Source organism: Pyrus communis, chromosome 7, assembly GCF_041283825.1.
Source record: "Pyrus communis isolate YQ-2024b chromosome 7, ASM4128382v1, whole genome shotgun sequence".
NCBI classification, from domain to species: domain Eukaryota; kingdom Viridiplantae; phylum Streptophyta; class Magnoliopsida; order Rosales; family Rosaceae; genus Pyrus; species Pyrus communis.
In genome coordinates, this window is record NC_142571.1 from 7,004,765 (window position 1) to 7,293,122 (window position 288,358).

The following is a 288,358-nucleotide window of genomic DNA, read 5'->3' on the forward strand; positions in this document are numbered from 1 at the left end:
ACGGTTTCTAACCCATTCTTTCAAGTGATATCTAGTTCCATGGTAAGGTGCTAAAAACCCCGGTCCATTAGTATAGCCAGCGTCCACAAGATAATACTTATCTACAATAAAAAATTTAGAGAACAAGTTCATATATATTTCAAAGTTTTTCTTTCTAATAGAGAGCTAATTGGTATCATACATTACCATTTGGAACATGAAACCGATTACTCCTATGTAAGGCATCACGCAAAACACAAGCATCAGATGCAGAGCCTTGCCATCCAGGTAACACATAAAAAAATCTTGAATTTGGACCACAAATTCCTAACATATTAGTGGATATATCACCCTTTGTATCTTGATATCTTGGTCTTTCCTCATCCGTTATTGTTACTGGTATGAGAGTTCCATCAAGTGCTCTAAGACAATTCTAAATAAAAATGTCATACAAATGGAAAAAAAAAAAAAAAAGAAAGAGATAAGTCTAAAAAGCTAATGAAGATATCAAACGAAGACATATTTTTTTGGTATAGTTGTTGATTGATTACCTCAAACCACCGCCACTTGTCTCTTTCAGAGTTGCCAATAACACATGGCTGATATTTCACATATTCTTGACTTATTTTCATCATTGCATGCAACACATTGTGAAATTGCTGACTAATTGTTTCCTTGGAACGATAATAATGAAAACCGATGACTCTAAACTTCAAGTTGTGGGCAAGTATATTAAAAAAAATTGCAACAGATTCTTCAATGGACACATTTCTCGTGCGAAGTAATCCACCAATCCCTTGTAAAATTTCACATAATTGCTTAAATACACTCTTGCTAACTCGTAATTGTTCAATGCATGTTGAATCCTTTCCATCGAAGAATCGACCAAGGAAAGATTGCCTTTCTTGATCCCAATCATTTGAAGGTTCTTTGAGAAGAACACTCGTACTATGCCAATGCATGACCATGACAACAACATATATAATTGTACTGACAATAATTTTCCTTTTTTACCTATTTTCCTCTTCATTTATAGCACGATGTCGCTTTAACCTCGTTAGCATGTCTACAATATGAGTATTTTCCATACCTATTTGAATGTATGAACAAAGATATATTGTGATATGCAACAAATATTTATGGGATAATAGTATTTTCCATTGAAGTGAAGTAAACAGTTCAGGGGAAGAACCACCCCACCTCCCCCAAAAAAAAAAAAAACCACCACCATCACCAAACATAAAACTATCAACAAAATTCACAATTCTATAATGAGTATACCCTTTTTTGATTTCCTGTTACATGCATTTTCACACAGAAAATGCATTACTATTGATCCCCAAGCATAAACATTCCAAAGGCCAGCATAATGCTTCTCTATTCAAACATATTCATATATCTAATGTCTATATCTATACTTGTCTTTTTTCATTTTTGTTTTCTCCCACTGCGTTTTAGTGCAAGAGCTACCTCAGAATACAAGATATCTAACTATATGCATAAGGAATCATTAAGTAGATCCAGGATCGAGATTGAACATTATCGAAATATTCCTCACTCTTCAAATTATGCAGATTGAATTCAGGATTCTCACTGTTGTTGGAATTGTGAAATTACACCTCTTTAGGAGGAAATTAAACTCGGAAATCTTCGTCCCCAATTTCCACCTTTTTTCCCGTAGAAATTGGTGTTTCTCACGCTGCAAGGTTCCCAAGCAAGGGAAAACTGCTTTCCCATCCTAAATTCCCTAGTTTAAGTGAAATTCTGTTTTATTTTACCGTATCCAAATGGGGTGTAAAGGAATTTGAAATGAGGGTAGTTGAAAAGGATCTTTTGTCTAGTTGAGCCGTAGGTACCAAGTCTTAGGCGAGCCCAGAGTGCACAGTTTCTTTTAGGGTAATTCCGGATTGGCGACGAAGGGTTTTGGCAAGACGACTAACAAAACGGGAAATTGGGATGATTTAGTTCGTACAATTAGTCACTCGAGACCAAGTGGTATAAGTACGAAATGGGATGTACAAGGTCTGGTTGTTTATTTATACGGATTAACGGGTATAGACGAAGATTCTGCATTGCAATCTACATTGTTGTTAATAATGAATGCATACCTTTTTTTTTTTTTTTGACAGAAATACGATAATTCATTGCAAGTAAATTCAAAATACAAACAAATTGAGAATAGTGTGCATGCAAGGCCTTGATAAAACCTTGCCGGGAATTTCACTTCGGTCGAAGGAAAAAGAGTGTCTTGCACAACATAAATGACCTATCCTCAAATGTCAATACATAAACAAATTCCGAACTATCTTCAAACAAAATATGCAACTTACACTACTACAATATATGCTATCACCGGCGGAGGAAAAACCGACGAGAAATCAAATTTCTGTCGAAAATTTGGCACAAATTCGACATTAAACAATGTAATGTCGCATTTCAATAGCGACACTATTGCTAGCGTAGCGAAAGGGCTTCAGTGTCGCTTTTTGAGCTTCATCCGACACTACACAGCGTCGGTTTAAAGCGACACTAACCTTAACGTCGGTTTAAAGCGACGCATACTTACACGTGCATCAGCTATTTAATTATAAAGTATGCAATCTACTGTCGCTTTTAATCGACATTATATTAAAATTAAATAAATAAAATATTCCTTAAACCGACGTTAGATAACAATTAAATAAATAAAATATAAAATCTAGTAACGGTCTTAACCGACACTATATTTGTTAATAATAATAAAAATAGATGGACAACTGCATGCAATTTTAATTAATTCCAACTAAAATAAATTATATAATCAAAATTATAAATTTTAAGATCTAAATAAACATTAATGAAAATAAATAACAAAAACAATAGTGCCAAACTGTACATCTAACATTTCACATAAAATCCAACAAGTCGTCCGTCGTAACAAACATTAAATCCGACATTACAAACATAACATAAAAAAACAAAAAGATAGAACAATTATAGTGTCGTATTTAACCGACAAGAAAAAGAACCAATTAAACTACCCAACCGAATCTGCGCCTGAACGTCGTCCAGATCCTTCTGCTTGAGATCCTTCTGCTTGAGATCCTCCTTCTTGAGATCCTCCTTCTTGAGATCCTCCTCCTTGAGATCCTCCATCTGATCCAAAAATCCTCGACAAGTCCACATCAAATCCGACACCTGCAAGCATTCCAGAAAACCCCTCAGCTGGAACTTCAGGAAAAGATCCACTAGGAGCAGCCATCTCAGGTCGATATACTGGCACTTGATAAGGTGGCTGCTGCATGTATGGCATGGGCGGCTGCTGCATGTATGGCATGGGCTGCTGCTGCATGTATGGCATGGGCTGCGCAGGCATCGGATACACAGGATATGGAGGTTGCTGATTATGGCCAACATACGGATATGCAGGGGGAGGCTGACTTTGGCCCGACTGTTGAGGAGGTTGACTCTGGCCTGATTGTTGGGTTCCCGGGCTATACGGTGGTTGTGGCTGAAATCTTTGAAAAAACCATGCAAACAACTGATTTTGCTTGTTCTCTAGGTCCGAAATCCGTTTATTATTATTTTCGTCCCTCATTTTCAACTCATTATTTTGAGTAATCAGCAACGCCATTGAACTCTTAGATGATCTCCTGGAGGAAATTGATGTAGAAGATGAAGAAGATGCATAAGACACCATAACAGGAATCACACCATGACCGTATCCTCTGACTCTATTCTGCCTCTCAGGACCCATAGTATCAACATAAACTTGGGTCCTAAGATCTTCACTATCTTCCTGGCCCGACTCAATCAATGTTTGCAGATTGCTCTCCATTGTTGACTTGCATTACAATTTTTAAAAACAAAAATTCAATCGTAAAACAGAAAAATAAGCTATAGATAATAAATACTAATAAAATCAAATACTAACACGAAAAAATCTATTACCCCTGTACGCTCCGATGTTTCATCAATCCATGTTTTATCTTTTCGTGTATGACATTCACGAAAAAAGGTTACAGGATCTGCTTCTTTCCCATGCGTCTTCCGCTTTATCAAAAATAAAATTTCATACAAACAACTTAAGCAAACCTCATACTAAAAATAAATATAATTATTTAAAATTAATCATTTCTTCAAAATGTACAATCCATACATATTCTTCCCGCACTCTTGCAAAGGATTTTGTACCAGTGGTATGGTTCATTGATTTCAATCCCCGATTAATTTTATTTTTTTCAGCAACCTCCTGAAAAAAAAACGAAAGAAAAAAAAAAGATTATATTAGGCAACTTTAAAGTTATAACGAAATAAATCGTGTAAGGTTTACCTTTGTTTTGTCTCTATTCCAATATGCCAACAAATCTTCCCACTGGGCAGGAATCACATCAGGAGGAGGCTCACTGCGCACCTCCTCTGCTCTTTTTGTATAATACTTTTTTTTTAACTTATTTCTAAACTCTTTATGCGCATGCTCCGCAATCTTAAGCGTCATATGACGGATCAAAGGCATTTTTACTATATCTGCATCTTCAAAAAAAATATTTCCCTACATACATAAAAACAAGAAACAAAAAAAATCACGCTAGTCAATTATTATTACAATCATTGACTTATTCTTCTATTTTCAACTAAAAATAAAAACACCTATACCTTTATTCTATTCCAGAAAGCTTCCTTATCTTCTTCCGTAACCTTACGCCAATCTTTCTCCAACGGCAGATTTCTATAGTCCCTAACCTCCGCTGCTACATGTTTTGAAAAAACACTAGCATTATCACTAATGCATTTTCCGGACGAATCAAACGAACAAAGCTGTTTCGTCCATTTAGGAATTGAGGGTCCACGCCTCCGTTGAGATGTACCTTGTTAATACAAACACACAATTAAAAACCAGGAAACAAATGTATATTTTCAGTTTAGCAATAATAATAGTTCAAACACAAACAAAAAAAAATAAAAATAAAAACTGAGATTAATAACAATTCAAAAAAGAACCAGCATCACCCTCGTCCTCTTCCAAGTGACGTTCTTCAGAACGTTGATCTTCACGAGAACTATCCATAGCAAAATTTAATGGAAAGAGAAGGAATATGGCTGAAATGGGGGAAAGAGACGAGAGACAGAAGTGGGGGATAGAGACGAGAGACAGAAGTGGGGGATAGCTAGAGACGAGATAGGAAATAAAGAAGATTTAAATATGGATAATTGCATAGCGTCGAAATATGTACACTTTGCGTCGGTTAAAACCGACACAAGGTCTGACTCAACCTAACAGCCTGCCTTTTGACAGAAAGCCTACACACGTAACTGACATAGTTTAGGCTTTCGCCTACACACGTAACCTGACATAAATTAGGCAGAAAGCCTGACAACTTTTCAGACCATTGCGTTGGTTAAAACCGACGTTATGTGGCATAGTGTCGAAATAAGGACCCATTGCGTTGGTTAAAACCGACGTTAGTTTGCAGAGCGTCGAAATAAGGACCCATTGTGTCGCTTAAAACCGACACTATGTCATTATTATAGCTTTTGACTGAAAGCCTGACGGTACCGTCTGACTCAACCATCATTATAGCCTGACATACTATGTCAGTAACGTCGAAATTAGGCCACATTGCGTCGGTTCAAACCGACGTTAGACTGACAGATTTTTATAACATCGAAATAAGAACAAGTTTGTGTCGAAACAAGATAAAATTTGCGTCGAAATAAGAACAAATTTTTGTAGTGTCTCTGACAGAAAATCCATTGTAGCAGATAGTCTCGAAAGTGTATAATTTTGCATCGGTTAAAGCCAATATAAGCATAATTTGACATGATAATGACTGACAAAGTGTTCCAACCCATTCCCCCGTGCAAAAAAACCGGGAAAATTCCCGCCCAACATAAAAAAAAAGTTTTAACTTACAAAAAAAAGAGAACAAGGATAAAAATAGAAACAAAAAAAAATAAAAAACTTTAATCCAAAATTAAAAAGTAATCAGTTATGTTATCTCATATAATATTTTAATAAATAAATTTATTAAGTTGAATCAATTTTTTTTGCACTGTAATTGTTATTTTAATTTGTTTTTATTTTGATAATTTTTTGTTGTTATTTACTAGCTAGAATGGATTAGATGAACATAATTTGAGTTGTTTTGAGAAAATGGAATGAATAATATTTATAAGCATTTATGTTAAATTAACAATATTAAATATAACATAAACTTATTATATTTAGTAATATAAGTATATATTATGGATTAGATGAGCATTTCTCAAAAGTTTAACTTTGATAACATTTGGTTGTTATTTACTATAATGGATTAGATGACTTTGATAACATTTAATTTGTTGTTATTTTGATAACTTTGATAACATTTGGTTGTTATTTACAATAATGGATTAGATGAGCATTTCTCAAAAGTTTAACTTTGATAACATTTGGTTGTTATTTACTATAATGGATTAGATGACTTTGATAACATTTAATTTGTTGTTATTTTGATAACTTTGATAACATTTGGTTGTTATTTACTATAATGGATTAGATGAGCATTTCTCAAAAGTTGAAACATTGTCAATGTAACTCAAAGCTTGCATTTTATTCTTTTTACAAAATCATCAATTTTCATTGATCATCATCCATTGTATTCATATAGGTTCAAGGAGTGTAGCTGTAAAAAATCATCAAAATCGGGCTTACAATAACCGTTAAATCGTCATTTTTAGTTGATAACCGTCGAAATTTTTTGTCCCGTTACTTCATCCCAGAATGTTTGTTTTTTGCGATTTTTTTCGTATACGATCTCGAATTATATACAAACATGTTTGACGGTTGGATCGTTGAAATTAGTTTCGTAGAATGCGTATCCCATCAAAACGATAGATTCACTAAGACTTAAGAGTTTATTCATATTTTCATTAAGTATAACGTAAGATTTTGTGGTATCCACTAGTATAAATATTTTAATTTGAAGATCGAATTCATTCATTGTATTCATATAGGTTCAAGGAGTGTAGCTGTAAAAAATCATCAAAATCGGACTTAAAATAACCGTTAAATCGTCATTTTTCATTGATAACCGTCGAAATTTTTTGTCTCGTTACTTCATCCCAGAATGTTTGTTTTTTGCGATTTTTTTCGTATACGATCTTGAATTATATACAAACATGTTTGACGGTTGGATCGTTGAAATTAGTTTCGTAGAATGCGTATCCGATCAAAACGATAGATTCACTAAGACTTAAGAGTTTATTCATATTTTCATTAAATATAACGTAAGATTTTGTGGTATCCACTAGTATAAATATTTTAATTTGAAGATCGAATTCATTCATTGTATTCATATAGGTTCAAGGAGTGTAGCTGTAAAAAAATCATCAAAATCGGGCTTACAATAACCGTTAAATCGTCATTTTTAGTTGATAACCGTCGAAATTTTTTGTCCCGTTACTTCATCCCAGAATGTTTGTTTTTTGTGATTTTTTTCGTATACGATCTCGAATTATATACAAACATGTTTGACGGTTGGATCGTTGAAATTAGTTTCGTAGAATGCGTATCCCATCAAAACGATAGATTCACTAAGACTTAAGAGTTTATTCATATTTTCATTAAGTATAACGTAAGATTTTGTGGTATCCACTAGTATAAATATTTTAATTTGAAGATCGAATTCATTCATTGTATTCATATAGGTTCAAGGAGTGTAGCTGTAAAAAATCATCAAAATCGGGCTTACAATAACCGTTAAATCGTCATTTTTAGTTGATAACCGTCGAAATTTTTTGTCCCGTTACTTCATCCCAGAATGTTTGTTTTTTGCGATTTTTTTCATATACGATCTTGAATTATATACAAACATGTTTGACGGTTGGATCGTTGAAATTAGTTTCGTAGAATGCGTATCCCATCAAAACGATAGATTCACTAAGACTTAAGAGTTTATTCATATTTTCATTAAGTATAACGTAAGATTTTGTGGTATCCACTGGTATAAATATTTTAATTTGAAGATCGAATTCATTCATTGTATTCATATAGGTTCAAGGAGTGTAGCTGTAAAAAAATCATCAAAATCGGACTTAAAATAACCGTTAAATCGTCATTTTTCATTGATAACCGTCGAAATTTTTTGTCTCGTTACTTCATCCCAGAATGTTTGTTTTTTGCGATTTTTTTCGTATACGATCTCGAATTATATACAAACATGTTTGACGGTTGGATCGTTGAAATTAGTTTCGTAGAATTCATATAATAATTATATATATAATTATTATAGTTTTTAGGGGTGTAAAACTGTTAAATTAATATATAATTATTATAGTTTTTAAATTAATATATATAATTATTTACTCTAAATTATAGTTATTATAGTTTTTAAATTAATACTCTAAATTATTTACTGATTTTTCTTTCATTTATACCTAATACAAGGTCAGAAAAAATTGGAATGTGTATGGTGACATAAAGGGTAATTAATTCGATTATATGTCAAGGGACCATATATGGAATAGAAAGGAATCATATTAAGGGATGGAACTGGTTTCAATAATGTGTTTATCAAGGGACGGAACTGGCTACACAATTATGTCCATGCATAAAAAATAGTATGTGGGATTATGCATGAGACAAATCAAGTCTTTAGGGGTGTTAAATTAATATATAATTATTATAGTTTTTAAGTTAATATATATAATTATTATAGTTTTTAAAACTGTTAAATTATATATAATTATTACATATGATTCACAACATTGCGTCGAAATATGATAATAATGCGTCGCATAAAACCGACGTAAGGTTAACATTGCGTCGGAATAGGCTAAGGTTGCGTCGGATTATGCTAAGGTTGCGTCGGTTAAAACCGACGCTAAGTCTGACACACATGACATATCCCGTCGGTTAAAAGCGACAAGAAACAAGAAAAAAAAAAAAAAAAAACAGAAATATAATTTTATGATACGATATCATAGCATACAAAATCAAACAAAGTCTAATTAATACAAAAAATAATTAATATATTTATTCCTTGTCATCATCTGTTAACTCATCGTCGGTATTGGCATGATTAACGAACCCGGTAGGCAACGCTAATGATTCAAGAAAGGGAGTCTCTTCCACGCCAACCCTTGAATGGAAATTTTCATTATCAAGAATTCGATCATCCAAGTTCGGCATGGCATAATCATCAATAGCATCACTATCCTTTAACACGTCAAATAAATCTCTTGGCTGAGTTCAAACAACTACGTGCCAATCTTTTTCAATCGTGTCCTCCACGTAAAATGTCTGTAATGCTTGTGATGCTAGTATGAAAGGATCCTCTTTAAATCCCAATTGATTGAAATTCACCATAGTAAATCCATATTGATCAGTCTTCATTCCTTGTGGACTTTCACTATTAACCCATTCGCACTTAAATAACATCACAGCTCGACCCCTATCTCCTGCTTCAGTAGGACCACAATATTTGACCTTGAACATATCTACAACTCTGCCATAACAATTCACTTGCCCAATTGCTCCAGGAACATTTGCAGGTACAAAGACACCACAATTTTGATTCTTATGCTTATCATCCACAGATTTTATACGAAATCTAAATCCATGAACAATGTGACTTTTGTATCTACTCACAACCCTACTAGGATAATTAGCTAGCCAATGCAAGTCTTGAGATATCAATGTGTCATTAGCATCATATCTTGAATTCATCTGTAATAAGTATGAAAATAAAAATCGACAGAATAACTATAAACATGTTATAATTAAAATGCAAAACAATAAATAAATAATATGATTGTTATATCAACTCACATATTGCTTGAACCATTCTGGAAATTCTTTCTTGCTTAGCTCCTTAATTTGTCGCATAGTTAACCTTTCTCGACGATGTTTAGTTTTCAAGAATTCTTCATGTTGCCTACACAATTATGTCCAATTTAGATAATTATTTTTTCAAAGTTAAGAAAACCAATAAAACATTAAGACGTATGATTAAACGTTCTTACCTTCTAAATGGGCTAACCTCATCACAATTATTTAGAATGTATCTATGGCACTGATCAAGAACATTTAGATCGAGCTCCACATTTTCTCCTGAACCCATATAACATCCTTTCGAGTCAAAAATTGATAACCCACCAGATACTCCACGTCCAATACCATCTTCATTTACGGGTACGACGAGACTCAACGTCTCTAAGATACATGGAACAAAATGACAAGCACTCATCCACCAAATATGCTTCAGCAATAGAACCTTCAGGACGACCCTTATTACGAACATAGCGCTTCAGTGTTTGCAAATACCTACAATTATAAAACGAAATACAAATTATTATAATTATTAATTAAAGTTATGACTACAATTGTAAAAAAATTATAAAAATTTATTCATTACCGTTCAATTGGATACATCCATCTATATTGAACAGGCCTTGCAAGAGCTGCTTCATCTGCCAAGTGAACTGGGAGGTGCACCATTATATCAAAAAATGCAGGAGGGAATATTTTCTCAAGTTGACATAATGTCAAGGCAATTCTTGAATTCAGTTGCTTAAATCCTTCCTCAGACTCCTTCTTACTACATAACTGTCTGAAAATTGCACTCAACTCTAATAAAACCATAGTAACAGCTTTAGGCAAAACCGGGCATATTGCAAGCGGGAGTAACTGCTGCATTAAAACATGGCAATCATGACTTTTCAACCCATGTATTTTTCGTTCATTCACGTGCACACATCGCGACAGATTTGATGAATATCCATCTGGGACCCGAATAGTAGACAATACTTTACAAAACGCAGTTTTTTCTTCTCTTTTCAATGTGAACAATGCTGGAGGTCGAAATGTTCTATTTCCTTCTCTACGTGGGTGTTGACTATGTCTTATGTTCAAGAATTCAAGATCTGCACGCGCCGCCAATCCATCTTTAGACTTTTCTATATCTAGCAATGTTCCCACCACACTGTCACATATATTCTTCTCGATATGCATAACATCAAGATTGTGTCTAATCAACAGATGCCTCCAATAAGGTAGTTCATAAAAAATCGATTTCTTCTTCCACTGACTGTTACTACTTGTACTGCTCGAAGCTCTTCTTCTGCGTTGCCCAACTGAAGCATCCTTGTTTGGTTTTCCAAAAGTAAATCTCAATGTAGAAAGTTCTTCGAGACATTGTAAACCAGTCCACTGCCTTGGTGTACTACGATGCTCTCGACGACCATTAAAATTGATGGTTTGCCTTCGAAACCTATGATTATCTTCAAGAAAACGTCGATGCCCCATATAACAAATCTTGCGACTCGCTGGCAAGTAAATAGATTCTTTATCATGCATGCAATGTGGACAAGCTTTATAGCCATGTGTACTCCATCCTGACAACATTCCATAAGCCGGAAAATTACTTATAGTCCATAACACGGCAGCCTTCATCGTAAAACTTTGGTTGGAATACGCATCATAAGTGGGAATGCCCACCTCCCACAACTCATTCAGCTCGTCAATCAATGGACGCATGTATACATCAATCTCTTTACCAGGACTGCGCGGTCCTGGTATTAACAAAGACAATAACAAATTTGGTTGCTTCATGCACATCCAAGGTGGCAAATTATAAACAGAAAGCACCACAGGCCATGTGCTATGATCATTCCTCATTTTCCCAAAAGGATTAAATCCATCACTGGCTAACCCTAATCGGACATTTCGAATTTCTGACGCAAAATCCGGATATAAATTATCCAAATGCTTCCATGCGGGAGAATCTGAAGGATGTCTCATAAACTCATCCTTTGGACATTCAGTTGCATGCCATCTCATATGTTCAGCCATATGCTTCGACATAAAAAATAGTTGCAATCGTGGTTTTAAAGGAAAATACCACATAACCTTAGCTGCGACCTTTTTCCTCGAGCTATCCTCTGCATTGGTAATTTTATACCTTGATTTACCACAAACTGAGCACATGGTCAAATCTGAAGTATCTTTCCAATAGATCATGCAATCATTGGGACATGCATCAATTTTCACATACGACAGCCCCAAGTCATTTATAAGTTTTTTTGCCTTATAACAGGATTCAGGCAAACAATCCCCTTCAGGTAACATTCTTTTAATTAACTCCAGTAAAGTGGTGAAGATCTCATCAGGCATTCCCGCTAAACACTTGATCTGATACAATCTTACAACTGCTTCCAATTTCTTAAACTCCTTACAACCTGGCCACAAATCTTGATCTGCCTCTTCAAGCAACTTAAAAAAAGTCTCCACCTCTTCTGGACGCCCTTCCCCAATAGGGGGTTCAGTAGATGGCCCAACACCTTCTTCTGTTAATGGTTGGACAAATACATCATTAAGAAAATCATGCATGCCAATCACCTCATCTCCTGTTTCTTCTTCTCCAATTCCCACATTTTGCTCTCCAATGTTTTGCTCGCCATGATGTCGCCAACAAGCGTTTTTATAATCTTTATCCATATCATACAATATGAGATGTTCAACAATGGTGTTCCTAACAAAAGTATATCGATTACAACATCTTTTGCAAGGACATCTAAACTTATCAGGACCAACACCATTTGCAACTGCTTGATCCAAAAACAAATTAATTCCAGTTGTATACGCTTCAAAATTGCGGGGTATTGTCAACCAACTCTTGTCCATATTTTACCACTTTACGAAGGTAAAATATTACATTGACACTAAGATGCCTACAATCTTTCAATCCCTATCATGTAGGCATAACTATCAAAATTTTCAATTTCTATCTTTCACCCCTCGAACTCTATCACGATTGCAATCTTTTAATTTTCAACACCTATTATAGTAAAAACAAATTAAAATAACAACGAAAAGTTATCAAAATTATGCTCATCTAATCCATTCTAATAAATAACAACCAAAAGTTATCAAACTTATCAAAATAACAACAAATTCAAATAACAATTAGAGTGCAAAAAAAAATTAATTAATATATTCTTATATTCCTAAATATTATAAGTTTAGGTTATATTCTTATATGAAAGGTTATATTCTTATATGAAAGGATATTCTTATATTATAAGTTTAGGTTATATTCTTATGAAGGGTTATATTCTTATATTCTTATATTTCTAAATATTATAAGTTTAGGTTATATTCTTATGAAGGGTTATATTCTTATATTCTTATATTCCTAAATATTATAAGTATAGGTTATATTCTTATTAGAGTGCAAAAAAAAAAAAAAAAAAAAATTAACATAATATATTCTTATATTACTCAATATTATAAGTTTATGCTATATTTAATATTGTTAATTTAACATAAATGCTTATAAATATTATTCATTCCATTTTCTCATAACAATTCAAATTATGTTCATCTAATCCATTCTAGTAAATAACAACAAAAAATTATCAAAATAACAACAAATTAAAATAACAATTAGAGTGCAAAAAAAAAAAAAAAAATTAACATAATATATTCTTATATTACTCAATATTATAAGTTTATGTTATATTTAATATTGTTAATTTAACATAAATGCTTATAAATATTATTCATTCCATTTTCTCATAACAATTCAAATTATGTTCATCTAATCCATTCTAGTAAATAACAACAAAAAATTATCAAAATAACAACAAATTAAAATAACAATTAGAGTGACAAAATTAATTAATTCGACTAAATTTTTATTAATTTAACAAAAATAGTAGAATTTTATCTAAGTGCTTAAATTATAATTTTTAAATAAATAAACTTGTGTATTATACAATTTAAAAATTAAAGAAGTTAGTGATACATACCTGATTTGTTGAAGAATTTCGACGTCAACAATTCTTTTTGTACTCAACCAACTCAAATAAATTTCCTACAAAAATAAATTGTAACTAAAAATTAAACATAAGAGGAGAAAATAAAAATATTATAAGCAAGAAAAACTTACTGTTGTGAAGAGGAACAAATGAAGTTTGAAAACCAAAGGAGAAAGCTGAAAGAGAGAGAACACGGGAGACTTTGTAAAAATTGGAAGAACGAATAAGAGTGCAAGAGAAGAAAAAGAAAACACAGGGGAGAGATATAAAGACCATCAATGTGTCGCTTACAAACGACACTGGTTTTCAAAATATATGTCGCTCAAAACCGACGCAGGATTTAAAATATTAAAAACAATAATTAGTGTCGCCTAGAAGTGACACCCATAGTTTATGTCGCTTAAAAGCAACACTGTTTTATTTAAAGCGACGCCAATACTTAAAAATATTAAAATATATGTCAGTTATAAGCGACACTAAATTTTTACGTCGGTTTAAAAGCGACAGAGAAATTTTATGGCGCTTATAAGCGACAGTAAATACGACATCATCTTCAGTGAGTGTCGCAAATCTCTTTTTCGCCACTATATAATATTAAACCGACGCAACAACTGACACTATTAGGTCCTTTTGTAGTAGTGTTAGGGGGTTACACCATGACACTTAATTTAATATTGTCAATTTACTATGATAAGGTTATGTCCTTATTGAGCTGTTGAAACTCATCCCTCTATTGTTATGCAGGTTTTTGAACTAAACAATTCAAAGGGTAAGCAGGATGGGATTGAGTCAGATGTGAGGCTAGAATTTGTATTTATCTATTTATATTAGCATTGTAAATAATTCTTGAGTTGTTTTTAATAAGAGGAACAATTTTTCCAACCCATTTCAGTTTCCTTTTATTTCTTTTTTTTTTTATTTTTTATTCAAGCACCCAGCGCGAGAGGTTTTTTTATTTTTTATTTTTTTTTGCCGACCTCGAGTCTAGGACGTAACAATTATTCACACACGGTTAGAGACGGGCGACATGACATGTTTGCCCACACAGGAAAATAGAAATAGAGTGCATCACAAGACCTTGCGTTTCTCAGAGAAATAGTATTCTCTTCATGCTGGTTTTATTTGGTCTTTGATTCAAAATCAATTAAGAAAATGATCTTTGATTTTCGTAATTGGTTGATTTTCAAAAAATCATTTCATTCCATATATTTTCTATAATCGGTGTTAGAATTTTGCAAAATTTGAGAAGAAGTTGATCGATAACTGCGTTATTATCGTGCCATTTCCACTTGAAGGCTAAAGAAAGTTCGAGTAAAAAAGTGCGGAGATAAATTGCCTACTAGTTGATGAGTTTTATAAGTCTGTGTGTCCTCTCTTAGGGGCGTTTGTTTGCCCTCACTAAGTGGGATTGGACTGGACTGGACTAAAACTTAAAACAATACCGTGTTTGTTACACAGCAGGACAACCTTTAGTGGGACTAGCCGGGATTCGCCTCGACAAAGGACTTCGCTAGACGGTCTTAGCGAGTCCCATCAAAAGGCATCGGATTGCTAAGACCTTCGCTGCTTCACTCCATCTGCTTCTCTTCGTCCGCTTTTCTCCCTTGCTCTACTTCATCTAATTTATCTGCTTCTCTCTCCCTTGCCCATCTATTGGTTCTCTCTTTCCCAAATCTAAAACCCAGCCCATCCATTGCCTAAATCTCAACACCAAAATTTGAAAAAAAAAAAAATTCAAAACAAAAACAACAACAATCCCCATACAAAATTCTTCCTTATTCCCAATAATTCCCAAAAAATTCCCAAAAAAAAAAAAAAAACATTTTCCCAGAAAATTCATGAGAAATGGATAGGGAAAGGGAGAGAGTAGCTTTAGGGATGATTTTGCAGGAAAAATCACTTTGAAGGATATTGTTTTGCAGGAAAAAATGAGTGCTGGGGGACGACACTAACAAGGAAGAAAAGAATGAACTCCCAAAGAGAAAGTCCAGATAGAGAAGAGCATCCTAGGCAAAAACACAAAGAAAAAGCTTGAATAAAAAATAAAATATTATTGAGTTAATAACAAAATATTATTAAATGTGTATTTAATGATATAAAGTTATAGTTGTTAACTATTCTTTTTTTTAGTCCGGCACTCTACCAAACGCTTCACTAAATCAGTCCAGTTTAGTCTAGTCTAAGTCAATCCAGCTTAGTCCCTAAAGCTAGTCCAGTCCGAGTTAATCCGGTGCAACAAACGCACCCTTAGTGTTTACCCTGACTTGGGAGCCTAGGGATTTTCCTAAGTCCGCTATGTACATTTTCGGTGTTTATTTAAATGCATATATGTAAGATACCTTCATGTGATGTGGATGTGAAAATTAATTTGCTAATCCAAATTGGCATTAGATTTATAAATTGGAACCTATTCACCTCCCTTAAACTAGTACCATCCATCATTGAAACATAACATATGAGCTCTTCATCACCACCTTTTCCATTCGCACCATGGTGGATTTTGTGGATTTCTCAACCACTAATCACTTTCTCGCAAAGGACTTTTATGACAATAATACACCGCCATGGTGGAGTCTCAAGCCAATGAAACAATTATAACTGTATAAGTTTTTCTATGTAATATTATGTCATTAGCACAAAATGCGATAGCGAGGATACACCCATACCTTAGAACTTGTTTCAAAAAGAGATCTCTTGGTAGGGATGGCAACGGTTCGGTTTGGGGATGAAAGTGCTATATCCAACCCCATAACCATGAAAATTAACCATATCCATAACCGCAAATTAACCATCGGGTATTATCCATAACCATACCCATCGGTCAACGGTTATATCCATCTTTGTCAATACAAAAAATATATTCGTTTAATTGACACATGATAATTTATTAAATATTAATTTCATCATTAAATATTTGATGTATAAAATAATTTAATGAATGGATCTTGTGGAGCATAAAAATTAAAGTTAAACATTGATAATGTTGGTTGATCTTTTGATAACTCTCATAAGTACCATTGAATTCTCATAGATTTTGATTTATATCAAAACTTATGAACATTCCCACAAAATGCAACTTACATAATGCAATTTTTGTATTTACACTCAAAGTAAGGGATTTGGCAAATAATGAATATACATATGTGTGTGTGTATATATTTTAATATTTTAATATTATGAATAATTATATTATATATTATTCGGTTCGGATTCGGGGACTAATACGGATTCGGGCCCTTATAACCATATCCAAAATCATAACCGAATAATATTCACATTTTTTTCCCATACCCAAAATATACCCAAATATTTATACCCAAATCCAATCTATTCAGACGATTATCTACAATTATCGAATTAAACAATTAGAATTGTCATCCCTATCTCTTGGGGTGTCTTCTTCAAACTCATGTCTTGAAACTCATTTCAAGACAGATACGGACCCAAACGAAGAGACAAATAAAACCATCACAAACCCACCACTTAAACCCCAAAACCAAAACCACAAAGAGTTCGCACTCCCTCGCTATTTCGACAGCCAACAATGGCGAAACTGAGGACGGCAATGGACTCAGCCTTCTGGGACTTGAACGTTTCTTCGCCTCAGACCCTTGAGGACTCCGCCAAGGCCGTTCCCGGCGACCCATTTCCTCTCGACGGTGCTCGAGCCAGCCGAGCCCTCAGGATTCAGCAACTCTGTCTTCTGGGAAATGGGTTCCCTTTGGGTGTTATACCTTCCGACTCCCCCACTACTAACAGGGACTTGGGTTCTTTCTCTCTCCAGTCCCTCTTGCTCAGACCAGCTACCTCTAACTGGTGCACTGCTACAACTTCTTTGCTTAGCTATTGCCTATTGGATTTTCTCAAATTTATGTTATACTTTCGTTTAATTGATATTCTTTTTCGTTTTATGTGTTTCTGTGGATCAGTTTGTGGTTTGTATGGTTACTGAGAAAATGATGAGTAATGGGTGTGATTCGTTTGTTGTTTGTTTTGTTGCTGGAGGAGAGAGGAGCAATTGGAATTGTTGTTATAGGGAATTGGTTAAAGGAAAAAGGTTAGCAAAGATAATTTGTCTCCTGTTTGCTGAGAAATGAACATATTTTTGTTTCTCCAAATTCGTATTTTCTGTAAACAATTTTTATGTTACTAATTGCCAAATTCGTATATTGCATAAACTTTGGGTTATTGGTGAATTACTTGATGTGAGAAAGAGAGCTTGAGTGGAAAGCTTGACAGCCAAACAAAGCTTGTTTGCCTAGTTCTAGTGGTACAGCACATAAAGCATGAATTTTTTGTTGCCTTGTTATTTTAAAATTTTGCAAGGGGGTTCTTATGTTTTTTGAGAGCATCAAAGCTTTATCATGTTTATCAGAGCACTGATTGGGATTATCCAATTTTTTTTATGGGATTTCTTAGGTGAAAAGGTTTGTTGTGATGTTTTGAAATTTGGAATGTACTGCGTAAATGCATTGAATTTTTGTAATTACCGATCCAAATGTGTTGAGTTTAATGTCCTAATTCCTTGAGCATGTTTTCTGTTAAAGGAGTGATTTAAGAGTTACTATGCTTAGACCAAAGTCATCTCACATTAACCAAATCCGGTTAGCACTCTTAGTTGTCAGACATACTAATTCCCTTGTTACATGATCTGCGTGAAAATAGGTGGCTTGGATTAATTGGGCAGTTCTGCCGGAAGAATCTTTTATCTTCTGTTAAAGCTGAATTTACTAATGGTGAGATGGAGGTCCCTACATTCAAAGATGTGGCAATGCATGTCTTGGACAAGTCACTTTATTCGTTTGGATTATGTACACAGCTTCTTTTGTCTCCGTCATCATCCATAAAGTTGAGCACAGAAGGGCATGGTGAAAGGACACCGCAACAAATTGGTGCTCTTTCACAAAGCATGCATTTGCTTTCCTCGTTTTGACCTTTAATCAAATTGTTTAAACAGTCAGAATTCCTGTTATCTTTTGTTTGCCGGGTTCATGAAGCTAGTTTGAATGATTTATGGGTATTGGAGTTGTTAGGTTTAAGTTCTTCCTGGGGTTTGTTCATGCCAGGTTGTACTATCATCCTACTGCGATTTTTTATCTTTCATATGACAAATTTCTCATATAGGAATTAAAGTTAAACATATGTAATTCTAGGGATGTATCTATATGAGCTATTAATCACTTGAACATATACCAGATTCAGTCAGCATGTATAATCTTAAAGTATTATTCCTAATTTCTTAAAGATAGTGGTGAATGATTTTTCATTTTGTGGGGATTAGAAGGGGGATAAGACATGATGGAAAATAATCCTTTCTGATCCTTACCATTTTGGCTGATTGGAATGGAAAATAATCCATCTCCTACCTTCAAGTAACCCACAATTTTTTTCATTTCTTTCGTCAACATACCTTGAATATAGTTAGTTGTCCATTTCAATCCAATCTTAGAAACCAAATGAGTGTTATGCACTGCACTGAGCATAGATAAAAGTGAAAAGTTTCATGTCTGTAAATTAAGAACCATGTACTGAAAAAATTAATTTATGTACCTTTAACATTGCACATGTGCACTGCATAAGCTGTTTTAGTGAAAAAGTTCATGCCTGTACCTTTATTCCTTCATTTATCTTCCTGTTTAAATTATGAGCCATGTATGAAATTTTACTAACCTTTAAGATGTTTGCCGCTTCCTTATATTACACTTGAGGCTGCATGGCCTGAACTATTCGTTGACCATAAAGGAAAATACTGGGATGTGCCTGAGTCAATTTCCTTAGATATGTCTTCACTTGTTTCCGAATCTGGATTGTGGTACCGCATTGGTGTACATAAGAATAGTGGTCATCCCCAGGCTGTTAATTCCATAGATGGTGAGGCACCTACTTATCTAATGCCTGGATTCTGTGCAGCCTTTTCTTATGAAAAAAGCCAAGATCTTTGGAGGCAAAATGAGACACGAAAAGACATCATGATACAGAAAGAAAAGGGTTGGTTTTGGCAGCCATCTTCTGATGTGCGTCTTAAAGAACCTCATTCTTCAGTATCTGGAATTTTTGGTAATTTTACACGTTACTCATTTTTTTTGTGATAACTTGTATAATCTCATTACATTTTTGTTGGAAGTTTCATACCAATACTCAGGTGCAATATTTTAAAACTTTTAGCTTATACATTTGCCTGTTTTTATACATGTATACGTGTTTTGGTACCTCTTAGGTTCACTTATATTGTATGTGTAGTTTTCTACTTTAGTATTAAACCCAGTACATGTAATGAGTTTGTCACCTCCTTTCATCTGTTCCGTGGTTGTAGATGTGCCTGCAATAAAAGAAACATCATAAATAATAATAAAAAAAATATAATTCTAGAGACAAAAGTTCTTGTTGAAAAGTAAATTGCTTACTAATTACTTGTTAGTAAATAGTTTACTTAGTAGTTTTTCTATTTGTCATTTTGTGAAACTGTTTTCTGTTGAGATAGCTTGAGCTCATATGCCAAGTGTAGGTCTTAGATCAGTTTTCATTCTATTGGCTCACATGCCTTGTAATTGCCATGTGTCATAATCACAATGGCTTATGTATTGAATGGTGATGATGACTGATGTAAGGAATGAAAGAATATATGAAAGTGGAGCACCATTCTAAATGAAAGAATGATGCTGTTATGAAATATTCTCTCTGCTTCTCTCTAGTTTTTTCTTCTCTCTTCATTCTTCTTGCTCCCTTCGAAATCCAAATGATCAGATTAATGGAAGCTTACTCTAATCTTAACATGGTATCTTGAGCCTAGTTTCTATCTGGAAATGGGGCGTCGAATCTGTGAAGGCTGTGCTCGAAAATCCAACGTGAAATTTCCAACTCAGTTCATTGATTTAGGTCTCAAATGGATGGGTCAAGTGGTGGTGATCTTCGGGCTCCAATATTCAATGGTGGCAACTATGAATTTTGGAAGATTTGAATGAGAACTATTTTCAAATCGCATGGAATCTGGGATTTGGTTGAAAAGGGTTTTGAAATTCCAGAATCGAAGGGGAAGAAGGTCGAAGAGGAAGGCTCATCAGATTCAGAGAAAGCTTCGCTGAGTGATAAGCTAATAAAGGATGCTAAGGCGTTGGGTATCATTCAAGGTGCAGTTTCGGAGGATATTTTTCCCAGAATCTCGAATGAGGAGACCTCAAAGGGCACTTGGGATATTTTACACCAGGAATTTCATGGTGATAAACAAGTGAGATCCATCAAACTACAAGGTCTACGCCATGATTTCGAGTACACGAGGATGAAGGATCATGAAACCTTGTCTGTGTATCTCACTCGTCTTCTCAAGCTGGTGAATCAAATGAAAGGGTATAGGGAAGATTTAGCCAGAGAGCGTTTGGTTCAGAAATTGCTTATAAGCTTGACCAAAGAATTTGATCCAGTTTGCTATGTGATCAATCAAACTAAGCATATTGAAACTATTGAGGTGCAAGAGGTTATTGCTTCTTTGAGAGGATTTGCATAGCGCCTTGATAGGCGTGCTGAGAGTACCATTGAGAGAGCTTTCAGTAGTATGAGTGTGAATCCAAAGGGAACTCAGTCAAATCCTTCTTTAGGTAACTCTAAACCAAAGAAGAACTGGAAATCGAAGGGAAAGAAATGGGACCCTAAACCTCAAAACTTTGTCAATCAAGGTGGAAAATATGATCAAGGGGGAAAACCTGATCAGGCTAAGGGAAAATGCTAACATTGTGATAAGCTACACTATGGTGAGTGTTGGTTTAAAGGACAGCCAAAGTGTCATGGTTGCAATCGATTTGGTCATTTCATCAAGGACTGTGATCAACCAAACAAGGCTGGAACGCTTGTAAACTTTGCAAATTAGTAACAGAACCTGCAACCATGTTTTATGCCTGTCATTCTGCTATTATTGGGAGAAATATGAACATATGGTATGTTGACAGTGCATGTAGTAATCATATAACCTCTCATGAATCTTTGCTTGTTGATGTTGATAAAAATGTGAAGTGTAGAGTTAAAATGGGCACTGGAGATTTAGTGCAGTCAATAGGCAAAGGTATCTTGGTTATAGAAATGAAAGGTGTGACTAGATATATTAAAGAGGTTATGATTGTACCTGGATTGGATGAGAATTTATTGAGTGTAGGGCAGATGGTAGAATATGGATATTGGCTTGTGTTTGGTGATTACATGGTTGATACATATGGAGAAAGATAGATGGAAGATTTGATTGCAAGTGTTCAAATGAAAGGAAATAGATGTTTTCCCTTAAGTCTAGAATATGTTAATCCTCTTATGGCTAATAGAGCAACTGTTGAAGAGTCATCTTGGTTGTGGCAAAGAAGATATGGACATCTAAACTACATCAGTTTGATGCTCCTGCAAGAGAAGGAAATGGTGCAGGGTTTACCTAAATTACAAGTCACTGAGCATGTTTGCCCTGGATGTGCTACATGGAAGGGTCATAGAGAACCATTCGATAAGGAAAAGGCTAGGAGAGCATCACAACCTCTAGAGCTGATTCATTCTGATATCTGTGGTCCAATGCAGATCACTACTCTTGGAGGGAACAGATTCTTCCTTACCTTTATTGATGATCACACTAGAATGTGTTGGGTGTTCTTTCTGCAGCACAAGTCACAAGTCTTTAACATCTTCAAACGGTTCAAATGCATGGTTGAGTTATAGAGTGGTTATCAAATTAAGAAACTCAGGAGTGATGGGGGTGGATAATACACATCCCTAGAGTTCTCTAAGTTTTGTGAAGATATGGGGTTAGAAAGGCAATTAACTGTTGCCTACTCCACAACAAAACGGTGTTGCAGAGAGAACCGTACTGTGGTTGAAATGGCTAGGACAATGATGTTTGAAAAGAAGATTCCCTCGAAGTTTTGGGCTGAAGCTGTGAACACGGCTATGTATTTGCAAAATTGGTGTCTAACAAGTGCTTTGAACAGCATAACTCCATTTGAGGCATTTAGTGGGAGGAAACCAGGTGTCAAACATTTGAAGATATTTGGTTCTCTGTGTTACATTCACATTCCTTCACAGAAAAGGCACAAATTGGAAGAAACTAGTGAGAAGGGAGTATTTGTTGGATATGGTAACTGTGAAAAAGAATATAGGGTTTTCAACTTGAGAACTCAAAAAGTTGAATTATCAAGGAGTGTGATATTTGATGAGAAAGCAATGTGGGAATGGGAATCTAATGAGGTAGTGCAAGTCTCTAATCCTTGGAATGATGAAGGAAGCTCAAGGATATCTGAACTTGACTCAGAGTCAAATGACTCACCTCAGTCTATGCAATCTCCTCTGAGATCACAAACTAGAGACCTGCAAGCATCTCAGGAATCTAGTTCACTTGGTTCTCCAGTTTCAATCTCATAGACCTATGATCATACTCCACAAAAATGGAAGATTTTGAGTGATGTTTATGCTCAAGGTAAGATGAGCATTATTGAACCTAAAGATTTCAGTGAGGCAGTCAAAGATGAAGCTTGGAAAAAGGCTATGACAGAAGAGATGTTGATGATTGAAAAGAATTCCTCCTGGGAAGACAGACCAAGTAGCAAACCTGTTGTGGGAGTGAAGTGGGTATATAAAACAAAGCTTAACCTTGATGGCTCCATTCAAAAGCACAAGGCAAGGCTTGTAGCCAAGGGTTACACACAGAAACCAGGTATTGATTTCAATGAAACCTTTGCTCTAGTGGCAAGGTTAGATACTTTTAAGACACTCATTACTCTAGCTGCACAGAAAGGTTGGAAATTGTGGCAATTGGATGTTAAATCTGCCTTTCTGAATGGTGTTCTCGAGGAGGTATATGTGGATCAACCTGCTGGTTTTGTGATTAAAGGGGCTGAAGACAAGGTGTATAGGTTGAAAAAAGCCCTCTATGGTCTAAAACAGGCACCCTTGTATGGTGAAATTGACACATATTTGATTCATTGTGGGTTTCACAGAAGTTCAAGTGAAGCAACTCTTTATATGAGAACCAAAGAAGGTGTTGGGGCTCTAATCATGCCAATCTATGTAGATGACATAGTATATACAGGGAGCAATGATGAAATGATGCAAGAATTCAAGACTGAAATGATGAGCAAGTATGAGATGTCAGATTTGGGTTTACTTTATCATTTTCTTGGAATGGGAGTAACTCAAACTGAAGGGAGTATATTTATACATCAGAAAAAATATGCTTTGACACACTTGGATAAATTTGGCTCAAAGACTGCAAGCCAGTGAGCACACTCCATTGGTTGCAACTGACAAATTGAGAAGTGATGATGATAGTGAACCTGCAGATGAGAGTTTATACAGGAAAATTGTTGGGAGTCTGCTGTATTTGACAGCAACTAGACCAGATATTATGTTCTCTGCTAGTTTACTTGCACGATTCATGCGTAAACCTTCCAAGAAGCACTATGGAGTTGCTAAAGGGGTTCTAAGGTATATCCAGGGGACAATTGACTTTGGGATTGAATATGTGGTTGGAAAGTCTGCTCTATTGATTAGCTACTATGATGGTGACTGGAGTGGATCTGAGGAGGACATGAAAAGCACCTCAGGGTATGCTTTTTCATTTGGAAGTGGGGCATTTTCATAAGCCTCGGTTAAACAGCACAGTGTGGCACTTTCAACTGCAGAAGTTGAGTATGTCAGCACGGCTGAAGCAACTACACAGGCCATTTGGCTTAGGTTTGTACTCGAGGACTTTGGAGAGGAGCAAGCCATTGCAACTCCCTCATTCTGTGATAACACCTCTGCTATAGCTATGTCTAAGAACCCTGTGTTTCATCAGACAACCAAACACATTGGCAGAAAGTTTCACTTCATTAGAGATGCAATTCAAGAATGAGTAATTGATTTGATTTACTACAATAGTGAAGAACAAATTGTAGACATCTTTACAAAGGCTCTTCCCAAAGACAGATTCAACTACCTGAGAAGCCCACTTGGTGTGAAATCAGTTAGCAATTTAGAAGGGAGTGTTGAAAAGTAAATTGCTTACTAATTACTTGTTAGTAAATGGTGTACTTAGTAGTTTTTCTATTTGTCATTTTGTGAAACTGTTTTCTGTTGAGATAGTTTGAGCTCATTAGCCAAGTGTAGGTCTTAGATCAGTTTTCATTCTAATGTCTCACATGCCTTGTAATTGCCATGTGTCATAATCACAATGGCTTATGTATTGAATGGTGATGATGACTGATGTGAGGAATAAAGAATATATGAAAGTGGAGCACCATTCTAAACGAAAGAATGATGCTATTATGAAATATTCTCTCTGCTTCTCTCTCTAATGTTTTCTTCTCTCTTCATTCTTCTTGCTCCCTTCGAAATCCAAATGATCAGATTAATGGAAGCTTACTCAAATCTTAATAGTTCTAACAGAACAATTCAATATTTTTGTTTTGTGTTTATGAGTCCAGGTCCGTTGCCGGCAGTATGCAATCTCTTAAGGTTTTTACTTTTACCATTTCCTGATGTTTGCACCAGAGAAGACCAGATACGGACTTCTATAATTGTCAAAATTAATGAGTAGTCAACCTAGTCATTGTTAGCGATATAATTCTTTTTTATTTGCAAAATGAAATTGTAATGCCATTTCTCACTTTTTCTTCTGGTCAATGGTGGCATTACATTTTTGGGGGAAGCTGCACTGCCTGGTTTCAGGATGGGTACAACCTAGTGGCAGTTGATATTAAGGGAGACAAGGAAAATTCTAGGAGCAATAAGAAGAGAAGTCCATTAAGTGCTGATTTTTTCGGCTCTCTGCTATACTTTCCAGCACGGGAAATTTAGAGAGCTCTACGGTGATCTAATCAGGATTGATTGTCGTCGGGATATTTGTTCAACTATAGATTTGGCTAAAAGGGTTATTAATGGTTTGAAGAGTTCGTCTGCTAATAGTGCAAAAGATCCGATGTCCTCCCCTAGGATCAATCTAATCTTTCAACAGCAGGTATTTCCATTTATACCTTAACTTTTTAAATGTTGTGCACCTTAAGTTGGAAGAGAATTTTTAAATGCAGTTATGCACAATATGTTACAAATTCACAATATGTTACAAAACTTGCATAGTCATTTGCTAATTGGTACTTGTGGAAGCGTGTATGCCCTGTCTTATTTCAATAATCTACAGTCATTTTTCTGCTGATGTATCTGTACAGTCATTTTACTGCTCATGTGTCTTAATGTACAACTTTTAGATCAGCGTAGAACTTTAAAATAAGAGGATGAAAAGCTGAGCTCCTATAGATGAAAATCCAATTGTTATTGACACATTACCTTTCCTTGTAGATTTATGGGCCAATTGTCTTTAGAGCGGATTCTAGGGTTGCACTTGAGTATTTGCGCGGGAAACATGCCCCACATATTGAGGATTTCATATACAACTTGGGCTACTCCTTGAGACTTATACGATCAGGGAATGTCGTTGCTTGGTATTCCCCAAAAAGAAAAGAAGGGATGACTGAGTTGCGCTTATTTGAGTTTTAACTCCCGATTTTCATTTACATGTTGGAAATGTATGTTTTGACGTGTATCGCATTTAGGTAATTTAGCTAGACAGTAGAAAGCGAGAAGGCTTCCGGTTCAGAATGTAGTTACAAAGATTTGAGTAATACTGTTTTTATTGATCGAAGGGAACAGATTGCCATCTGCGAGCAAATAGTAATTCTGCGTTTATTGATCAAGCAAAATACGAAGGAAAAGTTAGTTTTACATAAGAAACATTACTAACTTGACATGCCAATGCTGCTCAATATGCTTCTTTCTGATCCGGCACGATTGTGTCGTGTCACTATTGTCCAGCCTCTCTCTAGGCAACTCTGCAGAGCAAGCAACGCCGATTTCTAAAATCGAAACAATGATTTCTTCAAATTATATGCCAATGCTTGTGATATCCTCGTTAATGTGATGACTAGCATTCATCTGATCACCCTCAACATTTTCTTGATTAAGAAAGGGATCGACAATATCTACCAGATGCCTTAACAAAGTTATGCAGGTTTGAAGATCCTTGAAACATGTTATCGGTTGGTCTTTTTGCTGTAAACTTTTCCAATAAGAGAATGTCGTAGCTGTACACATCGCCTCTTGTCCAAACTTCATGTCCCATAACATATTGTGCTTTAATCCATAATTAAATGGATCACAAACGCTAGCTAGTTAAGTTTTCAAACAATTAACATACAAAGCTAAAGTTGGGGATGTCTTCAACTTTCAAAAGAGACCTTTTGAGATTAAATTGTAGTTGATTTGGTTGGTCAAAAGTTTGATTTTCTCTGCCGTCCGAACGGTTTGGTAGAAAAATCTAGAATTTTGACACAATCATCTTGAAAAACTCACGAACATCCTCTAATTGGACCCACTCCAAAATTCGTCCATTTGTTCACTTTATGCTCAAGAGGGAGTTGCATGTCCTACATTGAAAATACATAACAAAATATCAAAATTCTACCAAAATAAGCTATAAAATATAACTACGAATAGAATAAAATATATGATATAATATTGACTCATCAACTACAATGAAACATTTGCACCAGTTTAGAACTTTGATAGCTTTGGCTGCACAAAAGGGATGGAGTTTGTTCCAGCTAGATGTGAAGTTTGATTTCTTAAATGAAAGAAAAGGTGTTCCGCCGTTACCTTAACAATCCTACGTAGTTCTTCCAATTACTTACGAATTACCCATGCATATTTCAAAGGTCAAGTTTTCCTAATATATGTCGTACTTGGAACCTCCAACATAGAACGTATATCTAATATGCAACCCGTCCAGACGTTCGGATCAATTATGAACATGAAAGACTCATTAAGCTTTAGGCTAAACAGCCAAAATGGTCCCTAAGATTTGCATAACTCCTCACTTTGGTCCCTGAGATTTCAAATCAATAGAAGTGGTCCCTGAGATTGTCCACCATCCATCATTTTGGTTCTTCCATTAAAAACTTCGTTAAGTGTCCCAGAGCTCTTGGCCGAAAATTTGGGCAATTTCAAAGCTTCGTAACTCAATCGTTGCTTAACCAAATTCGACCCATAATATATCAAAATGAAGATAGGAAAGTGTAGAATAAGATTATACTTATTTGGAAGCCCAATGATTGCCGTAGATGGCCGGAAAATAGCCTTAAAGTTGCCTGGTCCGAGGGAAAACTAGAAAACTCGCTGGAAACTGGGTAAACTTTAAACGTTCATAACTTCTTCAATACTCAACGAAATCAAGTCATTCAAAAATGAAAATCATACTTATCAATGAGACAAAGAGAATGGTACCTTTTTTGACAGCTAATGGTTTTTCCGGAAAACAGCTCGAAAGTGGGTAACTTAAGACCAAGACAGCCACTTTTGAGCCATTTTCCAGCCAAACCAAGGTGATTTAGTTGTTGAAAAAGGTACCATTCTCTTCATCTCGTCAAGAAGTATGATTTTTGTTTTTGAATCACTTGATTTTGTTGAGTATTGAAGAAATTATGAATGCTTAAAGTTTACTTAGTTTCCGGTGAGTTTTCCAGTTTTCCCTCAGACCAGTCAACTTTGAGGCTATTTTTCGGCCATATCCAGCAACCATTAGGCTTCCAAATGGTATAATATTATTCTACACTTTCCTATCTTCATTTTGATATATTATGGGTTGAATTTGGTTAAGAAATGGTTGAGTTACGAACCTTTGAAAATTACCCAAACTTCCGGCCAAGAGCTCCGAGACACTTAACGGAGTTCTGAATAGAAGGACCAAAATGATGGATGGTGGAAAATCTCAGGGACCACTTCTATTGATTTGAAATCTCAGGGACCAAAGTGTTGTGTTATACAAATCTTAGGGACCATTTTGGCTATTTAGCCTAAGCTTTATAAAAACACTTCAAAAAACCATGTAACACTTAAGACGTCGTATTCATCCTACGTGAAATTACAATTATTAACGACAAGAAGCATTCCTTAATTTCAGGGTGACATTCCAACAGAAATTGCATCCAATTACTTATTTAAACATCCTAATGGCCGCGAATCTTTAAGACACAAAGATAGTTTAAACACAGTGATTAATAATTCAAAACACGCATGCATAATATCATAAACAATTAAATAAAGACTACATATTCATGCTAAGACTCAAGACATCGCCCTAGCAAAAGAAATTAGTTACGAACAATCATAAAACAAAATATTATTAAGAATACGGGTAGAAAACACCTTGTAGGTAAAAAGTCTAAAATTCTCCAAAATAATGCATTTGTAACCCTAATGGCTAAAAAGCCTTATTTATAAGAAAAACCAATGAAAATGGCTTTAAAACTTTGAATGTTAACAAAAAACCAAGTGATAAGTTTATTTAATAGTTATGACAAAGCCTAACATCAAATCAGGACTAGCCCAAGGAATATAATTTATTAAGCTTCCAATTTTAACCCTGACGTCAAGTCTTGCCGTTTATTTGGTCTGTTTCACTTCAGATGGAGAGGGGAAGGTCTGTAGATCTCCAATCATTTATAAGAAAAACTAATGAAAATGACTTTAAAACTTTGAATGTTAACAAAAAAAACCAAGTGATAAGTTTATTTAATAGTTAGAACAGTTCCAATGTGGGAACCTTCCCCCCAGGCAATACACTATGCTATCCACCCAGTGAACAGTAATTGCCTTTAATGAACAGTAATCGCCTTTTGCATCTCCACTGTTGCACTTCAATAGCCCTGACAATAGGCAATAAAATATTAGTATTTTATTTATTTATAAAACAATACAAAATAATTTTATTTGTAATTTCGGATAAGATTTTTAATCGTTCTTGTTGCGCCATGTGTCATTATCCGAAAAGTTATAAAATAATACAAAATAATTGTGGTGTAATTTCGGATAAGATTTTTAATTATTCTCGTTGCACCACTTGTCATAAAATCCGAAAAGACAATCATTGGTGATGGATTTCCGATAAGATTTTTAATCGTACTCGTTGCGCCACGTGTCATGATCCTAAAATACAATTATTGGTGATGGATTTCCGATAAGATTATTAACCAATCATGTCTCGCCACTTGTCATAATCTGTTTACAATTTTTGAGGATATATTTCCATTAGATTTTTAACGAATGACGGCATGCCACGTGGCATTATCTACAACCAAATCCTTTATGAATCCTCCATATAATCCACCATCCATCCTCACAAATCTCACACCAATTTTCTCAAGATCTTTATCATTATTCATAGTTTATGCTTCCTTGTTCACCAAAATCTCTATCATTATTCATAGTTTCTACTTCTTTCTTACAATGTCTTCTTCTTCCTCAAGGATGATGTGGGAACTCGATGAGCAAGAGGAAGGATTGTTTAACCAATCAGAAGGAATGTTCAATCTCCAGGTGGCCCAAAATGAGAAGGAAGATGATGAGGAGCGTAGAAGGAGAGATGACGAAGCAAGAATGGCAAGAGCCTCACATTCTCGTTGAGTCATCCAAGCTGTGGGTCAGATCTGCAGGCCCAGCCGTTCCGGAAACCTTGATAGAAGCAGGCAACAACAAGGTACAAAACTCTTGGACGATTATTTTGTCCGTAATAGTGCATTCCTTGGTGGCTTATTTTGTTCCTTATTTTGTCACATCAGAAAAATAGAGGGGGTAGGATTTCTAGCTATTTGCTTCGCTTGGACTTTATGGCTATGTTTGCTACACCGCATTAGTTTGCCGAATTGAGCTCTTTTGAGTTAGTCTAAGTTGTATCAAACAGGATGCTATTTAGCAATCTCACTAAGTGGGACTAATGCCTCACCTAGTCTCCTTATTTTGACCTTGTTAAAATGAGGGCTTGAACTAAAGCCAACCCAAGCGAACACGCCCTATAGGTTTTTTAAATAAAATAGAGCTTACTGTTTATAAAATAGTGTCGGATTACCCATTCTTTTTTGTTTCACTTGATGCACTTTTTTTTTTGTTGGCTATGAAAATGGATAGGTAGTTCCTCTTGTTTTGAAATTAAGGATGTTGGTAACCTACTTATTACTTTGGTTGCTAATTGATTAGTTTCAAATGCAAGAAATGATTAGTTTCTAATGTTATAATTTTATGGTTCAAAATGTGTATAGATGTCACAGTTGATCACTTGTCGTCGGAGTGTGACCAATGAGCTTCCCGCATTATCAGCACCTACTGCTCTAGGTCAAACACTGCAAAGGTCGATGCATTGAAGGAGGAAGTGACAACCCTAAAGGGTCAGCTTGCGGTCCAGGGCCAGCAAATAAGGGCCCAGGGCGAGGAGCTGAAGGCTTGTGTTGGGCACTTGAGAGACCTTGTACGAGCCATACAGATGATTGGCATCCAAATCTCGCTACCAGTACCTGATCTTACTCCAACTTCAACCTCCGAGCCACTTCACCTAGAAGACTACTTGTAATTTTTTCTTTTTTGTTCGGACATCTTGTATGTACATTTTCATATATTTTATAATTAAATACTTTTCTTTGGTTAATTAATTATTGTTTAGAATTTAATTACAATATTATTAAAAATTAAAAAAAAAATATTTTTGACCAAAACCAAAAAGTGATCTAATCCATTTTGCACGACGTAGGTTGCGTCGTGCAAACTTTGTGCGACTCAGCCTACGTCACGCAAAAGGTCTTTGCGCGACATAGGTATCTTCTTCGTCGTGCAAACCCTTCTGTCAATGCCTTGGCGCGACGGTTAGCACGCGACCGAGGTCCGTTGTGCAAAATTTTGAACGACGCTTTTTGACTTTGCGCGACGAAGGACCTGCGTCGCGCAAAGTGTTTTTTGTATTAGTGCGAAACAAGTTCAAAGAAGTTTAATGGCAGAAACCGGCGAAAAAAGTGTCTGGAAAAAAAAAAAAAAAAAACCAAAACATAAAACTGTTTCTGGAGAACCCAAAACATAACATTGTTTCTGGGAAAAAAAAAAAAAAAATCAGATACAATGTTTGTTTTGTCTATGCATAAACAAACACTATATTTGGAAAGAAAAGAACCAAAATTCAGAAACAGTGACTTAAATTTCAGAAACAGTGACTTAAATTTTAGAAACAATGACTTATATTCCAGAAATAGTCTATATTTTAACCTTTGACTGTTTCTTTTCTTTCATGCATCAGTTGATTATATTTAAGAAACATGATGCTTATTTTGCTTTGAATCCAAATACGGTGAATTTCATTATTTCTTTTCTAGCTTACATTTAAGAAACAATGTGTATTTCATTTGGATCCAGAAACAGTGACCTAGATTCCATAAACAGTAACTTAGATTCCAGAAACAGTTTATTTTTACAGTCCAGAAACAGTGACCCGTCGTTATTATTGAATAGCATGTAGATCTCAAATTTATTTTCTGAAGAAACAAACAGTGAACTCCACTAACAAAGAAAATATGAAAAACAGTACCTCGAATACACTATGAATAATAGCAACGATCACATTTCAACGAAATAATAGAAAATATAAATTAGATAGCATGAGGATCCATATTTTTGTTTCAAAGAAAAAGAAGGTCTGCAAAACAACAATGAACTTCATTAATGAAGAAAATATGGAACTCAACCTAAAAAAGTTAGGGGTAAAATCAACAAATCATAATTTATTATAGGTAGGCCATTTTTAGTTGGACTACTATAATATAGGCTTGTACTAATCATTAAACAAAACTTATAACATGATTTTTGATTAAAACTAAAAATTTTCAAGCCCTTTTGATTAAATTTTTTTTTTTTTTTTAACTGTTTAGTTTTTAGTTTTGTCTAATTTTTGTGGTCTGCTTTATAGGGTTTCGTTATCTTTCATTGGAGTGGACGGATAGCTAAAGTAGCTTTGATGGCACGATCTTACCTGCCAAGCAAGGTTTCAGAGATAGTTTCAATTTGGAGAAATGACCTGAACAAGGTTAGACTTTTGCAGTGTTTTTCTTGATTCATGAACACGATGCTTTTCTTTCAAGTGAAATGTATATATGAGATGTAGAAGTCATACCAAAGGAAAATTGTTATGTCTTCTACTTTATCGACCAATTGAATTGAAACAAGGAAAGATTTTTGCATATATTTAGCTATTCCAAGTATTTTTAATTTTGTACTTTTAATTTGCAATATGGCAGGTCAATAAAAAAGCTCCAGAATCATTGGCCGATCCGCAAGTGTGTCCTAATTTGTTTGAGGACTGGTAGGTTTCTCTTGCCCTTGAGTCTAAAGATGCAAAAAATAGGTGTCCACCCTTCATTTCACTGTTCAGCATCAGGGCCATGAAAAAATCTACTTTTTAGCGCTGCAGTAGATATGATTAGGCCTGGTAATTTCTGACACGACCCGATAACCCGACACGATACGACACGAAATTAACAGGTGTTTGGATCGACACGATAACGAATCGGGTCGTTATCGGGTAATCCGATAAGCACCTGTTAAGATAACGGGTTGGTTTGGGTATACACGTGGGTAACACGATACACGATAAGCAGAATATTATTTTTATAATTTTATAACCCTAAAAAAATATAGTAATAATTATATACATTAATTTTACAATTTTATACCCCTAAAAATTATAATATATATATATATATTAAATTAACTATAAAATTTATAATAATTATAATAATTATATATACTATAATAATTATACCCCCAAAATATTATGTCTATCTATAATAATTATATATATATATATATATATATATATATTAAATTTTATAAAAACTATAATAATTATTAATTAATAATTTAATATGCATGATGCATTGCATGATTTTGCATCCATTGAAATTTGATGTGATTTCTTTCCATTCAAATTTCAATAATCAATTTCTTGCCGTTGCCAACTTGCCGCCCTGTTTGAAAAAAAAAATGGAGGGAAAATGAAAATGTTAAGAAAAGTTGAAAATAAAACAAAAAAGTGAGGGAATTAGGGAAAGATGTTGGAGGGAAAAGTGAAAATGATAAGAAAAAGTTGAAAAGGAAACAAAAAAGAGAGGGAAAAATGAAAATTAATAGAAGTAGTGAGAAATTTTTTTTTTTTTTTTTTTTTAAGTTATTAACTTTTTATCACACACATGACTGTCATGACATATCTCACTATTTTTATAATGACACACGTGACACATGATGTATGCACTATTCTGTGAACCAGTCAATTATAATTTATACATACAAAATAAATAGATTTAAATCTACTTAATAAATATATATATATATACACACACACACACACGGAACTTGATTGATGGCATACGAATTCTCCAAAACTAATTTCAACGATCCCAACAGTCAAACTTGTTTGTATATGCTTTGAGATCACATCAACAAAAAATCATAAAAAATAAACATTCAGAGATCAAGTAACGGGACAAAGCTTTTCAACGGTTATAAACGAAAAATCACGATTTAACGGTTATTTGAACTCCGATTTTGATGATTTTTTATAACTACACTCCTTAACCCTATATGAATACAATGAATGAATTCGATCTTCAATTTAAAATATTTACACAAGTGGATACCACAAAATCTTATGTTATACTTAATCAAAGTATTAGTCAATCTATCGTTTTACGAATTCTCCAAAACTAATTTCAACGATCCAAACCATCAAAATTGTTTGTATATGCTTGGATTTTCGAGTGTAGATATAGTACTTGAACGAGAAATGTTTTAATGTTTTGAAGTAATATTTATGTGGCAATGTGTTGTATGTGCAAATTTAAAAAAAATATATATTGTTTTCTTAACGGGTCATAACGGGTGTGACACGACACGACCCGTTAAGATAACAGGTGTTACACGAAAACGACACGAACACGATAGATACGACCCGTTTGCCAGGCCTAGATATGACCATAATTACTGACTGGCAAGAAATTTTGCTTATTTGTTGGATGATTGTGGATTGCTTTGTTGTCTTTTGCAGGGGCATTCATCCTCCTGTTGACGTGAGATGTGAACGAACATTCGTCTTTCTATTTTTTTGGGCTTTTTCTAACCCATATATTTCTTTTGAGTCAACCAAATAGTCCCAGCTTGCAACTTATGCTGTGTGGTATTATTGTCTGAAAAATTAAGTATGCATGTATATTTTATTTGTGTGCGCGTGCACACCTCTGCATGATGTTAATCTCTGTGGGTCATCTATATATATATGTAGACATATCTGTGTGTGTGTGGAATGCAACATATCGGATTTAGGTTATACTGTGCATAGTTTTATTGTCTGTTGTTATCTGCGCTATACCATTTCTATGCAGGCTCTGAAAGTTATTCATGAGCTTTATAAGCATTTTCCATAATTTAAGCTGTCTGTTTTGGGTTCTTTTTCATTAGGTCATTAGCTACAGAATGATGGAGAAATGAGTACCATGCCACTGATTTTGGGTTCTTTTAATAATTTTCTGATTTTGGCGTTTTGCAGGTAGTGTTGATGTACTGATTTTCTGGGATTTTTTTGTCCTTGCAGGATTTTTGGTCTTTGAAATGGGTACATGTTGTTTTTAACGTTTTGGTTATCGTGTGTTCCGCTCTTCGTTGCTTCGTGATTCTGATTTTTCAGTGTTGGGTAATGGAAATTTGTAAAAATAGTCATAGTTTTTTGAGAAAGTTGGCATTTTTAGTTATATTTTCTGTTTAATCCCAACTGTGAGATTGGAAAATAATTGAAATGATGGTTTTTTATAAAAACTCCTCTCAATTTTTTTTTCTGGGATTTAAAAGCATCTTTTCCCGATTGTTTACAAGGGTTATGTTCTCTATAATTGGTTCACCTAATTTTGATTAGTTTTAAGTTTTGTCCTTTAAGTTTTGTCTTCTGTGCTGTAATGAGAGATTTCTGTTGGCCTTTCGGATTTCGGCATGGTAATGTTCACTTATTTGTCTAATTAGATTGCATATGGCTTCGATTCTTTATTTAATTGTTCTGTTTGTGTTCCGGTGTGATGATCTAAATTTTATATGTTTGGAATTATTCACTTAACACCAATTTGTTACATTCAGGTCTCCCCCCACATTTCACAAGTTCAAATTCCATAGAAGTCGGTTCTGCAGATTGTGTCTGCAATTAGATCAGAGATCAACTGCTCTTTTGTTATCATGTGGAAGATTGCTTTTGGGAAGGATCCGAAGCAGTTCCTCTCTGTATGTTTACTCTCTCCATGTTTATTGCCATATAGCTCTGTCTTTTCTAATTGATGGTGTTCATGTTACACTGCGATTCATGATGATGATTTAATTGTTCTCGACTTGTAATTGTTTGTAAATAATGTGGCATATTTGAATTGCAATCCGTGTTCATATGAAAGGGATGGCATATCATGTTGCTGACTTAATTGTTTATGTTTTTCATATTTGCAATGGTGTTATGATCGATTAGGTGATTGCTGACCTGTGACTTTGTTTGGAGCTCAAATTTTGTGAGCATTACATTGGATTGTATTGCCCTTGGTTTGATGTTGTTTTGGTCGACAATGTAGGGATAGGAGAAACAAAGAGGATGACACTTATAATTGCCCCTCCCCATCGGTCTTCTTCAAATTTGGATCACAAGAATGGAGCAACATAGGTATTGATCATGGTGCTTCCTTGTTAATTTGGAAATGGTTAATGTAAATAATTGGACAAAAGAGCCAAACAAACCCTTTTCTCTCAAATCGAGACGATGATGTGGTCGACGGCCACCAGCCCCAACTCAAGAGTTTGGCCTTCTGTATAATCGGATTATAGGATAATTTTTTTTTGGTCCATTTCTTTTTTTCCTTTATATAAGTGCAGATGTTGTGATGTTTTGAATGAAGGGTGGTTCACACAATTCCTCCTTAGAGCAAGTGGAGATGACGGTGTGTATAAAAAGAAAAACTTGCCAGGTACTTCAATTTTCTATTTTATTAATTATTGTCTGGTTTGAAATGTTGTATTGAGAGAGAGAGAGAGAGAGACCAACTGTCCTTGAGAAACAAATTTACATTGTGAGAATCTGCAGTTTGCAACTTTGATTGGTTATTATATTTGATTGAGTTAAACTTGGATTTCTGGATTTTGACTTTTTCGTTTGTTTCTCTGTTGCAGAGTTGGCTTCATTTCATTCCAGTAACTCTCTAAATAGGTCCAAGAACTCACTAAATAGGTAGTCAAGAAGAATTCAGTGTTGCCTTCCTTTTTTGCCTGCTGTTTACTCTCTTCCTGGTTGCACTCTCACCACTTCTGTTGCTCACCACTTCATCTCTTCTGTTGCTTACAATCATCACAAAAAAACTCGTACCCTCAAACCAACATATTCATTTCTACAGTTTCTCTCACAATTAATCTAACCTTGAAACCAACAAATTGCAGAAATCCTCAACTGTTGCATTCTGTTGAGATGGGCAGAATTTGAGTGGTGTCTTCATCGTCGACCGACACCTGGACTGCAACATCATCTTCACTCACCCCAGCGTCAGCAGATTCCACCTCCAAATCCTCTCCGATCCTTATTCCCCAAAGCTCTCCCTCTGATTTGTCATCAGGTAAGATTTTGGGGTTTTTGTTTGGCATTTGATTCAAGTTTTCTTTGCATTAAATAAGAAAACAACCTCAAGCCCTCAAACCAATAAATCAAATTCTACAAGTTCTCTCACTCGTAAGTCTTAATCTAACCCTAAAACCAACATAACAATTTCGAAATCTCCTCTTTTCCAACAATTCCGGTCAGGTTGGCGTTGATGTTGGTCTTAAACTATTCCTCAGCACCTCAGGTGCCTTCTATTTCATGTAAGATCTGCTTCAAATTTTTTATTTAATATAATTGGGTTTTAGTTATTTTTTCGTAGGTTTTCTAGGGTTTGTGTAAATTCTCATCTGATTGATGATTTTTTTGTTATCATGGGCTGAAAAGTGTGTAATAGGGTTATGAGGTAGAAGACTGTTTGGGGATGGTGGTGGATTCTCTGAGTATGTCTGGGATGTGTGAGAAATTGGAGCTCTTCTGGGGCCGTATCCATTTGGATTTGCAGGGTCTGATTGGAGGAAAAGAAACGAAAAAAATTTTGGGTTTTGGATTGATGTGGTGTTTGATTTTATTTAATTTTTGTTCCTGCATGTTTGGGTTTTTTTTTTTTTTTTTTTTTTTTTTTTTATAAATTTTTGCATGTTTTAATTTTTGAATTGACACTATTTGTTTTGTTAAGGGGTGTGATATCCACACACCCCATATTACTTCTCACACACCCTTCTAATTTTCGACCGTCGGATCGGATGAATTGAAGAAGATCAACAGACAGAAATTAACAAGATGTGTGTAAGAAGTAATTTAGGGTGTGTGGATAACACATCTCTTTGTTAATTGCAGGTTTATAGTGTTTGCTTGATAAAGACGGAGAATAGTACTGTCCACATGAATAGGAAGACCTCGAAAACTCCTTGATGTGTTGCTTTCCTTAATGTATAAAGACGGAAAAAGGGAGGCAAGTTACGAAAAAGCCAAAAAAAAAAAAAAAAAAAAAAAAAATCAACAGAGTTTGGTACTTTTCATGCATTCGAGTCATCAAGTTTTATAATGTACATACATGTATTTTCCATTTGGTGAATTCCAAAAAATAAGAGCATTTCTGTACACTATTACTCTTTATACGTAGGCAAAAATGAAAGCGTCTCTGTATACTGTTACTCTTTTGTATGCAGGGCAAGTGGAGATGGCAATTGTTGTGGTTCATACAATCCCTCCATTTTATTTAGAGCAAGTGGAGATGGCTGTTTGAACAAAAAGAAGACTTTGGCCAGGTAATTCAGCTTTCCAATAACTGGCATTTGGTTATTTAACTGTTTATGCAGAGAGAGATGAGTTATGTACTCTGATTTCCTTACATTCTCACTAAATGTTACCCAATTTAAAATTGTCTCTCACATGAAAGTTTGATTTTGACAAGATGTGTGTTTTTAAAATTGTAGTGTCATGTTGGCATTATTGCTTATTTATGAATGCAAGTCTATTTCACATCTATCTAATATCTTTAACCTTGATCTTCACATTATTCAGTGTTCATTAATGCCTTTAATTGTTCTCTATTTTACATCTAACTGATGACACCACTTCTACTACACAAGCTCCAGAGAAAAATGTATCAGCTTTTGACTCAAATTCCAACTATACCTTATCACTCTGAATATCAAAGCAACCCCAAGCAATTTTGGAATAATTTTTACGAGTAAAACAATACATTATGTATAACTTAACCTCAAATTATTCATTTCACAAACATTCGCATCAAATCCTTAGTTTTTTATTGCTCGAAGTTCCATACCACTCAATGTTTACCAACACTTTTCATTTTCCACTATTTAACATCTATATACTAATCATTTTCCCAATCGCTGGGTGTACGTAAATAGCAAAAGAAATATCAAACGCAATATCGTAAAAAGAAGTTGTCTTCTGTGTTACTAAGGTGTTTTGGTTCAATTGAGTTACGAGGGACCGATCTTGATTCTTCACTATATGCCTGAAATTTTCAAAAAAAACAACTTGGGAGCTCAAGTTTGAATTTTTTTGCTATTTAGTAGTCAATTTGTAGCACAGTGGAAATATGTGGAATGATGTTTTTGCCTTTCAATTTTAATTGGCAATCTGCTGCCAATTTAAACCTTTTCAGAGTGTTCGCCACCGGAGGTTATGCAGCTGTGCAGAGTCACACAGTGGAACTTGGATTACCCAAAGCACAGCAAGCAGGTTGATTGGTATATTTTCTCACTTTTACCATTTTTAGAATTTAGATTAGTGATAAATTAATTCGAATCATGTGGCGTGATATTTCCACTCTGTTACAGACCATGGTTATGATAAATTAATTCGAATCATGAAGCATGATATTTCCATAATTAGCCACCTTTGTTGTGGTTTTGTTGATCATACTCAAGGAGACTTTTCTACTTTTTATTTTCTTCTCATAGGGTTTATATTCTGCGAAGTGATATTTTAACTATTTATATGTATCTATTTGTCATCTATTTTTTTTATGTAAATTCACTATAAGAGATTAATGAAATTAACTGATAAGAATATGAAATTGAGAAGTCGCTTCTCTAAAACCAATTTTTTTTTTTTTTTAATTTACCATCAGCTATCTCTCTCTCTCTGCAATAAACCGTTACACGAGTTTGTTGGCAATGTGTGCTACTTCCCATTTAATCTGCATTGACATAACAAAATTTTGGTTCTTTTGAATTAATGATTGTTTCAGGGGAATCAATTCTTGTGTACACCTTAAACTTCCAATGGTGTTGTGTGCATTTTTATCAACAATAAAAAGCTTTTTCTCTGTATTGCAAACAAGTCCTCTTATAATTAAAATATTTGAAATCCCTGGTCTGTAATCCTCTTGATTCATGGTTTTAACACCTCCTGATGAAATAACTACAACGTCATCACTTCTTTCATCAGATAAGACTTAAACGTTCTACCCATTGTTGAGTTTCTTTAACGAGTTTCACCCATTTGTCATAAAATTAGATGAGATGACTTCATACCTTCTCAGAGTGTTGTCGGAATATGATATGATATTTGATTCTTTTTCTTTTTTTCCCACGAGTCTCAATTTGTATTTGAAACAATATGTAATAAACTTACCAGGTCTTCATCGCTATCATACTTTTACAGGTTTTGTTTTAAGGTTCTGATTGGTAAAGCAAAAGCTCCTACCAATTTAGCGGAGTGGACAAAGAATTCGGGCCTTTTATTAATGACATATCATAGGCCACTTTAAAGGTAAATCCAGATATATCGCTATGCAATTTAGTTTTTACTTTTAGCATGTTCCGAGTGACCTTTGAATTTACATGTTTAGTTGTTTTCGTTATACTATTCTGGTAGGTATGTGCGTATAACTATTATGTTTATCCCCATTCTCTGACGGTGTTTGCTGCATTGTTGCTACACAATCTCGGATGGTTCCAATGCTGGACATCAAAGAAATTTCGACCATTTTTTTCCTTTATTTATTTATTTATCTGCATATTATTTTGGTTTGTTGAAATTTCGACTGTAGTTTGCTTTGTGATGGACGTAAAAGGTTTTCTTTCAATGATTAGAGCAACTCCAACGTGTGAAACCTTCCCCTAGGCAATACACTATGCTATCTACCTGGTGAACAATAACTGCCCTAATGAACAGTAATCGCCTTTTGCGTCTCCACCGTTGCACTTCAATAGCTCTGGCAATAGGCAATAAAATATTAGTATTTTTTCTATTTATAAAATAATACAAAATAATTTTAATTGTAATTTCGGATAAGATTTTTAATCGTTCTCGTTGCGTCACGTGTCATTATCCGAAGTATTATTAAATAATACAAAATTTTATTTGTAATTTCGGATAAGATTTTTAATCGTTCTCATTGCGCTACGTGTCATTATCTGAAAATACAATTATTGGTGATGGATTTCTGATAAGATTATTAACCAATCACGTCGCGCCACGTGTCATAATCTGTTTACAATCTTTGAGGATAGATTTCCATCAGATTTTTAACGAATGACGGCATGCCACGTGACACTATCTACAACCTAATCCTTTCTGAATCCTCCATATAATCCACGATCCATCCTCACAAATCTCACACTAATTTTCTCAAGATCTCTATCATTATTCATAGTTTCTACTTCCTTCTTCACAAAAATCTCTATCATTATTCATAGTTTCTGTTTCTTTCTTACAATGTCTTCTTCTTCCTCAAGCATGATGTGGGAACTCGATCAGGAAGAGGAAGAATTGTTTAACCAATCAAAAGGAATGTTCAATCTCCAGGTGGCAAAAAATGAGAGGGAAGAGGATGAGGAGCGTAGAAGGAGAGATGACGAAGCAAGAATGGGCAGAGCCTCACATTCCCGTCGAGTCATCCAAGCTATGGCTCAGATCTGCAGGCCCAGCCGTTCCGGAAACATTGATAGAAGCAGGCAACGACGAGGTACGGAACTCTTGGGTATAGTACAAACAAATAAATAATATATTGTTACCTGATCCGAGTAATTTTCCCCACTTTTAATATTAGTACTAGCTTGTGCCAAGGCGTCTCTCCACGTACTAAACGATTGGCTAAGTATTTTCCAACGACTGGACATCGATTCTTTGGTTTTTTTCCCACCAATTTTCTCAAGATAATTAGTATGAATAAGACTTCACATTTCTCGCAACTGCATCTCATTACCCGTAAGCGAACTATGAATAACTTCAACCCAGCTAGTACACAACGCAACATCTTCAAGAAGCAACCAATTCGTACCTTCATCAGTAGTCATTTTGTTGAAAAAAAAATGGATTGAAACTTTGAGAGAAAAAAAGGAATGTGATTGAAAGTAGTTGAGAAAATATGAAATTGTGGTGTAAGGTAGATGATAAGAGAAGGTATTTCTAGAAAAGTAAAAACAATTTTTTTAATAAAAAATTCAGATTTTTTTCAGATTTTTTACAATTTTTTATTAATTTTTGTTCAACTAATTAATCTCTGCCGTCGGATATAAAAAAATTTGAATTCCAACACTCCAGATTATGCCACGTGTCACAATGGTAACTTTTCTTAATTTTAAAACTATTTTTTCTTTTATTTATTTATTTATAAAGCCTATTTAATATCGACCGTTGATCTCAGATCGAACAGTTTGATATTAAATACGCTTTTTTAATTTTTATTACCGTTGAGATCGAACGATCCAAGTTAAAGAGTCGTTCAGATCGAACGCACCGCGAGCCCTGTGGTTTGAAACTTGTCTGCTGACGCGCCCCTACGCGTGGGTGAGGCGCACGCGTTTGACAGAAATTTTTTTTAAAAAGGGACTGACGCCAGCCTGATGTCAGCCCTGCGTCAGGTCCACCTCGGGCTCGCAGGCTGGCGATTCCTCACGGGCCTGTTGCTCGGGCCTACCCAGTCCCTCGGACTCCCAACGCTGGAAGCTTGCAGCTGGGCTATGGAGCCCTGTTTGGTCCACTGTCCTCCGAGCAGTCCACAACGGTGGACTTGCTCTTATATATAGCTTCAGTAGTGGGTTTCTTTGGTTCATGTCGTACATGGTGGTTAACCATGTTTTTCACGGTGGTCACCTTCTTTGATTGGTGGAGCATGAGTTATAGCAGGGGGAGAGAAAGGGTTAATTGGTATTCTTCCTGTTCAAGATGCTGCCGAGGCAGCAACAGTGGACTCTGTGTTGTCTCTAGGTGATTTTTGCTTATTTCTCCATTTGTTACGGATGAGTGGATGCCTATGATTAAGTGAAAGTGAAATCTAAGAGGTGTTTTTATTATTATTATTATTGTTGGGAATTTGCCTAATTTTAGGAATGGGAAGTGATTCTGGTGAACGAAGCTCTAGAGTTCAAGTTTGTACTCATCTCTCATTCTTCCTCTCTCTCCTTCTCTACTGGAAAATCCAGTCTTTCATCTTCCTCGGCTCTTCCTTTCTCTCCGCTCCCCGTATCTCTCTCCTTGGAGCCTACAAACCAAGTCGTGACGGTCGACAAGCTTCAAACATGCTGGACGCGTACTGGAGAAGGGACAGTTCTGTCCGTTGTGGAGACGGGGGAGTATGGGGGTAGGGGAGAGGATTTTCGGCAGGGAGATATGGGTTTAGGGAGAAAGAGTAAGGGAGAAATATGGGGTAGGCTGATTTCCAGGGATTTCCTTTCACCCCTTCACTCACCACGAACCCATCTTTCTCTTCGTTTCTCCCACCCTCAAATCTTCCGTTTTCCCTCTCGCAAAATACCCACCAAGGAAACCCTGCTTTTGGTTTATTTTGGGATTTTGTTTGTGCTCTCGATTTTCAGACGAGGGGCCAATTGGTTGAGATTTGGATTTCTCCCCTTTTTGTCGAAGCGCACAAATTGTGTTTCAGTGGGATCGGTCTCGAATAGCTGCGTGCGTCGACTCTTTTCAAGGTATGGTGTTCGCCGATGGCATGTTTTAGCGTGTTTCTGTTTTATTTATTTATTTTTTTCTTTGTTTTATATTTCTAATTTATCGTTTGCTGCTTGACAATGGTGATTGTAAGTTTTAGTTTGGATGTTTTTCTGATTTTGGGTTGCTTGAGAAAATGTGATCCCATGTTTTTGATTGAGTGAAATAATTAAGAGATAGAAAAGAGTGGAGAATTAGTGTCAAGAGTAGTGATGAAAAAAATGAGGAAAAAAAGATTGATGTGGAAGAAAGGGGGAGACTGGAAATTGAGGAAAGTGAAGAGAAAAAAAAAAGGGGGTTAAGTGAGCAGCCAAAAGAGAAAAAAGTGAGGCAAAAAAGGCTTAATATGGGGAGTAGGCAGAAGAGAAAAGCAAGAGGGGGGAGACAGAACAGGAACAAGGTGTGGTTTTGTTGTTGGTTTTATCCAAATTTTTGATTTGGAATTTGATTTGAAGCTTATTTGTTATTAGTTTAGTCTAATTTAGTATTGGTTTATCTAGGTTTGTAGCTAATTTAATGTTAATGTTGATCTAGACGTTTTAATTTGTTGTGAACTTATATGGGTTTCGTTTTTTAATTGTTATTTTACAGTTGCTAGGGATGACTTTGGCTTTTATATTAGTTTGGGTAATTTTTTTTTTAATTTCATTTGAAGATTTAGTGTCATTATACACCTTTGCACCACTGCTTGTTCTGCTTTTCTCGGTTTGTGTGTATAGTTTGGGTAGAATTGGACTGTTCTTTTTTAACTTAATTAAAGTGTTTGAGACTTAATTGAATGAAAGTTTAGTTTGGTTTGGCCACGATGAGGTGTTTGGTGTTGGGTCTATGATCCTTTGGTCCAATGGAGATGTGTAATTCCCATTAAGCTTTCATCTTGCTGTAAATTTAGGTGTTTTCTCTCTGTGTTCGTCCATCTGCTTATACTTTTCAAATGTTGGTTCATCTTATGCAAATATTGATATGCTTAACTACCCTGCTTCTTTCTCGTGGTCCTTAAACATGTGCTAGTTTGTATGTTTCTGATGGATTATACTATTGGGAACTTAGTTTTTTATTTATTTTTTCATGTTTGTTGGGTTTGTTGTTTTCGGAAAATTATTGAAACTCTATAATTTGTATATAGAGTGCTAAATGAGTATATGATTAATGGGTTGAATTTTGTTTTCAAAAGGATTGTTGCATGTTTTTTGTCAATTTGGCTGTGATAGTAAGATTACTTCATGGAACAGTGTAATTGTTGTGGCATGTGAATGTCAAATTTGTTCTTAATTTAATTTCGGAAAGAAATGTGCTTAACTGTAGTGCTATATGATGAAGCTAGCATCCTTAGAGGTTGGGAGCTCAATTAGTGCACCATTAGTTGTGCAAATGTCTGAATATTGGTGCTTTTCCAGGAAACAATGCTTTTTGCTTTCTACAACCGTTTGGAGAATGCATGACTTGAGGATCTCAGACCCAAGGTAAAAGCTAAAAGGTTAAAATCTCTGGTTTCCTTTACTGATGTAAGCTTGCATGAAAGAGAGAAACTATAACAAAAAATTTATCTGAACCCCCATTTGGTTCTGTTTAATTGTCTATTTAGGGTGTTTTTTGGTTTTGCTTGGGGGGTTCAGATTTCATTTGGGTTTATATGTGATTTCCAGTCGATTATTTTTTTTTTATTAGTTGCAGATCATTTTTACTGTGGAAGTTTGAATCTTTGTGATTGTTTCAGTGTAGTTCTTGGGTACACACACATTTATCCAATAAATAAGTTCAAGACATTGTTTTCAGGGGACAGACATAAGTCTCAGGCAGCGGTCTCTCTGTAATCATCACCGGGAAAATATCATGGTCATTTTGAGTTCAGATTTAGACAACATGTGGTAACCGTTTCTTTTCCGATTACTTTCATTTGTTTATTTGTGAATCAATAACTTTTTTAGGAATAATGAATGTCACAATTGCTGATAAATGATACTTTGTTCGGAGATTGAATTGTAGGTCTGTGCAATGTATCCATATATGGATCAATGCTATGGACTATTCTCAACCTATGGACCTCAAATTTCAACGCGTCTTCCATCATTTCTCCTACCTCACTGTATGTAGCTATTACATTTGCAATCATATTAATTCATTGAAAACAATATTTATATTTCTCTATAAAATATACTATCATTTCCTTGTTGGTACATTAAAATGGAAATATGAAAGGTAGAACCGATCATCGCTGGGTTCTCTCTTTCCATTGTGTTGTTTGCTTTACCTATCATTTTTACTTTTCTGTTTCACAGCTCTCTGACAAATATCTTATTATGCCGCTCTCGATCTCGCCCGAGGGTGGTGCAGGTCGATTCGATGCTATGAGGCACTTTGTTTAGGGCTATTTGAGAGAGAGAGGTGTTGGGTGTTTGAGGCAAGGGGTTTCAGGGATTAGGTTTAGGTGGGGTTTCAAGGATTAGGCTTTGGTGGGATTTGAATGATTAGGTTTGGGTTTTTGTTTATGCAATTGGCAGAGATGGGGGATCCAAGATAAGATTAGGAGATTTGATTTAGGGTTTGCAGAGTTAGAGATAGGGGGTGTCCAAGAGAGATGTGGGAGGATTTAGGCGAGGGATTTCAGGGATTTGGTTTAGGGTTTGTTTTCTGTGATTTGCAGAGACAGACAAATGGGACAAGGGTGAGAGAGATGGGAGGATTTTCTACAGGGGTTGAAGGGAACGGAAGGGAGGTATGGGTATGGGTTTGTTGTGATGGGGTTTAGTAATTTTCAATATTCTTGGACTCTTTTTAATCTGCAAAATCAGATTACCCATGGAATTTATAACATGCGATTAGTTTCTTTTTAGTTGAGTTCAAATAATGTTGATTGGGCTGTTATAAAGCTCTTTTTTATAGTTAGGTTGAAAATCATATTGATAGATTCTTTATTTAGTTGGTCCAATTTGTAATAGATGAGATTGTTTTGTTTGATGTTTCAATCAAAATTTGATCTTTTTTTGTGTGAAATTATAATGGAATTGCAAATCAAGTATATCTTAGATTCTTAGTTGCATACTCACCTTCCCACAACTATTATATTGTCTCCTGGCTGGGTGGATTTTTATAATTTCCTGGATTCACGATTACAATGCTTTTTATAATTTCCTAGATCTATTCTTTTTATTCGTTCATGATTATGTTGATTTTTTTTTTCAGCTTAAATGTGTCTTATTCATGTAGTCAAGCCTGGTGCATTAAAGTCCCGCAGCAACACGCGGGCAGTGGCGGAGCCAGCACGGGGTCATTGGTTGTCGTTGACCCCAATAACTTTAAAAACTCTATGTATATTTGCTTGTATATTGTATTTGACCCCAACAAACAACTAAGGCAAACTAAATTACGACTTCCTTGTCCCACTTTTTCTATTTTCTTCTATCATATTTGTCTTCTTTTTCTCTCTTCTTGTATGAAATCATTTAGTTGAAAAGCATTGAAAGTCTTCAACATTACTCCGCAGTATCTTACATCCACCCTCGACAAGCTTGTACAAATAATAGTAGTCGTCGACATATGTTGATATAAAATTTTGGCATGTGTTGGCAAGAATTCGCAGGTGCCTATTAGATGCTTGACAAAATGACCCAATAAAGCTTTTTGGTTAATATTATGACCCCGTTATTTGAAAATCCTGGCTACACCACTGTGCACGGGCATATTTTCTAGTACATACTATTTCTAGAAATATAGCAAAGTAACTCACACTATTTTTGAAATTAAACTAAAATAACACATTATATTTCTAGAACTACTAGAAAATTACTCACTATTTATGAAATAATCGCAAAAAAAAAAAAAAAAAAAAAAAAAAAAAAAAAAAAAAAATTTGATATAAAATCTCAGCTTAGTCCCTGTATATCTTTGAATCTTATGAGGCCAGTCCAAAAGAAACAACAATATGTAATAAATTCAAAATTAACTGTACGAGTTCGAGGATGATGCTATAAAGATGACCGTAACTTTACTTATAACTTATATATATATGCCTCCCCAGTTCCCAATTGCAAATTACGGTGGTCAAAATCAAAATTGATATATTAGGGTCGAAAAAACAAAAATGAGGGGCCAGTTGTAAATAATAAATCACCCATCAGTCGACATGCATCAGGCCATACACGATATGCATAATTTACGACTTTTTACCTTGATACGGATTTCAATTATTCTCTATTATTGATTGCTGAGCTTTATGAATATATTGTTCAATTTTTTTTTTTTTTTTTTTTTAATAAGGGTCTTTTTATTAAATTCGTACAAGACCTCTAAAATGTCTTTATTAGTTTTTCTTATCCCAAATTGCTAGATTGTCGTGATGAAGTTACTAACTGGTTCTTAAAAAAAAAAAAAAAATCACTTCCTCTGTTTTTTGGCTTAAACAACTTATGTACAATATGCCTGCACCAGGCAGCAGACGGCAGTAGAGTGTGTGTGTGTGTGTGTGTTATACTAAACCAATTTTTGCAAAAGATAGGGAAATGGTGGGGCAACAATGATTGTTCAAAATTAATTGAAATCCGTATCATTGATTCACCGCCAAAAGTTATATAATCTTAGTCGGTGAGATCGTGCCAACGTGGGTGGTAGGGTTGCAATTATATTGAAGTTTGTAACGGGCTGCATATTCTTTGTGTTAGGGGTAATTTTGGAACCTAATTTTGAACATTTTGGACTTTGTAATTCAGTCCGTGTAGAATTTGGAGGCATGTCCTTATGGTTAATTTTGAGATGCTTTTGATTAAATAAAACTATAGATTGGTTTTTTTATTAAAATAGTCTTAGTCCAAGCCATTTTTATTAAAGCTCCCTTATTTATACTACTACAAAATAAAAGCCTATCTAGAAAATGTCTTAGAATAAAACTATGAAACATAATAAAAACAATAAATTAGCAAATAAAAGATTTCCTATTTGAACTGAAATTCAGACTTCTCACAAAATCAGACTTTTAACCGACCAAATCAACTCCGATTTGCTCCCAAAAGGTCTCTTTTGAAAGCTTAAATCGTCCCCATCAAATCCCCAGAATGTTTCTTCCCCAAAATATTCCATCTTGACCTCCAAAATACCCAAAACGTTCAAAAACATCAATCTGGAAAAGCTGCATGTTGGGCCTTGTTTTCTTTGCTACGGTCAAACGGCTTGGTAGAAAAATTTGGAATTTTAATACAACCATCTTGAAAGACTCACGAACATCCTTCAATTAGAATCACTCTAAAATTCATTTGTTTGATCACTTTTTGCTTAAGAGGAAGTTGCATGCCCTAATTTGAAAATAAATAACAAAGTATCAAAATTCTACCAAAATAACCAATAAACTATAACTAAGAATATAGTAAAATATATGGTATCATATGGACTCATCAAATACCCCCAAACTTAGCTTTTTGCTTATCCTCAAGCAAAACAAAACTCAAAAACAAAAAATAAAAACTAACAAACAAAAAACAAACTTTAACAAAACTTAACTAACACAATTTTCACCTTCAAGTTGCAATCCATAGAAAATGTTAAAATTAGAACATCTTTTAAAAAATTCGAACCAATACCACCACAGAGTCTAAGCCATTTAGAATTAATTAGAAAAGAACTCATGAACTTCCTTTGGTGTAAAGTGAACCAACATGGTTAAAGAGACTCGATTGAAACCCTTACCACTCCTCCTTTTTATTTAATACTTACTAACTTCAAACATAACATTTTTTTTTTCCTTCTTTTCTATTTTTCAATTTTTTTTTTATAGTTATAGTAGTGGTTGTGCAATGCTAGTTCACTTAAGCTTTCGATCCAACCAATGTAATGTGTTTTAGGTCAATGATTCCCAAACCACAAGGGATTTAGGGCACTAGGTGTAGAACACCCCTAAGGACTCACTAACTCGAGCTGAAAATGCTACAAAACCAACTAACCACCTTGCCTTATGCCAAAACTCTACTGTTTGACGCGAGAATCATTGCTGATCAGGCAGGACTAGCCCGATTACTAAGCAAAGTCTCGGGTGAAACAATTATTACTTTATTTATAACAATAACTAAACTTTACTCTAAAAAAGAACAAAAATTAAAAAAAAATTAACTCAGACGAAAAGCAAGTGCTTCAATCTTACCCCCACAAATCATGTTGGTGTGAATGTGCTAATTGTGAAAGGATAACTCATGAATTAGTGCCTAAACAACAATAAATAGAAAAAGACTCTACTGTGGGATTTATCTCCACCATGTCCATTTATTCTAATGTTTAAAATAATTTATGAATATTAACTTAAAAAGAATGAAAATTTTTAGCATACTTTAAAATTAAAAATCTAAAAATTTTAATTTCCCATCCCAAACTTAAATCACACATTGTTCTTAAGGTGCAGAAAAAATAAAGAAAGAAAACAACAATATTAAAACCTGAAAAAACTGAAAAATAGCTAACAAAGACAAAGAAAATAAACTAGCAAAATAGAAATAGAAAATAAAAGAAAGTATAAAATAACAAAGGAAACAGAAACAGAAATAAAAGAAAAGACAAGGAAACTGACACACCGGGGATTCGAAGTAGTGACCTGGTGAAACAGAGGCGCTGGAAAATATTGGGAAAAGAAGCAAAATTTCATTGCTCTGGAGAGTTGAACCCGTGACAGGGAGCATGAACCAGAGGCCCATTTCCTCATCTGTCCTAACTAGCGCCGTTTGGGAACCTCTCTCTCTGACTACCCACGAGCCCAAAGCCGTGTAAGCTATCCCCTTCATTTCCTCTCTCTCTTCATTTCTCATGAAACTGAAACCCTAGCTTCTATCTTCAATCCAGAACGTCAAAACATGAATCCATCTCCATCTCTCAAAAACGGAACCCAGCCACGGTGATCTTTGACTCATGCATGTATGTTTATTGAACTGCAAGGAGAATTGGAACTGCAAGGAGCAATGGCTCGCACATGGAGCTGCTGTACACACAGCAAAGATGGCTGCAAGAACTCGGATCTACAAAATGAAAGGTAAATCAAATCCCTCCACTGCGTTAAAATTAAGCATGGTTTAATATCTCTGAAAGTCATACGGATTTGTGAAATGTTTCTGTCATGCATTCATAGACCCAAAATTTCGTCAATGCTCATGTAATTTTCTGTGTGCTTGCATGCCTCCATGTGACATATATTGAGCAAAAATACTAGATCTGTGACATGGATTTGATGAATGTCCACCTCTGTGTTGCCTGGACCGGAATGGGATCCTATGCGGATCCCTTCTTTCTAATCCACTAAATCAGGGTATCTATACCATTGAAATTTAATCAAACGGTTGAAGTTATTATAACTTTTAAAGTAGGCCCCTGCTTGTAACCGTTGGATCAAATTTCAATGACACAGATTACCTGATTTTGTGGATTAGGAGGAAGGGATCCGCAGGACCACCCCCAAACTTAATTATATGTGAAACGGTATTTTAATGAAATATGAGAGTGAGCGCGCGAAGGGGATTTCCAAACAACACAAGGATCTTCTCGGCAATCCCCACTGTAAGTATTACTGAACTCAACCTCAAATTCTTTTCTGCATTCGTGTAGATGATGAATGCTCGGATAAATGTTGATGAATGGATGACTGATGAATGCATATTTTTGTATCTTTATTGTTTCATTTACAGAAGAGTAAGGATTATGTCCTCCTGATTATGTCCCCCTTCTTTTTCATGTATTTATTATTCTTTTTTCTTGTATTACGAGGAGTTAGGTTTATGTTTCCCTGATTAGGTGTAATTTATTTTTTGTTATTAATAAAGTTTCCCTCGTACTGTCTAGGTTTTTTGAAAAAAAAAAAAAAAGCAATAAACTACTATGGAACATTTGCAACCAGGGATAAACCTCTCAACATAGAGCAGGAACTCCAACATAGGTTTGAAATTTGATGAATACTTTCCACAACTTTGTTTTTTAATTTTAATTTTTAATTCTTTTAGAGTGTTCGTCCTGTAATGTTTGGCAAAGCTAGAATGTCATTGTTCAAGCATAATTCGATGCAAATAAGTTTGCTTGGCAAGCATTGATCAACAAATACAATAACACTTTCGCATAACATCAATACTATTACATACTATACCAGATATTAACAATAAGCTTCTATTCACATATACCATTTCGAAGTTTGTTTCTGATCCGACACATATGTGCCACAGCATCACAGATGTTCCATCTTTCTCTAGGTAACTCCGCTGAGCAAGCAACACCAATTTCTAAAACAGAGATTAAACTTTCTATGATTAGGACGCGATTCCTTGCCCTCCCCGCATTAGGATGATTGCTCTCTTGAACAAGAACGGGATCCAAAACCTCTTCCACTTGCTCAGGCAGAGCTGCCTTCACAAAGCTATAGAGGTTTGAAGTTCCCTGAAAGATGTCATCGATCGGTCTTTTTCCTGTAAATATTTCCAACAGGAGGATGCCAAAGCTGTAAACATCACCTTGCGTCCACACTTCATGTCCCATGCCATATTTTGCATTCCACAATTCAGAACATTAGATTCTATTTTTCTAGTGAAGTGCTAAAAGCTCATTTCATGTTTGAAAAATTTAAAATAAATGCTTCCCAATTTTAAAAGACTAGCTAGGAAAAAATAAACTACCAAGTGTATTTACCTGGAGGAGCATAACCAATAGTTCCCTTTATCCCTAAAGAACTTGATTGATTTCCCGAAGAATTTTCAGCAGCTTTTGGTAGGAACCTCACCAACCCGAAGTCACCTACATGTGCAACCATGTCCTCATTGAGAAGAATATTGCTGGGTTTGAGGTCGCAATGAACTATTGGCGTCTCACAATGATGATGGAGATAATCCAATGCCATAGCAACATCAATAACAATGTTCAACCTCTGAGAAATTGTTAAGATCCTTGGCCTCTCATTTTTCTCACCAATTGTATGAATTGGATACAGCCATTCCTCCAAGCTCCCGTTAACCATGAACTCATAAATTAAGGCCTTGAAGTCATGACCGCGATAATCAAAACCAGAACATGCTGAGAGTACCTTGACAAGATTACGGTGTCTAATATTTTTGAAAGCCTCGCACTCAGCAATAAAACTTTTGTAAGCTTCGCGACGAACGAGGTTGAGTACCTTGATGGCAACTGGAGTTTCACCTTGCTCAAGTAGTCCTTTATAAACGGACCCAAAACTGCCCATACCGACCAAGTTGGTTGAGGAGAATCCATTTGTTGCCTTTAGAAGACTTTGGTAAGACACCTGGGGAAATTTGTCCGAATCACTTGCAACTTGACCCTTTTTGTCCCTCCGTGAGCAATAAAGGTACAAAAAGGTTAGTGCAAAAATGACTCCAAGAATCCCACAAATGAGGGAGAGAACCAATGTCATGGTTAAGCTCAATCCTTTCTTTTTTGCATGCTGGAGTTTGCACTTTGGCAAGTGAAACTCAGGTATGCCCCCACAAAGCTTGCTATTTCCTTCAACTGATGTCGCCGTTGCATTCTTGAATGCTCCTTTGATCGGCAACATGCCCTCAAAATTGTTCGGAGACTCGGAAAGACCATACCTAAGTTTGAGGGTAGACTCCCTTGGATTTCATTCTCTCCCATATTAAGGTCTGTGAGAGAAGAGAGATTAAAGATTGAGGGAGGAAGCATACCCGAAAAGCTATTTTCATCAAAAGCAAGAAAGCTAAGATTGGTCATTCGGCCAAAAATATCCGGGACAGTGCCACTCAAATAATTAGAATATGCGGACAACGCTTCAAGAGATGATAAATTGCTAAAAGAGGTTGGGACTCCCCCTGTAAAGTGGTTAGAGTGTATGCCAAAAAATGTTAACTTTGACAAGAGGCCAAGCTCATTTGGAATTTTTCCCATCAGCACATTGTAACCAACAGCGAGCCAGAGGAGCTGAGAGCAACGCGACAAGTTGGTGGGAATTTCTCCACTCAGTGAATTGTTGTTTAACAGTAGGTGTTGCAATCTGTGCAGGCGGCTGAATTCTGGGGGAATTTAATGGCCTAAGCTGTTTGCTCGGAGATCAACGACTCTCAAAAAACTCAAGTTCCCAACATGTGGTGGTATGGATCCTGCAAGTTTCAAGGACAGCAGGCTCAAGCTTGTGACCCTCTTATGACGACGACCACATGTAACGCCATGCCAAGAGCAAAAGTGGATGGTTTCATTCCATGAAGTCAGGACTTTAAAAGGGTCATGAGTTATGCTAGCCTTGATTTCAAGCAAAGCGAGTCTATCTGTCTCATTTCCCGGAAGGGCGAAACAAGGAAGGCAAGAGCGAAGAATGAAAGCATGCAAAAAAAAGGATGACAAAAACACTGCAGAAATGGAGTTGTAAAACCCCATCCCCATGATGATGATATTTGTTTTGTGCGAAAGTAGAAATTGAGTTGTAAAAAGGTTGAGCTGTATTGATTGTTTGTCTAGCAGCTTTAGCAGCATCCAATTTATAATCATAATCAGAGTGCTCTGTGCGTAGTAGATCAGCCACCCCAATCGCTATCGTACTCGATGAGGGATGTCCTGACAAAAAAATATATCTTTTTCTCTTAATTTTATGAATAAATTCAATATAAATCTAATTTTGTGAACCTAATATTAGGAATGTTCACTTTTTTGAAATTATTGTATTCATTCTTTAACTTAAAACAAATGAAAAAAGAGAGATATTAGTTTTGTATGAAATTTCTCTTTGATTATAAACTGTATGACACAACGACTAACTTGATGAATGTGTTGTTCTTGTTGAGAAATTTTTATGGGTACTAAAAATACAAGTTAGGTGGCGTATTATTCTACGTGTTATAATAAAGGTGGACGACAAGGTTGATATATCTTACTTCTTATGTATATTGATAAAAAAAAAAAACAAAAAAAACAAATTCACGAGTTATAAGTTGAGTGAAATAATAACACCATATGGTCATTTTCGAATACATAAAAAATTGCTCGTTCCTGTTCATATCGATAGTATGCCAATAAAACAATAGTTAGCTTTGGTATTGTACAATGACAATTCCTAATTTTGGTTCATTATTGTGTCATTTGTTTATGCCAACAAATAATGTTCGTCCTCACTCCTCTAGTTCCAGATTGGGTGCGGGTTTGCGTCTTGTGAATGGATTGAGGATATACACAAAAGAATAGGTAATGGGAATTTAGGTATGGGCAAGGCTGAGATCAAACAACCACTGCGGCAGAGGCGGCTTTGGGGGACCAAAAGGTGCAATTGTACATGGTTCCAAATTTATTTGAAAGGACTTTAATATTTATATTAAAAAAAAAAAAAAAACTTTTTTTATTAGTACTATAAAATCTCATTGTGTACTCCTTATAATAAAATGCCGAGATTCTCTAGAAAAAAAAAAAAGGAAACAAAGAGAGTCGCAAGATTATAGCAAGCCGTATTGTCTAAAGGGGTAAGATGAAGCTAAGGGTCCCGAGGTTAGCATTCAAAACTTTCTACGTACTTTTTTGAGATAGCATTTGGTCTTAGGATTGGTACTAATGAAGTGATCAGAGCCACTTCCTGTTCTCTAGCCGCGTCTAACCACTATGAGTCATTAGAAAAAGATCCAACTGTTTTTTTTAATAAAAGGGGACCAGTTGGTGACTTTGCCACAACAGTCCATTCTTCCGGGGGTAGGGAAGACTCACATAGGCATTTCAGCCTCCCCCTGGCCACCATCGTGCGATTCACCGGCGCTAGGAATCGAACCCAAGACATGTCGTGTGGAATACGGGTCTAAAATTCATCCCCAACCACTGGATCACCCCATGGTGGTTGAAAAAGATCCAACTGAACCACCAGAAATTTAATTCTTTTTGTTTCTTTCAACAACTCGTATAGGGAAAGAATGACACGTAGACTGCTATCAGAGTCTGAAATACTAGTAAATAATATCATAACCAACTTCCATAAATAGCCAAACAAGGCATGCCCAAGTCGCTGATGCCTTAACTAAATCTTCTTAATCTTGTCACCATTCCCACTACGTACCTGATTTACTCTGCTAGGAGCCTAAGAGCCACATCGTCGACATAATACAACCCTTTTCTCTTAGTACCATGTCTAATTACAACCCTAGTTTGGATATTCGGAAGTAAGCAAAAAAATAGAAACATTTGTACGATATAACCCAATTGATCGATAATTTGACTGATTGATAAAAGATGATTTGATAATTCTGGAAGAAGCAAGGTATTGTGTAAGGATAAAGATGAGGTGAGTGCAATTGGACCAGCCTCTGATCCGAGATAATATTTCCATTGGCAGTGACAACACTCTCTGTTGGAGGATGAATCATGGATGAAAGAAAGACTCATCATGCGGCATGTGGTCACGATCTCTAGAAGCAATTTAGACATTTCCTGAATTTCCTGAATTATCTCGATCAACAGAGAGAGATACTTGATCAAAAAAAGACAATATTGTCTTCTCTCCCATGGTTGCAGTAGGCTTAGGTTTAAGATTTTCAATGTCGATTGCCAAGAATAAGCCGCACGACAAGAATTAGGATTATTGTGCTACTTAAAAAACACGAAGAGGCACTGGGTAAATTTTGGTTATGTGTAGGATTAATGATTGTCCAAAACACAAGACAATCAACGAAGTGTAGGGCAATGACATCCAAGGAAGCTACATGACATGAATAGTTTTTTGGGTTTAGGTTTTTTCTTTTTCTTTTTTTTTTTTTCCGGAAAAGAGATAAGCCGTGACCCCTTTTTTTTTTTTTTTAATTTTTTTTTTATATAGAAAACCTTGATTGTACGAGTGAAATTTTATTGATAATAAAAAAAGTTCCACCTAGTCAAGATAGATGTAAACCTAACCCTTCATAATACAAGAAGAAAAAAAAAAAAAGATTGAAAACACATGAAAAGGAAGGAGGACATAATATTTTACCCTTCTAGAAACGAAAACAATAATGATACAAGGAAAAAAAAAGAAGGGGGTGCCTGAAACCATAGCCAAACCTAAAAGTCGAAACCTGTAAAACAAATTAAGTTAGATCACAGGTTAAGAAAATAAAATAAGAAAGTGAGACAAACCTATATGTTGAGATGCACATTCATTTGAGAAGCAGAAGCTAGTAAAGCCAGCATAGTCTGAAAACAAAGCAGTATGAGCCACCAGCAGAGGGGAATCATGCCATACCAAAGTTGGAGAAGACGAACCTATATTAGCAAAGTTGTATGCAACAACATTCCCTTCGAAATATATGTGAGAGGTGTAGAAAGTCATCTTTCGAATGCGATCTAAACAAATAGACCATTGCGTACGAAGAGGCCAAGGAGGGTCAAAAGCAGTCAATTGGAAAGCAAAAATAACACTAGAACAGTCACTTTCCAGCCAAAGACAATGCCATCCCTGCTGATATGCAAACTCTACACCAATAATAATTGCTGATAATTCTGCATAGAAAGAGTTACAATGACCAATCTGATACCAAGATAAAAGTGTAAAACTTTTTTTCTTTTTTGACGGTACGAGGGAAATTTTATTGATAACGAACAAGAAGTTACACTTTATCATTTTCCAAAGTTAAAGTTGGAGAAGACAAGCCCATGTTAGCAAAATTGTCCGCAACAAAATTTCCTTCGTGATATATGTGAGATGCGTAGTAAGTCATTTTTCAAAAATGAAACACTCCCGGTACTGTTTACTTTTAACTAAAAATCATGTTTTTACCTTTCCCTGGTATTATTCACTATACCTTTATTTGTCATTTTTCATTAAAACTAAAATATTTTTAGACTTTTCGTTAGTTTTCATTTTTGTGAATGTGTTCCAAACAAATACACCATTGCTTACGAAGGGGCCAATGAGGATCAAAATCAGACGACTAAAAAGTGTAAAACTTGATGAGAGTTTTTGGGTTTGTATTTTTGTGTTGTATTCTTCTGTCAAGTACAAGTATAAGCATATCTAGGTACACGAAATCCCCAAATTACAAAGCTATAATAAATAGGGAAGTTGACTCACGCAGAACAACATGCTGGATGGTGGATCCACACCTAAGACTATCGTAATCATTGACGCATGGTTGAATTACCCAACACTAACAGAACTATTGAAAGTGAACGTTGGCAAAAGACTTGGAGTGTGTGTCAGTTGACATGACGGTCAGCAAAGGTTTCCAAGAGTTGGAGCAATAGTGCATACTCTTTCACACAAACATAGCCCTCTATATTTGGTCACGCCAACCTAATCTGTATGTATATTTTAGTGTACACAAAATATGGACCGGTACATCACGTATCATAATATAAATAGAGGAATACTTCAAAAAAAAACCTTCTTCCTGCTTCTATTATGACATGTAATATACTGACTTGTGTTATAAGTACATGGAAAAATCTCTCTTCTAAGGACTGTCAAATGTACATGGAAAAATCTCTCTTCTAAGGATTGTCAAATTTTATTGCCAATAGATGGTGGCAAAGAGGCACTGTTATAAATCGTGTTCGATTCCCCATTTAAAGTAGTGGTGAAATTAGATTGTTGATTTGAATTCATGCTTTGAACGTGTAATCAAGACTTACACAACTAATTAATTTGCAAAGTAGGCCAGTAATACTTGACCTATGAGAAGCTATATCAAATCATGATGTAAAACCCAAGAAATTAAATGAAATCATCATTTTCAGATGAACTAGTTTGGCTAAAATGCATCTGTTTTCAGCTTTCAACTTGCTTTTTGGAATATACATAGCACTGGCCTACAAGTACTTTAGCTAGTGTTGGAAAATTTCATCTGCATAATTTAGTCCAGTCAATTATTGATGGTCTCTCAGTGTTGGAAAATGGATGCATAGATGAGGAAAGAGATCCTCTCCGGATCTCTGTTCACCAAACTCAGTGAACCGGACCCTTAAAATTTGATCCAACGACTAAAGTTATTATAACTTTTAAAGGAGCTCCTGTGTTTAGCTGTTTGATCAAATTTCAAGGGCCCGGATCACTGGATTTGGTGGGAGAGATCCGGATAGATAGCTTTCCATTGCCAATTATTACAAGCCTACCAAATTGCTTACTCAGAAGTCCTACGGGACTTGGCATCAGTCAAGCACTAGTTTGTGTATCCAATATCTGTTATTTTCCAACACTAATGATGAGTTTAAATATACGAAGAAATAGCACTTAAAGTAGTCCATAATGAATTTTTTTTTTTTTTTTTTTAAAGTGCAAGTAACAACTTTGGAATTTCTTTCAACTCACTCAATCAATGGTTCGAGATTACTCATTTCATCACTGAAAGCCTTCGGTAAAATCTCATTATAGACTTTGTGTAGGTCAACTATCAAGTATCGATTGTCTACCATTGTTGCAAAATACTTAAGTCGCCGGTGTGAGAACACTTATGGTTTGTAACTCGGTATTTATATGTGTCTTTATGGGTGTGCCCTTTGATCATAGAGTACAATATGGTGTTTTGTGCTCAAAAAGGTAAGCACAAATAAAAAAAATTTGTGCCTCTGTTCTGAAAAAGTTATCAGATGACTTCCCCATCCATATTAGCCCAATTTTTGTTATTGTGCCCAATAGGTTATATTTTGAAAATGAAAATGTCAAAATTTGAAATAAATCAGAAAATTTCATAAAATCAAGATGGAACACACAACAAAATCCAATGCCTCAGATGTAAGAAGGATCAAGTAGTAGAAATGGAAACATCACAATTCAGCAAAAAGATGTTCGCATGTTCCACAGACACAAACAAATTGTGCGCTACTGTCTATTTATAGACACTAAAAGTTTTTGTGCCTATATTTTGTCATACAATTGTCAGACCAATAATTATATATATATATGCACTACTTGGCATGGCTTCGTGCCCAATAATGTGTTTGTGTCCATTTCTTTTTACACTGAGTACAATACATTGTATCCTTTATTGAATGGACACTGTTCCACCATATTAGTGTTCTCAAAGACACAAACTCTTCATTTGTGTACACCAAATCCCATATTTTTCGTAGTGTATCAGCAACTTTTGGTAGGAACCTCACCAACCCAAAGTCACCTACATGTGCAATCATATCCTCATTGAGAAGAATATTGCTAGGTTTGAGGTTGCAATGAACTATTGGCGTCTCACAATGACGATGGAGATAATCCAATGCCATACCAACATCAAAAACAATATTCAAACTCTGAGAAATTGTTAAGCTCCTTGGCCTCTCATTTGTCTCACCAATTGTATGAATTGGATATAGCCATTCCTCCAAGCTCCCGTTAGCCATGAACTCGTAAATTAAGGCCTTGAAGTCGTGACCGCGATAATCAAAACCAGAACATGCTGAGACTATCTTGACAAGATTATGGTGTCCAATATTTCGGAAAGCCTCGCACTCATAAATAAAACTTTTGTAAGCCCTACTAAATGAACATGGTTGAGTACCTTGATCGCAATTGTAGTTTAACTTTGCTCAAGTATTCCCTTATAAACGGACCCAAAACTGCCCATACCGACCAAGTTGGTTGAGGAGAATCCATTTGTTGCTCTTAGAAGACTTTGGTATGATACATCTGGGGAAGTTTGTCTAAATCACTTTAAGTGCGATCTTTTTTATCTCTCCGTGAGCAATAAAGGTACAAAAAGGTTAGTGCAAAAATAACTCCAAAAATCCCACAAATGAGAGAGAGAACCAATTTCATGGTTAAGCTCAATCCTTCCTTTTTTTGGGATGCTGGAGAGTTGCACTTTGGCAAATGAAACTCAGATATGCCCCCAGAAAGCTTGCTATTTCCTTTAACTGATGTCGCCATTGCATTCTTGAACACTCCCTTGATCGGCAACATGCCCTCAAAATTGTTATAAGATAGATTCAAAGATTCCAAAAAATTCAAACGTTCTAAGAATTCTAGAATTGCTCCTGACAAGTTGTCAGAAAGATAGAATTCTGTAAGAACTCTTAGTGAACTCAAAGTTGATGGAATCGTCCCATGGAAGAAATTTCCATGCATGTCTAGGTACTCTAATTTTATACAACTAACTACACTTGCTGGAATTTCACTGAATAACATGTTTTCAAAGATATCTATATACTCAAGATTTATTAAAATTCCTACGTCCTCTGGTAGGGAGCCGAGAAAATGATCTTGAGGTAAACTAAATATATACAAGTTCAACAGATCAATGATTTCTTGCGATATGATATCACTAAAACTGTTCTCACCAAGATATAAAAGCCTCAAATTCTAACACACTATTAAACTTGGCAGGATATTGCCTGGAAGTTGTTGCCTTCTAAGCTTAACTCATTTAATTGACTTAAATTTCCGAAAGAGGATGTAAGATTGCCAAAGAGAGAGAGTTCCTACTCGCATTTAATAGATATAACTTGTGAACCTTTCCTACACCCGGGGGAATGTGACCTGATAATTGGTTCTCAGCATCCCCAAAACCTCCAAGTTAGCCAAATTTACAATCTCATTCGGGAAACTTATATTTTATTTTGTGCAAAATGGAAATCATTTATTTATTTTTATTTTTTTATTTCTGAACGGATGGAAATCATTTTTAGAAATTAGATGTGGAAAAACACAGAATTAACAATTTGACGAGTAACATGATGATACTAGAAATCAAGTAAACATAACAAAAGGCATGAATTATTCATGGAAATTGTGAAATCAGAAGAAATTTGTACATGTTACTTGAGTGTTTTGTAGTCATTGGAGTAGCGATAAACTACATCAAACCAACTATCCATAGCACTTACAATAAGTATATTGAAACTGTTTTGATCAGTCAAAATTTTAAAAAATTAATCAAAATTACCAATTATGATTAAGTTTACGGGACTCCATGGAATTCATGTTTAATTGCGGGAGTAGATGCATCCATTTCATTCAAATCAAGAAATACAACGCAATCAAATAACAAAATACCTGAATTCGAAGATAAAGCCAGGGAATATAGAAAACTTCAAGTCTTGAAGAAATGGGAGCATAGCCTTGCTTTTTGCAACAAAATCCCTTTTTTCAGAAAATTACAGGAAGACAAATAAAATTCGAAACAAATTACTTCAATTGAATAGGGAATCTGCAAATTGCTACCACTCAATAATTTTGCAGAAGCGGCAATTATGTTTCATTTCCCTGCAATAACAACAAGTACAATTCTGTAACCGTTCTCCCCACTAACCTAAAAGGCTAAACCCACTTCTTCAATTCCTTCTTATTTGTCAATCATAAACCAAGGGAACCTTATGACATTTAAACCTTAATTATCAATGTACCAAGTATATCGGAAATACATAAATAACGAAATTCCACTAACGAACTAAACAAATGGTCCTTCAATACATCCTTACAGAATCACAACTTACCTTCCAAATTGGACACAATGCAATAAGCAAGAATTGCAATGTTCTGAGACTTTTTCGGATCAAGCACACACCTAATTCAGAAAATTTCCCACAAAATTTGACAAAATGCAATAAACAATAATTAAATATCACTACTTACCTTCCAAAAGCGCAGACTTCATCAATGGTAACATTAGGCCCCCTCAACAAATTTCAAATTCTGCACACCAAATCAATCCCATCCAATGAGCACTAATATAATAAAAAGGCATACAGAGATCCAAAATGTTGAAATTACAATAAAAAATCAAATCATGCTTTAAGGTACCGTTGGGTACATGGGACGGGACGGAACAGAGTGGACAAGGCGTTCCGTCCCACGTTTGGTGCGCTTAAAATGGGTGGAACGAGCTGTTCCACGGAACGAGTTTTGGATGAATTTTCGTTCCACCTCACCCCCCTAGAACGACTCGTTCCACATCCGTGGAACGCAAAATTATAACCTCTCCGTCTCCTTCTTCATCCTCCTTGTTTCCATCCGAGGGCATCTTTGCTCCCGCTCCGTTCCGTTCCGTCCTGTCCCGTCCCGTCTCATTCCGTTTCGTCCTGTCCCGTCTGCATACCAAATGATACCTAAAGAAATGCAACATATTCATGAAAAACTTGATTTTGAGAACAATTCGCTTCATTCATTAGAATCAAAGTAAAGAGATTGAAGACAAAATTTGAAACAAAAACCATAATCGAATTAACTAAATTATATCACTTGAAAAGGATAATCACTAAGAAATAAAACGGATTGAGAAGTACAATCATGACCTACGCCCAACTGCTTCGAGAAGAATAATTGCGTCGATTGCTTAGCTGACAAAAGGGTCTCATCAGGTAATGGCACTCCAGTCAAATCTAAGCCAGCTCCACCAATAGGTACTTCTTCATACTTAAAATCAATCTCTAGTTTATGTAAACATATTCAGTTATACAAATATCCAAATGTTATATAATTACTAATTTCCCAACAAAATTTCTCGATTATACAACACACAGAGCAGCTCAAATTGTTAAACATTAACCCAAAGAAAATATGGGAAAATTAAAAGACTTTTCCTTTTAATTTTCATACCGTTTCTCAGGCACCTGAAATGAAATTGAGAAAAGGAAGAAAACGGAAGCAGAATTAACCATCGATGGAGGGGGCGAGGTTGAGGCCAATGCCATTGCCGGGAAGCAAGGTGATGGGGTAGCGTTTGGAGGGTGAGGCTGCAGAGCAACTGATCTTACCCACTCTGCTTTCATCGACAGCTAAACACAGAAAAAGGAGATAAAAATTAAAAAAATTCTCGTATAAATAAATTTGTAAAAGTGGGAAAATTGGCGGTGAGTACAATTTGTAAAAGGAGCAACTGATCCTACCCACTCTGCTTCAACGATGGATAGCTCACTTGGTTTGCTAAAAATATTGTATAAATAAATTTGAAACCCCTCGTACCTTAAATTGGAATTTCGAAACTGGAAGACGAAGGCAAGACGACGACACGGTACGGTTTGCCGGCGTTCGTACGAAAACATCTCGCCGGAATTAGAAGACCTAGAACCTAGCCGCTTAACACTTGAAATCGATTTGTTGGTTTCGAAGCTTAAGTGTGGGAATTCGCTTTGCTGATTTGAGGGTTTAAGGTTTCGAATATTTTTCTGTTAATTGTGAGCAACAGAGCTAAATGGGACGATGTTTTGCCAGATGAGGCGAAGAGGCGAAGAGGCGGAGGGGAACATTCACTCACTCCAATCCTCCAAGAACCCATAATTTTTTCAATCCTTGGAACCCTGGAAAAATCACCAGAAGATTAATTTCTTTGGTAAAGAATTTTAAAAAATCTAAAGTAGGATAAACTGTTTACCTTCCGTATAGAGGGTTATGGAAAATGCGAGGATGGAGTGGTGGTGCGTCGCGGTTCTCGCGTGTGAGCTAGTCGTCCAATTTGGGTGAACAGGTGGAAAAGCAATTTACTGAGTTGGCTTTTGTTTGATTGAAGAATCTCGTTGAAAGATGAGGAAGCCTATCGAAAATGGAGCACTGGAGCAGGAAGGAAGAGGTGGATTCGTTCGACGGTGTGAAAACAGTCGATGTCGAATTCCAAAAACCACTGAGATACACATGCTAACAAGCGAAATTTCGTTTCGACAACAAAAAAAAAAAAAAAAAAAAAGAAAAAGGGGGGAAATTTCGAAATTTTACTGTGCATATGAAAAACCAAAGAGCAACTTAAAGAATAAAACGGGGGCAATTCCGTCTTTACACTGTGCTTAGGGACAGTGAGTTTTTTGCTGCTGCAATATTACTATTTTGCAAAGATTTGAAAAGAACTTGATTCGTGTCACTTTCACTTAAAAAATGAAGAGAGTTTGAGTGACAAAACGTGAAAATAAAATTGCCTACAAGTTGATGAGTTTTATAAGTCTCTTAGTGTTTATTGTGACATAGGAGTTCAAGGATTTTCTTACATCCGAAGTGTACACTCCATTTGTTTATGTAAATGCATATGTCTATGATATTTTCAAAAGATATGGATGTGAAAATTAATTTGAGACTCGAAATTGACATTAAATTTATACATTGGAACCTATTCACCTCCCTTAAACTAGTACCATCCATCTTTGAAACATAACATATAAGCACTCCATCACCACCTTGTCCTTTCACACCATGGTGCATTTTGCGGATTTCTCAACCGCCAATTCCTTTCTAGCAAGGGACATACAGTAATACATCGCCATGGTTAAGACTCAAGTCAATAAAACAATTATAACTACATAACTTTTTCTTTACGTAATATTGTGTCATTAGCACGGAACGGGACAAACCGACAAAGAGGTTACACCCATGTTCAAACTCATTTCAATTTTCAAGAAAGATGAGAACCCAAAGGAAGAGACAAATAAAACAATCACAAACCCGCCTCTTAAACCCACAGCCTTCTGGGACGTGAACGTTTCTTCGCCTCAGATCCCAGAGGGCTCCGCCAAGGCCGTTCCCGGCGACCCCTTTCCTCTTGACGGTGCTCGAGCCAGCCGAGCCCTCAGGATTCAACAACTCTCTCTTTGGGAAATGGGTTCCCTTTCGGTGCTATATCTTCCTACTCCCCCACTTCTAACAGGGACTTGGGTTCTTTCTCTCTCCAGTCCCTCTTGCTCAGACCAGCTACCTCTAACTGGTACACTGCTTCAACTTCTCTGCATAGCTATTGCCTATTGGGTTTTTCTCAATTTTATTTTTATTTTTCGTTTAATGGATATTCTTTTTCGTTTTACGTGTCCGTGGATTGGTTTGTGGTTTGTATAGTTACTGAGAAAATGATGGGAAATGGGCGTGATTCGTTTGTTGTTTGTTTGGTTGCCGGGAAAGTTTGGAGAGGAGCAATTGAAATTGTTGTTATGGGATGGGAATTGGGTAATTGAAAAAGGTTAGGAAAGATAATTTGTCTCCTGTTCCTGAGAAATGTACCTTTTTTTTTTGTTCTCCAAATTCGTATTTTTGTAAATGATTTTTATATTACTAATTGCGGTTGGAAAACAATTTAGAAATAATAAAATAATATAAATACAGAATCGAAATATTTATATTTTATTATTAAAAAATACTTGCAATACAGAATGAAATTACACAGTAAATACAAAAATTAAAATGATACTAACTTGAATGAATCGAAGATAGAGGCTAGCACAAAAGTTATGTCATTCGAACAGTATTTTCGTTTCACTCTTGTGCTTGTGGTTCAACAACGTCTGCTCGATCAAAATACTACTACCTAATTCTACAACCCGCATTGGATTATAGAATTCTAGCAAATTGCTTTATGCGTTTACTACTCTCTGGAAATTTTGTACAGACGAAAAGGAGGAAGAAAATATGAGCTTTGATGGAACTGAGGACTCCAGTTATATAGGTTCTTTCATACCTCTTCAAACACCTTTTGGATGTATCTAAAGTTATACAACTCTTTCCAAAGAGTTATGTCTATTAATCAGAACGTTTTTAATTAATTTTAATTAAAAACTTAATTCGAAATTAAAATTAATTGATCAGATTAATTTTAATTCTTAGGCCCCAATGCTCAAGGCTCTTGTCTTGATTAATTAATATTAATATTATGGTATAATCATCAAACTTAATTCACACAATTAGTGGCCTAAGCCTCAATCCCTATTCCAAATGGTCCAAAACCTAAATACTAGTAAAAAGGACTAAACCTATAAAGGCCTTTGAAAAAGCGTTGTTTCCTGATGTGGGACAATAGGAGTCTCAAAACTCCTACAATACCCCACATTTTGAGACGATTATTCGGTCATATAGAAACTAAGACACGAGAGTAAACAATAGATGTGACATACATTAGGAGACATGTCGTTTGGATTCGAACCTACCTTAATATATACTTATCAGATTTACTAGATGACGCAGTGAATATAAAATCTTAAACTGTTCATCTCCGCAGTAAACCAAGACAATAAGTGAAACATATGCCACACCAACACATCACAAATTCATACATTTATGTTCCTGCTTTAGAGAATGTAGCCATATAATTCTCGTAAATGCGACCCCACATTTACTCTCATATAAGTGATATTGATTAAGAATAGGCTGCTACTATTCCACTTGATTTACAAGTATCAATATTATTAAACTAATGTATCCTACACCCATCAGCAGTCACCACACTTCTTCTATCATAAGAATGGGTATGTAAGTGTGTTTCTTCTTTGAATCTAACCAAACCAATTTGCCTATTGAACCTAGACCCATGGGATCTCCAATCAACTAGGTTAGGTTTCCATTTGGCAGTTTCATTTTACTCTATTGGCTTTAAACCCATTCCACTTGATGTATGTTTGACTTGCTCTCTAGATAAACTTTTAGTAAGCAGATCTGCAATATTATCTTTTGACTTGACATAGTCAATAGAAATTACACCACTAGAAGCCATTGCTTTATTGTATTATGCCTTCGTCTAATTTGTCTAGACTTCCCATTGTATACATTATTTTTAGCTTGATATTGTGCAGCTGAACTGTCACAGTGTATACATATTGCCGTTATAGGTTTAGGCTATATGGGAACATCTTCCAAAAAGTCTCTTAGCCACTCAGCTTCTCCTCTAGCCTTATCAAGAGCTATAAATTCTGATTCCATCGTTGATCGGGCTATGCACGTTTATTTGGAAGATTTCCAAGATATTGCTGCTCCTCCCAAAGTAAACACATATCCACTTGTGGATTTCGTATCAATACTATCGGATCCAATTCGCATTGGTAAATCCTTCAAGCACAAGAGGATACCTCGTATAATGCAACCCAAGGTCCTTATCTTGATTAATTAATATTAATATTATAGTATAATCATCAAGCCTAATCCACACAATTAGTGGCCCAAGCCTCAATCCCCATTCCAAGTGGTCTAAATCCTAAATGCTAGTAAAAAGGACTAGACCTATATAAAGGCCTTTGAAAAAGTGTTGTTTCCCGATGTGGGACAATAGGAGTCTCAAAACTCCTACAATTGCTAAAGAGCATCTGCTTCTAGGCTTGGTTTGTGCTTTGTTTGATATTTAGGAAGATGTTGGTATATATTGTATAAGCTTTGGGTTATTGGTGATTTACTTGATGTGAGAAAGAGAGATTGAGTGGAAAGCTTGACAGCCGAACAAATCTTGTTTGCCTTGTTCTAGTGGTATAGCACATAAAGCATGAATTTTTGTTGCCTCGTTATTTTACTGATTTGCAAGGCGGTTTTTATGTTTTTCGAGAGCATCAAAGTTTCCTTTGCTTTATCATGTTTATCGGAGCACTGGTTGGGATTATCCAACTTTTCTTTTTATGGGACTTCATTATCGTATCTAATGAATGTACTATGTAAATGCATTGAATTTGTGAAATTACTGATCCAAATGCATTGAGTTTTGGGCAGTTCCTCCTGAAGAAACATTTTTCTTCTGTTAAAGCCGAATTTACTAATGGTGAGATGGAGGTAATCAAAGATGTGGCGAAGCATGCCTTGGACAAGTCACTTTATTCATTTGGATTATGCGCACAGCTTCTTTTGTCTCGGTCATCATCCATAAAGTTGAGCACAGAAGGGAATGGTGAGAAAAAAGGACGCCGCAACAAATTGATGCTCTTTCACAAGGCACACATTTGCTTTCCTAGTTTTGACCTTTAATCAAATTGTTTAAACAGTCAGAATTCATGTTATCTTTTGTTTGCCGGGTTCGTGAAGCGAGTTTGAGTGATTTATGGGTGTAGGTGGATGATATGTTTACTGATTGCAGTTGTTACGTTTAATGTTCTTCCTGGGGTTTGTTCATGCCAGGTTGATCCGTTGTAGTATAATTACTGCGATTTTTTATCTTTCATAGGACAAATTTCTCATATAGGAATTAAAGTTAAACATATGTAATTCCAGGGATGTATCTATATGAGATATTAATCACTTGAACATATACCAGATTCAGTCAGCATGTATAATCTTATAAGTATTATTCCTAATTTCTTAATTGTTGAAAAATAAGGCCTTGTTTGGTCTCTAGGATTGGAATGGAATGGATAAACTACTATATTCAGGTTTAAGATAGAGGTGAATGATTTTTTTATATTGAGGGGCTAGAAGTGGGATAAGACATGATGGAAAATAATCCCCTCTGATCCTTACTAGTGGCGGAGCCAATGCGGGGGCATTGGGCTCCCTTGACCCCAATAGATTTATAAGTTATCCCTTTAAAAAAACTTTAATAAAAAAATATTTGACCCCTTTATTAAACTTTCAATTTTCCAGTCCTGCCCTCTTCTATCAGAAAAGTAACTTTTCCCATGCTATCAAAAAAGTGACTTTTCCTAGAACCCATTTCTCACGCTATCAGAAAAAGTGACTTTTCCCAGAACCCAGCGCACAACAGAACCCAACGATCTCTCTTGTTCTCCAGGTGCATTCTTCCGCCCCAGCAATCTCTCTTGTTCTCCAGATTGCATTCTTCTGGCTCGGCATCCTTCCTCTAGTAAGTTTCTCTAATCTTAAATTTCATTATTTATTTGTTTGAGTTTTTAAATTTGGAGAGGGGAGAATCTGAGTGAAAGAGGGATGGGAAATTTGAAACCATCATAAGAAAAATTGAATCAATTCACTCATGTTAATTCCTTTATTGTAATTCTAAACCAAAATGAAAGATAACAATATAAGATTTTAACATACGATGATGAAGTTGTAGTAGGAAAAAGATAAGGCAATCAAATGGAAAACAAAGGAATAAGACAAATTCAATCACATGTAAAATGAAATCTGAATTGCATAATAGAACGGATTAAGGAAGGAGATTTGGGTATTAGACTTAATATATTTCATAAACAACTAAAAACACTAACCTGAAGGAATCCATAAATTATGCTCAATTGATATAGTACTTGAAGTCAACATGGCATGTAGGAAACTGATTCTACAGAGTGATGCTGCAAATTGATTCTGCAGAGTGATGTTGCAAACTGGTTCTGCAGATTGATGCTACAGAGTGATGCTGCAGATTGATACTGCAAACTGATTCTGCAGATTAATTGTGGGGTTTATCTTAAGGTTTGTGGGGTTTGTATTGGTCTGTGATTATGTGAACTCTGCTTCTGTTAATTTGATCAAATTTATATTATGTTGTTGACTCTTTTTGGTATTATTTAAACAGTTATGGAGAGGTATTTTAAGAGAAAATCAACTGAAGATAACCTCTCACCCTCTACAACGGATATTCCCGAAAGTTCAAATGAAAATAACATAGAAAGTATACTAGCAAATCTTCCAGGAGATCCTGGGCTTCGACTCCGAATATTAGAATATGATCCAAATATTAGAGATCAAGTTCAAAGAGCTTATTTACAAAGGGAATTGGTTCAACCTTGAACCCATCAATTTCCATATACACATTTGCAGGAGTACAACGTTGTTTCAATCCTAAATGGTTCAATGACTTTCCTACTTGGTTGGAGTATAGCATATCCAAAAATGTTGTTTTTTGTCGAAGCTATTATGTCTTCAAGCTAGAGATTCCGGAGCAAGCAGGTAATGACAATTTTACTAGCAAAGGGTTTCGTAATTGGAAGAAAAAATGTCGACTTCGAGTTCATGTTGGAGGTCCTAATAGTGCTCACAACCAAGTTTTACTTCATTGTGAAGCTTTAATGAATCAGAATCAACATATTAAAACAATTGTCCACAAGCAGTCGGATCAAGCACGTATTGATGATTGCACTTGTTTGAATGCATCACTTGATTGCATTCGCTTTTTATTGCGACAAGGTCTTGCTTTTCGCGGTCATGATGAAAGTGAAGATTCAAGCAATTAGGGTAATTTTCTTGAGCTTTTGAAGTTTCTTGCATATCATAATAAGGGTATTAAAGATGTGGTGTTTAAAAATACTCCTGAAAATCTCAAGTTGACATCACCTAAAATTCAAAAAGATCTTGTGTATGCAGCAGCATGTGAAACCACCAATGATATCATGTTTGAAATTGATGATGATGCTTTCTTTGCTGTTTTGGTTGATGAATCGCGTGATATATCAGTCAAGGAGCAAATGGCAATTGTACTTCGCTATGTGAATACCAACGGACAAGTAGTTGAAAGATTTGTGGGCATAAAGGATGTTCCTATTACCACTGTTTTTTCACTTAAGGAGGCAATTGATCAATTCTTCTCTATAAATGGATTAAACATATCTAGATTGCGTGGACAAGGTTATGATGGGGCTAGCAATATGCAAGGTGAGTTTAATGGCCTTAAGACACTTATTTTGAAAGAAAATGAAGGTGTATTTTATATTCATTGCTTTGCACATCAACTTCAACTTGCTCTTGTAGTCGTGACAAAAAAATCATATTCAAATTGGCTCTTTTTTCTGCTTGGTTAATAATGTTGCTACTATTGTTGGAGCATTGTGTAAACGTCAAGACATGGTTAGAGAAAGACAACAAGCCAAAGTTATGGAAGCTATTCAAAATTATGAGCTTCCAAGTGGGCAAGGCTTGAACAAAGAAACTAGTCTTAAACGTGCAAGTGATACACGTTGGGGCTCACACTATGGTACCTTGGTAAGCTTGCTTAATATGTTCTCTTCTGTAATTGAGGTGCTTGAGATGATTGTAGATGATGGTGTAAGTTTTGATCAAAGAGGTGAAGCGGATATTTTGTTGAATCTTTTGCAATCTTTTGATTTTGTCTCTAGTATTTTTCTAATGAAAGAAATATTGGGAATCACAAATGTGTTGCCACATGCATTGCAAAAGAAATATCTTGATATAGTGAGTTCTATGGCTTTAGTAAAAGCATGTAAGCAACTACAAGCAATGAGGGATAATGGATGGGATGCTTGGCTTGATAAAGTTTCTTCTTTTTGTGGCAAGCATGATATTGATATTCCTGATATGAATGATATCTTTGTAGCTCGAGGGAGGTCACGGTGTAGAGTTGAAAATTTGACAAACCTTCATCATTACCATGTTGATCTCTTTATTGATGTTATTGATAAGCAACTTCAAGAGCTGAACAGTTGTTTTAATGAGACAAGTACAGAGTTGCTTCTTTGTGTAGCATGCTTAAGCCCTGATGACTCATTCTCAGGTTTTGACATAGAAAAGTTAGTTCGACTTGCTCAATTTTATCCAAAAGATTTTTCTGATATGTAACTTACACTTCTTGAAGATGAATTGAAGAATTACATTTTTGATATGCGTTTGCATAATGAATTTTCTGCGTCGAAAGGAATTAATAGCCTTGCACAAAAGTTGGTGGAGACAAAGAGGGATAGACAGTATCCCTTGGTGTACTTGCTAGTGAAATTAGCATTGATTTTACCTGTTGCGACTGCTTCAGTTGAAAGAGCTTTTTCGGTGATGAAAATTGTGAAGAATCCATATCGTAATAGGATGGGTGATCAATGGTTGAATGATAGTTTGATTGTGTACATTGAGAAAGAGCTATATGATTCTATTAATAATGATGTTGTAATACGATGTTTCCAAAATATGAGAACACGTCGTGGACAATTATAAATGAAAGTATATCGATTTTTGAAAGCTATTTTTTGACCCCATTGTCTTAAATTCCTGGCTCCGCCACTGATTCTTACCATTTTGGCAGATTGGAATGGAAAACAATCCATCTCCTACCTTTAAGTAGCCCACAATATTTTCATTTCTTTCGTCAAAATACCTTGAGCATAGTGAGTTGTCCATTTCAATCTAATCTTTAGAGACCAAATGAGGCCACAAATTTTCATTTCTTTCCAATCCCTTTCGCTTACTCACTCTCATATTTCATTAAAATATTGTTTTACATATAAGTTTGGGAGTGGTCAAGGCGGAAGGGGATCCTCTTCGGATCCCTTCCTCCTAATCCACCAAATCAGGGGATCCGTGACATTGAAATTTGATCCAACGGCTGAAGTTATTATAACTTTTAAAGTGGGTTCCTGTTTGTAGCCGTTGGATCAAATTTCAATGGCACGGATTCCCTGATTTGGTGGATTAGGAGGAAGGGATCCGAAGAGGATCCCCTTCCGCCTCGACCACTCCCAAACTTATATGTAAAACAATATTTTAATGAAATATGAGTGTGAGTGAGCGAAAGGGATTTCCAAGCAACACAGGGGTCTTCTCAGCAATCCCCACTGTAAGTATGACTGAACTTAGCCTCAAATTCTTTTCTGCATTCGTGTGGATGATGATTGCAATGTTGATGAATGGATGACTGATGAATGCATATTTTTGTATCTTTATTGTTTCGTTTATAGAAGAGTAAGGTTTATGTCCCCCTTCTTTTTCATGTATTTTTTATTCTTCTTTCTTGTATTACGAGGAGCTAGGTTTATGTTTCCCTGACTAGGTGTAATTTATTTTTTGTTATTAATAAAATTTCCCTCATACAGTTGAAGTTTTCTGAAAAAATAAAATAAAATAAAATAAAAAAGCAATAAACTACTATGGAACGCTTCCCATTTTCAACTAGGGATAAAACTCTCAACATAGAGCAGGAATTCCAACATAGACTTGAAATTTGTTGAATACTTTCCACAACTTTGCCTTTTAATTTTGGCTTTTTAACCAAAATAGTTACTGAGATTTGCATAACATATCATTTTGGTCCCTGAGATTTCAAATCAATAGAAGTGGTCCCTGAGATTGTCCACCATCCATCATTTTGGTCATTCCGTTAAAAATTCCGTTAAGTGTCCCAGAGCTCTTGGCCGGAAGTTGGGGCAATTTTGAAAGCTTCATAACTCAATCGTTTGTTAACCAAATTTGACCCATAATATATCAAAATGAAGATAGGAAAGTGTAGAGTAAGATTATATCTATTTGGAAGCCCAATAGTTGCCGGAGATGGCCGGAGAAGAGCCTCAAAGTTGACTGATCCGAGGGAAAACTGGAAAACTCACCGGAAACTAGGTGAACTTTAAACGTTCATAACTTCTTCAATACTCAACGAAATCAAGTGATTCAAAAACGAAAATCATACTTCTTGATGAGAGGAAGAGAATGATACCTTTTTTTTTTTTTTTTATGGCTAACTAACCGTGGTTTGGCCCAAAAATGGCTCAAAAGTGGCTAACTTGAGGCCAAGATAGCCAATTTTGAGCCTTTTCCGGCCAAACCATGGCGGTTTAGCCATTAAAAAAGGTACCATTCTCTTTGTCTCATCGAGAAGTACGATTTTTGTTTTTTTTAATTACTTGATTTCGTTGAGTATTGAAGAAGTTATGAACCTTTAAAGTTTACTCAGTTTCAGGCAAGTTTTCTAGTTTTCCCTCAGACCAGTCAACTTTGAGGCTATTTTCCGACCATCTCCGGAAACCAATGGGCTTCCAAATAGGTATAATCTTATTCTACACTTTCCTATCTTCATTTTGATATATTATGGGTTGAATTTGGTTAAGAAACAATTGAGTTACGAAGTTTTCAAAATTCCCCAAACTTCCAATCAAGAGCTCCAGGACACTTAACAGAATTTTTAACGGAATGACCAAAATGATGAATGGTGGACAATCTCAGGGACCACTTCTATTGATTTGAAATCTCAAGGACCAAAGTGATGTGTTATGAGTGGTGATATTCCCACCCTGGTGTCTTATTTCCCCACCCACCATTTAATGAAAATGTTAATAACATATTTATCATTTTAAAAGAAGACTCTTAAACCTATATTTAATTTAGTACTAAAATTTTGAAAAAACAAAAAATAATTTAAAATAATAAATAAATAATGGTGGGTGGGGTGTGATATCTTGGTGGAAAGAGGTTGGGAAAGATTTGGGTTAGAATGGATGGAAAGGTTGGAGGAAGGAATGGGCGTGTGCTAGATGAAGGCGAGAAACTTCAATGGAGAAAAAAGAGAATTGGGTGTGAGATTTGCGGTTTTGACAAAAAAGGAGGAAGAAGAGTGGTTTGGGGATCCGTGATCTCTGCAGGGCGATGTTAGGTGTGAAGGAGATGATGAATGTCTAGGTCTTAGGTCTTGCATTTTCTTTCTTCTTCTTTTTTCTATTTTTATTTATTTATTTATTTATGATATTATTTAAAGATATATTAGAGTTATTTAAAAAAAAATATATTATGGTTTTGGGAATAATGGTGGGTGGGGAAATAACATTTTACTTTTTTAAATTTCTATGGTAGGTGGGATTATCATGTGGGTGGAAAAATAAGACACTGGGGTGAGTCTAGTATCACTCTTTTTAATTATTTTAGAGTGTTCGTTTTGTAATGTTTGGCAAAGCCAGAATGTCATTGTTCAAGCATAATTCGATGCAAATAAGTTTGTTTGGTAAGCATTGATCAGCTAGCCATTTCTACTGCATTTTTTATCCAACAAATACGAGAACTCTTTCACATAACATCAATACTCTTACATGCTATACCACATATTAACAATAAGCTTCTATTCACATATACCATTTGCTCGAAGTTTGTTTCTGATCCGACACATATGTGCCACAGCATCACATGTGCTCAATCTTTCTCTAGGCAACTCCGCTGAGCAAGCAACACCAATTTCTAAAACAGAGATTAAACTTTCTATGATTAGGACGCGATTCCTTGCCCTCCCCTCATTAGGATGATTGCTCTCTTGAACAAGATCTGGATCCAAAACCTCTTCCACTTGCTCAGTCAGAGCTACCTTCACAAAGCTATAAATGTTTGAAGTTTCCTGAAGCATGTCGTCGGTCGGTCTTTTTCTTGCAAATATTTCCAACAGGAGGATGCCAAAGCTGTACACATCACCTTGTGTCCATACTTCATGTCCCATGCCATATTCTGCATTCCACAATTCAAAACATTAGATTCTAATTTTCTAGTGAAGTGCTAAAAGCCCATTTCATGTTTGAAAAATTTATAATAAATACTGCACAATTTTAAAATACTAGCTAGGAAAAAACATAAACTACTAAGTGTATTTACTTGGAGGAGCAAAACCAATAGTTCCCTTGATCCCTAAAGAACTTGATTTATTTCCCGAAGAATTTTCAGCAGCTTTTGGTAGGAACCTCACCAACCCGAAGTCACCTACATATGCATCCGATTACTTTTCTAAACATCCTAATGGTCGCGAATCATTAAGACACATAGACAGTTTAAACACAATAATTAATAATTTAAAGCATGCATGCATAATATCATAAGCAATTAAATAAAGATTACATATTCATGCTAAGGCTCAAGGCATCGCCCTAGCCAAAGAATTAGTTATGAACAATTATAAAACAAAATATTATTAAGAACATGGATGGAAAACACCTTGTAGGTAAAAAGTCTAAACTTCTCCAGAAATAATGTGTTTGTAACGCTAATGGTTTAAAAGCCTTATTTATACTACTACAAAATAAAATCCTACCTAGAAAATGTCTTAGAATAAAGGGAGTTTTAACGAAAAGCCCGCGGTACTATTCACTTTAACGAAAAACCACTTTTTTGCACTAAAAAGTCAATCCTGGTACTATTCACTTTACCCTTTATTTTGTCCTTATCATTAAAACTCAAAATTTTCAAGCCATTTTCATTAGGTTTCTCAGAAAATTAGACTTTTGATCGTCCAAATCAACTCTAATTTGGTCCCAAAAGGTCTCTTTTGAAAGCTTAAGTCGTCTCCATCAAATCCCAAAAGGAATCTTCCTCAAAATATTCCATCTTGACCTCTAAAATACCCAAAACGTTCAAAAACATAAATATAAGAAAGCTGCATGCTGAGCCTTCTTTTCTTCATTACAATCAAATGGCTTGGTAGAAAAATCTGGAATTTTGAACAATCATCTTGAAAGACTCACAAACATCCTTCAATTAGAATCACTATAAAATTCATCTGTTTGATCACTTTTTGCTCAAGAGGAAGTTGCACGCCCTACATTGAAAATACATAATAATGTATCAAAATTATACCAAAATAACCAATAAATTATAACTAAGAATAGAGTAAAATATATAGTATAATATAGACTCATCAAATACCCCAAAACTTAACTTTTTGCCTGTCCTCAAGCAAAACAAAAGTCAAAAACAAAAAGTAAAAACTAACAAACCTTTAACAAAACTTGACTAAGACAATTTTCACCTTTAAGTTGGAATCCATAAAAAATGTTAAAATTGGAACATCTTTTCAAAAGTTCCAACCCATACCACGACAAAGTCTAAGCCATTTAGAATTAATTAGAAAAGAACTCATGAGCTTCCTTTAGTGTAAAGTGAACCAACATGATTAAAGAGACTCAACTAAAACTCTTACCACTCATCCTTTTTATTTAATACTTACTAACTTCAAACATAACCTTTTTTTTCTTTCTTCTTTTCGATTTTTCAATTTTTTTTTATAAAATAACAAAAGAAACAGAAACAAAAATAAAATAACAAAGACAAAAGAAAATAAACTAGGAAAATAGAAATAGAAAATAAAAGAAAATATAAAATAACAAAGGAAACAGAAACAGAAATAAAAGAAAAGACCAGGAAACTGACACACCTGAGATTCGAAATGCTGTCCTGATGACAAGAAACAGAGGCGCTGGAAAATATTGGAAAAAGAAGCAAAATTTCAGTGCTCTGGAGAGCTGAACCCGTGACAGGAAGCATGAACAAAGGCCCATTTTAGCGACCAAAGGCCCATTTCCTCGTCCCCTAACTAGCGCCGTTTGAGAACATCTCTCTCTTACTACCCACGAGGCCAGAGCCGTGAAAGTTATCTCCTTCATTTCCTCTCTCTTCATTTCTCATGGAATTGAAACCCTAGCTTCTATTTTCAACCCAGAACGTCAAAACATGAATCCATCTCCATCTCTGTCAAAAACGGAACCTAGCCATGGCGATCTTTGGTTCTAGCCCAGATCGTCACCATCGTGCATTCCTCTGCGAAACCCCAGGTAAAGAGCTCTCATTCTCTCTGCGATTATGGTCTCCACTTGGCGATATCTGAAATAAAAATGCATCCAACCATTTTTCCCTTTCGTTTTCATGACCGAAGGTCAAATAAAAACGAAATTCTGACTCATGCATGTATGTTTTCTGTATCTAGACTTGGGGATCCGAGTAAGGCCAGGGGGAATAGGAACTGCAAGGAGCAATGGCTCACACATGGAGCTGCCGTACACACAGCAAAGATGGCTGCTAGACCTCGGATCTACAAAATGAAAGGTAAATCAAATCCCTCCACTATGTTAAAATTAAGCATGGTTTAATATCTCTGAAAATCATACGGATTTGTGAAATGTTTCTGTCATTCATGCATTCATAGACCTAAAATTTCGTCAATGCTCAAGTAATTTTCTGTGTGCTTGCATGCCTCCATGTGAGAAATATTGAGCAACAAAAACTGTGCATGATACTGGATCTGTGACATGGCTTTGATGAATGTCCACCTCTGTGATTAGGGATGGGCAAATACCCATCGGTTATGGGTAACCACGGTTCTCCGCCCATTTAAATTTCACGGTTACGGTTATGGGTAACCGTTTAGATAAATAAACGATTATAGATATAACCGTTTACCCGCAAAATTTAAATGGGTGGTTATGGGTATTAATCGCGGTTACCCGTTTATTTTATATATGTAAAATTAACACAAACCATGTTCCCTATCGGACAAAACTTAGACGGGTGAAAAAGGAAATTATGACAAACTATGACAAATTTTTCTTTTTTAATTTTCAAGTTGTAACTTTCTCTTAATGTATGAAAAAGGAGTAAATGGTTTTATTGTATATGAAAATTTTGTGACAAATTATGACAGCTATATTCCAGATTGTGTATACACACTGTAAAAATTTGTCACATATACACACGATCACATATATTCCAGATTCTTGAATTACAAACTGTAAAAATTTGACACAAATTTTGTATACAGAAGATATGCGACTTGTGACATATACACCCGATTGAATCTGTAAAAATTTTGAATCTGTAAAAGTTTAATTACAATTTCAGGACAAATTTTTAAAGCGTGTATTTGTGACAAATTACTTTCTCTCAAGTTGCATACACACGATTCAAATCATTCAAATCGTTTATTTTATATATTATTAGAAAAAGAAAATTATGACAAATTTTTCTTTTTAAATTTTCAAGTTGTTAAAAAACACGTAGATGCGTTAAAAAAGAGTAAATGGTTAAAAAGAAAGGATAAACGGGTTAAAAAATGATAAATGGGTAAACGGGTACTAAACGGTTACGGTTACGGTTAAATGGGTACGCGGTTATGAGTATGTTTAATCGTTTATAAACAATTATGGGTATGGGTATAACTGTTTAGGCAATTACCCAATGGGTAAACGGTTATGCGGGTATGAGAATAAACGGTTATGGATAAATAACCGTAGTTACCCACTCGCCATAACCGTTGCCCATCCCTATCTGTGATGCCTGGACCATCCCAAAACTTATATGTAAAACAATATTTTAATGAAATATGAGAGCGAGCGAGCGAAAGATAAATGTTGATGAATGGATGACTGAACTCAGCCTCAAATTCTTTTCTGCATTCGTGTAGATGATGAATGCTCAAATAAATGTTGATGAATGCATATTTTTGTATCATTATTGTTTCATTTATAGAAGAGTAAGGTTTATGTCCTCCTTCTCTTTCATGTATTTTTCATTCTTTTTTCTTGTATTACGAGGAGTTAGGTTTATGTTACTTACTTTATGTTATTAATAAAATTCTCCTCGTACCGTCAAGGTTTTCTGAAAAAATAAAATAAAAAAAGCAATAAACTACTATATAACGCTTCCCATTTTCAACCAGGGATAAACCTCTCAACATAGAGCAGGAATTCCAATATAGGTTTGAAATTTGATGAATACTTTCCACAACTTTGTTTTTTAATTTTTATTTGTAATTCTTTCAGAGTGTTCGTCCTGTAATGTTTGGCAAAGCCAGAATGTCATTGTTCAAGCATAATTCGATGCAAATAAGTTTGTTTGGCAAGCATTGATCAACTAGCCATTTGCACTGCATTTTTTATCTAACAAATACGGGAACGCTTTCACATAACATCAATACTATTACATGTTATACCACATATTAACAATAAGCTTCTATTCGCATATACCATTTGCTTGAAGTTTGTTTCTGATCCGACACATATGTGCCACAGCATCACAGATGTTCAGTCTTTCTCTAGGCAACTCCGCTGAGCAAGCAACACCAATTTCTAGAACAGAGATTAAACTTTCTATGATTAGGACGCGATTGCTTGCCCTCCCCTCATTAGGATGATTGCTCTCTTGAACAAGAACGGGATCCAAAACCTCTTCCACTTGCTCAGGCAGAGCTGCCTTCACAAAGCTATAAAGGTTTGAAGTTCCTTGAAACATGTCATCGGTCGGTCTTTTACCTGTAAATATTTCCAACAGGAGGATGCCAAAGCTGTACACATCACCTTGTGTCCACACTTCATGTCCCATGCCATATTCTGCATTCCACAATTCAAAACGTTAGATTCTAATTTTCTAGTGAAATGCTAAAAGCTCATTTCATGTTTGAAAATTTTAAAATAAATACTGCACAATTTTAAAATACTAGCTAGGGAAAAATAAACCACCAAGTGTATTTACCTGGAGGAGCATAACCAATAGTTCCCTTGATCCCTAAAGAGCTTGATTGATTTCCCGAAGAATTTTCAGCAGCTTTTGGTAGGAACCTCACCAACCCGAAGTCACCTACATGTGCAACCATGTCCTCATTGAGAAGAATATTGCTGGGTTTGAGGTCGCAATGAACTATTGGCGTCTCACAATGATGATGGAGATAATCCAATGCCGTAGCAACATCAATAACAATATTCAACCTCTGAGAAATTGTTAAGCTCCTTGGCCTCTCATTTGTCTCACCAATTGTATGAATTGGATACAGCCATTCCTCCAAGCTCCCGTTAACCATGAACTCATAAATTAAGGCCTTGAAGTCGTGACCGCGATAATCAAAACCAGAACATGCTGAGAGTACCTTGACAAGATTACGGTGTCTAATATTTCTGAAAGCCTCGCACTCAGCAATAAAACTTTTGTAAGCTCCGCGACGAACGAGGTTGAGTACTTTGATGGCAACTGTAGTTTCACCTTGCTCAAATACTCCTTTATAAACGGACCCAAAACTGCCCATACCGACCAAGTTGGTTGAGGAGAATCCATTTGTTGCCTTTAGAAGACTTTGGTAAGACACCTGGGGAAATTTGTCCGAAAATTTGTCCGAATCACTTGCAGGTTGACCCTTTTTGTCCCTCCGTGAGCAATAAAGGTACAAAAAGGTTAGTGCAAAAATGACTCCAAGAATCCCACAAACGAGGGAGAGAACCAGTTTCATGGTTAAGCTCAATCCTTTCTTTTTTGCATGCTGGAGTTTGCACTTTGGCAAATGAAACTCAGGTATGCCCCCACAAAGCTTGCTATTTCCTTCAACTGATGTCGCCGTTGCATTCTTGAACACTCCTTTGATCGGCAACATGCCCTCAAAATTGTTATAAGATAGATTGAGAGATTCCAAAAATACAAAACGTTCTAAGAATTCTGGAATGGTGCCTGACAAGTTGTTGTGAGAAAGATACAATTCTGAAAGACCTCTTAGTGAACTCAAAGTTGATGGAATTGTCCCATTGAAGAAATTTCCATGCATGTCTAGGTACTCTAATTTTATACAACTAACAAGACTAGCCGGAATTTTACCGAATAACATGTTATCAGAGATATCTAAATACTCTAGATTTATTAAAATTCCTATGTTCTCTGGCAGGGAGCCTATAAACTGATTTTGTCCTAAACTCAAATTATACAAGTTCAGCAGACCAAAGATTTCTTGCGATATGATACCGCTGAAATTGTTGGCACCAAGATGTAAGATCCTCAAATTCTGACACTCTGCTAAACTCGGCGGGATATTGCCTTGAAGTTTGTTGCCTGCTAAGCTTAACACATTTAATTGACTTAAATTTCTGAAAGAGGATGGAAGATTGCCACAGAGAGAGTTCCCATTAAAAGCTAATTCATATAACTTGTGCAGCTTTCCCAGACCAGGGGGAATGTGACCTGAAATTTGGTTCTCGTCCATCCCCAAAAGCTCTAAGTTAGCCAGATTTACAATCTCATTCGGGATACTTCCTAATATTTTATTTTGAGCTACAATGAAGATTTGAAGAGAAGTAGACAGGTTTCCTATGCACTGAGGTAACGTGCCCCAAAAATTGTTGGTAAACATTTGGAGAACTTCTAAATGGGTGGCGTTGGTCAAATCGCAGAGAAAGGTCAAGTCATCAATTCCCCCACTTCCGAGATGGTTGTCAGCAAGGATTAACCACTCAAGCTTATGCAAATTCGTCAATGGAGGGACTTTTCCATGCAGGTGGTTACCTCCGATCCCCAATCTAAATAGATTTGAGGCATTTGATAATGAAACAGGAATAGATCCACTGAATTGGTTATTGGAAATAAAAAAATTTTGGAGACTCGGAAAGACCATACCTAAGTTTGAGGGTAGACTCCCTTGGATTTCATTTACTTCCATAGAAAGGAGTGTGAGAGAAGAGAGATTAAAGATTGAGGGAGGAAGCATACCCGAAAAGCTATTTAGGTCGAAAGCAAGAAAGCTAAGATTGGTCATTCGGCGAAAAATATCCGGGACAGTGCCACTCAAATTATTAGAAGTTGCGGAGAACACTTCAATAGATGATAAATTGCTAAAAGAAGTAGGGACTCCCCCTGTAAAGTGGTTATCGTGGATGGCAAAAACTCTTAACTTTGACAAGAGGCCAAGCTCCTTTGGAATCTTTCCCATCAGCACATTGGAACCAACATGGAGCGTGAGGAGCTGAGAGCAAGGCGACAAGTTAGTGGGAATTTCTCCACTCAGTGAATTGTTGTTTAACCATAGGTGTTGCAATCTGTGCAAGCGGTTGAATTCTGGAGGAATTTCATGGCCTAAGCTGTTGTTCTGGAGACCAATGACTCTCAAAAAAGTCAAGTTCCCAATATGCGGCGATATAGATCCTGCAAGTTTGAAGGACCGCAGGCTCAACCTTGTGACCCTCTTATGACGACGACCACATGTAACGCCATGCCAAGAGCAAAAGTGGATGGTTTCATTCCATGAAGTCAGGACTTCAAAAGGGTCATGAGTTATGCTAGCTTTGATTTCAAGCAAAGCGAGTCTATCTGTCTCATTTCCCGGAAGGGCGAAACAAGGAAGGCAAGAGTGAAGAATGAAGGCATGCATAAAAAAGGATGACAAAAACACTGCAGAAATGGAGTTGTAAAACCCCATCCCCATGACGATGATATTTGTTTTGTGCGAAAGTAGAAATGGAGTTGTAAAAAAGTTGAGCTGTATTGATTGTTTGTCTAGCAGCTTTAGCAGCATCCAATTTATAATCATAATCAGAGTGCTCTGTACGTAGTGGATTAGCCACCCCAATCGCTATCGTACTCGATGAGGGATGTCCTGACAAAAAAAATATATCTTTTTCTCTTAATTTGATGAATAAATTCAATATAAATATAATTTTGTGAACTAATATTAGGAATGTTCACTTTTTGAAGTCATTGTATTCATTCTTTTAACTTAAAACAAACTCACGAGTTATAAGTTGAGTGAAATTATAACATCATATGATCGTGTTCGAATAAATAAAAAATTGCCCGTTCCTGTTCATATCGATAGTACGCCAATAAAACAATAGTTAGCTTTGGTATTGTATAATGACAATTCCTAATTTTGGTGTATTATCGTGTCATTTGTTTATGCCAGCAAGTAACGTTCGTCCTCACTCCTCTAGTTCCAGATTGGGCGCATGCTTGCGTCTTGTGAATGGATTGAGGATATACACAAAAGAATAGGTAATGGGAACTTAGGTATGAGCAAGGCTGAGATCGAATAAGAAACTACTTTATGTGGAAGACATGACACCTCATTTGACTATGACTAGTTGTAAAATCATTGTAGCTAGTTATGGTGTGGAAAAGCTGAATAAGTCTTCGTCATGATCTTCATTCAAAGATTTATGCCTGAAGCATGGGTCATCATGTGGTGGTTGAAAAAGATCCAACTGAACCACCTGAAATCTAATTCTTTATGTTTCTTCGAGCAACTCGTATAGGGAAAGAAAGACACATGTGGCTATCAAAGTCTGAAATACTAGTAAATAATAACATAACCAACTTCCGTAAATAGCCAAACGAGGCATGCCCAAGTCGCCAATGCCTTAACTAAATCTTCTAAATCTTGTCACGATTCCCACTGCGTACTTGATTCACTCTGCTAGGAGCCACATTGTCGACATAATACAACCCCCTTCTCTTAGACCATCTCCAATCCTGGGCTAAATGCTATTTTTTAGGTTTTATTCTCCCCCCAAATCCAACCCAATTCATGCTAAATGTGTGGGCTAAAAGCTAAACAAAAGCCAGATTTAGCCCATGATTAGTGGGGCTGGCCCACCATATATATGTATTTTATTTAGTTTTATATTTATAAATTCATTGAATCCAACGGTTAAGATCTAATTTGATGAAATTCAACAGTAAAAAAAATATTTAACGGTTCAAATTTAAATGTAACGGCTAAATTAATTAAAAAAAATCTTTTATGTGTTTCATATTTTTTCATAGCGTTTAACGAGTTTCATGGTGTCTGTTTGTGATTTTTCAATATTTATCAGAATCTAAATATTTTTAGGTTAAAATGTTCATAAAATTAAATTATGATAGTCTACATAATTTTTTCTTTTAAAAAAGTTACTTTAAGAAAAAAAAATTAGCCTAAATTCATTATTTAATAATCTGAGGCTAAAAATTTAGGCCAGAAGTAGTGGAGCAGAAAAACTGTTTCTGGACTAAAAATTTTAGGTTTTAGCCCAAAGGTTGGTACCTTTTAAAAAATGTACTAGAAACATTAGTACGATATAACCTAATCGATCGATCGGTAATTTGACTAACTAATAAAAGATGATTTGATAATTCTGGAAGAAGCAAGGTATTATGTAAGGATAAAGATGGGGTGAGTGCAATTGGACCAGGCTCTGTTACTGAGATTATAGTTCCATTGGCAGTGACGACACTCTCTTTTGGAGGATAAATCATGGATGAAAGAGAGACTCGTCATGCGTCATGTAGTCACGATCTCTAGAAGCAATTTAAACTCTTCCCGAATTTCCTGAATTATCCCGATCAACAGAGAGAGATACTTGATCAAAAAAAGACAATATTGTCTTTCTCCCATGGTTGCAGTAGGCTTAGGTAGTTAGGTTTAAGATTTTCAGTGTCAATTGCCAAGAACAAGCCACACGACAAGAATTAGGATTATTGTGCTACTGAAAGTTGATGGAATTGTCCCATGGAAGAAATTTCCATGCATGTCTAGGTACTCTAATTTTATACAACTAACTACACTTTGCTGGAATTTCACTGAATAACATGTTTTCAAAGATATCTATATGCTCAAGATTTATTAAAATTCTTACATCCATTGGTAGGGAGCCAAGAAAATGATCTTGAGGTAAACTAAATATATACAAGTTCAACAGACCAATAATTTCTTGTGATATGATACCGCTAAAACTGTTCTCACCAAGATATAAGAGCCTCAAATTCTGACACTCTATTAAACTGGGCAGGATATTGCCTGGAAGTTGTTGCCTTTTAAGCTTAACTCATTTAATTGACTTAAATTTCCGAAAGAGGATGTAAGATTGCCAAAGAGAGAGAGTTCCTACTCAAATTTAATAGATATAACTTGTGAAGCTTTCCTACACCAGGGGGAATGTGACCTGATAATTGGTTCTCAGCATCCCCAAAACCTCCAAGCTAGCCAAATTTACAATCTCATTCGGGATACTTCCTAATATTTTATTTTGTGCAATATGGAATATTTGAAGAGAAGAAGACAGGTTTCCTAAGCATTGAGGTAACGTGCCCCCAAACTTGTCGGTAAACATTTCGAGAAATTCTTGACCCAAAAAAAAAAAAAAAAAATCATTTCGAGAAATTCTAAATGGGCGGCATTAGGGATTGGCAAATACTCATTGGTTATGAGTAATCGCGGTTACCCGCCTATTTAAATTAAACGGTTACGGTTATAAATAACTGTTTAGATAAATAAACGGTTATGGGTATAACCGTCTACCTGCGAAATTTAAATGGGCGGTTATGAGCATTAACCGTGGTTATAAACAGGTAACTGTTTACCCATTTATTTTATATATGTAAAATTAACACAAATCATGTTCTCGATCCAATAATACTTAGCACCCAATAAATTAGCAAGGAATTCATCGGTCCTTCTCTCAATAACACTACTACAGGAATGATGATTTTCATCATCAAGGAATTCGCCAAATTAATTTAAATTCCTTGCGAGTAACCATGAAATTGACAGAAATGCTTTGACAGAAATGCCTTCTAAACAATTTGTGTAACCCAATAATGCTTACCAAATATTAAATTTACCTTCATTGGTAACAGTTAAAAATATCGTCCTTAAACTATTATTTCAATTATTAGAATTGTATAAGGACTTAAAAAATTAAAATACGGAAATGTATGATGAATGTACCTATAACGGTGTTTAATTATTAAAAAAAAGAAAATTATGAATTTTTTTTTTTAATTTTCAAGTTGTTAAAAAACATGTAGACGGGGTATGGGTATAACCGTTTAGGCAATTACCCAACCAGTAAATGGTTATGCACGTATGAGCATAAACAGTTATGAATAAATAACCGCGGTTACTCGCCCACCATAACCGTTGCCCACCGTGGCATTGCTCAAATCACAGAGAAAGGTCGAGTCATCAATTCCCCCACTTTTGAGATGGTTGTTAGCAAGGATTAACCACTCAAGCTTATGCAAATCTGTCAAAGGAGGGACCTTTTCACGCGATGATGGTGGGTGATTTGGTCCTGCGTGTAGGATGAGTCCCCTTAACTTTATATGGTTGTTGATTTGTAGATCTTTTACGTGTGATTCACTAATTGGGTCTCATGTGAGGGAGCGTGTTGAAATGTCCTACGTTGACCTTATCAATGACAAAAGAAGAGTTTAAGTATCATTACCCCATTCTAACTAACACCGAAGTTTTTTATGATAAAGTCCAACAACTGACAAATTATGCAAATAATACTTACCAAGTTGATAACAATACCAATGTTGTTAGAAGTGGGCATTCAATCCATCACTCTAATAATTCTACAATACCAACTTTTAAGGTAATCAGCTTTTGTGCATCAACAATTTGGTTGTAAATTATCTGATTCCAAATTTTTAAATATTTGGACTTGACTCGCCAAATATGGGTTAAGTATATTGTCTCTAGTGTTGGAAAGTGCCACGGTAGATTGGTAGATACATAGCTCTAGCATTCATCAAATATTACTGGCCGACCGGCTTGTCGGAAAGTAGCTTCTAAACTGTCTATTTTCTAGCTTAGCTTACAAGTTAAGTTGGAGAAAGTGTGCTAGTAGACTTTGCCATGGTCAAGTTAGGGTTGGAAATTGCCCATCCATACAGATTTAGCAGACTTTTCTCTTTCTTAACAATTATTTATTTAATTCACAAACACTGTAGTTTTAATATGTGTATATATATATATATATATATATATATATATATATATATATATATATATATTATGGACTTGACTTGATATATATGGGTCGACCATATTGTCTCATTGAACAGTGCCATGGTAAACTGGTAGATATATAGCTGGCATTCATAAATCATTACTGGCCGACAAGCTTTAAATAAGGGGTTGGTTTTGTTTCTATTTTCTAGCTTACCTTACAAGTTAAGTTGGAAAAAGTGTGCTCGTAGACTTTGGCAGGGTCAAGTTGGTGTTGGAAATTGCCATCTAAATAGCCTTAGGAGTCTGGATTTCAAATTAGAAATATTTTTTTTCAAAATATCAAACTTTTTCACCGACCCCTTTGCACCTAACAATTATTTATCCAACCCACCAACTTTATCGCATTATTAAATATATATATATATATATATATATTTAACTTTCTAATAAACTTCTTAAGGAAAAATATAGAAAGTGAGGGTAGGAAAGGGACGGTAAGAGAGAAAGTGCTCTCAACTTTCTATAATTGTTTATTTTCTCTTGTAGCCTTACACCTTTAATTATACTAATTATGTGGGTTTTACTTGCCTTACAAGTAACACGAGTCTTCCAAATCTTATTGGAATCCTACTTCTAGATTTACAAAACCACACTCTTAAATAATATTAACTACGATACTTCCTCTTGATATGTAAAGCTTAAGAAATAGTTGTATCAGGTTTTTTCGGATGATTGTTGGAGCCTTCAATTGGCATATAGAGAGTCACACATGCAATCTAGATCAAGGTTGCTTAAAGGAAACATAAACTCACAAATCTAACAATGGTATAACAACTGACGGAGGCACATAAGGACTATAGTAGTCCAAGGCCTACCCTGACTTGAAACAATAAGATTAGTAGTAACTTATTTCTATTGCTTTGCAACCCTTCTCAATACTTTTAAAAAAATTCAATCATTATTTATCTTTTACATCCAACAGATCTCATCCCAAAATTAAGTATAATATTTCAAATGATCATTTATCACAAATCAATAACATTTAAATTAAAACCCATCATTCACTTTAATTAAAAAAAAAATCATCTTTCATGTATGCATTGGTAGAGCTATTCCCCCTATTATTCTTGAATTTCATATATTTAGCCATTCTAAATTCCAAATTTATTGAATAAAGACAATAAGGTTTGTAAAACTCTATTATTCTCTATAACATATTTGTTTCTATTCTATCCTACCTCTTACTTGGGTTTTAGGATTTGCAAAATTCCAGTAATTCTCTCTATTGAATTTGATAATTCTTTCAATGGTGTAGATGACATCATGCAATGGTTCCAAAATATGAAATTCATCGAGAGTAATTATGATTACTATGAATAGATAAATTATCTATGTATACAAGATGAGACGGAAAAAATTTTCCTTACTAGGAATTGGAATCACTTCAAAAGAATGAAACTTGAAAGTGAGGACGAATTCAAAAGAGGAAAGTAAAACAAAGAAATAGTCGAAGAAAATAAATAAATAAACATCGAAAGAAACACATCTTCAAATTGTTAAGCTTCCCCTAAACAAATGCTTTCCAAAAAATAATGAAATGCAACATGCAAATGATATATATATATATATATATATATATAATTTGTATGAGAAGCCAATCATTATACCAACAAGAATGATAGAGTACAAAAACACATGTAGTTTTGAATCCTTCTTCACAAATTAGCACATTCTCTAAAATATAACATGTTTGAGCAATATAGCCGAAAATTGACGTTACAAAATGTAATTAAGTCTTACATCATCAACTTAACTTTAACCCTTAACCTTACTAGACATACGCTCCACTTGTCACTTAAAGTGTTTTGGGGTGAATATACACAAAACATCTTTACATGAATGCTCTATCATAGACCTGCAAATTGATCCCGTCTCCACTTGTCACTTAATGTTTGGTAAAGCTAGAATTTCATCGATCAAGCATAATAAGTATGCAAATAAGTTTGTTTGGCAAGCATTGATCAACTAGCCATATGTACTGTATTTTTTTATTTAACAAATACGAGAACTCTCTCACATAAAATACATTAATATTACATGCTATACCACGTACTAACAATAAGCTTCTATTCACATATACCACTTGCTCGAAGTTTGTTTCTGATCCGACACATTTGTGCCATAGCATCACTGATGTCCAATCTTTCTCTAGGCAACTCTGCTGAGCAAGCAACACCAATTTCTAAAACTGACATTAAACTTTTTTCAATTTGGACGTGATTCCTTTTGCTATCCTCGTCATGACAATCACTCTCTTGAACAAGAATAGGATCCAAAACCTCTTCCACTTTCTCCGGCAGAGCTGCCTTCACAAAGTTATGAAGGTTTGAAGCTTCCTCAAACATGTTATCGGTTGGTCGCTTTCCTGTAAATATTTCCAACAGGAGGATACCAAAGCTGTACACATCACCTTGTGTCCACACTTCATGTCCCATGCCATATTCTGCATTCCACAATTCAGAACATTATATTCTAATTTTCTAGTGAAGTGCTAAATGCCCATTTCATATTTGAAAATTTTAAAATAAATACTGCACAATCTTAAAATACTAGCTAGGTAAAAATAGGCAACTGTGTATTTACCTGGAGGAGCATAACCAATAGTTCCCTTGATCCCTAAAGAACTTGATTGATTTCCCGAAGAATTTTCAGCAGCTTTTGGGAGGAACCTCACCAACCCGAAGTCACCTACATGTGCAACCATGTCCTCATTGAGAAGAATATTGCTGGGTTTGAGGTCGCAATGAACTATTGGCGTCTCACAATGATGATGGAGATAATCCAGTGCCATAGAAACATCAATAACAATATTCAACCTCTGAGAAATTGTTAAGCTCCTTGGCCTCTGACTTGTCTCACCAATTGTATGAGTTGGATGCAACCATTCCTCCAAGCTCCCGTTAACCATGAACTCATAAATTAAGGCCTTGAAGTCGTGACCGCGATAATCAAAACCAGAACATGCCGAGAGTACCTTGACAAGATTACGGTGTCTAATATTTCTTAAAGCCTCGCACTCAGCAATAAAACTTTTGTAAGCTCCCAGACGAGCAAGGTTGAGTACTTTGACAGCAATTGTTTCACCTTGCTCAAGTACTCCTTTATAGACAGACCCAAAACTGCCCATACCAATCAAGTTGACAGAGGAAAATCCATCAGTAGCTTTGAGAAGACTTTGGTAAGAGACTGAGAGAAATTTTTCTGAATCACTTGAAGTCCGCTCTATTTTTGCCCTCTGTGGCCGACGGAGGTACAAAAAGACTAGTGCAAAAGTAACCCCAAGAATCCCACAAACCAGAGAAATTATCAATTTCATTTTTGGGCTTAATCCTCCCTTGTTGGAATGTTGGAGTTTGCACTTGGGCAAATGGAATCCAGGAATTCCCCCACAAAGCTTGCTATTTCCTTCAATCGATGTGGCAGTTGCATTCCTGAAAACCCCCTTCATTGGTACCATGCCCTCAAAGTTGTTATAAGATAGATTCAAAGATTGCAAAACTTGAAGACGCTCTAAGAATTCTGGAATCGAGCCTGACAAGTTGTTGTGAGAAAGATATAATTCTTTGATTCCTCTCAGTGAACTCAGAGATGATGGAATCGTCCCTTGAAAGAAGTTTCCTTGCAGGTCTAGAGATTCAATTGTTATGCAACTACCAAGACTTGTTGGAATTTCCCCAGACAGCATGTTTTGAGAAACACGAAAATTCTCCAGATTTATCAAATTTCCTACTTCTTTGGGAAGGAAACCAGTCAACTGATTTTTAGAGAAATCCAATTCCACATAGGAAGATGACAGACCAATGACTTGAGGGGATATGATACCGCTGAGGTTGTTATTAGCAAGAGTCAAGGCAATCAATTTCCGGCACTTACCTAGACTTGAGGGAATATTGCCGTCAAGTTTGTTACCGGCTAAACTCAATATGGATAGTTCACTTAAATTCCCAAATGACGATGGGATATAGCCGGAGAGATTGTTAAAACCCAAATCTAATTCGTACAACTTCCGAAGCTTTCCCACATCAGTGGGGATGCTTTCTGAAAATTGGTTCTGGGCAAACCAAATGCTCCCTAGCTTAGCCAGATTTCCAATCCCATGGGGGATGCTTCCTGATATTTTATTGTATTCTACATGCAAGAATACAAGAGAAGATGACAAGTTGGCCACGCATTGAGTTAAATTGCCCCCAAAATTGTTTGTATCGAACATCAGTTGTCGTAAACGGGTAGCATTGGTCAGATCGCAAACAAAGCTCAAGTCATCGATTTCCCCCCTTCCAAGATTGTTGTAAGCAATATTCAAGAACTCAAGATTAACTAAACTTTTCAAAGAAGGAACTTTCCCCTGAAATTTGTTTCCTTCCATCCAAAGAGAAGTTAGAGTTGAGGCATTAGATAACGAAATAGGAAGAGGTCCAGTAAATTTGTTGTGGCCGACCCCTAAATATTCTAGAGTTGGAAAGACAATACCTAGGTTTGGAGGTAAAGTGCCTTGGATTCTGTTGACTGTAACATCAAGGATACTAATGGAAGAAAGATTATAGAGTGAGGGAGGGATCACATCTGAGAACCTATTACTACCCAAACCAAGAACTTTAAAATTGGCCATTTGACCAAAGATATCTGGAATACTCCCATAAAAATCATTACCAGGTGCCATAAGCAACTCAAGAGATGATAAATTGGCAAAGGAGTAGGGGATACTTCCTGTAAGTTTGTTGAAGAGTATCGAAATTATTCTCAACTTCGACAAAGTGCCAACCTCCTCAGGAAGTCTTCCTACCAGAAAATTCCCACCAAAAGCAATTCTGGTTAGTTGAGAGCAACGCGATAAGTTTGAGGGAATTTCACCGGTAAGGGAATTATTCTCCCAAACTATATCTTGCAATCTTGAGAGACGGCCGATTTCTGGAGGAATTTTGTGGCTCAAGTTATTGTTGGTGAGAGAAAGTACTCTCAAAAAACTCAAATTCCCAACATGTGGTGACAGAGAGCCTGAAAGATTGAAGGACTGCAGGTTCAACACCGTGACCCTCTTGTGACGACGACCACATGTGACACCACGCCAATTGCAAAAATGGTTGGTTTCGTTCCATGAAGTCAAGGCTTCAACAGGGTCATAGGTTATCCTCGCCTTGATTTCAAGCAAGGCCAATCGATCTGTCTCATTTCCACTCAGTCTCAAGGCAAGGCATGAGTGAAAAATAAGGACATGAAAGCAAAAATATGAGAAAAACAAAACTGAAAAGAACTTGTTCATCCCCATGGTGGTTGCTACTTGTTGTATGCTTACAGCAGCTCTGAGGAGAATACATCTAATTTATAAGCAACCTGCCGCATAATGCAAATACGTTGAGGCATATTCATCCCCCAAAACACGCAATTACTAACATTTTGCGGTCGGTTTTGTTTAACATTTTGCGGGCTTTTTTTGCATGAATCGGATTGGAAATAAGTTTTTAGTTTTCATTTCAAAAATTTTGGATCAGGATAATCTCAAATTTTTTGGAACATAATTCGGAAACTCATATATTGTACAATTCTTTCATTGAGTAACCACTAAGGCACCTTTTATTCACTAACTCATTGTACACTTCGTTACTATTTTGCAAGTAACTAACTTAGCATCAGATTGGTCACTTATTACGGTCTAGTGGTATTCCTCTTTCACTTGTAAGTGAGAGGTCTCACAAAAAAAAAAAAAAAAAAAAAAAAACTCAGCACCAGATTATAGAATGGAATAAGCATACACCATGTGGGTCAACTATATTGTCTCTAGTGTTGGAAAATGTCATGATACACTGATATATAGTGGTTAGGAATCAAGATAAGGAGAGTGCAAAGTGCGGTAAGTAATCAAGATAAGGAGAATGCAAATTGAATCCAAGGACGACCCCTCCACGGGTCCATTAGGTTTTAGAAATTAAGATAAGGCTTGACTGGTCATTAGGAAATTATCATGGTTTGGGGGCTAGGGTTGAAGGATGGGGGGAAATTTTTTGGGAAATGCTAGAAAAAATGTCTGTGCGTTGCTACAGGACTTGAATGCACCAGCCTTAATAAAACACATTTTAACCTGGAAAAAAATTCAACATAATCATGAACAAACAAAAAGGATAGATGAGTTAACGGTGTCGGTAAGATAAGTAGTTTGGCTTTTATATACATTCAATCGAGCTGATTACAAAAGATATGGTTGCAAAAAATGCTTTCTTTGTTTCCCTGAGAAACAGAAGCAACATGCATTTTACACATATATTGCCCTTGAAGTTAAGATGGCAAAATATATGTCCTACAGGCCAGCCACCTGTTTTAGCAGTTGAACAAAAAAACATAAAAAGTGTTTCGTTCTTGTTTCAGCAGCTAGGCAATTAAGTAGAAGAATGTTTGTTCAAGTTGATGCAATGAGAGTTCACCTTATACATCAACACTAAGCAAAATTAACTGGGTTAGTTTGTTGATATGCAACCCAAAATTAACACTAACAAAAATAGCACTTGAATCAAATGCATAGACAAAAGCAGATGTTAAGCATGAGAAAAAATTACATGGAAAAGAAAACAATGTTAAATATCCTAGGTGCTCCAATTATAATTACTCTCTATTTCTATATATTTAAACTACCAATTATCAGCACAAACATTTCATTTCCTTGCAACTACCACAACCACATATAAAACATACTTGATAGAGCATGTAATTGCTTTAACTACATCTTTATTAAAAAATTCATCGGGTGGGAAATGCAGAGCGTTGCAATGGAAACATGAAGACCGAATATAGTAGTGTGAATTAAGTGTGCCGCATGATATATCAATGTCAACATTTCATTTTTACTTAAAATAGCCCCAAAGATTATATGATAATACAGAACTCGCCAAACCACTTACCCTAACAAAAAAATGCCGAGAATAAACTTGTGTCAATATGTAGCCAAAGGAAGACATAAACTACAAATCAACAGTGACTAAAAACAAAATCTCAGAGACCACACATGCACAAACATGCAGCAAAAAGAAAAAGAAAAATTGTTGGAAAAACTGACCCTTAATTGTGATTCTACAGATCATGTGCAACCCTCTCCTAAAACCAAACTAAACACAAGATAAGCTAAATAACAAATGACTTCATTCAATAAATTTACAAAATTAACTGCAAATCACTAAATTAGCCTCTTGAATTCGGCCAGAGTACTCATCAGGAAACCCAACATTTTTCAGAATATGATTAGCATTTTGACCAGTCATTTTCAATGTGAATTTCACACTTGGTTTCAACTCTAGCATTGTCAACCACTTTTGTTCCAAATCTCGTATTCCAGTAACCGGTCCCAACATCTTGCACTTTAATAAAAGAGCATTGTAAGATTGTAGAGATGCATAGAACAGATAAAGTTAATGACAGAGAGCTAAGCTACTTCACCTCTTCTATAAGTCCACGTCTCCACCCAAGCCTAAACATCCCGACATTGCCCCAATAGGTGTGTCGTCCTGACCTGCAAGATTTACAAAGAAGAAGCAGAGAAATCGATGTATAAGCACAGAGCCTGTCATCCAAAATTCAAAGCTGAAAACAGACAGAAGAATTAAAGAGTTGTGCCTATGAAAAAAACGAGAGAGCAGGTACCAGAACAATCTATGAAGAAAAAGAATTTGAGGTGAATGAGTGGATAAATTGCTACATAAAAAGCTCATTTCAGATCGATGATCCCTTTCTCACCTTAATAACATTTAACAATTACAATTAGTAAAATTTTCTTAATAAGGGGAAAGGCGGAAGGAATAAGGATTAGAAATGGAAACCTTATATAGTGATTAAAACCCTTAAATTAACTTGCGAAGCTTGAATAGTCCGTCCCTTCACGCAGCTGCAAGAACCAATCGTTAATTTGGAAATTATTCAATACGTGTTAAAACATGAATCAGAAAAGGCACAAAGCAAAAAACAAAAATCATTTACCTTAATGACAAAGCACTCTGGAGTCTAAGCGGATACATTATCTTATTGTTTAAAAACTGAAAATCTACAAAGTGTTAATATTTGCACATATATCAGAAAAAGCATTATCGCTTGGAAAACCGACAACTGTAACGTAAACTACTAAATACCAAATTAAATACTCGAACATGACAACCCCAAACATAAACAAAATTCTATATGAATTCAAAAAAAATATTAATTAGGGAAAAGAATCCCAAACATAAACAAAATCCCAAACCAATTAAATAAAACTCAGGCCAACCCGTGCATTCCTCATCTTTCCCTCCTTCCCTTGTTTTTTTTTTTACCCTCATGCCATTAATCTCTATCCTCTTAGAATTGTATAAACAACGGCAGAAAACATCAATACAGTAATGAAAATAAACAGAGACCTCAAGGAAAGAAAAAAAAAACCCAATTACGCATCAACTTCATGTTTCTATAAAAGAGATGAGATTATTGGAGATACAGAACCTTGGTTAGAGTGCAAGAGCAAGACTGAATGAAATGATGAATCTTAAAAGAGAGATATTACATGGATCAATCGTCATCATAGAAACATGGAAACTGGTAGTGCAGATGGATGCTTCAGGATCCTCAGCCCCACAAAAGTCGTAGAACTTGGCAGCATATGGTGGATTGTTGGGTCCCAATTCATAGTACCTTAAATTGATAAAAAAAAAAAAAAAAAAAACGTCAATCAAGTAAAGCTGTCATTTCTAATTAATCAAATACCAGACCCTAAGAAATATATAAGCATAGTTATTGAAGAGCAATTTCTCTCTCTCTCTCCCCCATCAATATTTCCAGTCGACTGGGAAATAGAAAATACAACCCAAAATGCCCAAAAAGCAGAAGCTCTAAGACAAAAATAGAAAATTAAAAAAGGCATTCGAAAAGAGAAAGTCGTTGAAATTTACCCGAAATGTACAGAGATCCAGGACTCACAGATAAATTAATTTCAGGATCAAACACTAAAGGGATGCGAAACTTTACCCTTTTCACATTTGCAGGTACCAAAATCAATTTACAAAATTAAGGTTAGGGTTTTCATAATCTGAATTAGGTAATGAAAGTCATGTGAAAAGTTCGGAAATAACCAAACTAACATCCAATTTAGTACACACCTAATAAAAACATAAGTAAGAAACTATTTCCAATTCATCATTCATTTATCAAACACAGTAATACAGTCATAGAAAAACTCTTAACTCACGTACCAAAGTTGAATTAATTAAATTGGATGTTGGGGTCAAAATTTTGTGTCCGCCTAAGGATATTTGAGTCAAAGAACTCAAATTTCAGAGATACAAAACAGAGAAGCTTGTGTAAATCATTTATAAAGGCTACCTCCTTTTGGTTGAAAAACTGAAGGGTGACGCCAATTCTTCTTCTGCTTCCACCTCCTTATGGAACTTGACCCGCTAGTCATCTTTGTACGTGAAGCTGAAATCAGCAACCAGTCAGTACCTTTGGCAAGCTCATGGGGGTATGACAACATCTATGGGAAGATTATTGCAACTCTAATTAACAAAGAAGCATTCATTTGAGGATGTCAATGAGGGAGAGAAGAAGAAGAAAAGAAGAGCTAGTTGAGGAACAAAAGAATTTTGGTGCTGTATTCGGTTTGGAGGTATGGTCTTAAGAATTTACAAACTGCCTATATGATTCGCTCGCTTTCTAATTCTTTTTTACTACCTCTTCTTTCATGAAGGTATAATCATCACATTATTTTCTAACATAAAATATACAGTCAAGAGACGTTTAAAACATTGCCCATAAGTTAATTGAGATGGGTTTTGTTTGAGTAGTTGGTGACCTTCACAGTTGACCAATTACGGCTGACATGTGATTGATAGTATAGGAATATCTATTTAAAATAGTTAAAGGATTTCAAGGATGCCTCTAGACTTATTCTGTTTAGAAGATCGGGTTGAATAATAGGTTTTGACTCCAACGGATTTCTTGCATAGAAGACTTCACAAAATGATGTCAGATTTCAAATTTAAGGCATGGTTTTAAGTGCACTAAGATATCTCGAAACGTATCCTGAAGTGATACTAAAATTTCATAGAAAGAAGAAGAAAGAATAGTCCAAAATTTTACCCGTCCAGTAACTCCATCACACTTATCTCCAATCAGAGCAATGATATCCTCAACAGACATAATTGTTTTATTTTGCGTACATATTTAAACACAAAAAGTAAACATTTTCGCATCAAATTCACATATAAAATGGTCCAAAAGTGCAGGCAATGGTCGAGTAGAAACTAATGTTTCCTTGAATTGATGACAATTAGTGCTTATCCTATCCAATTAACAAAGATGAGCACTATTTGTCGTCAATTCAACATAATATAAAAAGAAACTACACCTGAGCAGTGGTCACAGGAACCAATCTTGTGCGATCAGTCAAACAGTGTTTATCCTCTCAAAGATCTGCATATCCATTATAACCCAATTTAGTGTTGCAAAAAGTGATATGCTAATTCCAAATTCCCATAAAAAGCCATCTTTCTACAACTTGAAACCAAAATTTAAGTGAATGGCCCTCCAACTAAGGTTATTGAACATGATTAACTATCCACTTATGACAAGTATCCGCAACCCTCTCAACCTTGTAACCTGAATCAAGCTGGTTTCACGCATACCAATAGAAAACCAAAATGTCAGTGTTTGGGGAAGTTACCTTATTTGAAATACCACTAGAAAACAGAGCATACTTTTAGGCAAATATTGTTTAAACACCCAAACATGATGTATTATCAAGAAGAAATGATGTATTATCATGAAAAAATTAGAATATCAAAGTCCTCAACAAAACATGAGGCACAATTATCACAATTAGAAAAATCACTTCTTCTGGTTATAAATATTCAATTCGAATCATTTCAAATAAAATGCAAATAAATTCAAACCAGTACATGCACACAAAGGTAGGGAAAGTCATAACTGGGTCAAACATAAAAGACAAATTTAAAGAATAGCTCAAAGAAACACTTTATCGATGAAGATTCAAGAAGGAATATGGTCAAGAACGAAACTATGAGGAATACCAAATACCTCACAGGGACACAAAACTACTTGAATGTACCCAAACGAATGTAAATCCAGCATTCTCTAAAAACTATCTCCATCCTACATCATCTACCCTTAAGCACAACCACTAAAACTGTAAAAGACCTGAAAACCATGATCTACACGACAAATCATACAACTAATCCATAAACCAATCAGTCATCAAGCATAATCCTTTATCTTTTCCTAATTTGTTTGTGTATTCAATTTATTTGCAATGTTCCAAAACAGTGAAATGTACATGATTTCTCTTTTCCTCCTAATCTGGAAAAACAAATCAGTAGCCAATCCCAATTTAAATTAACAGAAAGGGGAAGAAAAAAAAGACAAATTGAATTCAAAAGATTCTACATGATGTACCACACCACCATTTAGATTCACCATTTCTCGCTTTCACCATTTAACGTATTTAGAATGGTTATTAGGGTGATTTGCTATCTAAGACTCACTTGGGATTTGGGAGCGAAGTTATAAGTCGCAAGCTCTTGAAATGCAGTAATGAATTTGGATAATATTGGACATGGAAGAAAATATCACATGCACAGCAAGCTACAGCGACCATAAAAAAAATAAAATAAATAAAAAGAGAGATCTTAAGCAAAAACCATGAATCCAACTCAAAAATGAAATCTTCCAAATAACATCTCAAACCATAACCCAAATCAAATGCACCAAATCCCACATCAAAAAAGAAATTATACAAATTGACATATTGGTAGAAACCCAACAGAGATTTTAGAGAGAGAGAGTACCAGAGGGAGTGAGATATGGTTGTACCTGGAAAGCAAAAAATCAATTATATAAATTGACTCTAACATTTGTTGACTCTAACAAATTGATACATAATAACAGTTGTTTGGGATATAGATATGGGTGTACCTGGAAAGATTAAAATTCACCATGCAAGCCGTATTCGTGGAGGACTTGCTCTGGTTCTTCCATAGTGATATACCTGATAATCAGAATGCATTTTGGCAACATTGTTATAAATAAGATGCTGATGATGATGAGTTATAACCTTACTCCATGTTATGTATAATTAACATTTAAGAGCATTATGTAAAAGATAAAAAAATAATAAAAATAAAAAGCCCATCTATTATGATCTCTGCATACCCTTGCTGTTTCGTAGGAGAGGCCGATGAACAGTGGCAGTAGAATTAAGCAACCAAGTTATGAAATACGAATTTAAAATGTACTTATTTACTGTGTCTGTAATGAATCTGTGAAATCAAATAGTTAAACCCTAAAAAGCACCGCTGCAAACAGCATAAGAAAATTGAAATTAACCCTAAAGAAATTGGGAGAGAAGAATATGAAATGGGAATACCTTTCGGCCCTTTGAGTTATTGGAAAAAAAAAAAAAAAAAAAAAACCCAACAGAGCAAAAGCCTCCAAATCCAAACACTGTTGTGGGATTTTGAAGAGAGCAAGAGAGAGAGAGAGAGAGAGAGAGAAAACATCGGAAGAAATAAAGCAAGAGAGGGGGAACCAAAAGGGGGGAGAAGAAGAAGCAGCAGCTAAAGCAAAGCAGAGGAAGAAGAAATAAGGGAAAAAAAGGACGACTGAAATGAAGTGGGTATATTTAATTGGAATTTTGAAAGATTTTACTGGATGTATAAATTTATGAAATTTTATAGAGTTTAACTGATTTTTAGAGATTTCATGTAAAATTTTGATTTAATTCTCTCGAAATCTTATAGGAAGAGTTGAGACTCGTGGATACTTAAAATAAACTATAAAATCTCTTCAATTCCCTCTAATTCCTCAACTTTTCTAAATTCTTTAAATTCTAATTCTAATTGAATACACTAGAATGTTATAAACTTCTTTAAAATTCTAATTGAATACACCCAGATATCTAAGGATTTTAATAAATTATCTTAAAATTCTGATTGAATACACATTGAATTTCAGTTAATCATTTAAAATCCTGATTGAATACCCCTGAATTTATTAAAAAAAATTAAAATCCCTTAAAATCTCAATTGAATACACTCACTAAGTACGCAACCATATACTTATAACAACAACTAATCAAATAGAACTAAAAAAATATGGGGGATCATATCAATCGCACTTACCAAGTATTGAAAGATATCATTTCGAGCAACAAAGTCAGTCTCACAGTCAAGTTCAATAAGACCATCTCCAATGGAACAAACCTTTTAGCCCTCTAAGATATTAATATTTTAATGAACAGTACAGGGTCATCTTTACCTTCATCTCCAACCGAAGGCCAAAGGGTCATAGGTTTCGTTTTACCCCTACCACAAAAAACCGTCTCCAACCGAGGATTAAAGGGTTATAGGGCTAAACATAATTTATTATTTAAATTTAAAAACTATAGCAACTTAAATTTAAAAACTACAAACTTATGTTTAAAAACTACAAACTTATATTTAAAAACTACAACTTAGTATCTACAGCAGGATCTTGTTGCACATCTTTGGTCCAAAAGAAGCATAGATTTGGTGTTTAAGTTTTATATTGTTAAAAGTTTTTAAAAATGTTGTTTAAGTTTCATGTTGTTAAATGTTTTTTTTTATATTGCATAATTTTTATATTGGTTAATGTTATTTAATGTTGTTTCATATTGTTTAATGTTGTTTCATGTTACTTAATTTAATTTAATATTGTATAATGGCTTAGGAAGTTATAGGAAAAAAATAGAACTTAAAAAATATATGAAACAAATTTTGTAAAATAGAAGTTATAGGAAACAAATGTTGTCAAATAGAAGTTACAGGAAGTTACAGAAAAAAATAAAATTTAAAAGATGAAGTTATAGGAAGAAATAAAATTTGTAAAAAACAAAAAAAAACATAAAAATTAAAATTGTAAAAAAAAAAAACAAATAGAAGTTACAGGAACTTCTTTCGTTGCTTCGCACTAAGTGCGAGGGGTATGTCGTTCTGCGTGCTATGGCTCCCTTCACTCCCCATGTTGGAGAAGGGTGTCTGGTCGAAAGAAAGTGTACGAATGGTGGAAACCAGCTTGACAAAGCTGGAGAGATTAGGAATAAGTGTGATTCCCACAGACGGCGCAAAATGTTGATGCACAAAATCGGCGAGGACTTTGGTACAACATAAAGTGTCAAGTTTGTGACCTTCGCTAGGTTGCTCTGGTCATTAGTGTGGATAGGTATGTAAATGAATGGAGATAGGGAAGCAAACAACACAAGATGTACGTGGTTCACCCAAATTGGCTACGTCCACGGAGTAGAGGAGTTCTCATTAGTTGTGAAGGGTTTACACAAATACATAGGTTCAAGCTTTCTTTTAGTGAGTTGTAGTGAATAGTTTAGTACAAATGACATTAGGGGTTATTGTGGGAGAATGATCTCCTTTTATAGAAGAAAGTTTCTAGCTTTGTTCTAACATTGACACGTGTCCTGTTGTGATTGACCTCTGATATCGACACGTGTTGCGCTATGATTGGCCTCTGATATCGACATGTGTCGCGTTGTAATTGGCCTCCTGGTTGGAGGAAAAGTCTTGTGGGTCCTTGACAGTATACTGTTGACTGGTGCATAGTAGTTTTGGGATTGGTCAAGTATGGTACAAACATATTATTTTATAACTTTTCGGATAATAACACGTGGCGCAACGAGAACGATTAAAAATCTTATCCGAAATTAGAAATAAAATTATTTTGTATTATTTTATAAATAAAAATAAAAATAATATTTTATTGCCTATTGTCAGGGCTATTAAAGTGCAACGGTGAAGATGCAAAAGACGATTATTGTTCATTAAGGGCAGTTATTGTTCACTGGGTGGATAGCATAGTATATTACCTGGGGTTCCCATGTTGGAAGTGCTCTTAAGTTTTTTACTTTACCATTTCCTGATGTTTGCACCAGAGAAGACCAAATACAGAATTCTATAATTGTAAAAAATAATGGGTAGTCAACCTAGTCATTGTTAGTGATATAGTTCCCTTTTATTCGCAAAATGAAATTGTAATGCCATTTCCCACTTTTTCTTCTGGTCAATGGTGGCATTACATTTTTGGTGGAAGCTGCACTGCCTGGTTTTAGGATGGGTACAACCCAGTGGCGGTTGATATGAAGGGAGACGAGGACAATTCTAGGAGCAATAAGAAGAGAAATCCATTCAGTGCTGATTTTTTCGGCTCTCTCTGCTATACTTTCCAGCACGGGAAACTTATAGAGCTCTACGGTGATCTAACCAGGATTGATTCTCGTCTCGATATTTGTTTAGCTTCAGCTTTGGCTAAAAGGGTTATTTATGGTTTGAAGAGTTCCTCTGCTAATAGTGCAAAAGATCTGGTGTCCTCCCCTAGGATCAATATAATCTTTCAACAGCAGGTATTTCTATTTATACCTTAATTGTCTAAATGTTGTGCACCTTAAGTTGGAAGAGAAATTTTAAATGCAGTTATGCACAATATGTTACAAAATCCACATAGTCATTTGCTAATTGGTACTTGTGGAAGCGCGTATGTAACATCCCACATCGACCAATAGAGAGAGGGTGACGTGCCTTATATGCACATGTGCACCTTCATATAGCACAAGGCCTTTTGGAAACTCACTGGCTTCGGGTTCCATTGGAACTCCGAAGTTAAGCGAGCTCGGGTGAGAGCAATCCCAGTATGGGTGACATACTGGGAAGTTCTCGTGTGAGTTCCCAAAAACAAAACCATGAGGGCGTGATCGGGGCCCAAAACGAACAATATAGTGTTACGGCGGAGTTGACACTAGGATGTGATAGTGTATGCCCTGTCTGATTTTGATAATTTGCAGTCATTTTTCTGCTGACGTATATGTACAGTCGTTTTACTGCTCATGTGTTTTAATGTACGACTATTAGATCAGCGTAGAACTTTAAAATGAGAGGATGAAAAGCTGAGCTCCTTTATATGGCTATTAACATGCGTGGCTGGGGTGAATGTTTTGGTTACTGGGATGAAAATCCAATTGTTATTGACACATTACGTTTCCTTTGTAGATTTAAGGGCCAATTGTCTTTCGAACGGATTCCAGGATTGCACTTGACTGTGTTAGTATCGTGCCACTTTCACTTGAAGGTTGAAGAGAGTTTGAGTAGCAAAGCTTGGAGATAAAATTGCCTACTAGTTGATGAGTTTTGTAAGTCTTTTCGTCCTCATTTTTCCTGACTTGGGAGGGAGCCCGAGGATTTTCCTACGTCCATGTGTACATTTATTTGTTTATTATGTAGGATATTTCATATGATGCGAATGTGAAATTTGAGAATCGATATTAACATTAAATTTATAAATTGGAACCTATTCACCTCCCTTAAACTAGCATATTCCTTCATTGAAATATAACATATGAGCACTCTATGACCACTATCTCCTTTCACACCATGGTGGATTTTGCGGATTTCCCAACCATCAATCTCTTTCTTGCAAAGTACTTCTATGACAATGATACATCGCCATGGTAAAGTCTCAAGCCAATGAAACAATTATAACTCATAAGTTTTTCTCCACTTAATATCATGTCATTAGCACAAATGCGATAGAGATGATACACCATGTTCAAACTCATTTCAAGACAGATGAGGACCCAAAGGAAGAGACAAATAAAACCTTCACAAACCCACCACTTGAACCCCAAAACCGAAACCAAAAAGAATTCGCGCTCCCTCACTCTTTCGACAGCCAACAATGGCGAACCTGAGGACGGCGATGGACTCAGCCTTCTGGGACTTGAACGTTTCTTCGCCTCAGACCCTTGAGGGCTCGGCCAAGGCCACCCCTTTCCTCTCGACGGTGCTCGAGCCAGCCGAGCCCTTAGGATTCAGCAACTCTTTCTTCTGGGGTTATACCTTCCTACAACCCCAATTCTTACAGGGACTTGGGTTCTTTCTCTCACGAGTCCCTCTGCTCAGACCAGCTACCTCTAACTGGTACACGGCTACAACTTCTTTGCTTAGCTATTGCCTATTGGGTTTTCTCAAATTTATTTCATTTTTCGTTTAATGGATATTCTTTTTCGTTTTACGTGTTTCTGTTGATTGGTTTGTGGTTTGTATGGTTACTGAGAAAATGATGGGAAATGCGTGTGATTCATTTGTTGTTTGTTTGGTTGCCGGGAAAGTTTGGAGAGAAGAACAATTGAAATTGTTGTTATGGGGTTGAATTGGGTAAAGGAAAAAGGTTAGGAAAGATAATTTGTCTCCTGTTTCCTGAGAAATGAACCTTTTTTTTGTTCTCCAAATTCGTATTTTTGTAAACAATTTTTATGTTACTAATTGCTAAGGAGCCTCTGCTTCTAGGTTTGGTTTGTTCTTTGTTTGATATTTAGGAAGATGTTGGTATATTGTATAAACTTTGGGTTATTGGTGAATTACTTGATGTGAGAAAGAGAGATTGAGTGGAAAGCTTGACAGCCGAACAAAGCTTGTTTGCCTAGTTCTAGTGGTATAGCACATAAAGCATGAATTTTTTGTTGCCTTGTTATTTTACTGATTTGCAAGCGGGTTCTTATGTTTTTCCAGAGCATCAAAGCTTTATCAGGTTTATCAGAGCACTGGTTGGGATTATCCAATTATTTTTTTTTTTTTATGGGATTTCTTAGGTGAAAAAGTTTGTTTCGATGTTTTGAAATCTGAACAATATCGTCGCTAATGAATGTACTGTGTAAATGCATTGTATTTTTGAAATTACTGTTCCAAATGTGTTGAGTTTAATGTCCTAATTCCTTGAGCATGTTTTCTGTTGGAGGAGTGAATTAAGAGTTACTATGCTTATGCTTAGACCAAAGTCATCTCACATTAATCAAATCCGGTTAGCATTCTTAGTTGTCGGACATACTAATTCCCTTGTTACATGATCTGCATGAAAATAGGTGGCTTGGATTAATTGGGCAGTTCCGCCCGAAGAAACTCTTTTCTTTTATTAAAGCTGAATTTACCAATGATGAGATGGGGGTCCCTACTTTGAAAGATGTGGTGAAGCATGTCTTGGGCAAGTCACTTTATTCGTTTGGATTATGCACACAGCTTCTTTTGTCTCCGTCCTCATCCATAAAGTTGAGCACAGAAGGGCATGGTGAGAAAAAAGGACCGCAACAAATTGATGCTCTTTCATAAGGCATGCATTTACTTTCCTGTTTTGACCTTTAATCAAATGTTTAAACAGTCAGAATTCCTTTTGTCCCTTGTTTGCCGGGTTTTTGAAGCTAGTTTGAGGGATTTATGGGTGTCAATTTCTTCATTTTTTGTACAATTACTATGGCTAGGAGGATAATTTGTTTACTGATTGGAGTTGTTAGGTTTAAAGTTCTTTTTTGGGTTTGTTCATGCCAGGTTGTAGTATCATCCAACTGCGATTTTTTTCTTTCTTTCATATGACAAATTTCTCTTATAGGAATTGAAGTTAAAAATAAGTAATTATAGGGATGTATCACTTGAACTTTACCAGATTCTGTCAGCATGTATAATCTTAAAGTATTGTTTCCTAATTTCTTAATTGTTGAAAAGTAGGGCCTTGTTTGGTCTCTAGGATTGGAATGGAATGGACAAACTACTATATTGAGGGTATATTAAAGATAGGGGTGAATGATTTTTCATATTGAGGTGATTAGAAGGGGGATATGGAAAATAATCCCTTCTGATCCTTACCATTTTGGTGGATTGGAATGGAAAATAATCGATCTCCTACCTTCAAGTAAGCCACAATTTTTTCATTTCTTTCGTCAACATACCTTGAATATAGTGGGTTGTCCATTTCAATCCAATCTTAGAGACGAAATGAGGCCACAATTTTTTCATTTCTTTTCTGAACATACCTTGGATATAGGTTCGTATATATCAACATGCTTCAAAAATCTTAATTTACAAGTTTCTTCTGTTTACCACTTTTCTTTATAGGTTACATGACTTGATAACATTGCACATATGCACTGCAGGGAACATAGATAAAATTGGAAAGTTTCATGTCTATAAATTAAGAGCCATGTACTGACAAAGTTAATATCAGTACCTTTAACATTGCACATGTGCTGCCTAAGCTGTTTGAGTGAAAAAGTTCATGTCTGTACCTTTATTTCCTTTATTTATCTTCCTGTTTAAATTATGAGCCATGCATTAAATTTTCTCAACCTTTAAGGTGTTTGCAGCTTCCTTACCATGATATTACACTTGAGGCTGCATGGCCTGAACTGTTCGTTGACCATAAGGGAAAATACTGGGATGTGCCTGAGTCAATTTCCTTAGATATGTCATCACTTGTCTCCAAATCTGGATTGCGGTACCACATTGGTGTACATAAAAACAGTGGTCATCCCCAGGCAGTTAATTCCATAGATGATGAGGCACCTCCTTCTCTAATGCCTGGATTCTGCGCAAAGGCTGCCTTTTCTTATGAAAAAAGCCAAGATCTTTGGAGGCAAAATGAGACACGAAAAGACATCATGATACAGAAAGAAAAGGGTTTGTTTTGGCGGCCATCTTATGATGCGTGTCTTAAAGAACCTCATGCTGCAGTATATGGAATTTTTGGTAATTTTACACGTTACTCATATTTTCTGTGATAACTTGTATTATCTCGTTACAGTTTTTTGGAAGTTTCCTACCAATACTCAGGTGTATATTATAATTTTTTAGTTTATACCTTTGCATGTTTTTATACATGTATACGTGTTTTGGTACCTGTTAGTTTCATTTATATTGTATGTGTGTAGTTTTCTACTTTAGTATATTAAAAGCCAGTAGACTTAAGGAGTATGTCACCTCCCTTCATGGTGTTCTGTGGTGGTAGGTGTGACTGCAGTAAAAGAAAATAATAGTAATAAAAATAATTCTAGAGACAAATTCTAACAGAACAATTCTATATTTTTATTTTGTGTTTACGAGTCCAGATCTGTTGCCGACAGTATGCAGTATCTTTAGTTTTTACTTTAACTATTTCCTGATGTTTGCCCCAGGGAAGGCCGGGTACGAAATTCTTTAATTGTCAAAATTAATCATTGTTAGTGATATAGTTCCCTTTCGTTTGCAAAATTAATTTGTAATGCCATTCTCACTTCTTCTGGTCAATGGTGGCATTAAATTTTAGGTGGAGGCTGCACTGCCTGGTTTCAGGATGGGTACAACCCAGTGGCAGTTGATATGAGGGGAGACGAGGGCAATTCTTGGAGCAGTAAGAAGAGAAGTCCATTCGGTATTGATTTTTTCGGCTCTCTCTGCTATACTTTCCAGCGCGGAAAATTTGGAGAGCTCTACGGTGATCTGACTTGGATTGATGCTCGCCTGGATATTTGTTCAGCGTCAGGTTTGGCTAAAAGGGTGATAATGGTTTGAAGAGTTCCTCAGCTAATAGTGCAAAAGATCCGATGTCCTGCCCTAGGATCAATCTAATCTTTCAGCAGCAGGTATTTCTATTTATTCCTTAACTTTTTAAATGTTTCACACCTTAAGTTGTAAGAGATATTTTAAATGCAGTTATGCACAATGTGTTACAAAACCTGCATCGTCCCCATCAAATCCTCAAAACAAATCTTCCTCAAAATATTCCATCTTCACATCCAAAATACCCACAGTGTTCAAAAACGTCAATCTGGGAAAGCTACGCGTTGTGCCTTCTTTTCTTCACCGCGGTTAAACGACTTGGTAGAAAAATCTGAAATTTTGGTACAATCATCTTGAAAGACTCACGACCATCCTTCAATTGAAATTTCTAAAATTCATCCGTTTGATCACTTTTTACTCAAGAGGAAGTCGAATGCCTTGCATTGAAAATACATGACAAAGTATCAAAATTTTATCAAAATAACCAAAAAACTATAACTAAGAATAGAGTAAAATATATGGTATAATATGGACTCATCAAATACTCTCAAACCTAGCTTTTTGCTTGTCCTCTAGCAAAACAAAACTCAAAAACAAAAAATAAAAACTAACAAACTAAAAACTTTAACAAAACTTGACTAAGACAATTTTCACTTTCAAGTTGCAATCCATAAAAAATGTTAAAATTAGAACTTCTTTTAAAAAATTCCAAGCAATACCACCACAGAGTCTAAGCCATTTAGAATTAATTAGAAAAGAACTCATGAACTTCATTTGGTATAAAATGAATCAACATGGTTAAAAAGACTCGACTAAAACCCTTACCACTTGTCCTTTTTAGTTAATACTTACTAACTTCAAACATAACTATTTTGAAGTTAAAAAGACTTGACTAAAACCATTACCACCACAAAGTCTAGTCCATCCGAACTCCGAAGTTAAACGAGTTTGGACAAGAGTAGTACTAGGATGGGTGACCGCCTAGAAAGTCCTCGTGTTGCATCCCTCACAGTTGACCCCACATGGTGGGAAAAGGCTTAAGAAAAAGAAGAAGATAGTAATAAAAGTGGTTGTGCAATGTTAGTTCACTTAAACTTTCGATCCAACCCATGTAATGAGTTTTAGGTCAATGGCTCCCAAACCACAAGGGCTTTAGGGCACTAAGTGTAGAATCCCCCTAAGGACTTACTAACTCGAGCTGAAAAGGCTACGAAACCAACTAACCACCTTGCCCCATGCCAAGACTCTACTATTTGACGCGAGATCATTGCTGATTAGGCATGATTGACCTGGTTAATAAGCAAAGTCTTTGTGGAACAATTATTACTTTATTTATAACAATAACTAAACTTTATTTTTTTTAGAACAAAAATATAAAAAATTAACTCAGACGAAAAGCAAGTGCTTCAATCTCATCCCCACAAATCATGTTGGTGTGAATGTGCTAATTGTGAAAGGATTACTCGTGAATTAGTGTCAAAACAACAATAAATAGAAAAGACTCTACTGTGGAATTAATTTCCACCATGTCCATTTGTTCAAATGTTTAAAATAATCTATGAATATTAACTTAAAAAAAATGAAAAATTTTAGCATTCTAAAAAATTAAAAATCTAAAAATTTTACCTTTCCACCCCTAAACTTAAATCACACATTATCCTCAAGGTGTGAAAAAAATACAGAAAGAAAACAAAAATATTAAAACCTTAAAAACTGAAAAATAGCTAACAAAGACAAAAGAAAATAAAAGAAAGAAACAATAAAAGAAAATATAAAATAACAAAGGAAACAGGAACAGAAATAAAAGAAAAGACAATGAAACCGACACACCTGCGATTCGAAGTGGTGACCTGCTGACAAGAAAGAAACAGAGGCGCTGGAAAATATTGGGAAAAGAAGCAAAATTTCAGTGCTCTGGAGAGTTGAACCCATTTCCTCATCTCTCCTAACTGGCGCCGTACCCACGAGCCCAGAGCCGTGAAAGCTATCTCCTTCATTTCCTCTTTCCCTTCATTTCTCATGGAACTGAAACCCTAGCTTCCATCATCAACCCAGAACGTCAAAACATGAATCCATCTCCATCTCTGTCAAAAACGGAACCCAGCCATGGCGATCTTTGATTCTAGCCCAGATTGTCACCATCGTGCATTCCTCTGCGAAAACTGAGGTAAAGATCTCTCATTCTCTCTGCGATTATGGTCTCCACTTGGCGATATCTTAAATAAAAATGCATCCAACCATTTCTCCCTCTCGTTTTCACAACCGAAGCTCAAATGAAAACGAAATTCTGACTCATGCATGTATGTTTTCTGTATGTGGACTTGGGGATCCGAGTAAGGCCCCGGGGAATAGGAAATGCAAGGAGCAATGGCTCACAAATGAAGGTGCTGTACACACAGCAAAGATGGCTGCAAGAACTCGGATCTACAAAATGAAAGGTAAATCAAATCCCTCCACTGCGTTAAAATTCAGCATGGTTTAATATCTCTGAAAGTCATACGGATTTGTGAAATGTTTCTCTCATGCATTTATAGACCTAAAATTTCATCAATGCTCATGTAATTTTCTGTGACATGGCTTTGATGAATGCCCACCTCTGTGTTGCCTGGACCACCCCCAAACTATATGTAAAACAATATTTTAATGAAATATGAGAGTGAGTGAGCGAAAGATAAATGTTGATGAATGGATGATGAATGCTCACATAAATGTTGAAGAATGGATGACTGATGAATGCGTATTTTTGTATCTTTATTGTTTCGTTTATAGAAGAGTAAGGTTTATATCCCCCTTCTTTTTCATGTATTTTTTTTTCTTTTTTCTTGTATTACGAGGAGTTAGGTTTATGTTCCCCTGACTAGGTGTAACTTACTTTTTGTTATTAATAAAATTCTCCTCATACCGTTTAGGTTTTCTAAAAAAATAAAATAACAAAAGCAATAACCTACCATGGAACGCTTCCCAGTTTCAACCAGGGATAAGCCTCTCAACAGAGAGCAGGAAATCCAACATAGGTTTGAAATTTGATGAATACTTTCCACAACTTTGTTTTTAATTTTTAATTTTAATTCTTTCAGAGTGTTCGTCCTGTAATGTTTGGCAAAGCCAGAATGTCATTGTTCAAGCATAATTCGATGCAAATAAGTTTGTTTGGCAAGCATTGATCAACCAGCCATTTGCACTGCATTTTTTATCTAACAAATACGAGAACGCTTTCACATAACATCAATACTATTACATGCTACACCACATATTAACAATAAGCTTCTATTCGCATATACCATTTGCTCGAAGTTTGTTTCTGATCTGACACATATGTGCCACAGCATCACAGATGTTCAATCTTTCTCTAGGCAACTCCGCTGAGCAAGCAACACCAATTTCTAAAACAGAGATTAAACTTTCTATGATTAGGACACGATTCCTTGCCCTCCCCTCGTTAGGATGATTGCTCTCTTGAACAAGAACGGGATCCAAAACCTCTTCCACTTGCTCAGGCATAGCTGCCTTCACAAAGCTATAAAGGTTTGAAGTTCCCTGAAACATGTCATCGATCGGTCTTTTTCCTGTAAATATTTCCAACAGGAGGATGCCAAAGCTGTACACATCACCTTGTGTCCACACTTCATGTCCCATGCCATATTCTGCATTCCACAATTCAGAACATTAGATTCTAATTTTCTAGTGAAGTGCTAAAAGCTCATTTCATGTTTGAAAATTTTAAAATAAATACTGCACAATTTTAAAATACTAGCTAGGGAAAAATAAACCACCAAGTGTATTTACCTGGAGGAGCATAACCAATAGTTCCCTTGATCCCTAAAGAGCTTGATTGATTTCCCGAAGAATTTTCTGCAGCTTTTGGTAGGAACCTCACCAACCCGAAGTCACCTACATGTGCAACCATGTCCTCATTGAGAAGAATATTGCTGGGTTTGAGGTCACAATGAACTATTGGCGTCTCACAATGATGATGGAGATAATCCAATGCCATAGCAACATCAATAACAATATTCAACCTCTGAGAAATTGTTAAGCTCCTTGGCCTCTCATTTGTCTCACCAATTGTATGAATTGGATACAGCCATTCCTCCAAGCTCCCGTTAACCATGAACTCATAAATTAAGGCCTTGAAGTCGTGACCGCGATAATCAAAACCAGAACATGCTGAGAGTACCTTGACAAGATTACGGTGTCTAATATTTCTGAAAGCCTCGCACTCAGCAATAAAACTTTTGTAAGCTCTGCGACGAACGAGGTTGAGTACCTTGATGGCAACTGGAGTTTCACCTTGCTCAAGTAGTCCTTTATAAACGGACCCAAAACTGCCCATACCGACCAAGTTGGTTGAGGAGAATCCATTTGTTGCCTTTAGAAGACTTTGGTAAGACACCTGGGGAAATTTGTCCGAATCACTTGCAGGTTGACCCTTTTTGTCCCTCCGTGAGCAATAAAGGTACAAAAAGGTTAGTGCAAAAATGACTCCAAGAATCCCACAAACGAGGGAGAGAACCAATTTCATGGTCAAGCTCAATCCTTTCTTTTTTGCATGCTGGAGTTTGCACTTTGGCAAATGAAACTCAGGTATGCCCCCACAAAGCTTGCTATTTCCTTCAACTGATGTCGCCGTTGCATTCTTGAACGCTCCTTTGATCGGCAACATGCCCTCAAAATTGTTATAAGATAGATTCAGAGATTCCAAAAATACAAAACGTTCTAAGAATTCTGGAATTGTGTCTGACAAGTTGTTGTGAGAGAGAGACAATTCTATAAGACCTCTTAGTGAACTCAAAGTTGATGGAATCGTCCCATTAAAGAAATTTCCATCCATGTATAGGTACTCTAATTTTATACAACTAACAAGACTTGTGGGAATTTTACCGAATAACATGTTATCAGAGATATCTAAATACTCTAGATTTATTAAAGTTCCTATGTTCTCTGGTAGGGAGCCTGTAAAATGATTTTGAGGTAAACTCAATACATACAAGTTCAACAGACCAACGATTTCTTGCGATATGATACCGCTAAAATTGTTAGCATCAAGAGATAAGATCCTCAAATTCTGACACAGAAATAAACACGGCAGGATGTTGCCTTGAAGTTTGTTGCCGTCTAAGTATAACTCATTTAGTTGACTTAAATTTCCGAAAGAGGATGGAAGATTGCCACAAAGAGAGTTCATACTCAAATTTAATAGATATAACTTGTGCAGCTTTCCTACACCAGGGGGAACGTGACCTGATAATTGGTTCTCAGACATCAACAAAACCTCTAAGTTAGCCAGATTTGCAATCTCATTCGGGATACTTCCTAATATTTTATTTCGACCTATATTGAATTTTTGAAGAGAAGAAGACAGGTTTCCTATGCATTGAGGTAAGGTGCCCCCAAAATTGTTGGTAGACATTAGGAGAATTTCTAAATGGGTGGCATTGCTCAAATCGCAGAGAAAGGTCAAGTCATCAATTCCCCCACTTCCGAGATGGTTGTCAGCAAGGGTTAACAGCTTAAGCTTATGCAAATTTGTCAAAGGAGGGACCTTTCCATGCAGGTGGTTACCTGCCATCGCCAATCTAATTAGATTTGAGGCATTAGATAATGAAACAGGAATAGGTCCACTGAATTGGTTTTTGTTAATGGAAAATAGTTGGAGCCTCGGAATGACCATACCTAAGTTTGAGGGCAGCGTCCCTTGGATTTCATTTATTATCATAGAAAGGACTGTGAGAGAAGAGAGATTAAAGATTGACGGAGGAAGCATACCCGAAAAGCTATTTACATCGAAAGCAAGAAAGCTAAGATTGGTCATTCGGCCAAAAATATCAGGGACAGTGCCACTCAAATTATTAGAAGATGCGGAGAACTGTTCAAGAGATGATAAATTTCTAAAAGAAGGAGGGACTCCCCCTGTAAAGTGGTTAAAGTGTATGCGAAAATTTCTTAACTTTGACAGGAGGCCAAGCTCATTCGGAATTTTTCCCATCAGCACATTGAAACCAACAGCGAGCCTGAGGAGCTGAGAGCAACGCGACAAGTTGGTAGGAATTTCTCCACTCAGTGAATTGTTGTTTAACTGTAGGTGTTGCAATCTGTGCAGGCGGCTGAATTCTGGAGGAATTTCATGGCCTAAGCTGTTGTTTTGGAGATCAATGACTCTCAAAAAACTCAAGTTCCCAACATGCGGCGATATAGATCCTCCAAGTTTCAAGGACCCCAGGCTCAAGCTTGTGACCCTCTTATGACGACGACCACATGTAACGCCATGCCAAGAGCAAAAGTGGATGGTTTCATTCCATGAAGTCAGGACTTTAAAAGGGTCATGAGTTATGCTAGCCTTGATTTCAAGCAAAGCGAGTCTATCTGTCTCATTTCCCGGAAGGGCGAAACAAGGAAGGCAAGAGTGAAGAATGAAAGCATGCATAAAAAAGGATGACAAAAACACTGCAGAAATGGAGTTGTAAAACCCCATCCCCATGATGATGATATTTGTTTTGTGCGAAAGTAGAAATGGAGTTGTAAAAAAGTTGAGCTGTATTGATTGTTTGTCTAGCAGCTTTAGCAGCATCCAATTTATAATCCGAATCAGAGTGCTCTGTACCTAGTGGATCAGCCGCCCCAATCGCTATCGTACTCGATGAGGGATGTCCTGACAAAAAAATGTATCTTTTATCTTAATTTTATGAATAAATTCAATATAAATCTAATTTTGTGAACTAATATTAGGAATGTTCACTTTTTTGAAGTCATTGTATTCATTCTTTAACTTAAAACAAATGAAAAAAGAGAGATATTAGTTTTGTATGAAATTTTTCTCTTTGATTAGAAACCATATGACATAGCGACTAACTTGATAAATGTGTTGTTCTTGTTAAGAAATTTTTATGGGTACCAAAAATACAAGTTAGGTGACGTATTATTCTACGTGTTATAATAAAGGTGAGGAAGACAAGGTTGATATATCTTACTTCTTATGTATATTGATATAAAAAATATAAAAAAATAAAATAAAATAAAAAACCAAATTCACAAGTAACAACACCATATCATGGTATTCGAATACATAAAAAATTGCTCGTTCCTGTTCATATCGATAGTATGCTAATAAAACAATAGTTAGCTATCTTATTGTATAATGACAATTCCTAATTTTGGTGTATTATTGTGTCATTTGATTATGCCAACAAATAATGTTCGTCCTCACTCCTCTAGTTCCAGATTGGGTGCGTGCTTGCGTGTTGTGAATGGATTGAGGATATACACAAAAGAATAGGTAATGGGAACTTAGGTATGAGCAAGGCTGAGATCAAACAACCACTGCGGCAGAGGCGGCTTTGGGGGACCAAAAGGTGCTATTGCACATGGTCCCAACTTTGAAGGGACTTTTAAATAACGTTTATATTAAAAAAAATAAAAAACTTAGTTTATTAGTACTATTAAATCTCATTGTACACTTTTTATAATATACCGCCGAGGTTCTCTAGAAAAAAAAAGAAAAAAAGAAACAAGGAGAGATGGAAGATTATAGCAAGTGAAGAGAGCTATCGCTTAGTTGTTCGCGTATTACTCATGAAAGTCGTATTGTGTGAAGGGGTAAGACGAAGCTAAGGGTCCCGAGGTTAGCGTTCAAAACTTTCTATGTACTTTTTTGACATAGCATTTGGTCTTAGGATTGGTACTGACCAAGTGATCGGAGCCAATTCCTGTTCTCTAGCCGCATCTGACCACTATGAGTCATTAGAAAAAGATCCAACTTTTTCTTTTTTTTTAATAAAAGGGGACAAGTTGGTGACTTTACCATGATAGTTCATCCTTCCGGAGGTAGGTAAGACTCATGGAGGCATTTCAGCCTCCCCTGGCCACCATCGTGCGATTCACCAACGCCTGGAATCGAACCCAGGAGCCATGTGGAATACGGGCCTAGAATTCATCCCTAACCATTGGGCCACCCATGGTGGTTGAAAAAGATCCAACTGAACCACCTGAAATTTAATTCTTTATGTTTCTTCGTGTAGCTCGTATTGGGAAAGAAAGACATGTGGATTGCTATCAAAGTCTGAAATACTAGTAAATAATAACATAACCAACTTCCATAAATAGCCAAACGAGGCATGCCCAACTCGCCGATGCCTTAACTAAATCTTCTTAATCTTGTCACCATTCCCACTGTGTACTTGATTCACTCCGCTACAACCCACATCGTCGACATAATACAACCCCCTTCTCTTAGTACCATGCCTAATTACAACCCTAGTTTGGATATTTGGAAGTAATCAAAAAAATAGAAACATTAATATGATATAACCCAATCGATTGGTAATTTGATTGACTGATAAAATATGATTTGATAATTCCGGAAGAAGCAAGGTACTATGTAAGGATAAGGATGAGGTGAGTGCAATTGGACCAGCCTCTGTTACTCAGATAATATTTCTAGCCTCTGTTACTGAGGTACTGTAGAAGGATAAAATGAGGTGAGTACAATTGGACCAGCCTCTGTTACTGAGATAATCTTTCTATTGGCCACGACACTCTTTTGAAGGATGAAAGAGAGACTTGTCATGCATCATGTGATCACGATCTCTAGAGGCAATTTAGACTTTTTCCGAATTTCCTGAATTATCCCGATCAACAGAGAGAGATACTTGATTAAAAAAAGAGACAATATTGTCTTCTCTCCCGTGATTGCAGTAGGCTTAGGTTTAAGATTTTCAAGGACGGCAGGCTCAACCTTGTGACCCTCTTATGATGACGACCACATGTAACGCTATTTCAAGAGCAAAAGTGGATGGTTTCATTCCATGAAGTCAGGACTTTAAAAGGGTCATGAGTCATGCTAGCCTTGATTTCAAGCAAAGCAAGTCTATCTGTCTCATTTCCCGGAAGGGCGAAACAAGGAATGCAAGAGTGAAGAATGAAAGCATGCATAAAAAATGATGACAAAAAACACTGCAGAAATGGAGTTGTAAAACCCCATCCCCGTGATGATGATATTTGTTTTGTGCGGAAGTTAAAAACTCAATTTATAAAAGAGTATAGCAGGACTGATGGTTTGTCTAGCAGCTTTAGCAGAATCCAATTTATAATCATAACCAGAGTGCTCTGTACCCATGCAATGGATCTACAGCCACCGACATCTTAGTCGATGAGGGATAGTTTGCATTCACCTGACCAAAAAAAATCTCTCTTTTCTTTTGAACTTAATTTTATGAATAAATTCAATTTACATCTAATTCTGTGAACTAATATTAGGAATATTTCACTATTTTGAAAATTATTGTATTTATTTTTCTTTAATTTTTTTTTAACGAACGATATTATCTACACTAAGGGGTGGAGAGTGGGCTAAGCCTCACAATGTGCTATCAATAATGTGGTTTTAAATTCACCTTTGGTGAAAATTGAACATAAGACCTCTCACTTCAAGTGAAGAGGAATATCACTAGATTGTAAAATGACATATTCATTCTTTAACTTAAAACAAATGAAGAAAAAGAAGAGAGATATTGGTTTTGTGTGAAATTTTCTCTTTGATTATAAACAATATGACACAGTGACTTGCTTGATTTTTTATTTTTATTTTTGTAGGACATAGTGACTTGCTTGATGAATGTGTTCTTGCTGAGAAAATTTTATGGATATCAAAAATACAAGTTATATGGTGTATTATTCTACGTATTATAATAAAGTTAGGCGACAATGTTGATGTATGTCACTTTTTGGGTATATTAATAAAATAACAAATTTACGTTTTATATTTAAGTAAAATAATAACACTGCATAGTCATGTCCGGATACATCAAACATTGCTCATTCATGTTCATCGATAGAATGCAAAAAAAAAAAAAAAAAAAAAAAAAAAATATATATATATATATATATATATTTATCTTTGGTTTTGTACAATGACAATTGCTAATTTTGGTGTAGTGTTGTGTCATTTATTTATGCCAACAAATAGTGTAGGTCTTCCGACTCCTCTCCTTCCGGATTGGTGCGTGTTTGCGTCTCGTGATAGGATTGAGGATATACACAAAAGATTACGGATAATGTTAAGAAGACTAAATTTGTAGATAAAATTTACAATCTAAATAATGTGTCATTAGTAAGAATCATCACGTTTATCAAAGCTTAAGTCATAATTTAATTATCAACTTTCATATCATTTAGTTTACAAAATTTTATTTACAAATTTTATTTTACTAACATTATCCAAAAAACAAGTAATAGAAACTTTACCACGCGAGTAGAGAAAAGAAAAAATAAATAAAAAAAGCTCCACCACTCTAAGTTATAAGAGAAGATAAAGGTTTTAAGTCACAATTACGGTCACTTGATACCATTAATGTATAATTTAGTAGTACTTTTATACGTTTGTAAGATTTGTTAAATGAAATTCAACTTTAAGAGGATCAGCTTTTGTGCATCAACACTTGATTGTCTCTAGCATTGGACAGTGCCGTGGTAGACTGGTAGATATAGCTGGCATTCATCAATTATTACTCAATGATTTAAATAATTCTCTTCAACGGTTCCAATTTCTCGATCCGAAAGTTCCAAACATAAAAATCCAAAATTGATCTGATTCCGAATGAAAGGCCCTTTTTGTGGCTGGCCTGCAGCTAGCCTACAAAAGTCGACCACATTTGGAAAAGTTGCACATTGCAATAATTTGTAAAGTTGTACTATGGCATCGTAATGATTTGGAAAGTTGCATCCTAAAGTGGAGACAAAAATGGCTATTGTACAAAGCTGCGTTTTCATTTCGGTCAGGATTCACATGAAATGCTTTTTTTTTTTGGTGTCTTCTGATAATGTAACATTCCAGAAAAATACTGTTGCACTTCAATTATATTAGACACCCACATAAGTCTTGAACGGTCGAGGTATGCTTTAAAAGAAATGAATTATTATCGAGCTATATTATTAGAAATAACAAAAGTATGTCTATATATTCGTAAGTTTTATATCTGAAACGAGTTTTTAAGAAACTGCTTGGGTTAAAAAAAAGTCGTTTTCGGGAGTAGTTTCGATTGATTGAAAGATTTGAAAGAGAATGTTGTTCTAGGGGATGATACATGTTGTTACCAGATTCAAAGGATTAGTCCATCCTTCAGGCTCACATAAGTCTTAATAAAATGACAAAAGGAAAGTCAAATATTTGAATTAAATGAATAATCTTAAATTATGCTAAAAGAAACCCCTCATAAATCAATTAAAGCAGCTGAATTCATATAATAAAATCAATCTCTATAGAATTTACATTAAAATAGAGAAAATAATATTTAATAAACAGATGATTGAATCACATTATTGCTAGTTCATTGTGAGGCTAAGCCCACCCACTCCCCCTTAGTGTAGATAATATTGTTTGTTAAAAAAAAAATCATTTGACAACTAATTTAATCACATTATTATCCGCGTGTGAAATAATTTTTTATAAGCGGCATTACATGCCTCTTAAGATGTTTTGAACGTGTTTTAAAAAAAAAAGAACTTAATCACGTTATTACTAGTCTATTGTGAGGTACTAATTAAAAAAATCACAAAAAATTAATTATTAAAAAACATTGGTAAAATGACAAAAATGCCCTTACCTTATTTGATGCATTATTTTGGGATATCTTTGAATTTTTTGTCTTGGGGGAATTTTGTCTAAATTTTTTGTTGAAGCTTGGTGATACCAAAAACACTATTCACTTTTTGTGTTGGCTTTATATATAGATTACTAGCCTATCAGCTTGAAATAAGTGTTGAAAGATAGCTACTACATTGTTTTGATTCTATTTTCTTGCTTAGCTTACAAGTTAAGTTGGAAAAAGTGTGTGCCACTAGACTTTGCGATGGTCAAACTGTTAGCTTTATAAGGTTATACAATTAAAACACAAACGAATGAGTGACAAACCTGATTCCAGTTGTAACCATGGTACTCGAGTAAGGAAGGAGAAAGGGCACGGCGACACCAATGTCTTCTATAAACTCCTAGCATAATACAACTACTCCATGGGAAGCATTATGTTGTGTGTTCTAGGGCTTATAGGGACTGGTGTTTTTATATAGGCTAAAAGTTAGGGTTTCCATCCATAAAGGAAACCTAAACTTACTTTCTTAGCCTCCAAGTCAAGTATCATAATCATATTCAATTAAGGATTCCATCAATCCTATTTACAATATAAGATACCTTATATAGGATTGATATCTTTAAGAGATCAAATCACAATCAACATTATTCTCCAATATTACATTCCTATTACATGCAGTAGACAACTAGAAGAATAAAGCTGAACAATCTCACAAACAAAAAGGCACAAACTGAGAAAGAAATCTCTCTGCATATTTCATTCATTCAAAAAAGGTCTAACATCCCCACCTTCCAGCAAGAAGTGGGTTTTATCACCAACTTGTAACTTACATTCAGAATTTAAAAGGGCAATAAACTTAATAGCACCGAAAATTGAAAATTACATAAAGAAAGGCTATTATCAGCAATAAAAACGTCATGGCTGTTATGATCAGCCAAAAAAAGGCCCCAAGCTGTTATTGAGTTTATTAAGTCTTACTTAATAATGTTAAGCATTCAATTTATCCCAACGATCCATAAATGAACTAGCCATCATATTTGCATCATCCTCTCTGGGTTGGAGAAAATTCACCTTCGAATTTGCATTTCTAGTATCTTCGTTGTCCACTTGGAATGGAATGAGATGTTTCACATTGAACACATTAGAAGTACAAATATGGTTAGGTAACTTCAGGTGATAAGCATTGAGGTTAATCTTTTCAAGAATTTGATATGCCTAATCTTCCTTGCAAACAGTTTATTGGAATCTCCAATTGAAAAACGATCCTTCGTCAAAACTGCCCAAACAAATTCTCCCACATCAAACTCCACCATTCGCCTTTTGGAATTTGCATGAGCTTTGTATTTCTGACTTGTTTCTTGAAGGTGCTTATGCGTTATGCTATCGATTTGCATGACATTATCAACGAAACTTTCATCTTTGCCACTAATTCTTTTCGCGTTTGGTACAGGAGTAAGATCAACTGGTGCTAGTGGAATTAAGTCAAAGACAATGTAGAAATGACACATTTCGGTGCTGCAATTGACGGAACAATAGTAGGCGAACTCCACAATACATAACTTATGGTCCAATGACTTTAGATGTTAACCAACTAAGCAACACAAAAGGTCCCCTAATTAGCGATTCACAACTTCAGTTTGCCCATCAGGTTGAGGATGAGGCGTTGCTAAAATTCAATTGTGTATTAGCTAATTTCCGCAGGCTCCTCAAAAAATGACTTAGAAATTTGGTGTTCCGATCAGAAACAATCGATCTTGGTAACTCATGAATTCGATATACATCATGAAAGAATAACTCAGCAACTTTCAAAGCATCCATTGTCTTCTTGCAGACAATAAAGTGAGCCATCTTGGAAAATCGATCCATCACAACAAAAATTAAGTCTACACCGCACTGAGTACAAGGCAAACCTGAAACAAAATCCATGCTTATATCTACCCATGGTTGTGATGGAATGGGTAATGGCATGTATAATCCAGCGTTTGCCACTTTGCCTTTAGAAGCTTGGCAGATTCGACATCATTCTACAAAATGATATACATATTTGTGCTTGGTAGGCCAGAAATAAGAGAAAGAAATAAGCTCAGGGTCTTGTCCCTTCCAACGTGGCCTTCATTATGTAACTCTTGTATGATCCTCAATCTTAAACTAGACTCTGGTATGCAAAGTTGGTTCCCTTTAAAAAGAAACCCATCATGCAACACATATTATGTTATAGTTCCATGCTTAAGATCTTTAACAAATGTAGAGAAGAAAGGATCAGTTTTCAATAAATCCTTCAAAGAGTCAAACCCCAATACTTGAATTCTCATCGAGCCAAGTAAATACTTCCTCCGACTCAAAGCACCTGCAACTTGATTTTGCACACCAGCTTTGTGCTTTAAGACGAATGTAAATTCTTGCAACTATGCTGCCCACTTAGCATGCCTCGTTGGCAATTTTTCCAAATTGTTTATATGCTTTAAAGAGTCATGATCGGAGAACATAACAAACTCTTTGTAGATCAGATAGTGCCTCCAATACTGCAATGCTTGAACAATGGAATAGAATTCCAAGTTGTTTGTGGAATAATTCAATGTTGAATGATGAGTCCATATTATGCCATATATTTCACCATATTCTTAGTTATAGTTAGCAAAGTCCTGGTGGAACAATTATTACTTTATTTATAACAATAACTAAACTTTACTTTCTTTTTTTTAGAACAAAAAAAAAAAAAAAAAAAAAAAAAAAGGAACTCAAATGAAAGCAAGTGCTTCAATCTCACCCCCAAAAATCATGTTGGTGTGAATGTGCTAATTGTCAAAGGATAACTCATGAATTAGTGCCTAAACAATAAATAGAAAATACTCTACCGTGGGGTTCATCTCCACCATGTTCATTTGTTCTAACGTTTAAAATAATATATGAATATAAACTTAAAAAGAATGAAAAAATTTAGCATACTTAAAAATTAAAAATCTAAATATTTTACTTTCCCACCTCAAACTTAAATCACACATTGTTCTCAAGATGCGGAAAAAATAAAGAAAGAAAAAAAATATATTAAAACCTTAAAAACCGAAAAATAGCTAACAAAGACAAAGAAAATAAACTGGGGAATAGAAATAGAAAAAAGAAACAATGAAAGAAAGTATAAAATAACAAGGGAAACATAAACAGAAATAAAAGAAAAGAAAGGAAACAGACACACCTGGGATTCGAAGTTGTGACGTGGTGACAAGAAACAGAGGCGCTGGAAAATATTGGAAAAAAGCGATATTTCAGTGCTCTGGAGTCTGGAGAGTTGGAAAACCTCTCCCAACTAGCGCCGCTTGAGAACCTCTCCCTGTAACCCTCGAGCTTAGAGCCGCTAAAGCCATCTCCTTCGTTTCCTCTCTCTCTTTTCATTTCTCATAGAACTGAAACCCTAGCTTCTATCTTCAACCCAGAACGTCAAAACATGAATCCATCTCCATCCCTGTCAAAAACGGAACCCAGCCATGGCGATCTTTGATTCTAGCCCAGATTGTCACCATCGTGCATTCCTCTGCGAAACCCGAGGTAAAGATCTCTCATTCTCTCTGCGATTATGGTCTCTACTTGGCGATATCTGAAATACAAATGCATCCAACCATTTTTCCCTTCCGTTTTCATGACGGAAGGTCAAATGAAAACGAAATTCTGACTGATGCATGTATGTTTTCTGTGTGTAGACTTGGGGATCCGAGTAAGGCCAGGGGGCATAGGAACTGCAAGGAGCAATGGCTCACAAATGAAGGTGCTGTACACACAGCAAAGATGGCTGCAAGAACTCGGATCTACAAAATGGAAGGTAAATCAAATCCCTCCACTGCGTTAAAATTAAGCATGGTTTAATATCTCTGAAAGTCATACAGATTTGTGAAATGTTTCTGTCATGCATTTATAGACCTAAAATTTCGTCAATGCTCATGTAATTTTCTGTGTGCTTGCATGCCTCCATCTCCATGTGACAAATATTGAGACAAAAACTGTGCATGACACTGGATCTGTGACATGGCTTTGATGAATGTCCACCTCTGTGTTGCCTGGACCAACAATATTTTAATAAAATATGAGAGTGAGCGAGCGAAAGATAAATGTTGATGAATGCTCAGATAAATGTTGATGAATGGATGACTGATGAATGCATATTTTTGTATCTTTATTGTTTCGTTTATAGAAGAGTAAGGTTTATGTCCCTCTTCTTTTTCATGTATTTTTTATTTCTTTTTCATGTATTACGAGAAGTTAGGTTTATGTCCCCTAATTATATGTAACTTACTTTATGTTATTAATAAAATTCTCCTCGTACCGTCAAGGTTTTCTGAAAAAATAAAATAAAAAAAGCAATAAACTACTATATAACGCTTCCCATTTTCAACCAGGGATAAACCTCTCAACATAGAGCAGGAATTCCAATATAGGTTTGAAATTTGATGAATACTTTCCACAACTTTGTTTTTTAATTTTTATTTGTAATTCTTTCAGAGTGTTCGTCCTGTAATGTTTGGCAAAGCCAGAATGTCATTGTTCAAGCATAATTCGATGCAAATAAGTTTGTTTGGCAAGCATTGATCAACTAGCCATTTGCACTGCATTTTTTATCTAACAAATACGGGAACGCTTTCACATAACATCAATACTATTACATGTTATACCACATATTAACAATAAGCTTCTATTCGCATATACCATTTGCTTGAAGTTTGTTTCTGATCCGACACATATGTGCCACAGCATCACAGATGTTCAGTCTTTCTCTAGGCAACTCCGCTGAGCAAGCAACACCAATTTCTAGAACAGAGATTAAACTTTCTATGATTAGGACGCGATTGCTTACCCTCCCCTCATTAGGATGATTGCTCTCTTGAACAAGAACGGGATCCAAAACCTCTTCCACTTGCTCAGGCAGAGCTGCCTTCACAAAGCTATAAAGGTTTGAAGTTCCCTGAAACATGTCATCGGTCGGTCTTTTTCCTGTAAATATTTTCAACAGGAGGATGCCAAAGCTGTACACATCACCTTGTGTCCACACTTCATGTCCCATGCCATATTCTGCATTCCACAATTCAGAACATTAGATTCTAATTTTCTAGTGAAATGCTAAAAGCTCATTTCATGTTTGAAAATTTTAAAATAAATACTGCACAATTTTAAAATACTAGCTAGGGAAAAATAAACCACCAAGTGTATTTACCTGGAGGAGCATAACCAATAGTTCCCTTGATTCCTAAAGAGCTTGATTGATTTCCAGAAGAATTTTCAGCAGCTTTTGGTAGGAACCTCACCAACCCGAAGTCACCTACATGTGCAACCATGTCCTCATTGAGAAGAATATTGCTGGGTTTGAGGTCGCAATGAACTATTGGCGTCTCACAATGATGATGGAGATAATCCAATGCCATAGCAACATCAATAACAATATTCAACCTCTGAGAAATTGTTAAGCTCCTTGGCCTCTCATTTCTCTCACCAATTCTATGAATTGGATACAGCCATTCCTCCAAGCTCCCGTTAACCATGAACTCATAAATTAAGGCCTTGAAGTCGTGACCGTGATAATCAAAACCAGAACATGCCGAGAGTACCTTGATAAGATTACGGTGTCTAATATTTTTGAAAGCCTTGCACTCAGCAATAAAACTTTTGTAAGCTCCGCGACGAATGAGGTTGAGTACCTTGATGGCAACTGTAGTTTCACCTTGCTCAAGTAGTCCTTTATAAACGGACCCAAAACTGCCCATACCGACCAAGTTGGTTGAGGAGAATCCATTTGTTGCCTTTAGAAGACTTTGGTAAGACACCTGGGGAAATTTGTCCGAATCAGTTGCAGCTTGACCCTTTTTGTCCCTCCGTGAGCAATAAAGGTACAAAAAGGTTAGTGCAAAAATGACTCCAAGAATCCCACAAACGAGGGAGAGAACCAATTTCATGGTTAAGCTCAATCCTTTCTTTTTTGCATGCTGGAGTTTGCACTTTGGCAAATGAAACTCAGGTATGCCCCCACAAAGCTTGCTATTTCCTTCAACTGATGTCGCCGTTGCATTCTTGAACACTCCTTTGATCGGCAACATGCCCTCAAAATTGTTATAAGATAGATTCAGAGATTCCAAAAATACAAAACCTTCTAAGAATTCTGGAATGGTGCCTGACAAGTTGTTGTGAGAAAGATACAATTCTGAAAGACCTCTTAGTGAACTCAAAGTTGATGGAATTGTCCCATTGAAGAAATTTCCATGCATGTCTAGGTACTCTAATTTTATACAACTAACAAGACTAGCCGGAATTTTACCGAATAACATGTTATCAGAGATATCTAAATACTCTAGATTTATTAAAATTCCTATGTTCTCTGGCAGGGAGCCTATAAACTGATTTTGTCCTAAACTCAAATTATACAAGTGCAGCAGACCAAAGATTTCTTGCGATATGATACCGCTGAAATTGTTGGCACCAAGAGATAAGATCCTCAAATTCTGACACTCTGTTAAACTCGGCGGGATATTGCCTTGAAGTTTGTTGCCGTCTAAGTATAACTCATTTAATTGACTTAAATTTCTGAAAGAGGATGGAAGATTTCCAGAGAGAGAGTTCCCATCAAAAGCTAATTGATATAACTTGTGCAGCTTTCCCAGACCAGGGGGAATGTGACCTGAAATTTGGTTCTCGTCCATCCCCAAAAGCTCTAAGTTAGCCAGATTTACAATCTCATTCGGGGTACTTCCTAATATTTTATTTTGAGCTATAATGAAGATTTGAAGAGAAGAAGATAGGTTTCCTATGCACTAAGGTAACGTGCCCCAAAAATTGTTGGTAAACATTGGGAGAATTTCTAAATGGGTGGCGTTGGTCAAATCGCAGAGAAAGGTCAAGTCATCAATTCCCCCACTTCCGAGATGGTTGTCAGCAAGGTCTAACAACTCAAGCTTATGCAAATTCGTCAATGGAGGGACTTTTCCATGCAGGTGGTTACCTCCGATCCCCAATCTAAATAGATTTGAGGCATTTGATAATGAAACAGGAATAGATCCACTGAATTGGTTACCGGAAATAAAAAATGTTTGGAGACTCGGAAAGACCATACCTAAGTTTGAGGGTAGACTCCCATAGAAAGGAGTGTGAGAGAAGAAAGATTAAAGATTGAGGGAGGAAGCATACCCGAAAGGCTATTTTCACCGAAAGAAAGAAAGCTAAGATTGGTCATTCGTCCAAAAATATCCGGGACAGTGCCACTCAAATTATTAGAAGTTGCGGAGAACACTTCAAGAGTGTTGAACTATAAGCCATGAGCTGATTAGTATTTGAGAATAATCTTGTCTTTAATTGTGTATTCACTTGTGCTTAGAAATTGCCAAGTGTAAGATCAAATTATGTAAGGCCATGAGTGCCATGTGTGATGATCCTAGCTATTGCTAGATGAGTGGCTGTGATCTTTTCTTCTAGAAGAAAAGATCCAGCTAAGCCTTGTTAACAGAATTATTCCCTTTTGCACGATTGTGTGTGCTGAGTGGAAAATATACTTTTACAAGTAGAAAAGGTTCCTCTGTAACTTGCAGAGAGAATAGAAGTCATTTTCATCATTCTCAGTGCATTTTCTTCTTCTTCCATTTTACAAAACACTAACATGGCCTCAGAGCCAGGTTGGATTTAACAATCTGGGCGTAAATCTGTGAAGCTATCGAGCTCAATCGAAGCTCCATTGAAACTCTGTGAAGGTTGTCGATTCAGATCAAAATCATGTCTGGATCTAGAGGCTCGGAAGTGAGGACTCCAATCTTCTCCGGTGAGAACTACGAGTTCTGGAGAATCAAAATGGTTACAATCTTCAAATTTCTCGGGTTATGGAACCTGGTAGAAAAGGGAGTGTCAACACCTGACTCGAAGAAGAAGAAGAAGGAAGCTGAAGGGTCATCGGAAGACGATCGTGATGATGAAATGATGACCGTGCTAATGAGAGATGCAAAGGCTCTGGGAATCATACAAAACGCAGTCTCTAATCAGATTTTTCCTCGGATTGCAAACGCTGACTCAGCCAAGAAGGCATGGGATCTACTGTATGGAGAATATCATGGAGGTGATCAGGTTAGATCTGTAAAACTTCAGAATCTTAGACGAGAGTTTGAGTATGCTAGGATGCGAGATGATGAGTCTCTATCTAACTATCTCACAAGGCTGAATGATTTAATTAATCAGATGAGAACATTTGGTGAATCACTTTCTAATGAGAACATGTGCAGAAAGTTCTGATTAGTCTACGTAAACCTTATGATTCGATCTGTTTAGTTATAGAAAATACAAAGTGTTTAGAGACTGTAGAATTGCAAGAAGTTGTTTCAATCTTGAAGAGTCAAGAACAGCGGTTTGATCTACATAATGTTGATACCACTGAGAAAGCATTTGCATCATTCTCAGTGAGTTCACAAGGGCAGAATAGGAGTGGAACTCAATCTGGTTCATCAAAATTCCAGAAGAATTGGAATGCAAAGGGAAAGAAATGGGATTCGAAACCTCGATTCCAACAGAAATCTCTTAATAGCCCTGTATCCAATCCATACCAAACACAGTCAATGGGTCAAGAGAGTACCAAACCACAGTGTAGAGTGTGCTCTAAGTTCCATTTTGGTGAATGTAGATATAAAGGGAAGCCCAAATGTTATAACTGTGATAAGTTTGGTCATTGGGCTAGGGAATGCACTATAGGGAAAATTGTACAAAAGGCAAATTCTGCAAATCAGGTGGAAGTGACAGGGAATCTGTTCTATGCTAATAGTGCAATCTCAGAGAAAAATGTCAATGGAAATTGGTACATTGACAGTGGTTGTAGTAATCACACGACAGGGAATGCTGATCTCCTTGTCGATATAAGAACAAATGTTGCTGGAAAGGTGCAAATGCCTACTGGGGTGTTAGTAAACGTTGCTGGAATGGGTTCATTGGAAATTAATACTAACAAAGGGAAGAAGTATATCAGAGAGGTCATGCATTTGCCAGGATTGAAGGAAAATTTGTTGAGTGTAGGTCAAATGGATGAGCATGGATACTACCTAGTGTTTGGAGGAGGTATGTGTAGTGTATTTGATGGACCTTCACTTGACAATCTTGTCATCAAGGTCAAGAAGAAAGAAAATCGTTGCTATCCTCTTTCTCTGTTGCCTGACAATCAGTTGGTTCTGAAAGCAAGTATAGATCACTCTACTCGGACTTGGCACAGAAGACTTGGTCATTTGAACTTCAGGGGCTTGCAGCAACTCAGTGAGAAAAATATGGTGCATGGTCTTCCATACCTAGAGGAAATTAAAGATGTATGTCAAGGATGTCAGTTTGGAAAGCAACATAGAGACTGGTTTCCAAAGCAACAATCCTGGAGAGCAAACTGTCCCCTGGAACTAGTCCATGTTGATCTGTGTGGTCCTATGCAGAATGCATCATTGGCTGGAAACAAATATTTCATGCTATTCATTGATGACTGTACAAGGATGATCTGGGTGTATTTTCTCAGATACAAATCTGATGCATTCAATTACTTCAAAAAGTTCAAGTCAATGGTAGAGCTGCAAAGTGATCTCAAAATTAAAAGTCTAAGAAGTGACAGGGGTGGAGAATTTTTATCTTCTGAGTTTACTAAATTCTGTGAAACTGAAGGCATTCAAAGGCAACTCACTATGGCTTATACTCCTCAACAGAATGGAGTAGTGGAGAGAAAAAATCGAACTGTGGTTGAAATGGCAAAGACTATGCTTCATGATAGAGGTATGCCATATGTTCTTTGGGCTGAAGCTGTACACACAGCTGTATATATTCTAAATAGGTGTCCTACAAAGGCACTAGGAAATACAACCCCCTTTGAAGCCTATAGTGGCAGAAAACCAGGTCTTGCACATCTCAAGATTTTTGGTTCCCTGTGCTATGTTCATATACCTACTAAGACAAGACAGAAGCTAGATGCTAAGAGTGTTAAAGGTGTATTTGTGGGTTATGCTACATGTGAGAAGGGATACAGAATATTTGATCCATGTACTAACAAGTTAATCTTGTCAAGAGATGTGGTTTTTGATGAATCCATGACCTGGAATTGGAAAGAAAGTTCACCAAGTTCAGTTGCTGCAACTTACATCCAGGATCAACCTGAGAATGTAGTTGGTGTGAATCCATATGAGATGAGTGTGATTGAAGGAAGTTCTATCAGTCCTAGTTTTTCTTCTTATACACAAGAACAAGTAAGTTGCACCCCTGAAACTGCAACACTGTCAAAGACTTATGACCACACACCTCTGAAATGGAGAAATCTTGATGATATTTTTGCTCAATGTAATCTGTGTGTTATGGAGCCTGAAAGATATGAAGAAGCAGCTCAAGATGAATCATGGTTACAAGCAATGCAGGATGAGTTGAATATGATTGAGAAGAATGGTACATGGGAATTGGTAGATAGACCAACAATGCAGCCTATCATTGGGGTTAAATGGGTCTATAAAACGAAATTGAATCTGGATGGCACAGTCTTGAAAAATAAGGCAAGGTTGGTTGCCAAAGGTTATGCTCAGAAACCTGGTTTCGACTATAACGAAACCTATGCTCCAGTGGCTAGACTGGACACTATCAGAACCCTTATTGCATTAGCTGCCCAAAAGAGCTGGAGATTGTACCAACTTGATGTTAAATCGGCTTTCCTGAATGGTGTACTGCAGGAAGAAGTATATGTAGACCAACCAGAAGGATTCACAGTGCAAGGCAAGGAAGATAAAGTGTATAGGCTTCATAAAGCCCTTTATGGACTGAAACAGGCACCTCGAGCCTGGTATGGAGAAATTGATGCATATTTCTCCCAGTGTGGTTTTCAAAGGAGTCTCAGTGAACCAACATTATATATCAAGTCAAGGGGAGACAAGGATATTATAATTGTGTCTATCTATGTAGATGATATTGTCTACACAGGTAGTAGCACTGAACTGTTGGCAGAATTCAAAGAGGATATGATGATGAAATATGAGATGACTGATCTGGGTTTACTCCACCATTTTCTAGGAATGGGAGTCATTCAAACTAATTCCAGCATATTCATTCATCAAAAGAAGTATGCCTCATCTTTGCTGAATAAATTTAGGTTGAATGAATGCAAGCCTGTGTCTACACCATTGATTTCAGTTGAAAAACTCAGTAAGGATGATGGAAGTGGTCCAGCAAATGAAGAACAGTACAGAAAGATTGTGGGGAGCTTACTGTATCTTACAGCTACAAGACTAGACATAATGTATGCAGCAAGTCTACTTGCCAGATTCATGCATTCTCCCACAAACAAACACTATGGAACTGCCAAAAGGGTGCTCAGATACATTAAAGGAACCTTAGACTATGGTCTGGAGTATGTGAAAGGTACAAATTCTATGGTGATTGGTTTCTGTGACAGTGACTGGGGAGGATCAGTGGATGATAGTAAGAGTACTTCAGGATATGCCTTCTCTTTTGGCAGTGGGATTTTCTCTTGGGCATCAGTTAAACAAACATGTGTAGCACTTTCAACTGCTGAGGCAGAATATATCAGTGCTTCAGAGGCAACTGCACAAGCAATCTGGCTGAGGTTTGTACTGGAAGACTTTGGAGAACTTCAAACTGAAGCTACTCCATTACAGTGTGACAACACATCTGCAATTGCTATTACAAAGAATCCAGTATTCCATCAGAAGACTAAACATATTGATCGAAGATATCATTTTATCAAAGATGCTCTGCAAGAAGGAATCATTGATCTAGTCTACTGTCCTACAAAAGAGCAGTTAGCCGATATCTTCACAAAACCATTGGCAAAGGATCGATTCAGCTATCTCAGAGAGTTGATTGGAATCAAATCAGCTCAAAGCTTAACGGGGAGTGTTGAACTATAAGCCATGAGCTGATTAGTATTTGAGAATAATCTTGTCTTTAATTGTGTATTCACTTGTGCTTAGAAATTGCCAAGTGTAAGATCAAATTATGTAAGGCCATGAGTGCCATGTGTGATGATCCTAGCTATTGCTAGATGAGTGGCTGTGATCTTTTCTTCTAGAAGAAAAGATCTAGCTAAGCCTTGTTAACAGAATTATTCCCTTTTGCACGATTGTGTGTGCTGAGTGGAAAATATACTTTTACAAGTAGAAAAGGTTCCTCTGTAACTTGCAGAGAGAATAGAAGTCATTTTCATCATTCTCAGTGCATTTTCTTCTTCTTCCATTTTACAAAACACTAACAAAGAGATGATAAATTGCTAAAAGAAGTAGGGACTCCTCCTGTAAAGTGGTTAAAGTGGATGGAAAAAAATCTTAACTTTGACAAAAGGCCAAGCTCCTTTGGAATCTTTCCCATCAGCACATTGAAACCAATACCGAGCCCGAAGAGCTGAAGGCAACGCGACAAGTTAGTGGGAATTTCTCTACTCAGTGAATTGTTGTTTAACCGTAGTTGTTGCAATCTGTGCAGGCGGCTGAATTCTGGAGGAATTTCATGGCCTAAGCTGTTGTTTTGGAGATTAATGACTCTCAAAAAACTCAAGTTCCCAACATGCGGCGACATAGATCCTGCAAGTTTCAAGGACGGCAGGCTCAAGCTTGTGACCCTCTTATGACGACGACCACATGTAACGCCATGCCAAGAGCAAAAGTGGATGGTTTCATTCCATGAAGTCAGGACTTTAAAAGGGTCATGAGTTATGCTAGCCTTGATTTCAAGCAAAGCGAGTCTATCTGTCTCATTTCCCGGAAGGGCGAAACAAGGAAGGCAAGAGTGGGGAATGAAAGCATGCATAAAAAAGGATGATAAAAACAATGCAGAAATGGAGTTGTAAAACCCCATCCCCATGATGATGCTATTTATTTTGTAAGGAAGTTAAAACTCAATTTATAAAAGAGTATAGCAGGACTGATGGTTTGTATACCAGCTTTAGCAGAATCCAATTTATAATCATAACCAGAGTGCTCTGTACGCATGCAGTGGATCTACAGCCACCGATATCGTAGTCGATGAGGGATAGCATTGACCTGACCAAAAAAGTCTCTCTCTTTTCTTTTTAACTTAATTTTATGAATAAATTCAATTTACATCTAATTTTGTGAACTAATATTAGGAATATTCACTTTTTTGAAAATTATTGTATTCATTCTTCTTTATTTTTTTTAACGAACAATATTATCTACATTAAATGATGAAGAGTGGGTTAAGCATCACGATGTGCTATCAATAATGTGGTTCAAATTTGCCTTTGATGAAAATTGAACCTAAGACCTCTCACTTCCAATGAAGAGGAATATTATTAGACCGTAATAATAAGTGGCATATTCATACTTTAACTTAAAACAAATGAAAAAAAAAGAGAGATATTGGTTTTGTGTGAAATTTTCTCTTTGATTATAAACAGTATGACACAGTGACTTGCTTGATGAATGTGTTCTTGTTGAAATTTTTTTATGGATACCAAAAATACAAGTTATGTAGCATATTATTATATGTGTTATAATAAAGGTAGGCAACAATGTTGACGTATGTCACATTTTGGGTATATTAATAAAATAACAAATTTACGTTTTATATTTGAGTGAAATAATAACATCATATAATCGTGTTCGAATGCATAAAAAATGCTCATTCTTGTTCATCGATAGTATGAAAAAAAAAAGTATTTATCTTTGGTTTTGTACAATTACAATTGCTAATTTTGGTGTAGTGTCGTGTCATTTATTTATGCCAACAAATAGTGTAGGTCTTCTGACCCTCTCCTTCCGGATTGGTGCGTGTTTGCGTCTCGTGATTGGATTGAGGATATACACAAAAGAATACGGTAATGATAAGAAGACTAAATTTATCGATAAAATTCATAAACTAAATGATACATCACTAATAAGAATCATCATGTTTATCAAAGCTTAATTCATAATTCAATTATCAACTTTCATATCATTTAGTTTACAAAATTTTACCTATAAAATTAATTTCCCTAACATTATCCAAAGAACAAGTAATGGGAACATTACCACACCAAAATAAATAAATAAAAGCTCCGCTACTCTCAGTTATAAGAGAAGATAAAGGTTTTAAGTCACAAATACGGTCACTTCATACCATTAGTGTATAATTTAGTAGTGCTTTTATAGGTTTGTAAGTAAGATTTCTTAAATGAAATCCAACTTTAAGGGGATCAGCTTTTGTGCATCAACACTTGGTTGTAAATTATCTTGATTATAGATTATGGAATATTTGGACTTGACTGGGCATATATGGGTCAACTATATTGTCTCTAGTATTGGACGGTGCCGTGGTAGACTGGTAGATATAGTTGGCATTCATTAATGGTTACTGCCCTACCAGCTTGAAATAAGTGTTGGAAGATAGCTACTACATTGTTTTGATTCTATTTTCTTGCTTATCTTACAAGTTACTATAAAACGAAGTGTCATTAATGAGGATCAAATGCCGTCGAAAAAGACATTTTGCCGTCACAAATATTTATTTCCGATGAAGAAAAGCCCTCGCTGGGAGTCGCAAATTGTCCCATTGGAAATACTTTTTTCCAACTAGCCGTCGAAAATACTTTATTATCTACGCACAAGACTTGTCATTAGTAGTTAGTTTTTCGTCGGAAATGAATTTTCAAAATGACAAACTTATTTTATTTTTGACAAGGTAATGTGGTCGTAAATAATTATATAGTTGTTGAAATTACTTTCTAAAAGATGACATGTTTTTTGCGATGATGTTATTTTGACCAAATAATAGTGTCAGAAATTTTTTTTCCAACAAAATAATTTTTATTGTGAGAATGCACAATCGTCACAGTTACAATTTTCAACCATTAACTACTACTCTAATGTGTCACAGATATTATTTTCATCGGAAAAAATAAAATAATAGACATTTCCAATGGAAATTGAGTCAAGAAATATACGCTTTTTGGTAAAAATTCCATTGAGCATTGTTTAAAGAATATTTTGTATTATCATTAATAAAAACAAAAGTATATAAGATCAATGTGGTAAAGCCAATACATTCATTACAAACCTAAGATATGTGTTTGAACATATTAACACCAGTCATCAAACTCCGAAAATGCAAACTTGAATTCTTTTGAAGACGTGCAGATAAAAGCATCTTCCCTTTTGTACATACAGTGTATGTATCTCCTTCATCACTCCATATAGCTTGTTCATCACTATATAGCTCCTTCATGTATCTCACTACTTCATGCAGCTAGCTACAGTTTATGCATCTCCTTCATCACTCCTCATATCTCCCTACACCAAAACCACACAACCACAAGTTTAATTATGATACAAATATCAGACTAACTGGTAGCAGAGCACAGAAAATCAGCAACTACATAAATGGGTAGCTCCACTTTATTAACTAATAAACAAACAAACAAAAAATGAAAATTTTGAGATATACTCACAGTGGGGTTCGGAAAACGATGCCAAAGACCTTATTTTCGTCGTTGTTGGACATGGAAGCGACTTGGGCACCTGTCTTTTTGTGGCGGAGAAACAAAGCTTCCGACTTGCACTCTCCGATGAACTCCTCGGCGACCTTCTCGAACCCCAGCTTGTCCAAATCTTCATCTGTCAAGGTTAAGGAAGAGAGCACCTCACAACACTCTGTACCTGTGAGTACCCACAAGAAAAAATGGATTAAATCGCAAAATTACCAACAAAAAAGAAGGGTAGCTTGGGGTTTGAGTTTCTTATATTATGTTCAAACATAACTATTTTGAAGTTAAAAAGACTCGACTAAAACCCTTACCACCATAGAGTCTAGTCCATCCGAACTCCGAAGTTAAACGAGTTTGGACGAGAGTAGTACTAGGATGGGCGACCGCCTAGAAAGTCTTCGTGTTGCATCCCTCATAGCCGACCGCACATGGTGGGAAAAGGCTTAAGAAAAAGAAGAAGAAGATAGTAATAAAAGTGGTTGTGCAATGTTAGTTCACTTAAACTTTCGATCCAACCCATGTAATGAGTTTTAGGTCAATGGCTCCGAAACCACAAGGGCTTAAGGGCACTAGGTGTAGAACGCCCCTAAGGACTTACTAACTCGAGCTGAAAAGGCTACGAAACCAACTAACCACCTTGCCCCATGCCAAGACTCTACTATTTGACGCGAGATCACTGCTGATTAGTCATGACTGACCTGGTTACTAAGCAAAGTCTCGGTGGAACAATTATTACTTTATTTATAACAATAACTAAACTTTATTTTTTTTTTTTAGAACAAAAATATAAAAAATTAACTCAGACGAAAAGCAAGTGCTTCAATCTCACCCCCACAAATCATGTTGGTGTGAATGTGCTAATTGTGAAAGGATAACTCATGAATTAGTGCCAAAACAACAATAAATAGAAAAGACTCTACTGTGGAATTAATTTCCACCATGTCCATTTGTTCAAATGTTTAAAATAATCTATGAATATTAACTTAAAAAGAATGAAAAATTTTAGCATACTTAAAAATTAAAAGTCTAAAAATTTTACCTTTCTTCCCCTAAACTTAAATCACACAATATCCTCAAGGTGCGGAAAAAATAAAGAAAGAAAACAAAAATATTAAAACCTTAAAAACTGAAAAATAGCTAACAAAGACAAAAGAAAATAAAAGAAAGAAACAATAAAAGAAAATATAAAATAACAAAGGAAACAGGAACAGAAATAAAAGAAAAGACAATGAAACCGACACACCTGGCATTCGAAGTGGTGACCTGCTGACAAGAAAGAAACAGAGGCGCTGGAAAATATTGGAAAAAGAAGCAAAATTTCAGTGCTCTGGAGAGTTGAACCCGTGACAGGTAACATGAACTAGAGGCCCATTTCCTCATCTCTCCTTCATTTCCTCTTTCCCTTCATTTCTCATGGAACTGAAACCCTAGCTTCTATCATCAACCCAGAACGTCAAAACATGAATCCATCTCCATCTCTGTCAAAAACGGAACCCAACCATGGCGATCTTTGATTCTAGCCCAGATTGTCACCATCGTGCATTCTGATGAGAGTATTGGATCCACCACCAATCTCTCCACTGCATCTGCTGTCAAGACATGATCCCACCAATCTCTCCATAGTGTTTATGTAAATAATCAAGAGTTATTAGTTACCTTTTATGTTTCTTAAAGTCAACTATAGGCTCGTATATATCTTGTATCAATATGCTAAGCATATTAAGATATTGATTACTGAAATAAACGGTTTCTCCCTACCAAACCCTAAACCCTACTATTCTCTATATGGTATCATCATTTCTCCCGAGCTAACGCCTCCCAACGTTCGATCCTCTCCACGCCCCACCACCCCACTCTCCACTGCCTCTTCTGCTTCCTCTCATTCTTCACCCATGGCCGCATCTATTGCTTCCCTTCCTACCTCCTTCAACATCTCCCACACCATCAATACTCCCATGGACAGAAATAATTATCTCAGTTGGCGTTCTCAGTTTTCCGACATCCTTGAAATTCATGGTCTGGAAGATGTCGTGACCCTCAATACCAAACCTCCCAAGAAACTTGATGATGGATCTCTTAATCCGAATTATTCTCGCGACAAACTTGTTCTCAGTTGGTTCAAGTCTACTTGCTCATCCTCTATCCGCTCTATCCTGCTTCCTTGCACATATGCCTTCGATGCTTGGTCTCTCCTGGAAAAACGTTTGTCTCCTGTCTCCAAAACTCACATCCGCACCCTTCATGAACAACTCCGCACCCTAAAAAAGGATTCCGAGAAGTCCATGTCTGACTATTTGTTGCATGCCAAAAGCCTTGCAGATTCCGTTACTGCTGCTAGATCCATTATTTCTGACGACGATCTCATCGAAAGTCTCTTGGACGGTCTTGGTCCTGAATATAAAGAGTTCACCACCGTTGTTCATCTTCGCTCTCCTCTCACTTATGATGATTGCTACGACTTGCTTCTTCAAGAAGAACATCTCATCCACAAGATGTCCACACTCTCCTTGTCCAGTAACGCTGCTTTCACTGCCTCTCGTCGCCCTGCTGGTTCGTCTCCGTCTGCTCACAACGGCCACCGCTCATCTTCTTCACATCACTCCTTTGGGCAAGGCAGTGGTCGTGGTCGACCTTGGCGTTATTCCAACCCAAATCGTCAAGCACACTGGAATTCTCTTCGACCTACTCCCCGTTCCTCGAACGACACTCGCCCACCTCTTCTTCCCACACCATCCCTACCACCTAAGCCACCAACTTTTGAATATGATGGCTACTGTCAACTGTGTGAAGAATATGGTCACAAAGCCCGCCAGTGTCCTACCCGAGGCAACTTTGCATATTTAGCCACTGCGGACTCTCCTTCGCCAACACCTTGGGTGGTCGATTCCGGCGCCACCAACCACATCACTAATGATCCTTCCGCCCTCACACAAATTCGTCCATACACAGGTACTGACACTATTATTGTGGGCAACGACAATCACCTCCATATTTCTCATGTTGGTAAATCCTCCATCTCTGGTTTACATGGACCTATGTTCCTCAAAGATGTGTTATATGTCCCTGCCATTAAGAAGAATCTCTTATCTCTTCGTCGTTTTTGTTATGATAATCACTGTTTCTTTGAGATGGATGATAGTTCTTTTCGTGTGAAGGACAAGAAAACGGGCCAACTCCTTGTGATTGGGCATAGCTATGGCGAACTTTACTACATTCGAGCTGCTTCTCATGTTACTCCCAAGCTTGTGTTTTATGGTGAACGGACAACTAGCGACGTGTGGCATGCTCGCTTGGGTTACCCATCCACTGCTATCTTTCAAGTTTTAGCCCATAAATATCATATTCCCATTAGTGGTGCAGTTTCCTCTAATGACAAATGTCATGTTTGTCCCATAGGCAAGGCATGTCGCCTTCCATTCTCCTCTCGGACGTCCATGACTCACTATCCTTTAGACATTTTACATCTTGATGTATGGGGCCCTACTCCTATGATATCTAGTTTTGGTTATAAATACTATTTATCTATAGTGGATGATTATTCAAGATTTGTGTGGTTGTTCCCTCTTGTTCGCAAGTCAGATGTCATGCCTACCTTTATCACTTTCAAACGCATGATTGAAAATCGTTTGACTCGCACTATTAAAGTATTACAAACAGATGGTGGTGGTGAATTCACTAGCATTGCATTTCGGCACTTTCTTCTTGATCACGGCATCTCACATCAACTCTCTTGCCCACATACGCCGCAACAAAATGGCATCGTTGAGCGCAAACATCGCCATGTTACCGAAATGGGTCTATGTCTCCTTGCTCAATCTCATCTCCCGCAAAAATTTTGGGTGGAGGCCTTCACAACTGCTGCATTCCTTATCAACCGGTTGCCTCTTCATCATCTTGGGAATGTTTCTCCTTATGAAAAACTTTTTGCCAAAGTTCCTGATTACCGGTTTCTTAAGACGTTTGGATGCACATGTTTTCCTCACTTGGTTCCTTACAACAAACATAAGTTGATGCCTAAGTCCATCCCATGTGTCTTCATTGGTTACGACAACAACTACAAAGGCTACCGTTGTCTCGATGTTGCTTCTGGTAAGGTGTATATTTCTCGCAATGTACAATTTGATGAACTCACTTTTCTGTATCAAAATCGCATGGCAGATTCTCCTCCTCCTGAGCAGTCTCCTCCACCATTATTTTTGGAACCACTACTGCCTGCAGTCGCACCTATGTCTCCCAGCACCGTTCCACCACCTGCCGTAGCACCTGTGTCTCCCAGCCACCTTCCACCACCTGCATCTGCCTCTTTTACGCCTCACTCTTCATCCACGGCTGTTGAAGCGCCCTTACCCACTTCACCAACTGCACATTTTCAGTCATCTGCCACCACCATTGCTGCATCACCGCCACATGTCACTTCTCCCGATTCTACTCCTCCACGCAAATTTGGGAGCATCAATGCTCTTACTTATACCTCGCCCCGGCATCCCCTTCCTCACGGGTTAACTGCTGTCCTTGACGATCCTATGTCCATTGAGCCCACTAGCTACACTCAAGCCTCCAAAATTCCTCATTGGCAGCAAACGATGAAAGAGGAACATGATGCACTTCTTCAGAATCACACCTGGTCTCTTGTTCCTGTTACTCCCAATATAAATATTGTGGGCTGCAAATGGGTCTTTCGTGTTAAACGCAAGGCCGACGGATCCATTGACCGCCAAAAGGCTCATCTTGTCGCCAAGGGGTTCAATCAACAAGTTGGTGTTGACTACGACGAGACCTTTAGTCCTGTCGTTAAACCAGGTACTATTCGTACTATTCTTGCCTTAACAGTCTCACACAATTGGTCCTTGCAGCAACTTGACGTTCGGAATGCCTTCTTGAATGGTATTCTCCACGAGGAGGTTTATATGAAACAACCACCTGGCTTTGTTGATCCCAATCACTCCCAGTATGTTTGTCGCCTTCACAAAGCTCTTTATGGCCTCAAACAAGCACCTCGCGCTTGGTTCCAACGTCTAGCCTCCTTCTTGTGTAATCAAGGCTTTTCCCATAGCAAATCGGATGCATCCTTGTTTACTTACCATTCCTCTACACACTCCCTCTATGTTCTGGTATACGTTGATGATCTTATTGTCACAGGTTCAAACAATGATGTTATTCACAGGTTCCTTAATCAACTATGTACCACCTTTGCCAGCCGCAAGCTAGGTGACCTCCATTTTTTTCTTGGCATGGAAGTTACTCGCCGAGGCAGCCACCTATCTCTTGCTCAAAGTCGTTATGCATCTGATTTACTCCAGAAATTTAAGATGGACCAGTGCAAGCCCAGCCCCACTCCATTCCTCTCCTCCTTGCGTCTCTCGGCTTATGATGGTGATCCTCTCTCGGAACTTGAAGTTTATCGGAGCATGGTTGGCGGACTTCAGTATCTAACTCTCACCCGTCCAGACATTCCCTTTGCCGTTAATCAAGTTTGTCAATACATGCACAACCTTAAATCAACTCATCTTCAGGCCGTCAAACGTATCTACCGCTACATAAAAGGGACTGTTGAACGCGGTCTTTTATTTCGTTCCTCTCCCGACTTCACTCTTCGCGGCTTCTCTGATGCTGACTGGGCCGGTTCCCTTGATGATCGTCTATCAACCAGTGGTGCCTGCATTTTTCTTGGTCCGAACCTTCTTACATGGACCGCCAAAAAGCAATCCACCGTGTCTCGTTCTAGCTCCGAAGCCGAATATCGTGCACTTGCCACCACAGCTGCTGAAATTCGTTGGTTCTGTTATCTCTTCCGTGAACTAGGCATTCCGCTTCGTACTCCACCTTGCATCTTCGTCGACAATGTCTCTGCTCTTCACATGGCCGCCAATCCTGTGTTTCATGCGCGTACTCGTCATATAGAGATTGACTACCATTTTGTTTGCGAGCTTCTTGCCCACGGTGTCCTTCAAACTCGCCACATCTCTTCTCATCATCAAATCGCTAATATCTTCACTAAAGGCCTTTCCCGCGATCGATTCTCTTTTCTTGGTTCCAAGCTCAATCTCCGCTTTGTTCCGTTTCACTTGAGGGGGGGTGACGAGAGTATTGGATCCACCACTAATCTCTCCACTGCATCTGCTGTCAAGACATGATCCCACCAATCTCTCCATAGTGTTTATGTAAATAATCAAGAGTTATTAGTTACCTTTTATGTTGCTTAAAGTCAACTATAGGCTTGCATATATCTTGTATCAATATGCTAAGCATATTAAGATATTGATTACTGAAATAAACGGTTTCTCCCTACCAAACCCTAAACCCTACTATTCCTCTGCGAAACCCGAGGTAAAGATCTCTCATTCTCTCTCTGCGATTATGGTCTCCACTTGGCGATATCTTAAATAAAAATGCATCCAACCATATCTCCCTTTCGTTTTCACAACCGAAGCTCAAATGAAAACGAAATTCTGACTCATGCATGTATGTTTTCTGTATGTGGACTTGGGGATCCGAGTAAGGCCACGGGGAATAGGAACTGCAAGGAGCAATGGCTCACAAATGAAGGTGTTGTACACACAGCAAAGATGGCTGCAAGAACTCGGATCTACAAAATGAAAGGTAAATCAAATCCCTCCACTGCGTTAAAATTAAGCATGGTTTAATATCTCTGAAAGTCATACGGATTTGTGAAATGTTTCTCTCATGCATTTATAGACCTAAAATTTCGTTAATGCTCATTTAATTTTCTGTGACATGGCTTTGATGAATGCCCACCTCTGTGTTGCCTGGACCACCCCCAAACTATATGTAAAACAATATTTTAATGAAATATGAGAGTGAGTGAGCGAAAGATAAATGTTGATGAATGGATGATGAATGCTCACATAAATGTTGATGAATGGATGACTAATGAATGCGTATTTTTGTATCTTTATTGTTTCATTTATAGAAGAGTAAGGTTTATATCCCCCTTCTTTTTTATGTATTTTTTTTCTTTTTTCTTGTATTACGAGGAGTTGGGTTTATGTTTTCCTGACTAGGTGTAACTTACTTTTTGTTATTAATAAAATTCTCCTCGTACCGTCTAGGTTTTCTAAAAAGATAAAATAACAAAAGCAATAAACTACTATGGAATGCTTCCCATTTTCAACCAGGGATAAGCCTCTCAACAGAGAGCAGGAAATCCAACATAGGTTTGAAATTTGATGAATACTTTCCACAACTTTGTTTTTTAATTTTTAATTTGTAATTCTTTCAGAGTGTTCGTCCTGTAATGTTTGGCAAAGCCAGAATGTCATTGTTCAAGCATAATTCGATGCAAATAAGTTTGTTTGGCAAGCATTGATCAACTAGCCATTTGCACTGCATTTTTTATCTAACAAATACGAGAACGCTTTCACATAACTTCAATACTATTATATGTTATACCACATATTAACAATAAGCTTCTATTCGCATATACCATTTGCTCGAAGTTTGTTTCTGATCTGACACATATGTGCCACAGCATCACAGATGTTCAATCTTTCTCTAGGCAACTCCGCTGAGCAAGCAACACCAATTTCTAAAACAGAGATTAAACTTTCTATGATTAGGACGCGATTGCTTGCCCTCCCCTCATTAGGATGATTCCTCTCTTGAACAAGAACGGGATCCAAAACCTCTTCCACTTGCTCAGGCAGAGCTGCCTTCACAAAGCTATAAAGGTTTGAAGTTCCCTGAAACATGTCATCGGTCGGTCTTTTTCCTGTAAATATTTCCAACAGGAGGATGCCAAAGCTATACACATCACCTTGTGTCCACACTTTATGTCCCATGCCATATTCTGCATTCCACAATTCAGAACATTAGATTCTAATTTTCTAGTGAAGTGCTAAAAGCTCATTTCATGTTTGAAAATTTTAACATAAATACTGCACAATTTTAAAATACTAGCTAGGAAAAAATAAACTACCAAGTGTAATTACCTGGAGGAGCATAACCAATAGTTCCCCTTATCCCTAAAGAACTTGATTGATTTCCCGAAGAATTTTCAGCAGCTTTTGGTAGGAACCTCACCAACCCGAAGTCACCTACATGTGCAACCATGTCCTCATTGAGAAGAATGTTGCTGGGTTTGAGGTCGCAATGAACTATTGGCGTCTCACAATGATGATGGAGATAATCCAATGCCATAGCAACATCAATACCAATATTCAACCTCTGAGAAATTGTTAAGCTCCTTGGCCTCTCATTTGTCTCACCAATTGTATGAATTGGATACAACCATTCCTCCAAGCTCCTGTTAACCATGAACTCATAAATTAAGGCCTTGAAGTTGTGACCGCGATAATCAAAACCAGAACATGCTGAGAGTACTTTGACAAGATTACGGTGTCTAATATTTTTGAAAGCCTCGCACTCAGCAATAAAACTTTTGTAAGCTCCGCGACGAACAAGGTTGAGTACCTTGACGGCAACTGTAGTTTCACCTTGCTCAAGTAGTCCTTTATAAACGGACCCAAAACTGCCCATACCGACCAAGTTGGTTGAGGAGAATCCATTTGTTGCCTTTAGAAGACTTTGGTAAGACACATGGGGAAATCTGTCCGAATCAGTTGCAGCTTGACCCTTTTTGTCCCTCCGTGAGCAATAAAGGTCCAAAATGGTTAGTGCAAAAATGACTCCAAGAATCCCACAAACGAGGGAGAGAACCAATTTCATGGTTAAGCTCAATCCTTTCTTTTTTGCATGCTGGAGTTTGCGTTTTGGCAAATGAAACTCAGGTATGCCCCCACAAAGCTTGCTATTTCCTTCAACTGATGTCGCCGTTGCATTCTTGAACACTTCTTTGATCGGCAACATGCCCTCAAAATTGTTATAAGATAGATTCAGAGATTCCAAAAATACAAAATTTTCTAAGAATTCTGGAATGGTGCCTGACAAGTTGTTGTGAGAAAGATACAATTCTGAAAGACCTCTTAGTGAACTCAAAGTTGATGGAATTGTCCCATTGAAGAAATTTCCATGCATGTCTAGGTACTCTAATTTTATACAACTAACAAGACTAGCCGGAATTTCACCGAATAACATGTTATCAGAGATATCTAAATACTCTAGATTTATTAAAATTCCTATGTTCTCTGGCAGGGAGCCTATAAAATGATTTTGAGGTAAACTCAGTACATACAAGTTCAACAGACCAACGATTTCTTGCAATATGATACTGGTAAAATTGTTAGCACCAAGAGATATGATCCTCAAATTCTGACACTCACTTAAACTCTGCATATTGCCTTGAAGTTTGTTGCCTTCTAAGTATAACTCATTTAATTGACTTAAATTTCCGAAAGAGGATGGAAGATTGCCACAGAGAGAGTTCCTACTCAAATTTAATTGATATAACTTGTGAAGCTTTCCTACAGTAGGGGGAATGTGACCTGATAATTGGTTCTCAGACATCCACAAAATCTCTAAGTTAGCCAGATTTGCAATCTCATTTGGGATACTTCCTAATATTTTATTTTGACCTATAAGGAAGGTTTGAAGAGAAGATGACAGGTTTCCTATGCATTGAGGTAACGTGCCCCCAAAATTGTTGGCAAACATTTCGATAAATTCTAAATTGGTGGCATTGCTCAAATCGCAGAGAAAGGTTAAGTCATCAATTCCCCCACTTCCGAGATGGTTGTAAGCAAGAATTAACAACTCAAGTTTATGCAAATTTGTCAAAGGAGGGACCTTTCCATGCAGGTGGTTACCTGCCATCCCCAATCTAATTAGATTTGAGGCATTAGATAATGAAACAGGAATAGGTCCACTGAATTGGTTATCGTTAATGGAAAATAGTTGGAGCCTCGGAATGACCATACCTAAGTTTGAGGGCAGACTCCCTTGGATTTCGTTGTCTACCATGGAAAGGACTGTGAGAGAAGAGAGATTAAAGATTGAGGGAGGAAGCATACCCGAAAACCTATTTACATCAAAAGCAAGGAAGCTAAGATTGGTCATTCGGCCAAAAATATCCGGGACAGTGCCACTCAAATTATTAGAAGATGCGGAGAACCCTTAAAGAGATGATAAATTGCTAAAAGAAGGAGGGACTCCCCCTGTAAAGTGGTTATAGTGGATGTGAAAAAATCTCAACTTTGACAAGAGGCCAAGCTCCTTTAGAATCTTTCCCATCAGCTCATTGAAACCAATACCGAGCGTGAGGAGCTGAGAGCAACGCGACAAGTTAGTGGGAATTTCTCCACTCAGTGAATTGTTATTTAACCGTAGTTGTTGCAATCTGTGCAGGCGGCTGAATTCTGGAGGAATTTCATGGCCTAAGCTGTTGTTTTGGAGATCAATGACTCTCAAAAAACTCAAGTTCCCAACATGCGGCGACATAGATCGTCCAAGTTTCAAGGACCGCAGGCTCAAGCTTGTGACCCTCTTATGACGACGACCACATGTAACTCCATGCCAAGAGCAAAAGTGGATGGTTTCATTCCATGAAGTCAGGACTTTAAAAGGGTCATGAGTTATGCTAGCCTTGATTTCAAGCAAAGCGAGTCTATCTGTCTCATTTCCCGGAAGGGCGAAACAAGGAAGGCAAGAGCGAAGAATGAAAGCATGCAAAAAAAAGGATGACAAAAACACTGCAGAAATGGAGTAGTAAAACCCCATCCCCATGATGATGATATTTGTTTTGTGCGAAAGTAGAAATTGAGTTGTAAAAAGGTTGAGCTGTATTGATTGTTTGTCTAGCAGCATCCAATTTATAATCATAATCAGAGTGCTCTGTGCGTAGTGGATCAGCCACCCTAATCGCTATCGTACTCGATGAGGGATGTCCTGACAAAAAAATATATCTTTTTCTCTTAATTTTATGGATAAATTCAATATAAATCTAATTTTGTGAACCTAATATTAGGAATGTTCACTTTTTTGAAATTATTGTATTCATTATGTAACTTAAAACAAATGAAAAAAGAGAGATATTAGTTTTGTATGAAATTTCTCTTTGATTATAAACTGTATCACACAACGACTAACTTGATGAATGTGTTGTTCTTGTTGAGAAATTTTTATGGGTACTAAAAATACAAGTTAGGTAGCGTATTATTCCACGTGTTATAATAAAGGTGGACGACAAGGTTGATATATCTTACTTCTTATGTGTATTGATAAAAAAAAACAAATTCCCGAGTTATAAGTTGAGTGAAATAATAACACCATATGGTCGTGTTCGAATACATAAAAAATTGCTCGTTCCTGTTCATATCGATAGTATGCCAATAAAACAATAGTTAGCTTTGGTATTGTACAATGACAATTCCTAATTTTGACGCATTATTGTGTCATTTGTTTATGCCAACAAATAATGTTCGTCCTCACTCCTCTAGTTCCAGATTGGGTGCGGGCTTGCGTCTTGTGAATGGATTGAGGATATACACAAAAGAATAGGTAATGGGAATTTAGGTAAGGAAACAAAGAGAGTCGCAAGATTATAGCAAGCCGTATTACTCACGAAATCTGTATTGTTTAAAGGGGTAAGATGAAGCTAAGGGTCTCGAGGTTAGCATTCAAAACTTTCTACGTACTTTTTTGAGATAGCATTTGGTCTTAGGATTGGTACTAATGAAGTGATCAAAGCCACTTCCTGTTCTCTAGCTGTGTCTAACCACTATGAGTCATTAGAAAAAGATCCAACTGTTTTTCTTAATAAAAGGGGACTAGCTGGTGACTTTGTCACGACAGTCCATTCTTCCGGGGGTAGGGAAGACTCACATAGGCATTTCAGCCTCCCCCTGGCCACCATCGTACGATTCACCAGCGCTAGGAATCGAACCCAAGACATGTCGTGTGGAATACGGGTCTAAAATTCATCCCAAACCACTGGGTCACCCCATGGTGGTTGAAAAAGATCCAACTGAACCACCTGAAATTTAATTCTTTTTTTTTCTTCCAGTAACTCGTATAGGGAAAGAATGACACGTAGACTGCTATCAGAGTCTAAAATACTAGTAAATAATAGCATAACCAACTTCCGTAAATAGCCAAACAAGGCATGCCCAAGTCGCTGATGCCTTAACTAAATCTTCTTAATCTTGTCACCATTCCCACTACGTACCTGATTTACTCTGCTAGGAGCCTAGGAGCCACATCGTCGACATAATACAACCCCTTTCTCTTAGTACCATGCCTAATTACAACCCTAGTTTGGATATCCGGAAGTAAGCAAAAAATAGAAACATTAGTACGATATAACCCAATTGATCGATAATTTGACTGACTGATAGAAGATGATTTGATAATTCCGGAAGAAGCAAGGTATTGTGTAAGGATAAAGATGAGGTGAGTGCAATTGGACCAGCCTCTGATCCGAGATAATATTTCCATTGGCAGTGACAACACCCTCTGTTGGAGGATGAATCATGGATGAAAGAAAGACTCATCATGCGGCATGTGGTCACGATCTCTAGAAGCAATTTAGACATTTCCCGAATTTCCTGAATTATCTCGATCAACAGAGAGAGATACTTGATCAAAAAAAGACAATATTGTCTTCTCTCCCATGGTTGCAGTAGGCTTAGGTTTAAGATTTTCAATGTCGATTGCCACGAACAAGCCGCACGACAAGAATTAGGATTATTGTGCTACTTAAAAAACACGAAGAGGCACTGGGTAAATTTTGGTTCTGTGTAGGATTAATGATTGTCCAAAACACAAGACAATCAACGAAGTGTAGGGCAATGACATCCAAGGAAGCTACATGACATGAATAGTTTTTTGGGTTTAGGTTTTTTTTTTTTTTTTTTTTTTTCGGGAAAAGAGACAAGCCGTGACCCTTTTTTTTTTTTAATTTTTTAATTTTTTTTTTTATAGAAATCCTTAATTGTATGAGTGAAATTTTATTGATAATAAAAAAATTTCCACCTAGTCAAGATAGATGTAAACCTAACCCTTCATAATACAAGAAGAAAAAAAAAAAAAAAGATTGAAAACACATGAAAAGGAAGGGGGACATAATATTTTACCCTTCTAGAAACGAAAACAATAATGATACAAGGAAAAAAGAGGGGGGGGGGGGCCTGAAACCTAACCCCTCCATAGCCAAACCTAAAAGTCTAAACCTGTAAAACAAATTAAGTTAGATCACAGGTTAAGAAAATAAAATAAGAAAGTGAGACAAACCTATATGTTGAGATGCACATTCATTTGAGAAGCGGAAGCCAGTAAAGCCAGCATAGTCTGAAAACAAAGCAGTACAAGCCACCAGCAAAGGGGAATCATGCCATACCAAAGTTGGAGAAGACGAACCTATATTAGCAAAGTTGTATGCAACAACATTCCCTTCGAAATATATGTGAGAGGTGTAGAAAGTCATCTTTCGAATGCGATCTAAACAAATAGACCATTGCGTACGAAGAGGCCAAGGAGGGTCAAAAGCAGTCGATTGGAAAGCAAAAATAACACTAGAACAGTCACTTTCCAACCAAAGACAATGCCATCCTGCTGATATGCAAACTCTACACTAATAATAATTGCTGATAATTCTGCATAGAAAGAGTTACAATGACCAATCTGAAACCAAGATAAAAGTGTAAAACTTTTTTTCTTTTTTGACGGTACGAGGGAAATTTTATTGATAACGAAAAAGAAGTTACACTTTATCATTTTCCGAAGTTAAAGTTGGAGAAGACAAGCCCATGTTAGCAAAATTGTCCGCAACAAAATTTCCTTCGTGATATATGTGAGATGCGTAGTAAGTCATTTTTCAAAAATGAAACACTTCCGGTACTGTTCACTTTTAACGAAAAACCATGTTTTTACTTTTCCCTGGTACTATTCACTATACCTTTATTTGTCCTTTTTCATTAAAACTAAAATATTTTTAGACTTTTCGTTAGTTTTCATTTTTGTGAATGTGGTCCAAACAAATACATCATTGCTTACGAAGAGGCCAATGAGGATCAAAATCAGACGACTGAAAAGTGTAAAACTTGATGAGAGTTTTTGGGTTTGTATTTTTGTGTTGTATTCTTCTGTCAAGTACAAGTATAAGCATATCTAGGTACACGAAATCCCCAATTTACAAAGCTATAATAAATAGGGAAGTTGACTCACGCAGAACAACATGCTGGATGGTGGATCCACACCTAAGACTATCGTAATCATTGACGCATGGTTGAATTGCCCAACACTAACAGAACTATTGAAAGTGAACGTTGGCAAAAGACTTGGAGTATGTGTCAGTTGACATGACGGTCAGCAAAGGTTTCCAAGAGTTGGAGCAATAGTGCATACTCTTTCACACAAACATAGCCCTCTATATTTGGTCACGCCAACCTAATCCGTATGTATATTTTAGTGTACACAAAATATGGACCGGTGCATCACGTGTCATAATATAAATATTGGAATACTTCAAAAAAAAACCTTCTTCCTGCTTCTATTATGACATGTAATGTACTAACTTGTGTTATAAGTACATGGAAAAATCTCTCTTCTAAGGACTGTCAAATGTACATGGAAAAATCTCTCTTCTAAGGATTGTCAAATTTTATTGCCAATAGATGATGGCAAAGAGGCACTGTTATAAATCGTGTTCGATTCCCCATTTAAAGTAGTGGTGAAATTAGATTGTTGATTTGAATTCATGCTTTGAACATGTAATCAAGACTTATACAACTAATTAATTTGCAAAGTAGGCCAGTAATACTTGACCTATGAGAAGCTATATCAAATCATGATGTAAAACCCAAGAAATTAAATGAAATCATCATTTTCAGATGAACTAGTTTGGCTAAAATGCATCTGTTTTCAGCTTTCAACTTGCTTTTTGGAATATACATAGCACTGGCCTACAAGTACTTTAGCTAGTGTTGGAAAATTTCTTCTGCATAATTTAGTCCAGTCAATTATTGATGGTCTCTCAGTGTTGGAAAATGGATGCATAGATGGGGAAAGAGATCCTCTCCGGATCTCTGTCCACCAAACTTAGTGAACTGGACCCTTAAAATTTGATCCAACGGCTAAAGTTATTATAACTTTTAAAGGGGCTCCTGTTTTTAACTGTTTGATCAAATTTCAAGGGCCCGATCACTGGATTTGATGGGAGAGATTCGGACCCATAGAGAGCTTTCCATTGCCAATTATTACAAGCCTACCAAATTGCTTACTCAGAAGTCCTACGGGACTTGGCATCAGTCAAGCACTAGTTTGTGTATCCAATATCTGTTATTTTCCAACACTAATGATGAGTTTAAATATACGAAGAAATAGCACTTAAAGTAGTATATAATGATTTTTTTTTTTTTAAAGTGCAAGTAACAACTTTGGAATTTCTTTCAACTCACTCAATCAATGGTTCGAGATTACTCATTTCATCACTGAAAGCCTTTGGTAAAATCTCATTATAGACTTTGTGTAGGTCAACTGTCAAGTATCGATCGTCTACCATTGTTGCAAAATACTTAAGTCGCCGGTGTGAGAACACTTATGGTTTGTAACTCGGTATTTATATGTGCCTTTATGGGTGTGCCCTTTGATCATAGAGTACAATATGGTGTTTTGTGCTCAAAGAGGTAAGCACAAATAAAAAAAAATTGTGCCTCTATTCTGAAAAAGTTATCAGATGACTTTCCCCATCCATATTAGCCCAATTTTTGTTATTGTGCCCAATAGGTTATATTTTGAAAATGAAAATGTCAAAATTTGAAATAAATCAGAAAATTTCATAAAATCAAGATGGAACACACAACAAAATCCAATGTCTCAGCTGTAAGAAGGATCAAGTAGTAGAAATGGAAACATCACAATTCAGCAAAAAGATGTTCGCATGTTCCATAGACACAAACAAATTGTGCGCTACTGTCTATTTATAGACACTAAAAGTTTTTGTGCCTATATTTTGTCATACAATTGTCAGACCAATAATTATATATATATGCACTACTTGGCATGGCTTCGTGCCCAATAATGTGTTTGTGTCCATTTCTTTTTACACTGAGTACAATACATTGTATCCTTTATTGAATGGACACTGTTCCACCATATTAGTGTTCTCAAAGACACAAACTCTTCATTTGTGTACACCAAATCCCATATTTTTCGTAGTGTTTCAGCAACTTTGGTAGGAACCTCACCAACCCAAAGTCACCTACATGTGGAATCATATCCTCATTGAGAAGAATATTGCTAGGTTTGAGGTTGCAATGAACTATTGGCGTCTCACAATGACGATGGAGATAATCCAATGCCATAGCAACATCAAAAACAATATTCAAACTCTGAGAAATTGTTAAGCTCCTTGGCCTCTCATTTGTCTCACCAATTGTATGAATTGGATATAGCCATTCCTCCAAGCTCCCGTTAGCCATGAACTCGTAAATTAAGGCCTTGAAGTTGTGACCGCGATAATCAAAACCAGAACATGCTGAGACTATCTTGACAAGATTACGGTGTCCAATATTTCGGAAAGCCTCGCACTCATAAATAAAACTTTTGTAAGCCCTGCTAAATGAACATGGTTGAGTACCTTGATCGCAATTGTAGTTTAACCTTGCTCAAGTATTCCCTTATAAACGGACCCAAAACTGCCCGTACCGACCAAGTTGGTTGAGGAGAATCCATTTGTTGCTCTTAGAAGACTTTGGTATGATACATCTGGGGAAGTTTGTCTAAATAACTTTAAGTGCGATCTTTTTTATCCCTCCGTGAGCAATAAAGGTACAAAAAGGTTATTGCAAAAATAACTCCAAAAATCCCACAAATGAGGGAGAGAACCAATTTCATGGTTAAGCTCAATCCTTCCCTTTTTTGGATGCTGGAGAGTTGCACTTTGGCAAATGAAACTCAGATATGCCCCCAGAAAGCTTGCTATTTCCTTCAACTGATGTCGCCATTGCATTCTTGAACACTCCCTTGATCGGCAACATGCCCTCAAAATTGTTATAAGATAGATTCAGAGATTCCAAAAAATTCAAACGTTCTAAGAATTCTGGAATTGCTCCTGACAAGTTGTCAGAAAGATAGAATTCTGTAAGAACTCTTAGTGAACTCAAAGTTGATGGAATCGTCCCATGGAAGAAATTTCCATGCATGTCTAGGTACTCTAATTTTATACAACTAACTACACTTGCTGGAATTTCACTGAATAACATGTTTTCAAAGATATCTATATACTCAAGATTTATTAAAATTCCTACGTCCTCTGGTAGGGAGCCGAGAAAATGATCTTTAGGTAAACTAAATATATACAAGTTCAACAGATCAATGATTTCTTGCGATATGATACCACTAAAATTGTTCTCACCAAGATATAAAAGCCTCAAATTCTGACACACTATTAAACTTGGCAGGATATTGCCTGGAAGTTGTTGCCTTCTAAGCTTAACTCATTTAATTGACTTAAATTTCCGAAAGAGGATGTAAGATTGCCAAAGAGAGAGAGTTCCTACTCACATTTAATAGATATAACTTGTGAACCTTTCCTACACCCGGGGGAATGTGATCTGATAATTGGTTCTCAGCATCCCCAAAACCTCCAGGCTAGCCAAATTTACAATCTCATTCGGGAAACTTATATTTTATTTTGTGCAAAATGGAAATCATTTATTTATTTTTATTTTTTTATTTCTGAACGGATATAAATCATTTTTAGAAATTAGATGTCGAAAAACACAGAATTAACAATTTGACGAGTAACATGATGATACTAGAAATCAAGTAAACATAACAAAAGGCATGAATTATTCATGGAAATTGTGAAATCAGAAGAAATTTGTACATGTTACTTGAGTGTTTTGTAGTCATTGGAGTAGCGATAAACTACATCAAACCAACTATCCATAGCACTTACAATAAGTATATTGAAACTGTTTTGATCAGTCAAAATTTTAAAAAATTAGTCAAAATTACCAATTATGATTAAGTTTACGGGACTCCATGGAATTCATGTTTAATTGCGGGAGTAGATGCATCCATTTCATTCAAATCAAGAAATACAACGCAATCAAATAACAAAATACCTGAATTCGAAGATAAAGCCAGGGAATATAGAAAACTTCAAGTCTTGAAGAAATGGGAGCATAGCCTTGCTTTTTGCAACAAAACAATCCCTTTTTTCAGAAAATTACAGGAAGACAAATAAAATTCGAAACAAATTACTTCAATTGAATAGGGAATCTGCAAATTGCTACCACTCAATAATTTTGCAGAAGCGGCAATTATGTTTCATTTCCCTGCAATAACAAGAAGTACAATTCTGTAACCGTTCTCCCCACTAACCTAAAAGGCTAAACCCACTTCTTCAATTCCTTCTTATTTGTCAATCATAAACCAAGGGAACCTTATGACATTTAAACCTTAATTATCAATGTACCAAGTATATCGGAAATACATAAATAACGAAATTCCACTAACGAACTAAACAAATGGTCCTTCAATACATCCTTACAGAATCACAACTTACCTTCCAAATTGGACACAATGCAATAAGCAAGAATTGCAATGTTCTGAGACTTTTTCGGATCAAGCACACACCTAATTCAGAAAATTTCCCATAAAATTTGACAAAATGCAATAAACAATAATTAAATATCACTACTTACCTTCCAAAGGTGCTTCATCAATGGTAACATTAGGCCCCCTCAACAAATTCCAAATTCTGCACACCAAATCAATCAGATCCAACAAGTAATAATATAATAAAAAGGCATACAGAGATCCAAAATGTTGAAATTACAATAAAAAATCAAATCATGCTTTAAAGAAATGCAACATATTCATGAAAAACTTGAAATTTTGAGAACAATTCTCTTCATTCATTAGAATCTAAGTAAAGAGATTGAAGCCAAAATTTGAAACAAAAACCATAATCGAATTAACTAAATTACATCACTTGAAAAGGATAATAACTAAGAAATAAAATGGATTGAGAAGCAAAGTGATGGGGTAGCGTTTGGAGGGTGAGGCTGCAGAGCAACTGATCTTACCCACTCTGCTTTCATCGACCGCTAAACAGAGAAAAAGGAGACAAAAATTAAAAATAAAAAAAATTCTCGTATAAATAAATTTGTAGAAGTGGGAAAATTGGCGGTGATTACAATTTGTAAAAGAAGTAACTAATCCTACCCACTCTGCTTCATCGATGGATAGCTCACTTGGTTTGCTAAAAATATTGTATAAATAAATATTGGGATGTGGTGGGGGCTCGGGCCGGGATGTAACATTCCCCTTTTTACAGGAAGAACTTGTCTGCAAACAGGTGGTGACTGATGATAGAAGCATACCATGGTAAATACATTGAGAAAAATAGTTTAACCAAAATTTTCTTGCAAAGTAGTATTAGTATACCAACCACTGTCATCTCGGCCTTTTTTTGGACCCAATAAACAATTATTATTTTATATTTCTGGACGGATGAAAATCATTTTTAGAAACTGGATGTGGAAAAACACAGAATTCACAATTTTACAAGTAACATGATGATACTAGAAATCAAGTAAACATAACAAAAGGCATGAAATATTCATGGAAATTGTGAAATCAAAAGAAATTTGTACATGTTACTTGAGTGTTTTGTAGTCATTGGAGTAGCGATAAACCACATCAAACCAATTATCCATAGCACTTACAATAAGTATATTGAAATTGTTCTGATCAGTCAGAACTTTAAAAAATTAATCAAAATTACCAATTATGATTAAGTTTACGGGACTCCATGAAATTCATGTTTAATTGCAGGACTAGATGCATCAATTTCATTCAAATCCAGAAATACAATGCAATCAAATAACAAAATACCTGAATTCGAAGATAAAGCCGGGGAATATAGAAATCTTCAAGTCTTGAAAAGATGGGAGCATAGCCCTGCTTTTTGCAACAAAACAATCCTTTTTCAGAAAATTACAGGAAGACAAATAAAATTTCAAAAAAATTACTTCAATTGAATAGGGAATCAGCAAATTGCTACGACTCGATAATTTTGCAAAAGGTACAATTCTGTTTTATTTCCCTGCAATAATAACAAGTACAATTCTGTAACAGTTCTCCACAATAACCTAAACCCACTTCTTCAATTCCTTCTTATTTGTCAATCCTAAACCAAGGGAACCTTATGACATTTAAACCTTAATTATCAAAGTATATCGGAAATACATAAAACAACAAAATTCCACTAACGAACTAAACAAATGGCCCTTCAATACATCCTTACAGAATCACAACTTACCTTCCAAATTGGACACAATGCAATAAGCAAGAATTGCAAAGTTCTGAGACTTTTTCGGATCAAGCACACACCTAATTCAGAATTTTTCCCATAATATTGGACAAAATGCAATAAGCAATAATTAAATATCACTACTTTCCTTCCAAAAGCGCAGACTTCATCAATGGTAACATTAGGCTCCCTCAACAAATTCCAAATTCTACACACCAAATCAATCAGATCCAACAAGCAATAATATAATAAAAAGGCATACAGAGATCCAAAATGTTGAAATTACAATTAAAAAAATCAAATCATGCTTTAAAGAAATGCAACATATTCATGAAAAACTTGAAATTTTGAGAACGATTCTCTTCATTCATTAGAATCAAAGTAAAGAGATTGAAGCCAAAATTTGAAACAAAGACCATAATTTAATTAACTAAATTATATCACCTGAAAAGGATAATCACTAAGAAATAAAACGGATTGAGAAGGACAATCATGACCTACCCCCAACTGCTCCGAGAAGAATTACGTCGATTGCTTAGCTGACAAAAGAGTCTCATCAGGTAATGGCACTCCAGTCAAATCTAAGCCAGCTCCACCAATAGGTACTTCTTCATACTTAAAATCAATCTCTAGTTTATGTAAACATATTCAGTTATACAAATATCCAAATGTTATATAATTACTAATTTCCCAACAAAATTTCTCGATCATACAACACACAGAGCAGCTCAAATTGTTAAACATTAACCCAAAGAAAATATGGGAAAATTAAAAGACTTTTCCTTTTAATTTTCCCACCGTTTCTCAGGCACCTGAAATAAAATTCAGAAAACGGAAGCAGAATTAAAAGAAACCATCGATGGAGGGGGCGAGGTTGAGGACAATGCCATCGCCGAGAAGCAAAGTGATGGGGTAGCGTTTGGAGGGTGAGGCTGCAGAGCAACTGATCTTACCCACTCTGCTTTCATCGACCGCTAAACAGAGAAAAAGGAGACAAAAATATAAAAAAAAATAAAAATAATTCTCGTATAAATAAATTTGTAAAAGTGGGAAAATTGGCGGTGATTACAATTTGTAAAAGAAGCAACTAATCCTACCCACTCTGCTTCATCGATGGATAGATCACTTGGTTTGCTAAAAATGTTGTATAAATAAATTTGAAACCCCTCATACCTTAAATTGGAATTTCGAAACTGAAAGACGAAGGCAAGACGACGACACGGTACGGTTTGCCGGCATTCGTACGAAAACAGCTCGCCGGAATTAGAAGACCTAGAACCTAGCCGCTTAGCACTTGAAATCGATTTGTTGGGTTCGAATTTTAAGTGTGGGAATTCGCTTTGCTGGTTTGAGGGTTTTAGGTTTCGAATATTTTTCTGTTAATTGCGAGCAACAGAGCTAAATGGGACGATGTTTTGCCAGATGAGGCGAAGAGGCGGAGGGGAAGATTCACTCACTCCAATCCTCCAAGAACCCATAATTTTTTCAATCCTTGGAACCCTAGAAAAATCACCAGAAGATTAATTTCTTTGGTAAAGAATTTTTAAAAATCTAAAGTAGGATAAATTGCTTACCTTCCGTATAGAGGGTTATGGAAAATGCGAGGATGGAGTGGTGGTACGTCGCGGTTCTCGCGTGTTACATCGAATTTGGAGTTGGCGGTGGTTTTGTTTGATTGAAGAATCTCATTGAAAGATGAGGAAGGCTATCGAAAATGGAGAACTGGAGCAGGAAGGCAGAGGTGCAGGAGATTGGGATGAGTCGATTCGTTCGATGGTGTGAAAACAGTTGATGTCGAATTCCATAAACCACCGAGAAAAGCATGAACGACAGCTCACAACACAGATACACATGTTAACATGGGAAATTTCGTAATTTTACCGTGCATATGGAAAACCAAAGAGCAACTTGAACAATAATATGGGCGCAATTCCGTCTTTACACCGTGCTTAGGAACATTAAACCTGTTGCTGCTGCAATATTTCTATTTTGCAAATATTTGAGAAGAAGTTAATTCGTGTTAGTGTCGTGCCACTTTTACTTAAAAGTTGAAAAGAGTTTGAGTGGTAAAGCGTAGAGATAAAATTGTCTACTAGTTGATGAGTTTTGTAAGTCTCTTAGGTTGTGTTTGTTGTACCGGACTATCTCGGACTGAACTAATTTTAGGGACTAAGTTTGACTGGTTTAGATTAGATTAAGTGGTTAGTGAACTGTTTGTTGCAGTGTCGGATTAAAAAATAAAATAATTAATATATTATAATATTATAATATTTAATATATGTCTAATAATATTAAATTATGAGTTCAGGCTTTTCCTTCTATACACTCTTCTACAGTTCTACGTCTCTCTAGAGAATACTTTCTTCCTCTTTGGTTTCATCGCCATTATTTCCTTTCCTCCCATCTTTTTTCCTTCAAAATGCTTCAAAGTTCAATTCCATTTTTTTTTGCAAAACACTTCAAAACCATTTTCCTGCAAAATCATCTCCAAAACTACTCTCTCCTCCCTCTCTATCTCTCCATCTCTTTTTATCCCCAAAGCTACTCTCTCCCCTTCTCTATCCATTTTTCTCCGAAATTTTTTGGGAAAAAGAAAAATTATCTGGGAGATTTCTAGGAAGTTTCGGGAATAAGGAAGATTTTTTCTATTGAGATTGTTATTGTTATTGTGTTGCTTTTTCTTTTCGAATTTTGGTGGCTGGATTTTGAGATTTAGGTTGTGGGTGGGATTGACTTTCAGATCCGGGCATGGGTGGGCAAACAGAGTTGCCCAGAAGCATGCTTGCAGACTTGCAATGCAAACATCGTATGTAGTTCTGGAAACGGGACTAGCAATCCCATGGTTTTTGAGGGGGTTCACTATGACCGGCTAATCCCATGGTTAGTCAAAACGAGTGAAGGTTAGTGTCATTAACGTTAGTCTCAGTGGGTAACAAATAGGGGACCGAACTAACACTTAGTCCAGTCCAATCCAATGAGAGTTAGTGAGGGCAAACAAACGCACCCTTATGTTTATCCTGACTTAGTACACTCCATTTGTTTATTTAAATGCATATATCTAGGATATTTTCATAAGATGTCGATGTGTAATTAAAGTTAAATAAAATTAAATGTATAATCTAAGGATTTATACGACAAATTTCTCATATAGGAATTAAAGTTATACATATGTAATTCTAAGGATTTATCTATATGAGCTATTAGTCACTTGAACATATACCAGATTCAGTCAGCATGTATAATCTTAAAAGTATTATTCCTAATTTCTTAATTGTTGAAAAATAAGGCCTTGTTTGGTCTCTAGGATTGGAATGGAATGGTTAAACTACTGTATTCATGGTATATTAAAGATAGAGGTGAATGCTTTTTCATATTGAGGGGATTAGAAGGGGGATAAGACATGATGGAAAATAACCCCTTCTAATCCTTACCATTTTGGCAAATTGGAATGGAAAATAATCCATCTCCTACCTTCAAGTAACCCACAAATTTTTCATTTCTTTCGTCAACATTCCTTGAATATAGTGGGTTGTCCATTTCAATCCAATCTTAGAGACCAAATGAGGCCACAATTTTTTCATTTCTTTCCTAAACATACCTTGGATATAGGTCATATATATCAACATGCTTCAAATGTCTTAATTTACAACTTTCTTATGTTTACCACTTTTAAATATAGGTTACATGGCTTGATAACATTGCACATATGCACTGCACCGAACATAGATAAAAGTAGAAAGTTTCATGTCTGCACATGTGCTCCCTAAGCTGTTTTAGTGAAAAATTGCATGTCTGTACCTTTATTTCCTTCATTTATCTTCCTGTTTAAATTATGAGCCATGTATTAAATTTTCTCAACCTTTAAGATGTTTGCGGCTTCCTTACCATGATATTACACTTGGGGCTGCATGGCCTGAACTGTTCGTTGATTCTGCGCAAAGGCTGCCTTTTCTTATGGAAAAAGCCAAGGCAAAATGAGACACGAAAAGACATCATGATATATAAAGAAAAGGGTTGGTTTTGGCGGCCATCTTATGATGTGCGTCTTAAAAAACCCCATTCTTCAGTATCTAAAATTTTTGGTAATTTTACACTTTATTCATAATTTTTGGATAACTTGTATTATCTCATTACATTTTTGTTGGAAGTTTCATACCAATACTCAGGTGCAATATTGTATAACTTTTAGCTTATACATTTGCCTGTTTTTATACATGTATACATGTTTTGGTACCTCTTAGTGTCACTTATATTGTATGTGTAGTTTTCTACTTTAGTATTAAACCCAGTACATGTAATGAGTATGTCACCTCCTTTCATCTGTTCCGTGGTTGTAGATGTGCCTGCAGTAAAAGAAACATCATAAATAATAGTAATAAAATATAATTCTAGAGACTAAAGTTCTAATGGAACGATTCAATATTTTTGTTTTGTGTTTATGAGTCCAGGTCTGTTGCCGACCGTATGCAATCTCTTAGAGCACTTTCAGGGTTGGCTTTTGCTGGGGAACAGGCGAGCAAACAGGGCACGAAAGCTCAGCCTATTGACTCCAGTGTGTGGGAGCCCGAGGGACAGCGTAGGGCTCGAGCACCAGGCCTGTCACGAATTGCCAGCTCGCGAGCCCGAAGGCTATCTAACGCAAGGCTGACATCAGCCAGGCGTCAAACCCTTTTCTTATTTTTTTCTGTCAGGCGCGTGCACTGCACCCGTGTGTGGGGGCACGTCACCTGACATGTTTTCAACGGATGGGGCCCGCGGCGCAGTTTCAAATTGTTACCGTTGGGAAGCCACGTGGCTTCTCATGGTTCGTTGGATCTCAACGGCAAGAAAATGTGGACCGTCAGATTTGCAATGGTAAAAAAACATAAAAAAATCTTATTTAATATCAACCGTTGGATCTGAGATCAATGGTTGATATTATTCTCCTTTATAAATATAAAAAAAAAAGTTTTAAAATTCAGAAATGTTACCGTTGTGCCACATGGCACAATCTGGAGTGTTGGAATTCAATTTTTTTAAAATCCAACGGCAGAGATTAATTAGTTGAATAAAAAAATTTAAAAAATTGTAAAAAATGAATAAAAATCCGAAAAAAATTAAAAATTTTTTTTTTTTTTTTTAACTTTTCTATAAATACCTTTTCATTATCATCTACCTTACACCACAGCTTCTATCTTACAGAATGGCTGGGCTAGCATATTTGACCCACAGCTTGGATGACTCCACGGGAATGTGAGGCTTTGCCCATTCTTGCTTTGTCATCTCTCCTTTTACGCTCCTCATCCTATTCTCTCTCATTTTGGGCCACCTGGAGATTGAATATTCCTTCTGATTGGTTAAACAATTCTTCCTCTTACTGATCGATTTCCCACATCATCCTTGAAGAAGAAGACATTGTAAAAATGAATCAGAAACTATGAATAATGATAGAGATATTGTTGACCGGTGCTTAGTAGTTTTGGGATTGGTCAAGTATGGTACAAACAGTGCTCCCCTAACTTCCCAAGTGAGGGAAGCTCCTCGATTGGGGACTTGCAAGATCGAAGCCATTGAGTAATCACGAAACTTCCAAGTACCGAAGTGTGGTGTCGCCTTCACGTGCCTTCTCTGTCCTGTAAGTAGATGTGGCATCTTCTCTTGGAAGTACTTTTCCTTCATCCAAGAGTGGTATCCTTAGTTGGCGTTGACGCACAAGGTAATGTATCATTTTCATTTGAAGCTTACTTGTAGTTTCGGGTTTGGTCAAGTGCGATACAAACCATATAGTAGGAGTCCCAGAAGTCTCTAAGCGAGGAGATCTGCTGAAGGAGGTGACAGACAAGGTAAGCAATCAGGGTTCCAAGCAATCAGTCTCAGATCGGTAGGTTGATCTTGGGTTCCGGCTGATTGTACTCATTCTCCATGTCTCTCATTCAACAACAAAGATAAAGAGAAGAAACTGGGAGAAGAGATGGTATGAGGTACTCTTGTTTTTGGAGAAGACGGACGAATCGGCATGTGCTTTGTTGTACTTGACTTTCCATAGGTGTATTCTTGAACTAGGCTGGAGGGTTTTCTGGTTTCCTCCAAATGAGCGAGCCAACTCCAGAATTTGAGAGTCAAAACAAGTCCGTCAAACCCGGAGTATGTTCGAACCTGATGATATGAGATACTTTTGCTGTTTGACAAAGTAGTAGATGTGGTATGGCAAAGCTTTGTTCTTCGACAACGGTGTTAGCAAAAGGTTGTTGAGGCTTCTCGATCTCTTCAATTAGAGCAATGATGCCGAGCTTGGGTTTTTTATTTTGTTGAAGTTTGCATGTTGAAACTTCATGGGTGGATCTTGTAGGTTGAAGTAGTGCTCCCTTAATTTCTTGAGTGAGGAAAACTTCTCGGTTGGGGACTTGAAAAATCCAAGGCACTGAGTAGTCGCGAAATTTCTGAGTACCAAGATGTAGTGGTATATGGTAAGAGTCCCCCAAGTCTTCGGTCGAGGGAAGTGTCTTGCTAGTAAGCAATTTTCCAAACAAAACTTCACCATTTTCTTTTCTAAGTGGTTGCCCAAAACTCCTCCTTCATATATATTTGGTATGAAAGTTGTTAGGCCCAAAGAAATGAAGGCCTAGGCTCATTTCTTTCTTTCTTTCTTTCCTTTTTTTTTTTTTTTTTTGTATTTTTGTATTTTTTTTTTTTTTTGAATTTTCGATTTTTTTTTTTTTTGGTTGAAGCTTTGATGTTGAAGTTTTGGTGTTGAAGCTTTTGTGTTGAAACTTTGGTGTTGAACCTTTTGTGTTGAAGTTTTGTAGGTGAAACTTTTGTATTGAAGCTTTGTAGGTGAAGCTTTTGTATTGAAGCCTTGTAGGTGAAGCTCTTGTATTGAAGCTTTGTAGGTGAAGCTTTTGTGTTGAAGCTTTGTTGGGCACCATAAATTGATTTTGCTTCACACTATCTTGATCAAGATTGTGTAAAGCTTTTGAGAATTGTAGTTGCTCTCCATTGATGAAGCTTTGTTTGATGTTGAAGCTTTGTTTGATGTTAAAGCTTTGTAGTTGAGAGTTGAACCTTTGTAGGTGAAGTTTTGGTGTTGAAGCTTTGTTTGATGTTAAAGCTTTGTAGTTGAGAGTTGAACCTTTGTAGATGAAGTTTTTGTGTTGAAACTTTGTAGTTGAGAGTTGAACCTTTGTAGTTGAAGCTTTGGTGTTGAGAGTTGAACCTTGTTAGATGAAACTTTTGTATTGAAGCTTTGTAGGTGAAGCTTTTATATTGAAGCTTTATAAGTGAAGCTTTTGTATTGAAGCTTTGTAGGTGAAGCTCTTGTGTTGAAACTTTGTAGGTGAAGCTTTTGTGTTGAAGCTTTGTTGGGCACCATAAATTGATTTTGCTTCACACTATCTTGATCAAGAATGTGTGAAGCTTTTGAGAATTGTAGTTGCTCTCCATTGATGAAGCTTTGTTTGATGTTGAAGCTTTGTAGGTGAAGCTTTTGTGTTAGTCACCATAAATTGGTTTTGCTTCACATTATCTTGATCAAGAGTGTGTGAGGCTTTTGGCATTTGTTGTTGTCTTTCATTTGTTGAAGCTTTTGTTGGCACTATAAATTGAGTGTGTGAGGCTTTTGACATTTGTTGTTGCCCTTCACTTGTTGAAGCTTTTGTTGGCACCATAAATTGATTTTGCTTCACACTATCTTGATTAAGAGTGTGTGAAGCTTTTGAGAATTGTTGTTGTCTTCCATTGATGAAGTTGTTGCGTTCCATAAATTGATTTTGCTTCACACTATTTTGATCAAGAGTGTGTGAAGCTTTTGAGAATTGTTGTTGATTTTGCTTCACACTATCTTGATCAAGAGTGTGTCAAGCTTTTGAGAATTGTTGTTGTCTTCCATTGATGAAGTTGTTGCGTTCCATAAATTGATTTTGCTTCACACTATCTTGATCAAGAGTGTGTGAGGCTTTTGACATTTGTTGTTGCCCTCCATTTGTTGAAGCTTTTGTGTTGAAACTTTGTGAGTGAAGCTTTGAGGTTGAAGCTTTGTTGGGCACCATGAATTGATTTTGCTTCACACTATCTTAATCAAGAGTGTATGAGGCTTTTGACATTTGTTGTTGCACTCCATTTGTTAAAGCTCTTGTGGTGAAGCTTTGTAGGTGAAGTTTTGAGGTTAAAACTTTGTTGGGCACCATGAATTGATTTTGCTTCACACTATCTTGATCAAGAGTGTGTGAAACTTTTGAGAATTGTAGTTACCCTCAATTTGTTGAAGTTGTTGAATTTCCCAATTTCCTCTTCTTTTTTTTTTTCTTTTTTTTTTTTGGGGTGGGGGGGGGGATGGAAAATTAGAAATTTGAAAATGTGGGAGAGACAACATATACAAATTTTGTGGAAGAGAGACAACATATACAAATTTTGCTTCCACACTGTTGAGCAAGAGATTGTGATGCAAGCCACACCTTGTAGTAGTCGAAGGTTTGGATGAACCATATAAATTGAATTTGCTTCGAACAATCTTGATCAAGAGTGTGTGAAGCTTTCTATGAGCTGTAGTGTTTGCATTATTACAGAGGAGAAATGTCTGAAGCAGATGTAAGAGGGCTGAAGAGCTTGATCTTCGTATACTATGCACTGAACCCGTTGTTAGCTTGCAATAAGACTTTGTTGGTGACTATAACTCTTGTTAGGCATAAGTGCTCTCCTAGTTGAGTTGTAAAGCTTGAGGGTTTTTGATTACTTATGAAAACTAGGAGTTCACATGTACAAGTTGTACCATTCGTCTTCTGGTTGGTAGAATGAATGGTGAGTTGCTTTCATCACGTGGTTAATGGTACGAATGTGAGTTCCTTTATCACCTTTCATCATATTTTATCACCTGTTTGGTGGCACGAAAATGAGTTCCTTCTTCACCTGGTTGGTGGCATGAGTGGCAAGTTGCCAAATGATGTTAGAATACGGGTTGTACATTTCATCACCTGGTTGGTGGCACGAAGATGAGTTCTTTCTTCACTTGGTTGGTGGCATGAGTGGCAAGTTGCCAAATGATATTAGAGTATGGGTTGTACATTTCATCACCTGGTTAGTGGCATGAAGGAGAGTACGAGTTGTACATTTCGTCACCTGTTTGGTGGCATGAAAATAAGTTTCTTCTTTACCTGGTTGGTGGCATGAGTGGCAAGTTGCCAAATGATATTAGAGTACAGGTTGTACATTTTATCGCCCGGTTGGTGGCATGAAGGAGAGTACATGTTGTACATTTCATCGCCTCGTTGGTGGCATGAAGATGAGTTTTTTCTTCACATTTCATCACTTGGTTGGTGAGAATAAGGGCGATGTGTCGAGGCACATTGTAGCAAGTGTTGAATGACACAAAGTATGTTGAACCCTTTCGAAGCACAGTTGGCTTATGTATGGATGTGTTGGAATGTATGATGTTTATGTTGATTGACATGAGTGATGCTCATGAATGTTTTGCTATCCATGAATCCATGCTTTCGATAGATGAACCATGTTGGTTATAACACTTAGTATCACATACTTTGTGTCAAAGTACGCATGTTGAAGCTCTGAGTTGGAGTATGGGGGTAGGTCAGCGTAGACCAAGTGTTCTAGTGCTAGGAATGCAAAAGACTCAGAAGAAGTTGTCTTAATTCCCTCTTCTTTAAATATTTGCCGAATGACTTGTGTGACAAAAGATCTCAAGTGGTTGAGAGTCAAAACATTTGTAATGTGTATGCCTTCTTATAATAACATTTCCTTCAGTACCCAGTCCTCCACTTTGAAAAAGTGAGGCTTGGCCCCACAGTCATAATAGTCAACGGTACGTTCACCCCTGGTTGTCTTGATACGAACTTTTATCCTTCTTGTTGTAATAGGCTTGATGAGAGTAAAAATTTTTCCTCTTACCAAGAGACAAATACGTTTGGTGACTTAGCGAGTAGCTAAATAAGGCAGGAGATGATGCAATGGGTGTGTGAATGGCCAAGATCTCCTCACTTGGTAGAACTTGACTTCCACTTCCCACTTGTTGATAGGGGTTAACCATATGGGGGTTCCCTTGGTATGTCCTTGCTTTGGCAGAGGCGTGGTTGTAAGCTTGTGCCATCACCCCAAAGTAAGTCTTCCAAGTGTTAGCATTGATCATATACTTGAAGAAACAATCACGTAGGCTTGCCGTGAAGGCTTTGAAGGCGGTCTTGTCATCTACCTCAGCGCAGCGAGAATACTTATGGCTGAAACGACCGGCATACTTTCGTAGTGGCTCGTCCGGCTTCTGGCGAATAGTGTACAAGTCATCTGCGGAATGCAAGCAATCTATCTGGAAGATGTATTGAGAGATAAACAGTTTCCTCAGTTCCTCAAATGAGTTTACTATCTCAGATGGAAGACGGCAATACCAATTCAGATCTCCGTCAGAGAAGGTAGAGGGGAAGAGAAGACATCATTCTTCGTCGGTGTGCATTCGATATGCCATGGTGGACTCAAAGAGGTTAAAGTGTTCAATCGGGTCCTCCCTTCCAATGTAGAGCTGTAAGCCAAGCTTCTGCTTTGTCTTTGCTTGGGGGGGTGTCGAGGATCCTCCTTGTAAGAGTTTCATGCCTAGGTTGGTTCCATTCAGGTATTTTTGCCTAACGTTCGGCCTTCAACTTGTTTACTTCCTCAAGGAGTTGTAGGACAAAGGGGTCCTGAGTGGAGTCAGGTACTGCTGGATCCTTCTTCCGTAAGTCTCCATCTCTTCTTGGAAGTAGGAAAGCTTGATCAAGGGCATGAGATTTTTCTTTGGACTCACCGTACTGACTTCCAGAGCGAGCCTGTCGAAACGCCCCCAAGTTCCCCGTACCTTCATATTCCTCTAGGACATGTCGTTCATTACCTAGATTGGTAGTTGGCTTGGGGCATAGGAGATGACTGAATCTTTCGGAAACCCTTGGGTCATTGACCTTCGAGCTTATGTGGATGGGGTTCTCTCGACGTTGCCTCAGGAAGTCCTGACAGTCGCAATAAACGGCTTTTGATCATTCTACTCCTTCTGCAATAAGGTGCCTTCCTTCACTTCTCCTACTTTGGGTCGAAACAGCTGGGTCGAGAGAGGTCTTATGTTGATCAACACCTTGATGAGTAACTCGCTCCCCATTAGGGATATCCATGTTGAAGGCAGGTGATCTCTCGTGTTGGGGGGCACCCAGGTGGTGGTTAACTTCTTCAGGGACGATGAGTTCGTGTGTTCGAGTATGCCTAGCTTCATGGAGCATCCCGAAGAGCTTCTCATACTGCTCCTGGATGATCTCATTCTTTATCGCTATCTTGTTGTTCTGAGCCTCTAGCTCATCGACTTTAGCCTGAAGAGCAAACTTCTTTCATTGCTTCGCACTAAGTGCGAGAGGGATGTCATTTTGCGTGCTGTGGCTCCCTTCACTCCCCATGTTGGAGAATGGTGTCTGGTCGAAAGAAAGTGTACGAATGGTGGAAACCAGCTTGACAAAGCTGGAAAGAGTGGGAATAAGTGCAATTCCCACAGACGGCACCAAATGTTGATGCACAAAATTGGCGAGGACTTTGGTACAACATAAAGTGTCAAGTTTGTGACCTTCGCTAGGTTGCTCTGGTCATTAGTGTGGATAGGTATGTAAATGAATAGAGATAGGGAAGCAAACAACACAAGATGTACGTGGTTCACCCAGATTGGCTACGTCCACGGAGTAGAGGAGTTCTCATTAGTTGTGAAGGGTTTACACAAATACATAGGTTCAACCTCTCTTTTAGTAAGTTGTAGTGAATAGTTTAGTACAAATGACATTAGGGGTTATTGTGGGAGAATGATATCCTTTTATAGAAGAGAGTTTCTAGCTTTGTTCTGACATTGACACGTGTCGTGTTGTGATTGGCCTCTGATATCGACACGTGTTGCACTATGATTCGCCTTTGATACCGACATGTGTCACGTTGTGATTGGCCTCCTGGTTGGAGGAAAAGTCTTGTGGGTCATTGACGATATACTGTTGACCGGTGCATAGTAGTTTTGGAATTGGTCAAGTATGGTACAAACGTATAATTTTATAATTTTTCGGATAATAACACGTGGCGCAACGAGAACGATTAAAAATCTTATCCGAAATTAGAAATAAAATTATTTTGTATTATTTTATAAATAAAAATAATAATAATATTTTATTGCCTATTATCAGGGCTATTGAAGTGCAACGGTGGAGATGCAAAAGGCGATTACTATTCATTAAGGGCAGTTACTGTTCACCGGGTGGATAGCATAGTATATAACCTGGGGGTTCCCATGCTGGAAGTGCTGTTAAGTTTTTTACTTTACCATTTCCTGATGTTTGCACCAGAGAAGACCAAATACAGAATTCTATAATTGTAAAAAAATAATGGGTGGTCAACCTAGTCATTGTTAGTGATATAGTTCCCTTTTATTTGCAAAATGAAATTGTAATGCCATTTCCCACTTTTTCTTCTGGTCAATGGTGGCATTACATTTTTGGTGGAAGTTGCACTGCCTGGTTTCAGGATGGGTACAACCCAGTGGCGGTTGATATGAAGGGAGACGAGGACAATTCTAGGAGCAATAAGAAGAGAAATCCATTCAGTGCTGATTTTTTCGGCTCTCTCTGCTATACTTTCCAGCACAGGAAACTTATAGAGCTCTACGGTGATCTAACCAGGATTGATTCTCTTCTCGATATTTGTTCAGCTTCAGCTTTGGCTAAAAGGGTTATTTGTGGTTTGAAGAGTTCCTCTGCTAATAGTGCACAAGATCTGGTGTCTTCCCCTAAGATCAATATAATCTTTCAGCAGTAGGTATTTCTATTTATACCTTAACTGTCTAAATGTTGTGCACCTTAAGTTGGAAGAGAATTTTTAAATGCAGTTATGCACAATATGTTACAAAATCCACATAGTCATTTGCTAATTGGTACTTGTGGAAGCGCGTATGTAACATCCCACATTGACCAACGGAGAGAGGGTGACGTGCCTTATATATACATGTGCACCTTCATATAGCACAAGGCCTTTTGGAAACTCACTGGCTTCGGGTTCCATTGGAACTCCGAAGTTAAGCGAGCTCGGGTGAGAGCAATCCTAGTATGGGTGACATACTGGGAAATTCTCTTGTGAGTTCCCAAAAACAAAACCATGAGGGCGTGATCGGGGCCCAAAACGGACAATATCGTGTTACGGCGGAGTTGACACTGGGATGTGATAGTGTATGCCCTGTCTGATTTCGATAATCTGCAGTCATATTTCCGCTGACGTATCTGTACAGTCGTTTTACTGCTCATGTGTTTTAATGTACAACTATTAGATCAGCGTAGAACTTTAAAATGAGAGGATGAAAAGCTGAGCTCCTTTATATGGCTATTAACATGCGTGGCTGGGGTGAATGTTTTGGTTACTGGGATGAAAATCCAATTGTTATTGACACATTACGTTTCCTTTGTAGATTTAAGGGCCAATTGTCTTTCGAACGGATTCCAGGATTGCACTTGACTGTGTTAGTATCATGCCACTTCCACTTGAAGGTTGAAGAAGGTTTGAGTAGCAAAGCCTGGAGATAAAATTGCATACTAGTTGATGAGTTTTGTAAGTCTTTCCGTCCTCATTTGTCCTGACTTGGGAGGGAACCCGAGGATTTTCCTGCGTCCATGTGTACATTTATTTGTTTATTATGTAGGATATTTCATATGATGCGAATGTGAAATTTGAGAATCGATATTAACATTAAATTTATAAATTGGAACCTATTCACCTCCCTTAAACTAGCATCTTCCTTCATTGAAATATAACATAGCGTATTGACTCGACTTCACCGAGCGGGGCCGGTCAAATGTAGATCCAATTCAAAATCTCAGTGGACCCTTCTTATTTCCACCTATGTAGATTTAAGGGTTAGAATGTTGTTGGCAGTTGGATCTGCTAATATTTCAATACTTTTGTTTTTAATTGCCGACTTGCTTAGTGTACAATCTTGCAACATCAACACATCAACATAAAAGCAAGAACACATCACTAGATACAATCCTACTGGTGGATTATAGTGTAGGTTATCACCACTATCTCCTTTCACACCGTGGATTTTGCGGATTTCCCAACCATCAATCTCTTTCTTGCAAAGTACTTCTATGACAATGATACATCGCCATGGTAAAGTCTCAAGCCAATGAAACAATAATAACTCATAAGTTTTTCTCCACTTAATATCATGTCATTGGCACAAATGCGATAAAGAGGATACACCATGTTCAAACTCATTTCAAGACAGACGAGGACCCAAAGGAAGAGACAAATAAAACCTTCACAAACCCACCACTTGAACCCCAAAACCGAAACCAAAAAGAATTCGCGCTCCCTCACTCTTTCGACAGCCAACAATGGCGAACCTGAGGACGGCGATGGACTCAGCCTTCTGGGACTTGAACGTTTCTTCGCCTCAGACCCTTGAGGGCTCGGCCAAGGCCGTTCCCGGCGACCCCTTTCCTCTCGACGGTGCTCGAGCCAGCCAAGCCCTTAGGATTCAGCAACTCTTTCTTCTGGGTGTTATACCTTCCTACAACCCCAATTCTTACAGGACTTGGGTTCTTTCTCTCACCAGTCCCTCTGCTCAAACCAGCTACCTCTAACTGGTACACGGCTACAACTTCTTTGCTTAGCTATTGCCTATTGGGTTTTCTCAAATTTATTTTATTTTTCGTTTAATGGATATTCTTTTTCGTTTTACGTGTTTCTGTTGATTGGTTTATGGTTTGTATGGTTACTGAGAAAATGATGGGAAATGGGTGTGATTCATTTGTTGTTTGTTTGGTTGCCGGGAAAGTTTGGAGAGAAGAACAATTGAAATTGTTGTTATGGGGTTGAATTGGGTAAAGGAAAAAGGTTAGGAAAGATAATTTGTCTCTTGTTTCCTGAGAAATGAACCTTTTTTTTGTTCTCCAAATTCGTATTTTTGTAAACAATTTTTATGTTACTAATTGCTAAGGAGCCTCTGCTTCTAGGTTTGGTTTGTTCTTTGTTTGATATTTAGGAAGATGTTGGTATATTGTATAAACTTTGGGTTATTGGTGAATTACTTGATGTGAGAAAGAGAGATTGAGTGGAAAGCTTGACAGCCGAACAAAGCTTGTTTGCCTAGTTCTAGTGGTATAGCACATAAAGCATGAATTTTTTGTTGCCTTGTTATTTTACTGATTTGCAAGCGAGTTCTTATGTTTTTCGAGAGCATTAAAGCTTTATCAGGTTTATCAGAGCACTGGTTGGGATTATCCCTATGCTTAGACCAAAGTCATCTCACATTAGCATTCTTAGTTGTCCGACATACTAATTCCCTTGTTACATGATCTGCGTGAAAATAGGTGGCTTGGATTAATTGGGCAGTTCCGCCCGAAGAAACTCTTTTCTTGTATTAAAGCTGAAGTTACCAATGATGAGATGGGGGTCCCTACTTTGAAAGATGTGGTGAAACGTGTCTTGGACAAGTCACTTTATTCGTTTGGATTATGCACACAGCTTCTTTCGTCTCCGTCCTCATCCATAAAGTTGAGCACAGAAGGACATCGTGAGAAAAAAGGACGCCGCAACAAATTGATGCTCTTTCATAAGGCATGCATTTACTTTCTTGTTTTGACCTTTAATCAAATGTTTAAACAGTCAGAATTCCTTTTGTCCCTTGTTTGCCGGGTTTTTGAAGCTAGTTTGAGGGATTTATGGGTGTCAATTTCTTCATTTTTTGTACAATTGCTATGGCTAGGTGGATAATTTGTTTACTGATTGGAGTTGTTAGGTTTAAAGTTCTTTTTTGGGTTTGTTCATGTCAGGTTGTAGTATCATCCAACTGCGATTTTTTCTTTCTTTCATATGACAAATTTCTCTTATAGGAATTAAAGTTAAAAATAAGTAATTATAGGGATGTATCACTTGAACTTTACCAGATTCTGTCAGCATGTATAATCTTAAAGTATTGTTTCCTAATTTATTAATTGTTGAAAAGTAGGGCCTTGTTTGGTCTCTAGGATTGGAACGGAATGGACAAACTGCTATATTGAGGGTATATTAAAGATAGGGGTGAATGATTTTTCATATTGAGGTGATTAGAAAGGGGATATGGAAAATAATCCCTTCTGATCCTTACCATTTTGGTGGATTGGAATGGAAAATAATCCATCTCCTACCTTCAAGTAAGCCACAATTTTTTCATTTCTTTTGTCAACATACCTTAAATATAGTGGGTTGTCCATTTCAAACCAATCTTAGAGACCAAATGAGGCCACAATTTTTTCATTTCTTTCCTGAACATACCTTGTATATAGGTTTGTATATATCAACATGCTTCAAAAATCTTAATTTACAAGTGTCTTCTGTTTACCACTTTTCTTTATAGGTTACATGACTTGATAACATTGCACAAATGCACTGCAGGGAACATAGATAAAATTGGAAAGTTTCACGTCTATAAATTAAGAGCCATGTACTGACAAAGTTAATATCAGTACCTTTAACATTGCACATGTGCTGCCTAAGCTGTTTGAGTGAAAAAGTTCATGCCTGTACCTTTATTTCCTTTATTTATCTTCCTGTTTAAATTATGAGCCATGCATTAAATTTTCTCAACCTTTAAGATGTTTGCAGCTTCCTTACCATGATATTACACTTGAGGCTGCATGGCCTGAACTGTTCGTTGACCATAAGGGAAAATACTGGGATGTGCCTGAGTCAATTTCCTTAGATATGTCATCACGATATGTCATCACTTGTCTCCAAATCTGGATTTCGGTACCACATTGGTGTACATAAAAACAGTGGTCATCCCCAGGCAGTTAATTCCATAGATGATGAGGCACCTACTTCTCTAATGCCTGGATTCGGCGCAAAGGCTGCCTTTTCTTATGAAAAAAGCGAAGATCTTTGGAGGCAAAATGAGACACGAAAAGACATCATGATACAGAAAGAAAAGGGTTTGTTTTGGCGGCCATCTTATGATGTGCGTCTTAAAGAACCTCATGCTGCAGTATATGGAGTTTTTGGTAATTTAACACGTTACTCATATTTTCTGTGATAACTTGTATTATCTCGTTACAGTTTTTTGGAAGTTTCATACCAATACTCAGGTGTATATTACAATTTTTTAGTTTATACATTTGCATGTTTTTATACATGTATACATGTTTTGGTACCTCTTAGTTTCATTTATATTGTATGTGTGTAGTTTTCTACTTTAGTATATTAAAAGCCAGTAGACTTAAGGAGTATGTCACCTCCTTTTAGTAGGTGTGACTGCAGTAAAAGAAAATAATAGTAATAAAAATAATTCTAGAGACAAATTCTAACAGAACAATTCTATATTTTTATTTTGTGTTTACAAGTCCAGATCTGTTGCCGACAGTATACAGTATCTTTAGTTTTTACTTTAACTATTTCCTGATGTTTGCCCCAGGGAAGGCCAGGTACGAAATTCTTTAATTGTCAAAATTAATCATTGTTAGTGATATAGTTCCCTTTCGTTTGCAAAATTAATTTGTAATGCCATTCTCACTTCTTCTGGTCAATGGTGGCATTAAATTTTAGGTGGAGGCTGCACTGCCTGGTTTCAGGATGGGTACAACCCAATGGCAGTTGATATGAGGGGAGACGAGGGCAATTCTTGGAGCAGTAAGAAGAGAAGTCCATTCGGTATTGATTTTTTCGGCTCTCTCTGCTATACTTTCCAGCATGGAAAATTTGGAGAGCTCTACGGTGATCTGACCTGGATTGATGCTCGCCTGGATATTTGTTCAGCGTCAGGTTTGGCTAAAAGGGTGATAATGGTTTGAAGAGTTCCTCAGCTAATAGTGCAAAAGATCCGATGTCCTCCCCTAGGATCAATCTAATCTTTCAGCAGCAGGTATTTCTATTTATTCCTTAACTTTTTAAATGTTTCACACCTTAAGTTGTAAGAGATATTTTAAATGCAGTTATGCACAATGTGTTACAAAACCTGCATCGTCCCCATCAAATCCTCAAAACAAATCTTCCTCAAAATATTCCATCTTCACCTCCAAAATACCCACAATGTTCAAAAACGTCAATCTGGGAAAGCTACGCGTTGTGCCTTCTTTTCTTCGCCGCGGTTAAACGACTTGGTAGAAAAATCTGAAATTTTGGTACAATCATCTTGAAAGACTCACGACCATCCTTCAATTGAAATCTCTAAAATTCATCCGTTTGATCACTTTTTACTCCAGAGGAAGTCGAATGCCCTGCATTGAAAATACATAACAAAGTATCAAAATTCTACCAAAATAACCAATAAACTATAACTAAGAATAGGGTAAAATAGATGGGATAATATGTACTCATCAAATACTCCCAAACTTAGCTTTTTGCTTGTCCTCCAGCAAAACAAAACTCAAAAACAAAAAATAAAAACTAACAAACTAAAAACTTTAACAAAACTTGACTAAGACAATTTTCACTTTCAAGTTGCAATCCATAAAAAATGTTAAAATTAGAACATCTTTTAAAAAATTCCAACCAATACCACCACAGAGTCTAAGCCATTTAGAATTAATTAGAAAAGAACTCATGAACTTCATTTGGTATAAAATGAATCAACATGGTTAAAAAGACTCGACTAAAACCCTTACCACTTGTCCATTTTAGTTAATACTTACTAACTTCAAACATAACTATTTTGAAGTTAAAAAGACTAACCCTTACCACCACAAAGTCTAGTCCATCCGAACTCCGATGTTCAACGAGTTTGGAGGAGAGTAAATCAAATCCCTCTACTGCGTTAAAATTAAGCATGGTTTAATATCTCTGAAAGTCATATGGATTTGTGAAGTGTTTCTGTCATGCATTTATAGACCTAAAATTTCGTCAATGCTCATGTAATTTTCTGTGACATGGCTTTGATGAATGCCCACCTCTGTGTTGCCTGGACCACCCCCAAACTATGTGTAAAACAATATTTTAATGAAATATGAGAGTAAGTGAGCGAAAGATAAATGCTGATGAATGGATGATGAATGCTCAGATAAATGTTGATGAATGGATGACTGAACTCAGCCTCAAATTCTTTTCTGCATTCGTGTCGATGATGAATGCTCAATGTTGATGAATGGATGACTGATGAATGCGTATTTTCGTATCTTTATTGTTTCGTTTATAGAAGAGTAAGGTTTATATACCCCTTCTTTTTCATGTATTTTTTATTCTTTTTTCTTGTATTACGAGGAATTAGGTTTATGTCCCCCCTAACTAGGTGTAACTTACTTTTTGTTATTAATAAAATTCTCCTCGTACCGTCTAGGTTTTCTAAAAAAATAAAACAAAAAAAGCAATAAACTACCATGGAACGCTTCCCATTTTCAACTAGGGATAAGCCTCTCAACAGAGAGTAGGAAATCCAACATAGGTTTGAAATTTGATGAATACTTTCGACAACTTTCTTTTTTTAAATTTTATTTTTAATTCTTTCAGAGTGTTCGTCCTGTAATGTTTGGCAAAGCTAGAATGTCATTGTTCAAGCATAATTCGATGCAAATAAGTTTGTTTGGCAAACATTGATCAACTAGCCATTTGCACTGCATTTTTTATCTAACAAATACGAGAACGCTTTCACATAACATCAATACTATTACATGCTATACCACATATTAACAATAAGCTTCTATTCGCATATACCATTTGCTCGAAGTTTGTTTCTGATCCGACACATATGTGCCACAGCATCACAGATGTTCAATCTTTCTCTAGGCAACTCCGCTGAGCAAGCAACACCAATTTCTAAAACAGAGATTAAACTTTCTATGATTAGGATGCGATTCGTTGCCCTCCCCTCATTAGGATGATTGCTCTCTTGAACAAGAACGGGATCCAAAACCTCTTCCACTTGCTCAGGTAGAGCTGCCTTCACAAAGCTATAAAGGTTTGAAGTTCCTTGAAACATGTCATCGGTCGGTCTTTTTCCTGTAAATATTTCCAACAGGAGGATGCCAAAGCTGTACACATCACCTTGTGTCCACACTTCATGTCCCATGCCATATTCTGCATTCCACAATTCAGAACATTAGATTCTAATTTTCTAGTGAAGTGTTAAAAGTTCATTTCATGTTTGAAAATTTTAAAATAAATACTGCACAATTTTAAAATACTAGCTAGGGAAAAATAAACCACCAAGTGTATTTACCTGGAGGAGCATAACCAATAGTTCCCTTGATCCCTAAAGAGCTTGATTGATTTCCCGAAGAATTTTCAGCAGCTTTTGGTAGGAACCTCACTAACCCGAAGTCACCTACATGTGCAACCATGTCCTCATTGAGAAGAATATTGCTGGGTTTGAGGTCGCAATGAACTATTGGCATCTCACAATGATGATGGAGATAATCCAATGCCATAGCAACATCAATAACAATGTTCAACCTCTGAGAAATTGTTAAGCTCCTTGGCCTCTCATTTGTCTCACCAATTATATGAATTGGATACAGCCATTCCTCCAAGCTCCCGTTAACCATGAACTCATAAATTAAGGCCTTGAAGTCGTGACCGCGATAATCCAAACCAGAACATGCTGAGAGTACCTTGACAAGATTACGGTGTCTAATATTTCTGAAAGCCTCGCACTCAACAATAAAACTTTTGTAAGCTCCGCGACGAACAAGGTTGAGTACCTTGACGGCAACTGTAGTTTCACCTTGCTCAAGTATTCCTTTATAAACGGACCCAAAACTGCCCATACCGACCAAGTTGGTTGAGGAGAATCCATTTGTTGCCTTTAGAAGACTTTGGTAAGACACCTGGGGAAATTTGTCCGAATCAGTTGCAGCTTGACCCTTTTTGTCCCTCCGTGAGCAATAAAGGTACAAAAAGGTTAGTGCAAAAATGACTCCAAGAATCCCACAAACGAGGGAGAGAACCAATTTCATGGTTAAGCTCAATCCTTTCTTTTTTGCATGCTGGAGTTTGCACTTTGGCAAATGAAACTCAGGTATGCCCCCACAAAGCTTGCTATTTCCTTCAACTGATGTCGCCGTTGCATTCTTGAACACTCCTTTGATCGGCAACATGCCCTCAAAATTGTTATAAGATAGATTCAGAGATTCCAAAAATACAAAACCTTCTAAGAATTCTGGAATGGTGCCTGACAAGTTGTTGTGAGAAAGATACAATTCTGAAAGACCTCTTAGTGAACTCAAAGTTGATGGAATTGTCCCATTGAAGAAATTTCCATGCATGTCTAGGTACTCTAATTTTATACAACTAACAAGACTAGCCGGAATTTTACCGAATAACATGTTATCAGAGATATCTAAATACTCTAGATTTATTAAAATTCCTATGTTCTCTGGCAGGGAGCCTATAAACTGATTTTGTCCTAAACTCAAATCATACAAGTTCAGCAGACCAAAGATTTCTTGCGATATGATACCGCTGAAATTGTTGGCACCAAGATGTAAGATCCTCAAATTCTGACACTCTGCTAAACTCGGCGGGATATTGCCTTGAAGTTTGTTGCCTGCTAAGCTTAACACATTTAATTGACTTAAATTTCTGAAAGAGGATGGAAGATTGCCAGAGAGAGAGTTCATACTCAAATTTAATAGATATAACTTGTGCAGCTTTCCTACACCAGGGGGAACGTGACCTAATAATTGGTTCTCAGACATCAATAAAACCTCTAAGTTAGCCAGATTTGCAATCTCATTCGGGATACTACCTAATATTTTATTTTGACCTAGAAGGAAGGTTTGAAGAGAAGAAGACAGGTTTCCTATACATTGAGGTAACGTGCCCCCAAAATTGTTGGTAAACATTTCGAGAGTTTCTAAATGGGTGGCATTGCTCAAATCGCAGAGAAAGGTCAAGTCATCAATTCCCCCACTTCCGAGATGGTTGTCAGCAAGGACTAACCGATTAAGCTTATGCAAATTCGTCAAAGGAGGGACCTTTCCATGCAGGTGGTTACCTCCCATCCCCAATCTAATTAGATTTGACTCATTTGATAATGAAACAGGAATAGATCCACTGAATTGGTTGCCGTTAATGGAAAATATTTGGAGACTCGGAATGACCATACCAAAGTTTGAGGGCAGCGTCCCTTGGATTTCATTTATTCCCATAGAAAGGACTGTGAGAGAAGAGATATTAAAGATTGAGGGATGAAGCATACCCGAAAAGCTATTTAGGTCGAAAGCAAGAAAGCTAAGATTGGTCATTCGGCCAAAAATATCCGGGACAGTGCCACTCAAATTATTAGAAGTTGCGGAGAACACTTCAAGAGATGATAAGTTGCTAAAAGAAGTAGGGACTCCTCCTGTAAAGTGGTTAAAGTGGATGGAAAAAACTCTTAACTTTGACAAGAGGCCAAGCTCCTTTGGAATCTTTCCCATCAGTACATTGAAGCCAACATCGAGCCCGAGGAGCTGAGAGCAACGCGACAAGTTAGTGGGAATTTCTCCACTCAGTGAATTGTTGTTTAACCATAGGAATTTCAATCTGAGCAGGCGGCTGAATTCTGGAGGAATTTCATGGACTAAGCTGTTTGCTCCGAGATCAATGACTCTCAAAAAACTCAAGTTCCCAACATGCGGTGGTATAGATCCTGCAAGTTTCAAGGACGGCAGGCTCAAGCTTGTGACCCTCTTATGACGACGACCACATGTAACGCCATGCCAAGAGCAAAAGTGGACATATAATTTTCGTCAACGCTCATGTAATTTTCTGTGTGCTTGCATGCCTCCATGTGACATATATTGAGCAAAAATACTAGATCTGTGACATGGATTTGATGAATGTCCACCTCTGTGTTGCCTGGACCGGAATGGGATGCTATGCGGATCCCTTCTTTCTAATCCACTAAATCAAGGTATCTATACTATTGAAATTTGATCTAACGGTTGAAGTTATTATAACTTTTAAAGTGGGCCCCTACTTGTAACCGTTGGATTAAATTTCAATGACACAGATTACCTGATTTAGTGGATTAGGAGGAAGGGATCCGCAAAGGTTCTCTTTCCTCCAGGACCACCCCCAAACTTAATTATATGTGAAATGGTATTTTAATGAAATATGAGAGTGAGCGAGCGAAGGGGATTTCCAAACAACACAGGGATTTTCTCCGCAATCCCCACTGTAAGTATTACTGAACTCAGCCTCAAATTCTTTTCTGCATTCGTGTAGATGATGAATGCTCGGATAAATGTTGATGAATGGATGACTGATGAATGCCTATTTTTGTATCTTTATTGTTTCATTTATAGAAGAGTAGGATTATGTCCCCCTTCTTTTTCATGTATTTTTTATTCTCTTTTCTTGTATTACGAGGAGTTAGGTTTATGTTTCCCTGATTAGGTGTAATTTATTTTTTGTTATTAATAAAGTTTCCCTCGTACAAACTAGGTTTTTTGGAAAAAAAAAAAAAAAAAAAAAAAAAAAAAGCAATGAACTACTATGGAACATTTGCAACCAGGGATAAACCTCTCAACATAGAGCAGGAACTCCAACATAGGTTTGAAATTTGATGAATACTTTCCACAACTTTGTTTTTTAATTTTAATTTTTAATTCTTTTATAGTGTTCGTCCTGTAATGTTTGGCAAAGCTAGAATGTCATTGTTCAAGCATAATTCGATGCAAATAAGTTTGCTTGGCAAGCATTGATCAACAAATACAATAACGCTTTCGCATAACATCAATACTATTACATACAATACCACATATTAACAATAAGCTTCTATTCACATATACCATTTGCTCGAAGTTTGTTTCTGATCCGACACATATGTGCCACAGCATCACAGATGTTCCATCTTTCTCTAGGTAACTCCGCTGAGCAAGCAACACCAATTTCTAAAACAGAGATTAAACTTTCTGTGATTAGGACGCGATTCCTTGCCTTCCCCGCATTAGGATGATTGCTTTCTTGAACAAGAACGGGATCCAAAACCTCTTCCACTTGCTCAGGCAGAGCTGCCTTCACAAAGCTATAGAGGTTTGAAGTTCCCTGAAAGATGTCATCAATCGGTCTTTTTCCTGTAAATATTTCCAATAGGAGGATACCAAAGCTGTACACATCACCTTGTGTCCACACTTCATGTCCCATGCCATATTCTGCATTCCACAATTCAGAACATTAGATTCTAATTTTCTAGTGAAGTCCTAAAAGCTCATTTCATGTTTGAAAAATTTTAAATAAATGCTTCCCAATTTTAAAAGACTAGCTACGAAAAAATAAACTACCAAGTGTATTTACCTGGAGGAGCATAACCAATAGTTCCCTTTATCCCTAAAGAACTTGATTGATTTCCCGAAGAATTTTCAGCAGCTTTTGGCAGGAACCTCACCAACCCGAAGTCACCTACATGTGCAACCATGTCCTCATTGAGAAGAATATTGCTGGGTTTGAGGTCGCAATGAACTATTGGCGTCTCACAATGGTGATGGAGATAATCCAATGCCATAGCAACATCAATAACAATGTTCAACCTCTGAGAAATTGTTAAGATCCTTGGCCTCTCATTTGTCTCACCAATTGTATGAATTGGATACAGCCATTCCTCCAAGCTCCCGTTAACCATGAACTCATAAATTAAGGCCTTGAAGTCATGACCGCGATAATCAAAACCAGAACATGCTGAGAGTACCTTGACAAGATTACGGTGTCTAATATTTTTGAAAGCCTCGCACTCAGCAATAAAACTTTTGTAAGCTCCGCGACGAACGAGGTTGAGTACCTTGATGGCAACTGGAGTTTCACCTTGCTTAAGTAGTCCTTTATAAACGGACCCAAAACTGCCCATACCGACCAAGTTGGTTGAGGAGAATCCATTTGTTGCCTTTAGAAGACTTTGGTAAGACACCTGGGGAAATTTGTCCGAATCAGTTGCAGCTTGACCCTTTTTGTCCCTCCGTGAGCAATAAAGGTACAAAAAGGTTAGTGCAAAAATGACTCCAAGAATCCCACAAATGAGGGAGAGAACCAAAGTCATGGTTAAGCTCAATCCTTTCTTTTTTGCATGCTGGGGTCTGCACGTTGGCAAATGAAACTCAGGTATGCCCCCACAAAGCTTGCTATTTCCTTCAACTGATGTCGCCGTTGCATTCTTGAACGCTCCTTTGATCGGCAACATGCCCTCAAAATTGTTATAAGATAGATTGAGAGATTCCAAAAATACAAAACGTTCTAAGAATTCTGGAATTGTGCCTGACAAGTTGTTGTGAGAGAGAGACAATTCTGTAAGACCTCTTAGTGAACTCAAAGTTGATGGAATCGTCCCATTGAAGAAATTTCCATGCATGTCTAGGTACTCTAATTTTATACAACTAACAAGACTTGTGGGAATTTTACCGAATAACATGTTATCAGAGATATCTAAATACTCTAGATTTATTAAAGTTCCTATGTTCTCTGGCAGGGAGCCTGTAAAATGATTTTGAGGTAAACTCAATACATACAAGTTCAACAGACCAACGATTTCTTGCGATATGATACCGCTAAAATTGTTAGCATCAAGAGATAAAATCCTCAAATTCTGACACTTAATTAAACACGGCAGGATGTTGCCTTGAAGTTTGTTGCCGTCTAAGTATAACTCATTTAGTTGACTTAAATTTCCGAAAGAGGATGGAAGATTGCCACAAAGAGAGTTCATACTCAAATTTAATAGATATAACTTGTGCAGCTTTCCTACACCAGGGGGAACGTGACCTGATAATTGGTTCTCAGACATCAATAAAACCTCTAAGTTAGCCAGATTTGCAATCTCATTCGGGATACTTCCTAATATTTTATTTTGATCTAGAAGGAAGGATTGAAGAGAAGAAGACAGGTTTCCTATACATTGAGGTAACGTGCCCCCAAAATTGTTGGTAAACATTTCGAGAGTTTCTAAATGGGTGGCATTGCTCAAATCGCAGAGAAAGGTCAAGTCATCAATTCCCCCACTTCCGAGATGGTTGTTAGCAAGGACTAACCGCTCAAGCTTATGCAAATTCGTCAATGGAGGGACTTTTCCATGCAGGTGGTTACCTCCGATCTCCAATCCAATTAGATTTGACTCATTTGATAATGAAACAGGAATAGATCCACTGAATTGGTTATTGGAAATAGAAAATGTTTGGAGACTCGGAAAGACCATACCTAAGTTTGAGGGTAGACTCCCTTGGATTTCATTTACTGCCATAGAAAGGACTGTGAGAGAAGAGAGATTAAAGATTGACGGAGGTAGCATACCCGAAAAGCTATTTAGATCGAAAGCAAGAAAGCTAAGATTGGTCATTCGGCCAAAAATATCAGGGACAGTGCCACTCAAATTATTAGAAGATGCGGAGAACTGTTCAAGAGATGATAAATTTCTAAAAGAAGGAGGGACTCCCCCTGTAAAGTGGTTAAAGTGTATGCCAAAATATCTTAACTTTGACAAGAGGCCAAGCTCCTTTGGAATCTTTCCCATCAGTACATTGAAGCCAACATCGAGCCCGAGGAGCTGAGAGCAACGCGACAAGTTAGTGGGAATTTCTCCACTCAGTGAATTGTTGTTTAACCATAGGTGTTGCAATCTGTGCAGGCGGCTGAATTCTGGAGGAATTACACGGCCTAAGCTGTTTGCTTCGAGATCAATGACTCTCAAAAAACTCAAGTTCCCAACATGTGGCGGTATAGATCCTGCAAGTTTCATGGACGTTAGGCTCAAGCTTGTGACCCTCTTATGACGACGACCACATGTAACGCCATGCCAAGAGCAAAAGTGGATGGTTTCATTCCATGAAGTCAGGACTTTAAAAGGGTCATGAGTTATGCTAGCCTTGATTTCAAGCAAAGCGAGTCTATCTGTCTCATTTCCCGGAAGGGCGAAACAAGGAAGGCAAGAGTGAAGAATGAAAGCATGCATAAAAAAGGATGACAAAAACACTGCAGAAATGGAGTTGTAAAACCCCATCCCCATCATGATGATATTTGTTTTGTGCGAAAGTAGAAATGGAGTTGTAAAAAAGTTGAGCTGTATTGATTGTTTGTCTAGCAGCTTTAGCAGCATCCAATTTATAATCCGAATCAGAGTGCTCTGTACCTAGTGGATCAGCCACCCCAATCGCTATCGTACTCGATGAGGGATGTCCTGACAAAAAAAGTATCTTTTCTCTTAATTTTATGAATAAATTCAATATCAATCTAATTTTGTGAACTAATATTAGGAATGTTCACTTTTTTGAAGTCATTGTATTCATTCTTTAACTTAAAACAAATGAAAAAAGAGAGATATTAGTTTTGTATGAAATTTTTCTCTTTGATTAGAAACCATATGACATAGCGACTAACTTGATAAATGTGTTGTTCTTGTTAAGAAATTTTTATGGGTACCAAAAATACAAGTTAGGTGACGTATTATTTTACGTGTTATAATAAAGGTGAGGAAGACAAGGTTGATATATCTTACTTCTTATGTATATTGATATAAAAAATATAAAAAATAAAATAAAATAAAAAACCAAATTCACAAGTAACAACACCATATCATGGTATTCGAATGCATAAAAAATTGCTCGTTCCTGTTCATATCGATAGTATGCTAATAAAACAATAGTTAGCTATCTTATTGTATAATGACAATTCCTAATTTTGGTGTATTATTGTGTCATTTGATTATGCCAACAAATAATGTTCGTCCTCACTCCTCTAGTTCCAGATTGGGTGCGTGCTTGCGTCTTGTGAATGGATTGAGGATATACACAAAAGAATAGGTAATGGGAACTTAGGTATGAGCAAGGCTGAGATCAAACAACCACTGCGGCAGAGGCGGCTTTGGGGGACCAAAAAGTGCTATTGCACATGGTCCCAACTTTGAAGGGACTTTTAAATAATGTTTATATTAAAAAAATAAAAAACTTAGTTTATTAGCACTATAAAATCTCATTGTACACTTCTTATAATATACCGCCGAGGTTCTCTAGAAAAAAAAAGAAAAAAAGAAACAAAGAGAGATGGAAGATTATAGCAAGTGAAGAGAGCTATCGCTTAGTTGTTCGCGTATTACTCATGAAAGTCGTATTGTCTGAAGGGGTAAGACGAAGCTAAGGGTCCCGAGGTTAGCGTTCAAAACTTTCTATGTACTTTTTTGACATAGCATTTGGTCTTAGGATTGGTACTGACCAAGTGATCGGAGCCACTTCCTGTTCTCTAGCCGCATCTGACCACTATGAGTCATTAGAAAAAGATCCAACTTTTTTTTTATTTTTAATAAAAGGGGACAAGTTGGTGACTTTACCATGATAGTTCATCCTTCCGGAGGCAGGTAAGACTCATGGAGGCATTTCAGCCTCCCCCTGGCCACCATCGTGCGATTCACCAACGCCTGGAATCGAACCCAGGAGCCATGTGGAATACGGGCCTAGAATTCATCCCTAACCGTTGGGCCACCCATGGTGGTTGAAAAAGATCCAACTGAACCACCTGAAATTTAATTCTTTATGTTTCTTCGTGTAGCTCGTATTGGGAAAGAAAGACATGTGGACTGCTATCAAAGTCTGAAATACTAGTAAATAATAACATAACCAACTTCCATAAATAGCCAAACGAGGCATGCCCAACTCGCCGATGCCTTAACTAAATCTTCTTAATCTTGTCACCATTCCCACTGCGTACTTGATTCACTCTGCTACAACCCACATCGTCGACATAATACAACCCCCTTCTCTTAGTACCATGCCTAATTACAACCCTAGTTTGGATATTTGGATGTAATCAAAAAAATAGAAACATTAGTATGATATAACCCAATCGATTGGTAATTTGATTGACTGATAAAATATGATTTGATAATTCCGGAAGAAGCAAGGTACTATGTAAGGATAACGATGAGGTGAGTGCAATTGGACCAGCCTATGTTACTGAGATAATATTTCCAACCTCTGTTACTGAGGTACTGTAGAAGGATAAAATGAGGTGAGTGCAATTGGACCAGCCTCTGTTACTGAGATAATATTTCTATTGGCCACGACACTCTTTTGAAGGATGAAAGAGAGACTTGTCATGCATCATGTGATCACGATCTCTAGAGGCAATATAGACTTTTCCCGAATTTCCTGAATTATCCTGATCAACAGAGAGAGATACTTGATTAAAAAAAGAGACAATATTGTCTTCTCTCCCGTGATTGCAGTAGGCTTAGGTTTAAGATTTTCAAGGACGGCAGGCTCAACCTTGTGACCCTCTTATGATGACGACCACATGTAACGCTATTTCAAGAGCAAAAGTGGATGGTTTCATTCCATGAAGTCAGGACTTTAAAAGGGTCATGAGTCATGCTAGCCTTGATTTCAAGCAAAGCAAGTCTATCTGTCTCATTTCCCGGAAGGGCGAAACAAGGAATGCAAGAGTGAAGAATGAAAGCATGCATAAAAAATGATGACAAAAACACTGCAGAAATGGAGTTGTAAAACCCCATCCCCATGATGATGATATTTGTTTTGTGCGGAAGTTAAAACTCAATTTATAAAAGAGTATAGACTGATGGTTTGTCTAGCAGCTTTAGCAGAATCCAATTTATATCATTACCACAGTGCTCTGTACCCATGCAATGGATCTACAGCCACCGACATCGTAGTCGATGAGGGATAGTTTGCATTGACCTGACCAAAAAGAAATCTCTCTTTTCTTTTTAACTTAATTTTATGAATAAATTCAATTTACATCTAATTCTGTGAACTAATATTAGGAATATTTCACTATTTTGAAAATTATTGTATTCATTCTTCTTTAATTTTTTTTTTTTTTAACGAACGATATTATCTACACTAAGGGTTGGAGAGTGGGCTAAGCCTCACAATGTGCTATCAATAATGTGATTTTAAATTCACCTTTGGTGAAAATTGAACATAAGATCTCTTACTTCAAGTGAAGAGGAATATCATTAGATTGTAAAATGACATATTCATTCTTTAACTTAAAACAAATGAAGAAAAAGAAGAGAGATATTGGTTTTGTGTGAAATTTTCTCTTTGATTATAAACAATATGATACAGTGACTTGCTTGATTTTTTATTTTTATATTTATAGGACATAGTGACTTGCTTGATGAATGTGTTCTTGTTGAGAAAATTCTATGGATATCAAAAATACAAGTTAGATGGTGTATTATTGTACGTATTATAATAAAGTTAGGCGACAATGTTGACGTATGTCACTTTTTGGGTATATTAATAAAAGAACAAATTTACGTTTTACATTTGAGTAAAATAATAACACCGCATAATCATGTCCGGATACATCAAACATTGCTCATTTTTGTTCATCGATAGTATGCAAAAAAAAAAAAAAAATATATATATATATATATATATATATATATATTTATCTTTGGTTTTGTACAATGACAATTGCTAATTTTGGTGTAGTGTTGTGTCATTTATTTATGCCAACAAATAGTGTAGGTCTTCTGACTCCTCTCCTTCCGGATTGGTGCGTGTTTGCGTCTCGTGATAGGATTGAGGATATACACAAAAGATTACGGATAATGTTAAGAAGACTAAATTTGTAGATAAAATTTACAAACTAAATAATGTGTCATTAGTAAGAATCATCACGTTTATCAAAGCTTAAGTCATAATTTAATTATCAACTTTCATATCATTTAATTTACAAAATTTTATTTACAAATTTTATTTTACTAACATTATCCAAAAAACAAGTAATGGAAACTTTACCACGCCAGTAGAGAAGAGAAAAAATAAATAAAAAAAAGCTCCGCCACACTAATGGTATCAAGTCACAATTACGGTCACTTGATACCATTAGTGTATAATTTAGTAGTACTTTTATACGTTTGTAAGATTTGTTAAATGAAATCCAACTTTAAAGGGATCAGCTTTTGTGCATCAACACTTGATTGTCTCTAGCATTGGACAGTGCCGTGGTAGACTGGTAGATGTAGCTGGCATTCATCAATTATTACTGATCCATTTCACAAGAACTCAATGATTTAAATGATTCTCTTCAACGGTTCCAATTTCTCGATCCGAAAGTTCCAAACATAAAAATCCAAAATAGATCTGATTCCGAATGAAAGGCCCTTTTCGTGGCTGGCTCTTTTCATGGCTGGCCGATCTGATTCCGAATGAAAGGCCCTATTCGTGGCTGGCCTGCAGCCAGCCTACAAAAGTCGACCATAATTGGAAAAGTTGCACATTGCAATAATTTGCATCGTAATGATTTGGAAAGTTGCATCCTAATGTGGAGACAAAAATGGCTATTGTACAAAACTGCATTTTCATTTCGGTCAGGATTCTCACATGAAATGTTTTTTTTTGGTGTCTTCTGATAATGTAACATTCCAGAAAAATACTGTTGCACTTCAATTATATTAGACACCCACATAAGTCTTGAACGGTCGAGGTATGCTTTAAAAGAAATGAATTATTATCGAGCTATATTATTAGAAATAACAAAAGTATGTCTATATATTCATAAGTTTTATATCTGAAACGAGTTTTTAAGAAACTGCTTGGGTTAAAAAAAAGTCGTTTTCGGGAGTAGTTTTGATTGATTGAAATGTTTGAAAGAGAACGTTGTTCTAGGGGATGATACATGTTGTTACCAGATTCAAAGGATTAGTCTATCCTTCAGGCCCACATAAGTCTCAATAAAATGACAAAAGAAAAGTTAAATATTTGAAGTAAATGAATAATCTTAAATTATGCTAGAAGAAACCCTTCATAAACCAATTAAAGCAGCTGAATTCATATAATAAAATCAGTCTCTATAGAATTTACACTAAGAATAGAGAAAATAATATTTAATAAACAAATGATTGAATCACATTATTGCTAGTTCATTGTGAGGCTAAGCCCATCCATCCCCTTTAGTGTAGATAATATCGTTTGTTAAAAAAAAAAAATCATTTGACAACTAATTTAATCACATTATTATCCGCATGTGAAATAATTTTTTATAACCGGCATTACATGTCTCTTAAGATGTTTTGAACGTGTTTAAAAATAAAAATAAAATTTAATCACGTTATTGCTAGCCTATTGTGAGGTACTAATTAAAAAAATCACACAAAATTAATTATTAAAAAAACACTGGTAAAATGATGAAAATGCCCCTACCTTATTTGATGCATTATTTTGGGATGTCTTTGAATTTTTTGTCTTGGGGGCATTTTGTCTAAATTTTTTGTTGAAACTTGGTGACACCAAAAACACTATTCACTTTTTGTGTTGGCTTTATATATAGATTACTAGCCTACCAGCTTGAAATAAGTGTTGAAAGATAGCTACTACATTGTTTTGATTCTATTTTCTTGCTTAGCTTACAAGTTAAGTTGGAAAAAGTGTGTGCTACTAGACTTTGCGATGGTCAAACTGTTAGCTTTATAAGGTTATACAATTAAAACACAAACGAATGAGTGACAAACCTGATTCCAGTTGTAACCATGGTACTCGAGTAAGGAAGGAGAAAGGGCACATCGACACCAATGTCTTCTATAAACTCCTAGCATAATACAACTACTCCATGGGAAGCATTATGTTGTGTGTTCTTATGCTTATAGGGACCGGTGTTTTTATATAGGCTAAAAGTTAGGGTTTCCATCCATAAAGGAAACCTAAACTTACTTTTTTAGCCTCCAAGTCAAGTGTCATAATCATATTCAATTAAGGATTCCATCAATCCTATTTCCAATATAAGACACCTTATATAGGATTGATATCTTTAAGAGATCAAATCACAATCAACATTATTCTCCAATATTACATTCCTATTACATGTAGTAGACCACTTAAAGGTTGATTTATATTGGATAAATCCAACACAAACTAGAGTTGGAAATTGCCATCTAAATAGTTTTAGCAGTTTGGATTTCAAATTAGAAACATTTTTTCAAAATATCAAACTGATGCAAGGTGCAACGGCTAAAAACAAAATAAAATGAAAAGAAAAATTGATATGCAGAGTCTATTATTTCCTAGTGCAAGGAGAGCCCTGAAAACTCCAAAACCCCATCTCTAGTACCAACCTACAACATAGACAACTAGAAGAACAAAGCTGAACAATTTCACAAACAAAAAGGCACAAACTAAGAAAGAAATCTCTCTGCATATTTCATTCACTCAAAAATGGTCTAACATCCCCACCTTCCAGCAAGAAGTAGGTTTTATCACCAACTTGTAACTTACATTCAAAATTTAAAAGGGCAATAAACTTAATAGCATTGAAAATTGAAAATTACATAAAAAAAGGCTATTATCAGCAATAAAAACGTCATGGCTGTTATGATCAGCCAAAAAAAGGCCCCAACCTGTTATTAAGTTTATTAAGTAGTACTTAATAATGTTAAGCATTCAATTTATCCCAACGATCCATAAATGAACTAGCCATCATATTTGCATCATCCTCTCTGGGTTGGAGAAAATCCGCCTTCGAATTTGCATCTCTAGTATCTTCGTTGTCCACTTTGAATGGAATGAGATGTTTCACATTGAACACATTAGAATATGGCTAGGCAACTTTAGGTGATAAGAATTGAGGTTAATCTTTTCAAGAATTTCATATGACCCAATCTTCCTTGCAAACAGTTTATTGGAATCTCCAACTGAAAAATGATCATTCGTCAAAACTGCCCAAACAAATTCTCCCACATCAAACTCCACCATTCGCCTTTTGGAATCTACATGAGCTTTATATTTTTGACTTGTTTCTTGAAGGTGCTTGTGCGTCATGCTATCGATCTGCTTGACATTATCAACGAAACTTTCATATTTGCCACTAATTCTTTTCGCGTTTGGTACAGGAGCAAGATCAACTGGTGCTAGTGGAATTAAGCCAAAGACAGTGTAGAAATGACACATTCAGGTGCTGCAATTGACGGAACAATAGTAGGCGAACTCCACAATACATAACGTGGTCCAATGACTTCATATGCTAACCAACTAAGCAAAGCAAAAGGTCCTCTAATTAGCGATTCACAACTTCAGTTTGCCCATCAGGTTGAGGATGAGACGCTGCTAAGATTCAATTATGTATTAGCTAATTTCTGCAGGCTCTTCAAAAAAAAAAAAACTCAGAAATTTAGTGTTCCGATCAGAAACAATCGATCTTGGTAACCCATGAATTCGATATACATCATGAAAGAATAACTCAACAACTTTTGAAGCATCCATTGTCTTCTTGCTAACAATAAAGTGAGCCATCTTGGAAAATCGATCCATTACACAAAAATTGAGTCTACACCGTAGTGAGTACGAGAAAAACCTGAAACAAAATCCATGCTTATATGTGACATCCCGTCCCGACATTATCGAAACATACGTGTGAAATTACAATTCTACCCCTAGTTTGTTTTCGTGATGTTTTTGGTAGTTTTGTGTGGTGTTGGCAAGAGTAGGGCCACACACACACACTGACTCACTCTCCCTCTCCCTCTGTCTCTGTCCCGTGTCTCTCTCTCTCCCTTCTTTCTTCTTCTTCCTTCTGTAAGTGTACGGACAACCCCAAAACCCCTCAAACCTTAACAGATCGAGGGAACCAAGTACACCACCAAGTTCGTGAGGCTGAGAGGAGACCAGTGGTACCATTTTCAGGTAAGGACTTCAACGTTTTCACGTCGGTTTTACAAGCTCCGTTTTAGTCACTGTTCATGCAAGATTAATCTAGCATGTTTTTGGGATTTTTAAGGTTGTAGTTGTGTTGGTGAGGTCCCAAGGAGCTTGGGAGTGCTTCGTTGGACGAGTTTGGACGTCAGAACCACGAACTGTAAGTTTGGTCGAATTTTCATATTTTTGGAAAGTTTGATTCCGTTGTTTTTAGGCCCTAAAACTTGTCCAACGTGGTAGATTATGTTTAGGGCTTCATTTTGGTATAAATTACGTGAAAAATGGATGAAAAACGAAGGAGAACAGTGAGTTTAAAGTTTTCCTAGTTTTCCGGCCAGTTTCCGGTGACCGGAGTCCGGCGAGGGTAGGCCGGAGAAGAAACAGGAATATTCCGTTAAGTTTAACGGAATATTCCTAATGGCAGGGGTTAAGTTTAACGGAATATTCCGGAATATTCCTGACGGCGTCAATTGACACCGTCAGTGTGCATGGCACGTGGCCGCGCGTGGGGGCGCGTAGGTCCATGCCTATTTTGGCGCGTGGGGGCGCGTGAGAGGTCCAAAAATTATTTTAAAAATATGGTTGTGATCCTGAGGTTGTGTAGAGCACGTTGGTATATTCAATTGTTCATTTTGAGCAATGTATGAGAAGTTATTACGAAAGTTAGGTTATGTGCTTTAAAGTTAACGTTTTTATAGCTATTTCGCATATAGGTGACACATACCCCGAGGACGAGCGTGCACACTCGAGGCAGGGGGGCTACGACCCTTCTACATACCAGTGAGTGGGCTTTTATTTTCCGTATATACCTATATACATTTATATTCCCAGAAAGTAGATAAAAAGAGTTGATTGTTTTATGCCATGCATATTATTATTATCGTTTATGCATCATCACATGCATTAGTAGTGGCATATAAATACATATGCATATTGGGTGCTGTGGACGCACAGGTAAGTGCCAGGTAAGTGTTATTCACGTTTATGTTTCAGTAGTGGTTTGAGATAGTTAGAGAGCTCATAACCTGCACCCCCAGTGTTAGTGCTCCCGCCCGTGGCCAGGGCACAGTCCTTCACGTGATGTTCACCTCCCGCACCTTATACTCACCTTGGATTCAAGGTAGGTGCACAGGCCTGTCGTACAGACCACTTTAGGTGGTTCCGACTCGTAGGTGACCCGCGATTATTCGCCCAGTCTTCACGTGATCGTAGCACTTATTTACACCCAGGCCTGTCGTACAGACCACTTTAGGTGGTTCCGACTCGTGGGCAGGTTCAGATATTGAGATTGAGATTTGAGCACATGGCATGTATTTGAGCATGTTTAGCACATGTATTATGCGTATATATATTTTCTGGGAAGTATACAGGTTTTACGGCGAGGGGTTAGAAAGTATGTTTTTAAATGGTTTTAGAAAGATTTGTTTTTGCCCACTCACGCTTTTGTTTTGCGCCCCTCCAGGTTCTAATTGATTAGCAGTTTCGGTGGTCTCCCAGAGGGTTCTTCCGGCTTTTCTGACAAATACTCACCAGCGTATGGTCACCTTCGGGTGTACTTTTGTCGCAACTTTTCTTTTGGACTGCTATAGTCTCGCTCTGAATTTGTATCTCATTACGCTAGCACTTGCTTTAGTATTTTGTATGCTAGTTTTAATTATTTGTACTTTTACATTACTGTTCTATTAGCTTCCGCACGTGCACATGGCTACGTCACCTTCGTGTGACGGCCAGCACTCCCTGATCTCGGTCGGGGTGTGTCATTATATCTACCTATGGTTGTGATGGAATGGGTAATGGCATGTATAATCCAGCATTTGGCACTTTGCCTTTAGAAACTTGACAGATTCGACATCGTTCTACAAAACGATATACATATTTGCGCATGGTAGGCCAAAAATAAAAGAAAGAAATAAGCTTAAGGTCTTGTCCCTTCCAATGTGGCCTTCATTATGCAACTCTTGTATGATCCTCAATCTTAAACTAGACTCTGGTATACAAAGTTGGTTCCCTTTAAAAAGAAACCCATCATGCAACACATATTATGTTATAGTTCCATGCTTAACATCTTTAACAAATGTAGAGAAGAAAGGATCGGTTTTCAATAAATCCTTCAAAGAGTCAAACCCCAATACTTGAATTCTCATTGAGCTAAGTAAATATTTCCTCCGACTTAAAGCACCTGCAACCTGATTTTGCACACTGGCTTTGTGCTTTAAGAAGAATGTAAATTCTTGCAACTATGCTGCCCACTTAGCATGCCTCGTTGGTAATTTTTCTTGATTGTTTATATGCTTTAAAGAGTCATGATCGGAGAACATAACAAACTCTTTGTAGATCAAATAGTGCCTCCAATACTGCAATGCTTGAACAATGGCATAGAATTCCAAGTTGTTTGTGGAATAATTCAATGTTGAATGATGAGTCCATATTATGCCATATATTTCACCCTAGTCTTAGTTATAGTTTATTGGTTATTTTGGAAGAATTTTGATATTTTGTTATGTATTTTCAATGTAGGACATTTGACTTCCTCTTGAGCAAAAAGTGATCAAACAGATGAATTTTGGATGATTCCAATTGGAGGATGTTCATAAGTCTTTCAAGATGATTGTATCAAAATTGCAGATTTTTCTGTCAAGCAGTTTGACTATGATGATGAAATTAAGGCCCAGTGCGCAACTTTTACGAATTGATGTTTCTAGACATTTTGGGTATTTTGGAGGTCAAGATGGCATATTTTGAGGAAGATTCCTTTTGAGGATTTGTTAGGGACATCTCAAAATTTAAAAAGAGACCTTTTGGGACCAAATTAGAGTTGACTTGCTCATTCAAAAGTCTGATTTCCTGAGAAGTCCGAATTTTAGTTTAAATAGGAAATCTTTTATTTTCTAGTTATCTTATTCTATTATGTTTTCTAGTTTTATTCTAAGACCTTTTAGGGTTTGTAGTAGTATAAATAAAGATATTTAGCCATTAAGATTAGAGGGGGAGGAGACGCACTGCTTTGGAGAATCCGGCTTAGAGAGCGTTTGACGATTCAAGTTTATTTATAACTATCCATATTCTTAATAATATTTTGATTTATGGTTGTTCATAACTTATTTCTGTTTGCTAGGGCAATGCCTTGAGACTTAGCATGAATATATAGTCTTTATTTAATTGCTTATGATATCATGCACACATACTTTGAATTATTAATCATTGTGTTTAAACTGTCTCTATATCTTAATGCTTAGCTACCATTAGGATGTTTAGATAAGTAATCGGATGCAAGGTCGGAATGCCACCGGAGGATTGAATATTGCTTCTTGTGATTGATAGTTGTAAGTTCACCTAGGGCGAATGTCACGTCTTAGGGGTTGCATGGTTTTTCAAAAGCTTTTCACAAAGCGTAATGAGTCATGCATGTTTATATTTGATCTGAATGCCACAGGCAGATTGCATGTTTGATATACGTTCTAGCTTGAATGTCTCAAAGTTGCATGTGTAATTCATAAGTAATTGGTAAAACTACATAAGATTGTTAAGGTGATGGACCCTAGTGTCATTTTACCATTATTTTCTAAGATTGTTCCCTTTCAAATTGGTTTCTTTAATTGTTTTTCTTCAATTGTTTTAATTTAAAATTCGTTTTTAACATTCTAGGTCATAAAATCAACATTTTTGAAACTTTGTTTTAAATAGTTAATTAAGAATTAGTTTAAATACAAATTATTCAAACAATCTCTGCGGAAAACGACCTTGCTAAAGCTGCTATACTACCACTACCTTGTTCTCTTGCAAGTATTTTTTTAGTGTTTTTATCCTTACTTTGGTAGGTGGTAAAAATCATATCATTGAATTATTTAGTTTTTCACTGAAATAAGCAATACGCTTCCCTTCTTGACATAAAACAGCTCCAATACTTAGAACAACTCCAATCCCAATCTTGGATGCATCGCAAGATAGCTCAAAAACTTTTGAGAAGTTAGGTAGCACAAGCAATGAAGCTGAACTCAACTTTTTCTTGATTTGATTAAAGGCAGTTGCTGCTTCTCCATTCAAAGAGAACTTTCCACCTTTCATACAATCGGTGATTGGAGCCATAATGGTGCTAAAGTGCGGAATAAACCTCTGTAAAATAAGGCAACTCCATGAAAACTCCGTACATCATGTATGGATTATGATGTAGGCTATGTGGTGACTACTTCAACCTTTTTATTATCCACATAAATTCCATCTTTAGATACAACATATCCAAGGAATAGCACATGATCAGTCATGAATGTACGCTTATTTAAATTTGCATAAAATTTCTCCTTTCGCAATGAAAGCAACACCTCCCACAAGTACTGAACATGTAAGGCATGACTTACGTTGTAGACAAGAGTGTCATCAAAATATACCACCACACAAGTTCCAATAAAAGACTAAAGTACCTAATTCATAACTCGCATGAAAGTACTTAGAGCATTAGTCAACCCGAATGGCATGACCAACCATTTGTATAAGTCTTCTCGAGTCTTAAAAGCTATTTTCCATTCATTGCCCTATCTAATGTGAATCTGATGATACCCACTTTTCAAATCAATTTTACCAAACACGATGGCACCACACAGTTGGTCAAGAGGATCATCAAATCTTGGCATCGGAAATCGATACTTAACTGTGATTTTGTTGATCGCTTAACTATCAGTGCACATTCTCCACATCTTATCAGTCTTTGGCACCAACAAGGCATGAATCACACAAGGGCTTAAGTTTTCTTGAATAAAACCCTTTGTGACCAACTCCTCCACTTGTCATCTCAACTCCTCATGTTTAGTAAGGCTCATCTGGTGGTGTGCTTTGTTTGGAAGGCTCGATCTAGGTACCAAGTCAATTTGGTACTAAATAATTTGTGATGGAGGCAAACCATCTGGAATATCTTTCGGAAACACATCTGTGAATTCCTTTAACAATGGCTTAGCCAATTCTGAAATTGGACTATCAATCTGCCCTTTCTCTTTGCCAACCAGCACATAAACCACGTCACTTTGCTTCATTTTATTTATGAACTTATGATAAGTAAGGAAATTAGAACGCTCTCTATTAGATGGTTTAGGCCCGAAATCCTCAGAAGAAGCAAGCACAATACGCTTATTATCCCATGGAAAACTGTAGGTATTTCTCCGACCATCATGGGAAACATTTCGATCATATTGTCATGGTGTCCCCAAAAGAAGATGGCAAGCAACCATGTTAATCACGTCACACTAAACTGTAAACATGAAAAATTCCTGAAACAAGAACACGTGTACAAAATATATCTTGTATTAATTAATGATTTTGGGGTTACAATCTCTTTGTAATTTGATCCTCTGATTCGATCTCTGTAAGGTGTTGATTTGTGGATGTGCGATTGATCCAAGGGCCGTCGAGGCTTGATCTTGGATGAACAGTTTGAAGTTTCTTCAAGGGCCGTTAAGGCTTGATCTTGAAGGTTGAGGGAAGTTTCTTCAAGGGGCCTTCAAGGCTTGATCTTTGAAGGTTGATGAACGGGTCTTCAAGGGGGCTTTTGGGCTTGATCTTGAATAATGGTTGTGCGGATTTCTTCAAAGGGCTTTTGGGTTTGATCTTGAAGGTTGATGGATGAGGGGATCTTCAAGGGCTTTTGGGCTTAATCTTGAAGAACGATTGGATGTGCGGATTTGTTGAGGTTGTTGATCCAAAGGGCCATTGGGGCTTGATCTTAGGATGAACGGATGATGAACGATGAACACTTTCTTCAAGGACCGTTGAGGCTTGATCTTGAGTTGGTAGAAGTTCTTCAAGGGGGCTTTTGGGCTTGATCTTGAATAATGGTTGTGTGGATTTCTTCAAGGGCTTTTGGGCTTGATCTTGAAGGTTGATGGATGAGGGGATCTTCAAGGGCTTTTGGGCTTAATCTTGAAGAACGATTGGATGTGTGGATTTGTTGAGGTTGCTGATCCAAAGGGCCGTTGGGGCTTGATCTTAGGATGAACGGATGATGAACAATGAACACTTTCTTCAAGGGTCGTCGGGGCTGGATCTTGAGTTGGTGGAAGTTCTTCAAGGGCCGTTTGGGCTTGATCTTGAAGGAGGATTTGATGAAGAACGAAGAGTGCTTTCTTGATCCTTCGAGATTTGCTTGAGAGCTTTAGAGTTTCAAGGCTTCAAGGTTTTGGTGTGATGTAAATTCCCCCATTTTTTCTTTGATGGAGAAGGCTATTTATAGGCCAAGAGAATGAATCACCACCATCCATTTTTTTGGTGAAGTGAGTGGATGTTGTAGGTGAAATAAGTGTGTGATGTTGGTGAAGTAAGTGTTTGAGGTTGGTGAAGTAAGTGGAAGTTGTAGGTGAAATGAGTGTGTGATGTAGGTGAAATGAATAAAGGTTGTAATTTTAATACATTGGTCAACATTTATTTCACTGAAATTTCAATGTGTACAAATACCCCCACTTTAAGGCGCGTAGTATACATATGCTTGTCACGGGTAAAAGATGTGCTTTGAAGTCCCTTAATGTAGATGTCAATCTAAGGGCCGTCGAGGCTTGATCTTGAGTTAGGCTGGAGATTTCTTCAAGGGTCATTGGGGCTTGATCTTGAATTTGACTCGAAGATTTTCTGGTCCTCCAATCGTTGATTTTCCACAAGCTTAATCTTGAACTGGGCTGGAGGGTTTTCTGGTCTCCTCCAAAGGTCTAAACGTACTCCTTTTATTTGGAGCTGAATTTGATTCAAGGGTGGTGAACACTTGATTTTGAATCGGACTTGTGATTTCTTCAAGGGCCATCGAGGCTTGATCTTGAATGAAAATAGGACCACGAACAGTTTCAGGATTCTGACACATAGTAGGCAAGCACGAGGTGGAGGTGATGGCCTGTTTCTTTGTTCAATCTTTCCAATTCATATTGAAGAGGGTTGGGGATGAATCAGCACCTGCAGTTGTTGCGTATGTTGACGATCCACAAGATTGATGTTTCATTGTCACTCGTCTTATCTGTTCTCCAGGCAGATGTGGTATCTTCTCTGGAAGTGTATCAACCATTGAAGACGACTATTCGAGAGCAACGCTAGGTAATCAATCAGGGAATAGGTTCTAGGCAGTCGTTCTAGATTGGAAGGCTGATTCCAAGTGCCGGTTGATTGCTCTCTTTCTTCTTGCCCTGCAAGTAAGCACAAGGACAAAGGAAATGACATGTAGAAAGCGTGATATGAGATACTCTTGCTTTCGACCTTGATGATATGAGATACTTTTGCTTTTGAAGAAGTATTGGCGATTTGATGGCGTCGCGCGGCGAGGCTTTGCTCTTTGGCTATGGTGCCAGCGAAAGGTTGTTGAGGCTTCTCGAGCTCTTTGATTAGAACAACGATGTCGAGCTTGGATTTGACTTAAACTCCTCCGTCTGGATTATGCGGTTCTGTAGGGGAGGGCGTTGTGCTACAGTGATTTGTTCCAGCTCCTTGTACTGCATTCTTCTCTGCTTGTTTCTTTTTGCATAGCCAAGGTGGTGCACAACCCTTTGCCTTTAAATGGGCTTTTAGAGCATCACTTCTCAACGATTCATCCATGCTTGGCAGCTTCAGTGTAAAGAGCCGATATCATGTTAACTGTCCTGAAGTATTCGCTGAGGGAATTCGAGACTCACCAACAGTTGAAGATGAGCACTCGAGAGCAACGCTAGGTAAGCAACCAGGCAAAGGTTCTGGGCAATCAGTTCCAGATCGGAAGTTTGATTTCGGGTTCCGACTGATTGCCTTCTTTTTACTTGTCTTGCAGGCAAGAGCAAGGGCAAAGGAAAAGACAGGGAAAAAGCATGATATGAGATACATTTGCTTTCTCCCCTGATGATATGAGATACTTTTGTTTTCGAAGAAGTAACGGATGAATCAGCACATATATTTGTTGCACTTGTCTCCACATGCTTTGATCTACTGTTTCCTCCTGCCTCATCCGTTCTCCAAGCATCTGGTATCTTCTTTGGGGGTATATCAACAGTTGAAGATGAGTACTTGAGAGTAGTGCTGGGTAAGCAATCAGGGAAGGCGGTTCCAACCAGTCGGTTCTAGACAGGAAACTTGATTCTAAGTGCCGACTGATCGCTCTCTTTCTCTTTGTCTTGCAGGGAAGAACAAGAACAAAGAAAAGGAGGTGGAAAAGGCATGCTATGAGATACTCTTGCTTTCAACCCTAATGATATGAGATACGTTTGCTTTTGAAGACTTGGTTGAAGAGGTGTTTTCAGGGAAGAAGAAAACTGAGCATATTGAGAGGTTTGGTTGCAGCTGCATTCTCGCCTCCAACTCCTACAAAAACAGATGTCATCCTTTCAAAAAAGGACTAAGTATGCTTTCATTTTGGTCACTTTTTTGCTTCAAATCTGCTTCAATGTGACTCTAATCACTGTTTAAATGCTTTTCATTCTTTTTCTATCTGTACAGCTTGGTTTGTCAATGTTAACACTCATGAAACTGCTGCAACAATACTTCGCCTGCTCTGTTGAAGGATATTTTGCATTTTTTATTACCAAATCTTCAACATCTAACATGTTTAGCAGTTTGTAAATATCTCTTTCTCCTCAAAACTAGACAATATTTCTAGACCTCCATATACCAGCATTTGTTAATTTTTTATATACAGAAGCTGGTTTAGTTTTTAGGACACATGGAATTGTTAAGGCAACATATATAGCTGTTATATTTTTTGTATCTCTATGTGAAAGTATCTGTTCATTTTTTGTATGTAAATATGATAGTGTTGATCCAAACATAGTTCTAACTGCTGTGTTGCAATTGAAAACTTTCATGTTTGTCCCTAATTTCACAAAATTGAACCTTTTCTTTGCAGAGCTTTTTGAATTTATTTGTTATCAATATTGTTGCTATTTTCCAAAACCATTTTTCAAGTCTTTCATTCACAATATGATCACGTTTTAAAACCGGCATCAATGCACGGGTACTTATAGCTAGTATATACATATATACTAGCATATGCCCCACACTTTGTGTGTGAAAATAATTTTCATTTTTATTTTAAAATGGGAAAGAGAAAGGGAGAAAAAAGAATGTGGATTAGAGAGAAGTTTTCTTTTTAGGAAAACTAACGAAAAAGTCCAAAAAAACTTTAGTTTTAATGAAAAAGGGCAAATAAAGGTGTAGTGAATAGTATCAAGGAAAGGTAAAAATGTGGTTTTTCGTTAAAAGTGAACAGTACTAGGAATGTTTCGTTAAAACTCTCTTTCTTTTTTATATTTTATTTTTCAAAATTAGAGAATGACAGGATCACCCTTGGGTGGGGTTTTGAAAATAAAATTGTAAAATTTAGTTTATGTGAATTTACTTTACTGCCTATGATTTTGTTTTATGGTAGAAGATAAAATAATTTTTTTACTCTTTTTGGTTGACAAAGAGAGTTTTATTAATGTAGTTTTGATATATCCAACTTTCCTATAAACTTTTTAAGGAAAAATTTAGAGTGAAGGTATGAGAGGGATGGCAAGAGAGAGAGAGCCCTCAGCTGTCTGTAATTGCTTATTTTCTCTTGTAGCCTTACACCTTTATTTGTACTAATCACATTAGGGGTGGGCAAACGGGTATAGGAACCGCAGGTCAAGGCGGTAATCAAGGTTCGAGGCGGGTACTGACTCGTTCTTAATTTTAAAAAAGAGAAACAGGACAGGGCGGGGAAGGCCTTTGAAATTTTTGGTTCGGGCCGATTCCAGAAGTATAGGAACCGCGGGTACCCAAACCGGCCCGTTTGTGTAACATCCCAGTTTAAAAATATCTTTCCCTATGTTGGGTACTATCTCCCAAGCCACTTCCTTTTGTTTCTCCCCATGATAGTTCTCACTCTCGAGAACACTCTCTTCCTCTCCTTATCTCCCTCTTTTATCTCAGTGCTCTTTCCTCTCCGAGAGCGCACACACACCCTATTTCCCCGTGTTTCCCCCTCCCCCAATCTCTCGAACCTTCTCCCTCATTCCTTTCATTGTTTCTTCTCCCCCATCTCTGCAACTCTTCTTACCAGAGCACAAACATACCACACCTACACCCCATTGTGACCTTCACCACTGTGGCATACACTCCGGCAAGCACCATCACTACCTGTGGATCGTTCCTCATCCATTTCTCACCACATGGGTTTGATCGAATCGGGTGAAAGCATGACAGTGACCTAAGATTGAGGTCATCTTTCGTCGAATTTTGACATAGTTGTCATTGATGTCCCTGAATTCGAAGTCCTGGCTTGTGTCCTGGGTACTCTGATAGTGTTGTTTGTGAGCTTTAGCATGCCATTGGGCTTGATTAATGCGACGCGTTCAAATTGCTGATTGCACATGAAGATTGCCCTCTCTGTCTTCACCATCTAGGGTTTCATGGAACTCCCCAACGGAGCTTAAATTCGTTAAAGGTCGAATTTTTGAGGACCTATTGGCGTCCTTGCGGTGGTCCGGCGGGAACTTCCATTGCTTAGTGGCGCGGTGCACCTACGAATTGTACCGCTGGTCTCTTCCGATATCGCGCAATCGAACGTTGGGTCTCCGCTGTCGCTTCAATCCTACTGTCTCGAATAAACCTATCAAGAACTGCCCTTCGCCGTTAATCTAACTCACCGGCTGCAGTTGAATCTCCGTCATCGAATCTCAATATTTTCCCCAAAAAAAAAAAACAAACCGTTTCAAACAGTTCGGGTTCAGTCCAATTTCTGTTTTAAAATATGTTGTACCTAACCGACCTATTTCTTTTAAACTCCGGTCCGGTTCGGTTCCTACAAAATTGGACCCAGCCCTAAATCATTTGGCCTTTACTTGCCCTACAACTAAGACAAGCCATATAGGGATTTGATTTCCAAATCTTATTGGAATCCTACTTCTAGATTTACACAATCACACTTCTAAATAATATTAGCTACAACATTTCCCCATGATGTGTAAAGCTTAAGAAACGGTCGTATCAGGTCTTCTTGGATGATTGTTGAAGTCATTTTTATTTTATTTTATTTTTTATTGTTGAAGTCTTTCAATTGGCATAGAGAGTCACACACACGAACCAAGATCAAGGTTGCTTTAAGGAAACATAAACTCTCAAAACTAACAATAGTAAAGCCACTGGCGGAGGCACATATGACTTGAAAAAATAAGATTAGTAGTACACTTATTTCTATTGCTTTGGAATGCTTCTCAATACTTAAAAACAAATCCAATCATTATCCATCTTTTTCATCCAACAGCCCCATCCTAAGATTAAGTATAATGTTTCAAATGGTCATTATTTATCACAAATCAATAACATATAAATTAAAACCCATCATTCACTTTTAATTAAAAAAATCGTCTTTCACTTATGCACTGGCAGAGCTATTCCCCCTATTCTTCTTGAATTTCATATATTTAGCCTGTCCAAATCCCAAATTTATTGAACAGAACAATAAGGTTTGTAAAACTCTATTATTATCCATAACATATTTGTTTCTATTCTATCCTACCTCTTACTTGAGTTTTAGGATTTGCAAAACTTTAGTAATTCTCTCTATTGAATTTAATAATTCTTTCGATAGTGAAGATGACATCATGCAAGGGTTTCAAAATATGAAATTTGTCGAGAGTAATTATGTTTATTATCTACGCATATGTTAACTTTGACTACTTAATTATCTGGATATATATTATGATGTTTTGCATTAGTAGTTTTATAACCACTATTCATTTTTTCTTCTTACTTATGTGTGGCCCCTCCTCACAAGAAATCATGACTCCTCAACTAGTTAAAACCCAAAGCGAGACAAAACCCAAAGTCTCGGAAAAAAGTGAGAAGTGCAAAGTCGACTACTACTTAGTACACGTGTGTGGAAGTGTGGCGAGTGACATAAGCATAAATTAATCAATTAACATGCATGGTTAGTAGATCATTGGATTTCATGTAATCATATTAAATTAATCCATGTGATCTTGGTTAAGCGACGTGCTTGTGTTCATCTATAGTAAAATTAAGAACACATGCATAAACTTAGATTAGGTTTAAAATTCCAATCTTTAGATTTCATATACAGATGAAATCATTGATGTTGAGGCTCCCAGAAGATAGCCCTCTACTAGTATCAACACGAATGAATTTCCACTTGGTGAAGCAAGAAGACAACGATCTGCTAGGACCTTCTCCTCCAAGTAGGTGCAGCGGCAAAGGGGAGTGGGTGTGGTGTTTTTGTTTTTCAATTTCTCTAAATTGGAAAACTTGATTCCCTTCTCTCTAATATTTGTTTGTGACGTGTGAATTCTCACTCTAGGTTTATATATAGAACAATTTCATAAGCTAGTAAGATTACAAATTAATTCCTAAACACCACATGTGTGCCGCAACGCCTAGGAAACCTTCTATGGGCTTGCCCCACCTTTCCTTTGCTACTGAGCTTTAGCCCAGTGCACTACTTATTTTGTTTATTTATTGGTTTTTCTTTTTCAGACTAGGCTTCCTTATTTTCTTTTAGTTCAAAGAACTAAATCAATTAATCAAATATAAAATAAAATGTTGTAGTCTATTTTATCTGACAGAGAGAGAGAGGGCTAGCGGCAGAGAGAGATTGTAGAGAAAGAGATGTGTTTGTAGGAATGTAGGGGAATGTGTGTGTTATCCCTCCTACGTAGTGCCTTTATTTATAGTAATAAGGGAGAGAATAAATCCTTCATCCCAAGGAATACAAGTCATAATAGGAAATGATAACTAGAATCAAATCTAATCTAGGATTTACATAATTACACATTAATAGGAAGTTTACAACACTCCCCCTTGAGTATGTAAATACTCAAGGTGGATTCAGCATCATGTAGAAGTTGAGGAAGTCAACTCGTCGACACCGATTATAGGAACACGCTATTCTCAATAAGGCAGGAACTTGATTAAGGAAGTACGTCTCACAAAAAACCATAAGGCCATGGCAAAAACCCAAGTAGGGACACAATCCATAGTCTAAGGAAAAATGCTTGAGTAATGTAAAGTCAAATGAAGCGTTTACATAACGTCATTAGAGATATGATCAGCCCAAGATGGGTGCCTCGTTAAAACCTAGTCAGGTAGCAAAAACCCAATGGGAAAAATGCTCTTAATCATAGGGAAAAAGAGTGCACTAAGATCAAACAAGTATACTTCAGGATACTCCCCTTGAGTTTGACACAATTCCAAATAGAACTAGCAATGTTACAACTTAGAAAGTTTATGCATACTTATTCCTTGAACAAGCTTCTGAAACGTTGTCTTCGGCAGTGATTTGGTAAAAAGGTCGGCCAGATTATCATGTGAATGGATTTGTGTGACTTCAATCTTTTGATGCGAGATTTATACGCGCACAAATTAAACCCTCTTTTTGTCAATTGTAGTATAAGTATAAGTAGGGATCGTTCTGGACCGGGGATTAGGAGGGATTGTTAATCACTTGGATTTGACTCAAAAACGTAAAAACAAAGTTAAAAACGTTCACAAAGACTCAAAGGACTCAAAACAAGTTCAAAAGACTCAAAACTACCTAAAAACACTAACTAGGCAGTTTCTGACCTTAAACCCAATGTTGGACGAATTTAAGATTATGGTTTGATTCAAACGTAAAAACACAATATAAAACACTAAACTAACTCAAAGAATGTAAAACTAAACACTTAAAACATTAAAACAAACCAAAAGACTCAAACATCACCCAAAACACTCAAAACTGCCTTAAAAACACTTTCTGGGCAATTTTGAGCACTTTGGTGAATTTTGAGTCTTTTGGTTTGTTTTAATGTTTTAAGTGTTTAGTTTTACATTCTTTGAGTTAGTTTAGTGTTTTATATTGTGTTTTTACGTTTGAATCAAACCATAATCTTAAATTCGTCCAACATTGGGTTTAAGGTCAGAAACTGCCTAGTTAGTGTTTTTAGGCAGTTTTGAGTCTTTTGAACTTGTTTTGAGTCCTTTGAGTCTTTGTGAACGTTTTTAACTTTAATTTTACGTTTTTGAGTCAAATCCAAGTGATTAACAATCCCTCCTAATCCCCGGTCCAGAACGATCCCTACTTATACTTATACTACAATTGACAAAAAGAGGGTTTAATTTGTGCGCGTATAAATCTCGCATCAAATTTTGGCGCCGTTGCCAGGGATTAGTAAATTTGCTAATTCCTTGGATTGTTTTATTTTCGTTTGTTTTTATTCCAGATTCTTAATCTTGTTTTGTTTCTTGTTCTAGGTACTAGTTTATGACTCGGAGTTCTCATCCGATTCGTGAACATATCCTGGAGTGATTGGGTTCTTCGTCCGGCTGCAAGACGTAAAAGAAAGCGCTACTTGGGAGGCAACCCAATGCACTGAATAAAAACAAAGCATGTTCAGTAAAAAAATAATAATAATAATAATAATAACATGGCAAAATAATGTAACTTTCACAAAGGTTGTTTGCTTGAAGCCCCACTCCTTGGCAAAACTCTAGAAGCGGGAGGCATCGGAGCGGAAGGCATCGGAGATAGAGCATTCGAGGCCTCAATACTTGGCCAAACGCTGGATGAGCCAGGAAAAATGTGCCTCTGGAAGAAAGCCGCAAGCCTTTGACGGTCACTTTGACGGTCATTTTGCATTCGACCATTGGATTCTTGCAGCTCATCAAGCTTCCTCTTCATGCCCGACGAATAGTTATTTGCAAGCACATGCAAACTTCTATTCTCGTACTTAAGCAGTTTGATCTCTTGCTTAAGACTTTCCACCTCTGCCATCAATGATTCCACCTGACGGGAGCGGGCAAGCAGGCGTTGGCCCATGTTGGACACAGAACTCGCACACTGAACACTAAGTGCGAGGGACTCTTGAACGGCCAACTCATCGGACCGTCCTGACAGCAGCCTACTATCTTTTGGAGTGAGGAGGTTCCTAGCTACAATTGTAGCTGTTGTGGCGTCCTGCATCACGGAGTCTTCACCTGTGAGAGGACCGTTAGAAGATAAGAAAGAAGGGCGCCATACGGGCGCGCCGTATCACTGCTGAGACTCAATTCTAAGCTAAGGTTCGATGGGTTTGCCATTTTTCAAAAGTGTTCAAAGAGATGGGGTGGATGGAGTTAATTCTCAAAGGGCCGGAGTCGATTTTCAAGAATGGGCAATCTTCAGAGTGTGTTTGTTGTGGTGATCGATAGCTCTATAAAAAGCCAAGGCGACGCGTCCACCGATTCAAAAAGCTGGAATTTCCAGCGTAAGTTAGGCGACGCGTTCTCGGCTTTTCAGAAGACGCGTTCAACTTTGTCAAAAGATTTCTTCTTTTTAGACAACACGTGGAGGCCATCATCGCAACTACACATCTTTAGCCGACAAGCGCAAAGTTCGGCGACGCTTTCTCTGCTTTTCAGAAAACGCGTGCAGCTTTGTCAAAAGGAGCCGCATCCGCACTACTACGTGTCGTTCAGAAAGCAAAGGGGCGTCGTTCAGAAATCGAAGGGGCGCCTGCTCAGAAATCGAAGGGGCGTCGTTCAGAAATCGAAGAGGCGCCACTATTTCAAAAAGCCGGATTTGCGGGATCAAAACGTTTGTCGACAAGGGTAAAAGAACAATACCACCACTTGATATTATCTCTATATATGTCGACCTTCGTCTTTTATGGCAAGGCAAACCTGAAGAAAATGCCCAACTCTCCCTCACCTCTGAGGGTGCACTCCCAGCAAAGCCTTTCGAAATACTAAATTCTTTCTTCTTCCCCAAAGATGATACCAGATGCCTGGAGTACAGATGACCCAGGAGGAAATGGCGGATTGAAGTGTGCTGATTCATTCACCGCTTCTTCGAAAGCAAAGGTATCTCATATCATCAAGGTCAAAAGCAAAAGTATCTCATATCATGCTCTTTCCCTGTCTTTTTCTTTGTCCTTGTTCTTACTCGCATGGCAAAGTAAAAGAAGCAATCAGCCGGCACTTGGAGTCAGTCTTCCGATCTGGAGCCAACTGCCTGGAATCTATTCCTGATTGCTTACCTAGCGTTGCTCTCGAGTAGTCATCTTCAACGGTTGATACACTTCCAGAGAAGGGACCACTCCTGCAAAGATTGAACAAAGAAACAAATAAAAGGGGTAAGCTCAGACCTTCGGGGGAGACCAAAAGAATCCTGCTGCCCAGTTCAAGAGTAGCACAAAGGAAAATCAACGATGGGCGGAAACCAGTTCAAGAGTAAGCCTGTGGAATCACAAAGATCAAAGCCTCAATGCAATCACCAAGGAGAAGAGGGAATTTACACTCCATAACCAGATTTGCGTCCCTAAACTCTTCTCTTTGTTAATTACATTCTGCCATGTTTAGTATGTTTAAGTGCTTTTTGTGTGTTTACTTATGTTTTGTGTGAATCTATGCTTAAAACATTGAGGACAATGTTTGATTTAAGTGTGGGGGGGTAACTAATGTTGTTAATGCAAATTCGGGGGATTTTATCACCCATAACTTCAAATGTTGTTCCTTGCTATTTTAAGGTGTTTTTAAGATGTTTTTGAGTGTTTTAGTATGTTTTGTTGTTATAACTCCGAAAATCACATAAAATTTTGAAAAATATGTTTTGAAAAGCCTAAAAAGAGTGTTTTGAGTCGTTTTTGTGTGTTTGTGTCTTAGGGTACCTTCCAACACAATGATAAGGATTTGGTTTGTAATTGCATGACTGTTAAAAGAGTTATGAACATAGAGAAAAGTTTGATTTACTCTTGGTATATGCTTGGTTATGGTTATAATATATGACTTCACATGCAATCATAAAAGAAAAATTCGTTTTTGTAACATGCTTGAAGGAAGGAACTCAAACAAACACTACAACCCTGTGAGACTCGAGCCATTACCTTCCTTGGAGAGTTATTTTCTGTGATTCTTTATTTTCTAAAGTTGTTGCATGATCTCATTATTCCTTGCTTGGTTGCTACTTAGAATGCAATTGTATCATAATAGAACTAAATGCTAGAACTTATATCCGTTTCATTCAAAGCATGATATTGTTTGCATAACATACAATAAGATGAAGTTGTTAGTCAAGCCAAAGCCAAAAAGCCTATCCCTTTTCATATTTCTTATTTTGTTGTAAGTTTTAACCCTTTTTAGCCTTTTTCAGCCTATTTTCTTTGTTAACCACATCACTCCTCACCTAGCCTAGATTAGGACTTTCCATACCCTTGTTCTTAAAGGATAGTGAAGCATGACTTAGAATGAACTCCTTTTGATCAATATATTGCAGAAAATAAGTGTGGGGGAAGATAATAGGGCACGGCCAAAGAATGAAATAAAAAAAAAAAAAATTGTTGAAAAGAAAGAAAAAGAGTTGAAAAATAAGTGAGAATGATCTCACAAGCATTGGTTATTAAAGGAAGGGTCCAAAAGAGTGAATTTGACCCTAGTTGTTGCATGAATCTTCCTTTGTGTTTAAAAGTTGATTTCTGCCATTAAAAGTGAGTTTAAATGTCAATTTCAATACTTCGCTTCCTATTACTTTAAGAACCTTTGTTTTACTTTACCTTTCTTTGTTAAACCATTACCCTTAGCCCCGTTACAACCCTCAACTTCTATCTTGATGTTATGTGTTCAATTTGTGGAGTTTGGAATTGATATGAGCTTATGGAATCACTGGTTCTCGTTCTAAGTAGTAGCATTCCATTCATGAGATCATATTCATGTCATTGTCGTAAATCCAGAAAATGCTTTCTTTGATATAACATATGTGAGTGTTAGAATTCATATTTACATCAATCTTCTCACATATAACTAGTGTAGGGTGTGTAGTCAGAAAATCTGTGTGAAAAACGAGTGCATATCTTGTAAGGATTTGAGCAAATTCTCTAAGGCATGTTACTTCATTCAAAACATGGTTTTAAATGCTTAATTGTGAAATAGTATGTGGTGACTATGATTAAGAATGTACTCAAGTGTGAAGATGGCTAAAATCTGTGGGAATAATGAATTTTAACTTGTCATGTGCATTGGAAATCCGTAAGACGTTTGTTGGAAGGTGTAGGTTGTGTTTTGTTCGTTTTGTCTAGTTTCGTGTTCTTTTGTTGTTTTGTTTTGCTCGAGGACTAGCAAAAGATAAGTGTGGGGGTATTTGATAGGAGCATATTCATGCGACTTAAATGGCTTGTTCTCGTGTATTTACGTTATGTTTCTTTAGTTATTTTAGTACTTTAAGCTATTTTCGTGTGTTTGTAGGTCCAAAGGGCTAAAGGAGCAAAAAGATGCATTTTGGAGACTTTTGGAGCACTTTTGGGCTAAGGATGGATAACTTATGCTTGGAGCCAAAGTGTTGGACGAAATTGAAGACCTAATTGAAGACCAAAGTGTTGAAACCTTGTTCCCTTTAGTTTTAGGACATTTAAAACCATTCATATTCTCCCATAGCCGTGACTTCCCCTTCTTTCCAACATAATTCACATGCATTCATCATCATTCCCCCTTTAATCCACATGCTCTCCCATTTCAAATTACATTACCATTCACCACAGAAAAACACCATCATTGTCGTGGCTTACATGCACTCCCATCCTTTACCATTTCAGCGACATGCATTCATACAAAGCTTTAATCCACATGCATTTCCACCTAGCTTTCTACCTCACAACCACCAGAAATCAACCAAAACTGTGCATTCCCTTTCATTTCTGTCAAAGCACATGCACTCCCACCCTTTAATCACATGCATCTCCCATTCCCATCAGATTTCCATCATATTCACATGCATTCCATCCTTTAAAACATTGCACATGCACTCCCTTTAATTAATTAAGCCACATGCACTCCCATCCATTTCATCAGTGCAGCCAACACATGCTTTCACATGCATTTTCAGATTGTCCCCTTGCACATGCAGCCACATATTCATTGCACATGCAATTCCAACCCACATGCATCCTTTAATCATTCAAACATGCAGCCACATTCCCTCCTAGCTGTCATGTTCCCCCCATTTCACCTATAAATAAGCATCCATTGCATTCATTCTCATTCATTCTCATTCATACACATTTCAGTCACAAACACCTCAATTCTCTCTTCTATTTCAGAATGTAGACATCAAAACTCCCTTGTGCCGTGCCCTCCCTTACAATCCAAACACCATCCTTCCATTTTCACCACTCCCCAAACCATTCACACCACCAAACCTCACCTTAGACCTTGTGCTACAACGAAGAGGAAGATAAGAGTGCCTAAACGTTCATACAATTCAAGTTTGAGTTGTTGGAATGTTTAGGTGTTTCTTTGATTTCAATGTTTAATTTCAATACTCTTTGTTTTGTACGAATGAGGAATGGAAGAGAAGAGGGCCTAAGCGTTCATACAATTCAAGTTTGAGTTGTTGGAATGTTTAGGTGTTTCTTTGATTCTCTTTGTTTTGTACGCATAAGGAACTAAACCCCCTTTAGCTAGGGGGTGATTCGAAATATATATTTATGCTTGCATTTTGATTTGATCACTTCTAATTGCGTTTCATAAGTTGTGGATTCAAATTGTTTAACTGTTTGATTGATAACTTATTTATGTATGTTTATTGAGAGTGCACGCTTAATTTTCATGCATGAATATGACGCTAGAATATAAGTGAGTTTCACCTAATAGTTACGAACTTATATTCACAAGTAGTGGAGGTTGCTTATAAACAATCGCGTTAAACGAATTCTTGGCATAAGTTTCATGCAATCCATAGTAACGAATGCCTCGTCAACACTTATAATTTTCATAGAGCGTAATGATTCTTGCTTGTATCTCTTCTATGCATTCATGTTGAGGACTTGTGGGGAATGTTTTGAATTGTGTATGCGCTAACCCATCCAATTCAATAACGTTAGGAAGATTTGAAGGTTAATTAGTGCATCACGGTTAACTTGGGGTGTTGAGAATTCATGGTTTATTGAAATGCAATTGGAAATCATTTTATTATGCAAGTGTAACATGTATGGAGATGAACCCCTTGGCTAGCATCCATCCATTCTATTCTATCACAAATCCATATTTACATTCTGTCTAGTTTATTAATTTGTTTCATTATTTCAATTTTCGTCAAATCTAATTCCCCCTTTACTTTAATGTCCAATTTAGTTAGAAAGTGTTTTAGTTTGTGTTTATAAGTGTTGTGATTTAATTTATTACATAAATTCGTCCAAATTCACCAAAGTGCTCAAAACTGCCCAGAAAGTGTTTTTAAGGCAGTTTTGAGTGTTTTGGGTGATGTTTGAGTCTTTTGGTTTGTTTTAATGTTGTAAGTGTTTAGTTTTATATTCTTTGAGTTAGTTTAGTGTTTTATTTTGTGTTTTTACGTTCTTGAGTCAAGTTATTACTTAATTTCGTCCAAATTTGTGTTTGTGCTCAAATCTGCCCAAAAAGTGGTTTTTAGGCAGATTTGAGTGTGTTTGTGTTGTTTTGAGTCTTTTGGTTTGTCTTAGTGTTTTAAAGTTTAGTTTTGCATTCTTTGAGTCTAGTATAGTGTTTCATATTGTTATTTTACGTTTTTGAGTCAAATCCAAGTGATTAACAATCCCTCCTAATCCCCGATCCAGAACGATCCCTACTTATACTTATACTACAATCGACAAAAAGAGGGTTTAATTTGTGCGCGTATAATTCTCACAAACACTCAAAATTTGTGCGCGTATAATTTTGTGTGACTTCAAATCTTTATCCTCGTTAAAGTGGCGCAATACCTTCTGGGTGTAGTTCGATTGATGTACTAAGATTTCATCCGAACAATGCTTTATCTTGAGACCAAGGCAGTATCGAGTCTTTCCTAGATCTTTCATCTCAAATTCTAACATCAAGGGCGTGGTAGTTCTCGGGAGCTCTTCAGGAGTTCCGATGAGATTCATGTCATTGACATATAGTGCAACAATCACAAACCGGAATGTGACTTTTTAATGAATACACAAGGGCATAGTTCATTGTTCACATATCCCTAACTAGTTAAATACTCACTCAGACGGTTATTCCACATTCTTCTGGATTGCTTCAAACCGTAGAGTGAACGCCTCAGCCGAATTGAGAGCATGTTCTGGGGTTTGGAAATATTTGATCCAGTCAATGTAAGTCTTTCGGTGACTTTTATATAAATTTCCGTATCAAGATCCCTATAGAGATACGCAATTACTACGTCCATCAACTGCATACTCAGTTTTTCAGAAACTACCAAATTGATAAGGTAGCGAAAAGTAATCATATCCTTAATGGGTGAATAAATTTCATCATAGTCAATCTAGAGGCGTTGTGAAAAGCCTTGCATAACAAGACGAGCTTTGTGCACACTTTGTCCTTCTCATTACGCTTCCGAATGAAAACCCACTTGTAGCCAACTGGCTTCACATGTGGAGGAGTAGGAGCTACAAGTCTAAACACCTTATGTTTCGCAAGCGAATCGAGTTTGACTTGGATTGCTTATTTCTAGTTTGACCAATCGGCTATACGCTAATATTCATCAACATAATTGGGTTCAATGTCATCGCTTAACATGATTTCAGTAGCTATTGCATATGCTAATGCATCATCGACAATCATCTCATTTCTACACCGCACATCATTTAAGCTAGCAAAATTGACCGAAATCTCACAATTCCCAGGATGAGGATTCGTCTCTTTAAGGAAGCTTCTGTAATCTAGAATTTCCTTATAAGTTGGACAGAATGAGTAAGGTACAGTCGGACTCACCTCTTCTGAGGGATGAATCCTTTGAACCAAGAGGTATGCCACGCTTGTGTGTAGGGGCAGATGATTAGCTAGCCGCTAATGTACTTGGATCAGCCAAAGTGGCATCCCGAGCCTCTAGGAGGGAAGTCCGTCGTACATTTGGCACATCCATCTTTGCAAGCAAATTTACCGTTGGAATATATGATCTTGTTACTCGCGCTAGATCGGTGAAAACATCTGGCATACTCTGAGCTATGCTCTGGAGATCTAATATGCGTTGCACTTTAGTTTCAGACTGAGTGGTGCGGGGATCTAAATGAGACAAAGTGGGAGTCGTCCATGATAATTTGCATCGTTCTTATCTCCCCCTAGCGACAGGAAAACTGTCTCATAGAGGTGACAATCTGCGAAACGAGTGGTAAACAAATCGCCTGTCAAAGGTTCTAAGTAACGAATAATTGAAAGAGAATCATATCCAATATAGATTCCCATCCTTCGCTGAGGCCCCATTTTTGTACATAAGAGTGGCGAAATCAACACATAAACCGCATAATAAAAAAAGCGCATATGCGATATGGCAGGTTCGTATCCGGTAACCAACTGAAGGGCGTTATATGGTTGGGTCACAACAAGCCTCAGGCGTACCAACATAGCTGCATGCAATATTGCATGGCCCCAAGCAGCGATTGTGAGCTTGTTATGTATGACCAATGATCGAGCAATCATTTGTAAGCACTTAATGAATGCTTCTGCCAGGCCGTTCTAGGTGTGAACATGAGGTACAAGATGTTCAACTTCAACCCCAACCAACATGCAATAGTCATCAAATGTTTTAGATGTGAATTCTCCAGCATTATCTAATCGAATAAATTTAATCAGATAATCAGGATGGTGAGCCATGAACTTGATAACCTAAGCCAACAGTTTAGAGAATGCAGCATTCGGTGTATACAACAAGCACACGTGTAACCAATGTGTGGAAGCGTCAACCAAAATCATAAAATATATAAATGGTCTGCATAGAGGGTGAATCTGTCCATAAATGTCCCCCTGAATCCTTTGTAGAAAAAATGGGAGGATTCGAACGAATCTTGTCATAAGAAGGCTTAATAATAAGCTTTCCCATGGAATATGTTTGACATGCGATTCCTTGAATTAAACCTAAACTTCGGGTTAGTGGATGCATGTGTGATGATTTGAGGATACGACGCATCGCTATTCGTCTAGGGTGTCCCAAGCGATCATGCCAAAGTATAATTTTGTGCATGCTCCCAGAGGTAGGGTCAGCCACATAATGGCATTCTATAGGACGTATAGTTGTGGTATACAAATGACTCGGGACACGCTTCATCTTCTCTAGAATACACTTCTTGCCATATTCGTAGGAAGTTATGCATAGAAATTTAACTTGTTTTCTACGTAACTTTCAACATGGTAATTGTTATTTCTAATGTCCTTGAAACTCAACAACGTTCTTCCGTAACGTGGAGAATAGAGTGCCTCATCAGTGGTCAAAATTGTACCATTAGACAATATAATAAGTGTCTTACCGTATCCTTTGATCAGGTTGGATGGGCCTGAGAGGTTTGTCAGAGGTGCATTCTTAGGTATGAAGATAGTGAAATAAATGCGCTCACGCAAAACGGTGTGCGTGGTTGCATTATCTGCTAGACAACTAACTTCCCCACTAGTCATACCTAGAATGAAAAATTAATTTGAATCAGTCACATGCATAAAAATTCTTAAAAAACAAATATCAATTCAAAATAATTTTAAGTATTCAAGGATGGTAATTAATTAAAACTTAATATCCAAAAACAAATCACCAACAAATAATCCAAACATAAAGGAAAAATTATTCAAAATTTAACCAAAAACACAAAAGGGGGTTCGGCCACTACTGTGGAATTCGGCCCAAGTGTCCAATTCAACTAAAAAAAATAGTTTATGTCTAAGATTCTAATCTTCCATAGAGGTGGTATCCTCCAGAAAGTCAGAAACCTTTATCTTTGTACTCTTTGGTTCATGCACTTGCACAAAGTTTGATTTAAACTTCTTACGATGAGAATGATATTCAACTACAACATTCTGGGGAGCTCGACAAACACGGGACCAAAGGTCCTTTGAACCATCGCAATAGCACATGTTTGCATCCATGGTTTCAGGTGCTTTGCCCTTATTCTTGAAGTTTGGGGCTTTGAGAGCGAGATTAAGGCGCTTCTGGGTTTTGTTTCCTCCCTTAGATATGTCTTGGCTCTGTTGACCTTAACGGGGTGGCTTCTGGCCTCCCTTACTAAGCCTATTTTGGTGTTTTAGATGTTGGTTTATGCTATAGTATGCTTCAGGCACATTAGTCGCCCCAGTAGGTCGAGCTTAATGATTCTTCATCAACATCTGATTCTGCTTTTCAGCGAGAAGTAAAACAAAGATCAAATTCGAAAACTTAGTGAACTTTTGAGCTCTATATTGTTGTTGCAAGACAATATTAGTAGCATAGAAGGTCGAATAGGTATTCTTCAGGAGATCTTCTTGGGTCAAAGTTTATTACAAAACTTGAGAAGTGATTGGATTCGACAAACTTCATAATTATATTCATTCACAGACTTAAAAGTCTTGGAAGCGCAAATGCTGCTAGTCATGTCTTGGTTCAGGCAAGAAGATGTCCTTATGGTGATCAAAGCGACCCATAATGCTTGTGGATCCTTCTCAGCAATGTACTTGGTTTGCAGGGCGTCATAAATATGTCTTTGGATGAAGATCATAGCAGTGGCTTTCTCAGCTTTGCCAACCGAGTTGTCCGTCTCATCTTTAATGGCAGGACGCAAGTTCTTTGCAGTGAGGTGAAGCTTCACATCTTGAACCCACTTGAGGTAGTTCCATCCAAAGACCTCCAAAGCAATGAAGTCGAGTTTGTTCAAATTCAACATGTTTCTATTACAAAATAGATGGGCAAGATGTGGTTAGTGTAATGGAGAAAAAATCAATCCATTCATATAGGAGTAGAACATTTAGGTTCCAATAGACATGTATTGGTTAAAATTTGCATGAAAAAACTTCAGGTTTTCATGGGTGATGTTTTTAAGGAAAACTTCAAGTTTTCAAACAAGGCATGTTTTTAGAAACTTCACATTTCAAAATAATTATGAACTTCAAGTTCATATGTTGCTGTAGACAAATGCAAATATATATACAGAAATATGCAACAAGAAAATATGCAAATAGAACTTCAGAGGTATAATTATAATTGAATTAATTATTTGGAGGAAAATTTAAAGTGTCGATGAAAAAAAATATAAAACCCATAGGGCCTAAAAATAATTAGGCAATTAAACTCGGGGCCCAAAAACATGGACCAAAGCCCACGGGTGGGCTGAGTAAACTGGTGTCGTGACGTCCAGGCCCAAAACTGGGCTAGGGTAGGCACAAGTTGATCATTCCCTAAATCGTATTTGGGCTGCAAGTAGTAGCAAACGGGCTGCAAGGATAAGGTCCAAAATAAAGGCCCATATGGGCACCGATCAGATGCGGTGGGAAGTACGGATACTCTAGCGAAGCTAGGATCCGGTGTAGAACACACACATACACCAACAGTAGAGGCTGGGATCCTGTGTGACTCAAGCGTAGGGACACCGTAGCCCTACGGGCTGGTGTCGCGTTGTGGCCGAGCCAGGGTTTGGGCCGCATCAGACGAGGCCAGGTGTGAGAATTTTTTTTATTTTTTATTCACAGGCCGATAGGGCCAGCCTAATTGGGCTTGGGTTTCAACCAAACAAACACCCCAGCTTCGCTGGGTGTGGTCACCGGGGACGAAGGCCAGCACCGCCGCTTCAGGTGACCGTGTTCTGGCCAAGATAACTTGGTGCAAGTCAAAGGCTTGATATGGAACTTGATGGTGTGACGAAGAAAAAGGCAAATCTCAACGTCCAAAAATCAAAACCCTCAAATTCAAATTTTTGGGTTTTCGAATCTATGGAGATTTTTACAAATCTCAGCCAAAATCACATTCGGCGACGACTGCAAGTCGTCAGGGAAGACAAGGCAGGGCTGCAGGTCGTGTGTGGGATGCAGTGAAGGGTGTCGGAGTTTGGCATGTGGATAATGTCTAAACGATGTCGTGGGTTTGGGTTCCAAAAGGCATGGAGCTTTTGGCTTCAGTGTAGGCTCAGGTCATGGGTTCGAAGAACTCAAGTTGTGTTTTCAATTTTTCTTTTCAATTAATTCAAGGCATATTTGATATATAATTGAATGCATGAGCAATTATTTGATGTAATTCATGGCAATATCAAATTCACATAATTCAATTTATGTAGAATCTAAAATTCGAAAAACGTAAAATTGGGTCATGCATTATGGAGAATGTTCATGCTATCAGGACTACAAAAATATCGAGATAAGAATCGTTATTTTGGAAGAACATGATTGCATGATGATATGGATGAACTGATTTGATGCAGAAAATCTCCTTGTCAGATTCCTAAGAGCAGCGGTAGGAGCGTGCTGATAACGTGTTGTGGTCGACTTTATCTGACAGTGAAAGAGAAGGCCGACGGCAGAGAGATTGTAGAGAAAGAGATGTGTTTGTAGGAATGTAGGGGAATGTGTGTGTTATCCCTCCTACGTAGTGCCTTTATTTATAGGAATAAGGGAGAGAAGAAATCCTTCATCCCCAAAGTATACAAGTCATAATAGGAAAGGATAAGTAGAATCAAATCTAATTTAGGATTTACACAATCACACTTTAATAGGAAGTTTACAACATAAAACACTTATTGTAAACAATTTATATTAAATACAGTCTTCATCAATTTTATCCAAACATAATGAACAATAAAACTACTATGGAATGCTTCCCATTTTCAACCAGGGATACGCCTCTCAACATTGAGCAGGAATTCCAATATTTCCTACGTAGGTTTGCAATTAGATGAACACTTTCCACAACTTTTTTTTTAATTTTTATTTGTATTCTTTCAGAGCGTTCGTCCTGTATTGTTTGGTAAAGCTAGAATCTCATCAAGCAAGCATAATTCGTAACCAAATAAGTTTGTTTGGCAAGCATTGATCAACTAGCCATATGTACAGTATTTTTTGATCCAAAAAATACGAGAACTCCCTCACATAAAATCAATATTATTACATGCTATACGATGTACTAATTATTAACTACATTGACAAAGAATCATTGAACAACAAAAACTGGTGGAAAATGAAAAATCAGGAGAGAAGCTTTAGAGAGAGAAATGATAGTTCTATATATTTGAGGAACATGACAAATGATTACATATGTAAGTCGAAGCCCATTATATACCGCACAATAGAAGCTTACTCAACTACAAAGTAACAAATTAACCAACTAACAAATCATTTAACCACCTAACAAACATTCTAACAACTTAGGCTGATGTGGCATTGGTGAAAGTTCTAGGATGGGTACTAGTTTAACCTAGAGGGGATGAATAGGTTCCAACTTAAAAAATTCAACATTAAACAAGTTTCAAATTACTTCAAGTTCCAACTTAAAAAATTCAACATTAAATCAATTTCAAATTAATTCCACATTCACATCACATATCAAGTTATCCTTCACAAATGCAGTTAAAAAGATAAATAAGAAGTGCATGTGATGTAAGATTTAACAAGGCAAAACCCACAAATTTGGAAAATCCTCGTGCTCCCAAGTTAGGACAAACACTAGGAGAAATGAATACAAAAAAGACTTACAAAATTCATCTTGCTAGACACTCAATTGGAAGGTAGTTTTGTCTCCGCGCCTTTTTTACACGATCTCTCTTCAGTCTTCGAGTGGAAGTGGCACGACACTAATGAGCTTTCAATCACCTTCTCATCAAACTTTGCATGATACTAACGCGACCATGCATAACGAATGTATAATGACATGTTTTTTTTTTAAATTCAACCAGTTACGAAAATCACAAGGCACATTTTCATAATTGATTTCCAGTTAAAGCACAAAGAAAAATCATTGATCAAAACTAATATTTTCTGTTTGAAAAACACATGAACTCAAAGCTGATTTTTCTTGAAAACTTAACACACTGCTCTTGGCTGCACTCTCGGAAACTTTGTTCACAAAAACTCCTTTTGGAACAAAATGATGTTCATATCACACACATGAAACCATAGGAAGGCATATTTGACTCACCTAGGGAACCCCAAAACAAATATCAAATTTGCATTTGGTGAAAGTCGAACATAAGACCTCTCACTTACAAGTGAAAATGAATACAACTACACCGTAGTACAAAGTGACTTAGATTGAAAATTATTGTTTCAATAAAATAAACTAGATGGAGCCCATACACCATGTGTGTAAATAATAAATATAAAAGATTTAAACAGAAATATATATAGGAAAGAAAGAGAAGTTGGAGAGAAATGTGGAATATGAGAACTTGGGGGGTTTATTATTTATTTATTAATTATTCTTATGTTTGATGACTTGTGGGGAGGGAAGAAGAAAAAAAACGTTTACATTCATTATGGAGGAAAGTTACTGAATGCTCATGAATTCTCTTTTCACAATTTTTTGATTGACAGCTAATTTTTGAACTAACAACCATGTTAGCAAGTGCTTTCACTTCGCACCTTAATTTTATTTTTTCAAACATCCCCCTTCTCCCCATTCATCGTCATTGGTCCTTCTTTCATTAATGACCTCACTATTTTTAGTAGTTCTTGCAAACGTGCGAGGGAACGAAGAGGGTTCTATTCCATATATTCTTTTTTATGATACTTTTGGTATTTCGTGTTCGCCTTATCGATCTTGAGCATTGAACTTACACATATTCATGGAGATTTTTGTCATCCTAACCAGTTGTAGTTAGGTATCGAATTCAATAATCTATGTCAGTTGAACTAAATACCTTCTACACACATGTTAAGATGAATATCATTGAACTGTAATGCTAGTGAATTATAAAAAATTAGTATTAGTGAAGAAAATATGTTGGGTCATGAGTCCGCCTAGACCAAAACTATAAAACAACATAGGCCCGATGGGCTTGTCATGGTTAATCCCATTTGTTGGGTCATGACTCATAAGTTGGCCGATATATAGACATGCTTGGACCAATCTATTTTGAAGTTTCAAATTCCAAAATTCGAAATAAATTTGAGGTTAATTCCAAAAAAAAAGAAAGTTTTTAAGTTTGGAGTATCCACAAAGACTAACTTCATGTTAAATTAAAGGAGTTGCGGAGATTAAAATTTTAAATCAAATATGTAAACTAAATGATGTGTCACCAATAAAAAACAAACACATTAATCAATACTTAATTAATAATCTAATCATCAACAGCCACATCATTTGGTTTGCAAATTTGGTTTAAAAAATTTGATCTCCCTAGCATTACCCTAAATTAAATAGGACCTAAACGAACAAATATATCATATACATATATAGATGAGTTTTTGTTAGTGATGCAGGAGGCATACTTGAAGAAAACAATTTGAAAACCCCTAACATGATTTGGAATAACAAATGTTTTGTATTTTATTTACTTTGGAATTTGTTAATTATTTTGAGAGTCGTAAGGGTGTTATAGAAATTTGAGGTCTATTAATTTGTAAACCCTTATAAATATTGTACTAAAAATCCTTGAATGCCAGACTTGATTGAATGAAAATATTATTTGTTTTGTGCAATTGAAGTGAGTGTTTCCTCCTTCTAAAAATCAAGTATTTGACTTGATCGTGTGAGCGAATTCACAGTTAGCAACATTGAGCGAGCTCCATTACCCCTGATTAAGTGAATCCAAGGTACTTATTCTCTTCGAGACCCTTGGTTCTTTCTTGCGTCAGTTAGGGTGCGTTTGGATGGCAAGAAAAGAGATTTGGGAACGAGATTCACTTCCATTCCAACCTTTGGCAAGTTCATGCTTGGAAAAAAACTATTATTAGTGATGAGAATATAGATGGAAAAAGCAAACTCTTTGATTTTATTTTTTCTTTTTCCCTCTTTTCTCAACATTTATTGCAACAAATTGACATTTAAAAAAAAAATAATCTTCATACCAAACTTTTATTTTATACTTTTACCTCATCATTTCTTATAACAAATGATATTATCTATACTAAAAGGGTGGGAGAGTGGGCTAAGTCTCACAATGGACTAGCAGTAATAATGTTGTTCAAATTCGCCTTTGGCGAAAATCGAACCTAAAACCTAAGAATACCACTAGACCGTATTACTAAGTGACACTTTATCGTCATCATTAAACTAAAAGACTAAATTGTCGACTTCTTTCCTATTTAATTTCCCAACGTCACTAAACATGACAATAGAAAAATACATTTCTTGTACCCTAGGAAAAGTCATGGAATTCCTTTCCACGTACTAGACACACCATTAGAGTAAAATTGATAATTCCTAACAAAAATCATGAGTTTGTAATTTCTTACACAAATATTTTCAGTTGTAACTATTTAAATCTAAATTTGTCTCCCGTACTCTCGATCACACAATATGTCAAATATTTTGGAGACATTCACCCAAATAAGTGTGTCATATATATATATATATGCATTCATGTAGTTAGACGGTTTTTGTTATTTGGGTTTAATAATATTCATTCGGAATTTCTTTATTTGATAATATAGTTTGTCATGTTTGATATTTTTCAAATATTTTCAATATTCCTGTGAAGAGCCTATATCTCTAAAATGTTTATGTAATAATTGTGTGTTAAATATTGTGATTTATTTTAGGAAATTTTAACGAAAAATTCCTGGTATTATTCATTTTAATGAAAAATCACATTTTTACTCTAAAAAGTCAATCCTAGTATTATTCACTTACAACACATTTTTGTCATTTTCGTTAAAACTGAAAGTTTTCAAATCATTTTCATTAGTTTTCCTTTTATTTTATTGAGCTTTTTATTAAAATTTATTTACAGATGGTTTATTAATTTTAGGGTAAATTTCAGTCTATTACCCTCAAGTTTCATGGTTTTCAACATTTGGTACATGAAGTTTTTTTCGTCTCAGAGTCATGCCTAAAGTGTTAATTTTAGGACAATCTCATACATTTGTTAATCTGGCTGTTAAATCTCCTGTTAACTGATGACGTGACGCTCACATGGACAATGACTAAGCACCATGTGTCAATAAAGGTCTCGCGTGAATATTAAAAATTTTAAAAATAAAAAATTCAACATTAAAAAAATAAAAAAATAAAAAAATTACCAAAAAAAAATAAAGTTGTCTTCTTCTTCTCCCTCCCTTCTCCCTTCATTCTCCCCCTGCACCCACCGCACATCCATCCTTCCCTCACCTTCTCCCTCCCTTCTCCTTCCCTTCTCCCTCCCTTCTCCATCTGCACCCACTGCACATCCATCCTTGCCTCACACCACCCCCCCCCCCCGGACGACGCCGTCCTCCACCCCCCCCCCCCCCCCCCCCCCCCCCGCTCTCCTTACGCCTTCGGCAACGTCCCGATCTCGAACTACGTCCGGTACGACTTCGATTCGTCAGCGACGACCCAGAAAGGGGCCACTGGGTTCTAGCGGGAAGGTGCCACTGGGGCTGAAACGAAAGGGGCTCCGGATCGTCGTGATGGGCGGGGCCGGATCTACTATCTGCTCGAGGTCGACCAGATCTACCATCTGGCTTGTCGAGATTCGAGCTCATTCGACACGACGTCGTTGAGAAACTTCTGTTCGAGGTCGATGTCATTGAGCGATGGTGTTGGACGGGGCCGTTGAGGGGTGGGGTGAGGGAAGGATGGATGTGCTGTGGGTGCAGAGGGAGAAGGGAGGGGGGAGGGAGAAGAAGAAAACCCTTTTTTGTAATTTATTATTTTTTATATTTTTTAATATTTAACTTTTAATTTTTAAAAATTTTAATATCCACGTGGGACCTTTATTAACACGTAGCGCCTAGTCATTATCCACATGAGCGTTACGTCATCAGTTAATGGGAAACTTAACAGCCGGACTAACGGATGTATGATCGTCCCAAAATTAACACTTTAGTTATGACTCTGGGACGAAAAAACTTCATGTACCAAATGTTGAAAACCACAAAACTTGAAGGTAGTAAACTGATATTTACCCTTAATTATATTATACAATCTTTTATACTTATGGATTAGTGGTCATTTTCTCACTCAATTGATTGTTAATTTAGGGCTGGTTTGGTATTGCTGTGCTTTGAAAAAAAGGTGCTAGCAGCAGTGAAACAAAGCAGTAGAGTGTTTGGTAAACTTTTTTGTAAAAGTGCTTTTGAAAAAAAAAACAGTATTATAGTGTTTGGTAAACTTTTATGTAAAATAGATGTGAAAAAAGCCAGTTTTTCAAAGATGAGTTTTGTAGCTTCTTGTTTTTGGCTTTTTTCACCCAAAACTATAAAAAAAGCTGAAGCTGAATGTTTACCAAACACAAAAACAACTCCCAGCTTTTTTTAATACAAACTTTTTTCAGAATTACCTTAGTACCAAACGAGGCCTTATCTGGGCCATATCAAGTGAGCAAAGCCGAATAAGGGACGTCTCCTTCCAAATTCTTCTTCTTTCTTCTTACCTATTTCTCTCCTCATCTCCATGACCAAGATGACTCAACATCCAGATCTTAATTTCCTAGTTTTGAGACAGCTCCTACTTCGTAATACCGACTCTTTATTAGCATGCAATTAGGTTATCATATTTCTACCTTATCTTGCAGCCGAGTATATATAGACCTGGTTTGGTACTGAGGTGATTTTGAAAAAAGCTGGGAGCTGTTTTTGTGTTTGGTAAACATTCAGCCTCAGCTTTTTTTCACAGTTTTGGGTGAAAAAAAAGCCAAAAACAAGAAGCTGCAAAACCCAGCTTTGAAAAATTGGCTTTTTTTCACATCTGTTTAACATAAAAGTTTACCAAACACTATAATATTGTTTTTTTTAAAGCATTTTTACAAAAAAGTTTACCAAACACTCTGCTGCTTTATTTCACAGCTATTTATTTTCACAGTACAGCAGAAGCATCTTTTTTTCAAAGCACAGTAATATCAAACCAGCCCTATACACCTCGTATTGTTTCTTCCATTTTCAGATATGAATTTCTAACCCGTTTTTATCTCTTAGTTTGTCTTGTAATTTACATGGAGGATATGTAATTTCCATTATCCTCCACTGAACCCAATCAATCAAGAATGGAGAGTTCTGCATAGTTATCTAAATTGCAAGGTTGATGTTTTCTTCTGGGTAATTTTCCTAAACTTTCCTTAGTCTACCTTTGGTTTCATGGTTCTTGCTGAAGTTGTGACTCATGCTTTTAATTGCTAATTACAGGGAGAAACCCCATTTTTCATCTGATTCATCATCTGATGATTCCGATAGCTCTAATAGCTCTTTAGGAGTTTGGTTTAATAATTAATCATCTCTTTCACCAAAAGCTTATGAATTCAATTTTCCATCTGATTCAGTTTTCTTATTAGGTATTTTTCATTAATCCCTTTTTATTGATTCAATTGAGTTTATCAATTTGAAATCGTTTCGCGGTTTGATTCTCGCTTAGATATTCATTTTAAATAAATCTGTACTTAGTGTACTGTTAATCAAATAGATTGAGAAATTCAATTCAATAATATTGTTGTTTTCCCAACTACTGTATACTGCATGCATATAGAACTGATTCTTATATATATACTTATATACATCTAATTTTTACCTGGTCAGACTATATCCCTCGATAACTACTTATACAGAAACCCCATTTGTTTATTGTTTTCCTTTTTATTTCGAAACAAAGGAGGACAGATGCAGTAGCTTGTACATGCCTCTTTATTTTCCATTCTTCTTTATACTAGGGATGTATTGATCATTTAGATTCTGTATACTGATTGGATATGTATATGTATATAATGGAACCAAAACCAAGTTTATGATTCATCTCAAGCTATTTACAAACAACTATATTTTGTTTTCATTTTATTAAATAAAGAAGCATGCTGGTAATTATTACATTTGATATATGCGAATAGGATTTTATCAAGGTGGTGAACTCTTGTATTACAGAGCGGGAGCAATGCTTTGGAATTCAAGTAGGGGAAATACGGCAAACCTTTACGGAGATTGATTTTATTAAATTACATGAAGTGTTATAATGTTCTTGATCTTTTTGGTTGGTTAACGTGGTTGAATATTAATTGGATGATTGTTTCAGTTGAGTGTTTACTTGTTATAGATTATGCTAGAATGTTATTCGTTGATAATATGATGTGATATATGTGAAACATGAGTTGAGATTATTTGTGCATAACTCATGTGTGAAAAGTGGTTGGAACTTCGGTGTTGATAAAACTATGTTTAGATGGAGAATTTATAAATTTTCATAGAATTCTAAATGACGGGAATTACAATTCCCAGTAATTGAAATCCTGTTAATTGAAATTTCATTGTTTGGATGTTGGATACATGGAAATTTCATTGTTTTGATATTTCCTAGAATTTGTATTCCATAGAAGAATACAAATTTGAAAAAAGAAAAATGTTAAACTGGTAACAAAGTCATCAATGACAAAGGTCATCAAACCCCTAAAGATTGGGGCTGCCAAATCCACACTAAAGGGAAAACTGTCTAAATTTTCCAGCAATTAAGAACTTATCAAAGATTTGCAATAATATTTCATTGGAAAAAATGTTTGCAATAATATGATAAGGGTTAATTAGCAGGGAATACATTAGCCTTTGCCATGAAAATATTTCCATTCTACAACCAACCGCTGCATTGCTATATGCTATATTTATAGATGCTGTTCAAGGACATACTACTCTTCTATGTAAATACTTATCCTGGCACCCTGAATAAGCTTTAGAACATAAAAATTCTTCAGACATTACTGTTATATGCAGAATAGCAAAAAACCTTGACCCTGTGGTGCATTTACTAGACATCAAAACATTTTTGTTTTCCTCAAGAGTTACCATTATACAAACTTCCACACACACACACACACACACAAACACACACAGAGTATTCTATTAAAAAATAGAAGTTCAACTTTGTACCTTGAGATATATTGTAATCAAGTGACCAGGGAGTAGGACTTCATGATTTTGCAAGGAATCTAAAGACGCACAAAGTGTGAGAAATGATCCAAACATCAAATAGCTATGGATAAGAGTTGATTGAAGTAGGAAAATCCCTATAAAGCACATTTGCAAATGTCAACCAACATTGGTGATATGCAGGACTTTTATTCTAACTAATGCCTTACTGAAAAACACTAAAATGAGAAACATAATGAAAACAATCTTATTCACCTCGTGAAGTAAGCAATAATATCATATTCTTTTTCTTCTCAATTGGGAGTGTCTTCAACATGAGAAATTGCTTGTCATTTTTGATCAACCAGGCACATGCTTTGATTTGTTCTTCTTTGTTGAGATCTGGTATTGCATTTACTTCATCATATACCTCTGTTGGATCAAGTTTCTTTATGTCTGCAGAAATATAGTCTTGAAAGGATGAAGCCATCTTGGCAAGTGAATCTGCAATCACATCTTTAAGGGTGGTTGATTTTCTTTTTGTATGAGGCACATCAACAAAACTTGCTACCTTTCTCTTGCTTTGAGTCTTTTGACCATTGGCTGAACTAGGTGAAATATCATTAATAATTTCAATATCTTCTAAACCTTGTGCATCACCAACCAAATCTATATGAACAGGTTCATTATGTGGAGGAGTCATAATCTCAACGGCTTCTACACCTGTTTCAACACCCTCACCCGTGGCTCTATCTTTGCCACATAAATCCACTATATCATCCCAGTTTGGAATGGCCTTCCAACGAAAGCTTTTAGCATCAACATGTGACTACCAATCAAAACATAAGCAAAACATAAGTATAAGAACAATTAAAAGAATTTCACACACACAAAAGAAAAAATAATGAATTTTTTACCTTCACGTACTCTTGCCAAGCAAGGTCTTCATCTACACTTATCATCTTTTTGGTTGCATCACAATTAAATCCACTTTGACTTAGTATATCACTCATTATTGCATAAAACTTTTTCCAAGACTTCACACGATTTCGAATGTTATTAGCAGTTATATGAATATCAAATTGAGCAGATAATCTGGCTGCAGCAGAATTATAAGCATTTGTCTTCCAACCACCATCTCCTTTGTTTCCCAATCTTCATTCTTTGCGAAGAATGTCAGCCAACGCACGTTCCATATCTACATTGCATCTAAAATAATTATTTTCCTCTCCTTCATTTTCAATTTCTTGGTTCTCTTTCTTTCTCCTTGGTTTTTGTTTGCATACTAGTTTGCTATCAGATCCTTCCATTGCCCCTAACATAAAAAAATATATATTATTGAGACGTTAAGTCACTCATAGACGCATTCATAGTAACAATCCAAGTATCAACTCATATTTATACATTCATAATTATATGGAACTAAGCTACAAAAACTTGAGTATAGTTGGTGGAAATAGACATACACTAAATGATAACATAATGGACATAGTTGCATGCACATTATCTTTTAAAAAAATAGCATTATAAATCTAACATAACATGTTCAAGAAACACATAAAGGCATAGTATTCATATGAAATCCGAATTCACTAGATACACCTATAAGGGCGGAGTAGTATATCGAACCTTTTTCACTAGATACATGTTCAAGAAACACATAAAGCCATACAATATACATCACTAGATACACCTATAAGGGCAGAGTTGTATATTGAACCTTCACTTGCAGAAACAGGAAATTATGTGTTTTTGATAGGGTACTAACAACTGAGATTTACATATAAAATGCAGAGAAACATATCTCAGTATTTTCCTAATAACAGAGAATTATCATGCATTCTTATAATTCACATAGAGCAAGCTAAAACTGGATCAGTAGCTTGCTCGGTTCTAATAAAATTATGTAAGACACAACATGCATTAATAATCCTAACTTGTGTTTTAATGTCGAAAAAGGATGGTGTGCGTAATATGCTCCATCTTTTCTTTAACAATCCAAATGCCCTCTCAATAACATTCCTTGCCCTTGAATGACGCAAATTATATAGTTCTTTGTAGTTTTCAGGTTGACGGTTTCTAACCCATTCTTTCAAGTGATATCTAGTTCCATGGTAAGGTGCTAAAAACCCCGGTCCATTAGTATAGCCAGCGTCCACAAGATAATACTTATCTACAATAAAAAATTTAGAGAACAAGTTCATATATATTTCAAAGTTTTTCTTTCTAATAGAGAGCTAATTGGTATCATACATTACCATTTGGAACATGAAACCGGTTACTCCTATGTAAGGCATCACGCAAAACACAAGCATCAGATGCAGAGCCTTGCCATCTAGGTAACACATAAAAAAATCTTGAATTTGGACCACAAATTCCTAACATATTAGTGGATATATCACCCTTTGTATCTTGATATCTTGGTCTTTCCTCATCCGTTATTGTTACTGGTATGAGAGTTCCATCAATTGCTCTAAGACAATTCTAAATAAAAATGTCATACAAATGGAAAAAAAAAAAAAAAGAGATAAGTCTAAAAAGCTAATGAAGATATCAAACGAAGACATATTTTTTTGGTATAGTTGTTGATTGATTACCTCAAACCACCGCCACTTGTCTCTTTCAGAGTTGCCAATAACACATGGCTGATATTTCACATATTCTTGACTTATTTTCATCATTGCATGCAACACATTGTGAAATTGCTGACTAATTGTTTCCTTGGAACGATAATAATGAAAACCGATGACTCTAAACTTCAAGTTGTGGGCAAGTATATTAAAAAAAATTGCAATAGATTCTTCAATGGACACATTTCTCGTGCGAAGTAATCCACCAATCCCTTGTAAAATTTCACATAATTGCTTAAATGCACTCTTGCTAACTCGTAATTGTTCAATGCATGTTGAATCTTTTCCATCGAAGAATCGACCAAGGAAAGATTGCCTTTCTTGATCCCAATCATTTGAAGGTTCTTTGAGAAGAACACTCGTACTATGCCAATGCATGACCATGACAACAACATATATAATTGTACTGACAATAATTTTCCTTTTTTACCTATTTTCCTCTTCATTTATAGCACGCTGTCGCTTTAACCTCGTTAGCATGTCTACAATATGAGTATTTTCCATACCTATTTGAATGTATGAACAAAGATATATTGTGATATGCAACAAATATTTATGGGATAATGGTATTTTCCATTGAAGTGAAGTAAACAGTTCAGGGGAAGAACCACCCCCACTCCCCAAAAAAAAAAAAAAAAAACCACCACCATCACCAAACATAAAACTATCAACAAAATTCACAATTCTATAATGAGTATACCCTTTTTTGATTTCCTGTTACATGCATTTTCACACAGAAAATGCATTACTATTGATCCCCAAGCATAAACATTCCAAAGGCCAGCATAATGCTTCTCTATTCAAACATATTCATATATCTAATGTCTATATCCATACTTGTCTTTTTTCATTTTTGTTTTCTCCCACTGCGTTTTAGTGCAAGAGCTACCTCAGAATACAAGATATCTAACTATATGCATAAGGAATCATTAAGTAGATCCAGGATCGAGATTGAACATTATCGAAATATTCCTCACTCTTCAAATTATGCAGATTGAATTCAGGATTCTCACTGTTGTTGGAATTGTGAAATTACACCTCTTTAGGAGGAAATTAAACTCGGAAATCTTCGTCCCCAATTTCCACCTTTTTTCCCGTAGAAATTGGTGTTTCTCACGCTGCAAGGTTCCCAAGCAAGGGAAAACTGCTTTCCCATCCTAAATTCCCTAGTTTAAGTGAAATTCTGTTTTATTTTACCGTATCCAAATGGGGTGTAAAGGAATTTGAAATGAGGGTAGTTGAAAAGGATCTTTTGTCTAGTTGAGCCGTAGGTACCAAGTCTTAGGCGAGCCCAGAGTGCACAGTTTCTTTTAGGGTAATTCCGGATTGGCGACGAAGGGTTTTGGCAAGACGACTAACAACACGGGAAATTGGGATGATTTAGTTCGTACAATTAGTCACTCGAGACCAAGTGGTATAAGTATGAAATGGGATGTACGAGGTCTGGTTGTTTATTTATACGGATTAACGGGTATAGACGAAGATTCTGCATTGCAATCTACATTGTTATTAATAATGAATGCATACCTTTTTTTTTTTTGACAGAAATACGATAATTCATTGCAAGTAAATTCAAAATACAAACAAATTGAGAATAGTGTGCATGCAAGGCCTTGATAAAACCTTGCCGGGAATTTCACTTCGGTCGAAGGAAAAAGAGTGTCTTGCACAACATAAATGACCTATCCTCAAATGTCAATACATAAACAAATTCCGAACTATCTTCAAACAAAATATGCAACTTAGGGGGTTACACCATGACACTTAATTTAATATTGTCAATTTACTATGATAAGGTTATGTCCTTACTAAGCTGTTGAAACTCATCCCTCTATTGTTATGCAGGTTTTTGAACTAAACAATTCAAAGGGTAAGCAGGATGGGATTGAGTCAGATGTGAGGCTAGAATTTGTATTTATCTATTTATATTAGCATTGTAAATAATTCTTGAGTTGTTTTTAATAAGAGGAACAATTTTTCCAACCCATTTCAGTTTCCTTTTATTTTTTTATTTTTTTTTTATTCAAGCACCCAGCGCGAGAGGTTTTTTTATTTTTTATTTTTTTTTGCCGACCTCGAGTCTAGGACGTAACAATTACTCACACACGGTTAGAGACGGGCGACATGACATGTTTGCCCACACAGGAAAATAGAAATAGAGTGCATCACAACACCTTGCGTTTTTCAGAGAAATAGTATTCTCTTCATGCTGGTTTTATTTGGTCTTTGATTCAAAATCAATTAAGAAAATGATCTTTGATTTTCGTAATTGGTTGATTTTCAAAAAACCATTTCATTCCATATATTTTCTATAATCGGTGTTAGAATTTTGCAAAATTTGAGAAGAAGTTGATCGATAACTGCGTTATTATCGTGTCATTTCCACTTGAAGGCTAAAGAAAGTTCGAGTAACAAAGTGCGGAGATAAATTGCCTATTAGTTGATGAGTTTTATAAGTCTATGTGTCCTCTCTTAGGGGCGTTTGTTTGCCCTCACTAAGTGGGATTGGACTGGACTGGACTAAAACTTAAAACAATACCGTGTTTGTTACACAGCAGGACAACCTTTAGTGGGAACTAGCCGGGATTCGCCTCGACAAAGGACTTCGCTAGACGGTCTTAGCGAGTCCCATCAAAAGGCATCGGATTGCTAAGAGCTTCGCTGCTTCACTCCATCTGCTTCTCTTCGTCCGCTTTTCTCCCTTGCTCTACTTCATCTAATTTATCTGCTTCTCTCTCCCTTGCCCATCTATTGGTTCTCTCTTTCCCAAATCTAAAACCCAGCTCATCCATTGCCTAAATCTCAACACCAAAATTTGAAAAAAAAAAAATTCAAAACAAAAACAACAACAATCCCCATACAAAATTCTTCCTTATTCCCAATAATTCCCAAAAAATTCCCAAAAAAAAAAAAAAATCATTTTCCCAGAAAATTCATGAGAAATGGATAGGGAAAGGGAGAGAGTAGCTTTAGGGATGATTTTGCAGGAAAAATCACTTTGAAGGATATTGTTTTGCAGGAAAAAATGAGTGCTGGGGGACGACACTAACGAGGAAGAAAAGAATGAACTCCCAAAGAGAAAGTCCAGATAGAGAAGAGCATCCCAGGCAAAAACACAAAGAAAAAGCTTGAATAAAAAATAAAATATTATTGAGTTAATAACAAAATATTATTAAATGTGTATTTAATGATATAAAGTTATAGTTGTTAACTATTCTTTTTTTTAGTCCGGCACTCTACCAAACGCTTCACTAAATCAGTCCAGTTTAGTCTAGTCTAAGTCAATCCAGCTTAGTCCCTAAAGCTAGTCCAGTCCGAGTTAATCCGGTGCAACAAACGCACCCTTAGTGTTTACCCTGACTTGGGAGCCTAGGGATTTTCCTAAGTCCGCTATGTACATTTTTGGTGTTTATTTAAATGCATATATGTAAGATACCTTCATGTGATGTGGATGTGAAAATTAATTTGCTAATCCAAATTGGCATTAGATTTATAAATTGGAACCTATTCACCTCCCTTAAACTAGTACCATCCATCATTGAAACATAACATATGAGCTCTTCATCACCACCTTTTCCATTCGCACCATGGTGGATTATGTGGATTTCTCAACCACTAATCACTTTCTCGCAAAGGACTTTTATGACAATAATACATCGCCATGGTGGAGTCTCAAGCCAATGAAACAATTATAATTGTATAAGTTTTTCTATGTAATATTATGTCATTAGCACAAAATGCGATAGCGAGGATACACCCATACCTTAGAACTTGTTTCAAAAAGAGATCTCTTGGTAGGGATGGCAACGGTTCGGTTTGGGGATGAAAGTGTTATATCCAACCCCATAACCATGAAAATTAACCATATTCATAACCGCAAATTAACCATCGGGTATTATCCATAACCATACCCATCGGTCAACGGTTATATCCATCTTTGTCAATACAAAAAATATATTCGTTTAATTGACACATGATAATTTATTAAATATTAATTTCATCATTAAATATTTGATGTATAAAATAATTTAATGAATGGATCTTGTGGAGCATAAAAATTAAAGTTAAACATTGATAATGTTGGTTGATCTTTTGATAACTCCCATAAGTACCATTGAATTCTCATAGATTTTGATTTATATCAAAACTTATGAACATTCCCACAAAATGCAACTTACATAATGCAATTTTTGTATTTACACTCAAAGTAAGGGATTTGGCAAATAATGAATATACATATGTGTGTGTATATATATTTTAATATTTTAATATTATGAATAATTATATTATATATTATTCGATTCGGATTCGGGGACTAATACGGATTCGGGCCCTTATAACCATATCCAAAATCATAACTAAATAATATTCACATTTTTTTCCCATACCCAAAATATACCCAAATATTTCTACCCAAATCCAATCTATTCAGATGATTATCTACGATTATCGAATTAAACAATTAGAATTGTCATCCCTATCTCTTGGGGTGTCTTCTTCAAACTCATGTCTTGAAACTCATTTCAAGACAGATACGGACCCAAACGAAGAGACAAATAAAACCATCACAAACCCACCACTTAAACCCCAAAACCAAAACCACAAAGAGTTCGCACTCCCTCGCTATTTCGACAGCCAACAATGGCGAAACTGAGGACGGCAATGGACTCAGCCTTCTGGGACTTGAACGTTTCTTCGCCTCAGACCCTTGAGGACTCCGCCAAGGCCGTTCCCGGCGACCCATTTCCTCTCGACGGTGCTCGAGCCAGCCGAGCCCTCAGGTTCAGCAACTCTGTCTTCTGGGAAATGGGTTCCCTTTGGGTGTTATACCTTCCGACTCCCCCACTACTAACAGGGACTTGGGTTCTTTCTCTCTCCAGTCCCTCTTGCTCAGACCAGCTACCTCTAACTGGTACACTGCTACAACTTCTTTGCTTAGCTATTGCCTATTGGATTTTCTCAAATTTATGTTATACTTTCGTTTAATTGATATTCTTTTTCGTTTTATGTGTTTCTGTGGATCAGTTTGTGGTTTGTATGGTTACTGAGAAAATGATGAGTAATGGGTGTGATTCGTTTGTTGTTTGTTTTGTTGCTGGAGGAGAGAGGAGCAATTGGAATTGTTGTTATAGGGAATTGGTTAAAGGAAAAAGGTTAGCAAAGATAATTTGTCTCCTGTTTGCTGAGAAATGAACATATTTTTGTTTCTCCAAATTCGTATTTTCTGTAAACAATTTTTATGTTACTAATTGCCAAATTCGTATATTGCATAAACTTTGGGTTATTGGTGAATTACTTGATGTGAGAAAGAGAGCTTGAGTGGAAAGCTTGACAGCCAAACAAAGCTTGTTTGCCTAGTTCTAGTGGTACAGCACATAAAGCATGAATTTTTTGTTGCCTTGTTATTTTAAAATTTTGCAAGGGGGTTCTTATGTTTTTTGAGAGCATCAAAGCTTTATCATGTTTATCAGAGCACTGATTGGGATTATCCAATTTTTTTTATGGGATTTCTTAGGTGAAAAGGTTTGTTGTGATGTTTTGAAATTTGAACAGTATCCTAGCTAATGAATGTACTGCGTAAATGCATTGAATTTTTGTAATTACCGATCCAAATGTGTTGAGTTTAATGTCCTAATTCCTTGAGCATGTTTTCTGTTAAAGGAGTGATTTAAGAGTTACTATGCTTAGACCAAAGTCATCTCACATTAACCAAATCCGGTTAGCACTCTTAGTTGTCAGACATACTAATTCCCTTGTTACATGATCTGCGTGAAAATAGGTGGCTTGGATTAATTGGGCAGTTCTGCCGGAAGAAACTTTTATCTTCTGTTAAAGCTGAATTTACTAATGGTGAGATGGAGGTCCCTACATTCAAAGATGTGGCAATGCATGTCTTGGACAAGTCACTTTATTCGTTTGGATTATGTACACAGCTTCTTTTGTCTCCGTCATCATCCATAAAGTTGAGCACAGAAGGGCATGGTGAAAGGACACCGCAACAAAATGGTGCTCTTTCACAAAGCATGCATTTGCTTTCCTCGTTTTGACCTTTAATCAAATTGTTTAAACAGTCAGAATTCCTGTTATCTTTTGTTTGCCGGGTTCATGAAGCTAGTTTGAATGATTTATGGGTATTGGAGTTGTTAGGTTTAAGTTCTTCCTGGGGTTTGTTCATGCCAGGTTGTACTATCATCCTACTGCGATTTTTTATCTTTCATATGACAAATTTCTCATATAGGAATTAAAGTTAAACATATGTAATTCTAGGGATGTATCTATATGAGCTATTAATCACTTGAACATATACCAGATTCAGTCAGCATGTATAATCTTAAAGTATTATTCCTAATTTCTTAAAGATAGTGGTGAATGATTTTTCATTTTGTGGGGATTAGAAGGGGGATAAGACATGATGGAAAATAATCCTTTCTGATCCTTACCATTTTGGCTGATTGGAATGGAAAATAATCCATCTCCTACCTTCAAGTAACCCACAATTTTTTTCATTTCTTTCGTCAACATACCTTGAATATAGTTAGTTGTCCATTTCAATCCAATCTTAGAAACCAAATGAGTGTTATGCACTGCACTGAGCATAGATAAAAGTGGAAAGTTTCATGTCTGTAAATTAAGAACCATGTACTGAAAAAATTAATTTATGTACCTTTAACATTGCACATGTGCACTGCATAAGCTGTTTTAGTGAAAAAGTTCATGCCTGTACCTTTATTCCTTCATTTATCTTCCTGTTTAAATTATGAGCCATGTATGAAATTTTACTAACCTTTAAGATGTTTGCCGCTTCCTTATATTACACTTGAGGCTGCATGGCCTGAACTATTCGTTGACCATAAAGGAAAATACTGGGATGTGCCCGAGTCAATTTCCTTAGATATGTCTTCACTTGTTTCCGAATCTGGATTGTGGTACCGCATTGGTGTACATAAGAATAGTGGTCATCCCCAGGCTGTTAATTCCGTAGATGGTGAGGCACCTACTTATCTAATGCCTGGATTCTGTGCAGCCTTTTCTTATGAAAAAAGCCAAGATCTTTGGAGGCAAAATGAGACACGAAAAGACATCATAATACAGAAGGAAAGGGGTTGGTTTTGGCAGCCATCTTATGATGTGCGTCTTAAAGAACCTCATTCTTCAGTATCTGGAATTTTTGGTAATTTTACACGTTACTCATTTTTTCTGTGATAACTTGTATTATCTCATTACATTTTTGTTGGAAGTTTCATACCAATACTCAGGTGCAATATTTTAAAACTTTTAGCTTATACATTTGCCTGTTTTTATACATGTATATGTGTTTTGGTACCTCTTAGGTTCACTTATATTGTATGTGTAGTTTTCTGCTTTAGTATTAAACCCAGTACATGTAATGAGTTTGTCACCTCCTTTCATCTGTTCCGTGGTTGTAGATGTGCCTGCAATAAAAGAAACATCATAAATAATAATAAAAAAATATAATTCTAGAGACAAAAGTTCTTGTTGAAAAGTAAATTGCTTACTAATTACTTGTTAGTAAATAGTTTACTTAGTAGTTTTTCTATTTGTTATTTTGTGAAACTGTTTTCTGTTGAGATAGCTTGAGCTCATATGCCAAGTGTAGGTCTTAGATCAGTTTTCATTCTATTGGCTCACATGCCTTGTAATTGCCATGTGTCATAATCACAATGGCTTATGTATTGAATGGTGATGATGACTGATGTAAGGAATGAAAGAATATATGAAGGTGGAGCACCATTCTAAATGAAAGAATGATGCTGTTATAAAATATTCTCTCTGCTTTTCTCTAGTTTTTTCTTCTCTCTTCATTCTTCTTGCTCCCTTCGAAATCCAAATGATCAGATTAATGGAAGCTTACTCTAATCTTAACATGGTATCTTGAGCCTAGTTTCTATCTGGAAATGGGGCGTCGAATCTGTGAAGGCTGTGCTCGAAAATCCAACTTGAAATTTCCAACTTAGTTCATTGATTTAGGTCTCAAATGGCTGGGTCAAGTGGTGGTGATCTTTGGGCTCCAATATTCAATGGTGGCAACTATGAATTTTGGAAGATCCGAATGAGAACTATTTTCAAATCGCATGGAATCTGGGATTTGGTTGAAAAGGGTTTTGAAATTCCAGAATCGAAGGGGAAGAAGGTCGAAGAGGAAGGCTCATCAGATTCAGAGAAAGCTTCGCTGAGTGATAAGCTAATAAAGGATGCTAAGGCGTTGGCTATCATTCAAGGAGCAGTTTCGGAGGATATTTTTCCCAGAATCTCAAATGAGGAGACCTCAAAGGGCACTTGGGATATTTTACACCAGGAATTTCATGGTGATAAACAAGTGAGATCCATCAAACTACAAGGTCTACGCCATGATTTCGAGTACACGAGGATGAAGGATGATGAAACCTTGTCTGTGTATCTCACTCGTCTTCTCAAGCTGGTGAATCAAATGAAAGGGTATAGGGAAGATTTAGCCAGAGAGCGTTTGGTTCAGAAATTGCTTATAAGCTTGACCAAAGAATTTGATCCAGTTTGCTATGTGATCAATCAAACTAAGGATATTGAAACTATTGAGGTGCAAGAGGTTATTGCTTCTTTGAGAGGATTTGCATAGTGCCTTGATAGGAATGCTGAGAGTACCACTGAGAAAGCTTTCAGTAGTATGAGTGTGAATCCAAAGGGAACTCAGTCAAATCCTTCTTTAGGTAACTCTAAACCAAAGAAGAACTGGAAATCGAAGGGAAAGAAATGGGACCCTAAACCTCAAAACTTTGTCAATCAAGGTGGAAAATATGATCAAGGGGGAAAACCTGATCAGGCTAAGGGAAAATGCTAACATTGTGATAAGCTACACTATGGTGAGTGTTGGTTTAAAGGACATCCAAAGTGTCATGGTTGCAATCGATTTGGTCATTTCATCAAGGACTGTGATCAACCAAACAAGGCTGGAAAGCTTGTAAACTTTGCAAATTAGTAACAGAACCTGCAACCATGTTTTATGCCTGTCGTTCTGCTATTATTGGGAGAAATATGAACATATGGTATGTTGACAGTGCATGTAGTAATCATATAACCTCTCATGAATCTTTGCTTGTTGATGTTGATAAAAATGTGAAGTGTAGAGTTAAAATGGGCATTGGAGATTTGGTGCAGTCAATAGGCAAAGGTATCTTGGTTATAGAAATGAAGGGTGTGACTAGATATATTAAAGAGGTTATGATTGTACCTGGATTGGATGAGAATTTATTGAGTGTAGGGCAGATGGTAGAACATGGATATTGGCTTGTGTTTGGTGATTACATGGTTGATATATATGGAGAAAGACAGATGGAAGATTTGATTGCAAGTGTTCAAATGAAAGGAAACAGATGTTTTCCCTTAAGTCTAGAATATGTTAATCCTCTTATGGCTAATAGAGCAACTGTTGAAGAGTCATCTTGGTTGTGGCATAGAAGATATGGACATCTAAACTACATCAGTTTGATGCTCCTGCAAGAGAAGGAAATGGTGCAGGGTTTACCTAAATTACAAGTCATTGAGCATGTTTGCCCTGGATGTGCTACATGGAAGGGTCATAGAGAACCATTCGATAAGGAAAAGCCTAGGAGAGCATCACAAACTCTAGAGCTGATTCATTCTGATATCTGTGGTCCAATGCAGATCACTACTCTTGGAGGGAACAGATTATTCCTTACCTTTATTGATGATCACACTAGAATGTGCTGGGTGTTCTTTCTGCAGCACAAGTCACAAGTCTTCAACATCTTCAAACGGTTCAAATGCATGGTTGAGTTATAAAGTGGTTATCAAATTAAGAAACTCAGGAGTGATAGGGGTGGATAATGCACATCCCTAGAGTTCTCTAAGTTCTGTGAAGATATGGGGTTAGAAAGGCAATTAACTGTTGCCTACTCTCCACAACAAAACGGTGTTGCAGAGAGAACCGTACTGTGGTTGAAATGGCTAGGACAATGATGTTTGAAAAGAAGATTCCCTTGAAGTTTTGGGCTGAAGCTGTGAACACGGCTATGTATTTGCAAAATTGGTGTCTAACAAGTGCTTTGAACAACATAACTCCATTTGAGGCATTTAGTGGGAGGAAACCAGGTGTCAAACATTTGAAGATATTTGGTTCTCTGTGTTACATTCAAATTCCATCACAGAAAAGACACAAATTGGAAGAAACTAATGAGAAGGGTGTATTTGTTGGATATGGCAACTATGAAAAAGAATATAGGGTTTTCAACTTGAGAACTCAGAAAGTTGAATTATCAAGGAGTGTGATATTTGATGAGAAAGCAATGTGGGAATGGGAATCTAATGAGGTAGTGCAAGTCTCTAATCCTTGGAATGATGAAGGAAGCTCAAGGATATCTGAACTTGACTCAGAGTCAAATGACTCACCTCAGTCTATGCAATCTCCTCTGAGATCACAAACAACTAGAGACCTGCAAGCATCTCAGGAATCTGGTTCACTTGGTTCTCCAGTTTCAATCTCATAGACCTATGATCATACTCCACAAAAATGGAAGATTTTGAGTGATGTTTATGCTCAAGGTAAGATGAGCATTATTGAACCTAAAGATTTCAGTGAGGCAGTCAAAGATGAAGCTTGGAAAAAGGCTATGACAGAAGAGATGTTGATGATTGAAAAGAATTCCACTTGGGAAGACAGACCAAATGGCTCCATTCAAAAGCACAAGGCAAGGCTTGTAGCCAAGGGTTACACACAGAAACCAGGTATTGATTTCAATGAAACCTTTGCTCCAGTGGCAAGGTTAGATACTATTAAGACACTCATTACTCTAGCTGCACAGAAAGGTTGGAAATTGTGGCAATTGGATGTTAAATCAGCCTTTCTGAATGGTGTTCTCGAGGATGAGGTATATGTGGATCAACCTGATGGTTTTGTGATTAAAGGGGCTGAAGACAAGGTGTATAGGTTGAGAAAAGCCCTCTATGGTCTAAAACAGGCACCCTAGTATGGTGAAATTGACACATATTTGATTTATTGTGGGTTTCACAGAAGTTCAAGTGAAGCAACTCTTTATATGAGAACCAAAGAAGGTGTTGGGGCTCTAATCATGTCAATCTATGTAGATGACATAGTATATACAAGGAGCATTGATGAAATGATGCAAGAATTCAAGACTGAAATGATGAGCAAGTATGAGATGTCAGATTTGGGTTTACTTTATCATTTTCTTGGAATGGGAGTAACTCAAACTGAAGGGAGTATATTTATACATCAGAAAAAATATGCTTTGACACTCTTGGATAAATTTGGCTCAAAGACTACAAGCCAGTGAGCACACTCCATTGGTTGCAACTGACAAATTGAGAAGTGATGATGATAGTGAACCTGCAAATGAGAGTTTATAGAGGAAAATTATTGGGAGTCTGCTGTATTTGACAGCAACTAGACCAGATATTATGTTCTCTGCTAGTTTACTTGCACGATTCATGCATAAACCTTCCAAGAAGCACTATGGAGTTGCTAAAGGGGTTCTAAGGTATATCCACGGGACAATTGACTTTGGGATTGAATATGTGGTTGGAAAGTCTGCTCTATTGATTGGCTACTATGATAGTGACTGGAGTGGATCTGAAGAGGACATGAAAAGCACCTCAGGGTATGCTTTTTCATTTGGAAGTGGGGCATTTTCATGGGCCTCGGTTAAACAGCACAGTGTGGCACTTTCAACTGCAGAAGTTGAGTATGTCAGCATGGCTGAAGCAACTACACAGGCCATTTGGCTTAGGTTTATACTCGAGGACTTTGGAGAGGAGCAAGCCATTGCAACTCCCTTATTCTGTGATAACACCTCTGCTATAGCTATGTCTAAGAACCCTGTGTTTCATCAGACAACCAAACACATTGGCAGAAAGTTTCACTTCATTAGAGATGCAATTCAAGAATGAGTAATTGATTTGATTTACTACAATAGTGAAGAACAAATTGTAGACATCTTTACAAAGGCTCTTCCCAAAGACAGATTCAACTACCTGAGAAGCCCACTTGGTGTGAAATCAGTTAGCAATTTAGAAGGGAGTGTTGAAAAGTAAATTGCTTACTAATTACTTGTTAGTAAATGGTGTACTTAGTAGTTTTTCTATTTGTCATTTTGTGAAACTGTTTTCTGTTGAGATAGTTTGAGTTCATTAGCCAAGTGTAGGTCTTAGATCAGTTTTCATTCTAATGTCTCACATGCCTTGTAATTGCCATATGTCATAATCACAATGGCTTATGTATTGAATGGTGATGATGACTGATGTGAGGAATGAAGAATATATGAAAGTGGAGCACCATTCTAAACGAAAGAATGATGCTGTTATGAAATATTCTCTCTGCTTCTCTCTCTAGTGTTTTCTTCTCTCTTCATTCTTCTTGCTCCCTTCGAAATCCAAATGATCAGATTAATGGAAGCTTACTCAAATCTTAATAGTTCTAACAGAACAATTCAATATTTTTGTTTTGTGTTTGAGTCCAGGTCCGTTGCCGGCAGTATGCAATCTCTTAAGGTTTTTACTTTTACCATTTCCTGATGTTTGCACCAGAGAAGACCAGATACGGAATTCTATAATTGTCAAAATTAATGGGTAGTCAACCTAGTCATTGTTAGCGATATGGTTCTTTTTTATTTGCAAAATGAAATTGTAATGCCATTTCTCACTTTTTCTTCTGGTCAATGGTGGCATTACATTTTTGGTGGAAGCTGCACTGCCTAGTTTCAGGATGGGTACAACCTAGTGGCAGTTGATATGAAGGGAGATGAGGAAAATTCTAGGAGCAATAAGAAGAGAAGTCCATTAAGTGCTGATTTTTTCAGCTCTCTGCTATACTTTCCGGCACGGGAAATTTAGAGAGCTCTACAATGATCTAATCAGGATTGATTGTCGTCGGGATATTTGTTCAACTGCAGCTTTGGCTAAAAGGGTTATTAATGGTTTGAAGAGGTCGTCTGCTAATAGTGCAAAAGATCCGATGTCCTCCCCTAGGATCAATCTAATCTTTCAGCAGCAGGTATTTCCATTTATACCTTAAACTTTTTAAATGTTGTGCACCTTAAGTTGGAAGAGAATTTTTAAATGCAGTTATGCACAATATGTTACAAAACTTGCATAGTCATTTGCTAATTGGTACTTGTGGAAGCATGTATGCCCTGTCTTATTTCAATAATCTACAGTCATTTTTTTGCTGTTGTATCTGTACAGTCGTTTTACTGCTCATATGTCTTAATGTACAACTTTTAGATCAGCGTAGAACTTTAAAATGAGAGGATGAAAAGCTGAGCTTCTATATATGGCTATTAACATGCATGGCTGGGGTGAATGTTTTGGTTACTGGGATGAAAATCCAATTGTTATTGACACATTACCTTTCCTTTGTAGATTTATGGGCCAATTGTCTTTAGAGCGGATTCTAGGGTTGCACTTGACTATTTGCGCGGGAAACATGCCCCACATATTGAGGATTTCATATACAACTTGGGCTACTCCTTGAGACTTATACAATCAGGGAATGTCGCTGGTTGGTATTCCCCAAAAAGAAAAGAAGGGATGATTGAGTTGCGCTTATTTGAGTTTTAACTCCCGATTTTCATTTACATGTTGGAAATGTATGTTTTGACGTGTATCGTATTTAGGTAATTTAGCTAGACAGTAGAAAGCAAGAAGGCTTCCGGTTCAGAATGTAGTTACAAAGATTTGAGTAATACTGTTTTTATTGATCGAAGGGAACAGATTGCCATCTGCGAGCAAATAGTAATTCTGTGTTTATTGATCAAGCAAAATACGAAGGAAAAGTTAGTTTTACATAAGAAACATTACTAACTTGACATGCCAATGCTGCTCAGTATGCTTCTTTCTGATCCGACACGATTGTGTCGTGTCACTATTGTCCAGCCTCTCTCTAGGCAACTCTGCAGAGCAAGCAACGCTGATTTCTAAAATCGAAACAATGATTTCTTCAAATTATATGCTAATGCTGGTGATATCCTCGTTAATGTGATGACTAGCATTCATCTGATCACCCTCAACATTTTCTTGATTAAGAGAGGGATCGACAATATCTACCAGATGCCTTAACAAAGTTATGTAGGTTTGAAGATCCTTGAAACATGTTATCGGTTGGTCTTTTTGCTGTAAACATTTCCAATAAGAGAATGTCGTAGTTGTACACATCGCCTCTTGTCCAAACTTCATGTCCCATAAAATATTGTGCTTTAATCCATAATTAAATGGATCACAAACGCTAGCTAGTTAAGTTTTCAAACAATTAACATACAAAGCTAAAGTTGGGGATGTCTTCAACTTTCAAAAAAGACCTTTTGAGATTAAATCATAGTTGATTTGGTTGGTCAAAAGTTTGATTTTCTCTGCCGTCCGAACGGCTTGGTAGAAAAATCTAGAATTTTGACACAATCATCTTGAAAAATTCACGAACATCCTCTAATTGGACCCACTCCAAAATTCGTCCATTTGTTCACTTTATGCTCAAGAGGGAGTTGCATGTCCTACATTGAAAATACATAACAAAATATCAAAATTCTACCAAAATAAGCAATAAAATATAACTACGAATAGAATAAAATATATGATATAATATTGACTCATCAACTACAATGAAACATTTGCACCAGTTTAGAACTTTGATAGCTTTGGCTGCACAAAAGGGATGGAGTTTGTTCTAGCTAGATGTGAAGTTTGCTTTCTTAAATGAAAGAAAAGGTGTTCCGCCGTTACCTTAACAATCCTACGTAGTTCTTCCAATTACTTACAAATTACCCATGCATATTTCAAAGGTCAAGTTTTCCTAATATATGTCGTACTTGGAACCTCCAACATAGAACGTATATCTAACATGCAACCCGTCCAGACATTCGGATCAATTATGAACATGAAAGACTCATTAAGCTTTAGGCTAAATAGCCAAAATGGTCCCTAAGATTTGCATAACTCCTCACTTTGGTCCCTGAGATTTAAAATCAATTGAAGTGGTCCCTGAGATTGTCCACCATCCATCATTTTGGTTCTTCCATTAAAAACTTCGTTAAGTGTTCCAGAGCCCTTGGCCGGAAATTTGGGCAATTTTCAAAGCTTCGTAACTCAATCGTTTCTTAACCAAATTCGACCCATAATATATCAAAATGAAGATAGGAAAGTGTAGAATAAGATTATACCTATTTGGAAGCCCAATGATTGCCGTAGGTGGCCGGAAAATAGCCTTAAAGTTGCCTAGTCCGAGGGAAAACTAGAAAACTCGCTGGAAACTGGGTAAACTTTAAACATTCATAACTTCTTCAATACTCAACGAAATCAAGTCATTCAAAAATTAAAATCATACTTATCAATGAGACAAAGAGAATGGTACCTTTTTTGAAAGCTAATGCGCCGTAGTTTTTGCGGAAAACGGCTCGAAAGTGGGTAACTTAAGACCAAGACAGCCACTTTCGAGCAATTTTCCAGGTAAACCAAGGCGATTTAGGCGTCGAAAAAGGTACCATTCTCTTCATCTCGTCAAGAAGTATGACTTTTGTTTTTGAATCACTTGATTTTGTTGAGTATTGAAGAAGTTATGAATGCTTAAAGTTTACTCAGTTTCTGGTGAGTTTTCCAGTTTTCCCTCGGACCAATCAACTTTGAGGCTATTTTTCGGCAATCAACTTTGAGGCTATTTTTCGGCCATATCCAGCAACCATTGGGCTTCCAAATGTTATAATATTATTCTACACTTTCCTATCTTCATTTTGATATATTATGGGTTGAATTTGGTTAAGAAATGGTTGAGTTACGAACCTTTGAAAATTGCCCAAACTTCCGGCCAAGAGCTCCGAGACACTTAACGGAGTTCTGAATAGAAGGACCAAAATGATGGATGGTGGACAATCTCAGGGAGCACTTCTATTGATATGAAATCTCAGGGACCAAAGTGTTGTGTTATACAAATCTTAGGGACCATTTTGGCTATTTAGCGTAAGCTTTATAAAAACCCTTCAAAAAACCATGTAACACTTAAGACGTCGTATTCATCCTGCGTGAAATTACAATTATTAACGACAAGAAGCATTCCTTAATTTCAGGGTGACATTCCAACAGAAATTGTATCCAATTACTTATTTAAACATCCTAATGGCCGCGAATCTTTAAGACACAAAGATAGTTTAAACACAGTGATTAATAATTCAAAACACGCATGCATAATATCATAAACAATTAAATAAAGACTACATATTCATGCTAAGACTCAAGACATTGCCCTAACAAAAGAAATTAGTTACGAACAATCATAAAACAAAATATTATTAAGAACACGGATAGAAAACACCTTGTAGGTAAAACGTCTAAAATTCTCCAAAATAATGCATTTGTAACCCTAATGGCTAAAAAGCCTTATTTATAAGAAAAACCAATGAAAATGGCTTTAAAACTTTGAATGTTAACAAAAAACCAAGTAATAAGTTTATTTAATAGTTATGACAAAGCCCAACATCAAATCAGGACTAGCCCAAGGAATATAATTTATTAAGCTTCCAATTTTAACCCTGACGTCAAGTCTTGCCATTTATTTGGTCTGTTTCACTTCAGATGGAGAGGGGAAGGTCTGTAGATCTCTGATCATTTATAAGAAAAACTAATGAAAATGGCTTTAAAACTTTGAATGTTAACAAAAAACCAAGTGATAAGTTTATTTAATAGTTAGAGCAGTTCCAGCGTGGGAACATTCCCCCCAGGCAATACACTATGCTATCCACCCAGTGAACAGTAATTGCCTTTAATGAACAGTAATCGCCTTTTGCATCTCCACTGTTGCACTTCAATAGCCCTGACAATAGGCAATAAAATATTAGTATTTTATTTATTTATAAAATAATACAAAATAATTTTATTTGTAATTTCGGATAAGATTTTTAATCGTTCTCGTTGCGCCACGTGTCATTATCCGAAAAGTTATAAAATAATACAAAATAATTGTGGTGTAATTTCGGGTAAGATTTTTAATTGTTCTCGTTGCACCACTTGTCATAAAATCCGAAAAGACAATCATTAGTGATGGATTTCCGATAAGATTTTTAATCGTACTCGTTGCGCCACGTGTCATGATCCGAAAATACAATTATTGGTGATGAATTTCCGATAAGATTATTAACCAATCATGTCTCGCCACTTGTCATAATTTGTTTACAATCTTTGAGGATAGATTTCCATCAAATTTTTAACGAATGACGGCATGCCACGTGGCATTATATACAACCAAATCCTTTATGAATCCTCCATATAATTCACCATCCATCCTCACAAATCTCACACCAATTTTCTCAAGATCTTTATCATTATTCATAGTTTATGCTTCCTTGTTCACCAAAATCTCTATCATTATTCATAGTTTCTACTTCTTTCTTACAATGTCTTCTTCTTCCTCAAGGATGATGTGGGAACTCGATGAGCAAGAGGAAGGATTGTTTAACCAATCAGAAGGAATGTTCAATCTCCAAGTGGCCCAAAATGAGAAGGAAGAGGATGAGGACCGTAGAAGGAGAGATGACGAAGCAAGAATGGCAAGAGCCTCACATTCTCGTTGAGTCATCCAAGCTGTGGGTCAGATCTGCAGGCCCAGCCGTTCCGGAAACCTTGATAGAAGCAGGCAATAACAAGGTACGGAACTCTTGGACGATTATTTTGTCCGTAATAGTGCATTCCTTGGTGGCTTATTTTGTCACATCAGAAAAATAGAGGGGGTAGGATTTCTAGCTATTTTCTTCACTTGGACTTTATGGCTATGTTTGCTACACTGCATTAGTTTGCCGAATTGAGCTCTTATGAGTTAGTCTAAGTTGTATCAAACAGGGTGCTATTTAGCAATCTCACTAAGTAGGACTAATGCCTCACCTAGTCTCCTTATCTTGACCTTGTTAAAATGAGGGCTTGAACTAAAGCCAACCCAAGCGAACACGCCCTATAGGTTTTTTAAATAAAATAGAGCTTACTGTTTATAAAATAGTGTCGGATTACCCATTCTTTTTTGTTTCACTTGATGCACTTTTTTTCTGTTGGCTATGAAAATGGATAGGTAGTTCCTCTTGTTTTGAAATTAAGGATGTTGGTAACCTACTTATTACTTTGGTTGCTAATTGATTAGTTTCAAATGCAAGAAATGATTAGTTTCTAATGTTATAATTTTATGGTTCAAAATGTATATAGATGTCACAGTTGATCACTCGTCATCGGAGTGTGACCAATGAGCTTCCTGCATTATCAGCATCTACTGCTCTAGGTCAAACACCGCAAAGGTCGATGCGTTGAAGGAGGAAGTGACAACCCTAAAGGGTCAGCTTGCGGTCCAGGGCCAGCAAATAAGGGCCCAGGGCAAGGAGCTGAAGGCCTGTGTTGGGCACTTAAGAGACCTTGTATGAGCCATACAGATGATTGGCATCCAAATCTCGCTACCAGTACCTGATCTTGCTCCACCTTCGACCTCCGAGCCACTTCACCTAGAAGACTACTTGTAATTTTTTCTTTTTTGTTCGGACATCTTGTATGTACATTTTCATATATTTTATAATTAAATACTTTTCTTTGGTTAATTAATTATTGTTTAGAATTTAATTACAATATTATTAAAAATTAAAAAAAAATATTTTTGACCAAAACCAAAAAGTGATCTAATCCATTTTTCGCGACATAGGTATCTTCTTCGTCGTGCAAACCCTTCTGTCAATGCCTTGGCGCGACGGTTAGCACACGACCGAGGTCCGTTGTGCAAAATTTTTCGCGACACTTTTTGACTTTGCGTGACGAAGGACCTGCGTCGCGCAAAGTGTTTTTTGTATTAGTGCGAAACAAGTTCAAAGAAGTTTAATGGCAGAAACCGGCGAAAAAAGTGTCTGGAAAAAAAAGAAAAACCAAAACATAAAACTGTTTCTGGAGAACCCAAAACATAACATTGTTTCTGGAAAAAAAAAAAAATCAGAAACAATGTTTGTTTTGTCTGTGCATAAACAAACACTATATTTGGAAAGCAAAGAACCAAAATTCAGAAACAGTGACTTAAATTTCAGAAACAGTGACTTAAATTTTAGAAACAATGACTTATATTCCAGAAACAGTCTATATTTTAACCTTTGACTGTTTCTTTTCTTTCATGCATCAGTTGATTATATTTAAGAAACATGATGCTTATTTTGCTTTGAATCCAAATACGGTGAATTTCATTATTTCTTTTCTGGCTTACATTTAAGAAACAATGTGTATTTCATTTGGATCCAGAAACAGTAACCTAGATTCCATAAACAGTAACTTAGATTCCAGAAACAGTTTATTTTACAGTCCAGAAACAGTGACCCGTCGTTATTATTGAATAGCATGTAGATCTCAATTTTATTTTCTGAAGAAACAAACAATGAACTCCACTAACAAAGAAAATATGAAAAACAGTACCTCGAATACACTATGAATAATAGCAACGATCACATTTCAACGAAATAATAGAAAATATAAATTAGATAGCATGAGGATCCATATTTTTGTTTCAAAGAAAAAGAAGAAGGTCTACAAAACAACGATGAACTCCATTAATGAAGAAAATATGGAACTCAACCTAAAAAACTTAGGGGTAAAATCAACAAATCATAATTTATTATAGGTAGGCCATTTTTAGTTGGATTACTATAATATAGGCCTTGTACTAATCATTAAACAAAACTTATAACATGATTTTTGATTAAAACTAAAAATTTTCAAGCCCTTTTGATTAAATTTTTTTTTTTTAACTGTTTAGTTTTTAGTTTTGTCTAATTTTTTTGGTCTGCTTTATAGGGTTTCGTTATCTTTCATTGCAGTGGACGGATACCTAAAGTAGCTTTGATGGCACGATCTTACCTACCAAGCAAGGTTTCAGAGATAGTTTCAATTTGGAGAAATGACCTGAACAAGGTTAGACTTTTGCAGTGTTTTTCTTGATTCATGAACACGATGCTTTTCTTTCAAGTGAAATGTATATATGAGATGTAGAAGTCATACCAAAGGAAAATTGTTATGTCTTCTACTTTATCGACCAATTGAATTGAAACAAGGAAAGCTTTTTGCTTATATTTGGCTATTCCAAGTATTTTTAATTTTGTACTTTTAATTTGCAATATGGCAGGTCAATAAAAAAGCTGCAGAATCATTGGCCGATCCGCAAGTGTGTCCTAATTTGTTTGAGGACTGGTAGGTTTCTCTTGCCCTTGAGTCTAAAGATGCAAAAAATAGGTGTCCACCCTTCATTTCACTGTTCAGCATCAGGGCCAAGAAAAAATCTACTTTTTAGCGCTGCAGTAGATATGACCATAATTACTGACTGGCAAGAAATTTTGCTTATTTGTTGGATGATTGTGGATTGCTTTGTTGTCTTTTGCAGGGGCATTCATCCTCCTGTTGACGTGAGATGTGAACGAACATTCGTCTTTCTATTTTTTTGGGCTTTTTCTAACCCATAAATTTCTTTTGAGTCAACCAAATAGTCCCAGCTTGCAACTTATGCTGTGTGGTATTATTGTCTGAAAAATTAAGTACGCATGTATATTTTATGTGTGTGCGCGTGCACACCTCTGCATGATGTTAATCTCTGTGGGTCATCTATATATATATATGTAGACAGATCTGTGTGTGTGTGTGTGTGGAATGCAACATATCGGATTTAGGTTATACTGTGCATAGTTTTATTGTCTGTTGTTATCTGCGCTATACCATTTCTATGCAGGCTCTGAAAGTTATTCATGAGCTTTATAAGCATTTTCCATAATTTAAGTTGTCTGTTTTGGGTTCTTTTTCATTAGGTCATTAGCTACTGAATGATGGAGAAATGAGTACCATGCCACTGATTTTGGGTTCTTTTAATAATTTTCTGATTTTGGCGTTTTGCAGGTAGTGTTGATGTACTGATTTTCTGGGATTTTTTTGTCCTTGCAGGATTTTTGGTCTTTGAAATGGGTGCATGTTGTTTTTAACGTTTTGGTTCTCGTGTGTTCCGCTCTTCGTTGCTTCGTGATTCTGATTTTTCAGTGTTGGGTAATGGAAATTTGTAAAAATAGTCGTAGTTTTTTGAGAAAGTTGGCATTTTTAGTTATATTTTCTGTTTAATCCCAACTGTGAGATTGGAAAATAATTGAAATGATGGTTTTTTATAAAAACTCCTCTCAATTTTTTTTCTGGGATTTAAAAGCATCTTTTCCCGATTGTTTACAAGGGTTATGTTCTCTATAATTGGTTCACCTAATTTTGATTAGTTTTAAGTTTTGTCCTTTAAGTTTTGTCTTCTGTGCTGTAATGAGAGATTTCTGTTGGCCTTTCGGATTTCGGCATGGTAATGTTCACTTATTTGTCTAATTAGATTGCATATGGCTTCGATTCTTTATTTAATTGTTCTGTTTGTGTTCGGGTGTGATGATCTAAATTTTATATGTTTGGAATTATTCACTTAACACCAATTTGTTACATTCAGGTCTCCCCCCACATTTCACAAGCTCAAATTCCATAGAAGTCAGTTCTGCAGATTGTGTCTGCAATTAGATTAGAGATCAACTGCTCTTTTGTTATCATGTGGAAGATTGCTTTTGGGAAGGATCTGAAGCAGTTCCTCTCTGTATGTTTACTCTCTCCATGTTTATTGCCATATAGCTCTGTCTTTTCTAATTGATGCTGTTCATGTTACACTGCGATTCATGATGATGATTTAATTGTTCTCGACTTGTAATTGTTTGTAAATAATGTGGCATATTTGAATTGCAATCCGTGTTCATATGAAAGGGATGGCATATCATGTTGCTGACTTAATTGTTTATGTTTTTCATATTTGCAATGGTGTTATGATCGATTAGGTGATTGCTGACCTGTGACTTTGTTTGGAGCTCAAATTTTGTGAGCATTACATTGGATTGTATTGCACTTGGTTTGATGTTGTTTTGGTCGACAATGTAGGGATAGGAGAAACAAAGAGGATGACACTTATAATTGCCCCTCCCCATCGGCCTTCTTCAAATTTGGATCACAAGAAGGGAGCAACATAAGTATTGATCATGGTGTTTCCTTGTTAATTTGGAAATGGTTAATGTAAATAATTGGACAAAAGAGCCAAACAAACCCCTTTCTCTCAAATCGAGATGATGATGTGGTCGACGGCCACCAGCCCCAACTCAAGAGTTTGGCCTTCTGTATAATCGGATTATAGGATAATTTTATTTTGGTCCATTTCTTTTTTTCCTTTATATAAGTGCAGATGTTGTGATGTTTTGAATGAAGGGTGGTTCACACAATTCCTCCTTAGAGCAAGTGGAGATGACGGTGTGTATAAAAAGAAAAACTTGCCAGGTACTTCAATTTTCTATTTTATTAATTATTGTCTGGTTTGAAATGTTGTATTGAGAGAGAGAGAGAGACCAACTGTCCTTGAGAAACAAGTTTACATTGTGAGAATCTGCAGTTTGCAACTTTGATTGGTTATTATATTTGATTGAGTTAAACTTGGATTTCTGGATTTTGAATTTTTCGTTTGTTTCTCTGTTGCAGAGTTGGCTTTATTTCATTCCAGTAACTCTCTAAATAGGTCTAAGAACTCACTAAATAGGTAGTCAAGAAGAATTCAGTGTTGCCTTCCTTTTTTGCCTGCTGTTTACTCTCTTCCTGGTTGCACTCTCACCGCTTCTGTTGCTCACCACTTCATCTCTTCTGTTGCTTACAATCATCACAAAAAAACTCGAACCCTCAAACCAACATATTCATTTCTACAGTTTCTCTCACAATTAATCTAACCTTGAAACCAACAAATTGCAGAAATCCTCAACTGTTGCATTCCGTTGAGATGGGCAGAATTTGAGTGGTGTCTTCATCGTCGACCGACACCTGGACTGCAACATCGTCACTCACCCCAGCGTCAGCAAATTCCACCTCCAAATCCTCTCCGATCCTTATTCCCAAAAGCTCTCGCTCTGATTTGTCATCAGGTAAGATTTTGGGGTTTTTGTTTGGTATTTGATTCAAGTTTTCTTTGCATTAAATAAGAAAACAACCTCAAGCCCTCAAACCAATAAATCAAATTCTACAAGTTCTCTCAGTTGTAAGTCTTAATCTAACCCTAAAACCAACATAACAATTTCGAAATCTCCTCAGAGTTTTCCAACAATTCCGGTCAGGTTGGCGTTGATGTTGGTCTTAAACTATTCCTCAGCACGCCAGGTGCCTTCTATTTCATGTAAGATCTGCTTCAAATTTTTTATTTAATATAATTGGGTTTTAGTTATTTTTTCGTAGGTTTTCTAGTGTTTGTGTAAATTCTCATCTGATCGATGATTTTTTTGTTATCATGGGCTGAAAAGTGTGTAATAGGGTTATGAGGTAGAAGACTGTTTGGGGATGGTGGTGGATTCTCTGAGTATGACTGGGATGTTGAGAAATTGGAGCTCTTCTGGGGCCGTATCCATTTGGATTTGCAGGGTCTGATTGGAGGAAAAGAAACGAAAAAAATTTTGGGTTTTGGATTGATGTGGTGTTTGATTTTATTTAATTTTGTTCCTGCATGTCTGGGTTTTTTTTTTTTAAATTTTTGCATGTTTTAATTTTTGAATTAACACTATTTGTTTTGTTAAGGGGTGTGATATCCACACACCCCATATTACTTCTCACACACCCTTCTAATTTTCGGCCATCGAATCGGATGAATTGAAGAAGATCAATGAACAGAAATTAACAAGAGGTGTGTAAGAAGTAATTTAGGGTGTGGATAGCACATCTCTTTGTTAATTGCAGGTTTATAGTGTTTGCTTGATAAAGACGGAGAATAGTACTGTCCAAATGAATAGGAAGACCTCGAAAACTCCTTGATGTGTTGCTTTCCTTAATGTATAAAGACGGAAAAAGGGGGGGCAAGTTGCGAAAAAAAAAAAAAAAAAAAAAAAAATCAACATAGATTGGTACTTTTCATGCATTCGAGTCATCGAGTTTTATAATGTACATACATGTATTTTCCATTTGGGGAATTCCAAAAAATAAGAGCATTTCTGTACACTATTACTCTTTATACGTAGGCAAAAATGAAAGCGTCTCTGTATACTATTACTCTTTTGTATGCAGGGCAAGTGGAGATGGCAATTGTTGTGGTTCATACAATCCCTCCTTTTTATTTAGAGCAAGTGGAGATGGCTGTTTGAATAAAAAGAAGAATTTGGCCAGGTAATTCAGCTTTCCAATAACTGGCATTTGGTTATTTAAATGTTTATGCAGAGAGAGATGAGTTATGTACTCTGATTTCCTTACATTCTCACTAAATGTTACCCAATTTAAAATTGTCTCTCACATGAAAGTTTGATTTTGACAAGATGTGTGTTTTTAAAATTGTAGTGTCATGTTGGTATTATTGCTTATTTATGAATGCCAGTCTATTTCACATCTATCTAATATCTTTAACTTTGATCTTCACATTATTCAGTGTTCACTAATGCCTTTAATTGTTCTCTGTTTTACATCTAACTGATGACACCACTTCTACTACACAAGCTCCAGAGAAAAATGTATCAGCTTTTGACTCAAATTCCAACTATGCCTTATCACTCTGAATATCAATGCAACCCCAAGCAATTCTGGAATAATTTTTACGAGTAAAACAATACATTATGTATAACTTAACCTCAAATTTATTCATTTCACAAACATTCGCATCAAATCCTTAGTTTTTTATTGCTCGAAGTTCCATACCACTCAATGTTTACCAGCACTTTTCATTTTCCACTATTTAACATCTATATACTAATCATTTTCCCAATCGCTGGGTGTACGTAAATAGCAAAAGAAATATCAAACGCAATATCGTAAAAAGAAGTTGTCTTCTGTGTTACTAAGGTGTTTTGGTTCAATTGAGTTACGAGGGACCGATCTTGATTCTTCACTATATGCCTGAAATTTTCAAAAAAAAAACAACTTGGGAGCTCAAGTTTGAATTTTTTTGCTATTTAGTAGTCAATTTGTAGCACAGTGGAAATATGTGGAATGATGTTTTTGCCTTTCAATTTTAATTGGCAATCTGCTGCCAATTTAAACATTTTCAGAGTGTTCGCCACCGGAGGTTATGCAGCTGTGCAGAGTCACACAGTGGAACTTGGATTACCCAAAGCACAGCAAGCAGGTTGATTGGTATATTTTCTCACTTTTACCATTTTTAGAATTTAGATTAGTGATAAATTAATTCGAATCATGTGGCGTGATATTTCCACTCTGTTACAGACCATGGTTATGATAAATTAATTCGAATCATGCAGCATGATATTTCCATAATTAGCCACCTTTGTTGTGGTTTTGTTGATCATACTCAAGGGAGACTTTTCTACTTTTTATTTTCTTCTCATAGGGTTTATATTCTGCGAAGTGATATTTTAACTATTTATATGTATCTATTTGTCATCTATTTTTTTTATGTAAATTCACTATAAGAGATTAATGAAATTAACTGATAAGAATATGAAATTGAGAAGTCGCTTCTCTAAAACCAATTTTTTTTTTGTTTAATTTACCATCAGCTATCTCTCTCTCTGCAATAAACCGTTACACAAGTTTGTTGGCAATGTGTGCTACTTCCCATTTAATCTGCATTGACATAACAAAATTTTGGTTCTTTTGAATTAATGATTGTTTCAGGGGAATCAATTCTTGTGTACACCTTAAACTTCCAATGGTGTTGTGTGCATTTTTATCAACAATAAAAAGCTTTTTCTCTGTATTGCAAACAAGTCCTCTTATAATTAAAATATTTGAAATCCCTGGTCTGTAATCCTCTTGATTCATGGTTTTAACACCTCCTGATGAAATAACTACAACGTCATCACTTCTTTCATCAGATAAGACTTAAACGTTCTACCCATTGTTGAGTTTCTTTAATGAGTTTCACCCATTTGTCATAAAATTAGATGAGATGACTTCATACCTTCTCAGAGTGTTGTCAGAATATGATATGATATTTGATTCTTTTTCTTTTTTTCCCACGAGTCTCAATTTGTATTTGAAACAATATGTAATAAACTTACCAGGTCTTCATCGCTATCATACTTTTACAGGTTTTGTTTTAAGGTTCTGATTGGCAAAGCAAAAGCTCCTACCAATTTAGCGGAGTGGACAAAGAATTCGGGCCTTTTATTAATGACATATCATAGGCCACTTTAAAGGTAAATCCAGATATATCGCTATGCAATTTAGTTTTTACTTTTAGCATGTTCCGAGTGACCTTTGAATTTACATGTTTAGTTGTTTTCGTTATACTATTCTGGTAGGTATGTGCGTATAACTATTATGTTTATCCCCATTCTCTGACGGTGTTTGCTGCATTGTTGCTACACAATCTCGGATGGTTCCAATGCTGGACATCAAAGAAATTTCGACCATTTTTTTCCTTTATTTATTTATTTATCTGCATATTATTTTGGTTTGTTGAAATTTCGACTGTAGTTTGCTTTGTGCTGGACGTAAAAGGTTTTCTTTCAATGATTAGAGCAACTCCAACGTGTGAAACCTTCCCCCAGGCAATACACTATGCTATCCACCTGGTGAACAATAACTGCCATAATGAACAGTAATCGCCTTTTGCGTCTCCACCGTTGCACTTCAATAGCCCTGGCAATAGGCAATAAAATATTAGTATTTTTTTATTTATAAAATAATACAAAATAATTTTAATTGTAATTTCGGATAAGATTTTTAATCGTTCTCGTTGCGTCACGTGTCATTATTTGAAGTATTATTAAATAATACAAAATAATTTTATTTGTAATTTTGGATAAGATTTTTAATCGTTCTCATTGCGCTACGTGTCATTATCTGAAAATACAATTATTGGTGATGGATTTCTGATAAGATTATTAACCAATCACGTCGCGCCACATGTCATAATCTGTTTACAATCTTTGAGGATAGATTTCCATCAGATTTTTAACGAATGACAGCATGCCACAGGTCATTATCCGAAAATACAATTATTGGTGATGGATTTCTGATAAGATTATTAACCAATCACGTCGCACCACGTGTCATAATCTGTTTACAATCTTTGAGGGTAGATTTCCATCAGATTTTTAACGAATGACGGCATGCCACGTGACATTAACTACAACCTAATCCTTTCTGAATCCTCCATATAATCCACGATCCATCCTCACAAATCTCACACCAATTTTCCCAAGATCTCTATCATTATTCATAGTTTCTACTTCCTTCTTCACAAAAATCTCTATCATTATTCATAGTTTCTGCTTCTTTCTTACAATGTCTTCTTCTTCCTCAAGCATGATGTGGGAACTCGATCAGGAAGAGGAAGAATTGTTTAACCAATCAGAAGGAATGTTCAATCTCCAGGTGGCAAAAAATGAGAGGGAAGAGGATGAGGAGCGTAGAAGGAGAGATGATGAAGCAAGAATGGGCAGAGCCTCACATTCCCGTCGAGTCATCCAAGCTATGACTCAGATCTGCAGGCCCAGCCGTTCCGGAAACATTGATAGAAGCAGGCAACGACGAGGTACGGAACTTTTGGGTATAGTACAAACAAATAAATAATATATTGTTACCTGATCCGAGTAATTTTCCTCACTTCTAATATTAGTACTAGCTTGTGCCAAGGCGTCTCTCCACGTACTAAACGATTGGCTAAGTAATTTCCAACGACTGGACATCGATTTTTTGGTTCTTTTCCCACCAATTTTCTCAAGATAATTGGTATGAATAAGACTCCACATTTCTCGCAACTGCATCTCATTACCCGTAAGCGAACTATGAATAACTTCAACCCAGCTAGTACACAACGCAACATCTTCAAGAAGCGACCAATTCGTACCTTCATCAGTAGTCATTTTGTTGAAAAAAAATGGATTGAAACTTTGAGAGAAAAAAAGGAATGTGATTGAAAGTAGTTGAGAAAATATGAAATTGTGGTGTAAGGTAGATGATAAGAGAAGGTATTTATAGAAAAGTAAAAACAACTTTTTTAATAAAAAATTCAGATTTTTTTCGGATTTTTTACAATTTTTTATTAATTTTTGTTCAACTAATTAATCTCTGCCGTTGGATATAAAAAAATTTGAATTCCAACACTCCAGATTATGCCACGTGTCACAATGGTAACTTTTCTTAATTTTAAAACTATTTTTTCTTTTATTTATTTATTTATAAAGCCTATTTAATATCGACCATTGATCTCAGATCGAACAGTTGATATTAAATACGCTTTTTTAATTTTTATTACCGTTGAGATCGAACGGTCCAAGTTAAAGAGTCGTTCGGATCGAACGCACCGCGAGCCCCTATGGTCCGAAACTTGTCTGCTGATGCGCCCCTACGCGCGGGTGAGGCGCAAGCGTTTGACAGAAAAAAATTTTAAAAAGGGAAAGACGCCAGCCTGATGTCAGCCCTGCGTCAGGTCCACCTCGGGCTCGCAGGCTGGCGATTCCTCACGGGCCTGTTGCTCGGGCCTACCCAGTCCCTCGGACTCCCAACGCTGGAAGCTTGCAGCTGGGCTATGGAGCCCTGTTTGGTCCACTGTCCTCCGAGCAGTCCACAACGGTGGACTTGCTCTTATATATAGCTTCAGTAGTGGGTTTCTTTGGTTCATGTCGTACATGGTGGTTAACCATGTTTTTCACGGTGGATCACCTTCTTTGATTGGTGGAGCATGAGTTATAGCAGGGGGAGAGAAAGGGTTAATTGGTATTCTTCCTGTTCAAGATGCTGCCGAGGCAGCAACAGTGGACTCTGTGTTGTCTCTAGGTGATTTTTGCTTATTTCTCCATTTGTTACGGATGAGTGGATGCCTATGATTAAGTGAAAGTGAAATCTAAGAGGTTTTTTTTATTATTATTGTTGGGAATTTGCCTAATTTTAGGAATGGGAAGTGATTCTGGTGAACGAAGCTCTAGAGTTCAAGTTTGTACTCATCTCTCATTCTTCCTCTCTCTCCTTCTCTACTGGAAAATCCAGTCTTTCATCTTCCTCGGCTCTTCCTTTCTCTCCGCTCCCCGTATCTCTCTCCTTGGAGCCTACAAACCAAGTCGTGACGGTCGACAAGCTTCAAACATGCTGGACGCGTACTGGAGAAGGGACAGTTCTGTCCGTTGCGGAGACGGGGGAGTATGGGGGTAGGGGAGAGGATTTTCGGCAGGGAGATATGGGTTTAGGGAGAAAGAGTAAGGGAGAAATATGGGGTAGGCTGATTTCCAGGGATTTCCTTTCACCCCTTCACTCACCACGAACCCATCTTTCTCTTCGTTTCTCCCACCCTCAAATCTTCCGTTTTCCCTCTCGCAAAATACCCACCAAGGAAACCCTGCTTTTGGTTTATTTTGGGATTTTGTTTGTGCTCTCGATTTTCAGACGAGGGACCAATTGGTTGAGATTTGGATTTCTCCCCTTTTTGTCGAAGCGCACAAATTGTGTTTCAGTGGGATCGGTCTCGAATAGCTGCGTGCGTCGACTCTTTTCAAGGTATGGTGTTCGCCGATGGCATGTTTTAGCGTGTTTCTGTTTTATTTATTTATTTTTTTCTTTGTTTTATATTTCTAATTTATCGTTTGCTGCTTGACAATGGTGATTGTAAGTTTTAGTTTGGATGTTTTTCTGATTTTGGGTTGCTTGAGAAAATGTGATCCCATGTTTTTGATTGAGTGAAATAATTAAGAGATAGAAAAGAGTGGAGAATTAGTGTCAAGAGTAGTGATGAAAAAAATGAGGAAAAAAAGATTGATGTGGAAGAAAGGGGGAGACTGGAAATTGAGGAAAGTGAAGAGAAAAAAAAAAGGGGGTTAAGTGAGCAGCCAAAAGAGAAAAAAATGAGGCAAAAAAGGCTTAATATGGGGAGTAGGCAGAAGAGAAAAGCAAGAGGGGGGAGACAGAACAGGAACAAGGTGTGGTTTTGTTGTTGGTTTTATCCAAATTTTTGATTTGGAATTTGATTTGAAGCTTATTTGTTATTAGTTTAGCTAATTTAATGTTAATGTTTATCTAGACGTTTTAATTTGTTGTGAACTTATATGGGTTTCGTTTTTTAATTGTTATTTTACAGTTGCTAGGGATGACTTTGGCTTTTATATTAGTTTGGGTAATTTTTTTTTTTAATTTCATTTGAAGATTTAGTGTCATTATACACCTTTGCACCACTGCTTGTTCTGCTTTTCTCGGTTTGTGTGTATAGTTTGGGTAGAATTGGACTGTTCTTTTTTAACTTAATTAAAGTGTTTGAGACTTAATTGAATGAAAGTTTAGTTTGGTTTGGCCACGATGAGGTGTTTGGTGTTGGGTCTATGATCCTTTGGTCCAATGGAGATGTGTAATTCCCATTAAGCTTTCATCTTGCTGTAAATTTAGGTGTTTTCTCTCTGTGTTTGTCCATCTGCTTATACTTTTCAAATGTTGGTTCATCTTATGCAAATATTGATATGCTTAACTACCCTGCTTCTTTCTCGTGGTCCTTAAACATGTGCTAGTTTGTATGTTTCTGATGGATTATACTATTGGGAACTTAGTTTTTTATTTATTTTTTCATGTTTGTTGGGTTTGTTGTTTTTGGAAAATTATTGAAACTCTGTAATTTGTATATAGAGTGCTAAATGAGTATATGATTAATGGGTTGAATTTTGTTTTCAAAAGGATTGTTACATGTTTTTTGTCAATTTGGCTGTGATAGTAAGATTACTTCATGGAACAGTGTAATTGTTGTGGCATGTGAATGTCAAATTTGTTCTTAATTTAATTTCGGAAAGAAATGTGCTTAACTGTAGTGCTATATGATGAAGCTAGCATCCTTAGAGGTTGGGAGCTCAATTAGTGCACCATTAGTTGTGCAAATGTCTGAATATTGGTGCTTTTCCAGGAAACTATTAAGTTTGATATTTTGGTTGTATTATTCCTTATCTGCTCCAATGGCAGTTGGTTCAATATATACATCTTACACACACGCATGCAATAAACAAATGCATGCAATAAACAAATGTTAATCAGGTGGCGTGCAAGCTGCCCATGCTGCAACACATCTGAGCTTGGTGAGCTGGAACCATGTGGTAGCTGACAAGGAATATTGTACTGCATGTGCAGTATTCCTTCTGTCCAGGTTAGTGGAATCAAGCTGCACTCTCAACACTCCCCCTCAAGTTTGGAATGAATGTTGATTATTCCTAACTTGCAAAGCAAAGTCGTAAACTGGTGTAAGCTCAGTGGCTTTGTGAAGATGTCGGCTGGTTGTTTCATGGTTGAGATGTGAGATGTCTCGATCATTCCACTTTGAACCCTTTCTCGTACAAGATGGCAGTCAATTTCTATGTGTTTGGTTCTTTCGTGAAAGACCGGATTCGAAGCGATGTGAAGTGCCGCTTGATTATCACAATACAACTTGACTGGACGTTTATGTTTGATACCCAAGTCTTGTAGAACAGATTTCAACCAAGTGACTTCACAACAAATTGCTGCCATTGAACGATACTCCGCCTCTGCACTAGATCGTGACACAGTATTTTGTTTCTTGCTTTTCCAGGAGATTAAGGATTCTCCAAGAAATACACAGTATCCGGTGGTAGAACGTCGTGTGTCTCGACATCTGGCCCAATCCGCATCACAAAAAGCATTCAATTGAATTGGACTTCTTGCAGAAAGAAAAATACCTTGCCCTGGTGTGTGCTTAACGTATCGTAAGACTCGCTGGGCTGCCTCCAAGTGTGGAGTTTGAGGCTTCTCCATAAATTGACTAAGAATATGGACAGCATACACCAAATCAAGGCGCGTGATTGTCAGGTAGATTAGTCTCCCAACAAGTCGTCGATAAGAGGAAGGATCAGTAACCCATTGTCCTTCGTCCTTTCTGAGTGATAAGTTTTGCTCCATAGGAGAGGTGGCTGGTTTTGCGCCAAGATGACCTGCATCCTCAAGTATTTCAAGGGCATATTTTCGCTGTGAGAGGGTGATCCCCTTGCTAGAGCGAACAATTTCAATGCCCAAGAAATATCTTAATTGGCCAAGGTCTTTCAACTTGAATTGCTTCATAAGAAAAGACTTGGTATCTTCAATTGCTTGTATGTTATTTCCTGCCAAGATAATATCATCAACATAGACAAGGAGGGCAGTGAATTTACCATCATGGTTTCGGACGAATAATGAATAATCTGCCTTGGATTGTTGATAACCGGCCTTTCTAAGAGCACAAGAGAGTTTGATAAACCATTGACGAGACGCTTGCTTAAGCCCATACAAAGATTTATGAAGTTTACAAACTTGTGTCTCCCCCTTTCGTCCGAAACCAGGAGGCAAGGACATGTAGACATCTTCTTCAAGATCACCATGGAGGAAAGCGTTATTAACATCAAGCTGGTGGAGGTGCCATTGTTGGACCGAGGCAACAGCAAGGAGTAGACGAACTGTAGTCAATTTTGCAACCGGAGCAAAAGTCTCTCGATAGTCTAAGCCTTCAATTTGGCTATAACCTTTGGCAACCAAGCGTGCTTTATATCTCTCAATGGATCCATCGGATCGAAATTTGATTTTGTAAACCCATTTACATCCAACCGGCTTCTTGCCAGGGGGCAATGGTTGCAGAGACCATGTCCTATTCACAGCAAGGGCTGCCAATTCTTCTTCCATAGCGAAACGCCAGTGAGGGTCGCGTATAGCCTGTGAGAATGAGCTGGGTTCTATGGCAGCTGAAATGGAAGTGGTGAAAGCACGATGTCAAGCAGATAAACGATCGTATGTGAGGACATCAGACAAAGGGTAAGGAGTACCTGGTACTTTGGTCAACGCCGAGTGAGATGAAGGGACGGACCGAGAAGGGAGGTTGATGTCGATGTGATATTGTTGAAGATAACCAGGTGCATGAGTGCGTCGTTTAAGACGAGGTGGTGAGGTGGAAAGAAAAGGAGATGAAACCGAAACAGGACTCACCGGCGAAGAAGAGGATGGATCGACGGAATCCTGCTCCAGTAGAATGGACGGATGAATGATGGGATCATCATATGCAGTATCTTGAGTATGTGGAAACACAAGTGGTGAAACTGCAGCAGAAGATGAAAAAGGGAACACATGTTCATGGAAAATAACATCACGAGAGATAGAGATTTTACCCGTGTGAAGGTCGTAAACTCGATATCCCTTTGTGCCATATGGATACCCAAGAAAAAGACACCGTGTGGCTCTTGCATCAAATTTTGTGGGACGATGGTGGTGGGTGGAAGAAAAACATAAGCAACCAAACACTCGCAAATGTGCATACGCTGGCTGTTTGTGGTGAAGTATTTCATAGGGTGATTTGCCTTGAAGAAGAGGAGTGGGAGTCCGATTTTTGAGATAAGTGGCAGTGAGGATTGCATCACCCCAAAATTTCTTAGGAAGATGAGATTGAAAAAGTAAGGCTCTAGCAACATTGAGTAAGTGGCGGTGTTTGCGCTCTGCTACCCCGTTTTGTTGGGGAGTAGAGACACAACTTGTTTGATGGAGAATCCCCTTATCTGAAAAAAATTGGGTCATAGAAAATTCTGGACCGTTATCACTACGAAGAACCTTGACTCGTCTGGAAAATTGTGTTTCAACAAGGTGGATGAAACTGATGAGATAAGATCGTGCATCTGATTTGTGATTCATTAAATAAACCCATGTGCATCTTGAGAAATCATCCACAATAGTTAAGAAATATTGTGCCCCTGTGATAGTGGGAACATGGTAACCTCCCCAAATGTCAACATGAATTAACTCAAAAGGAGCCTTTGTGGTGATAGAACTCAAAGGAAAATGAGCACGTGTTTGTTTGCCTAATGGACAGATCAAACAACCATCAATGCTACAAAAATTCATATTTTTAATGCAAGTAGAGAGATGCCGTAAGGTCTTGTTGGAAAAATGGCTAAGGCGTTGATGCCAAAGCTGAGAAGAAGAAGAGGCAACAATTGACGCTGAATTGCACCTGGTTTTCATCACATTATCAAGGTAGTAGAGTCCTTCTCGTTCAGTTCCCGTCCCAATCATCTTCCCGGATCGTTGGCCCTGAAGTAGACACATTTTATCAGTGAAGATGACAAAGCAAGATGAGGTATTAGTGAGTTTGCTGACAGAAATTAAATTCAGTTTAAATGATGGAACACAAAGCACGTTGTGAAGGGTGAGATCATTCGAGAGATGAACTGTGCCAATATGTGTGACATCGGCAAGTGCATGATTGGGTAAGTGCACTTGTCGATTGTATACCAGAACACTTGTGGTCATTAAGCTTGGTGAGCAGACCATGTGCTCTGTGGCGCCTGTATCGAAAATCCAGTCCCTTCCCTTATTGAGAGCAGGAGCACAAAAAACTCTACTTGACAAGTTATTCATAGTAGAGGTGGTACCGACATGATTAGATGTGGAGTTGAATTGACTCTTATCAAGGAGTGCAAGCAGATTGTGATATTGCTAGGAAGAGTCAGTTGCCATGTCGGCAGGCAGTGTGCAGTGGCTGTGCTTGGCTGTGCTCTGCGGCTGTGCTTAATGGCTGTGACAGGTAGAGCAGCGACGATGGCTGTGTAGCAGCTTTGCGACGGCAAGGCAGTGAGTGTGCAGCTTGCAGTGCACTGGTTGCTGCTCACAGTATAGCAGCGAAAATCCCAACGGCCACAGACCCGGCGGCGGAGAACCTATTCAACACGGCACCGTTAGCTGGAAGGGGAGCCTCGTGAACCAAAAGCAGGCGTAGAAGCCGATGGTTTCGGTGACAACAAAGAATGCATACGATGCAATGAGCATGTATCCGAAGTATAAGAGGGCCGAGACCAGCTTTGTGATTTCAAGCTTTGTGAAGAAGTAGAATGTGGCGTAGAGGAAGAGGTACAGAGCCGATGAGCCGGATGTGAGGTATGATCTCCACCACCACAAATAATCCTTGCTGCACAACTGGAAGTAGCAGAGGACGATGGTGATCTCGGCGCATGTGATGATGAGGATGATGAAGACCAAGAAGAGGAAACCAAAGATGTAGTAGAACTGGTTCAGCCAAATTGAAGTGAGGATGAAGAATAGTTCGATGAAAAATGCTCCGAATAGAGAAGGTGGAGAGTCGGCGACGGGAGATGTCGAAGGAGAAGTCGATGGTGAGGTGCTCGATGGAGAAGGAGCGGCGGCAGTAGGGAACTGAGCAGCAAATGCAAGGGTGACTGCAGCCTTGATAATGTTTGTAGTGTTGCCAGCAACGCCTAGGCCCGAGAAAACAAAGTCATCTACTTTAACTGTTGCAGGGCTTTTGCAAGAGTAGCCTGCAGGGCCGTCAGGAGCTGTGAGGTCTGCAACGCAGAAGTCCTGCACAGCTGCATTAACAGATCACAGTATAGCAGCGGAAGAGTGAAGGCAGAGCAGAGCAAATCCTTTGCTTTGATACCATATTAAGTTTGATATTTTGGTTGTATTATTCCTTATCTGCTCCAATGGCAGTTGGTTCAATATATACATCTTACACACACGCATGCAATAAACAAATGCATGCAATAAACAAATGTTAATCAGGTGGCGTGCAAGCTGCCCATGCTGCAACACATCTGAGCTTGGTGAGCTGGAACCATGTGGTAGCTGACAAGGAATATTGTACTGCATGTGCAGTATTCCTTCTGTCCAGGTTAGTGGAATCAAGCTGCACTCTCAACAGAAACAATGCTTTTTGCTTTCTACAACCATTTGGAGAATGCACGACTTGAGGATCTCAGACCCAAGGTAAAAGGTAAAAGGTTAAAATCTCTGGCTTCCTTTACTGATGTAAGCTTGCATGAAAGAGAGAAACAATAACAAAAAATTTATCTGAACCCCCATTTGGTTCTGTTTAATTGTCTATTTAGGGTGTTTTTTGGTTTTGCTTGGGAGGGGTTCAGATTTCATTTGGGTTTATATGTGATTTCCAGTCGATTATTTTTTTTATTAGTTGCAGATCATTTTTACTGTGGAAGTTTGAATCTTTGTGATTGTTTCAGTGTAGTTCTTGGGTACACACACATTTATCCAATAAATAAGTTCAAGACATTGTTTTCAGGGGACAGACAGAAGTCTTAGGCAGCGGTCTCTCTGTAATCATCGCCAGGAAAATATCATGGTCATTTTGAGTTCAGATTTAGACAACATGTGATAACCGTTTCTTTTCCGATTACTTTCATTTGTTTATTTGTGAATCAATAACTTTTTTAGGAATAATGAATGTCACAATTGCTGATAAATGATACTTTGTTCGGAGATTGAATTGTAGGTCTGTGCAATATATCCATATATGGATCAATGCTATGGACTATTCTCAACCTATGGGCCTCAAATTTCAGTGCGTCTTCCATCATTTCTCCTACCTCACTGTATGTAGCTATTACATTTGCAATCATATTAATTCATTGAAAACAATATTTATATTTCTCTATAAAATATACTATCATTTCCTTGTTGGTACATTAAAATGGAAATATGAAAGGGAGAACCGATCATCGCTGGGTTCTCTCTTTCCACTGTGTTGTTTGCTTTACCTATCATTTTTACTTTTCTGTTTCGTAGCTCTCTGACAAATATCTTATTATGCCGCTCTCGATCTCGCCTGAGGGTGGTGCAAGTCGATTCGATGCTACGAGGCACCTTGTTTAGGGCTATTTGAGAGAGAGAGGTGTTGGGTGTTTGAGGCAAGGGGTTTCAGGGATTAGGTTTGGGTGGGGTTTCAAGTATTAGGTTTTGGTGGGATTTGAATGATTAGGTTTGGGTTTTTGTTTATGCAATTGGCAGAGATGGGGGGTCCAAGATAGGATTAGGATATTTGATTTAGGGTTTGCAGAGTCAAAGATAGGGGGTGTCCAAGAGAGATGTGGGAGGATTTAGGCGAGGGATTTCAGGGATTTGGTTTAGGGTTTTTTTTTCTGTGATTTGCAGAGACAGAAAAATGCGACAAGGGTGAGAGAGATGGGAGGATTTTCTGCAAGGGTTGAAGGGAACGGAAGGGAGGTGTGGGTATGGGTTTGTTGTGATGGGGTTTTGTAATTTTCAATATTCTTGGACTCTTTTTAATCTGCAAAATCAAATTACCCATGGAATTTATAACATGCAATTAGGTTCTTTTTAGTTGAGTTCAAATAATGTTGACTGGGCTGTTATAAAGCTCTTTTTTATAGTTAGGTTGAAAATCATATTGATAGATTCTTTATTTAGTTGGTCCAATTTGTAATAGATGAGATTGTTTTGTTTGATGTTTCAATCAAAATTTGATCTTTTTTTGTGTGAAATTATAATGGAATTGCAAATCAAGTATATCTTAGATTCTTAGTTGCATACTCACCTTCCCACAACTATTATATTGTCTCTTGGCTGGGTGGATTTTTATAATTTCCTGGATCCACGATTACAATGCTTTTTATAATTTCCTAGATCTATTCTTTTTATTCGTTCATGATTATGTTGATTTTTTTTTTTTTTTAGCTTAAATGTGTCTTATTCATGTAGTCAAGGCTGGTGCATAAAAGTCCCGCAGCAACACGCGGGCAGTGGCGGGGGCAGCACGGGGTCATTGGTTGTCATTGACCCCAATAACTTTAAAAACTCTATGTATATTTGCTTGTATATTGTATTTTACCCCAACAAACAACTAAGGCAAACTAAATTACGACCTCCTCGTCCCACTTCTTCTATTTTCTTCTATCATATTTGTCTTCTTTTTCTCTCTTCTTGTATGAAATCATTTAGTTGAAAAGCATTGAAAGTCTTCAACATTACTCCATAGTATCTTACATCCACCCTCGACAAGCCTGTACAAGTAATAGTAGTCGTCGACATATGTTGATATAAAATTTTGGCATGTGTTGGCAAGAATTCGCAGGTGCCTATTAGATGCTCGACGAAATGACCCAATGAAGCTTTTTGGTTGATATTATGACCCCGTTATTTGAAAATCCTGACTACGCCACTATGCACGGACATATTTTCTAGTACATACTATTTCTAGAAATATACCAAAGTAACTCACACTATTTTTGAAATTAAACTAAAATAACACATTATATTTCTAGAACTACTAGAAAATTACTCACTATTTATGAAATAATGGAAAAAAGAAAAAGAAAAAAATGATATAAAATCTCGGCTTAGTCCCTGTATATCTTTGAATCTTATGAGGCCAGTCCAAAAGAAACAACAATATGTAATAAATTCAAAATTAATTGTACGAGTTCGAGGATGATGCTATAAAGATGACCGTAACTTTACTTATAATTTATATATAGATGCCTCCCCAGTTCCCAATTGCAAATTACGGTGGTCAAAATCAAAATTGATATATTAGGGTCGAAAAAAAAAAATGAGGGGCCAGTTGTAAATAATAAATCACCCATCAGTCGACATGCATCAGGCCATACACGATATGCATAATTTACGACTTTTTACCTTGATACGGATTTCAATTATTCTCTATTATTGATTGTTGAGCTTTATGAATATATTGTTCAATTTTTTTTTTTTTTTTTTAATAAGGAGGGTCTTTTTATTAAATTCGTACAAGACCTCTAAAATGTCAGAGACGGTCATGGGTAGAAGAGATTGAAATGTCTTTGTTAGTTTTTCTTATCCCAAAATGCTAGATTGTCATGATGAAGTTACTAACTGGTTCTTAAAAAAAAAAAAAAAATCACTTCCTCTGTTTTTTGGCTTAAACAACTCATGTACAATATGCCTGCACCAGGCAGCAGACGGCAGTAGTGTGTGTGTGTGGGTGTGGGTGTGTGTGTGTTATACTAAAGCAATTTTTGCACAAGATAGGGAAATGGTGGGGCAACAATGATTGTTCAAAATTAATTGAAATCCGTATCATTGATTCACCGCCAAAAGTTATATAATCTCAGTCGGTGAGATCGTGCCAACGTGGGTGGTAGGGTTGCAATTATATTGAAGTTTGTAACGGGCTGCATATTCTTTGTGTTAGGGGTAATTTTGGAACCTAATTTTGAACATTTTGGACTTTGTAATTCAGTTCGTGTAGAATTTGGAGGCATGTCCTTATGGTTAATTTTGAGATGCTTTTGATTAAATAAAACTATAGATTGGTTTTTTATTAAAATAGTCTTAGTCCAAGCAATTTTCATTAAAGCTCCCTTATTTATACTACTACAAAATAAAAGCCTATCTAGAAAATGTCTTAGAATAAAACTATGAAACATAATAAAAATAATAAATTAGCAAATAAAAGGTTTACTATTTGAACTGAAATTCGGACTTCTCACAAAACCAGACTTTTAACCGACCAAATCAACTCCGATTTGCTCCCAAAATGTCTCTTTTGAAAGCTTAAATCGTCCCTATCAAATCCCCAGAATGATTCTTCCTCAAAATATTCCATCTTGACCTCCAAAATACCCAAAACGTTCAAAAACATCAATCTGGAAAAGTTGCACGTTGGGCCTTGTTTGATACAACCATCTTGAAAGACTCACGAACATCCTTCAATTAGAATCACTCTAAAATTCATTCGTTTGATCACTTTTTGCTTAAGAGGAAGTTGCATGCCCTACATTGAAAATAAATAACAAAGTATCAAAATTCTACCAAAATAACCAATAAACTATAACTAAGAATAGAGTAAAATATATGGTATAATATGGACTCATCAAATACCCCCAAACTTAGCTTTTTGCTTGTCCTCAAGCAAAACAAAACTCAAAAACAAAAAATAAAAACTAACAAACAAAAAACAAACTTTAACAAAACTTAACTAACACAATTTTCACCTTCAAGTTGCAATCCATAGAAAATGTTAAAATTAGAACATCTTTTAAAAAATTCGAACCAATACCACCACAGAGTCTAAGCCATTTAGAATTAATTAGAAAAGAACTCATGAACTTCCTTTGGTGTAAAGTGAACCAACATGGTTAAAGAGACTTGATTGAAACCCTTACCACTCGTCCTTTTTATTTAATACTTACTAACTTCAAACATAACATTTTTTTTTCTTCTTTTCTGTTTTTCAATTTTTTTTTTATAGTTATAGTAGTGGTTGTGCAATGCTAGTTCACTTAAGCTTTCGATCCAACTAATGTAATGTGTTTTAGGTCAATGATTCCCAAACCACAAGGGATTTAGGGCACTAGGTGTAGAACACCCCTAAAGACTCACTAACTCGAGCTAAAAATGCTACAAAACCAACTAACCACCTTGCCTTATGCCAAGACTCTACTGTTTGACGCGAGAATCATTGCTGATCAGGCAAAACTGGCCCGGTTACTAAGCAAAGTCTCGGGTGGAACAATTATTACTTTATTTATAACAATAACTAAACTTTACTCTAAAAAAGAACAAAAATAAAAAAAAAATTAACTCAGACGAAAAGCAAGTGCTTCAATCTTACCCCCACAAATCATGTTGGTGTGAATGTGCTAATTGTGAAAGGATAACTCATGAATTAGTGCCTAAACAACAATAAATAGAAAAAGACTCTACTGTGGGATTTATCTCCACCATGTCCATTTATTCTAATGTTTAAAATAATCTATGAATATTAACTTAAAAAGAATGAAAATTTTTAGCATACTTTAAAATTAAAAATCTAAAAATTTTAATTTGTCACCCCAAACTTAAATCACACATTGTTCTTAAGGTGCAGAAAAAATAAAGAAAGAAAACAACAATATTAAAACCTGAAAAAACTGAAAAATAGATAACACAGACAAAGAAAATAAAATAGCAAAATAGAAATAGAAAATAAAAGAAAGTATAAAATAACAAAGGAAACAGAAACAGAAATAAAAGAAAAGACAAGGAAACTGACACACCGGGGATTCGAAGTAGTGACCTGGTGAAACAGAGGCGCTGGAAAATATTGGGAAAAGAAGCAAAATTTCATTGCTCTGGAGAGTTGAACCCGTGACAGGGAGCATGAACCAGAGGCCCATTTCCTCATCTGTCCTAACTAGCGCCGTTTGGGAACCTCTCTCTCTGACTACCCACGAGCCCAGAGCCGTGTAAGCTATCCCCTTCATTTCCTCTCTCTCTTCATTTCTCATGAAACTGAAACCCTAGCTTCTATCTTCAATCCAGAACGTCAAAACATGAATCCATCTCCATCTCTCAAAAACAGAACCCAGCCACGGCGATCTTTGACTCAGGCATGTATGTTTATTGAACTGCAAGGAGAATTGGAACTGCAAGGAGCAATGGCTCGCACATGGAGCTGTTGTACACACAGCAAAGATGGCTGCAAGAACTCGGATCTACAAAATGAAAGGTAAATCAAATCCCTCCACTGCGTTAAAATTAAGCATGGTTTAATATCTCTGAAAGTCATACGGATTTGTGAAATGTTTCTGTCATGCATTCATAGACCCAAAATTTCGTCAACGCTCATGTAATTTTCTGTGTGCTTGCATGCCTCCATGTGACATATATTGAGCAAAAATACTAGATCTGTGACATGGATTGATGAATGTCCACCTCTGTGTTGCCTGGACCGGAATGGGATCCTATGCGGATCCCTTCTTTCTAATCCACTAAATCAGGGTATCTATACCATTGAAATTTGATCAAACGGTTGAAGTTATTATAACTTTTAAAGTGGGTCCCTACTTGTAACCGTTAAATTAAATTTCAATGACACAGATTACCTAATTTGGTGGATTAGGAGGAAGGGATCCGCAAAGGATCTCTTTCCTCCAGGACCACCCCCAAACTTAATTATATGTGAAACGGTATTTTAATGAAATATGAGAGTGAGCGAGCGAAGGGGATTTCCAAACAACACAGGGATCTTCTCCGCAATCCCCACTGTAAGTATTACTGAACTCAGCCTCAAATTCTTTTCTGCATTCGTGTAGATGATGAATGCTCGGATAAATGTTGATGAATGGATGACTGATGAATGCATATTTTTGTATCTTTATTGTTTCATTTATAGAAGAGTAGGATTATGTTCCCCTTCTTTTTCACGTATTTTTTATTCTTTTTTCTTGTATTACGAGGAGTTAGGTTTATGTTTCCCTGATTAGATGTAATTTATTTTTTGTTATTAATAAAGTTTCCCTCGTACTGTCTAGGTTTTTTGGAAAAAAAAAAAAAAAAAAAAAAAGCAATAAACTACTATGGAACATTTGCAACCAAGGATAAACCTCTCAACATAGAGCAGGAACTCCAACATAGGTTTGAAATTTGATGAATACTTTCCACAACTTTGTTTTTTAATTTTAATTTTTAATTCTTTTATAGTGTTCGTCCTGTAATGTTTGGCAAAGCTAGAATGTCATTGTTCAAGCATAATTCGATGCAAATAAGTTTGCTTGGCAAGCATTGATCAACAAATACAATAACGCTTTCACATAACATCAACACTATTACATACTATACCACATATTAACAATAAGCTTCTATTCACATATGCCATTTGCTCGAAGTTTGTTTCTGATCCGACACATATGTGCCACAGCATCACAGATGTTCCATCTTTCTCTAGGTAACTCCGCTGAGCAAGCAACACCAATTTCTAAAACACAGATTAAACTTTCTATGATTAGGACGCGATTCCTTGCCCTCCCCACATTAGGATGATTGCTCTCTTGAAGAAGAACGGGATCCAAAACCTCTTCCACTTGCTTAGGCAGAGCTGCCTTCACAAAGCTATAGAGGTTTGAAGTTCCCTGAAAGATGTCATCGATCGGTCTTTTTCCTGTAAATATTTCCAACAGGAGGATGCCAAAGCTGTACACATCACCTTGTGTCCACACTTCATGTCTCATGCCATATTCTGCATTCCACAATTCAAAACATTAGATTTTAATTTTCTAGTGAAGTGCTAAAAGCTCATTTCATGTTTGAAAAATTTAAAATAAATGCTTCCCAATTTTAAAAGACTAGCTAGGAAAAAATAAACTACCAAGTGTATTTACCTGGAGGAGCATAACCAATAGTTCCCTTTATCCCTAAAGAACTTGATTGATTTCCCGAAGAATTTTCAACAGCTTTTGGTAGGAACCTCACCAACCCGAAGTCACCTACATGTGCAACCATGTCCTCATTGAGAAGAATATTGCTGGGTTTGAGGTCGCAATGAACTATTGGCGTCTCACAATGATGATGGAGATAATCCAATGCCATAGCAACATCAATAACAATGTTCAACCTCTGAGAAATTGTTAAGATCCTTGGCCTATCATTTGTCTCACCAATTGTATGAATTAGATACAACCATTCCTCCAAGCTCCCGTTAACCATGAACTCATAAATTAAGGCCTTGAAGTCATGACCGTGATAATCAAAACCAGAACATGCTGAGAGTACCTTGACAAGATTACGGTGTCTAATATTTTTTAAAGCCTCGCACTCAGCAATAAAACTTTTGTAAGCTCCGCGACGAACGAGGTTGAGTACCTTGATGGCAACTGGAGTTTCACCTTGCTCAAGTAGTCCTTTATAAACGGACCCAAAACTGCCCATACCGACCAAGTTGGTTGAGGAGAATCCATTTGTTGCCTTTAGAAGATTTTGGTAAGACACCTGGGGAAATTTGTCCGAATCACTTGCAGCTTGACCCTTTTTGTCCCTTCGTGAGCAATAAAGGTACAAAAAGGTTAGTGCAAAAATGACTCCAAGAATCCCACAAATGAGGGAGAGAACCAATGTCATGGTTAAGCTCAATCCTTTCTTTTTTGCATGCTGGAGTTTGCACTTTGGCAAATGAAACTCAGGTATGCCCCCACAAAGCTTGCTATTTCCTTCAACTAATGTCGCCGTTGCATTCTTGAAAGCTCCTTTGATCGGCAACATGCCCTCAAAATTGTTATAAGATAGATTGAGAGATTCCAAAAATACAAAACGTTCTAAGAATTCTGGAATTGTGCCTGACAAGTTGTTGTGAGAGAGAGACAATTCTGTAAGACCTCTTAGTGAACTCAAAGTTGATGGAATCGTCCCATTGAAGAAATTTCCATGCATGTCTAGGTACTCTATACAACTAACAAGACTTCTGGGAATTTTACCGAATAACATGTTATCAGAGATATCTAAATACTCTAGATTTATTAAAATTCCTATGTTCTCTGGCAGGGAGCCTATAAAATGATTTTGAGGTAAACTTAATCTATACAAGTTCAATAGACCAACGATTTCTTGCGATATGATACCGCTAAAAATGTTGGCACCAAGAGATAAGATCCTCAAATTCTGACACTCTATTAACCTTGGCGGGATATTGCCTTGAAGTTTGTTGATTTCTAAGTATAACTCATTTAATTGACTTAAATTTCTGAAAGAGGATGGAAGATTGCGAGAGAGCGAGTTCATACCCAAATTTATTTGATATAACTTGTGCAGCTTTCCTACACCAGGGGGAATGTGACCTGATAATTGGTTCTTAGCCATCACCAAAACATCCAAGTTAGCCAGATTTGCAATCTCATTCGGGATACTTCCTAATATTTTATTTTGAGCAATATGGAATTTTTAAAGAGAAGAAGACAGGTTTCCTATGCATTGAGGTAACGTGCCCCCAAAATTGTTGGTAAACATGGTGAGAAGTTCTAAATGGGTGGCATTGGTCAAATCGCAGAGAAAGGTCAAGTCATCAATTGCCCCACTTCCGAGATGGTTGTCAGCAAGGATTAACCACTCAAGCTTATGCAAATTCGTCAACGGAGGGACCTTTCCATGCAGGTGGTTACCTCCCATCCCCAATCTAATTAGATTTGAGGCCTTTGATAATGAAACAGGAATAGATCCACTGAATTGGTTAATGGAAATGGAAAATGTTTGGAGACTCGGAAAGACCATACCTAAGTTTGAGGGTAGACTCCCTTGGATTTCATTCTCTCCCATATCAACGTCTGTGAGAGAAGAGAGATTAAAGATTGAGGGAGGAAGCACACCCGAAAAGCTATTTTCATCGAAAAGAAGAAAATTAAGATTGGTCATTCGGCCAAAAATATCCGGGACAGCGCCACTCAAATAATTAGAATATGCGGAGAACGCTTCAAGAGATGATAAATTGCTAAAAGAGGTAGGGACTCCCCCTGTAAAGTGGTTAGAGTGTATGCCAAAAAATGTTAACTTTGACAAGAGGCCAAGCTCATTTGGAAATTTTCCCATCAGCACATTGTAACCAACAGCGAGCCAGAGCAGCTGAGAGCAACGCCACAAGTTGGTTGGAATTTCTCCACTCAGTGAATTGTTGTTTGACAGTAGGTGTTGCAATCTGTGCAGGCGGCTGAATTCTGGGGGAAAATGTAATGAATGTATTATTTTGAAATAATAATAGTACTTAAGGTATGAAAGTTGCTCGTTCCTGATCCAAGGATCCTCTCCTGATTGTGTTCAAATAGTACTATATGGTACTATATGGTTGTGTTCAAATACATCAAAAATTGCTCGTTCCTGTTCATATCGATAGTATGCCAATAAAACAATAGTTAGCTTTGGTATTGTACGATGACAATTCCTAATTTTGGTGCATTATTGTGTCATTTGTTTATGCCAACAAATAATGTTCGTCCTCACTCCTCTAGTTCCAGATTGGCTGCGTGCTTGCGTCTTGTGAATGGATTGAGGATATACACAAAAGAATAGGTAATGGGAACTTAGGTATGGGCAAGGCTGAGATCAAACAACCACTGCGGCAGAGGCGGCTTTGGGGGACCAAAAGGTGCAATTGTACATGGTCCCAAATTTATTTGAAAGGACTTTAAAATAATATTTATATTAAAAAAAAACTTTTTTTTATTAGTACTATAAAATCTCATTGTGTACTCTTCATAATATACCGTCAAGATTCTCTAGAAAAAAAAAATAAAAGGAAACAAAGAGAGTCGCAAGATTATAGCAAGCCGTATTACTCACAAAAGCCGTATTGTCTAAAGGGGTAAGATGAAGCTAAGGGTCCCGAGGTTAGCGTTCAAAACTTTCTACGTACTTTTTTGAGATAGCATTTGGTCTTAGGATTGGTACTAATGAAGTGATCAGAGCCACTTCCTGTTCTCTAGCTGCATCTAACCACTATGAGTCATTAGAAAAAGATCCAACTGTTTTTTTTAATAAAAGGGGACCAGCTGGTGACTTTGCCACAACAGTCCATTCTTCCGGGGGTAGGGAAGACTCACATAGGCATTTCAGCCTCCCCCTGGCCACCATCGTGCAATTCACCAGCGCTAGGAATCGAACCCAGGACATGTCGTGTGGAATACGGGTCTACAATTCATCCCCAACCACTGGGTCACCCCGTGGTGGTTGAAAAAGATCCAACTGAACCACCTTAAATTTAATTCTTTCTGTTTCTTCTAGCAACTCGTATAGGGAAAGAATGACACGTAGACTACTATCAGAGTCTGAAATTCTAGTAAATAATAACATAACCAACTTCCGTAAATAGCCAAACAAGGCATGCCCAAGTCGCCGATGCCTTAACTAAATCTTCTTAATCTTGTCACCATTCCCACTACGTACTTGATTTACTCTGCTAGGAGCCTAGGAACCACATCGTCGACATAATACAACCCCCTTCTCTTAGTACCATGCCTAATTACAACCCTAGTTTGGATATCCGGAAGTAAGCAAAAAAATAGAAACATTAGTACGATGTAACCCAATTGATCGATAATATGACTGACTGATAAAAGATGATTTGATAATTCCGGAAGAAGCAAGGTATTGTGTAAGGATAAAGATGAGGTGAGTGCAATTGGACCTGCCTCTGATCTGAGATAATATTTCCATTGGCAATGACAACACTCTCTGTTGGAGGATGAATCATGGATGAAAGAGAGACTCATCATGTGGCATGTGGTCACAAGCTCTAGAAGCAATTTAGACATTTCCCGAATTTCCTGAATTATCCCAATCAACAGAGAGAGATACTTGATAAAAAAAAAAAAAAAGACAATATTGTCTTCTCTCCCATGGTTGTAGTAGGCTTAGGTTTAAGATTTTCAATGTCGATTGCCAAGAACAAGCCACACGACAAGAATTAGGATTATTGTGCTACTTAAAACACACAAACAGGCACGGGGTAAATTTTGGTTCTGTGTAGGATTAATGATTGTCCAAAACACAAGACAATCAACAAAGTGTAGGGCACTGACATCCAAGGAAGCTACACGACATGAATAGTTTTTTGGGTTTAGGTGTTTTTTTTTTTTTTTTTTTTCTTGGAAAAGAGACAAGCCGAGACCCTTTTATTTTTTTTATTTTTATTATAGAAAACCTTGATTGTACGAGTGGAATTTTATTGATAATAAAAAAAGTTCCACCTAGTCAAGAGAGATGTAAACCTAACCCTTCATAATACAAGAAAAAAAAAGGATAGAAAGCACATGAAAAGGAAGGGGAACATAATCTTTTACCCTTCTAGAAACAAAAACAATAATGATACAAGGAAAAGAGGTGGGGGGACTTGAAATCTAACCCCTCTATAGCCAAACCTAAAGGTCTAAACCTGTAAAACAAATTAACAGGGTTAAGAAAATAAAATAAAAAAGTGAGACAAATCTGTATGTCGAGATGCACATTGATTTGAGAAGCGGAAGTGAGGAAAGCCAGCATAATCTGAAAACAAAGCAGTACGAGCCACCAGCAGAGGGGAATCATGCCATGCCAAAGTTGGAGAAGACGAACCTATATTAGCAAAACTGTCTGTAACAACATTCCCTTCGAGATATATGTGAGAGATGTAGAAAGTCATCTTTCGAATGTGATCTAAACAAATAGGCCATTGCGTACGAAGAGGCCAAGGAGGGTCAAAAGCAGTCAATTGGAAAGCAAAAATAACACTAGAATAGTCACTTTCCAACCAAAGACAATGTCATCCCCGCTAATATGCAAACTCTACACCAATAATAATTGCTGATAATTCTGCATAGAAAGAGTTACAATGACCAATCTGATACCAAGATAAAAGTGTAAAACTTTTTTTCTTTTTTGACGGTACGAGGGAAATTTTATTGATAACGAAAAAAAAAGTTACACTTTATCATTTTCCGAAATTAAAGTTGAAGAAGACAAGGCCCAGTTAGCAAAATTGTCCGCAACAAAATTTCCTTCGTGATATATGTGAGTTGCGTAGTAAGTCATTTTCCAAAGGGAGTTTTAACGAAACACCCCCGGTACTGTTCACTTTTAACGAAAAACTACATTTTTACCGTTCCCTAGTACTATTCATTATATCTTTATTTGTCATTTTTCTTTAAAACTAAAGTATCTTTTAACTTTTTGTTAGATTTTCTTTTTCCGAATGCGGTCCAAACAAATACACCATTGCTTACGAAGAGGCCAATAAGGATCAAAATCAGACGACTAAAAAGTGTAAAACTTGATGAGAGTTTTTGGGTTTGTATTTTTGTGTTGTATTCTTCTCTCAAGGAGAAAATAAGTATACATGTATAAGGATGTCTAGGTACATGAAATCCCCAATTACAAAGCTATAATAAATAGGGAAGTTGACTGACGCAGAACAACATGCTGGACGGTGGATCCACACCTAAGACTATCGTAATCATTGACGCATGGTTGAATTGCCCAACACTAACAGAACTATTGAAAGTGAACGTTGGCAAAAGACTTGGAGTATGTGCCAGTTGACATGACTATCAGCAAAGGTTTCCAAGAGTTGGAGCAATAGTGCATACTCTTTCACACAAACATAGCCCTCTATATTTGGTCACGCCAACCTAATCCGTATGTATATTGTAGTGTACACAAAATATGGACTGATATATCACGTGTCATAATATAAGTAGAAGAATACTTGAAAAAAATAACTTCTTCCCTCTTCTCTTATGACATGTAATACACCGACTTGTGTTATGGGTATATGGAAAAATCTCTCTTCTAAGGACTGTCAAATGTACATGGAAAAATCTCTCTTCTAAGGATTGTCCAATTTTATTGCCAATAGATGGTGGCAAAGAGGCACTGTTATAAATCGTGTTCGATTCCCCATTTAAAGTAGTGGTGAAATTAGATTGTTGATTTGAATTCCTGCTTTTAACGTGTAATCAAGACTTATACAACTAATTAATTTGCAAAGTGGGCCAGTAATACTTGACCTATGAGAAGCTATATCAAATCATGATGTAAAACCCAAGAAATTAAACGAAATCATCATTTTCAGATGAACTAGTTTGGCTAAAATGCATCTGTTTTCGGCTTTCAACTTGCTTTTTGCAATATATATAGCACCGGCCTACAACTACTTTAGCTAGTGTTGGAAAAATTCTTCTGCATAATTTAGTCCAGTCAATTATTGATGGTCTCTCAGTGTTGGAAAATGGATGCATAGATGGGGGAAGAGATCCTCTCCGGATCTCTTCCACCAAGTCCATCAAAATCAGTGATCCGGGCTCTTAAAATTTGACAAAACGGTTAAAGTTATTATAACTTTTAAAGGGACCCCTGTTTTTAGCTGTTTAATCAAATTTCAAGACCCCGGATCACTGGATTTGGTGGGAGAGATCCGGATCCATAGATAGCTTTCCATTGCCAATTATTACAGGCCTACCAAATTTCTTACTCAGAAGTCCTACTGGACTTGGCATCAGTCAAGCACTAGTTTGTGTATCCAATATCTGTTATTTTCCAACACTAATAATGAGTTTAAATATATGAAGAAATAGCACTTAAAGTAGTCCATAATGATTTTTTTTTTTTTTTTTCAGTGCAAGTAACAACTTTGGAATTCTTTCAACTCACTCAATCAATGGTTCGAGATACTCATTTTCTGACTAAAAACCTTCGGTAACATCTCATTATAGACTTTGTGTAGGTCAACTGTCAAGTATCAATCGCTTGTCATTGTTGCAAAATACTTCACACAGAGCAAGTCGCCGGACTGAGAACACTTATGGTTTGTAACTGGGTATTTATATGTGCCTTTATGGGTGTGCCCTTTGATCATAGAGTACAATATGTTGTTTTGTGCCCAAAGTGGTAAGCACAAATAAAAAAAATTTGTGCCTCTGTTCTAAAAAAGTTATCAGATGACTTTCTCCATCCATATTAGCCCAATTTAATAGGTTCTACTTTGAAAATGAAAATGTCAAAATTTGAAATAAATCAGAAAATTTCATAAAATCAAGATGGAACACAACAAAATCCAATGTCTCAACTGTTAGAAGGATCAATGACACACCCCGACCCAGAAAGTCCGCTTGGACCCTGAATCGAGTTGTGCTGGCCGACACCTGAAAGGTGGCGAAGCCATAAAATGCGATAAGAGTGTAGAAAAATGTGAATAATTTGAACCTAAAATTTTTAAATACCAGAGTGTGTTGGGAGCGGAAGCGAACCCATTTCACACACGACATCAGAGCATAAGTAAGGTACAGAAGTGTGAGTAAGAATCATACCCTCAGAAGTATCCATCAATACTAAGATTCGCCATAGATGCTTGTCGATACAAACTCAGCAGTTAAAACCTGGAGGGCACCAAACAGAGAATGTGAGTAAGCAATAAAACCAAGCTTCCCCAAAGTTATTACCTCTCTAAAAGTAATGCCCCTCAATGTAAAACCCGTATCGTTTTCCATAAGACAAAACAACATATATACATATATCCAAACCATACTCAAAAATGGCCAAAACCACGGTTTGCCATGTCCATCAACTCCACCATGCATTAATAAGTAGGCCAAAGGAACATAATCAATACAAAATGATATATCAGTTGAAGTCATCTAATGTGACCTGTACGACTTATCCATATCTCATCAATCATGGCTAGCATATAAGTCGGAGTCACCTATAGTGACCTATACGACTTATCCATATCTCATCACATATCTCATTAATCATGGCTAGCATATAAGTCGGAGTCACCTATAGTGACATGTACGACTTATCCATATCTCATCACATAGCTCAATAACATGCTAGCCAATAGCTCAATAAATATACATGCACATGAGTCGGAACCACCTAAAGTGGTCTGTACGACAAGACTGGGTGTAAATAAATATGCTTAAGTGCTACGATCACGTGAAGATTGTATGAATAATCCGGGTCACCTACAAGTCGGAACCACCTAAAGTGGTCTGTACAACAGGATTGTGCACCTACCTTGGATCCAAGGTGAGCATAAGGTGCGAGAGGTGAACATCACGCGAAGGACTGTGCCCTGGCCACGGGCGGGAGAACTAACATCGGGGTGTAGGTTTATGAGCTATAATATATCTCAACACAATCATACTCACTACCATCACTATCATCAACATGTACTCACATGAAGCTTAGCTGGGCGTCCGCGGCGTCATTTAGCACTTTAAAGCATTCACAATAGTTAGGTTCAGGTAATATCCATATGAATATGCCATGATGCAATCTAAACCCAAACATTTCATGATATTCCCAAAATATATAATACGGTGTAACATGTACAATCAACAACATCCTACTCCCAAACTATTTACTTTTGAGAGTAATCATCAGTGATAAGCCCAATTAGACACTAGTTAAATTAACTATCATTACTTACATTTCCTTACTTCAATTTCTTGATTCATCACGCATTGATTTATGATCAACATTTAATCACCAAATCATAAAGCTAAATCTCACACTTCCCACCAATGTCCCTCACATTGCTCAATTCACTAAACAAGGCTATTGTCTCAATTATTTAATCTCATTTATTATATGGCTGCATCTAACGTCTTGTTCGACTGCCTACGTACCTTAAACAGGGATCAAGCCATTCGTAGTTCGCAATGATTAATTGTAGGTAACAGGCATAGATCACTTTAGAAGTGCTTGTGGAACTATCAATTATATGCCTATGAAAAAAAAGACCCACTCACCTGGAGTCCACTCTATGATTATCTTGCACGCACATCGAGATATCACGATTTATCATCGCCTGTGACCAATTATCAAATCACGTCTCAAAATTCTTACCGATGTAATACATATTTTACATAAAACATATCCTCAAGGACCTTCAAGAATAATTTGAGACCCATTGACCAAAAGTCAACCGTCAATCTTTGATCGACGGTAGGGTCTACAACCCTGTATAACTCGATTCAAAAGATCCACATTTCATATTTCCAATCCGTAACTTCCAAAGATCCACATTATGCTTCTAGAATAACATACTAAAATTTTATTACGATCCAAAGGTTGGATCCTCGCCAATTCCCAAAACTGATTAGCGGTTAACGTTTTATTTTATGAACTTACAAATCCAATCCGGAAAGATCTGTACGTCGGATTCCCAATCCATAAGTTCCTACATTCTTCAAATATTATCTACAACACTGTAACAAAGTTTGGTGACAATCCAACGGTTGGATCGTCGATTCACATAAATACCTATTAACGTATCGTAGAGAATTTAGGTTCTAACGATCAACCTACGTCATTCAAATATCAAGACTAAATTCAAGACATCTAACATAGCCCAAAAATAGCATTGGCGGCCCACTGGCCACGCGCCGCCGTGGGTGGCGGTCGGCCGCCCCAACTCGCCGGAAAATCCAACTCTTTCCAAAAATTACCAAAATTTACAGGAATGAAGATCTCAAAGAGAGGAACAACTTTCATACCTGCCACAAAGTCCAAAAGTTGACGAAAGGGGGTCAATTTTGCCCACAAAGCCGGCGGGTGCATAAAACTTTCCGACGTCGATTCGTCGCCTACGGTGGTCCAACGGGGTCAAGGTTGGTTGGGATTTTCTCCATGATGGGATAAAAAGCCCAAGTGGTGGCATCGGCCATCACTTTTCGGATTTGGAGGAAAATTGAAAAAGGTGGTCTGAGTACTATTGATTTTCGTCAACTTTCGTGGCCTCAAATCGCCACATACCATGGTTAATCAAGGTGGTTCATGGGTGGGTTTTGTAGAGGGGAATGAGAGTTTCAAGATGGTGGTGGTTGTGTCGAAAATCTCCACCGGAGTTGGTCGGAATCGGCCTTGAAAAATGGGAGCTCGCGGTGGGTGTGGGTCGACGGGAAGGCTACTCCACCTTCTTTTTTTCCTTTTTTGTTTTCTTCTTTTCTGATTTCTCATTGGTCCTCCATCCCTTTTTTATTTGATTGGTCCCCTTTTCTCTTTACTCAAGACTGATTAGTTAGTCTTCCCACAAGGTGGGAGTTCAAATAATTTAACTACCTTTAACTAACCAACTTCAAACGACTGTAATTATACCGTTATAATTTGGACTCGCAAACGGCTTTCACCTATGCATTCGTAGTGGCAAGTACTATGAGGATATGCTAAAAGAATAAATCATACGTCACTCTAACCGATGATCAACGAAAGTCAAAGCACTTGCCTCTAGGGCATTTTTGTAAATTCACGCTTCTAAAATTAATAAAAACGTAAAATTTGAGACGAGTTGTCACAATCAAGTAGTAGAAATGGAAACATCACAATTCAGCAAAAAGATGTTCACATGTTCCACAGACACAAACAAACTGTGCGCTACTACTGTCTATTTATAGACGCTAAAAGTTTTTGTGCCTATAAATTGTCATACAATTGTCAGACCAATAATTATATATATATTTGTGCTACTTGGCATGGCTTTGTGCCCAATAATGTGTTTGTGTCCATTTTTTTTTTTTACACTGGGCACAATACATCATATCCTTTATTGAATGGACACTATTCCACCATATTAGTGTTCTCAAAGACACAAACTCTTCATTTGTGTACACCAAAGCCCATATTTTTCGTAGTGTTTCAGCAACTTTTGGTAGGAACCTCACCAACCCAAAGTCACCTACATGTGCAATCATATCCTCATTGAGAAGAATATTGCTAGGTTTAAGGTTGCAATGAACTACTGGCATCTCACAATGACGATGGAGATAACCCAATGCCATAGCAACATCAAAAACAATATTCAAACTCTGAGAAATTGTTAAGCTCCTTGGCCTCTCATTTGTCTCACCAATTGTATGAATTGGAGATAGCCATTCCTCCAAGCTCCCGTTAGCCATTAAGGCCTTGAAGTCGTGACTGCAATAATCAAAACGAGAACATGCTGAGATTATCTTGACAAGATTACGGTGTCTAATATTTCGGAAAGCCTCGCACTCATAAATAAAACTTTTGTAAGCCCTGCTAAACGAACGTGGTTGAGTACCTTGATCGCAATTGTAGTTTAACCGTGCTCAAGTATTCCCTTATAAACGGACCCAAAACTGCCCATACCGACCAAGTTGGTTGAGGAGAATCCATTTGTTGCTCTTAGAAGACTTTGGTATGATACACCTGGGGAAATTTGTCTAAATCACTTGAAGTGCGATTTTTTGTATCCCTCCGTGAGCAATAAAGGTACAAAAAGGTTAGTGCAAAAATAACTCCAAAAATTCCACAAATGAGAGAGAGAACCAATTTCATGGTTAAGCTCAATCCTTCCTTTTTTGGATGCTGGAGAGTTGCACTTTGGCAAATGAAACTCAGATATGCCCCCCGAAAGCTTGATATTTCCTTCAAATGTCCCTTGATCGGCAACATGCCCTCAAAATTGTTATAAGATAGATTCTGAGATTCCAAAAAATTCAGACGTTCTAAGAATTCTGGAATTGCTCCTGACAAGTTGTCAGAAAGATACAATTCTGTAAGAACTCTTAGTGAACTCAAAGTTGATGGAATCGTCCCATGGAAGAAATTTCCATGCATGTCTAGGTACTCTAATTTTATACAACTAACAAGACTTGCCAGAATTTCACTGAATAACATGTTTTCATAGATATCTATATACTCAAGATTTAAAATTCCTACGTCCTTTGGTAGGGAGCCGAGAAAATGATCTTGAGGTAAACTAAATATATACAAGTTCAACAGACCAATGATTTCTTACGATATGATACCGCTAAAACTGTTCTCACCAAGATAGACAAGCCTCAAATTCTGACACACTATTAAACTTGGCAAGATATTGCCTGGAAGTTGTTGCCTTCTAAGCTTAACTCATTTAATCGACTTAAATTTCCGAAAGAGGATGTAAGATTGCCACAGAGAGAGTTCCTACTCAAATTTAATAGATATAACTTGTGAAGCTTTCCTACACCCAGGGGAATGTGACCTGATAATTGGTTCTCAGCATCCCCAAAACCTTTAAGTTAGCCAAATTTACAATCTCATTCGGGATACTTATATTTTATTTTGTGCAATATGGAAATCATTTATTTATTTTTATTGCTTTTTAGCTAAAATGGTCCCTAAGATTTGCATAACTCCTCACTTTGGTCCCTGAGATTTCAAATCAATAGAAGTGGTCCCTGAGACTGTCCACCATCCATCATTTTGGTTCTTCCATTAGAAACTCTGTTAAGTGCTCCGAAGCTCTTGGCCGAAAGTTTGGGCAATTTTCAAAGCTTCGTAACTCAATTGTTTCTTAACCAAATTCGACCCATAATATATCAAAATGAGGATAGGAAAGTGTATAATAAGATTATACCTATTTGGAAGCCCAATGGTTGCCGGAGATGGTCGGAAAATAGCCTCAAAGTTGACTGGTCCGAGGGAAAACTGGAAAACTCGCCGGAAACTGGGTAAACTTTAAACGTTCATAACTTCTTCAATACTCAATGAAATCAAGTGATTCAAAAACGAAAATTATACTTCTCGACGAGACAAAGAGAATGGTACCCTTTTCAATGGCTAACTCTCCATGGTTTGTCCAAAAAATGGCTCGAAAGTGTCTAACTCGAGACCAATACAGCCACTTTCAAGCCGTTTTTTGGCCAAACCACAACTAACCGTTGAAAAAATACCATTCTCTTCATCCCATCGAATAGTATGATTTTCATTTTAAATCACTTGATTTTGTTGAGTATTGAAAAAGTTATGAAAGTTTAAAATTTACCCAGTTTCCGGCAAGTTTTTAAGTTTTCCCTCGTACCAGTCAACTTTAAGGTTATTTTCCAACCATCTCCAGCAACCATTGGGATTCAAAATGGGTATAATCTTATTCTACACTTTCCGATCTTCATTTTGATATATTATGAATTGAATTTGGTTAGGAAACGATTGAGTTATGAAGATTTGAAAATTACCCAAACTTCGAACCAAAAGCTCCAGGACACTTAATAGAGTTTTTAATGGAATGACCAAAATGATGGATGGTGGACAATCTCAAGGGCCACTTCTATTGATTTGAAATCTCAGGAACCAAAGTGAGGAGTTATGCAAATCATAAGGATCATTTTGGCTAAAAAGCCTTTTTATTTTTTATTTTTGGACGGATGGAAATCATTTTTAGAAATTGGACGTGGAAAAACACAGAATTCACAATTTGACGAGTAACATGATGATACTAGAAATCAAGTAAACATAACAAAAGGCATGAATTATTCATGGAAATTGTGAAATCAGAAGAAATTTGTACATGTTACTTGAGTGTTTTGTAGTCATTGGAGTAGCGACAAACCACATCAAACCACATTAAGTTTAAGGGACTCAATGGAATTCATGTTTAATTGCGGGACTAGATGCATCCATTTCATTCAAATCAAGAAATATAACACAATCAAATAACAAAATACCAGAATTCGAAGATAAAACCAGGGAACATAGAAAACTTCAAGTCTTGAAGAGATGGGAGCATCGCCTTGCTTTTTGCAACAAAACATTCAGAAAATTACAGGAAGACAAATAAAATTTGAAACAAATTACTTCAATTGAATAGGGAATCTGCAAATTGCTACCACTCCATAATTTTGCAGAAGGGACAATTCTGTTTCATTTTCCTGCAATAACAAGAAGTACAATTCTATAACAGTTCTCCCCAATAACCTAAAAGGCTAAACCCACTTCTTCAATTCCTTCTTATTTGTCAATCATAAACCAAGGGAACCTTATGACATTCAAACCTTAACTATCAATTATACCAAGTATATCAGAAATACATAAATAATGAAATTCCACTAACGAACTAAACAAATGGCCCTTCAGTACATCCTTACAGAATCACAACTTACCTTCCATATTGGACACAATGCAATAAGCAAGAATTGCGATGTTCTGAGACTTTTTCGGATCAAGCACACACCTAATTCAGAAAATTTCCCATAAAATTTGACAAAATGCAATAAACAATAATTAAATATCACCACTTACCTTCCAAAGGCGCTTCATCAATGGTAACATTAGGCCCCCTCAACAAATTCCAAATTCTGCACACCAAATCAATCAGATCCAACAAGTAATAATATAATAAAAAGGCATACAGATATCCAAAATGTTGAAATTACAATAAAAAATCAAATCATGCTTTAAAGAAATGCAACATATTCATGAAAAACTTGAAATTTTGAGAACAATTCTCTTCATTCATTAGAATCTAAGTAAAGAGATTGAAGCCAAAATTTGAAACAAAAACCATAATCGAATTAACTAAATTATATCACTTGAAAAGGATAATAACTAAGAAATAAAACGGATTGAGAAGCAAAGTGATGGGGTAGCGTTTGGAGGGTGAGGCTGCAGAGCAACTGATCTTACCCACTCTGCTTTCATCGACCGCTAAACAGATAAAAAGGAGACAAAAATTAAAAATAAAATAAATTCTCGTATAAATAAATTTGTAAAAGTGGGAAAATTGGCGGTGATTACAATTTGTAAAAGAAGCAACTAATCCTACCCACTCTGCTTCATCGATGGATAGCTCACTTGGTTTGCTAAAAATATTGTATAAATAAATATTGGGATGTGGTGGGGGCTCGGGCCGGGATGTGACATTCCCCTTTTTACAGGAAGAACTCGTCTGCAAACCGATGGTGACTGATGATAGAAGCATACCATGGTAAATACATTGAGAAAAATAGTTTGACCAAAATTTTCTTGCAAAGTAGTATTAGTATACCAACCACTGTCATCTCGGCCTTTTTTTGGACCCAATAGACAATTATTATTTTATATTTCTGGACGGATGAAAATCATTTTTAGAAACTGGATGTGGAAAAACACAGAATTCACAATTTTACAAGTAACATGATGATACTAGAAATCAAGTAAACATAACAAAAGGCATGAAATATTCATGGAAATTGTGAAATCAAAAGAAATTTGTACATGTTACTTGAGTGTTTTGTAGTCATTGGAGTAGCGATAAACCACATCAAACCAACTATCCATAGCACTTACAATAAGTATATTGAAATTGTTCTGATCAGTCAAGACTTTAAAAAATTAATCAAAATTACCAATTATGATTAAGTTTACGGGACTCCATGAAATTCATGTTTAATTGCAGGACTAGATGCATCAATTTCTTTCAAATCCAGAAATACAACGCAATCAAATAACAAAATACCTAAATTCAAAGATAAAGCCGGGGAATGTAGAAATCTTCAAGTCTTGAAGAGATGGGAGCATAGCCCTGCTTTTTGCAACAAAACAATCCTTTTTCAGAAAATTACAGGAAGACAAATAAAATTTCAAAAAAATTACTTCAATTGAATAGGGAATCAGCAAATTGCTACGACTCGATAATTTTGCAAAAGGTACAATTCTGTTTTATTTCCCTGCATTAATAAGTACAATTCTGTAACAGTTCTCCACAATAACCTAAACCCACTTCTTCAATTCCTTCTTATTTGTCAATCCTAAACCAAGGGAACCTTATGACATTTAAACCTTAATTATCAAAGTATATCGGAAATACATAAACAACGAAATTTCACTAACGAACCACACAAATGGCCCTTCAATACATCCTTACAGAATCACAACTTACCTTCCAAATTGGACACAATGCAATAAGCAAGAATTGCAAAGTTCTGAGACTTTTTCGGATCAAGCACACACCTAATTCAGAATTTTTCCCATAAAATTGGACAAAATGCAATAAGCAATAATTAAATATCACTACTTTCCTTCCAAAAGCGCAGACTTCATCAATGGTAACATTAGGCTCCCTCAACAAATTCCAAATTCTACACACCAAATCAATCAGATCCAACAAGCAATAATATAATAAAAAGGCATACAGAGATCCAAAATGTTGAAATTACAATTAAAAAAAATCAAATCATGCTTTAAAGAAATGCAACATATTCATGAAAAACTTGAAATTTTGAGAACGATTCTCTTCATTCATTAGAATCAAAGTAAAGAGATTGAAGCCAAAATTTGAAACAAAGACCATAATCGAATTCAATTATATCACTTGAAAAGGATAATCACTAAGAAAAAAAACGGATTGAGAAGGACAATCATGACCTACCCCCAACTGCTCATCGATGGATAGCTCACTTGGTTTGCTAAAAATGTTGTATAAATAAATTTGAAACCCCTCATACCTTAAATTGGAATTTCGAAACTGAAAGACGAAGGCAAGACGACGACACGGTACGGTTTGCTGGTTTGAGGGTTTTAGGTTTCGAATATTTTTCTGTTAATTGCGAGCAACAGAGCTAATGGGACGATGTTTTGCCAGATGAGGCGAAGAGGCGGAGCGGAAGATTCACTCACTCCAATCCTCCAAGAACCCATAATTTTTTCAATCCTTGGAACCCTAGAAAAATCACCAGAAGATTAATTTCTTTGGTAAAGAATTTTTAAAAATCTAAAGTAGGATAAATTGCTTACCTTCCGTATAGAGGGTTATGGAAAATGCGAGGATGGAGTGGTGGTACGTCGCGGTTCTCGCGTGTTACATCGAATTTGGGTGAACAGGTGGAAAAGCAATTTACAGAGTTGGCGGTGGTTTTGTTTGATTGAAGAATCTCGTTGAAAGATGAGGAAGGCTATCGAAAATGGAGAACTGGAGAAGGAAGGAAGAGGTGCAGGAGATTGGGATGAGTCGATTCGTTCGATGGTGTGAAAACAGTTGATGTCGAATTCCATAAAACACCGAGAAAAGCATGAACGACAGCTCACAACACAGATACACATGTTAACATGGGAAATTTCGTAATTTTACTGTGCATATGGAAAACCAAAGAGCAACTTGAACAATAATATGGGCGCAATTCCGTCTTTACACCGTGCTTAGGAACATTAAACCTGTTGCTGCTGCAATATATCTATTTTGCAAATATTTGAGAAGAAGTTGATTCGTGTTAGTGTCGTGCCACTTTTACTTGAAAGTTGAAAAGAGTTTGAGTGGCAAAGCTTAGAGATAAAATTGTCTACTAGTTGATGAGTTTTGTAAGTCTTTTAGGATGTGTTTGTTGTACCGGACTATCTCAGATTGAACTGGCTTTGGGAACTAAGTTTGACTGGTTTAGATTAGATTAAGTCAGAATAAGTTAGTGAACTGTTCGGTGCAGTGTCGGACTAAAAAATAGAATAATTAATAAATTATAATATTATAATATTTAATATATGTCTAATAATATTAAATTATGAGTTCAAGCTTTTCCTTCTATACACTCTTCTACAGTTCTACGTCTCTCTAGAATACTTTCTTCCTCTTTGGTTTCATCGCCATTATCTCCTTTCCTCCCATCTTTTTTCCTTCAAAATGCTTCAAAGTTCAATTGTAACATCCCGTCCCGAAACTAATGGAACGTACGTGTGAATTTACGATTTTACCCCTAATTCGTTCGTGTACATTTTGTGTTGTGTTGTGTGGTGTTGTAGGACCACACACACACTCACACATCACTCTCCCTCTCCCGTGATTCCCTCCTGCTCTGTCTCCTTCCTGTCTCTCTCTCTCTCCCCGAGCTCCATCACTCTTCTTCTTCCTTCAACATACACGGACCAACACCAAAACCCCTCAAACCATCACCCATCGAGGAAACCAAGGACACCATTGAACTCGTGAAGCTCGTACGAGTGCAACCATACCATTTTCAGGTGAGAAATCTTACGTTTTCACGTCGATTCGACAATGACCGATTTGTGTACTATTCATGCAAACTTAATCTAGCTTGTTTTTGAACATTTGAAGCTTGTAGATGTCTTAGTGAGGTCCCAAGGAGCCTTGGAGTGCTTCGTTGGACAAATTTGGACGTCGGGAAAGCTTGGTTCAAAGTTGGCCGAGTTTTGAGTTTGAAGACAGGTATGATCGAGTGGTTTTTAGGCCTTAAAACTAGTCTATCGTGATTCTACTAGTCCTAAGCTTCATTTTGGTTCAAAAATCATGAAAATTAGTTGAAAAACGAGTGAGAAAACTAAGTTTGAAATTTTCCCAGTTTTCCGGCGACCGGCGCCGGCGACGGCGCCGGAGTCTCGCTGGAGAAGGTGACGGAATATTCCGTCAGATTCTGACGGAATATTCCTGACGCCGTTAACGGAATCTGTCAAAACTGACGGAATATTCCTAACAGCGTCAGTTGACGCCGTCAGTGTGCATGGCACGTGGCCGCGCGTGGGGGCGCGTAGGGCCGTGCCTTGGCCGACGCGTGGGGGCGCGTGCGGCGGAGGAAAATTATTTTAAAAATATGGTTGTGATCCTGAGGTTGTGTAGAGCACGTTGGTATATTCAATTGTCCATTTTGAGCAATGTATGAGAAGTTATTACGAGAAGTTGGTTATGTGCTTTTAAATTAACGTTTTTGTAGTTGTTTCGCGTATAGGTGATACGTATCCCGAGGACGAGCGTGCACACTCGAGGCAGGGGGGCTACGACCCTTCCACGTATCAGTGAGTGGGCTTTTGGTTTTTCGTATATACCTATATACATTTATATTCCCAGAAATTAAATAAAAAGGGTTATTGTTTTATGCCATGCACTTTGTGATTTTCGTTTATGCATCATCACATGCATTAGTAGTGGCATACATATATTTATATGCGTGTTGGGTGCTGTGGAAGCACAGGTAAGTACTAGGTAAACGTTATTTTTATTTACATTCAGCAGTAGTAGTTTGAGATGCTTAGAGAGCTCATAACCTGCACCCCCGGTGTTAGTGCTCCCGCCCTGAGCAGGGCACAGTCCTTCACGTGATGTTCACCTCCCCGCACCTTATGCTCAGCTTG

General features: G+C 36.7%; 10 protein-coding genes, 8 long non-coding RNA genes and 8 pseudogenes across 47 annotated transcripts; 12 read left to right on the forward strand and 14 right to left on the reverse strand.

Annotated features, from left to right (window-relative positions):
* Positions 1 to 2,995: 2,995 nt before the first annotated feature.
* On the reverse strand, positions 2,996 to 5,026 carry LOC148695580 (uncharacterized). The gene is made up of 6 exons (XM_088697350.1): positions 4,960 to 5,026; positions 4,615 to 4,826; positions 4,292 to 4,510; positions 4,118 to 4,210; positions 3,910 to 4,011; positions 2,996 to 3,802 (listed from the first exon to the last, which is right to left on the reverse strand). Exons 1-6 carry the CDS (start codon positions 5,024 to 5,026, stop codon positions 2,996 to 2,998), a joined length of 1,500 nt encoding a protein of 499 aa, XP_088553476.1.
* Positions 5,027 to 8,974: 3,948 nt separating this feature from the next.
* LOC137714344 (uncharacterized) lies at positions 8,975 to 12,622 on the reverse strand (annotated as a pseudogene).
* Positions 12,623 to 17,203: 4,581 nt separating this feature from the next.
* Positions 17,204 to 26,476, forward strand: LOC148695581 (protein TRIGALACTOSYLDIACYLGLYCEROL 4, chloroplastic-like; annotated as a pseudogene). The gene is made up of 5 exons (XR_015964710.1): positions 17,204 to 17,574; positions 18,424 to 18,684; positions 19,436 to 19,808; positions 25,396 to 25,717; positions 26,056 to 26,476. The product of XR_015964710.1 is annotated as a protein TRIGALACTOSYLDIACYLGLYCEROL 4, chloroplastic-like (transcript).
* Positions 26,477 to 42,811: 16,335 nt separating this feature from the next.
* On the forward strand, positions 42,812 to 47,136 carry LOC148695582 (uncharacterized). Of its 5 annotated transcripts, XR_015964712.1 has the most exons (6): positions 42,812 to 42,922; positions 43,043 to 43,641; positions 45,058 to 45,123; positions 45,437 to 45,528; positions 45,647 to 45,746; positions 46,844 to 47,136. It is a non-coding gene; the product is annotated as an uncharacterized LOC148695582 (long non-coding RNA). The 5 variants fall into 5 exon arrangements; XR_015964715.1 differs by having other exon boundaries at positions 42,827 to 43,641; positions 45,058 to 45,137; XR_015964713.1 differs by having other exon boundaries at positions 42,827 to 43,641; positions 45,378 to 45,528.
* Positions 47,137 to 51,784: 4,648 nt separating this feature from the next.
* LOC148695583 (putative LRR receptor-like serine/threonine-protein kinase At3g47570 pseudogene) lies at positions 51,785 to 53,177 on the reverse strand (annotated as a pseudogene).
* Positions 53,178 to 61,488: 8,311 nt separating this feature from the next.
* LOC148695584 (uncharacterized) lies at positions 61,489 to 156,695 on the reverse strand. 4 transcript variants are annotated; one of them, XR_015964747.1, is made up of 6 exons: positions 156,300 to 156,694; positions 155,899 to 156,225; positions 155,227 to 155,699; positions 154,308 to 154,933; positions 62,804 to 62,938; positions 61,489 to 62,204 (listed from the first exon to the last, which is right to left on the reverse strand). It is a non-coding gene; the product is annotated as an uncharacterized LOC148695584 (long non-coding RNA). The 4 variants fall into 4 exon arrangements; XR_015964745.1 differs by having other exon boundaries at positions 62,808 to 62,938; positions 154,308 to 155,699; positions 156,300 to 156,695; XR_015964744.1 differs by having other exon boundaries at positions 154,308 to 155,699; positions 156,300 to 156,695.
* Positions 64,924 to 68,503, forward strand: LOC148695585 (uncharacterized). Its single transcript, XR_015964736.1, has 2 exons — positions 64,924 to 65,196; positions 67,950 to 68,503. It is a non-coding gene; the product is annotated as an uncharacterized LOC148695585 (long non-coding RNA).
* On the forward strand, positions 69,708 to 70,591 carry LOC148695586 (uncharacterized; annotated as a pseudogene).
* LOC148695587 (uncharacterized) lies at positions 70,595 to 72,068 on the forward strand (annotated as a pseudogene).
* On the forward strand, positions 77,214 to 80,068 carry LOC148695588 (uncharacterized). The gene is made up of 2 exons (XR_015964735.1): positions 77,214 to 77,422; positions 77,575 to 80,068. It is a non-coding gene; the product is annotated as an uncharacterized LOC148695588 (long non-coding RNA).
* Positions 79,596 to 82,996, reverse strand: LOC148695589 (LRR receptor-like serine/threonine-protein kinase EFR). Its single transcript, XM_088697843.1, has 2 exons — positions 80,115 to 82,996; positions 79,596 to 79,972 (listed from the first exon to the last, which is right to left on the reverse strand). The coding sequence occupies exons 1-2, from the start codon at positions 82,921 to 82,923 to the stop codon at positions 79,596 to 79,598; spliced, it is 3,186 nt and encodes a 1,061-aa protein (XP_088553969.1). The 5' UTR covers positions 82,924 to 82,996.
* Positions 89,111 to 99,779, reverse strand: LOC148695590 (receptor kinase-like protein Xa21). 20 transcript variants are annotated; one of them, XR_015964721.1, is made up of 10 exons: positions 99,557 to 99,779; positions 99,343 to 99,449; positions 99,106 to 99,178; positions 98,979 to 99,003; positions 97,523 to 97,587; positions 96,499 to 96,594; positions 95,128 to 95,811; positions 94,971 to 95,035; positions 94,795 to 94,887; positions 94,120 to 94,663 (listed from the first exon to the last, which is right to left on the reverse strand). XR_015964721.1 is itself a non-coding variant. In XM_088697841.1 (2 exons), the coding sequence occupies exons 1-2, from the start codon at positions 92,432 to 92,434 to the stop codon at positions 89,235 to 89,237; spliced, it is 3,060 nt and encodes a 1,019-aa protein (XP_088553967.1). In that variant the 5' UTR covers positions 92,435 to 92,500; the 3' UTR covers positions 89,111 to 89,234. The 20 variants fall into 20 exon arrangements, 1 of the variants encoding a protein (XP_088553967.1); XR_015964722.1 differs by having other exon boundaries at positions 94,120 to 94,576; positions 94,616 to 94,663; positions 99,343 to 99,779; XR_015964725.1 differs by having other exon boundaries at positions 94,120 to 94,511; positions 94,591 to 94,663; positions 99,343 to 99,779.
* LOC148695591 (protein TRIGALACTOSYLDIACYLGLYCEROL 4, chloroplastic-like) lies at positions 103,749 to 107,721 on the forward strand (annotated as a pseudogene).
* On the reverse strand, positions 110,693 to 114,120 carry LOC148695592 (putative LRR receptor-like serine/threonine-protein kinase At3g47570). Its single transcript, XM_088697879.1, has 2 exons — positions 111,300 to 114,120; positions 110,693 to 111,157 (listed from the first exon to the last, which is right to left on the reverse strand). Exons 1-2 carry the CDS (start codon positions 114,079 to 114,081, stop codon positions 110,781 to 110,783), a joined length of 3,159 nt encoding a protein of 1,052 aa, XP_088554005.1. The 5' UTR covers positions 114,082 to 114,120; the 3' UTR covers positions 110,693 to 110,780.
* On the forward strand, positions 122,295 to 123,416 carry LOC148695593 (uncharacterized). The gene is made up of 2 exons (XR_015964748.1): positions 122,295 to 122,638; positions 122,791 to 123,416. It is a non-coding gene; the product is annotated as an uncharacterized LOC148695593 (long non-coding RNA).
* On the reverse strand, positions 123,689 to 125,787 carry LOC148695594 (putative LRR receptor-like serine/threonine-protein kinase At3g47570). Its single transcript, XM_088697880.1, has 2 exons — positions 124,296 to 125,787; positions 123,689 to 124,153 (listed from the first exon to the last, which is right to left on the reverse strand). The coding sequence occupies exons 1-2, from the start codon at positions 125,770 to 125,772 to the stop codon at positions 123,777 to 123,779; spliced, it is 1,854 nt and encodes a 617-aa protein (XP_088554006.1). The 5' UTR covers positions 125,773 to 125,787; the 3' UTR covers positions 123,689 to 123,776.
* Positions 131,246 to 132,174, reverse strand: LOC148695595 (uncharacterized). The gene has a single exon (XM_088697877.1). It carries the CDS (start codon positions 131,927 to 131,929, stop codon positions 131,318 to 131,320), a length of 612 nt encoding a protein of 203 aa, XP_088554003.1. The 5' UTR covers positions 131,930 to 132,174; the 3' UTR covers positions 131,246 to 131,317.
* On the reverse strand, positions 134,037 to 135,487 carry LOC148695596 (uncharacterized). The gene is made up of 3 exons (XR_015964609.1): positions 134,861 to 135,487; positions 134,514 to 134,721; positions 134,037 to 134,355 (listed from the first exon to the last, which is right to left on the reverse strand). It is a non-coding gene; the product is annotated as an uncharacterized LOC148695596 (long non-coding RNA).
* On the reverse strand, positions 141,877 to 145,106 carry LOC148695597 (uncharacterized). Its single transcript, XM_088697876.1, has 2 exons — positions 142,499 to 145,106; positions 141,877 to 142,356 (listed from the first exon to the last, which is right to left on the reverse strand). Exons 1-2 carry the CDS (start codon positions 144,519 to 144,521, stop codon positions 141,980 to 141,982), a joined length of 2,400 nt encoding a protein of 799 aa, XP_088554002.1. The 5' UTR covers positions 144,522 to 145,106; the 3' UTR covers positions 141,877 to 141,979.
* A 12,279-nt stretch (positions 156,696 to 168,974) lies between the features above and the next one.
* On the forward strand, positions 168,975 to 172,674 carry LOC148695598 (protein TRIGALACTOSYLDIACYLGLYCEROL 4, chloroplastic-like; annotated as a pseudogene). The gene is made up of 4 exons (XR_015964749.1): positions 168,975 to 169,331; positions 170,058 to 170,304; positions 171,331 to 171,725; positions 172,267 to 172,674. The product of XR_015964749.1 is annotated as a protein TRIGALACTOSYLDIACYLGLYCEROL 4, chloroplastic-like (transcript).
* A 1,556-nt stretch (positions 172,675 to 174,230) lies between these two features.
* Positions 174,231 to 177,360, reverse strand: LOC148695599 (uncharacterized). The gene is made up of 2 exons (XM_088697881.1): positions 174,872 to 177,360; positions 174,231 to 174,729 (listed from the first exon to the last, which is right to left on the reverse strand). Exons 1-2 carry the CDS (start codon positions 177,069 to 177,071, stop codon positions 174,353 to 174,355), a joined length of 2,577 nt encoding a protein of 858 aa, XP_088554007.1. The 5' UTR covers positions 177,072 to 177,360; the 3' UTR covers positions 174,231 to 174,352.
* A 1,029-nt stretch (positions 177,361 to 178,389) lies between these two features.
* Positions 178,390 to 181,624, reverse strand: LOC148695600 (LRR receptor-like serine/threonine-protein kinase EFR). Its single transcript, XM_088697882.1, has 2 exons — positions 178,933 to 181,624; positions 178,390 to 178,790 (listed from the first exon to the last, which is right to left on the reverse strand). The coding sequence occupies exons 1-2, from the start codon at positions 181,622 to 181,624 to the stop codon at positions 178,414 to 178,416; spliced, it is 3,069 nt and encodes a 1,022-aa protein (XP_088554008.1). The 3' UTR covers positions 178,390 to 178,413.
* Positions 181,625 to 224,142: 42,518 nt separating this feature from the next.
* Positions 224,143 to 225,136, reverse strand: LOC148695601 (uncharacterized). Its single transcript, XM_088697351.1, has 2 exons — positions 224,792 to 225,136; positions 224,143 to 224,703 (listed from the first exon to the last, which is right to left on the reverse strand). Exons 1-2 carry the CDS (start codon positions 224,885 to 224,887, stop codon positions 224,143 to 224,145), a joined length of 657 nt encoding a protein of 218 aa, XP_088553477.1. The 5' UTR covers positions 224,888 to 225,136.
* Positions 225,137 to 231,061: 5,925 nt separating this feature from the next.
* On the forward strand, positions 231,062 to 240,161 carry LOC148695602 (protein TRIGALACTOSYLDIACYLGLYCEROL 4, chloroplastic-like; annotated as a pseudogene). Its single transcript, XR_015964750.1, has 5 exons — positions 231,062 to 231,416; positions 232,284 to 232,544; positions 233,296 to 233,668; positions 239,207 to 239,528; positions 239,897 to 240,161. The product of XR_015964750.1 is annotated as a protein TRIGALACTOSYLDIACYLGLYCEROL 4, chloroplastic-like (transcript).
* A 6,156-nt stretch (positions 240,162 to 246,317) lies between these two features.
* On the forward strand, positions 246,318 to 253,932 carry LOC148695603 (uncharacterized). The gene is made up of 13 exons (XR_015964052.1): positions 246,318 to 246,436; positions 246,648 to 246,712; positions 246,903 to 247,552; positions 247,986 to 248,126; positions 248,462 to 248,851; positions 249,050 to 249,107; positions 249,314 to 249,483; positions 249,650 to 249,731; positions 250,286 to 250,449; positions 250,610 to 250,708; positions 251,581 to 251,665; positions 252,583 to 252,690; positions 253,804 to 253,932. It is a non-coding gene; the product is annotated as an uncharacterized LOC148695603 (long non-coding RNA).
* Positions 253,933 to 255,074: 1,142 nt separating this feature from the next.
* LOC148695604 (uncharacterized) lies at positions 255,075 to 255,992 on the forward strand. The gene is made up of 2 exons (XR_015964792.1): positions 255,075 to 255,277; positions 255,393 to 255,992. It is a non-coding gene; the product is annotated as an uncharacterized LOC148695604 (long non-coding RNA).
* Positions 255,993 to 288,358: the final 32,366 nt, after the last annotated feature.

What these genes read in the sequence shown, in the direction of transcription:
- LOC148695580 (XM_088697350.1), bottom strand. Translation starts at nt 5,026, where the DNA reads ATGGATAGTTCTCGTGAAGATCAACGTTCTGAAGAACGTCACTTGGAA. An exon ending in AGAGGACGAGGGTGATGCTG is followed by an intron (nt 4,827 to 4,959) that starts GTTCTTTTTTGA and finishes TGTATTAACAAG; the next exon opens with GTACATCTCAACGGAGGCGT. An exon ending in CTTTCTGGAATAGAATAAAG is followed by an intron (nt 4,511 to 4,614) that starts GTATAGGTGTTT and finishes TTATGTATGTAG; the next exon opens with GGAAATATTTTTTTTGAAGA.
- LOC148695589 (XM_088697843.1), bottom strand. Translation starts at nt 82,923, where the DNA reads ATGATTATAAATTGGATGCTGCTAAAGCTGCTAGACAAACAATCAATA. An exon ending in TATTGGTTATGCTCCTCCAG is followed by an intron (nt 79,973 to 80,114) that starts GTAAATACACTT and finishes TGTGGAATGCAG; the next exon opens with AATATGGCATGGGACATGAA.
- LOC148695590 (XM_088697841.1), bottom strand. Translation starts at nt 92,434, where the DNA reads ATGGGGATGAACAAGTTCTTTTCAGTTTTGTTTTTCTCATATTTTTGC. An exon ending in TATTGGTTATGCTCCTCCAG is followed by an intron (nt 89,612 to 89,751) that starts GTAAATACACAG and finishes TGTGGAATGCAG; the next exon opens with AATATGGCATGGGACATGAA.
- LOC148695592 (XM_088697879.1), bottom strand. Translation starts at nt 114,081, where the DNA reads ATGCTGCTAAAGCTGCTAGACAAACAATCAATACAGCTCAACTTTTTT. An exon ending in TATTGGTTATGCTCCTCCAG is followed by an intron (nt 111,158 to 111,299) that starts GTAAATACACTT and finishes TGTGGAATGCAG; the next exon opens with AATATGGCATGGGACATGAA.
- LOC148695594 (XM_088697880.1), bottom strand. Translation starts at nt 125,772, where the DNA reads ATGGACGAGAACCAAATTTCAGGTCACATTCCCCCTGGTCTGGGAAAG. An exon ending in TATTGGTTATGCTCCTCCAG is followed by an intron (nt 124,154 to 124,295) that starts GTAAATACACTT and finishes TGTGGAATGCAG; the next exon opens with AATATGGCATGGGACATGAA.
- LOC148695595 (XM_088697877.1), bottom strand. Translation starts at nt 131,929, where the DNA reads ATGGGGATGGGGTTTTACAACTCCATTTCTGCATTGTTTTTATCATCC.
- LOC148695597 (XM_088697876.1), bottom strand. Translation starts at nt 144,521, where the DNA reads ATGACCAATCTTAGCTTCCTTGCTTTTGATGTAAATAGGTTTTCGGGT. An exon ending in TATTGGTTATGCTCCTCCAG is followed by an intron (nt 142,357 to 142,498) that starts GTAATTACACTT and finishes TGTGGAATGCAG; the next exon opens with AATATGGCATGGGACATAAA.
- LOC148695599 (XM_088697881.1), bottom strand. Translation starts at nt 177,071, where the DNA reads ATGGGAAAGATTCCAAAGGAGCTTGGCCTCTTGTCAAAGTTAAGAGTT. An exon ending in TATTGGTTATGCTCCTCCAG is followed by an intron (nt 174,730 to 174,871) that starts GTAAATACACTT and finishes TGTGGAATGCAG; the next exon opens with AATATGGCATGGGACATGAA.
- LOC148695600 (XM_088697882.1), bottom strand. Translation starts at nt 181,624, where the DNA reads ATGGGGATGGGGTTTTACAACTCCATTTCTGCAGTGTTTTTGTCATCC. An exon ending in TATTGGTTATGCTCCTCCAG is followed by an intron (nt 178,791 to 178,932) that starts GTAAATACACTT and finishes TGTGGAATGCAG; the next exon opens with AATATGGCATGGGACATGAA.
- LOC148695601 (XM_088697351.1), bottom strand. Translation starts at nt 224,887, where the DNA reads ATGAGTGATATACTAAGTCAAAGTGGATTTAATTGTGATGCAACCAAA. An exon ending in CTTGGCAAGAGTACGTGAAG is followed by an intron (nt 224,704 to 224,791) that starts GTAAAAAATTCA and finishes TTTGATTGGTAG; the next exon opens with TCACATGTTGATGCTAAAAG.